This window comes from Anomaloglossus baeobatrachus, chromosome 5 (genome assembly GCF_048569485.1).
Source record: "Anomaloglossus baeobatrachus isolate aAnoBae1 chromosome 5, aAnoBae1.hap1, whole genome shotgun sequence".
Taxonomy (NCBI): domain Eukaryota; kingdom Metazoa; phylum Chordata; class Amphibia; order Anura; family Aromobatidae; genus Anomaloglossus; species Anomaloglossus baeobatrachus.
Window position 1 is genome coordinate 508507797 of NC_134357.1, and position 288358 is coordinate 508796154.

Below are 288358 nucleotides of genomic sequence, written 5' to 3' on the forward strand. Positions count from 1 at the left end.
TGCAACAGCAACGATAATCGGGAACGGAACGACGCATCAACGATCAACGATTAGGTAAATAATTTTGATCGTTAACGGTCGTTCGTGCGTTTCATACGCAACGACGTCGCTAGCGAGGCCGGATGTGCGTCATGAATTCCGTGACCCCAATGACATCTCATTAGCGATGTCGTTGCGTGTAAAGCAGCCTTTACGTTACAGTTCAAATGTTTAGGGTCACTTAGATATTTCCTTATTTTTGAAAGAAAAGCACATTTTTTTCAATGAAGCTAACATTAAATTACACAGAAATACACTCTATACATTGTTAATGTGGTAAATGACTATTCTAGCTGCAAATGTCTGTTTTTTAATGCAATATCTACATAGGTGTATAGAGGCCCATTTCCAACAACCACCACTCCAGTGTTCTAATGGTACATTGTGTTTGCTAACTGTTTTAGAAGGCTAATAGATGTTTAGAAATCCCTTGACAACCCTTGTGCAAGTATGTTAGCACAGCTGAAAACAGTTTTGCTGATTAGATACGCTATAAAACTGACCTTCCTTTGAGGTAGTTGAGAATCTAGAGCATTACATTTGTTAGTTCCATTAAACTCACAAAATGGCCAGAAAAAGAGAACTTTCATGTGAAACTCGACAGTCTATTCTTGTTCTTAGAAATGAAAGACATTCCAGAAATTGTATAGAAACTGAAGATTTCCTACAACGGTGTGTACTACTCCCTTTAGAGGAGAGCACAAACAGAGTAGAAAGAGAAGTGCGAGGCCCCGCTGCACAACTGAGCAACAAGACAAGTACATTAGAGTTTCTAGTTTGAGAAATCGACGCCTCACAGGTCCTCAACTGGCAGCTTCATTAAATAGTACCCGCAAACCGCCAGTGTCAATGTCTCCAGTAAAGAGGTGACTCCGGGATGCTGGCCTTCAGGGCAGAGTGGCAAAGAAAAAGCCATATCTGAGACTGGATAATAAAAGAAAAAGATTAATATGGGCAAAAGAACACAGACATTGGACAGAGGAAGATTGGAAAAAAGTGTTATGGACAAACGAATTGAAGTTTGAGGTGTTTGGATCACACAGAAGAACATTTGTCAGACACAGAACAACTGTAAAGATGCTGGAAGAGTGCCTGATGCCATCTGTCAAGCATGGTGGAGGTAATGTGATGGTCTGGGGTTGCTTTGGTGCTCGTAAAGTGGGAGATTTGTACAAGGTAAAGGGGATTTTTAATAAGGAAGGCTATCACTCCATTTTGCAACTCCATGCAATACCCTATGGACAGCGCTTGGTTGGAGCCAAGTTCATCCTACGACAGGACAATAACCCAAAGCACACCTCCAAATTATGCATGAACTATTTAGGGAAGAAGCAGGCAGCTGGTATTCTATCTGTAATGGAGTGGCCAGCACAGTCACCAGATCTCAACCCTATTGAGCTGTTGTGGGAGCAACTTGACCGTATAGTATGCAAAAAGTGCCCATCAAGCAAATCCAACTTGTGGGAGGGGCGTCTGGAAACATGGGGTGAAATATCTCCAGATTACCTCAGCAAATTAACAGCTAGAATGCCAAAGGTCTGCAAAGCGGTAATTGCTGCAAGGGGAGCATTCTGTGACTAAAGCAAAGTTTGAAGGAAAAAATTATTATTTCAAGTAAAAATCATTATTTTTAACCTTGTTAATGTCTGGACTATATTTTCTATTCATTATGCAACTCATTTGCTAAATAAAAGTAGGATTTTCATGGAAAAGACAAAATTGTCTGGGCGACCCCAAATTTTTGAACTGTAGTGTATGTTACACAAAATAGTTACCAAATAATATTTCCCACGTGTCTACTTAACATCAGCGCAATTGTTGAAATTATTTTGGGGATACTAAGTTAGAAGAGTACAAAGTTCATCAGCAATTTATCATATTTCCAACAAAATTGAAGTGACTTTGAGGGGCCTAGCTGAAAGAAAATACCCAAAAGTGACACCATTCTAAAATCTGCACCCCTCATACTGCTCAAAACCACATCCAAGAAGTTTATTAACCCTTCAAGTGCTTCACAGGAACTAAAGCAATACAGAATGAAAAAAATAAATAATTGGGGGGGCGGAGCTTGCTGATGGCTGAGTGAGACGTGCTCACCATGGGCTCTCTCCTAAACCCGCTCCAAAAACCGACTCACAGTATCTGTCACCGTGCCTAAAACATATGGGCAAGCCCAAGAAAGTCCCTGGACCCGGTACCGCCGCAGAGGGAATCCAGCATCCCATGGAACACTTCCTGAGCTCAGATTCTCCTCTACCGCCCAGACAAGCTCTTGGCAAGATGGCGCCAACTGAGGAATCAAGTTGCACCTCACAGGGGAGACGCCGTCAGCAGCTGCGGGCGCCCGCACTAAAACCCGGGGAGGCGAATCCGGAGGTACTGGTGAGCTTACTATGGCTGAGATCAGCAAACATTTACAAACACTACTCACCAAAGACGACCTGGAGAGATACGTATCGAGATTAGAACGCTCGTACAGAAAAGAGCTTCAGGCCCTGAAACAGGAGTTCACTTCTACCGTGTTTCCCCGAAAGTAGGACCCCCCCGAAAGTAAGGCAGGGTGGGGGTTTCGGGGGGGTCCGCCAATGTAGGGCACCCCCCGATTGTAAGGCAGGGTAGCGGGGGGGCCGGGGAATGTAAGGCCGCCTATGGGTGGGGGTCCCTGGGGAAAGTACAGGAACTTACCGCTGCCGCTGTTCCCTCGCTCCATCCAGGCCTTCTCCAGTCTCGTGCCACCCGTGGTCCGCCTCCGGTGAATGGCCCCCGCAAGGCTCCCTGCTGGCCATCAGCTCGAGCTGCGATTGGCCAGTCAGCCGGCTCGCAGCTGATTGGCCCTCAGCTCGAGCTGCGATTGGCCAGTCAGCCGGCTCGCAGCTGATTGGCCCTCAGCTCGAGCTGCGATTGGCCAGTCAGCCGGCTCGCAGCTGATTGGCCCTCAGCTCGAGCTGCGATTGGCCAGTCAGCCGGCTCGCAGCTGATTGGCCGAAATCAGCCGCGACGTCACCGCCTGCAGCTGATTGGCCGAAATCAGCCGCGACTCACCGCCTGCAGGCTCGCTCCGATTTCGGTAAGTTCCGAAACTCTGTGTGTGTGTGTGTTATGTGTATGGGTGCCGTATGGGGCTGTGTGTGTGTGTGTGTGTGTGTGTGTGTGTTATGTGTATGGGTGCCGTATGGGGCTGTGTGTGTGTGTGTGTGTGTGTTATGTGTATGGGTGCCGTATGGGGCTGTGTGTGTGTGTGTGTGTGTGTGTGTTATGTGTATGGGTGCCGTATGGGGCTGTGTGTGTGTGTGTGTGTGTTATGTGTATGGGTGCCGTATGGGGCTGTGTGTGTGTGTGTGTGTGTGTTATGTGTATGGGTGCCGTATGGGGCTGTGTGTGTGTGTGTGTGTGTGTTATGTGTATGGGTGCCGTGTGGGGCTGTACCGGTACCGTATGTGTCAGTGTGTGTGGTGGCAGAGTGGGGGGCAGAACCACTGTATGGGGAGGCTGCAGGGGGGAGGATGGGGTGGATGCCGGATCTCAAACAATGGGGAGGCTGCAGGGGGGAGGATTGTCATTTTTTTTCTCCAATGTAAGGCCTCCCCCGAAAGTAAGGCAGGGTGGGACTTTTGGGGATAAAATTAATGTAAGACAGGGCCTTACTTTCGGGGAAACACGGTAGAATAGAGGAAGCTGAAACCGCACAGGCTAATATACAGCAAGAGCTGCAAGCTCACAGCGAGGTCATTTTAAGCAACTCAGCCAAGTTGAATGAGATGGCTGCGGGATGGATGATATTGAAAACCGCAATAGACAAAATAATATTCATATACGTGGCTTATCTGAAAAAGTGCCCCTCTGGGACTTAGACCAAGTAGCACAGAAGTTGTTCTCCCAAATCCTGGAAAATCCAGAGCACACCAAGATTGAACTGGACAGAATCCATAGAGCTCTGGGGCCTTATCCTACCTCTGACTTCCGTCCTAGAGACATAATTTGCAGAGTGCATTTTTAGGAAAAGGAAAGGATCATGGCAGCGGCGAGGGGGAGGAGTCCTTTCCATTTTATGGACTCCCAAGTTATACTGCTACCTGACCTGGCCAGGTGCACCCTGCAGTTGAGGAAAGCCCTCAGACCTCTCCTCTCGAGCCTCAAAGAAAAGGACATTCCTTATCACTGGGGATACGCCTTCTCCCTGATAGCCAGCAAGGACAGGAAGACATCATCATTCCAGAGCTTGGGAGATTTGGCCTCTTTTTTAAGTGCCTTTGACCTCCCCATGGTCACCCTCCGTGATTGGCCTAGGGCTCCTCAACTCCCAGTGGGCCCTCCATGTTGGCCCACAGTTAATCATCGCACATCTGGCGGTGGTCCTCGGGCCCAGCCGGCAGTTCCATGAACTGACAGAATCCTTTTTGCGCTGCGACCTGATTCTAAAAGCTATTCTATTGGGACCCACGCCACATCAGATAAATGATGATTGGATCCTCGGTGAAGCAAAGTCCTATGTTCTATACTTATTTTCACTTTCAACATAGATCCTCCTCATAGTTTTTTTATAGTCAGTTAGAGTCATTCTTCATATATAACTGGAGAGCAGGTGGCTCTTAGAAATTTTAACAGTTAAGCAGTTACATGGTTAATAGATTCTGTTCTACTCAAAGCCATTTTTACATACTTGCCTATACCTATTTTATGCAAGTTATATAGCAGCACATGGCGACAGACATCATTTTAATTAGTATTGTTATCGCTACTACTACTATTAATGTCATGATTATTTGAAAGTGCCTTTCGTATACATTGAGTTCGGTTTGGGGCGGGGGGGAGACCTCGAAACGGAAGTCGGTTTGTCCATCTCCTCTCCAGTGCATTAGGCGGCTTGTTGTGCCAATCTTTTGCACATATGACAAGTATGGCCTTCAGCCCCTGCTGCTGTCTTTCTGACCCTTTCTGTTCTCTATCCTCTTTCATCTCTACACGCTTTTTCCCCCTCTTCTCCTGTGTGGGATGACTGGTCTTCTTATACTATAGCTTAGTTTGACACAAATATCCTCATAATTGAAGTAAAATTGTGTTCCCTGAATGCGAGAGGATTGAATATCCCTGAAAAAAGGAGCCAGATAACATATACTATATGTATCACAAACAGAAGGTATCTATCTTGCTCCTACAAGAGACTCACTTTCGCACAAATGCCATACCAAAATTGACCTCAGGTTTCTTTCCCACATGGTTCCACAGTTCAAACCCTATGTCCAAGTCAAAGGGAGTCTCCATCGCCTTTCACAGATCTTTTAACCCTGACATACTTAACTCTCTCATAGACCCTTTAGGGCGTTTTATTTTTCTACAGGTGTCCTGGGCGTCACGCACTATGGTGATCACAAACATCTATAGCCCGAACAAGGGACAGGGAAGATTTTATTCGGAGTGCCTACGTCAACTCGAGGGGTTTGCAGGCTCCTTTCCTGTGGTCTTAGGTGGGGACTTTAACCTACCTCTTGATCCATCTATGGGTGTCTCCTCAGGTAGGACATCTTACCCCTTTCACACATACGGAGGCTCAAGAGACTTTTGCAGGATTAAAGATTGATGGACGTCTGGAGGGTTATGAACCCTGAGTCAAGAGACTACATGTTCTTCTCTCCAGTGCACACATTATATAGTTGTGCTGTTCCTACTTGTTTTATTTAAAACTGTTACCTGTAATGACATATCTACTCTTATTTAATGTTTTTCATGCTTGTCTTCTGCTGCCATCTACTGGTCAGACCTTTCTGCTCCTCTGTTCTTTTCGTCCAGCCCATGGGAGTGTCTGCTGCTCCTCTTACATCACATCCTGGCATCCATGTTCAGTTCCCAGCTAGAGATCGTGAGAATCACACCCCTTATTTGAGCTGCTAGAAGCAAAGTCTTCTGACCTTAGTGGCATCAGAAACAACATCACTAGAATACCACAACACCAAAAACTCGGTTCTCTGTAACTGTGCATGTTTTATGGAGAAATAAACCACCGTTGTTCATCTCAGCGCGTGCACGTTTTCTCCATCAACTCTGAAGCGCTCTGGTCATGTCTGCCTCACCTATTGGAAAACGAAGGTAAGATTCTCACGCCATCCCACAACTACGCACCTTCAATCGCCTTTAAGTGGGGACAGAACAGTCAGAAGACTGCTTAACAGCTCAATACCCCGGCTCCAGATCCCTAAGAACCCTGCAACTTCCCTTGTAATCTGCCTAGCAACAAGCCTTGTGCACTAGTCTGCCTGCAACAGTGCATGCCTGGACAAGCCAAAGGGGAAGCTCTCCCATCTGCCACGTCCTGTATCACCTCTTCTTGCATTGTAAAGGGACAGTTTATGCACCTGCTGTTTCCCTCTTGCCATATCCCTTCTATAGACTTGCAGTAAATTATACTTCATCACTGCACATAACTGGACTACAAACCCCAAGTTTTGCTAAAGACACCCTGGGAATTTCATCAGGGAGTCCTTGCGGAGCTGCACAACGATTTTCGGACCCCTATTCAAAAGTCAAGATTCTTAAAGAGACAGTACACCTTAAATCAAAATGGTCGAAAAAGACCTCGGACAGTTCCCCACTGCTGAAACAGAGCAACTACAACCTGATACTGTCCATTATGAAGCCCAGGAGGCAGATTCCATGCTTCCAGCAGACCAAGTTGTCCGACCGAAACACTCTTCCAAACAAACGATAAAGGCCATTGAAAACCATCACACTATGAAAGATTAGCTATGTGAACACCTGGAAGAACAGTGGGAACGAGTCACCTATTACATGTCAAGACTTGAATCCTCATCAGGCGATACCGCATGCTTACAAGCCGCTATGGATCGGCTGAACACAGCTCATGAAAGATACAAGAGACTGTCAACAAGGTACATTACCTTTCTAAAAGACTCTAAAATTGATGAAGCTCTTTCAGACCTGAGCAACGCAGAAGAGGTAGACAAGGAAAGAGATGCCAAGGTGCAAGATGCCATAGACAAGGCCAAACACCATATATCTCACCAGCAAGAAACCAGATCACACCGATCAACCTCATCTAGATGTTTCTCTCGGTCATTCGGGTCATCATCCTCAAGAAGCTCAGCCCTGAGCGACAGGATACTAGATGCCCGCATAAGAGCAGAAGAATCCAAGGTGAGACGTTCCTTCACAGAAAGAGAAGTAGAGGAAGAAGACAAAAGGACAGAAGCCAAAAGGGCAGAAGCAGAGGCTCGGATAAAGATTCTTCGGCCACAGATGGAAGAGGAAGTTACGCTAGCTAAAGTGAGACTACTTGAGCAAGCATTGAGCCAAGGTCTTTATCCAGCTCACTCACCACCACTGGAAGCAGACAATCCAGTTGATCGCACAAGAGACTATGTACTGAATCAGTTCCTGTAGCAACCCCGGTTTGCAGTACCGTCCAAGCCGACAACACCAAAACCTCCAACTTACCTCTACCAGTGCCAGTACCATCTAAAGTACCCGAGCAAATTAATAACAGTCACCAAGAGGTGCCCTCTCAAACACAGTCACCACGGCAAGATAGCAACCAAGTGTTTCCTGACCCACTTCCACAGCTCAAGCAGCGGTCATCAGAATCTACAGAGGCTAAACCACAGCTCAACCCTGCAGCAATGTCATTCTACCTAGGAACATCTCATCCATTCACGCCAGGCAGCCCATATGCCCCAGGGGCATCACGAGTCACCATGGCAACAAGTGGTGAGAAATCAGATATGTCTGATTTTGCCAGGTTCATGGTGAGCAGAGAGCTAATCAACACTAGTCTCACGAAATTTGATAATCGTGCAGAGAGCTTTAGGGCCTGGAAAGCAACTTTCAAGGCAGCCATCGCCAATCTCAACTTAGCTGCAGAACAGGAGCTCGACCTCATGATCAAGTGGTTGGGCCCAGGCTCTGCAAACTGTATCAAGAGCCTCAGAACCGTTTATGTGGGACAAGCAGAAGCAGGTTTCGCTGCTGCATGGCAAAGACTGGAACGCACTTTTGGCAGCGCAGAAGCAATAGAGAAAGCCCTATTCAAGAGACTGCAGGACATCCCAAAGATCAACCTTAAAGAAGTCCACAAGCTTCAAGACCTAAGTGATCTGCTCATGGAACTGGAGCTCGCCAAAAGAGACCCTCGTCTGTCTGGGCTGTGCTATCTGGATACAGCCCATGGAGTGAAGTGAACCCAATCGTGGTGAAGCTGCCATACAGTCTGCAGGAGAAATGGGCAATGTCAGTCTCAAGGTACAAAAGAGTGCATGACGTCACCTTTCCCACATTTATTCACTTCTGCAGGTTCATCGACGAGCAGGCCCAGATGAGGAATGACCCCAGCCTCGACTTCCTGGAGTTCAACACTTCGGCAGCTGCAACAACATCATCATCAAGGTATGAAGGTGCCATACACAAACGCAGAGACATTAAGAACACTGTGAGTGTTAGGAAGACTGAGCTACCATCACCTGCAACACCCACAGATAAACAGTACACCATCTCATCACGAGACAAGTTTTTCAATCGAGAATGTCCCATCCATTAAAAAACCATACTCACTGAACAAGTGCAGAGGGTTTAGATCCAAAACCCTACAGGAGTGCAAGAAAGTCCTCACAGAGCTTGGAATCTGTTTCAAGTGCTGCCCATCACATGAGCACATGGCCAAGGACTGTAAATCCATCGTCAAGTGTGAGGAGTGTCATAGCGAAAAACACGTTTCAGCCATGCATCCAACCCAGCTAGCTAGAGACACCCCGGCTGCAGTCACCACCGCTCCCACTCCAAGTCATGGCAGGGAGTCCAAGAATCAGACTGACACCACCACAGCCGTGTCATGCTCAGAGGTATGTGGAGAGAGCCACATGGAGAAATGTTGTGCCCGAATATGCCTCATCAAGGTTTATCCCGAGGGACATCCAGAAAAGGCAATGAAGGTGTATGCCGTCATAGACGACCAAAGCAACCGGTCCCTGGCAGGAACCAAATTCTTTGAAGTCTTCGGAATTAATGGACCATCAGAACCCTACACCTTGAACACCTGCTCGGGTCGCATAGAGACTAGCGGCAGAAGAGCCCAGAGATTCATTGCTTCTCCTATCAATGGGAAGACTGAAATACCTCTAGCAACGCTCATTGAATGTGACCAAATACCCAGCCACAGGAATGAAATTCCTACCCCCGAAGCTGTATTTCATCAACCACACCTGAGACACCTCGCTAGGGTTATCCCACCTTTGGACAATAACGCAGAGATTCTACTCCTGCTCGGCAAAGACAATCTAAGGGTACACAAGGTGCGACAACAGTGTAATGGGCCTGACTATGCACCATACGCCCAGAGACTGGACTTGGGATGGGTAGTCATAGGAAATGTGTGCGTTGATCGATCAGAAATTGATTCCTTCAAGACTTACATGCATGGAGATGGGTGCACAACCTGCCTAAAGCCATGTCCTCATCACTATGGAGTGAAAGAGAAGTCTCCAGACACAATACAGCTACCTGACATCGCTTCTTCTCTGCATATCGACAACTTGGGAAGATCAGTCTTTCTCACAACCAAGGTCGACGATAAAGTAGCCTTGTCAGTAGAGGACAGAGAATTCATCAAAATAATGGACTGTGAGTTTTCTAAAAACAAAACCAACCACTGGGTCTCTCCATTACCCTTCCGATCTACCAGGGTAAAACTCCCAAACAACCGAGATCAAGCTCAGACCAGATTTAACTCTCTTCAGCGTTCTATGAACAGCAAACCTGAAATGAGAGAACATATTGTTGCATTTATGGACAAAATATTCCGCAACAACCACGCAGAACCTGCTCCATCCTTGGAGAAGAACGAAGAGTGCTGGTATCTTCCTTCATTCGGTGTATACCACTCACGGAAACCGATTCAAATCAGGGTTGTCTTCGACTCCAGCACCAAACATGAAGGCGTATCTCTTAACGATGTTCTCCTCACAGGTCCCAACCTAACAAACAACTTGGTAGAAGTATTGCTGAGGTTCAGAAAAGAGCTTGTCACCGTCACTGCCGATATTGAACAGATGTTCCACTGTTTCCTAGTCAGAGAGGACCACCAAAACTTCCTCAGATTTCTGTGGTACAAGGACAATGACACCAATAAAGAGATGGTGGAATATTGTATAAAGGTCCAAGTATTTGGAAACAGCCCTTCACTCGCAGTTGCAACCTATGGCCTCCAGAGAACCGCATTAGAGGGAGAGTCTGAGTATGGAACAAACGCCAGAGACTTTGTTGAGAAAGACTTTTATGTAGATGATGGGCTCAAATCATTACCCACCGAGGAAGCAGCCATGGATTTGCTCAAAAGGACCCAAGGCATGCTGTCCCAGGCAAAACTCAGGTTACACAAAATTGCTTCTAACAGCCTGACCGTAATGAGAGCCTTTGAGTCGAGTGATCACGCGCCTGGGTTCAAGGACATTGACTTGGAGCTAGACAGTCCACCCGTGCAGAGGAGCCTGGGCATCAGATGGGATCTCGCAGCTGACTCCTTCGGATTTCAAGTAAGTTGCTCAGACAAGCCATTCAGAAAACGTGGTGTCCTTTCTATAGTGAAACAGCTGAGGTCTGACCGTGGAAGCAACTTCGTCGGTGCATGTAGAGAACTGAACATTGACACCAAGCCTATCCTAGATCAGCTGGCAGAGAAAGGTTGTGCCTGGATCTTCAACCCCCCTCACAGTTCTCACATGGGAGGCTCCTGGGAGAGGATGATCGGGATTTCACGCAACATCTTGAACTCCATGCTAATGGACATCAACTCCTCAAGACTCACACATGAGACTCTAGCTAGTCACTCTTTTAGCTGAAGTCTCAGCCATTATCAATTCAAGACCCCTTGTGCCGGTGACCATGGATCCAGAAACACCAACCATATTGACCCCTACCATTCTTATTACCCAAAAAACTGACAACGCGGTAATGTCCAGCGGAGAGTTCAACCACGCGAACACTTATCAAATACACTGGAAACGGGTTCAATACTTGGCTGACTACTTCTGGAACCGATGGAGGAAGGAATACCTCACCATTCTTCAAGGAAGACAGCATCTACCACAACTCTTATACTATGGGTGAGCTCTTGTGACTATATGTAACTAGTGATCTGGTGGCTGTTGTGCAGTTCCAACGTGCAGCAAAACTTAACCAATCCCACTTACATAGCTGGGTCTTGGATGTCTGTGTTTTCCTATATATTGGTTATACCTTTCTATGCAGCAAATGGGATTCTTTCTTCTACCACCGTATTATAGACATATGACTTTAATCCCACATGTGCTGCCTTGTCATTGACGTTAGCATATGCTATATGGTGGGAGGGTGGTTCCCATTTTGACTGGTGTTATTACATTGTGTCTAACAGACTAGGCTGACGCAGACAGTAGTACTATTACGTAAATACCATTCCTATCATACATTGTTCTGCTGGCTAACGGTTCATTCTGCACTGCATGTCACCTTGTATTTTTGTGCTCACCAATTACTCTTATTGTGGTAGTATTGCTGCCTCTTGCACCTTATCTCCCCTCTTACTGTGTGTTATTTTAATGAATTTTGTATCAAATAAAATTATACCTTTTTAAACGTAATTTTGGATCATGACTCTGTTTTTTCTGAATTTTCATATTGTTTGGAGTCTCCATACGTAAAAAATTCTTATGATGTATCGGATGTATCTGATTATATATATTATGGACTCAATAGTGAAATCCCCAAAGTGAATTTCAGACGGGGAGTGTGCTGTTCGTACTTGTTTTATTTAAAACTGTTACCTGTAATGACATATCTACTGTTATTTAATGTTTTTCATGCTTGTCTTCTGCTGCCATCTACTGGTCAGACCTTTCGGCTCCTCTCTTTCTTTTCGTCCAGCCCATGGGAGGGTCTGCTGCTCCTCTTACATCACATCCTGGCATCCATGTTCAGTTCCCAGCCAGAGATCGTGAGAATCACACCCCTTGTTTGAGCTGCTACAAGCAAAGTCTTCTGACTAGAGATGAGCGAACCGGCCGTGGTTCGGCTCCAGTTCGGTTCGTCGAACGGAGGTCCTGTTCGAGTTCGGTTCGGCGAACGTTCGACGAACCACTCGAACCGCATAGGAAACAATGGCAGGCAATCACAAACACATAAAAACACCTAGAAAACACCCTCAAAGGTGTCCAAAAGGTGACAAACAACTCACAACACAACACAAACACATGGGAAAGTGACAAGGACATATACTCATGCGAAAACAAAGGAGCTGGACAAGGAAAAAGAGGAGGAGACACAGATATGAGTATATGCAAGGGAACGTCGATGCCATTACTGTGCAACTTGAGCCCTGCTCATTTTAGGTTTCCAATCTGGGTAAATTGCCTGAGCTCACCATGTACGCCTTGGGGATCTTGTTGTATCCCGCAGCCAGCGTTTTCTCGGAACGTGTCCTCAGTGCTGCTGGGGGTGTGCTGACAGCTAAGCACACGCATCTGTCCACTGACAATGTGGACAGACTAACGTTCACCAAGATGAACAAGTCATGGCTCTCAGAGGACTTTTCTTCCCCTGGCTCAGCCAGGGGAGGCGAAAGGTATGCGTATTTTTGAGAGTGCTTCATGCAAAGGATCTTTTTCATCTTGAAAATGGGGTCAACTGATGCCAGTCAAGTGGGGTGTGTGTGGTCCAATTAGTGGAAACGAGGGAGACTGTGGTTGGAGTCCCCTCTCTTTTGAAAAAAGAACCAAGATGAACAAGTCATGGCTCTCAGAGGACTTTTCTTCCCCTGGGTCATCCAGGGGAGGTGAAAGGCACGTGTATTTTTGAGAGTGCTTCATGCAAAGCATCTTTTTCATCTTGAAAATGGGGGTCAACTGATGCCAGTCAAGTGGGGTGTGTGTGAACCAATTTTTGGAAACAAGGGAGACTGTGGTTGGAGTCCCCTTGCTGTGTTTTACATGCTTTTAGAAGGGCATGACGTGGCTTAGAGGTTGACTTTCAGCATCTGCAAATCGTTGGCTACCAAAATGCTTCCTTTCCAACCTTTTTAACCGAGGATTTTCGAGACCTTATGCCCATCGCAGTGCCCCAAGAGCCGATGCCCAGGCGCCACTCCTTCTCCAACAAAGGCGTGCACGCGCTACACCAGCATGTCGCACCAAACATCACCGCTTCTTTGAGAAACTGTGTGACAGGGTGCATTTCACCACAGATACTTGGCCCAGTAAGCATGGACAGGGGCGTTACATGTCGCTGACTGGGCAATGGGTTACTATGGGGAGAGATGGAGAAGGGTCTGCTGTACAAGTCTTGCTGACCCACGAGTTGTATCAATCCTTCCTCTGTATGTAGAAGTTAATACACTGCTTCTGCCTCCTCAACCTTGTGTGGGTCCTTCACCTCGGCCCAAACCCTGTGTGGTCAGGGCACCCTTCCTTGTAACTGCGCACAAGGAATACCACATACCTCCTTACTATGCTGGCAGCAGAGCTCAATGCCATCATGCGGTCAAATGTTTACTTTGAAATGTATGGGAAATGTGAGTCACACCGCTGAGAAGTTGTGGACGGTTAGCTCTGGAGACCAAGTTTCATCAATGGTTGTCTCCACTCAACCAGCAGCCAGGGAAGGCCGGGTGTGACAATGATGCAAACATGGGTGCGGCCCTTCGCCGTGACAATGTGACACACGTGCCTTGTGTGGCTCACGTGTTGAACTTGGTTGTCCAGCAATTTTTAAAGCACTATCCTGGCCTACATGGCCTTCTGCAGAGGGCACGGTGTAACGCCTTCCTTGATCCACACACTCAGATGGGCTGTAAAGGATAGGCTAGAGGGAAGCCACTCACCAAGCAGGACCTCCAGAACCCTGAAACCCTTTAACCCCTATACAGGGATTAGGAATTACACAGGGCCCAAGGTGATCAATACCTGTGGAAGGCTGCAGTTCCAGAGAATAGTAGTCAGGCAGGGACAAAACATTAATTGAGGAACAGGAACAGAATGGGACGGCCAGGACTTAATCAGAAAACAAGCAGAGGTGAAATGCGGATCAGCCAACAAGGTACATAAACAGCAAGCAGGAAAAGTAGTCAGGTAACAAGCACACAAAATCATAAAACTGAACTGGGGGTAAAAGTAACCAGAGGTTCATAGCTATGTCTGGCAGTGGTCTGCAGACAGGATGGGCATAAAAAAGGGTGTGGTGTCTTCCCATTGGTTGTAGCTGAATGATGGTATTTCATCTGTGAGATACCCACCACCTACATTCAGCCAGAGATTCTGCATCTGTCAAGGTAATGCAGCCCAGTGGGTGAGCATAATCTGCGTCCACCTGCGCCGCTGGCATCAACTTCTCTCCCATCATCAGCACTATGCATGAAAGGAACACGTTGTCACCTGGCGACCGGAGTACAAATTGACGGAGCGTACTCCGTTGATGACTTAACTGCAGTGTGCGGCAATGATGCAAACCTGGCTGCGGGCCATCGTCAGGGCAATGTGACACACATGCCTTGTATGGCTCACGTGTTGAATCTAATTCTCCAGCAATTTTTAAAACACCATCCCGGCCTACATGGCCTTGTGCAGCGGGCACGCTCGCTATGTGCTCACTTCCATCATTCGCACACAGCAGCTCAACATCTTTCGTCGCTACAGAAGTCTTTAGGTCTGGTGGTTAAACGCCTGAAATGCAATGTGCCAACACGCAGGAATTTGAATCTGCACATGTTGCAGCGTTTGTGGCAGCACCGCCGAACCCTGCTGCAATACGTTATGACATGTAGCCTGGCCTAACTTGATCCAGATGTGGTGCAGATCACGCTGCTGGAGTGGTGTCAGATCAAGGACCTATGCACCGTTCTACACAGTTTACAAATGTCGACGAAGATGTTTAGCACTGGCAATGCCATTCTCAGCGTGACAATTCTGGTCATCTACATGATGGAGAACACTGTAAGCATTATTCGGAGTCAGGTGTTGGGACAAGAGGAAGGGGAGGAAGTACAGGAGGAGTCATATGCAGAAGGGATAACAAGATCTACGAGGTCCAGATGGTCAGCGGCACCTAGGCGGCAGTCATGGTGGGGGAGAGGGATTAACAAGGGCGCATAGTAGCAGCAAAAAGTGTTGAGGAAGGTGCAGGAGCCCATGAAGAAATGGAGGACGAACTGGCGATGGGCATGGAAGACTCAGCAGATGAGTGAGAGCTTGCTCACATTTCGGTTGTGCGAGGTTGGGGGGAGAGGGCAGAGGAAGGAGGCACGATTCTCACCTCTCTGCCACCAACACACCAAGGACTTGGTCCTCCTGGATGCACAAGACACATGAGCGCCTTCTTGCTGCACTACCTACAACATGACCCTCGGATTGTACGAATTCAAAGTAATGCTAACTACTGGGTTGCCACACTGTTAGATCCCCGGTACAAGACAAAATTTGGCAAAATAATTCCTGCCATAGAAAGGTACGCACGTATACAGGAGCATCTGCAGAAGGTGGTACGCAATCTTAGATCTGCTTTTCCACTAAACACCAGTGCTGCACAGAGTGAATCTCAACGCTTTGTCATGGATAGGAGGAAATGGTCTTTTACTTGTCCACATCTGAGGGACCGAGGGCTGGCTGCTGTGCTGAGATGGCATTGAGTACGGTGTCCCTGCAGAGTTGCACTTTTGGTCATATACAAAATGAGTTGAAAAAGGACAGATGCTGGTGGAAAGGGGAACAGGTGTGTTGGAAAGGGGAAAAAAGTTTTTGTCCGTGGGTTTGGTGGTTAAGCAAAAGTAACATTTGCTGAAGAAATACCATCTGTTACGATGGGACTGGCAGATTTGGATAAGGTGGTATATACTATGTTACCGCTATATAACGAAAATTAATAAGAAAAGAAAAAGAAAGGTATATATCCCCACCAGCAGTCAGTGTCCACCGTGCTCCCAGATGGAAAAGGAGAGGTTGGCAACTGGAAGGTTAGGTGGAGGATACAGAGCTGTGTGGCTATGAAACTAATAGTAGCCTGAACCGAGTTAGACGCCACTCGGATCTGGAGACTGGGAGCCCTTTTACCGTCACAGGGTCCACACGCCCACCCAGCCCAGGAACTCCCTGTTAACATCACAGGGGCCATTGAGTACGCTGACCGTGTGCATTGGGGCCACACCTGTGGACAGCAGGCGCATCAGCAGCAGCAGGCCTTTTAATGCCACTGGGCTGCACAAGCAGGACTGGTAGTACAGGAGCTGGTCTTAACCGTTCTGCATTACCAACTGTGGTGGCGGCCTGCATCGACGCCCTATCCCTGCCTACCTCTGGCCTAAAGCCGCAATGGGTTCAACACATGGAGGTCTGCTCTTTCGGAGCATAATAGAAGACTGCGCACCTCCTTGTTGGCTCCAGCCCGTTTTATAACCTGGGTCCACCCCAAACCAGGGTGGACCACAATGCACCTCCTGGAGACAAAAGCAGAGTGACACGTCATGAGTGGCATAACTAGCGTCCTATTTGGAACCGCAACTTCAATAATGACCTCATGGCTGCCACGACACAAACACCTCACCAGTCATCGTCTGACCATCAATAATGAGGTGACAAGTCATAGGGGCGGGTCTCTGCAAGCCATTTGGGAGTGGCCTGGCCACATCGTCAGGACACCTGATGCCCTGTGGTCTATATGGGCCCCCCACATCAGGGGCAGGGCCAAAGAGTTCATTACCGGACCTAGTCTCTGATGCAGTAAGTGCATGAGCATGCTCAGTAGCATGAAATACAGTCTCTGAAAAAAGACTATCAGCTTTAGCATGGTGTCTAGGCACAACACAGGACTTAGACCCGGCACGGAGTGCAAATACCTGTGCAAAGAGGCTTTTCGCACTAAGTGTGGGAGCATGCGCTGTATCCCGAAATGAAGACTTAGCCTCAGGAATGGCACAGTCAGGCTGAGCATACTCACTAGGCGAAACACTGTAGTTAGGCTGCGGCTGGGGTAAATCGGCACACGTATGCGCACTAGCTGCCTCTCCACACTTAGAGGTGGAGGAGAAATTGCTCTTCGGGTGTGGACTTGGAGATGCTGTCTATGAACAGAAGGAAAAGCTAAAGGTGTGTGTTACAGCAAGGAGCCACTGCGGAAACACTTCGTTCAATTGTGAGGGGAGTCATTTTGGAGTTTGGTGTGGAGTACCGTAACGGCAGTGAGCAGCATCCTGTGCCACAGACCAACATTCTTACGGTGCTGTCTATACTGCTTACCGTGAGAGGAGAGTAAAGTCTGTATTTCTGGCAACTGGACATCACAGTACCCGGGTACGGTAGGCTGTGCCCAGACAATAATGCGGGCACGCAACACTTTTTTTTATTAGTAAAACACATATCTGTTCTGGGTAGGCCGACTATTTATAGACAATAAGACTTGCTGCCTCTGCACTGTCAAATTGTCACGTACAGTTTAAATCATAGAGGGACAGCGACACATGTTTGCATTGACTGTTGCTTTTCAAGATTTCCATGACTGTGTTGCAGAGCTGTGTGGTTTGCATTCACACTGTTATCATCTGCCTTATCTGTGAGGCTTCAGCTAACAAGGGTATTCAGGGGGGGGTAATGTGTTTTGTCTATGTTTAGGTAGATAACTGGGAAGCTCTTGTGATGCGCCACTGGTAAGTCATGTTCGCACACACACACACGCACAAACACACAATTACTGCTACGCAGAGGGATTAGCAGGTAGTAGGCAACAGAATAGATTGTTCAATTATTTAAATTGTATGCATGGTTCTTATTGTTTGTTTTGGTAAAGTTAAACAATCATTTATCAACCCAACTGACTAGAGTCCTTTTCCTGTTGCCTGGTTTTGCTGCATACTGGGGAGCCCACCCTGTACACGACTTAAAATGAAGCATAAGTCGCAATGTGAATTTCACTGTGCTACAATGCGGCCTAGTGTGCCTGTGCAACCACCGCCTGCCCCATCAAGTGCATCTGCGTGCTCTTCATCCTCTGTGACTGTGGGGACAGCAGTCTCACATGGTTTTTCACAATGAACTTCCACCCCTTTACACACAACAGGGAGTGTGATTGGCAGGTCATCACTTGTTTTGGAAGTGGAAACAGATGGTATTGTTGAGCTTTCAGACATCGAGAAAACCAACATTGGATGCAGGCTACATTATATCCACACCTGCACCTTCGTCACAGATTGGCTGGACTACCTGCAGTTAATAATTGCATTCCAGAAATGGAAAGGAGTGTAGAATGCACATGTGTTATACCTTGCTTGGCAGGAAAGGAACACTAACTTAGTATTACAGACAATTTTAGGAAGGCAGAAAAAGAGTCAGCTATTTGGGCAAATTAAATAGCGTGGCAAAAGTGGACAGGTGGGTACAGTGGCCATGTTCTTTGGGTACCAGGACAGTAAAGGAAGCCTCACTTTCTATCCCTCCGAATGATCAAATGCAGCAAGGAATTCCCTGAGTTTGCTATAAAATTAGCGTAGCAAAATGTGCATGAGGGTGTCATGCAGAGGTGCTGCAAATAGCTTTTCACCAGTGGGACACTAATGGAAGTCCAACAGCCACTTTTAGGATGCCACTAAGTTTACTCAGTGTTTGCTAGTATAATGGCTTAGTAACAATGAGTCTGAGTGTGCAATGGAGAGGTGCTGCAAATAGATTTGCAATAGTGGGACACTAATGGAAGTCCAACAGCCACTTTTTGTATGCCACTAAATGGCAGCATTTTTTGCTATTATTATAGCTTATTAAAAACAGAGCAGGAGGGTGTCATGCAGAGGTGCTAGAAATAGCTTGGCACCAGTGGGGCACAAATGGAGTACAACAGCCACTTCTTGTATGCCACTAAATGGCAGCATTTTTTGCTATTATTATAGCTTATTAAAAACAGAGCAGGAGGGTGTCATGCAGAGGTGCTAGAAATAGCTTGGCACCAGTGGGGCACAAATGGAGTACAACAGCCACTTTTAGGATGCCACTAAGTTTCCTCAGTGTTTGCTAGTATAATGGCATAGTAACAATGAGTTTGAGTGTGCAATGCAGTGGTGCTGCAAATAGCTTTGCACCAGTGGGACAATAATGAAGTCCAACAGCCACTTTTAGGATGCCACTAAGTTTCCTCAGTGTTTGCTAGTATAATGGCTTAGTAACAATGAGTTTGAGTGTGCAATGCAGAGGTGCTGCAAATATCTTTGCACTAGTGGGACAATAATGAAGTCCAACAGCCACTTTTAGGATGCCACTAAGTTTCCTCAGTGTTTGCTAGTATAATGGCATAGTAACAATGAGTTTGAGTGTGCAATGCAGTGGTGCTGCAAATAGCTTTGCACCAGTGGGACACTAATGGAAGTCCAACAGCCACTTTTTGTATGCCACTAAATGGCAGCATTTTTTGCTATTATTATAGCTTATTAAAAACAGAGCAGGAGGGTGTCATGCATAGGTGCTAGAAATAGCTTGGCACTAGTGGGACACTAATGGAAGTCCAACAGCCACTTTTTGTATGCCACTAAATGGCAGCATTTTTTGCTATTATTATAGCTTATTAAAAACAGAGCAGGAGGGTGTCATGCAGAGGTGCTAGAAATAGCTTGGCACCAGTGGGACACTAATGGAAGTCCAACAGCCACTTTTTGTATGCCACTAAATGGCAGCATTTTTTGCTATTATTATAGCTTATTAAAAACAGAGCAGGAGGGTGTCATGCAGAGGTGCTAGAAATAGCTTGGCACCAGTGGGACACTAATGGAAGTCCAACAGCCACTCTTTGTATGCCACTAAATGGCAGCATTTTTTGCTATTATTATAGCTTATTAAAAACAGAGCAGGAGGGTGTCATGCAGAGGTGCTAGAAATAGCTTGGCACCAGTGGGGCACTAATGGAAGTCCAACAGCCACTTTTTGTATGCCACTAAATGGCAGCATTTTTTGCTATTATTATAGCTTATTAAAAACAGAGCAGGAGGGTGTCATGCAGAGGTGCTAGAAATAGCTTGGCACCAGTGGTGCACAAATGGAGTACAACAGCCACTTTTAGGATGCCACTAAGTTTCCTCAGTGTTTGCTAGTATAATGGCATAGTAACAATGAGTTTGAGTGTGCAATGCAGAGGTGCTGCAAATATCTATGCACTAGTGGGACAATAATGAAGTCCAACAGCCACTTTTAGGATGCCACTAAGTTTCCTCAGTGTTTGCTAGTATAATGGCATAGTAACAATGAGTTTGAGTGTGCAATGCAGTGGTGCTGCAAATAGCTTTGCACCAGTGGGACACTAATGGAAGTCCAACAGCCACTTTTTGTATGCCACTAAATGGCAGCATTTTTTGCTATTATTATAGCTTATTAAAAACAGAGCAGGAGGGTGTCATGCAGAGGTGCTAGAAATAGCTTGGCACCAGTGGGGCACAAATGGAGTATAACAGCCACTTTTAGGATGCCACTAAGTTTCCTCAGTGTTTGCTAGTATAATGGTTTAGTAAAAATGAGTTTCAGTGTGCAATGCAGTGGTGCTGCAAATAGCTTTGTACTATTGGGACAATAATGAAGTCCAACAGCCACTTTTAGGATGCCACTAAGTTTCCTCAGTGTTTGCTAGTATAATGGCTTAGTAACAATGAGTTTGAGTGTGCAATGCAGTGGTGCTGCAAATAGCTTTGCACCAGTGGGACAATAATGAAGCCCAACAGCCACTTTTAGGATGCCACTAAGTTTCCTCAGTGTTTGCTAATATAATGGCTTAGTAACAATGAGTTTGAGTGTGTGTATTGCAAATATAAAAATGGCTATTTTTGAGTTTATACATTGTTATACTATAACATATTGATTAATCAGACAGACAAAGTGTACATGGTTACAAAATCTTGTAAATATTTAAGGATTTCTGTGTGTTTGTCTTGAATATACAGACAGACAATATACCATTGTAACAGAAACCTTATGATTTACTTACATCAAATATCTGATGGTTTTGTGTGTTTGCTATCCATTGAAATAGAAACTCTGATTTATTTAGTTCAACAATCTGATGTTTTATGTGTCTGCTATATACACAGACAGACAATATATCCATTTACCTAGCTCAAATACCTGATGTGTATTCTTGGGAGATTTGAATGTCTGTGGGTTTATTACCCCATTGTCTGATGTGTGGTGTATCTCTGATTCATCTATGCCCAAAGACTGGCCATCAAAGGGCATGGATCAATAAGACTACAACACATTAACTTTAAGGTTTGTAATTATTGTACAAACCTCTATTTAAGATCAGATGAAATATAGCACAGACAGAAGCTCGTGTTTCCTGTACCGAGATGTCCGGTCAGTGTTGGGATTTCCTGGAGTCCTCTGTCCTTGGTGTGCTTCTCTGATTCTTTTTTTTTTTTTTAAACATATTTTATTTGATGTCAGCAAGCACATATCATCAACAAGAGAACATGTTGTTACATTCCATAAAATTTCTTCGGATCGTACAATGCTTCTGTTACATCATTTTCTTTTTCATTGTCACAACAATTTCATCTCCATAGAATTATCTTAACAATAATTTACTCTAACTTAACAACCTAACCTATTTGTTCCCTTCAGTTGGTCCTTTGGATGCTCCCCATCTTCAGTCTCCCTAGTGTCCCTGCAATGTCTTCCACACAATACCAAGATGTGTGTTCAAATGCTTTAATTAACTGGGTGATTTCCGTTTGTGTGAAGCTTTGTTCAATAAATGTTCTCCACTTTTTGAAGAATCTTTTAGTGGACTTCTCCTTATGTTTCTCCGAATCCAGTTTGTCGTACATCATTATTGTTTTTAGGGTATCAACTATTTCTGTATTTCTCGGAGTCTGTCTTATCAGCCAGTTCCTAAGTAGGCATTTCTTGACTACAAGCAATACTACGTGTATTATACCTGGAATGTGAGCACTTGCTCTGTCAGTTTCTGTAGGGGCTTCTATACAGTGAAACAAACAGGCTTGAGGGGTGACGGGTATAACTACTTTCCAAATCCTCAATATGTACGCCACCGCTTCCTCCCATACCCCCCTCACCTGTGGGCATTCCCATATGCAGTGAAACAGTTTTGCTTTATGGAGTCCACATTTAGGGCAATGGTCCAAGAAATGCACTGGTGAGCTGCTATGTGGTATATTAAAGGCGTTTGTTGCGTTGTGTACTAGCTTAAAGTGCATCTCCTTCCATTGTTCATTTATCATTACTTTCTTAACAGATTCCAACCCCCTTAGAATTTTATCATAGATGTCCGGATCGCCCAGAGCCGTCTCCCAGGTTTTAAATATTTGCTCTTTCCAGGGGCCCTGTACTTGATCTCTCACTCGTTGGTATATGATCGAAAGGGATTCATGTCCCGCTCTCTGACCAATCAATACATCAAAACTCCCCTTCTTCTCAGCCTTCCCAACCTCTTTTACCACTGATGTGTAATGTGTTGTTATTTGTAAATATTGTAGGTAATGGTGATTTTCCATGTTAAATTTTTCCGATACCTCCGCCCAGCTCAGAACTCTCCCCTCCTCTGTTTTCAGTATATCACCCAACCTCCGTATGCCCCTCTGCTTCCATCCTTGAAATAATTTGTTTTGAGACCCTTGAGTAAAATTTGGATCCTCCCACAACGGGGTAAATTTTGAAAGACAATAAGGGAGTCTATACAGTTTTCTCAGTGCTCTCCAGGCCCCCACCGTGTCCTTTATTAAACAGCTCTGTTTCACGTACGTTGGTATTTTATCTAGCTTCATATGTAATACCGCTACCAAGTTAAAAGGGCTTGTTAGCTCCCTCTCCAGCTAAACGTTAGAAAAGAAGCTTGTCCCATTGATCCAGTCTTTTATATGTCTGGCAAGTGCCGCTAAGTTGTACAATCTAATCATGGGCATTTGTACCCCTCCGTCTTTTTTCTGTAGACACAGCTTTGAGTAGGATACTCTTGGTCTCCTCTTTCCCTGCCATAAAAATTTTACAAACGCTTTTGGTAACTTGTTGATATCGGTGTGTTTCAGCAGTAAGGGGATAGTTTGTAGAGGATAGAGCAAGCGGGAGAAGCTGATCATCTTTATCAGATGTGCTCTGCCAAACAGGGACAGGGAAAGATTTTTCCACCTGTCTAGCTCTTTAGTTATTTTTTCAATTAGGTGTGGATAGTTAAGTCTATATAATGACATTGAGTCTCTGCCTATTTTAATTCCTAAATAAGTGATGTAGTGCGGAGCTATGGCTACTTCTATTCCCTCACCTTGCCTATTTCCCAGGGGTGTCAAATATAGAATCTGACTTTTACTGATATTTATCCTGTAGCCTGAAAAGGAGCCAAAGTACGTCAGTTTGTCTATTACCTTCTTCAGATGGTTGTCTGGGTCTGACATAAATAAAAGCATATCGTCTGCAAAGCAGGTTAGTTTTATCTCACTATTTCCCACCTTGATTCCTGAGAAATCTTCTGATTTTATTAAGTATTGGGCTAGTGGTTCAAGGGCCAAGTCAAACAGAAGAGGGGACAGGGGGCACCCCTGCCTGGTCCCCTTCTGTAGCTGAAAAGATTTTGACAGAAAGCCCATTGTGGAAATTCTAGCTTCAGGCGTAGCGTAAAGTGCCTCCATATAGTTCCGAAAAGTACCCATTATGCCAAATTTATCTAATACTAGCCCTAACCAATGCCAATTTACATTGTCAAAGGCCTTTTCCGCGTCTAAGGCCAATAACGCAGGGTTCCCCTTTATCAGGCCCGGTCTTTTAGTTCCATCTAGTACCGCCAACACTGTGCGAATGTTGAATACTGCTGACCTATTTTTAACAAACCCCACTTGATGTGGTCCTACTATCGATGGGAGGATCAATGCTAGCCGGTCTGCCAGGATTTTAGAGATTATTGTAATGTCTTGATTTATCAGCGATATGGGCCTGTATGATGAAGGGTCCGAGGGGTCTTTTCCTTGTTTGTGTATTACCTTTATATACGCCATATGGCCAGACTGTAGTAGAATTTTATTTTGGAGAGTGTAGTTGAAAACTTTTACTAAAGTGGGCATAACATCTTCCTGTAGTATTTTATAAAATTCCCCCGTCATTCCATCGGGGCCTGGGGCCTTGTTATTTTTAAGGTTTTTCACAACTGTTCTCACTTCCTCCTCGCTTATTGGGGCATTTAACATTTCCCTGTCCGATTCCGTAATTGTGGGTAATGACAGATTGTTTAGGAAGTTGCCTCCTTCTGTGTCTGTTGCTGGCCCTTGTTCATACACAGTTTTTTGTAGAATTCTCCAAATATGTCATTGACTTTCTTTGGGTTATTGTGACTAGCCCCAGATGGGTCCCTCAAATGAGTTATGGATGTTAAAGGAGTTATTCCCTTTGCCATTCGTGCCAGAAGCGAACCTGCCTTGTTCCCGAATCTAAAATAATGTGATGCAATTCTCTGGCCCCTCATCCTCTCTGCCCTGTCCACCCACAAGTCAAATTCTGTTTTCTCTTTTATCCACTTGTTCCTATTACCAATAGATGGATTATTAATGTAGTTCGTGTATGCTTCTCTGGTCCTTCTGCTGGCTTCAGTGTATGCTTTAGTTGTTTTGTTTCGCAATGCTTTCACATATCTTATTATTCTTCCCCTTAGTACTGCCTTAGCTGCGTCCCAGTATAAATGGGAGTTCTCCTCATGCGCTTTATTATCCCATGTATATTCCTGCCACCACATTTTCACCAGTTTTTGGAAGTTCTCGTCCTGGGCTAAGTGTGAAGGGAATCTCCATAGTATGTCTGTTCCCTTGGGGTAGGTTTCTTCTAAGTCTAGGAGTAATGGGGCATGATCTGATATCACCAGATCGTGTATGTCGATCCTCCTCATTTTGTTGAGTAGACCTTGTGTTAGCAGAAAATAATCTATTCTGGACCATGTGCTATGGACGTGGGAGAAATGAGTGTACTCTCGGTCTGCCGGGTGTGAGTTTCGCCAAGCATCTATTACACTAGTATGTTCTGTGAATAGATTCAGCACCCTGTCATGTGTCCTGGCTACCATGCGTTTGTGTCCTGTGCCCTACCTATCTTCTCTGACGTTCATTACCGTATTAAGATCCCCTCCTATTATTATGTTCTTCTCAGGGTCCTCCAAAACCTGCCTCTCCAACTCCTGGAAGAAAATCTTATTACTCTCATTTGGTGCATATACATTATAGATTTTGAGTCGTCCACATGGGGTATCAAGCAAAGCTTTTTGTATTCTCCCATCTCCATCATTTTCCTGTGTTATTACCTTACAATTTGCCTGCTTATGGAGTAGTATTAACACACCTGCTTTATTATTTTGGGCTGAGGATCCCATCACTTCTCCCACCCACATCTCTGATTCTTAATGTTCCAGGCAGATGATGTTCAAAACTCCTTGGTGATGTAAGTATTTAACTGTACTTAACCTTTGTACGTTCAATATACAAAAGTGTACGCAATATCATACTTTTCCTTTAAGTTTGTATTTCATATTAACCTTTATAATAAAATTACTTATTTGCCTTCTTTAAAGCCGTATCTGAACCTTAGTGCTAAAAATATTAGCAAAACAGTGTGCAATGCAGTGTTGCTGCAAATAGCTTTGCACCAGTGGGACACTAATGGAAGTCCAACAGCCACTTTTTGTATGCCACTAAATGGCAGCATTTTTTGCTATTATTATAGCTTATTAAAAACAGAGCAGGAGGGTGTCATGCAGAGGTGCTAAAAATAGCTTGGCACCAGTGGGACACTAATGGAAGTCCAACAGCCACTCTTTGTATGCCACTAAATGGCAGCATTTTTTGCTATTATTATAGCTTATTAAAAACAGAGCAGGAGGGTGTCATGCAGAGGTGCTAGAAATAGCTTGGCACCAGTGGGGCACAAATGGAGTACAACAGCCACTTTTAGGATGCCACTAAGTTTCCTCAGTGTTTGCTAGTATAATGGCTTAGTAAAAATGAGTTTCAGTGTGCAATGCAGCAGTGCTGCAAATAGCTTTGCACCAGTGGGACAATAATGAAGTCCAACAGCCACTTTTAGGATGTCACTAAGTTTCCTCAGTGTTTGCTAGTATAATGGCTTAGTAAAAATGAGTTTCAGTGTGCAATGCAGCAGTGCTGCAAATAGCTTTGCACCAGTGGGACAATAATGAAGTCCAACAGCCACTTTTAGGATGTCACTAAGTTTCCTCAGTGTTTGCTAGTATAATGGCTTAGTAACAATGAGTTTGAGTGTGCAATGCAGAGGTGCTGCAAATATCTTTGCACTAGTGGGACAATAATGAAGTCCAACAGCCACTTTTAGGATGCCACTAAGTTTCCTCAGTGTTTGCTAGTATAATGGCTTAGTAACAATGAATTTGAGTGTGCAATGGGCAGGAGGGTACAGTGGCAGGGTTGTGGGTCTGGGTAGAGGAAAGGAAGCCTCCCTTTCTATCCCTCCTAATGGGGAAATGCAGCGAGGAAATCCCTGACCTTAGCTACACAGACGCTGTCATCTTGTGTAGCTGTTAAAATCTGTTTTCACGGACCTGACTGTCACCTATGGCTCTGACCCTGCCGGTATTAGCCCTTACAAGGACTAATAGAAACTTCTATCCCTATTCTGTATAGCGCTGTGTATAGAGCGTACACAGCAGTATCGGAGACAGCGGTGACTGACACCAAGACGCAGAAGGCAGATAATGGCGTGCTGGAGGAAAATGTCCGTTTTTATAATGCATGGACATGTGACATGGACATCCTATCACACATGCCGTTGCTTCTCTGGCTAAAAGTCCACTTAGCTGTGTGTGTGTCTGGGATTGGCTGACATGCTGGCCCGCCCCACTAAACGCGCGCGCTTAGGGAAGGAAGACAAGGGAAAAAAAAAAAAAATGGCGATCGCCATTATCCAAACAGCAGTGATCTGAATGCGCTGTTCCCGCACACTATACGCTGAAATTTCATAATAGTGTGAGTCACAGAGTGACTTACACTATTACAGCGGAAAGCCAGCTAGTAATTAGCTTGTCTTTTTACTGCTAGAACCGTTCTCGAACGTATCTAGAACTATTGAGCTTTAGCAAAAAGCTCGAGTTCTAGTTCGATCTAGAACAGCCCCCAAAATCACTCGAGCCGCGAACTGGAGAACCTCGAACCACGCTCAACTCTACTTCTGACCTTAGTGACATCAGAAATAACATCACTAGAATACCACAAAACCAAGAACTCGGTTCTCTCTAACTGTGCATGTTTTATGGAGAAATAAACCACCGTTGTTCATCTCAGCGCGTGCACGTTTTTATCCATCAACTTTGAAGCGCTCTGGTCAAGTCTGCCTCACTTATTGGAAAACGAAAGTAAGATTCTCACGCCATCCCACAACTACGCACCTTCAATCGCCTTTAAGTGGGGACAGAACAATAGTAGGATAGACCTCTATCTAATATCACATTCCCTGTTAGACATGCGAGTGAAGACGGAGGTGGGGTCTATGCTATGGTCGGACCATGCCCCTATTTACTTCTCACTGCAGCTTAGTTCCCATCGGGGGTCGGGTTATACCTGGCACTTGAATGAACATCTTCTCCAAGATCCTGTATGCCTGGAAGACATTAAATGCACTCTAAGGGACTTTATGTCAGACCATGAGGGAGATACCACGGCCCCACCACTCAAATGGGAGGCCCTGAAGTGCACTCTGAGAGGGGTATTGATTTCCCATGGAACTTGCCTCAAAAAGGAAAGAGCAGAGGAGATCAAAAATCTTTTATCAACAATATCTTCCTTAGAAAATCAACATAAGCAAAACCTATCCCCACAAATTTCTGTACAGCTCTCTTAACACTCGGCATAAATTATTAGCCATACTAGACCAAAAATTACGGAGCTTACGGGAGCGAACAAGGAGTCGCGTCTATCATCTAGGAGATAAAAGCGGAAAATTATTATCAAGAGCATTGCAGCCCCGAAACTTTAACACTTATATTCCCAGTAAATCGGACCCAGCTGGGACAACAGTTTATAACAGATACAGCGCCGCACAATCAGCTCTACCCTAACCTACTGTATCCTCATCTATCCCTTGTAGACTGTGAGCCCTCGCGGGCAGGAACCGCTCTCCTTCTGTACCTGTCTGTGTCTTGTACTGTTTATGATTACTGTATTTGTCCCTATTATGTATACGCCTTTCACATGTAAAGCGCCATGGAATTGATGGCGCTATAATAATAATAAATAATAATAGTAACGATCATGATATCACTCCCAGCTTTAGGAGCTATTATGAGTCTCTCTACAATCTTAAGGCTCACTTTGATGACTTGGCCCCCTTCCCCAGCGTCAAGAATAAATAAATCAATACCGAGCCTGTCATGGCTTCCCTGTGGTCTCAGACAATATTTTGTCGGAGATGGAGGAGGACTTTACGCTGGAGGAGGTGGTCAGGGTGATCAGAGATGTCAAGACGGGGAAAAGCCTGGGCCCTGATGGCTTTGGAGTGGGTTTCTACAAATGTCTGGAGGAGGAATTGAGTCCTATCTTCCATTCAGTATCTAATTCCATTTCTGCTGGCTGCGCTCTGCCTCCCCAAGCATTGATGGCTCATATAACTGTTATCTTAAAACCTGGGAAGGACCCTTCTAATTGCAGTAGCTACAGGCCAATCTCACTCATTCAGACATCAAACTTTATGCCAAACTAATTTCGAACCGATTAAAGAATCTCCTTCCATCAGTAATAAACCCGGACCAGATGAGCTTTGTTCCGGGGAGGGAGGCCAGGGACAATGTAATCAGAACTGTTTCTCTGGGGGGCGTGGCCTAGCAGAGCATAGTGCTGGTCACATAATCCAGGAGCTCTGACGACTTCAGGCGGTGAGCAGCTCACATCTTACCGGCAGTTCCTTCAGCGGTGAATCTTTCTCCAGGCACTCAGTATCAGATGAGGCGGTCCAAAACCGGGCTCCGGAGCTTCCCCAGAAAGGTATCTGACTTCTTTGCCAGAGGCTATGGGCTGGAGAGGATTTCTAAGATGGCTGCTGCCTCCCCTCATGCTGCAAAGTCTGCAGGGCCTGCAAGCTCTGCTACTTCCTCTGCCTCAAGCAGAAGAGGCTCCATGGAGACTGCAGGCACTGTGGAAATGGTAAGCCCTGATAACCAGCCTGTCAAAGGAGGAGATGAAATCCCTCTTTGCAGCTTTCAGGAAATCTATGCAAAATTATATAAAGAGCATGTTGGCAGAGCTGAAGGGGGAAGTTGGAGCAATAGGGAACTGCACAGATCATTTGGAGAAAAAAATGGAGGAGTTAACAGGGTCCCACAATGCCCTGATAGATGAGCATGAGGAGCTTAAAGCTGAAGTCTGCAAGTTAACATCTAAAATGCTGGACCTGGAGGACAGATCCAGGAGAAACAATGTTAGAATAAGAGGAATACCAAAAGAAATGCATGATAAAGATTTGCTCCCCCTGTTACAGGACTTTATTCAAGCTGTTGTGCCTGAAGCAGAAGGGAGAGATATCTTAGTGGACCGGATCCACAGAATCCCTAAGCCTCAAGTACTTAACCCTTCGATTCCCAGAGATAATATTGCCCGCTTTCACTTCTATAAAACAAAGGAGGCCTTCCTGCTTGGTTTAAAGAAGAAACCTTCCCTGCCAGACAGATTTTCTCGCCTTTCGGTGTTCCCAGACCTCTCAGCTGGCACGCTTGCGAGGAGGAGAAATTCACCCCTTTTACAAAGATTCTACGGGATAAAGGCATTATATATCGTTGGGGTTTCCCTATCAAGCTCATTGTCAGTAAAGATGGTAATACTCGGGTTTGCTTCTCTACTGCGCAACTTGGGAAAGTGTTTGAGGACTGGGATATTCCACCCCCTCCGCCATCTACTTTGGATAAAGATTCACCCCAAAACAGGAGAATTAACCCTGAATGGTTTAAAGCTTGAGTTCCCATAACTTCGCCTTTTGAGGTCGTGGTCTCCATTTTTCTGGATTTTTTTATTGTTTCTGCAGAGGGTGCTGGCTACTAAATTTTGTAGCCGCATCCTGCCCACCTGCAGCTCCTGCCCCACGAGCGTATTTTTTTCGCTCTTACTATTTTGACTGCTTGTCAGTCCTTGTGTAGCTCCGTCATGTTATGTGAGGAGCAACTTGTTTCTCAGTTTTTCTTTAATTGTTATGTCATGTTATTTGTTGATAGGTCTTGCCTGTTTGTACTGTTTCTTTCTGCAGGGTTAATACTCCAAAGGAAGCAGATTCTCGGCTATCACAGCCACTTCTGGCCTTACATACCATGGGTTTAAAGGTATTGTCTCTAAATGTAAAGGGATTAAATTCTCCGCATAAAAGGTCATGGGTCTGGAAGGAGGCAAGGAAGGCGAGTAGTGATGTTTTGTGCATTCAAGAATCACATTTATTAGCCCAGGATAATGGTAGAATGAAAAATGTTAATTATCCTCATCAGTTTTTTGCCAATAATGTCCACAAAAGGGCGGGTGTGGGAATCCTCATTAAAAGCTCTGTAGCCTTCCAGCTTGAAAGGGTGATGGGGGATATTGAGGGGAGATATGCCATTTTAATTGGTCTACTAAACAATGTGCAATTCACTATTGCTTTACTGTACGCTCCCAATGTGGGCCAATTGAAATTCATATGTACATTTTTGGAGACTTTTAGGGGAGTGGCAAAGGGTTCCTCGGTGATATGCGGAGACTTTACTGTCCCTATGTGTAAATCCCTAGATTGTTCCCACCAAGCCCAAGCCAGAAAAGAGATGGGCCACCTGATCCGTGAGTTTCATTTTCATGATATATGGCGATATGCTCATGGAGGAGAGAAAGACTACTCTTTTCACTCCCTAAGGTTTAATACCTACTCTAGAATAGATTATATCTTAGTAGATGATTCGTTACTGTTGGGTTGTGACCAGATTAACATTGGCCCCATTACATGGTCAGACCACGCGCCTGTTATGTTAACAATTTCAGACGAGGTTCCTACCCGGTCTCCTCCCAAATGGAAACTGAATGATTAAATCCTCACTAACCAAGATACCAGCGATGAAATCGCTCGGCAATTAAAATAATTTTTTGCCATTAATGATAATCAAATGGTCTCGGATTAAACTCTTTGGGTGGCCCATAAGGCCTTTGCTAGAGGTGTCCTCATCAAAATTGCAGCAATGGAGAAAAGGTTAAAAGCATTTAATGATATTTTGTCTAAACTTCAGCTCCCGGAAAGGGCAAACAAGGCCCACCCCTCTGACATTTTCCTTGACTCTATTAGAGGTCTGAGAAATCAGCTGAGATCATTTATGCTGTATTCCTATGAAAAAATTCTAAAAAAACTTAAATCCAAATTCTATAGCTTGGGTGATAGAGCCGGTAGGGTCCTAGCAAGTCGTGTGAAGAAAAGGGAGGTTCGGATGGCCATTCCCTTTTTGATTAAGCACGATGGGTCCAAAGTTTTAAACCCTACTCATATAGCTAGTGAGTTTAAAAAATACTATTCCCAACTATATAATCTAAAGTCAGATCCTAAAACACAGCAGCCCACGAAGGGTGACATTTCTTCTTTCCTTGCTAAACTAAATTTGCCCAAACTTTCCCCCATGGCTCTGGCTGCTCTTAATGCCCCCCTTACTGAGGAGGAAGTAGTTCGGGTTATTAATTCCTCTAAGAGACTCTCTGCCCCCGGGCCAGATGGTTTTTCTAATTTTTACTACCGCCAGTTTGCGCACATCTTGGCTCCATTTTTGGTTAGAACGTTCTCACTATGGAGGGACTCATCTGATATCCAATTTGAAAGCTTGGCTGCGACAATCACTACTATTCCTAAATCGGAGAAGCCTCCAACCTCTCCTGGTAACTTCAGACCTATCTATCTTTTGAATTGTGATGTGAAGTTATAGGCAAAAGTATGGGCTAATAGACTCCTCTCAGTTTTGCCGGCCCTGGTCTCCCCTGACCAAGTGGGATTTGTCCCAGGGAGGCAGGCTAGAGATCGCACTAGAAGAGTGATTGATTTGATGGATTTTCTTGTGTCCAGTGGTACCCTCGGTGTATTCCTGTCTCTAGATGCGAAAAAAGCGTTTGACAGGGTACACTGGGGCTATGTGGACGCCGTTTTGGACACATTTGGTTTCTCTGGTAATATAAAGAATGCTATTATGGCCTTATACAAAAAAACATGCTTCGGTCTGTGCAGCAGGCTTCTATTCTGATAGAGTTGACCTGACTAATGGGACCCGCCAGGGTTGCCCCCTTACTCCTATAATTTTTGCTTTAGTCATGGAGCCCCTGGCAGAGTCCATTAGGCTCAACCCGGAAATCTCTGGAATTAAAATAAGCCCTGTAGAACATAAGATCGGTTTATATGCAGATGATGTAATACTCTCTTGCACTGATAGTGAAAGATCATTGATAGGGATCAAAAACGCTCTACTTGAATTTTCTAAGATTTCATATTACAAGCTAAACGAAGGAAAATCGATTCTCTTCTCAGTTAATGTTCCACCATCTGTTAGAGATAGAATCTCCTCACTTGATCCATATACTTGGTCCCAGGACGGCTTTTCGTACCTAGAGCTAAGGATTTGTAAACTTTTGAATATTGTCAAACAGAATTTTAATACCCTGCTTGATTCCATTCGAAAGGATATAGACAATCAAATACATTTACCCCTTTCCTGGATGGCGCGCATTCATATAGTTAAGATGATGTTCCTACAAAAAATTATTTATTTATTCCGTGTCTTCCCTTGAGGTTCCCCAAGAGGTTTCTTTCTCTCCTGCAGGCAGTTGTGAGCAGATTTATTTGGGCAGGAAAGAAACCTAGGGTTGGTATGTCTACCTTATTTTATAGTTATTCACATGGTGGTCTGGGGGTCCTGAATTTTTATTTGTACCATAAAGCAACAGTTCTAGAGGCGTTAAGGGAGTGGTATGATGATTCTAGTACTCACAAATGGGTGCTTGTGGAGAAATACTTGGTCCCGCGTGGAACTTTGAGATTTCTACTGGAGGCACGAGTACTTAGTTCCTTTGCCCCCTCTCTTTCCCTGCAGACAATGAAAGTGGCATTTTCTTACTGGTCTGATCTGGTCTCTACTTGTCAGGTGATTAAATTTGAGTCTCTCTCTATTACAGCCTTGGAGCTTCATGTGGATGGCCTCACGTTAGGCAATTGGGTGAGGAATGGTATTATGGTCATGAAAGATATCCTCTTAATTCAGGAGTTGAAACCTTTTTCTGTCCTAATGGATGAATTTGGCCTTCACAAAAATAACTTCTACCAGTATCTGCAAATTCGGCATTTTTTAAATTCATGTGTATTTCCCTTATCCTGCAATAATTCTGTTTGCTCACCAATACAGCAGTTATTTAGTTCCTCCTCCTCCCAAAAACACGGCCTCTCGGTAGTATATAAAGTGTTTCATTCCCCCGGTAATGGTCCTAAACAAGCGTATATGAGGCGCTGGGAAGGGGCTCTTACTTTCTCCTCAACCCCAGACCAATGGTGGTCCACTTCTGGCGATCTGCAGAAATATTCCTCCTGTATCAATCATCTTGAGCAGCTTAAGAAAGTTCACTTTGACTGGTACTACACCCCGCTGAAGATTTCCAAATTCTGTGGTTCCTATCCCCAATCCTGCTGGAAGGGCTGCTCGGGTGTTGGTTCCCTAGGGCACGTGTGGTGGGATTGTCCGCTCATCCGGCCTTTTTGGGAAGAAGTGTCTAACATTATTACCTCAGTTACAGGCCTGGCTGGAAGTTTGAGCGGTCCGCTAGCGGTTTTGGGGATCGGTTTACATATATTCCCTGGCGATTTGAGACCAATTGTATCACACATTCTAATAGCAGCACGTTTGTGTCTGGCAGACCACTGGAGAGAAATAACTATCCCCTCTAAATTGGAAATTATCCAAAAAATCAATAAACATTACCAATATGAGCTCATTCTGACCTCAGATCTGTTTACCAAAAATAAAATAAGGAATCGTTGGTCCCCCTGGGTGGTGTCCAAATTCTTGTCCTTCCAGTCCTGATTGGTGGACCTGTTATCTTATTACCTATCATCCCTACCCTTGCTTCATATGTTGCAAATTGTATTCCCTAACCCTACTATGCAGAATTTTCAGCTCTTATCTGTTTTTACTTTGAATTTTATTGTCCTGCTGTTATAGGACAAATTTTTCAACTGTCCGCATGTTTGTTGCGGTGTATAACCTGTATTATGTAAAAATTTATTGAAATAAAAAAAAGAACTGTTTCTCTGGTGGACTGGGCGTGGAGGGAGAAAAAACCCATGTGCATCCTGTCGATTGATGCTGAAAAAGCCTTCGATAGAGTGCACTGGGATTACATGTTCCAGGTCCTCCGTAGTTTGGGCCTTGGGGAGATAATGCTAAAGCGAATATCCTCCGTATATACACTTCCATTAGCGCAGGTGAAGGTGAATGGCTCCCTGTCCTCACCCTTCTGGATCTGAAATGGCACCAGGCAGGGGTGCCCTCTGTCACCCCTTCTTGATATACTATCTATGGAACCCTTGGCCACGGCCCTGAGGAATAACCCCTCTGTTAGATGAGTCTCCGTTGGGGGAGAGGAACATAAAACAGCATTATTTGCCGATGATGATCTTGTGTATATTACTTCCCCAATGGTCACTATTCCAAATCTGGTAGCTGAACTTCAGAGATTTGGACATTTAACTAACTTCAAAATTAACTCAACTAAATCCGAAATTTTAAATATTTCAATACCCGCTTTGGAGGTTAACCATCTTAGCTCTTCACTACCCTTTAAGTGGCAGAAGGATCACCTCACCTATTTGGGAGTTAGCATCCCTTCTGACGTCACCAATCTGTATAACCTTAATCATGTTAGAGTACTTTCAGCCTTGGAGAGGGATCTGGAGAAATGGAAGAGTCTCTTTTTCCTGGTTTGTCAGGATTAATACTACCAAAATGGATCTCCTTCCCAGACTCTTGTATGTTTTCCAGACCATCCCGCTTTGGCTGCCGGCTTCCTACTTCTCACGCCTAAAGACCATGATGGGCAGAATTATCTGGCTGGGCAAACGTCCCTGCATCTCGTACTCTACACTTAGTAGAACTAGGGAGACAGGCAGAACAAGCTGTCTCTGCTGTCCTGGGTCCTCTGACCCCACTATATGATAACCCAGCGTTCCCTGCTGGTATCCATAGATCTACCCTACTTCACACAAGGAAATCGGAGCGTCCGACTGTGATGGACTATGTTGACAACACTTGGGTCCTCCCGCTGTTGACTTTGGTCCCTGACTACCTCTCTCGGAGAGGTATGTGACTCCTTTATGAGCAAATTAGAAGTTTCATTGGATCTCTTTCCTCTCGGAGTGCACTATTCAGACCGCTCACCCCATTCGAGTCCTTGTGCCTGGCAGATGAACCCCGGAGCACACAATTTCATTACTATTTGGAGTTTTCCTAAACCTCGTATAATCAATGGTCCCCAGGTACCCTTTTTCACTAAGTAGAAGACGGACCTTGACAGGGAGTTATCTGGGGAGGAGCGAGCAAAAATCCTGCTCTTCTTATACAAATCCTCCGTATGTGCCCTGACCCAGAAGAGGAGCTACAAGATTCTCTCGAGATGGTACAGATGTCACGCCTCTATTAATAACATTTTTCCCAGGGTCCCAGACACTTGCTGGAGATGCGAGCATCATTGCGGCACTTATCTCCACATTTGGTGGTCCTGTCCTCTGATTAGAAATTTTTGGGAGGCGGCCTTTGACCTTGCTAACAAGCTTTCATCATCAAAAGTTGATCCATCCCCGGAGTTAGCTCTTTTATCCTTTTGCAAAGTTTCAATCTCTAAATATAAGAAAAACATGCTGAGACATATCTTATCAGCAGCCAGACGATTAATTCCAAGATTTTGGAAACAGAAGAAGGTACCTACCAGGGCAGAATTAGTAGCTGAACTCAACGACATTTGTAGACTGGAAGACTTATTGGCACAGACTCTGGGAGGTATGGAAGGGTTCATGAAGGTATAGTCAGCCTTGATCTTATTACGAGACTCTCCAGACCTGTTGTCATGGTTGGCGGGAGTTGACTTCCTCGCCGAAGCTGGAAATTAATTCTTTCTGGAGATGGCCGGCCACCCACGCAGTACCCATGCAGCCCTTTGGCCTTCTCATTTTCCTCTTTTTCCCTCATTTCACTCTCTCTTTTCTAATCTATTGACAAACTTCATATTTCTGCTCAATAAGCCTTGTCTATGTAGCCCGCTTATCTTCTCTTTAATAATCTCGTTTCATTTCCTATTTAAAGTCCTCAGACTCATGGAATACTACTCCAGAATGTGTTCAGAGATCTCTTGTCTCAATTCAAACTGAATATTCCAATGCTTCATGTTTACCTGTTACTTGTACTGTTACGAGTCTAATAAAATTTGATTTAATAAAAAAAATAAATAATTTTACCTAAAAATGTTGCTCTAGCCCCAATTTATTCACTTTTAAAAGAAATAACAAAATGGATGCCAAACTTTGTTACCCACTTTCTTCTGAGCGCTCTGATACCCCACATGTGCTCAGAAACCTCTGTTTGGACAAATGGGAGGACCTGGGACAGAAGGAGCAATATTTGAATTTTGGAAAGCAAATTTGGCTGAAAAAGATTGCGGGTACCATGTTGCATTTATAGGGCCCCTAGTGTATCCAAACAGCAGAAACACCCCACAAGTGACCCCATTTTGGAAACTAGACCCCTCAAGGAATTTATCTAGTTGTTTGGTGAGAAGCTCGAACCCCCGGGAGCTTCACAGAATTATAACGTTGACGCTGACACTGTGTTTTAAGTTTGCTCTAGACGCTATTTATATAAGGTCACCCTGATTTACAAAGCTGGTTACCATGAGTAATGCAGCAGTATTGGGTTTATTGATCCACAAGGAGTTAATGCAGCGATTACCTCTGTGTAAGCGCTGCAGCCTCCTGCACCCACACTGGACGCTGTCTCCTTTGTCTCCCTATTAATGCAGAAGAGCTGCTCTGCTTGAGTAACACTTCTGGGGCTCGTAGGTGTGCAGTAAGGTCATGGAGGCGTGGCTTGACTCGATCATGTGACTGGGACCACATGATAGCCTGACTCGATCATGTGACCTGGGCAAGATGGCGGCCACCATCAGCACTACACTGCCGAATGCTGTGAGCCTTGCCGGCAGGTGAGCAATCATTCCTTTATTGTTTACTCTATTTATTGGCACACTGCAAGTTGCTGAGTAACTTTTTTTTTTTTTTTACCCTGAGGAAGCCACTGGGTTAGGCTGCTTTCACACATTCGGTTTTTGCAGTGTGGCTCAATCCGGCTCAAAAACCTATGCAATGGATGCCGCGAAAAAAACTGATCAGTTTCATAAGTTTTTTGCTTGCGGCCCGTCCGTTTTTTGACGGATGCGGCTTGATACTGAGCATGCGCAGTGCAAAAAACCGCATCCGGCCGCCGTTTTTTTGCCGCAAGATGACACATCCGGTGTCCATAGGCTTGCATTGTAAATTGCACCAGATCCGGCGTGATGTGTTTTTTTCGCCGCACAAAAAAATGTGCCAGGCAACGTTCCATCCGGCCGCAGCATGGGCTAAATATGCCACATCCAGCAAAAAACGGACACAACGCAAGGCCATGTGGCACAATATGGCGCTAATGCAAGTCTGTGCGGAAAAAAACGCAACCGGCGGCAAAAGAAAACGGTTGCGTTTTTTCTGCAAAGCGCCGTATTGTGCCGTTCAGCAAAAAACGGATGTGTGAAAGCAGCCTAAGTGGCAATACGCGTGGGGTCTGTGCACGCCGTCCAAAGCCCATTCTGTTATCATTACTCTCCCCCCTTTTTTCCCCCCTCCCCAGGCAGGCCTGCTATTTTCACTTATTGTGAGTATCAGTTTATCTCTCCTTCCATCTCCAGCTGCTTAGCAGTGAGCATACTGTTTAGTGCGAGTCTGGATCCTTCACAAAACCTTAGAAACGGTCAGTTTCTGAAAAGATTTTTTTTTTTTTTTTTTTTTTATCTAAACTAGCAGACTATAATCAGTAGTGAATTTTATATTTAACCCTTTACTGTAGTATGTGATCGATCAGTACTTTTTGATTACTCAGTCATGAGAATTGGTATCTAACCTTATATTGTTACAGGTGACCATGTGACATTATGGTCCTTCTATCTAATACACTACTCGAGTCACCCGCTGTCTCAATATACAGTGGTGATGGGGGCGTGGCCTGCTAGCTAATGGCACCGGTCACCTAGCTGCTGAGCTCCAGCCACGTCGACTCCTAACCGGCTCACTGCGGCTCACCAGCGGCGCCAATTTCTCTGCACACGGGGGGAAAGTGCTGCGGAGGTATCCAGGATCGTGGCATGCCAAGGGGAAAGTCCCAGAAGAAGCCGTCCCTTGCAAAAGTTACAGACTTCTTCTCCAGCACGGGGCGAGGGAAAATGGCGGCGGCGTCCTCCTCCACAGCTTCCTCACGCTCATCCAGGAGGGGATCCACAACAGACCCAGACTTGGACACAGACGCTGCAGATATACCACTTACTAAAGGTACAATACAGAAACTGCTCAGTGCCCTCCGCTCATCACTGCAGCAGGATTGGAAAGATATGGTGGCTGAGCTGATGGGAGATATCACTGCCATAGGCAATCGCACAGCACACATTGAAACTAAAATGGAGGAGCTGACAAAGTCACACAATAGCCTCATTGATGCCAATGCAGCACTGGAGGAACAAGTGCAAAAGCTCCATACCAAGGTCTTGGATTCAGAGGACAGGTCCCGCCGTAACAACATAAGAATCAGAGGAATTCCAGAGGCCATACCAGACAAGGGGCTGCAGAGTTTTCTAGGCTCCTTGCTGCAGGAGCTGCTCCCACACCTGACCGCAACTGATTTCTTTTTTTTTTTTTTTTTTTTAACTTTGTTTTATTAACAATTTCAAACATGGTACAACTGACATTTGCCATATAAAGATAGCTCAGTATATAGATAGTAATATTTAAATATAACAATAAACAGTCATATAAAGTCCATAATATCTTTAGCACTTAAGATAGAACAATGTTATTATCCATACTACTTATCATTTGCATATATATCTAATTTTATATTGAGCATAAGAACAGCTCTAACTATCAGCATGACCATATTTTGAAAACAAGATAGAAAGAGGAATAGAAAAAGGAAGAAAGAAAGAACAACAACAGCCACATTGCATTATTATACCTCAATATACCATTGGACAGTGTTTCATATCCCAACATCTAGCGGGAACCACCATTATCCGCATAATCTCCCTCAAACCTCCGCAAGTGTGTCTGGAGAAGAATTCCACAAACCCCAGATTTTGTTAAATTTTCCCGGGCACCCCCTATTATAATATACCACCCGCTCATAGACTATGGTTGCATTGACTAGTTTAACCCAGGACCGCACAGTTGGATTCGAATCTCCCATCCACCTCAGAGCTATTAATTTCCTAGCCAGAAACAATGCCTCTCTGAGGAATATTGCCATGTAATGATCCCAGGACTCTTCCTCCACCACCCCAAACAGGCATATCAAAGGGTCACACAAAACAGGAATCGACACAATCGATGTCAGCAGAGATGTCACTCCCCGCCAGTACGAAGATATATTGGGACAGCTCCAGATCATATGTATGAAATTTGCCCCTGAGAGATGACACCTCGGGCACTCTGATGTACGAGAACGGCCCATACTAAATAATCGAGTTGGAGTAAGGTATGCCTGGTGGACAATGTAGCATTGAATCAACTTATTATTAACCGAAGGGGATACCGCAGTCGGAGATTCCAATATCTCTTCCCATTCCTCTCCCTGTAGAGAGGGAATTAGAGATTTCCATCTATCCTGGGCTGGCAAGGGGTCCGACTCCACCCCCACCGACAACAGGTAAGTATATATAGCTGAGATGAGACCTCGAGGTCCTTGTGATTTTAGAATACCTATCATAGGAAGTGATGATATCAATTTCCTCACTCCAATTTTCTGTATGTGGAATTGAATCGCTGTGCGAATCTGCAGGTATCTAAAAAACTGTGATCTTGGAACATTATATTCAATCTGGACTTGTTCAAAGGACTTGAAGGTTGTGGTTCCCGGGACAAAAGGATCACCTAATGCACTGACGCTGTGAGTGGCCCAGAATTGCGCCGAGGGGTGATCTCCCAGAATATGGAAGTAGCTATTCCCCCATAATGGGAGTTCCGCCATCACCCCTTCGAAGTGTACCACCCTCTTGGCTTGCCGCCAGACTAATCTTGCCAACCTGAGGAGGGGTAATTGCCGTGGTGTTCTCAGTCCTTCTGATTCGAGAAAACCCACTAAACAATCAGTCCCAGCCGCGTGTGCCAAGTGACTCTCAGAGTTTGGCAGCTGACATCCAGGCATCCAAGTGTCTAGTGCCCTAAGCTGTCCCGCGAGGTAGTAGAGGAAGAACTCCGGTAAAGCCATCCCTCCCAGTCTTTTGGATCTCTGTAAAATGGATAACCGAAGTTTGGGTCTGGATTTCCCCCATATGAAAGAAGTAGTAAGAGAGTTCAACATTGAGAAGAAGGATTTGGGTACTGATACTGCCAACTGATTTCTTGGTGGACAGAATACACAGAGTCCCTAAGCCTAAATCCCTCAGTGCTGATGTCCCCCGGGACACCTTAGCTCGCCTGCACTTTTACAAGACCAAAGAAGCCCTGCTGCAAGCCCTGAGAAACAGGCCTCCTCTGTCTGAGCAATTCCGGCACCTGTCCATTTTTCCAGATCTGTCTGCAGGAACCCTGGCAAAAAGGAGGGAATTTGCCCCTTATACCAAAATTATCAGGGATGAAGCTATATCCTATAGATGGAGTTTCCCTATAAAGATCCTGGTTTTCCGAGCAGGAAACACCCACGTCTGCCATTCCCTACAGCAGTTAGCAAGGCTCCTATCCTCATGGAACATGGCAAATCTCCCGGCCAGATCTCCAAGAGCCACAGGATCATCCCAAAAGGGATAAAGTGAATGAAGATTGGTCCGTCGCGTGAGTTACGCGATATGTTTGAGTCGCGGCTGAGACTTAGTTGCTACTTTTAAGGTCCGCTGGTTCTGTTCAACCAGGACCCTGAACCCCCATGGCGGTAAATTTCCACCATACCGCAGGCCCCTTTTTTGGGCTTTTTTCTATGTGGACTGATGCTCCCTACATCAGTAATGTTAGTGATGTCAATATTGTTAGTGTTATCTCTTTCCTGCCTAACCTTCCTTTCTCCCCCTGCAGCTCTAGGAAAGAGACTTTTTTTCATGTACAATGGTATTGAACTGTATGTCTATAAATGTTAGGGGCCTGAACTTGCCAGCCAAGAGATCTATGTTTTAGCGGGAAGTGGTTAAATCCAAATGTGACGTGATATGTGGTCAAGAGTCTCATCTCCTCCAAGGGGACTCGCACAGGTTAAATAATGCTAAATTTCCTTTCATACTGCTGGCTTGTGGGAAAAAAAAGGCTGGAGTATTCATTTGTGTAAAAAATACTGTTGCGTTCACACTACATTCACAACATGTAGACCCTGAAGGTAGATACGCCATTATTAATTGCTCCATAAATGGATCTAAGTATACTATTGCAACCGTTTACGCCCCCAACTCTTGTCAGATCAGCTTTTTGCGGAGGTTTCTTTACAAGCTTTCATCCGTTACAGAGGGTAAGCAAATGATCTGTGGGGATTTTAACATGTTAATGTCCAGCACTCTGGATTGCTCCAATACTGCTGTAAAGAGGAAGGAGATGAGCACAATAATTTCAGAAAGGCATCTCGCTGATATATGGAGATACCAACATGCAAATTAGAGGGACTACACATTCTTCTCACCTCGGTTCACCTCATACAGCAGATTGGACTACTTTCTGGTTGAAAGCTCACTTATTATGGATTGCTCAGATTCAAAAATTGGACTTATAGCTTGGTCGGACCATGCCCCCATATACCTGACAGTCCAGGAGCAAAACCGTGCGCCTGTTTTTACCCGGTGGCGCATGAATGACTCCCTCCTAGCCTGTAGACAAATCTCTGAGGAGTTGCAGGCCGACCTCGCAGAGTTTTTTAACTTTAATGACAATAAGGAGGTAACAGAGGAAACGCTATGGTCTGCACACAAAGCTTTTATTAGGGGGTCATTCATCAAAATTGCCACTAGGGAGAAGAAGAGGCGTCAAGCAACTTCCAAAGCTCTACTGTCCCACATAGCGCTTCTAGAAGCCCACAATAAATCTGCCCCAAACTTGTCGACATCTGACGAACTCAGGAAACTAAGAACACAGCTCCGCCAATTGTTAATGGTAGACTATGAGAAAAACTTAAGATCCCTCAAACAGCGGTACTATATGATGGGTGACAGGGCGGGTGCCTATCTAGCCAGGAGGGTTAAAAAACGAGAAATGCAAAATAAAATGTAATGCCTCGTGACGGGGTCTAATGCCACAATACGCAACCCAACGGAAATAGCCAATGCATTCGCTGATTTTTATCAGTCTCTCTACAACCTTAAAAATGACCCCACTGCCCCAAAGCCTACCCAAACGGCAATTAATTCCTTCTTAAACAATATTAATCTTCCTCCGTTATCTGCAGTACAGCTAGAGCAACTAAATTCCCCTTTCTCTCTGGAAGAGGTTCGCCAGGCGGTGACAACAGCCAAAAGAAATTCAGCTCCAGGCCCAGACGGCCTCACTAACTCCTATTATAGGCAATTCATTAAAACCTTGTCTCCATTTCTCCTGAGACTTTTCTCCTCTTGGCGAGCCACAGCAGATATTTCACCAAATAATCTAGAGGCCATTATAACTACCCTGCCGACACCAGGAAAATCCCCTATTTCACCAGGAAACTTCAGGCCAATATCCCTCCTAAACTGCGACTTAAAATTGTACGCCAAAATAATCTCAGCTAGAATACATAAAGTTCTTCCATCACTGATTTCCCCAGATCAAGTGGGGTTTGTGGCGGGGAGGCAGGCGAAAGATGGGACGAGACGAGACGTATGCTGGATCTGATTGCGGTGGCTGAGGGTGGCTGAGGGGAGAAAAATCCCCAGTGTATTCCTGTCCAAACGCAGAGAAGGCGTTTGACAGGGTGCACTGGGGATATTTGAAATTTGTTCTGGACAAGTTTGGATTTGAAGGCCCCATACTTACCGCCATAATGGCGCTATACTCTAACCCTAACGCCAAAGTTCTGGCATCCGGATTTATATCTCGGAGTTTTGAATTAACCAATGGGACGCGCCAGGGGTGTCCGCTCTCCCCTATCATCTATGCCCTTGCTATAGAGCCTCTGGCGCAGACTATCCGCGAATGCCCTCGGATCTCGGGGATTCGAGTGGGGAGTACAAACCATGTGATCAGTCTATATGCGGATGATGTGATTTTATCTTGCACTAATGTAGAGGTGTCCCTAAAACACGTAATGGAGATCCTGTCCTCCTTCGCTCAAGTCTCGTATTACAAGCTTAATATTACCAAGTCCTTAATTTTTCCGCTCTTCCTGCCTGCCTCAACTAGAGCCACTCTTTCTCACCTTTACCCTTTCAAATGGGAAGACGAGGGTATCCCCTACCTGGGTATTATACTGGCCCCGCTACACTCCGTGATCCGGAAAAATCTGCTGACCCTGCACACCTCACTGGATAGAGAACTTACTCACCTTTCTCTTCTCCCGCTCTCTTTGGTGGCGAGAATACAGACCTTTAAAATGATCTGCCTCCCAAAAATTATCTACTTACTTCGGTGCCTGCCCCTAACAATTCCGCAACGGTATCTCACCAAAATTCATTCGCTAATGAGTAAATTTATATGGGCTGGGAAAAAACCTAGAATAGCCCTGAGATGTATGCATGCCCCATTAAGTGGTGGAGGAATGGGTATTCCTAATATTCTAACATACCACAGAGCCGCTGTCCTGGAACCGGCTCGAGATTGGTGGAGGAATGATTCAGACTTAAGATGGTTACAGATTGAGTACACCTGGGCACAGGTCCACTCCCCTAAACAATTCATAGACTCCCTGCTCCTAACCCCTTCGCCCCCCGGCGATCTTCTACCCACCACAGCAGCTCTAAAGAAAGCTTGGTCCTTATGGAGCTAGCCGGTGTCACATGCTTTAGGTCCCAGCATTCCCCTTAAATCGCTGGAAGCCTTCATTCCGAACTTGAATCTTGCCGCCTGGACATGTGGAGGTCCAATCACCCTAGCACAGGGGTCGGGAACCTATGGCTCGCGAGCCAGATATGGCTCTTTTGATGGCCGTATCTGGCTCGCAGACAGGGCTCCTACCTGTCTATGGGAAGGATCAGGGCCGGCGCCAGCACCCGGCTACTCAGGGGGGCCCGGTGGCCGCGCTGTCACCGCCCCCCGCCGAGGATCGAGCTTTCAATTGCATCGGCATCGCAGGTGCCGATACAATTGAGAGCAATGATGAGAGAGTGAGCGGCGCGCTCTCTCTCTTATCATTCTCCCCGCTGTGACTGTCGGCGTTCTTCTGACAGCTCTGCAGCGAGCGCGGTGACGTCATCACTGCGCGCCTGCTGAGAGGTCAGCGAGCGACAGCAATGGACGATGCGCCGAGGAGACCGGATCAGCGGGGGAACGAGAAGTGAGCCGCCCCTCTACTGACACTGGGCTCCCCTGACTCACAGGCCGGCCACTACACAGCGGCACTAGTACACATAGGGGCCCGGCAGCCGCTCTGCGTCTATGTGTAGTGCTGCTGTGTAGTGGCCGAACTGTGAGTCAGGGGAGCCCAGTGTCAGTAGAGGGGCCCCTGACCTGGAGAGGCCACCAGCCATGTCTGAGCTGCAGGAGTGCTAGTCCTGACCTGCACAGCAGACGGAATCTCCATCCTGCAGGACCTGCGATGATGTCACGCCCATGTGACTGTGTGGGAGGAGACACAGGATGCCGGGCAGAAAGCAAGAGAACTGAATCCTGAAGGAGATTTGGACACATGACTGGTAATAAGAAAAGAGGGGACATGAGGGTGAGGGGGGCTGCAGGGTGAGGGGCATATGAGGGCTGCAGACTGTGACAGAAGCATGTGAAGGGGTGCAGAGTGTTTGAGAGGGGTAAGTTGGGGTACAGGCAGGGTGAGATATGTGAGCAGGGTGTGTGAGATATGGGGGTGCATTGTGTGTGATATGGGGGGTGCAGGCTGTATGGTAAGCAGGGTATGTGACATATGGGGGTGTAGTGTGTGAGATCTGGGGGGTGCAGGCTGTATGGGAAGCAGTGTGTGTGTGTGTGGGATATGGGGGGTGCAGGCCGTATGGGGAGCAGTGTGTGTGTGTGTGATATGGGGGGTGCAGGCTGTATGGGAAGCAGGGTGTGAGAGATATGGGGGTGTAGGCTGTATGGGAAGCAGGGTGTGTGAGATATCGGGGTGTAGTGTGTGTGATATGCGGGTTCAGGCTGTATGGGGAGCAGGGTATGCGACATATGGGGGTGTAGTGTGTGGGATATGGGGGGTGCAGGCTGTATGGGGAGCAGTGTGTGTGTGTGATATGGGGGGTGCAGGCTGTATGGGGAGCAGTGTGTGTGTGTGATATGGGGGGGTGCAGGCTGTATGGGAAGCAGGGTATGTGACATATGGGGGTGTAGTGTGTGAGATCTGGGGGGTGCAGGCTGTATGGGAAGCAGTGTGTGTGTGTGTGGGATATGGGGGGTGCAGGCCGTATGGGGAGCAGTGTGTGTGTGTGTGTGATATGGGGGGTGCAGGCTGTATGGGAAGCAGGGTGTCTGGGCCACTGACAGATACAATTGCTCCAGCGGTCACTTAGTACACAAAGGAGTGTTCCTCTCTGCTGCACTAAGCCACCGCTGGACCTAAACAATAATTCGCTGTAAAATAATAAAATAGATAATTGACATAACTGACAATGCGTTGTGTGACATGTCCAATATTCCAGCTTCTTTCTTCTGCGAATGCCTCAAAGCTGGCATTCTCTCAACATCAGGTGGGAAGAATGCCAGCTTCCAGTCATGCGCAGGAAAAAGAAGAAGCCAGACTGCTGGACTGATGTCATGCATCGCAAGTTCACAATGTAAGTTATTTATTTGATTTTTTTACTGCTAATTACCATTGTTTCAGTCCAGTTGTGACTTTATACAGCAGGGAGGAGCATTCCTTGCTGTACTAAGTGAACATTGGAGCGATTGATCTGTCAATGGCCCTTTAAACATATTGTACGGCTCTCGCGGAATTATATTTCAAAATATGTGGCGTTTACGGCTCTCTTAGCCAAAAAGGTTCCTGACCCCTGCCCTAGCAGATCTCTATAGAGAAGGCGTCCTACTCCCGTATTCAGAAATGTGTGTTAAATTTAACCTCCCCCAACAGTCTATTCCAGTTTTTTCAAATACGACACTTCCTTCAGTACGCTCCCCATCTCCCGGTTCCCACGACAGCCGACCACGCCGCAATTAAAAAATTCTTTCAAAATAGCAAAATCAAAGGCCTTTCAGATATCCATAATCTGCTAAACTCCCCACAACCGGACAAACAATTGCCGTATATGCTCAAATGGGAAAAAGATCTAGCTTCTCCGCTTCCGTCGCAAGAATGGTTTGCGGCCTCAAAATGGATCCACAAATTCTCTTCTTGTCTCAATCATATAGAGCAATTAAAAAAGTTTCATCTGAGGTGATACAACTCCCCTACTAAACTGGCATCTTTTTCCCCACATATGTCACCATTGTGCTGGAGGGGCTGCAACCACAGGGGCACCTTGTGTCATATGTGGTGGTTTTGCCCTAAGTTATCTAACTTCTGACAGGAGGTGTTCAATCTAATCCATGAAGTTACTAGTCTCCGCCTTTCCCCAAACCCAACCTTAGTGGTGCTACACATTGGCTTAGATGGGATCCCGAATCTTTTAAAAAACATCATTTCTCACATTCTCATAGCAGGCAGGTACTGTGTGGCATACAAGTGGAGGGCGGTGAGCCCCCCTACAAAAAGAGAACTAATTGAGAGGATCAACCTACACTGGCTATACGAAACCAACTCGGCCCCTAATCTAGAGAAGAGAACGGTGAGACTTAAACAATGGCATCCGTGGCTCACTTCCCTTTATGCAACGGCCCTCCCCCAGATACAGACACCTACACCATAAATAAATTGGTCATGCCTAATAATGCCATGTAGAGCTGCTTCCCCCACCCCCTCTCCTCCCCCCCTCCCTGCTCCTATGTTCAAGTTGTTGTTGTAAGGGGTATTTAATGTCCCAGATTGATATTCTGATAATGGCTCGAGGCTATTCCACATCTTGCTACTCACTGCTCCTGTTCTTGATGTTGTTGTATGAGAAGTTTGTATTTTTCTGAAAACTCAATAAAAAACCTTTATGATAAAAAAAAAAAAAATATACAGTGGAGATACTCGTACTTATCTATTTATTACTAAGGTACCTATTTTCCCACTCTAATGGGTAGCTGATACCAGGTCTATATACAATAACATTTGTTACTGAGTAGGCAACAGATATTAGGGGGTTGTGTGTATATACGTACCCATTTGGGATTATTCGCATAAATCTATCATACACATTGTCTAGTAGTTCAAAAAACTACCTTTATATGTGGGTAATGATGTGAGTTATTGATAAAAGGCACTTATTTATGTCCTATATACCACACTTGTATTCTGCTGGGGGACGGCGTGTTTGGGGACACAAACCGTGATTGTTTTTTTAGTGTTTTTAATGTCGATTTGTTGTGTGTCTTGATTGCTCTCTGAGCCAGATAAATGTGTGTTCTTGATATGTCATCACAATAAAGTTTTTTTGTATTTTTCTATATAATGACTCATTGGTGATCCCTGTTGAGTATACTTCTTTTTTTCTTTTTATTACTACAGCACAGGGCACAATATGGGCACATTACCACAGCACAGGGCACGCGTTTTTTTGCCAAGAGATGTAGATTTGGGGCTGAAATTTATACACCAAATTTGCATCTTCTGAGAGAGAGGGGAGCCAGCACGATCTGAAAATGGCATGCATCATATAAAAAGTGCAAATTCACAGATTTATTCCAACTGTACTGTAATATAAATGAGATTTTTAGCAAATAATTGATCAATTCTTTGAGCCACCCCTGCCAACGTCACGGCAAATCTCAATAGGGGGGTCCTACTCTATATTCTGTATTTCATGTGCCATGCGGCCTCCTAGATAAAGTTAAAAGCAGAACCATAATGGAGCACACATACCTGTAACCTGTATATATAACCGCTTCTATGTTGCAAAAGAGGCAATTGTGGATAGAGGCCAGCCCAGGTCCCAGCATGTGGAGCAAGCTCTACACATACCAGGACTATATCAGAACTGACCCTCCCAGTGCCAGACAGCAACCATTGATAAAGGCGGACCAGATCCAAGTATGGTGCTTAATTAGCAATGCCTGTGGAAAGGGTGAGGCAACTGAATGTGTACAGCTACCAACAGGAGGAATATATTGCAAACCAAGATCAGGCGTGCATAGCATGGTGGTGACCAGCCACCAGACATTTGTAGCATAACTACAACCAAACAGAGAGAGAGGGGAGCCAGCACGATCTGAAAATGGCATGCATCATATAAAAAGTGCAAATTCACAGATTTATTCCAACTGTACTGTAATATAAATGAGATTTTTAGCAAATAATTGATCAATTCTTTGAGCCACCCCTGCCAACGTCACGGCAAATCTCAATAGGGGGGTCCTACTCTATATTCTGTATTTCATGTGCCATGAAACAGGGCACGCGTTTTTTTGCCAAGAGATGTAGATTTGGGGCTGAAATTTATACACCAAATTTGCATCTTCTGGTAAAAAACGCATCAATATTGCATCAAAAGAAGATTACGTTTAGATGCGATTTTTACCCAAAGATGCAGATTTGGTGCAGGAATCTGGTGTGTAATTTCAGCACTAAATCTGCATCCTGAAGCCGCAGCATTTGGTCAAAGTCTGTAATGTGCCCAAGCTCTCCAACTTCAGTATGTAACAGATGCGGGATTATCAACAGACCTCATGTCGATTATGTCACAACTGGTTGCTTTGAGTTAATAAATTGAAGAAAGAGGGTGGGTTTTTTTGTATTTTATTTCAAATATAGGATTTTTTTCAGTGTTTGTGCTTATTTCTTTTCATTTACAGTATTAGTAATTGTGGGAGTCTCAAAGATGCCTACCATTACTAACCTAGGGGTTAGTGGCAGCTCTGAACTGTCATTAACCCTTTATAGTACTCTGAATGCCCTCACACCAGGGCAATTGGGATAAGCAAGGTAAAGTGTAGAGATTGTAACAGTTAATGGATGCAGGCAGCTATTTTTAGGTTGGTGGGACCCAATAACCATGGGACTCCCCAGCCTGAGAATACCAGCCCCCAGCTGTTGGCTGTATCATGGAAGGGTATAAATAATTTAAAAAAAGTCACATAGGATCCCTCTCATTATGACACACAGCCAAGAGAAGCACATGGCTGTGGGGTTGCAGCCTGCATCCATATGCTTTATCTGTTCTAGATATAGCCGAACAAGAGGTCATGAAAAATTAATTATCTTTATTCATATATATTAAAAGAGCATAGTAAATATCTCATGCAAATATTAAAAAACACAACTGTAGACTAGAGAAAAAGGGGAGTCACAAATTAATCTGCATATAAATATCAATATAAATATCAATATAAATTAATAAAAGGATGAGGGTGAAGTACAAGGGTGAATCACAAAGTACACATCAGTAAATCTCAAAATAAACTCATATATTATGAAAAACGTGGTCAGAGGTCATACTAACTAATGCAGGTATAGGCAGAGGAAAGACTGCTCAGAGTAACAACAACCAGTGGGCAATTGTTATATAGCACCTGCTATAACCTTTTGACAGTAATTATTGTCATATATATATATATATATATATATATATATATATATATATATATATATATATGTGTTGGTGTGGTACGGGTTATTTTCTTACTATTGGTGTTCTTTATTTGTTCTAGGTATCACAATATGGGGGGACCCTATGCCAATTTATTTATTTATTTTTACACCACTATAGAGACGCAGACAGTGTGTGTGATTCCAACAATCATTAATGCTGTCACACAGGGTGGGGACGTGGTCTGACTGCAACAAATCACAGAATCTGTGACTGACAGTGGAAGGGGAAAGCAGTGAATATGTAAGAGGGTTAATGAGTGGAATATAACTCTCCTGCTCCAATCCTCCTAGCCCTTGTCTAGCACCATTTTACAGCACAACGTACATGTGGTTCGGCATCAGGGGCAGATGTTTGGGTTCAAGTCCTGGCCTAGAACCGGATTTTTTTTTTTTTTTTTAAGTCTGCCTGGACAAACCCGAATATCTGCGATTTCGCCCATATCTAGTGATGAGGTTTGTTTTTTTTTCTATCTCAAGAACTATTCATCAAGGGAACCATCAATGGTTTAAAAAAAGACTGAAGGGCACTTTATACACAGCGACATCGTCGGTTGTGCGTCACGGGCAAATTGCTGCCCGTGGCACACAACATTGCTAGGACCCGTCACACATACCTGCCTAGCGACGTCGCTGTGGCCGGCAAACCGCCTCCTTTCTAAGGGGGCGGTTCGTGCGGCGTCACAGCGGCGTAACTAAGCGACCACCCAATAAAAGCGGAGGGGTGGAGATGAGCGGGCCGAACATCCCGCCCTCCTCCTTCCTTACTCATTGCGGGCGGCCGCAGGTACGGTGATGTCATTCCTGCGGTGTCACACATAGCGATGTATGCTGCCGCAGGAACGACAACAACCTGCGTCCTGCAACAGCAACGAAATTTGGGATTAGAACAACGTGTCAACAATCAACAATTAGGTGAGTAATTTTGATCGTTAACGGTTGTTCGTGCGTTTCACACGCAACGACGTCGCTAACGAGGCCAGATGTGCGTCACAAATTCTGTGACCCCAACGACATTTCGTTAGCGATGTTGTTGCGTGTAAAGCCTGCTTTAGATGGTTAATTATATCAAAATAAAATAAATCATTACGTAAATGCATAAACTTCTTGTTATGGAGTTTGCTCGACACTTTGTATTAAGAAAAGATACAGATTAAAGCAAAAGGATATAAGTAATAAAAGCTGATGTTTCAAAATAATAAGTACCAATTTTTGGTCCTGATCAGTTATACCAGTATCTCTCTATAACCAGTGTAAATTAATACATATGATTTATACATTGAAAAGTGGCTACTGTTTATTTTTCAATAAAAGATTTATTGGTAGTTGCTTACATTGATCATTAAGCAAGTAGTACTGTAAATTACATTCCCTTCTCTTGTAGACTATAATCTGTATTGTTTTCTTGTACCATTTGACAATAAAATAGTTTTAAAAAGAAAATGGCTACTTCCCTTTGTGAATTTTCTGATGTACAAATGTTCAATAGGATTTGATATCTGGTCAAAAGAAATTCCCACATTTTTAACAGGAATATGTTTTTTTCCTTATGTGAGTTATCTGATGTGCAAGTACATATGATTTCTTTGTAAAACATTTTCCACATTCTGAACATGAAAATAGATTCACCCCTGTGTGAATTCTCTGATGTGTAACAAGAGATGCTTTCTCTGTAAAACATTTCCCACATTCTGAGCATGAAAATGGCTTCTCACCTGTGTGAGTTGTCAGATGGCTAATAAGTCCTCTTTTTCGTGTAAAACATTTTCCACATTCTGAACATGAAAATTGCTTCTCCTCTGTGTGTATTCTCTGATGTTTAATAAGATAAGCTTTATCTATAAAGCATTTCTCACATTTCGAGCATGAAAATGGCTTCTCACCTGTGTGAGTTCTCAGATGACTAACAAGTTGTCTTTTCTGTTTAAAACATTTTCCACATTCTGAACATGAAAATTGCTTCTCCTCGGTGTGTGTTTTCTGATGTTTAACAAGACTTGCTTTATCTATAAAACATTTCCCACATTCTGAGCATGAAAATGGCTTCTCACCTGTGTGAGTTCTCAGATGGCTAACAAGATGTCTTTTCTGTTTAAAACATTTTCCACATTCTGAACATGAAAATGGCTTCTCCCCTGTGTGTGTTCTCTGATGTGTAACAAGACATGTTTTATCTGTAAAACATTTCCCACATTCCAAGCATGAAAATGGCTTCTCACCGGTGTGAGTTCTCAGATGGTGAACAAGTTGTCTTTTCTGTTTAAAACATGTCCCACATTCTAAACATGAAAATGGCTTCTCCCCTGTGTGTGTTCGCTGATGTATAACAAGATGTTCTTTCACTGCAAAACATTTCCCACATTCTAAACATGAATATGGCTTCTCACCTGTGTGAATTCTCAGATGTGTAACCAGATGTGATTGATCTGAAACACATTTCCCACATTCTGAACATGAAAATGGCTTCTCCCCTGTGTGTGTTCTCTGATGTCTAACAAGCTGATCTTTCACTGTAAAACATTTCCCACATTCTAAACATGAAAATGGCTTCTCCCCTGTGTGAATTCTCTGATGTACAACAAGACTTGATTTGACTATAAAACGTTTTCCACATTCTGAACATGAAAATGGTTCGTCACCTGTATGAATTTTCTCGTGTGTAACAACATGTGATTTTCTTGTAAAACATTTCCCACATTTTGAACATGAATATGGCTTCTCTCCTGTGTGAATTCTCAGATGTTCAAACAGCCTTGATTTACATGTAAAAAATTTCCCACATTTTAAACATGAATATGGCTTCATTGTATGTACTCTTTGAAGTTCACCGTCCATTCGGTTAGTTTTGTTTTGCTTAACAGTTTGCGATGAGTCCAAACATAGGAGCTGCTGAAAAGGATCAGATGATAGATCTTCAATGTGGAGGTCGAGGGCTGGAAATATATGTGGGATATTGTCATGTTCTTCATAAGCACCCACATGATCATTTGCTGTAAAATCAGAAAATATGAGATGAGACTCTGATCTGATAGTGCAGTCATCTGCCAAAAATAAAACTGAATATATTATTTTTCAATAACACATCCTTGAAGTAATATTAATTACAACCTACCATATTTTTCGGATTATAAGACGCAAATGAAGGGTGTGTCTTATAACCCAAACGTAGCTTACCAGGAGGTGGTGGAGAGGGGTAGCAGGAGGCAGGGACAATGCTGGGGGCTGCTGGCGCTGTGCTGGGGGCTGCAGAGGGTGAGGGAAGGGCCATCCTTAGGTCATCAGTGCGGGCTTCAAATAATGGCGCGGAGTCGGCGCGTGCACAGATAGAGCTCTTGACTCAAGATCTTATCTGCGCACGTGCCACCTGCAGCCCAGCAGGAAATTGGCTCCCAGAGGTGGCACGTGCTCAAATATCTCGCCTTGTCACTGAGCCGATAGCTCAATCTGCGCACGTGCCGATTCCGGGCGCCATTTCTTTGAAGCCTGCAGCGCCGACCTAAGGATGGCCCCTGCCTTACCTCACCTCCTGCAGCACAACAGCCGACAGCACAGTGGCCCACAGCCATTTCTGGATCTTGCCTGCCTCAAGCCACTCGCAGCAAGAATCTGGGACACCCGCTGCACCGCCCACAGCATCGCCCTGCTCCAACACCGCTTCTGTCTCCTGTGACACCACTCTACAAATGCTGCCGCCTCCCCTCCAGTAAGACACCACCAGCTTGTAAGGCAGACCCCTTTTTTTTTCTCTCTAAATTTGGGGTGCGTCTTATAATACGGTACATCCTTTAAACCAAAAAAAGGTATATAAAATTGCATAACTTGTCTGTACAAATAGTAAAGATTAAATTATGAACTGATGAAGGCAGTGGTGGCAACATTAAATATCTATATTTAGAGAAATATTCAAAGGAGACTCAAAGATCAGGTTACAAAAATCATTAAAACTGTCCAAATTAAATGTCCATGTAACAACTATAGAACAACAAACAACTGGAGAAAGTGTTTATGTAAAAATATTCAACATTTTTAGATTTTACTATAAGTACATTTTAACAAAAATATGTCCTAACCAAATAAACATAAAGAAATCTAGTCTCAGTCTAGAGCTGGGGTATCTAACCTTTTGGCATCTCTGGGCCAAGTTGGAAGGAGATCTGTTGTGTTAGGCTACACATTGAATGCATAAACTATCAAAAGCTTGTGAGAAAAAAAAAAGGTCCACACATAATGTATGAACATTATGATTTCTGCCATTAAAGATAAACAAAAAAGTCCTCGCATAATAATTATACAGTGGCCCATTGAGAGAGGGTTTTAAAATCGTTGAGTCAAAAAATTGTAACTCAATAATATAGAAAATATACAGTAGAATAAAACAATACCCTAAACCTCGTGTATACATCATGAAGAATACACTGTGACTGTTGTATATCCATCATACAGCATACACTGAGGCTGTTGTATTGTATACATCAAATAACATGCATCACATAGGAGACACTGATACGACTATATATCCATCATGTATGCTATGTTGAGACTGATGTATATACATCACATAGAAGACATACAGACCATTGAGTAAAGATCACATAGGAGACACTAAAGGCCACTTTACACACAGAAATAAATCTGCGGCAGATCTGTGGTTGCAGTGAAATTGTTGACAATCAGTGCCAGGTTTGTGGCTGTGTACAAATGGAACAATATGTCCATGATTTCAGTGCAACCACAGATCTGCCAAAGATTTATCTCTGTGTGTAAAGTGGCCTTTAGGCTGCTGTAAATACATTACATAGGAGATCAAGACTGCTGCATGTACATCCCATAGGAGACACACTACAGCTAATTATATATATATATATATATATATATATATATATATATATATATATCACATAGGAGATGCTGAGACTGCGGTTTATACATCTCTTAGGAAACACTGAGAATGCAGTATATAGACTAAACCAGACCCTGTAGATGGAAAGCTATGAAGCAACAGATCTGCTTTCATGGGAGCGGAACAGAAGTGCGGTGTGTGCTACCTCTGCCAACAATGAATGTCCCCATGTTAACATTTGACAGTGTTTAACTCAATCCAGTTTTTTGTGTGTGGTGGTATTAAAAGGAATTTTTCACATTTTTGTGACTCAATCTGAGAACAGCATAAATAGAAATCCTGATTCCCCCTGTGTTTCACTTACTGGGCTACTTAGTCTATTTTTTATAAAATCACTGTTTAATCTGCAGGAAATTATCATTAGAAGACTACTTGGTGTGCTGCTAGGTAGTTCAGCAAATTCATGAGCTCTGTCTAACCCCATCCCCACCACTCATTGGCAGCTTTCTGTGTAACCTACATATAGACAGAAAGCTGTCAATCAGGGATGTGGGTAGGGATATACAGAGCTCAACATTCAAATATCTGCAAGACCTGCAGCAGGACGGCTTCCAGAACATCATTCAGCCACAAGGCCTCATACCAATAAACTGACAGACTCCATTGTGGGGAGAACTAATGGCCACAGCTTTATTAAATAATAACCTTTATTTATACAACCATATACAGTACAGACCAAAAGTTTGGACACACCTTCTCATTCAAAGAGTTTTCTTTATTTTCATGACTCTGAAAATTGTAGATTCACATTGAAGGCATCAAAACTATGAATTAACACATGTGGAATGAAATACTTAACAAAAAAGTGTGAAACAACTGGAAATATGTCTTATATTCTAGGTTCTTCAAAGTAGCCTCCTTTTGCTGTCATTACTGCTTTGCACACTCTTGGCATACTCTTGATGAGCTTCAAGAGGTAGTCCCCGGAAATGGTCTTCCAACAGTTTTGAAGAAGTTACCAGAGATGCTTAGCACTTGTTGGCCCTTTTGCCTTCACTCAGTTCACCCCAAACCATCTCAATTGGGTTCAGGTCTGGTGACTGTGGAGGCCAGGTCATCTGGCGTAGCACCCCATCACTCTCTTTCTTAGTCAAATAGCCCTTACATAGCCTGGAGATGTGTTTGGGGTCATTGTCCTGTTGAAAAATAAATCATGGTCCAACTAACTGCAAACCGGATGGAATAGCATGCCGCTGCAAGATGCTGTGGTAGCCATGCTGGTTCAGTATGCTTTCAATTTTGAATAAATCCCCAACAGTGTCACCAGCAAAGCACCCCCACACCATCACACCTCCTCCTCCATGCTTCATGGTTGGAACTAGGCATGTAGAGTCCATCCGTTCACCTTTTCTGCGTCGCACAAAGACACGGTGGTTGGATCCAAAGATCTCAAATTTGGACTCATCAGACCAAAGCACAGATTTCCACTGGTCTAATGTTCATTCATTGTGTTATTTAGCCCAAACAAATATCTTCTGCTTGTTGCCTGTCCTTAGCAGTGGTTTCCTAGCAGCTATTTTACCATGAAGACCTGCTGCACAAAGTCTCCTCTTAACAGTTGTTCTAGGGATGTGTCTGCTGCTAGAACTCTGTGTGGCATTGACCTGGTCTCTAATCTGAGCTGCTGTTAACCTGCGATTTCTGAGGCTGGTGACTCGGATAAACTTATCCTCTGCAGCAGAGGTGACTCTTGGTCTTCCTTTCCTGAGGCGGTCCTCATGTGAGCAAGTTTCTTTGGAGCGTTTGATGGTTTTTGCCACTGAACTTGGGGACACTTTCAAAGTTTTCCCAATTTTTCAGACTGACTGACCTTCATTTCTTAAAGTAATGATGGCCACTTGTTTTTCTTTACTTAGAATTTGTATTATGGCAAGAAAAAAAGCTGCTAACAGTCTATTTAGTAGGACTATCAGCTGTGTATCCACTAGACTTCTGCACAACACAAGTGATGGTCCCAATCCTATTTATAAGGCTGTAAATCCCACTTATTAAACCTGACAGTGCACACCTGTGAAGTGAAAACTATTTCTGGTGACTACCTCTTGAAGCTCATCAAGAGAATGCCAAGAGTGTGCAAAGCAGTAATCAAAGCAAAAGGTGGCTACTTTGAAGAACCTAGAATATATTTTCAGTTGTTTCCCACTTTTTTGTTAAGTATTTCATTCCACATGTGTTAATTCATAGTTTTGATGTCTTCAATGTGAATCTACAATTTTCAGAGTCATGAAAATAAAGAAAACTCGAAACTTCCGGATGCGGCGGTTACATGGGCGGCTATGAATAAGGAGAGCTCCGCACTACACCCAGACTCCCTGAGGTCCCGGGCACCGTAAATCTTTATAAACTGTCCGCATCAGTAGCGGCACTTTCAGACATCCTCTCCGCCAGTTATGGAGAGATTTATGCAGAGGGACGGGGCCGCAGAGGGAAAATCCCCCAGAGCTTAGAGACATGGCTGTGATAAAATGGCATCAGACACGCCGAAAGCTGCAAAGGTCGGCAAAACATCTATTAACCACTCGCAATCACCCAGGGGGGGATGGAGGAGAGGAGTAACAACTGTGCCTGCAGGAGAGCCAGATCTCATATAAATCCTTGGCAGCAGAAGTTGAAAATAAACTGGCCCCAGGAATCAAGAAAGCGCTGGAGCAGACTGTGGCAAAGTCTCTCCAGCAGATGCAGGCAACTATATCACAGCAGACAGACAGATCAGACCATGCAGAAACAAGAATCAGCACAGCAGAGGATGAAATAGTGAAAGTGAAAGCTGAGATGTTAAAAGCAACCAAGATGACCCAGATGCTGCAGGAGAAAGTGGAAGATCTGGAGAATAGATCAAGGAGAAATAATCTCAGAATCATAGGTCTCCCAGAGACAATCTCTAATGGGGATTTGTGGGGAAGAATTACCAGCAGTCTTGGGCATAAAAGGTTCCTTGAATGTGGAGAGGGCGCACGGAATTGGACCACCCGCACCACAGCAAATCGAGGGTCCTAAAAGACCTAGACCTGTCATTGTGCGATATTTGGACTTTACGGATAAGGTCAATATATTACAGAAATACAGGAGGGCCACAACACCGGTATGTCTGAGAGATCACAAAATTCTTCTGTTGAGTGATTAGGTGGAGGTCACTAAGAAAAGGAGAGCTTTCAGTGAACTGTGTTCAGATCTGGTGAGAAAGAATATCAGATTTGCTCTTCAGTTCCCAGCAATTCTCAAGATATTTGCACCTGGAGGGGGCATGGAATTTTTTACAGCACCAGACCAAGCGGCAGAATATATCAAAAATACTTTTACAGCAACAAGTCAGGAAAACCAGACCACATCCAAGAAGAATTAAAAGAAGGACTTTCAGCAGCTTGGCATAATGGGAGGAGACAGCAAAACCATCTTGAAAAGATCCGGTAAACCAAAAGGAGAGGGCTCGGCTGAAGGGTCATGCAAGTTTTATTGATGAATATATGTTTAATTTTGTCTATATTTCCCCTCTTCTTTTAATTTATTTTTCTCCCGCCCTCTTTCTCTCCCTTTTCTTGCTTTTTCTATCACATTACTGGATAGACATGTATTGGTTGGGAGGACAGAGCATTGCAACCTCTGTTGCAAAGGAATCACAGTTAAAAAAGGGGGTAGGTGGGGTTGTGGGAAAGCCGGTAACTGTATTTCAGTATTGGTAACTGAGGAATACAGGGTGGGACAGGTGAGAGTCCCACTACTACATGTGTGACGCCATGGACTAGTCAGGTCGTCCCAGGTAGTCCCATGCACACACCCCCCTCCCTAAAAAGGTGACAGCAGCCAAACTTAAAAACCTTGTCACTGCCCTCCGGGTTTGATGTTCACACCAGGGGGGTGGAGCCAGGCAGTTGGCTCCACCCACCGAGGAGTTCACAGGCCTGGAGGCGGGAAAAAGACACAAGTTCTAGGTAGATGAGCTTTGACAGTGAAGGAGAGAGGTCGAGTTCAAGGGCAGACCTGTGACCAGGCCTGCCAATAGTCTACTCAGGTGTCTGGGTTGGAGCCCAGTCACCTCTGGCAAGGAGGCAGACGGTGGTGGCCGCCTGTAGGAGCTGGGATTACAGCCGGTGGAACCTTAGGGACCGGGGTCGGGCGGTGGCCCGCCGGTACCGAACCGGGGAACCGATTAGAAACCAGAGCACCAGGAGGGGTACTCAGACCCAGTACGAAGCCCCGAACTGACAGGGCTGAGTCAAATCAACTGATTGAGGACTGGACTTAAGGACCTTTCCCACACAAGACCCGTTAGAAGACAACATCCCAACCATACAGGGTAAAGCCACCGCCAAGGCATAGAGACCCAAAGGGCCTGCGTCTGTGGGCAAACAGGGCTCTACCGACAACCAGCAAGCCAGGGAGCGGACCACCGTTGCTTAGGCATAGGAGTCAAACATTCACACAAAGAGGTGCAGGAGAAAGGCGGAAACCACCAACCTGTTAAGGGAGAAGCTGCAGCCGGCTGCGGGCCCTGTTCATCATCCCGTTTGGTTTACCAGAGACTCCAGTGTATTGTGTCATAGTGAGTACAACAGTGCCTTCGGGCCGCGCACCACGCCGCACCGCACCAGCCCGCACCTGTCCCCTTGCCTCAGCACCTCCCTTGGGCCCCCGGGACCATTACTCCCCTACCCACGGAGGGGTCAACACCAAGCTGCGTAACACCGTCCCCGGGAGGCCTAGTTAACGGCAGCGGTGGTGTACATCCATTCACCACAACCCGTGGGTGGCGTCACGAACTTACATCCCTACCAAGCCCCGGCCGTGGAACTCCCTAAAGAAGTCCCTGCATGTAACGCCAACCCCCTTGCAGAGCGACGTGACCCCCGGGTCCGTGAGGAGCTCGAGCCACCCACCGTACGAGCACAGATCCGAGCGGCTCAGCGGTCACAGCCGAGCCCGCGGGGCAGTACACATGTACAAAAAAAGGAAGTCCCAAAAAGTTGAATTCTTATAGGAGGTTGGGGGGATTTGAGTCTTAGGGAAAGAAGGAAAAAAGTTACGTACTGGTTTTTCTGTTCCTTAGGACATAAAGTTAGAGCTGGGACGAAAGGGTATCTGTCATTAAGTAGACAAAATGAAAATAATATCATGGAATGTGAAGAGCCTACAGTCTCCTCACAAGTGGTTAATGATCCTAAGACATCTGAAGAAACTCAAAGCGGACATAGCCATCTTACAGGAGACACATCTGAAAAGTGCAGACTTTGGGAGAATGCAAAAATTGTGGGTGGGTGAAGTGTTGGGATCTCCATCTAAAAAGAAAAAAAGCAGGAGTACTTACTTTGATACATAAGCAAGTGTGCCGCCCCTGCGACAGCCGACGGGCTGCTCGGACCCGGATCCACAGTGGCTCGAGGGGTCTCCGGATCCGAGGCGGGGTTGCGCGGCTACCTTGGAAATAAAAAAAAAGGGGGATGTTGTTGTTTTGGGTGGTGAATGGGATAATGTTCGTGACGCCACCCACGGTGTGTGGTAACATGAGGGACCACCGCTGCCGTTTGTGGGGGAGCTCGAGATGTTAACCCCTCAGTGGGCAGGGGGAGTGATGTACTGGGACCCGGTGGTGGATGGAGTGGGGGACCCGTCGGGTGAACAGGGATATCGGGTACTCACACAGTCCAAAGTCACTGACGCTGACACCAGGTAAACCAAACCCTTGAGTATCCTGCTCTCTTTGGGCAAGTACGCTGGGTCCGTGCCCTTTTTGGTGTTGCAGGTTGGTCTGAAGCCTTGTCCCTTGGCACTGTGTGTCCTACTTGTGGATCCCTCTCACATGAAGCGATTCGGGTCCCGCTCACCTGCGTGGCTAGCAGTGTGAGCCTGCTCTCAGGGTTCACGCTTGGGATTTTATGGACGGTTGTGGGAAGTCCTATCCCCTTCGTTGCGCTAGTACCCCAATTCTGGAGCGGGTGGGGAACGGTTCCTGAAGATTCCGTTCCCGTCGGGTAAATTACTCGGCTGCGTGAAGCTACTTCCCAGCCTAGGGTCCGGGTACCCCGTCGTGCCCTGGCCCCTGCCCGGTTGTAGCACAAGGCAGCCGGCCTGCTCTCTGTAGCAGCACCGTACCCCCTGTCACTACCCCCTGTGACCGGGGTTCCAGCTCCTTCTAGCCAGGCCAACGTCTGGCACCTGGGACGGGTACAGGAGCCCAGCTCCACAGCGTGACCTGTCCTGTCACCACTGCAAACTGCTCCACCTCCACTCTCCAACTCGACAACTGTACAACCGACATCTCTGCGCTCCCTTTTCCATCCCCCCCATCTGGGTAGCCCTATTCCCCTCAGGCCGCCCAATGGGTGGTTGGTGGGTGTGGTGCAGAGTGTTCCTCAGGATTTTGATACACCTGTTGGTAGCAACACCAAATGGACAGGACCCGTAACCAAGGAGGAGCGGGTACCATGCAGAAGGGCAGATTGCACGGCACCCTTGTGATGACCTGATAGGCCAGGGCGTCACAAAAGCACAATGCAAAATTTTGCGGCACGAGCATGATGAGGAGGGGAGATGGCAAAAAAATCCAAATGGACAGTCCAGGAGGGAAAGTATACTGTAACTATTCAACATCTATGCACCTAACGACCACAATAAAAAATACTTTCATAGCCTAGAGGGACAGATCAAGATTGGGGAGGAGGATCAGACTATTCTGGGGGGAGACTTCAATACAGTTTCAAATACTTGGGAAGATAGATCGGGTAAGAGCAGGGAAGCAGGTGGAGAAAGGACACATGATTCTATACTGGCGTGTTTCTTGGATAGCACAGGCATGGTGGACATGTAGTGGAATCATCACCCGGTGGGAAGGGAGTTTACGCACGCCCACAATAGCTGGTCTCGGATTGATTATTTCTTAGCAACAATGAGAGTGTGTCAAAGAGTGAGCGACATTAGCATCCAGGATCTCATTGTATCGGACCATGCCCCAGTGGTGCTGGTAGGCCCGGACTGGCCATAGGGCAATTCTGGCAAATGCCAGATGGGCCGGTCCCTGTAGTGGGTCGGTGCCTGTAGTGGGCCGCTCTATCAGCATTCAACGCCGCTCTGCTCAGCAGTGTTCAGGCCAGTCAGCATTATCTGTGCCCAACATGCACACACTGCTGAGGAGCGCAGCGGTGGTGGTACCTGTGACAGCAGCTTCCTCCTTCCTATTCAAATTTATTTTGACGTAAATATATTTGAACAGTGTGTAGTGCCATGACTGCGGTCCGCCCCCGACGTGTAGCAATGTGATGACGTCATCACAGTGCTGCAGGAGACACAGACACATCGGGCAACGGTAAGCGCTCCATGGAGGAGCCGAAGAGGATAGGTTTAATTAATGGGGATGAGTGGGGAGAAGCTGAGGGCACATAATGGGGGAACATTTGTGAAGGAACACAGCTTTGTGACAGGCAGAGGGGGAGTACTGTATTCCGAGGGAGGGGTGGGTGGGTGTGTGTGGTGATGGGGGGTGCATTGTATTCTGTGTGTGGTGATGGGGGGTGCATTGTATTGTGTGTGTATGTGTGGAGGGGGTGATGGGGGGTGCATTGTCTTGTGTGTGTGTGGTGATAGGGGTGCATTTATTGTGTGTGTGGTGATGGGGGGTGTATTGTATTGTGTGTGTGGTGATGGGGGGTGCATTGTAGTATGTAAGTGTTTGTATGTGGCAAGGGGGTGATGGGGGTGTATTGTGTGTGTCTGGAGGAGTGATGGGGGGTGCATTGTATTGTGTGTGTTTGTGTAGGGGGTGATGGGGGGTGCATTGTATAGTGTGTGTATGTGTGGAGGGGGTGATGGGGATGCTTTGTATTGTGTGTGTGGAGGGGGTAATGGGTCGTGCATTGTATTGTGTGTGTGGGGAGGGGGTAATGGGGGGTGCATTATATTGTGTGTGTGCGTGGAGGGGGAGAGGGTAATGGGGGTGCATTGTATTGTGCGTTTGTGCGGGGGTTACAAAAGAGCAGTTTGGTGGAAATATTTTGGAGAGGGGCAATATGGGGGGATATTATGGAAAGAGGCAGTGTGGGGGTATATTATAAAGATTAGATTCCGGTATCTTCCGAGCCTTCCCATTGATCTGCATTGCAAAATATAAAACGTTTTCCGAGTGGAAAATACCAGAAGAACGGAGTGGATACTTCTTTTAATCACTTGGTGGTTTTAGAAACCTGAAGTGGGTAAAAGATGCTGAAAATTCTGATCCCTGTGCACAGCGAGTAGCTGCATATGGTCATTCCAAGATTTTTCATAGTAGTTTCCATGGTGGGATCTGCCCCCCAAAAATGTCATTGCACATTCCCTAAGTGGTATGTGTCCAAAATTATCACCAGTGACAACAACAGCTTCCCTGATTCCCTATCTGTAGAATAGGTCATCAATATTAGTTCAGGGTAGTAATGTGTCGGTCGCGAATGATCCGACACAAAGATCCAGCTCTCTGCTGTGAATGAAAGGAGACGAATCCCCAGTGAGAGCCACTAAATTCTCTAAATGGCCTCTGAAACCCCGCACACCCGCTGCTAAAACCCGCCCACTCAACAATATAATTGGTCCCTTGCAATTGGGCAGGGTTTAGCCGCAGGTGGGCGGGGTTTTAGCGGCGTTACTATAATCTTAAATAAGTGTTCACTTGGGGTGAACACATATTTAATAGGGAGCCAAGAACAATCCGAAAGAGACGTCTTTTTGGTGAGTGGAGCCATGGGAACCGGATCACCAAAAAGAGCCGGACTTCCCATCACTAGTCAAGGGGCATCTGATTTTGTATTCCTGCCCATCAGCTATGTGACCGCAGCATTATATGGAGAGCAGCATCCTCTTCATTATCTATGGGACCCAGCTCTGTAGGGAAAATAGCGGCTTCACCAGGTCCTGCTACTAAGCGATAAATAGGCGTGAGCTGTAATACTGGACACAGCCATGACTACATGTTATATGGTCATGTTACACAACCTACAAGTGCACAAAGATACTACACATTCACCACGCGACAAGTGGCCTGTGCACCCCCAAATGCCAGGGCTGAATTTTAGTCCCAGTCCGGCCCTGGTGTGCTGGAAATAAATGATGTCTTTGCCAAGGGCACAGACATATTAGGCTGCTTTCACACTACGTTTTTTTAACATGCGTCATGAACGTTTTTTTTAACGCAAAAGCGGATCCAGTGCAAATGCGTTTTCATTTCAATGCATTTGCAATGGACTCGCGTCAACATGCGTTCACCTGTGTTTGCGTGCGTTATAGTAAGGATCCAGTGACTTGCAGTTTTTTAACTTTTTTCAAAAACGCTACTTGTAGCGTTTTTGAGCTGCGTCCAAATACTGCAAATTGCTGGATCCTGACTAAACAGCATGCAAACGCATGTGAACACTGGCATGCTGATAGACAGGATCCTGCTTACTCTACTGAGCATGCCCAGAAACCAGCCTCACGTGATCAGTCTCTCTCTCCCCCTCCCTCTCCCACTCCCTCTCTTTCCTCTCTCTCCTCACTCCCCCGCCTGATAGCAGAGGACGCTCGTAACCAAAGGTAAATATTGGGTAACCGCGGGCTTAGTTACCCAATGTTTGTCTTGTTTACGTGTGCAGGGAGCAGGCAGCCCTGCTCCTAGCAGCTGCAGACGCTCGTAACCAATGTAAATATCGGGTATCCAAGCAAGTTACCCGATGTTTACCTTGGTTACGAGCCTCCGCAGCTGTCAGATGTCGGCTCCCAGTCTTTCACGTTCAGTTCCACTCACTCCCGATCACATGACTCCAATGCCCGCCCATAAACTTAAAGTGACACGATCCTGCAAAATATCACATGCATTTGCATGCGTTTTTCTTTGCAAAACAGAATCCGCTTTTGCAGCAAAAAAACGTTCATGACGCATGCTAAAAAAACGTAGTGTGAAAGCAGCCTTATGGAGATTTCCAACTTACATGGCACAGGACAAGAATTTTCGGAAATTGTTAAAAATGTGGTGGGTGCAATATGCTATAGATAAGACATATGAGGGGACAGTAGAGAGACCTTTCCAAAGATCTCTTTACACCTAGGCCTGAGACTGGAACACGGGAGCATCCGCTACGTCTTGAGGAAAGAAGGTTTAATCATAATCACAGATGAGGATTCTTTACTGTACGAGCAGTGAGACTATGGAACTCTCTGCCGCATGATGTTGTAATGAGTGATTCACTACTAACATTTAAGCAGAGCCTGAATGCCTTTCTTGAAAAATGTAATATTACCAGTTATGTATATTAGATTTTATGACAGGGTGTTGATCCAGGGAACTAGTCTGATTGCCGTATGTGGAGTCAGGAAGGAATTTTTTTCCCCATTGGAGCTTATTTGACACATTGGGTTTTTTTTGCCTTCCTCTGGATCAACATGTTAGGCTACGGGTTGAACTAGATGGACTAAAGCCCGCTTTACACGCTTCAATATATCTCACAATCCGTCGTTGGGGTCAAGTTGTAAGTGACGCACATCCGGCATCGTTTGTGAGGTATCTGCGTGTGACATCTACTTGCGATCAGGATTGAACGCAAAACCGTTGATCGCAAACACATCGTATCATTCTCTAGAATTGAGCGTTTTGTTGCACGAACCTAGTCAATTGTAACGTGTGACATCCCTCATACGATTTTGGTGTCTGAGGCTATGTGCGCAGGTGTGCGCTCTGCACCGCAGCTTATAAAAGGTCTGCTTCAGAGCGCAGCTGAAAAGCTGCATTCTGAAGCGCCTCACAATGTCTGTCATTCACTAATCTCTGTCAGTCGGTCACTATCTCTGTCCCTCACTCTCTGTCCATGTCAGTCTATCCCCCTCTCTCATATACTCACCGATCCCCGGCGCTGCACGGCGTTCACACTGCTCCGGCGGCTTTTACTGTTTTGAAAAAGCCGGCCGCCCATTAAACAATTTCGTATTCCCTGCTTTCCCCGCCCACCGGCGCCTATGATTGGTTACAGTGAGACACGCCCCCACTCTGAGTGACAGGTGTCACACTGCACCCAATCACAGCAGCCGGTGGGCGGGTCTATACTGTGTAGTGAAATAAATAATTAAATAATTAAAAAAAACGGCGTGCGGTTCCCCCCAATTTTAAAACCAGCCAGATAAAGCCATACGGCTGAAGGCTGGTATTCTCAGGATGGGGAGCTCCACGTTATGGGGAGCCCCCCAGCCTAACAATATCAGCCAACAGCCGCCCAGAATTGCCGCATACATTATATGCGACAGTTCTGGGACTGTACCCGGCTCTTCCCGATTTGCCCTGGTGCGTTGGCAAATCGGGGTAATAAGGAGTTATTGGCAGCCCATAGCTGCCAATAAGTCCTAGATTAATCATGTCAGGCGTCTATGAGACACCCTCCATGATTAATCTGTAAATTACAGTAAATAAACACACACACCCGAAAAAATCCTTTATTAGAAATAAAAACACAAACATATACCCTGGTTCACCACTTTAATCAGCCCCAAAAAGCCCTCCTTGTCCGGCGTACTCCAGGATGCTCCAGCGTCGCTTCCAGCGCTGCTGCATGGAGGTCACCGGAGCTGCAGCAGACACAGCCGCTCCGGTCACCTCCACGCAGGTAATGAAGACAGCCGCGCGATCAGCTGATCCGTCACTGAGGTTACCCGCTGTCACTGGATCCAGCGGTGGCCGCGGTTAACCTCAGTGACAGATCAGCTGATCGCGCGGCTGTCTTCATTACCTGCGTGGAGGTGACCGGAGCGGCTGTGTCTGCTGCAGCTCCGGTGACCTCCATGCAGCAGCGCTGGAAGCGACGCTGGAGCATCCTGGAGTACGCCGGACAAGGAGGGCTTTTTGGGGCTGATTAAAGTGGTGAACCAGGGTATATGTTTGTGTTTTTATTTCTAATAAAGGATTTTTTCGGGTGTGTGTGTTTATTTACTGTAATTTACAGATTAATCATGGAGGGTGTCTCATAGACGCCTGACATGATTAATCTAGGACTTATTGGCAGCTATGGGCTGCCAATAACTCCTTATTACCCCGATTTGCCAACGCACCAGGGCAAATCGGGAAGAGCCGGGTACAGTCCCAGAACTGTCGCATATAATGTATGCGGCAATTCTGGGCGGCTGTTGGCTGATATTGTTAGGCTGGGGGGCTCGCCAAAACGTGGAGCTCCCCATCCTGAGAATACCAGCCTTCAGCCGTATGGCTTTATCTGGCTGGTTTTAAAATTGGGGGGAACCGCACGCCGTTTTTTTTAATTATTTAATTATTTATTTCACTACACAGTATAGACCCGCCCACCGGCTGCTGTGATTGGGTGCAGTGTGACACCTGTCACTCAGAGTGGGGGCGTGTCTCACTGTAACCAATCATAGGCGCCGGTGGGCGGGGAAAGTAGGGAATACGAAATTGTTTAATGAGCGGCCGGCTTTTTCAAAACAGTAAAAGCCGCCGGAGCAGTGTGAATGCCGTGCAGCGCCGGGGATTGGTGAGTATGAGAGAGGGCTGCTAACTTCAGTAATTTAGGAGATTAGCGGTCACCGGTGAGTCCTTCACTGGTGACCGCTAATCAGGACGCGACACAGACAGAGCCGCAGCATGACAATGAAGTCGGGTGAAGTTCACCCGAGTTCATTCTGACAGTGCGGCTCTGTCTGTGTCTGCTGTCATCTGCCATTCAGCTCTGCTACATGGCTGTCTGTGTCTGCTGTCAGCGGCCATGTAGCAGAGCTGAATGGCAGATGACATAGTAAAAACACATCCCTACACATTACACACGCTTGGCAAGTCAATAAATAAAAAAAAAAAAAAAGGTGCCCAATGCATACGTCACAGATCACATGATCTAAAGGATCACACATAACATTGATCAATTTAACATGGACTACTAACGCTCGTGTGACAGCAAATGAACGACCAACGTGAAATCTCATAGATCCCGTATGCAACCTGGGCGTGTCACATCGCAAATGCGATTGTACAACTAATTGCAACGTGTAAAGTGGGCTTTAGAGTCTCCCTTCAACCTTAAAAACTATGAAACTATGAAATTAAATTCCTCAATCAACTTCCCCTCCCAAATATACAAGAAGCAGATAGAGACATGTTAAATGCACCAGTTTCAGAGAGAGAGAGAGAGAGAGATAAGGGCGGCTTTGCACACTAAGACATCGCAGGTGCGATGTCGGTGGGGTCAAATCGAAAGTGACGCACATCCGGCGTCACTTGCGATGTCGTAGTGTGTAAATTCTAGATGATACGATGAATGAGCGCAAAAGCGTCGTTATCGTATCATCGGTGTAGGCTCCGACATTTCCATAATGCCGGTGCCGCGACAGGTACGATGTAGTTCCTCGTTCCTGCGGCAGCACACATCGCTGTGTGTGAAGCCGCAGGAGCGAGGAACATCTCCTTACCTGCCGCCAGCGGCTATACAGAAGGAAGGAGACGGGCGGGATGTTTACATCCTGCTCATCTCCGCCCCTCCGCTGCCATTAGCCGCCTGCCGTGTGACGTCGCTGTGACGCCGCACGACCCGCCCCCTTAGGAAGGAGGCGGGTCGCCAGCCAGAGCGACGGTCGCAGGGCAGGTGAGTGCATGTGAAGCTGGCGTAGCGATAATTATCGCTACGCCAGCTATCACAAGATATCGTACCTGCGACAGGGGCGAGGACTATCGCGTGCGACATCGCAGCATCGGCTTGCGATGTCGCAACGTGCAAAACCCGCCTAAGGCTCCGGGACCAGATGGGATGACAGGAGAATTCTATAAAATATTAATTGATGACATCACACCAGTCTTAGGTTAAGTGTTCAATTACACTATGCAAAATTAAACTTTGCTGAAGACTGGGAATGTAGCCTATTTAAAATTCATTCATAAAAAGGGCAAAGAGGAATTAGACCCAGCATCATATAGACCTATATCCTTGATGAACCAAGAGATCAAAATGATATAAAAAATACACGCCGATCGCTTAGCGACTCTATTGCCCTCGTTAATTGGTACACATCAGGTAGGGTTTATTAAAAATAGATTTGCAGTCATGAACATTAGAACTGTCCAAGCGGTGCAAGATAGTATGCGACGTCCTGGCGGAGTTGGAGGCAGTCCTGCGCTTCTGGCCTTAGACGCGTAGAAGGCCTTTGTTAATGCTAATTGGCGTTGGCTGGAGTTGGTACTTGATAGAATGGAAATTAAAGGAACCTTCAGAAACTATTTGACAGCCATATATGCGGACCCACAAGCGAGAGTGACAACCCCAGGATACATCTTCAACACAATTTATATGCAAAAAGGGACAAGACAGCGGTGTCCACTCTCCCCGCTTCTATTTGATTTAGTTTTTGAGCCTCTAGCGCAATATTTATTGAAGTTCGAAGGATTTTCAGGCATAAGGGTAGGGAACAAAGAAATAAAGCTCACTTGTTTCGCAGATGACATGCTATTATTTTTGGCGAATCCAGAACAACAGCTCCAAACAATATTAGACAAAATAAATCATTATTAATAATTACATTAATAATCATTACATTTCCAGCCAAATATATGTGGCTGCAAAATGTTAATAAAAAAATATCCAATTTAAAAAAAAAATGGATGGCGCTCCAATTCATTCAATCACACATATTAACATTCTGTGGAACATACCCTACAAAATGCAACAAAATGGCCCAGATTCATTAAGATGTTTAAGCTACAATTCTGGCACAACTCAAAAGTTGTATAAATATATTCTGACTTTCTGCATTTTTAATCCAATCCCCACTTGATAAACAGATGGCGCTTGGGCAGGACGGGTTATAGCTAAGCCCGCTTCACCGATTCATGATAATTCACCACACTAGTGGCATAACTCACTCCAGAAATGTTCTCCAGTCCCTGACATTTGCATTTAAATGAATTAGGCACATCTTACATGGCACCATATATTAAGACGGACATGCACAACACCAGTCTTAGTGAATCGGGCCCAAAAATCTACAACCAGTGACTGAGTAGAATCCGTGACGTCTCTGCATTTAGTGGTCACTACTCACCTGTGCAGTTATCTGTAGGAATCTCCTCTTTACAACGCTCATCACCCATCACATATGTCTCTGTAGTATTAATATGGGTCAGATCTTCACCCTGTACAAATAGTGTAAAAGTCACAGACAGATAGAGAAGTAAGAAATGAAGCACAAAAACACAGAAAATATCAAAAATTAACAAAAACTGACAGCAGTAGATATCACAGAGCTGCAGGTCTCCTGTATAATCCAACCTGTCACCTCCTAATTGTAACCAGCAGTCTCCATAACCAGAAAATTGTGAGAAGATCCAGACAACATCTAATATCTATGATCAGCTTTATCCTATCATCTCCTCCAAGTATAAACCATACACTGAATGGCCACATTATTACAGATACCCATCTAGTAGAGTGTACATTCACCTTTGGTCTTCAGAACTATAGCAATCCTATGTCATCAGTTCCAGTCTGTGATGTTCGTTCTGCAGCAATCTTAACCCTTGAGGACAGGACAGCTTTTTACAGATACAACAAATAAGGTAGAGGTACTGACCTGCTCTGAGGAACCCGTTCTACCTCCTCCTGGAGATGCTCTATACAAGTAAGCTCTAAAGACTGTGAAGCCCACGAAAGCAATACAAATTTCTGTCATATTTCTGGAAGCAATTCATGACTATCCGACCATAGTAACATTGAGCATTGTTCTGTCATAAATGAGTTTCTGCCAAGAATAGATTAAAGAAGTTGTCCAGTTACCAAAACTGATTTTTTTTTTTCTGATAAATCTTGCTAATATGTGCCCCTCAACACATCTATTATGTTTTTTCAGCAAAATTACCTTTTATTGTGCACTAGCAGCACACGGTCATTGCTGGCTCCAGCTCTGATGGGGTTAATCTCTCCTCTGACTTCCTGTGTTCAGTTCCTACAAGTCCCAGAATTCTTTGTGGCTCTAGGGCGGTGTCTGGCTTATCTAACACACCCATTGTGTCTAATACACCCACTCTGCTCCCACCCAAACCCTCCTCCCTGCCTCTTCCCAGTGGATGCACTGAGATCAATCATACAGAGACAGCAGCAGCTCTGAACAGCCAGGGGAAGAAAGTGTGTGTGCGCGTATATACAGTGTATGTGTATGTGTGCGCGTATATACAGTGTGTGTGCGTATATACAGTGTGTGTGTATATACTTTGTGTGTGTGTGTATATACAGTGTGTGTGCGTATATACAGTGTGTGTGTATATACAGTGTGTGAGTGTGTATATGTGTGTGCACGTATATACAGTGTGTGTGTGTGTATACAGTGTGTGTGTGAGTGTGTATGTGTGTGTGTATGTCATACTCACCTGTCTGCAGGGTCCGGGTGCCATGCCTGCTTCCAGCCCCTGTCTCGGTAGCGCCGCTTCGGCTGTGTGCAGTCTCCCCGGGGCACGTACGAAGCTTGCAGGACCTGGCGGTGGATCACCTGATGCAGTCACCTGACGCATCAGCTGATCGATTCTCGTGGTGTCGCCGGCTTTTTCGTGCCCGGCCGGCTATCAGCTGATCCTGCCGTCAGGGGACTTCATCAGCTGATTACCGGCAGCTCCTGCAGTGATGGGCCAGGATCAGACTCCCCTGCAGGAGCTACCGGTAATCAGCACAGACGTGAGTATTTATTTATTTATTTTTTTTGCACTGATGCTTCAGCTGATTGTATAATCGGCTTTTATACAATCAGCTGATGTGTGATGTGATTCACGTAGTTTAACCTGACACATCATCTGATCGCTTTGCCTTCCAGCAAAACCGATCAGATGATATTGGATCCGGATTGGACGGCGCGGGACCCTAACCCAGGATTATTGCGGAGGGGGGTTCTTTTTTTCAATAAAGATGGAGTCACTAATTGTGTTGTGTTTTATTTCTAATAAAAATATTTTTCTGTGTGTTGTGTTTTTTTTTTATCATTACTAGAAATTCATGGTGGCCATGTCTAATATTGGCATGACACCATGAATTTCGGGCTTAGGGCTAGCTGATAATATACAGCTAGCCCTAACTCCATTATTACCCAGCTAGCCACCCGGCATCAGGCCAGCTGGAAGAGTTGGATACAGTGCCAGAAGATGGCGCTTCTATGAAAGCGCCATTTTCTGGGGTGGCTGCGGACTGCAATTCGCAGTGGGGGTGCCCAGAAAGCTTGGGCACCCTTCACTGTGGATTCCAATCCCCAGCTGCCTAGTTGTACCCGGCTGGACACTAAAATTAGGCGAAGCTTACGTCATTTTTTTTTTAAAATTATTTCATGAAATTCATGAAATAATTAAAAAAAAAAAAGGGCTTCTCTATATTTTTGGTTCCCAGCCGGGTACAAATAGGCAGCTGGGGTTTGGGGGCAGCCCGTACCTGCCTGCTGTACCCGGCTAGCATACAAAAATATGGCGAAGCCCATGTCATTTTTTTTTTCTTTTTGGGTAAAAAACTGCATACAGTCCTGGATGGAGGATGCTGAGCCTTGTAGTTCTGCAGCTGCTGTCTGCTCTCCTGCATACACTAGTGAATGGAGGATGCTGAGCCTTGTAGTTCTGCAGCTGCTGTCTGCTCTCCTGCATACAATGAACATTTTGAATAAGGAAATGACATCAGACCTTTTTTTTTTTTCATCAACAATCTTTAATGGCATTGTGCACTGATTAAAAACGCAGTGAGCAAAAACGCAGCAAAAAAGGCACCAAATCGCGGCAAAAACGTGACATGCAGCACCGCAGGTGACAGAGCAGAGCAAGTTGGTGACATGTTCTGCTCTGACACATAGTGTGCTGCATGTCACTGTATCCACTCTGGGACTTGTTGTGCAGGTGACCGGATGATACATGTCACTAACTTGCTCCACTCTGTGACTTCTGCTGCATTGTTCCAACTGTATACACTCTCACCTGAACAAGTCTCAGAGTGGGGCAGTTAGTGACATGTATCATCCGGTCACCTGCACAACAAGTCCCAGAGTGGTGAAAGATAGTGACATGCAGCACACTATGTGTCAGAGCAGAGTATGTCACTGTCTCCACTCTGGGACTTGTTGTGCAGGTGACCGGATGATACATGTCACTAACTGCCCCACTCTGTGATTTCTGCTGCATAGTACCAACTGTATACACTCTCACCTGCACAACAAGTCCCATAGTGGAGACAGTTAGGCTACTTTCACACATCCGGTTTGAGCACTGCGGCTCAATCCAGCTGTGAAAACTATGCAACGGATGCGGCGAAAACACCGCATCCTTTGCATAAGTTTTTACATGCGGCCCGTCCGTTTTTTTCCGGTTGCGGCATGCTACTGAGCATGCGCAGTGGAAAAAACCGCATGCGGCGAGCGGATTCGGTTTTTTACGCATCGCGCCGCATCCGGCCTCCATAGGTATGCATTGAAAAAATGCGCCGCAGCGGCTGGATGCGGTGCGATGCGGTGTTTTTTGCCGGAGCAAAAAACGTTGCAGGGAACGTTCGATCCGGCCGCGGCATCGGCTAAATCTGCCGCATGCGGCCAAAACCGGACCGATCGCAAGCCCCTGCGGCACAATACGGCACTAATGTAAGTCTATGCAAAAAAAAAACGCAACCGGCGTTACAAAAGCCGGTTGCGGTTTTTCTGCAGAACGCCGTATTGTGCCGCAGAGCAAAAATCCGGATGTGTGAAAGTATCCTAAGTGACATGTAGCATCCGGTCACCTGCACAACAAGTGCCAGAGTGGAGAAAGATAGTGACATGCAGCACACTATGTGTCAGAGCAGAGCATGTCACTGTCTCCACTCCGCTGACCTCACAGCCCGTACACGCTGCGATGGATGCAGGGGGACACAGAACAAGTAATCGGCCGACACTGGAGTCATCTGATTACTTGGGATGAATTGAGCAGTAAAATGCTCTGGTGCTCGATGGGCGAAGCCCATGCCGATTTTTTTTAAAAAAAATTCATTAAAAATAAAAAAAACAAAAAAAAAAATCACATTTTTTTGTGGGCTCCCGCTGCATTTTCTATTGCTAAGGGTAACCAAAGCAGCTACTGGCTGCTAGCCCCCGCTGCTTGGTGTTACTTTCACTGGCAATAGAAATGCAGGGAAGCATTTTTTTTTTATAAAGGTTTTTCCCTGAAAACGTTTTTAAGAAAATGACGTGGGCTTCGCCATATTTTTGTATGCTAGCCAGGTACAGCAGGCAGCTACGGGCTGCCCCCAACCCCCAGCTGCCTAGTTGTACCCGGCTGGGAACCAAAAATATAGAGAAGCCCTTTTTTTTCATGAATTTCATGAAATAATTAAAAAAAAAAAAATGATGTGGGCTTCACCAAATTTTTGAGTCCAGCCAGGTACAACTAGGCAGCTGGGGACTGGAATCCACAGTGCAGGGTGCCCAAACTTTCTGGGCCCCCCACTGCGAATTGCAGTCCACAGCTGCCCCAGAAAATGGCGCTTTCATAGAAGCGCCATCTTCAGGCGCTGTATCCAACTCTTCCAGTGGCCCTGGTGGCAGGTGGCACGCTGGGTAATAAGGGGTTAATACCAGCTATGTTTTACCAGCTGGTATAAAGCCCGAGATTCTTAATGTCAGGCCAAGTTTAACCTGGCCATTAAGAATCTCCAACAAAGGGTTTAAAAAAAAAAAAAAAGACATCACACAGAGAAAAATACTTTATTAGAAATAAATACACAGACACAGTAGGGACTCCATGTTTATTACTCCCTCTCACCCCTCCACGATGGAGAGATTTCTGTACTGACCATGCCAGGAGAGAGCGAGGAAAAGAGAGCGAGCGGGGGGGGGAGAAGAGAGCGAGCGGGGGAGAAGAGAGAGAGGGGGGAGAGAAGAGAGAGAGGGGGGGAGAAGAGAGAGAGGGGGGGAGAAGAGAGAGAGGGGGGGGAGAAGAGAGAGAGGGGGGGGAGAAGAGAGAGAGGGGGGGGAGAAGAGAGAGAGGGGGGGAGAAGAGAGGGGGGGAGAAGAGAGAGGGGGGGAGAAGAGAGAGAGGGGGGGAGAAGAGAGAGAGGGGGGGAGAAGAGAGAGAGGGGGGGAGAAGAGAGAGAGGGGGGAGAAGAGAGAGAGGGGGGGAGAAGAGAGCGAGGGGGGGGAGAAGAGAGAGGGGGGGAGAGGAGAGAGAGAGGGGGGGAGACGAGAGAGGGGGGGGAGACGAGAGAGAGGGGGGGAGACGAGAGAGAGGGGGGAGACGAGAGAGAGGGGGGAGAAGAGAGAGAGGGGGGGAGAAGAGAGAGAGGGGGGAGAAGAGAGCGAGCGGGGGGGAGAAGAGAGCGAGCGGGGGGGAGAAGAGAGCGAGGGGGGAGAGAAAAGAGAGAGGGGGGGAAGAAAAAAGACATCACACAGAGAAAAATACTTTATTAGAAATAAATACACAGACACAGTAGGGACTCCATGTTTATTACTCCCTCTCACCCCTCCACGATGGAGAGATTTCTGTACTGACCATGCCAGGAAGAGAGCGAGGAAAAGAGAGCGAGCGGGGGGAGAAGAGAGCGAGCGGGGGGGGAGAAGAGAGCGAGCGGGGAGAGAAGAGAGAGAGGGGGGGGAGAAGAGAGAGAGGGGGGGGAGAAGAGAGAGGGGGGGGGAAAAGAGAGAGGGGGGGGGAGAAGAGAGTGGGGAAAGAAGGGGGGGCAGAGGTGCTCTGTCACCAACTGTCTCCACTCTGACTTGTGGTGCAGGTGACAGAGTGCAGACAGTTGGTCCCATGCAGCAGTACAGATGGCAGAGCACAGCGGTGACATGCCTGTCAGTGTCTTGCTGCTGGGAGGAGCAGATGATCACACTGCCCGACACCGGCCGTTCTCCTGACATCGCAGCAGAGCGGGCGGGTGGACAGTGTGATCACATACTTACGTGCAGGGGGGATTCAGCTGAAGACCCCACCCCCTGCACTGCACACTGGCGCCCCGTGTCTCACCATCTGCAGGACGCCGGCTCCACACTGACGTCCTCCGGATCCTCCCCTCGATGCTGAGCTGTGACGTGCGGTAGTCACCGCCCACAGCCCTGTCACTCAATCTGAGTGGCGCCGGCATCCTGTGACGTACCCGTCTTGTTTGAGAGCCCGGAAATGCCGGGACGTCAGAGGATGCCGGCGGCCACAGCTGCAGGGGGTCATGTGACAGGCACTGAGCGTGCAGCATAGCGCCGCTCAGTGCCAGAAATGGAAATACAAGCCAATGGAGAAAATACCTAGAATTGTAAGTAGAACTTCGACAGAAAATAAAAAAAATGGGTGAACCACCCCTTTAAATTGATTGCCGATATCTACTCAGCTGAACAGTTGTTTGTTCAGATATTTTAGCTCATGACTTCATTATATCCATAAGACCCACTTTTTCCTCATGTTTTACCTCTATCACAATATTTTCAGTATAATCTCAACACCATTGTATGTACTAATTGTTCAAAGTAGAAAGAGGAATTTCCAGAGCCAGGAATATATTAAAAAATCCTTTTTTATTGAAAATAAGGTAATAAAAATCCAGCAGATACCATAGTAGATGTCAGAAAGATGGCAGAACAACGCGTTTCGACGCTTCACGTCTTAGTCATGTTCTGACTTAAAGTATAACCAACTCCCTTATATCGGATCCCTGGTCCACTGATTAAATTCACATGTGTGGTTTCACTGGAGACAACTCCTCAAATAGTAATTACAAGGGATCCGAGAAAATGGAGGTATACCGTGGCAATTCCATATATATGAGTATATATGATATAATATGGTATATTGCAAGTATACACAGATACAAAAAGATATATATACAGAAACATATACACACATAAGATAACAACCATATTAAAATAATTTTTATGGACCGAATTCCCTTAATATTTAATATAACCATATATGTAATAGATGGTGATCCAACAAGACACTCAGCACATAACAATATAAATGTAATTATATACCTCACGAAATATGAGACCCCTAGCAGGATAAGAAATCTGACATATAACTTTCCACATGTATATAATGTATGCTTGCCTTTCAATAATATACAAAATTCAATAGAAAAATTTGTTATATACTAGTCCAACATTATATTTTTATAAGGAATATTCCAATAGCAATTTTTGGTTATAAAGATGTAGCAAAAGGATGAAAAACCGCATAGTATGAATTAGGATGTGGGCCATATTGCTCCCATTAGATGTAATATCAATAAAATAGAAAGAAGTAGGGAAATACAAAAGCCGATTATATTTAGTAGTGTAATATCAAATCCTGGCGATTATTTAAACCCTCTGGATATCTAGTATTTGAGGGTAAAAATCCAGAAGGATTTCCTATTTAATCATTTCCTTCTATGGTCTCCACCTCTGATCGGTCTAGGTATCTGTTCCACACCCTTAAATTGAAAACCGCTAACATCACCTTGGTGCACTAAGGCAAAATGTTTAGAAACCGCTGATATAGCAATTGCGTTCTGTTTAAAAACATCAGAAAGATGTCTTCTAATTCTTACTTTCAAAGGGCCCGTCGTGCAGCCTGTGTACTGGATGTTACAGATCTTACATGTTATTAAATATACGACAAACGTCGTATTACAATTAATTAAAGTATTTATGTGGAATGTTTTTTGATTTGAGGTAGACTGAAAGGTTTTTCCTTTTTGTGCAAAACCGCACGCTTTGCATTTGTTCGCACCACATTTGTAAAAACCTTTCAGGGTAATCCAAGAGGATCTCTCTCTATGGTCAGCTTCACTCAAAAAAAGACTCGGAGAAAGAATGGTACCAAGGGTAGGGGCTCGTTTAGCAACACATCTAATATTATTTTTAGTTACTTGTTTTAAAATTGGGTCCTCACCAAATATGGGTAAATATTTATTCACTATTTTTGTAATTGAGTCATATTGTTTACTATAGTTGGTCGAGAAAACAATATTATTGCTTTGTTTCAATTTATTTCTATATTTTCCTTTCCTTGAATTTTTTCTTAATAGATCTGATCTGTCTATTTGTGCCACTATGGATTTGGCTCTATTGAGAACCCAGTCAGGGTACCCTCTGTCTGCAAGTCTGTCACAAGTCAAAGTCTCTTCCTTAAAATAGTCACTAAGTTGGGAACAATTTCGTTTCATTCTAATTAGTTCTCCTACAGGAATATTATGTTTAGTCCGTGAGTGATGGCATGAGTCTGCTGTAAGGCTATGTGCCCACGCTAGAATGTCCCTGCGGATTTTTTTGCCTGAAAATCCGCGACTTTCGCGGCAAATCCGCACCCGCGGATTTGCCGCAGATTTGCCGCGGATTTACCGCGGATTTGCCGCGGATTTTGATGCGGATTTTTTTTTTTTTTTTTTCCCCATTCAAAGCCAAAAATCCGCACCAAATCGGCACCAAACAATTGACATGCTGCAGATTTTTCCGGATCAAAATCCGCGGCAAATCCGCCACGGAAAAATCCGCAGCATGGGCACAGCATTTCCAAAATGCCATTGAAATGGCTTGGAAGTGCTGCTGCTGCAGATTTTTGGCAAATCCGCGGTAAATCCGCGGCAAAATCCGCGGTAAATCCACGGTAAATCCTGTAGCGTGGGCACATAGCCTAAGTATAGAGTTAGTAGCAGTAGATTTACGGTATGGTTTGATAATAACTCTATTCATATTTCCAGAGCATAAAGTAATGTCCAAGAAGTTCATAGTTGTCTCATGATAAGAAGATGTAAATTTCAAATTAATATCATTGTCATTGATGAAGGTAAGGAAGTCCTGTATGGTATCGGTAGGGCCCGACCAGATCATAAGCAGATCGTCCAGATATCTGCCATACCATTGCAGATATCCGGAGAACCTATTCTGTTCAGCATATAAAAAATCCTCCTCCCATCTCGCCATCACAATATTTGCAAGCGAGGGGGAGAATCGGGCCCCCATGCTAACTCCTCTACACTGTAAATAGAACTTTCTATCAAACGAAAAATAATTATGATTCAAAAGAAAATCAATTGAGGAAACTATGAAGTCCTTGAGACAAGTATCATAATCACTGAATCTATCCAAGTGCTGAGATAGGCAACGTAATGCGATATTATGAGGTATGGATGGATAAAGGGATATCACATCACATGATAGCCATAAAAAATGATTTTTCCACTCATATCCATCCAATGCTCTAACAACCTCTTTTGTGTCCCTAATATAACCCGCAGATTTTCACCCAAAGATCCTATACCCGAGACAATTGGTCGTAGTGGGGGGGGGGGGGGGGGAAGAGATTTTTATGGATCTTTGGGAGGCAGTGGTAGATTGGAACAACAGGGTTTTTATTAAATAAAAAATCCTTTGTTTTGTCATTAATAGCACCAGTACAATTACCTTCCTCTAAGTTTTTTAACAATAGATTATTAAAATGTCTAGTTGGATCACCATTCAATTCAATATATGTGTCTGGATCCTGTAGATCCTGTAATACCAATTTTTTATATAGACCTGAGTTTAACAAGACAATAGCGCCCCCTTTGTCTGCCTCCCTTATTATAATATCTGAATTCGTCCCCAATTCTTTAAGGGCCAATCTTTCCTGGTGGCTCAGATTGTCTCTAGGGGGCGTCATTGTCTCACTCAACTCAATAAGATCTTTAACAATAAATTCCTGAAATTAATCCAGGATTTGAGGTCGAGATTGAAGGGGATAATAATCCCTATTTGAAAGTAGAGGTTGTATATTAGTGGCAATTCTGTCTGACAATACATCAGTCTCAGCAGAAAGGAGCCGTAAAGTCATTAAACTTTTTTGTTCACAAAATGACAGTAGGGGGACATCAGTACTATTATCAATAACAACATCATGATCAATATCCTGTGGAGGAATGGGTTTGTTAGCATCAAAAAAATGGCATTTTAACGTGATGTTACGAGCAAATTTGTTCAAGTCCAAGATAGTCTGGAAAATGTCAAAATTAGTATTAGGAGCGAATCCCAATCCCCTACTAAGTAAGGAAATCTGTTTATCTTATGTGTGTATATGTTTCTGTATATATATCTTTTTGTATCTGTGTATACTTGCAATATACCATATTATATCATATATACTCATATATATGGAATTGCCACGGTATACCTCCATTTTCTCGGATCCCTTGTAATTACTATTTGAGGAGTTGTCTCCAGTGAAGCCACACATGTGAATTTAATCAGTGGACTAGGGATCCGATATAAGGGAGTTGGTTATACTTTAAGTCAGAACATGACTAAGACCTGAAGCGTCGAAACGCGTTGTTCTGCCATCTTTCTGACATCTACTATGGTATCTGCTGGATATTGATCATGATGTTGTTATCGATAATAGTACTGATGTCCCCCTACTGTCATTTTGTGAACAAAAAAGTTTAATGACTTTACGGCTCCTTTCTGCTGAGACTGATGTATTGTCAGATAGAACTATTACTAATATACAAGCTCTACTTTCAAATAGGGATTATTATCCCCTTCAATCTCGACCTCAAATCCTGGATTTATTTCAGGAACTTATTGTTAAAGATCTTATTGAGTTGAGTGAGACAATGACGCCCCCTAGAGACAATCTGAGCCACCAGGAAAGATTGGCCCTTAAAGAATTGGGGACGAATTCAGATATTATAATAAGGGAGGCAGACAAAGGGGGCGCTAGTGTCTTGTTAAACTCAGGTCTATATAAAAAATTGGTATTACAAGATCTACAGGATCCAGACACATATATTGAATTGAATGGTGATTCAACTAGACATTTTAATAATCTATTGTTAAAAAACTTAGAGGAAGGTAATTGTACTGGTGCTATTAATGACAAAACAAAGGATTTTTTATTTAATAAAAACCCTGTTGTTCCAATCTACCACTGCCTCCCAAAGATCCATAAAAATCTCTTTTCCCCCCCACTACGACCAATTGTCTCGGGTATAGGATCTTTGGGTGAAAATCTGGGGGGTTGTTTAGACCAATTTCTCCAACCCTTGATACCTGAATTACCGGGTTATATTAGGGACACAAAAGAGGTTGTTAGAGCATTGGATGGATATGAGTGGAAAAATCATTTTTTATGGCTATCATGTGATGTGATATCCCTTTATCCATCCATACCTCATAATATCGCATTACGTTGCCTATCTCAGCACTTGGATAGATTCAGTGATTATGATACTTGTCTCAAGGACTTCATAGTTTCCTCAATTGATTTTCTTTTGAATCATAATTATTTTTCGTTTGATAGAAAGTTCTATTTACAGTGTAGAGGAGTTAGCATGGGGGCCCGCTTCTCCCCCTCACTTGCAAATATTGTGATGGCAAGATGGGAGGAAGAATTTTTGTATGCTGAACAGAATAGGTTCTCCGGATATCTGCAATGGTATGGCAGATATCTGGACGATCTGCTTATGATCTGGTCGGGCCCTACCGATACCATACAGGACTTCCTTACCTTCATCAATGACAATGATTTTAATTTGAAATTTACATCTTCTTATCATGAGACAACTATGAACTTCTTGGACATTACTTTATGCTCTGGAAATATGAATAGAGTTATTATCAAACCATACCGTAAATCTACTGCTACTAACTCTATACTTACAGCAGACTCATGCCATCACTCACGGACTAAACATAATATTCCTGTAGGAGAACTAATTAGAATGAAACGAAATTGTTCCCAACTTAGTGACTATTTTAAGGAAGAGACTTTGACTTGTGACAGACTCGCAGACAGAGGGTACCCTGACTGGGTTCTCAATAGAGCCAAATCCATAGTGGCACAAATAGACAGATCAGATCTATTAAGAAAAAATTCAAGGAAAGGAAAATATAGAAATAAATTGAAACAAAGCAATAATATTGTTTTCTCGACCAATTATAGTAAACAATATGACTCAATTACAAAAATAGTGAATAAATATTTACCCATATTTGGTGAGGACCCAATTTTAAAACAAGTAACTAAAAATAATATTAGATGTGTTGCTAAACGAGCCCCTACCCTTGGTACCATTCTTTCTCCGAGTCTTTTTTTGAGTGAAGCTGACCATAGAGAGAGATCCTCTTGGATTACCCTGAAAGGTTTTTACAAATGTGGTGCGAACAAATGCAAAGCGTGCGGTTTTGCACAAAAAGGAAAAACCTTTCAGTCTACCTCAAATCAAAAAACATTCCACATAAATACTTTAATTAATTGTAATACGACGTTTGTCGTATATTTAATAACATGTAAGATCTGTAACATCCAGTACACAGGCTGCACGACGGGCCCTTTGAAAGTAAGAATTAGAAGACACCTTTCTGATGTTTTTAAACAGAACGCAATTGCTATATCAGCGGTTTCTAAACATTTTGCCTTAGTGCACCAAGGTGATGTTAGCGGTTTTCAATTTAAAGGGAACCAATCATCAGGATTTTCGTGTATAAGCTGCAGCCAGTGCAGTACTGGCACTATCATGCACAGTGTGTACATACCATTGGGGTGCAGCTCGGGTGTTTAGGCAGTGAAATTCATCTTTATAAAGTTTGAAATTTCGTGCACTTTTTGATTGACGTGTGCACCTCTCTGTTAATGTCCAGGCGGGTTATGCAGGAGTTCCCCGCCCCCCCCCACCAGCCTGTTCCTCCCTCTCTCCTGATGTCCGGGCTGGTTATGCACGTGTTCCCCGCCCCCCCGCGCCGCCTGTTCCTCCCTCCCTCCCTCTGGCTGTATGTAAATATCTAATCTTCAGAAACATGGCGCCGGAGTGGGCCTCTGCGCACAGCGCTTATCTCCGGTGCCATGTTTCTGAAGCCCGCATCACACAGCTTGGTGTTAGAGGGCAGCGCATGCGCCCTCGCTCCTTCAGATCCCGTTGTGACTGCAGGAGCGAGCGCGATCACAACAGGACTGCAGAACAGCTGATCGGAGGACGCGATTACCTGCTGCTCCTGTATCGTGCCGCCCCAGGACACCGGGCCAACACACCAGCCGGTATGACATCGCTGTGGCGCCGCCCTCTCAGACACCAAGTTGTGTAATGCGGGGGCTTCAGAAACATGGCGCCGGAGATAAGCGCTATGCGCAGAGGCCCACTCCGGCGCCATGTTTCTGAAGATTAGATATTTACATACAGCCAGAGGGAGGGAGGGAGGAACAGGCGGCGCGGGGGGGGGCGGGGAACACGTGCATAACCCGCCCGGAGAGAGGGAGGAACAGGCTGGTGGGGGGGCGGGGAACTCCTGCATAACCCGCCCGGACATTATCTGCAGAGGTGCACACGTCAATCAAAAAGTGCACGAAATTTCAAACTTTATAAAGTTGTATTTCACTGACTAAACACCCGAGCTGCCCCCTGATGGTATGTACACACTGTGCCTGATAGTGCCAGTACTGCACTGGCTGCAGCTTATACACGAAAATCCTGATGATTGGTTCCCTTTAAGGGTGTGGAACAGATACCCAGACCGATCAGAGGTGGAGACCATAGAAGGAAATTATTAAACAGGGAATTCTTCTGGATTTTTACCCTCAATACTAGATATCCAGAGGGTTTAAATAATCGCCAGGATTTGATATTACACTACTAAATATAATCGGCTTTTGTATTTCCCTACTTCTTTCTATTTTATTGATATTACATCTAATGGGAGCAATATGGCCCACATCCTAATTCATACTATGCGGTTTTTCATCCTTTTGCTACATCTTTATAACCAAAAATTGCTATTGGAATATTCCTTATAAAAATATAATGTTGGACTAGTATATAACAAATTTTTCTATTGAATTTTGTATATTATTGAAAGGCAAGCATACATTATATACATGTGGAAAGTTATATGTCAGATTTCTTATCCTGCTAGGGGTCTCATATTTCGTGAGGTATATAATTACATTTATATTGTTATGTGCTGAGTGTCTTGTTGGATCACCATCTATTACATATATGGTTATATTAAATATTAAGGGAATTCGGTCCATAAAAATTATTTTAATATGGTTGTTATCTTATGTGTGTATATGTTTCTGTATATATATCTTTTTGTATCTGTGTATACTTGCAATATACCATATTATATCATATATACTCATATATATGGAATTGCCACGGTATACCTCCATTTTCTCGGATCCCTTGTAATTACTATTTGAGGAGTTGTCTCCAGTGAAGCCACACATGTGAATTTAATCAGTGGACTAGGGATCCGATATAAGGGAGTTGGTTATACTTTAAGTCAGAACATGACTAAGACCTGAAGCGTCGAAACGCGTTGTTCTGCCATCTTTCTGACATCTACTATGGTATCTGCTGGATTTTTATTACCTTATTTTCAATAAAAAAGGATTTTTTAATATATTCCTGGCGCTGGAAATTCCTCTTTCTATTTCTAATTGGATGGTTGCCTAGCCTCATTCCGTGCGCAGGATCCTTGATTGCAACCAGCAGGTCAGTCCTTGGTGAGCTGGACTCTCCTTTATCTTTTTGAATTGTTCAAAGTCAATCAGATGACTCAATAATTCCATTCTACTACAAATTCACACTGGAAGTGATCCACGGAAATGGATCACTGGATATTCTTCTCAATTTTTAGAGCTACTGGTCAAATTTCCATTTAGAAAAGTTTATATCAGGAAAAGACTAGATTCGCTAATACATTGGCCATTCAGTGTATAATACTGGAGGATAAAAATACTGAACACAAGACCTTCACAGCCGTCAACACATCATAGAGAGATTTCATGACACCTTCTCTCCATCTACCTGATGATCATGAGGAACATTGGGATTTTCTTGTTTACAGTCCTCTGGAAGAAGAGGACGGGGACATCTCTCTAGTGTTGTCCTCTCACTGGATAGAACTGCAGAAAACACATATGGACTGAATTCATTCTTTACATACAGATAATTATAGGCCGTGTGTATTTAGTCCTATTACCTGGTGATGTAAGGGGTTGGGGAACCTCCATCATGATGTCCTTGTACTGATCTTTGTGTCCTTCTAAATACTCCCACTCCTCCATGGAAAAATAGATGGCGACATCCTGACACCTTATAGGAACCTGACACATACAATTATACCATCATCCCCCGATCCCGTCATAGCATTACTGTATAATGTCCCAGCATTCCCAGCAGTGTCACCTCTCTAGTCAGCAGCTCAATCATCTTGTAGGTGAGTTCTAGGATCTTCTGGTCATTGATGTCCTCATGTATCAGGGGGTGAGGTGGAGGTCCCGTGATTGGGCTCAGGGGTCTTCCCCATCCCTCAGACACAGGGGCCTGACAGCGCTCACTAGAGGTCTTCTTCACTACTGTGTAATCCTGGTTATGGAGAGACACATTAATAAATCTCACTACAGACATTTTCAGAGTCTTGACTAGAGATGAGCGGACCAGAACAGTAAAGTTTGGTGTTTGAATTGAACTCACAACTCAAATGTGTTCAAGTGTTTTAAGTATGCTAAAGACTCTAAAAACTATCGCTGTGCTCAGATATGGTTAGCCCAGCGCGAGCCGCTTCCAATAATTGTATAGCTCACACAGGTGGTGAAATCAGCATTATCAGATGCAGTGTGTACAAATGAAGGAAAATAAACAAAAAACATCTGCACCCTCCCTTCTCCGGAAGTGTTGTTTATGACTGCCTTCATGTGGGTAGAGAGCCGAACTGCCCAACCAGTGACTTCCAATGGAGAGAAGGTCAAGTTCGGGTCCCGAACTGAGCTTTACTTAAAGTTTGGCTGAAACCGCCAAACCCGAACTTTAATGGGTCCACACATCTCTATTCCTCACCTCTTCAGTTCTGTCCATCTGTTATTCCCATAGATAAGAATGATGTAATGTGACGTCATCAGAATCTCTCACCTCTCCAGTAAGCCGGAAGAGGATCTCTAGGGTGAGATGTAATATCCTCTCTGCCATCTTGTCCCTGTCCCTATCCATCCTTGATGGGTCAATCACGAAAATTCTCATATAGAAGATCTGAGAGGATCCAATATTGTAGGGACCTGAATGGGGAGAAGATGACGATGTAACATCATAAAGATCCCATGTAAGAAATCTCCAGAGTTTTTACCGGCTTCACATGATCACTAAATCCAGTCCTGACCCCGTCCTGCCCCCGGTATAACACACAATCCAATTATAGTCACAGACAGAGATTTATCACAGAATATCTCCAATCCAAGATCAAAATCGCAGAACGAAGCTAAAAGAAAAAAAAACGAAAATATCTAAACCTTATGTCTTATTATGAAATATTTAAAAAAGTTATAAAGTGCAGAACCAAGGATCGTCGGTGATGATGGAACATTACTGCTTCCAGACCTTGATCGTGCCTGCACATAATAGCTGATCTGATCAGCTGACATGCACCTCCAACAATGGTGGGCATATTGGAGATCTGTCCTCTGCTGTGAACCAGTTAAATCCTACTGTCAAATCTCTCCCGCTCCTATCGGTGGAGACGCGAGATGATCGCGGAGCGCCGATGGGTTGTCAACACAGCCGGGGAACAGCTGATGGCCTCTATATCTGTCATGATGAACTTCCTGTGAACGTCGGCTGTACAGAGCTGACGCTGATACCTAGCTCTGTACAGCACAAGCAATCATATGATCACAGCCACAAGTCCCCTGAAGGGACTAGTAAATAGAATAAAAAGTTGAAAAAAGAAAAAGTTTTAAAAATATGAATAAAAACCTCCACAAAAGTTCAAATCACCCTTCTCTTGAACCATTGAAAAGAACACAATGCAAATGCACATATTTATTATTACGGTGTTCACAAATCTCCGATATATCAAAATATAAAATAAAGTAATCCGATCGGTAAACAGCATAACGCAAAAGAAATCAAAACACCACAATTACGTTTTTTGGGTCGCTGCATCATTGAAATGAAAGGTGATCAAAACATTGTATCTAATCAAAAATGGTAGTAAAAACGTCAGGTGAGAGTAGAAAAAAAATAATCCATCACTGAGCCCCAGATCCAGAGAAGTGAGAACGTTACAGGTCTAGGAAAATGGCAACAAAAAGGTATTTTTTTTTTTTCCCCACAAACTTCTGAATTTTTATTCTTCTGATTAAATTAAAGAAAAACTCCACATCTTTGGAATCTATAAACTCGTACTGACCTGGGGAATCATTCAGCGAGGTAAGTGAACCATATAGTGACCTGGAGAATCATACAGCGAGGTCAGTGTAACCATATAGTGACATGGAGAATCATACAATGAGGTCAATATAACCATATAGTGACCTGGAGAGTCATACAGCGAGGTCAGTGTAACCATATAGTGACCTGGAGAATCATACAGCGAGATCAGTGTAATCATATAGTCACTTGGAAAGTCATACAGTGAGGTCAATGTAACCATATAGTGACCTGGAGAATCATACAGCGAGGTCAGTGTAACCATATAGTGACCTGGAGAATTATTATTATTATTTATTATTATAGCGCCATTTATTCCATGGCGCTTTACAAGTGAAAGAGGGTATACGTACAACAATCATTAATAGTACAAAACAGACTGGTATAGGAGGAGAGAGGATCCTGCCCGCGAGGGCTCACAGTCTAAAGGGAATGGGTGATGGTACAATAGGTGAGGACAGAGCTGGTTGCGCAGTGGTCTACTGGACTGAGGGCTATTGTAGGTTGTAGGCTTGTTGGAAGAGGTGGGTCTTGAGGTTCCTCTTGAAGCTTTCCACGGTAGGTGAGAGTCTGATGTGTTGAGGTAGAGCATTCCAGAGTATGGGGGATGCACGGGAGAAATCTTGTACGCGATTGTGGGAAGAGGAGATAAAAGAGGAGCAGAGAAGGAGATCTTGTGAGCATCTGAGGTTGCGTGCAGGTAGGTACCGGGAGACTAGGTCACAGATGTAGGGAGGAGACAGGTTGTGCATGGCTTTGCATGTCATGGTTAATGTTTTTAACTGGAGTCGTTGGGTGATGGGAAGCCAGTGAAGGGATTGTCAGAGTGGCGAGGCTGGGGAGTAGCGAGGCGAGAGGTGGATTAGGCGGGCCGCAGAGTTTAGGATAGATTGGAGGGGTGCAAGAGTGTTGGAAGGGAGGCCAGAGAGCAGGAAGTTGCAGTAGTCAAGGCAGGAGATGATGAGGGCATGCACTAATGTTTTTGCTGATTCTTGGTTAAGGAAAGCACGGATCCGGGAGATATTTTTGAGTTGTAATCTGCATGAGTTGAAGAGGGCTTGGATGTGTGGCTTGAAGGATAGAGCAGAGTCGAGGGTCACTCCAAGGCAACATGCTTGTGAGACTGGGGAGAGTGAGCAACCATCAAGTTTGATGGAAAGGCTTGTTGGAGGAGATGAGTGAGGAGGGGGAAAGACAATGAACTCTGTTTTGTCCATGTTAAGCTTTAGGAATCGCGCAGAGAAGAAGGATGAAATAGCAGACAGACATTGTGGGATTTTGGTTAGTAGAGAGGTAATGTCAGGTCCAGAGAGGTAGATCTGTGTGTCATCGGCATAGAGATGATACTGGAAGCCGTGGGACTCTATGAGCTGTCCCAGGCCGAAGGTGTAGATGGAGAACAGCAGGGGTCCACGAACTGAGCCTTGGGGGACACCGACAGATAGGGGACGAGATGAGGAAGTGGTGTGAGAATGGGAGACGCTGAAAGTTCGGTCGGTTAGGTATGAAGAAATCCAAGATAGGGCCAAGTCTGTGATGCCCAGAGATGAGAGAATCTGTAGTAGGAGGGAATGGTCTACTGTGTCGAAGGCAGAGGACAGGTCCAGTAGGAGGAGGATAGAGTAGTGTTGCTTGGCTTTGGCGGTTAGTAGGTCATTAGTGACTTTAGTTAGGGCAGTTTCAGTGGAATGATGCGGTCGGAAGCCAGATTGTAGCTGGTCAAAGAGGGAGCAGGATGAGAGGTATGAGGACAGTTCAAGATGGACATGCTGTTCCAGTAGTTTTGAGGCATAGGGGAGAAGGGATATGGGGCGATAGTTTGACACCGAGGATGGGTCAAGGGAGGGCTTTTTGAGGATGGGTGTAATAGAGGCATGTTTAAAGCATGAAGGGAATACACCAGTTGTTAGTGATAGGTTGAAGAGATGGGTTAGGGCTGGGATGAGGACTGCGGTGATGTTGGAAATGAGGTAGGATGGGAGCGGGTCCAGTGCACAGGTTGTTAGATGTGATCTTGAGAGTAGAGTGGAAAGATTGTTTTCTGTCATGGCGGAGAAGCTGGATTTGGAGGAAGAGGATCATACAATGAGGTCAATATAACCATATAGTGACATGGAGAGTCAAACAGTGAGGTCAGTGTAACCATATAGTGACCTGGAGAATCATACAGCGAGGTCAATGTAACCATATAGTGACCTGGAAATTCATACAGTGAGGTCAGTGTAACCATATCATCCCCTTAAAATATAATAAATTAATTATAGAGGACAAAGAAAAGACTGAGATACTAAACAGGCAGTTCTCATCCGTGTTCACCAAGGAGCTGACTGTTCCAAAGATCATTCAACAAGTCAAAAATCAAAGTACACAAGAAGTTCGCCTGCGTCTGAGTAAATTAAACATTGAATAATCCCCCAGGCCAGATGGCATTCATCCATGAATATTGTGGGAATTGAGCTCAGTAATTGACAGGCTGCTGCATCTCATCTTCTTAGACTCGCTTGTAACAGGGTTGGTGCCTCAGGATTGGAGGATTGCTGATGTGGTACCAATATTTAAGAAAGGTAAGAGGGTGGATGCAGGTAACTACTGTTCGGTAAATCTGACATCAGTAATGTGGAAAGTTTTTGAGGGTATTTTAAGGGATGACATGCAAAAATATATTGCAGAAGATAATATAATAGCTGACAGACAGCATGGATTCATCAAAGATAAATCATATTTAACCAACATGTTGGGCTTTTATGAGGACGTAAGTGCAAATCAGGATATTGGTAATGCAGCTGATGTGATTTGGACTTTGCAAAGGCATTTGATACTGTACCACATAATAGCCTTATACTAAAGCTCAAGAAGCAGGGACTAGGGGAAACTATATGCAACTGGGTAAGGAATTGGCTAAAAGATAGGAAACAAAAAGTAGTCATAAAAGGTATATTCTCTAAATTGGCTATAGTCAATAGTGGGGAACCGCAGGGATCTGTGCTAGGACCAATTCTTTTTAATCTCTTTATTAATGACCGTGTGGATGGGATTGATGGTAAAGTGTCAGTCTTTGCTGATGACACCAAACTATGTAGGATATTAAAACTGATATTGATAGTACAATATTACAGAACGATCTTGATAAGATGTCGCAATGGGCAAATACTTGGCAAATGAAATTTAATGTTGATAAATGTAAAGTAATGCACCTAGAATGGAGTAATCCTATAGCTGTATATACATTAAACAGAAGTAAACTCGGGACTACAGAACAGGAGAAAGACTTGGGTATTCTGGTTACAAGAAAGCTGAGCAGCAGCAGTCAGTCAATATCAAGCAGCAGCTGCAAAAGCAAATAAGATTTTAGGGTGTATAAAAAGAGAGTTAGATCTCGTGATCCCAACGTATTGTTACCCCTCTATAAATCACTTGTAAGGCCACATCTAGAATATGGGATCTAGTTTTGGGCTCATTTTAAAAAGAGACAATCACCTTGAGGGCCTCAGAAAGACCTTTTTGAATCAAGGCTACCATCCAAGAACAGTTGAAAACCAGATTACAAGAGCCACCAGAATATCAAGAAACCATCTCCTAATTATAAAGCTAAAGAAGAAAACAATCAGGTCCCTCTTGTGGTCACCTACAATCCAGATCTGGAGGTGTTAAGAGGAGTTGCACGGAATCTACAACCATTGCTGCAAAAAGTTGCCCTATTAAAATGTATTTTTCCAGACCCCCCCACTTCTGTGTTTTAGGCCCTGTGCGCATTGGAAAATGGAATTTTCTCAAGAAAATTCCGCAGGCACTGAAATATTACCGCACCCGCGGTAAAAAAAACGCGGCAAACCGCATGCGGTTTGCCGCGGTTTTACCGCGGTATTGTTCGCGGTATTGCCACGGTTTTGCCGCGTGCGGGTTGGTATGTGCTTTATTGCATTCAATGCAATAAAGCACATTGGAAAAAAAAAAAAAAATCCTTCTTAGATAGTAGATAGATAGATAAAGAGACAGAAGATTAGATAGAGGGATAGATAGACAGATAAATAGACAGATAGATAGATAGAGGGATAGATAGATAGAGCACAGATCGCTGCATTTCCCATGGTCGGCAGTTAGTTCACATTACCGGCCGTGGGAAATGACCGGTAATTACCTCTGCTGTCTGCTGCATTCATTCAGCGCTGTGACAGTCGCGGCTGGATGTAAGCAGCGCAGGACCTGTGGATTATGCTGGAGCTGTGGATTACGTCGGAGCTTTGTTTCGGGAGGGGTTAATAAAATGGTGAACGAGGCTTGTTTGTGTTTTATTTAAAATAAAGGATTTTTCTGTGTGTTTTATTCACTTTACTTACGGGTTGATCATGTCAGCTGTCACATAGACGCTGCCATGATCAAGCCTGGAGTTAATGGCGGCGATCCGCCACCATTAACTCCTTGTATTACCCTGATTGCCACTGCTACACGGCGGCAGGAAGAGCCGGGGACACGCCGGTACTGCCGCATAATGCATGCGACAGTCCCGGGGCAGCTGCAGCTGATATTCTCGGCTGTGGGAGGTGGGAGTGAGGCGGGGGACATTAACCCTGCCCCTCTCCCTCCCCAGCCTGAGAATACCGGGCCGCCGCTGTGTGCTTACCTCGGCTGGACGGTAAATATACAGCGGAGCCCACGTGTTTTTTTTTTCTATATTTCCGTTTGCTTTCTATGTGTATTCTATATGTCTGTGTCTGTGTTCTATGTGTCTGTGTTCTATGTCTGTGTGTGTCTGTGATGTGTGTGTGTTTACTCTCTGCTTTGCTTCCTCTTACTGTAATGACATCACTTCCCTGCAAAACCGCAGGCAGGCGATGTACATTACCGGAGGTAAACCGCGAAATACCGCAGGGAATAACGCAGGAAAACACAGTGAACCGCACAGAATTTGCTGCCTGCATTATTCCCTGCGGGATTTCACGATTACATTGGAGCCAATGGAGTGAAATCCCACAGCGACGTGCGGAAAAGAATTGACATGCAATTGTTTTTGCTGCAGGAATCCCGCAGCAAAACATGCAGCTGTCAAATTCCGCCCAGTGCGCACAGGATTTTTTTTTCCCATAGGTTTTGCTGGTGATTCACTGCAGAGATGTTATGAACATTTTCTGCAGCGAAACATGCAGCAAAACCGCAAAAAATCCGCGGCAAAAATCCGGTAAGTGCGCACATAGCCTTAGGCAGGCCCAGAATCTAAGGCGGGCTTTGCACACTACGACATCGCAGGCCGATGCTGCGATGCCGAGTGCGATAGTGCCCGCCCCCGTCGCAGCAGCGATATGTGGTGATAGCTGGCGTAGCGAAAGTTATCGCTACGCCAGCTTCACACACACACTCACCTGCCGTGCGACGTCCCTGTGGCCGGCGACCCGCCTCCTTGTTAAGGGGGCGGGTCGTGCGGCGTCACTGCGACGTCACACGGCAGGCGGCCAATCAGAGCGGAGGGGCGGAGATGAGCAGGATGTAAACATCCTGCCCACCTCCTTCCTTCCGCATATCCTACGGAAGCCGCAGTGAGGCCGGTAGAAGACGTTCCTCGCTCCTGCGACTTCACACACAGCGATGTGTGCAGCCGCAGGAGCGAGGAACAACATCGGACCGTCGCGTCAGCGTAATCATGGATTACGCCGACGCTGCACCGATGATACGATTACGACGCTTTTGCGCTCGTTAATCGTATCATCTAGGCTTTACACACTGCGATGTCGCATGCGATGCCGGAAGTGCGTCATTTTCAATTTGACCCCACCGACATCGCACCTGCGATGTCGCAGTGTGCAAAGTGCCCCTTAGAAGCATGATTGTCAGAAGCTCCCTGTCCTCTCCAACAACAACAGGTACATTTCCCTGCAACCAGAAAAAATTTAAGACCTGTCCATTTATACTGATAAAGGACAAGAGAAAAATTCCCAGATCACATCAGGACTACAAGATCCCAGGTACCTTCAGCTGCACCACAACTAATATGGTGTACTTAACTATATGTACCAAACTGGGGGTCTGTATGTAGGGGAGACAGGACAACAGTTCAGAACAAGTATGAATTCTCACCGCCACACATTTAGAGAAAAAAAGAATAGATCTACCTGTGGCCAAACATTTTTGTAACCCGGACCACAGCATCATGGACATGAAATTGCTGGTATTGAAAGTCCCAGAGAGACAGGAGACTCTGGGAGTACAAACTTATGATGACCTTTGACACATTCAGAGCAGGAATGAATGTGTCACATGGATTTATGTCTTTTTACATCTATTAAGAAATGTGCTCCTCAGAGCATCTGGGGGCGTCACAACTCTGGACTAGACCTCAATCAGAGGTCAATAAAACTTTCACACTCCTTATCTATGAACTGCTGCAATATTTACTCCCACAACTGATTGTCTCCTTCCCATACTGTACTCCATCCCATACATGCTTCACATAACTGGTCTTATTTACTGCACTGTTCTATGTCCTGTTGTGTATAAATATGTGACTCTTCAGATTTTGTGTTATACTGAGGCTGATGAAGAGACCTGAGTAGTCTCAAAAGCTTGCTATTATTACCATCTTTTCAGTTAGCCATTAAAAGGCATCAACCACTGAGGATTCTCAATTCTTTTAAACAATTTTTTTTTCTTAATTTTAAAAAGGACATTCAGAAGTTAGAGTCAGTTCAACGGCGGGCAACTAGACTACTATAAGGAATGGAAAGCCGACCATATGATAAGAAGTTGGAAAAGTTAGATTTGTTTAGCTTAGAAAAAATACATCTCAGAGGAGATCTCATTTATAGGTATAAATACATGTGTGGTCAATATAAAGGACTGGCACATGATTTATTTCTTCCAAAGACAATACGAAGGACCCAAGGGCATTCACTGTGAGTGGAAGAAATGAGATTCCGGCAGCTAAATAGGAAAGGGTTCTTTAGGCCCTGTGCGCACTAGAAAATGGAATTTTCTTCAGAAAATTCTGCACCCTCTGAAAGATTACCGCACCTGCGGTAAAAAGCCGCAGCAAACCTCACCCGAAAACCACATGCGGTTTTACCACGGTATGTCCCTGCTTTATTTTGATAGCACAGGGCGATACTCACCTGTCCTCGCTCCTTCTGTCCGTGGTGCGGAAGTCTCCCACGATGCTGTGTCCCGTGCGGCTGTCTCCGGCGCTCTGCTACTTACAGGTCAGCTGTGCAATGCATAACTGCATATGCATGAGCTTGCCTGGAAGCAGGAGACCAGCGTCCGGAGGCAGCCTTGCTGGAGAAGGTGAGTATAAGATCAGCGGTGACTTTAGTCAGCTGATGTGCAGTGACAACTGGAGTCCTCCACCTGGAGTCCTCCACCTGTCACCGCAAAGCACATGAGTGAAGTCACCGCTGATCCCGTGTGGCTCACTTCACTTGCGGCCTGACCCTCACAGTGAACAGTCATGGTCTATGGCACTCACTGTGATTGTCAGGTGTAGCAGAGCTGGAATCGTCATGGGACCTCGTGTGGATTACGTCGGACCTGGAGGGCTGTTATTGGTAGGGTTAATAAAGTGGTGAAAGAGAAAGAGGGGTCTTTTATTTCAAATGAAGTATTTTTGGGGTGTTTGTGTTTTACTTTTGCTTACAGTTTAGTGATAAGGGGGTGTCTCATAGACGCCTGCCATGATTAACCTAGGAATTAATGGCAGCTATGGGCTGCTGCCATTAACTCCTTATTACGGCAATCTAATGGATGCGGCAATTCCGGGTGGCTGCTGGCTGATATTTTTAGGCTGGGGAGCTCCCCAGCCTGAGAATACCAGCCCCCAGCTGTGAGGCTTTATCTTGGCTGGTTATCAAAATTGGGGGAACCGCACACCTTTTTTTTTTTAATTATTTATTTTACTGTACGCTATAGACCCGCCCATCGGTGTCTGTGATTGGTTGCAGTCAGACAGCTGTCACTCAGCGTGGGGGCAGGTCTGACTGCAACCAATCACAGCCACAGGTGAGCAGGGAAGGGGTGAATATGTTATGAGACTAATGAGCGGCTGGCTCTGGAAGATTAAAGAGCTGACGCGGGAGCAGTGTGACAGTCGACTGGTGATCGGTAGTATAAAGCACTTGCTCCTACCCCTTTGCGACAGATTGTGTTCCCCATAAGCCTTATATGGGGAGCAGCATCTGGCCATATACTGGGGATCAATCCTCCCCCGACCCAGAGTCAGCGGGTGATTGATCTGCCAGCCCTTCAAAACGCAAAAAGAAGTGACATGCACATTAATTCCACAGGGACAAAAAAAAAAAACGCAGTGTGCACACAGCATTTTTTTTATCCCCATAGGTTTTGCTGGGGAAGGACTGCAGCAAAGTTATGAACATTTTCTGCAGAAAACATGCAGCAAAACCACGGCAAATCCGCGGTAAAAAACGCAGTGTGCGCACAGGGCCTTACAGTTAGAGCAGTCAGACTGTAGAATGTCCTACCACAAGAGGCAGTAATGGCTGATACTAGAACAGCTTTTAAAAAAGGGCTGGATGATTTCCTCAGCACACACAACATTGACAGTTATAAATGACTTGGGGACAAAATGTATAACTGGTAGAGGAAGGTTGAACTAGATGGACCTAGGACTTTTTTCAACCTAAGTAACTATGTAACTATGTATGTAATATAGTGATCAGGCGCAGTAAAAAAGCAAGACAACAATTAGGACATTGCACTTTTTTTGCAGATTCACCGAACTTGGAATTTTGTTTCCGTTCTCTCGTGCATTGTATGGGACAATTATTGGTTTCATTCAAAAGGCTTGCAAAATAAAAAAGCCTCATATGGCCATGTAGACGGAAAACTAAAAAAGTTACATGGCTCCTGGAAGAAGGGGAGGAAATAACAAAAACCGGAAAATCACCCGGAGGTGAATGAGATAATATCTGTGGATAGTGACCTCATGGAGCGGGCAGCGGCCATAATGGAGACTGTACAGTAACAGAGCAGCGAGCGGCGTCAGGAAGGAAGTGACCCAATCTAATCCCATACAGACAGATCTCCTGATAGAGCCGCACAGACGGGAACACTCCTGGAGTGTGAGCGCAGCACTGAGGGGGTTAATGTAATGGTGAATCTACACATACCTCCTCCTGCAGAGCCGCACACTGGATATATGGTAGAGGCTAGAATGTACGGGCTCCTTCCAGGTATGACGTCATTTCTGTCACTTGAAAGGGGGCGTGTTCGAAATGCTATCTGGCTGTTTTGTGTTTACAGGACCTGTGTTGATGTCACATTGAGGGGAGGAGTCAGGGGTCACATGATCAGCTCCTCAGTGTGTGCTGTACTCTGCTGTGCGGGATGAGGTGAAGATTATGTGTGGGGCCAGGAGGGATGTACAGTGTCTACAGAGGAGCCGTGTGTGTGTGTGTGAGATCTCTATACCCTTTACACAGAATATACTGTATGTGTGTATATACATATATTACATCTATCTCTATCTACACAGGAGATCAAGATTAGAGAACACACAATTCCCTAAATGTTGCGATCATTGTGTCGTCCTATGTGATTATATCCTAACATGAGTAATCCAGCCGTATTTTAAGCTTATTTCATAAATTGAGTTTTCTCAAAAGCACATAATAAAAATGTAAATGAGATAAATGTAAAAGAACACGGATCAAAATTAGAGAACACTCTCAGATACCTGCAAGTTATTGGTGTTAATGTGGCACCTGGTGCTAATTTCCTTAATTATCTGACAAATCCTATGTAGCTGGCAGCCCAACTTTCCAGTTTGCACTGACTTTGCCAAAATGGTGTGCCGTTCCAAAGTGACTGAAATCCTCCAGCAGCAGATTGCCCAGATGAAAGCCAAAGGAGTGACCCTATCAGCCATAGGAAGAGAAGTTGGTGGTTCCAAGTCTGTGATTTCGAGAATATTGCATCTTTACAACATCAAAAACTCTTTCAAGTTCCCCCAAGAAGGCTGGTCACCCTCGAAAGAGAAATGCAAGAGAGGACAGTATAATGCGGAGAATCTCCATGCTATGTCTGCACCAAATTTGAATCTCCTGGCAGAAAACTGCACCTAAATGGCATCAAAACTGTTTTTGTGTGTTTTTTTTTCCAAGAGATGCAGATCGGGTGCTGAGATTTATACACCACATTCCTTCAATAACGCAAAAAAGCATCAATAAGGCTAGTTTCACACTTGCGTTGGACGGGATCCGTTGCTATCCGCAGCCTTGAGGAATTACGGTAACTGTTACAGGAAACCGTTATGTTCCTCATAGACTTCTATTAGCTACGGATAGCAACGGATGGTCTTGAATTGCATCCGCCCCGCAGCGCATCAGTTGTTTTGACGCTGACCGTCAGTGAGCGTCAGGCGGATGGAACGCTGCATGTAACGTTTTTTTGAGCAGCGGAAACCTTTATTTTTCACTGCGCATGCTCTTTTTTTTATCACAAATTTTATTTTATTTCTTGGTGGCCGAACGTTCAGCTGAGCGCTCGGCCGCCGGCATGTCAGGGCGCCCAGCTGAGCGCTCGGCCGCCGGCATGTCAGGGCACTCAGCTGAGCGCTCGGCCGCCGGCATGTCAGGGCACTCAGCTGAACGCTCGGCCGCCGGCATGTCAGGGCGCCCAGCTGAGCACTCGGCCGCCGGCATGTCAGGGCACTCAGCTGAGCGATCGCCGCCGGCATGTCAGGGCACTCAGCTGAGCGCTCGGCCGCCGGCATGTGAGAGCGCTCGGTCGCCGGCTATTAAGAGCGATCAGCTGATCGTTCACAATAGTCGGCTGCCGGTAAACTGTAAGAAGAAGAAAAGAAAAAAAAAAAAAAAAAAGCTTTCCGTTATTTTGTACGATCCGTAGCATTGCGTTGTGCCACTATATGCAACGCATCCGTTGCATGCGTCACACAATGCAATGCTACGGATCCCGTCCAACGCAAGTGTGAAACTAGCCTAACGCATCAAAACAGAATCGCATTCAGATGCAATTTTTTGCCAGAAGATACAAATTTGTTGTGTAAATTTCAGCACCAAATCTGCATCCTGAAGCCACAGAAGGCGATCATGTTTTGAAATGTGCCTGAGCTCTGCGACTTCAATATGTAGCAGAACCGGGATCATCGTGGAACCTGTCGTGTCGATTACGTCGGAACTGGGTGTTTGGGGTTAATAGATTGAAGGAGGGTGAGTTGTTTTGTATTTTATTTCAAATAAAGGATTTTTTCAATGTTTGTGTTTATGTCTTTTCACTTACAGTATTAGTAATGTTGGGGAGGTCTCAGACACCTTACATTACTAATCTAGGGCTTACTAGCAGCTGTGAGCTGTCACTAACTCCTTATATTACCCTGATTGCAACCACACCAGGGCAATCTGGATAAGTCAGGTTTAGTGCTGGGATTGTCACATCTAATGGATTCAAAAATTCTGGTCGGGTGCAGGCTGCTATTTTTAGGCTGGGGTTGGCCTAATAACCATGTGCATTCCCCGCCTGAAAATACCAGCTCCCAGCTGTCGACTGTATCATGGCTAGGTATCAAAATTGAAGGGTGGACTGCACACCGTTTTTTTAAACTTATTTATTTACATAATTTAAAAAGGCCGCATCAGGTGCATCTTGTTTTGTTATACAGCCAAGATAGGCACACGGCTGGGGGCTGCAGCCTGAAGCCGTATGCTTTATCTACTCTGGGTATCACAATATGGGAGGACCCTACGCCAATTTATTTATTTTTACACCACCTTAGGGACGCAGACAACGTGTGCGATTACAACCAATCAAAGACACCGTTACCCAGGGTGGAGGCACGAGCTGACTGCAACCAATCACAAAAGCTATGACTGACGATGGGTGGGAAAAGAAGTGAATATGTATGAGGGTTAATGAGCGGACCCAGAACCAGTGTTACAGCGACTCTTGAGACACGGTAAGTATAACTGTCCTGCTCCAATCCCCCTAACCCTTTCTACCACCATTTTACAGCACAATGTTCGTGTCCCTATAGACTTGTATGTGGTTAATCATCCGACACAGATGTTTGGGTTCAAGTCCGGTCCCGACCTGGATTCATTTTTTAAAGTCCTGCTGGATCTGCTGAACCCAAACATCTGCGGCTTCGCCCATCTCTATTGAGAAGAATTTTTTTAATTAACCATGAAAATAATTAATCTATGGGATAGCCTATCTCAAAAACTCTTCAAAGGAACCATCAATGGTGAAAAAAATAGCTTTGATGGTAAGTTATATCAAAATAAAATGAATTGTTGCGTAAATGCATAAACTTCTTGTTATGGAGGTCAATCCAGTTTGATCGACATTTGGGATCAGGAAAACATACAGATCTAAACAAAAAGATATAAGTAATAAAAGCTGATGTTTGAATTTTTAAAAAAGTTGTCCCACCATCACTCACACTTCATTTGATATAAGCTGTGGGAAGATGATGCTGTACGTTCCCAGGACCATTGCAGATGGTTGACTCAGCATTGGTCCTGATCACTTATAGCAGCATCTCTCTATAACAAGTGTCAAATTAATTCCCAATATCCACACTTTTAAGTGGGCCCTAAACACGCATTTCTTTACACTAGCCTATCACCTCACCTCACTTATCTAACTATTCCCATTCTGCCCTTTACAAAAAATGTCTTCCAATTCTTGTCTCCTGAATCTTCTGGTTGTATTCCTCTTCATGTACTTTTTATACATTGTGTATCTGTACTTGCATAAATTCTGGCTGGTGACCGGTTCATGCAGCAGTATTTGAATCTCCTATTATATTGATGGCTGGCCCATACAATACAAGCTTTTTTTTCCCCCAATTTACCTTTTGTGCCTCCCCTATTTCCTTATACATTGTAAGCTTGCGAGCATGGCCCTCACTCCTCTTGGTATCTGTTGAATTTTGTTATTCTGTAATGTCTCATGTTGTCTGTACATGACCCCTCTGAAATGTAAAGTGCTGCGGAATAGGATGGCGCTATATAAATGCAAATTATTATATTATAATTAATACATATAGTTAATACATTGACATGAAGAGCAGCTCCTGTTTACCTTTCAATAAAATATTTATTGGTAGTTACTTACATTGACTATTAAGCATTTAGTACTGTAAATTATTCCCTTCTCTCATAGACTATAACCTGTATTTTTTTCTTGTACCATTTGACAATAAAGAAAATGGCTACTTCCATTTGTGAATTTTGTGATGTACAATAATTTCATATCCAGACAAAAGAAATTCCCACATTTTTAACAGGATTATGGCTTTTTCCTTGTGTGAATTACCTGATGTTTAAGCAGATATGATTTCTTTGTAAAACACTTTCCACATTCTGAACATGAAAATAGATTCACTCCTGTGTGAAGTCTCTGATGTGTAACAAGAGATGCTTTCTCTTTAAAACATTTCCCACATTCTGAGCATGAAAATGGTTTCTCACCTGTGTGAGTTTTCAGATGGCGAACTAGATGTCTTTTCTGTTTAAAACATTTTCCACATTCTGAACATGAAAATGGCTTCTGCCCTGTGTGTGTTCTCTGATGTGTAACAAGACATGCTTTATCTATAAAACATTTCCCACATTCTGAACACAAAAATGGCTTCTCCCCTGTGTGTGTTCTCTGGTGTCTAACAAGCCGATCTTTTGCCGTAAAACATTTCCCACATTCTGAACATGAAAATGGATTCTCACCTGTGTGAGTTCTCAGATGGATAGCAAGTTGTATTTTCTGTGTAAAACTTTTTCCACATTCTGAACATGAAAATGGCTTTTCACCTGTGTGAATTCTCAAATGTTGAGCCAGGTGTGATTTATCTGAAACACATTTTCCACATTCTGAACATGAAAATGGCTTCTCCCCTGTGTGTGTTCTCTGATGTCTAACAAGCTGATCTTTCACTGTAAAACATTTGCCACATTCTAAACATGAAAATGGCTTCTCCCCTGTGTGAAGTCTCTGATGTATAACAAGGCTTGATTTGACTATAAAACGTTTTCCACATTCTGAACATGAAAATGGTTCATCACCTGTATGAATTTTCTCATGTGTAACAACATGTGACTTTCTTGTAAAACATTTCCCACATTTTGAACATGAATATGGCTTCTCACCTGTGTGAATTCTCAGATGTTCAACCAGCCTTGATTTACATTTAAAACATTTCCCACAGTTTGAGCATGAATATGGCTTCATTGTATGTACTCTTTGAAATTCACCATCCATTCTGTTAATTTTGTTTTGCTCAACAGTCTGTGATGAGTCCAAAGATAGGAACTGTTGAAAAGGATCAGATGATAGATCTTTACTGTGGACATGAAGGGCTGGAGATATACGTGGGATACTGTCATCTTCTTCATAAGTACCCATATGATTATGCGCTGTAAAATCTGAAAATATCAGATGCGACTCTGATCTGCTGGTACATTCATCTGCCAAAAATAAAACTGAATATATTATTTTTCAATAACACATCCTTGAAAAATTATTAATTACAATATATACAGTAAAGACCAAAAGTTTGGACACACCTTCTGATTCAAAGAGTTTTCTTTATTTTCATGACTCTGAAAATTGTAGATTCACATTGAAGGCATCAAAACTATGAATTAACACATGTGGAATGAAATACTTAAAAGAGTGTGAAACAACTGAAAATATATTCTAGGTTCTTCAAAGTAGCTACCTTTTGCTTTGATTACTGCTTTGCACACTCTTGGCATTCTTTTGATGAGCTTCAAGAGGTAGTCACCGGAAATGGTTTTCACTTCACAGGTGTGCCCTGTCAGGTTTAATAAGTGCGATTTCTTGCCTTATAAATGGGGTTGGGACCATCAGTTGTATTGTATAGAAGCTGATAGTCCTACTGAATAGACTGTTAGAATTTGTATTATGGCAAGAAAAAAGCAGCTAAGTAAAGAAAAACGAGTGGCCATGATTACTTTAAGAAATGAAGGTCAGTCAGTCCGAAAAATTGGGAAAACTTTGAAAGTGTCCCCAAGTGCAGTGGCAAAAACCATTAAACCCTACAAAGAAACTGGCTCACATAAGGACCGCCCCAGGAAAGGAAGACCAAGAGTCACCTCTGCTGCGGAAGATAAGTTTTTCCGAGTCACCAGCCTCAGAAATCGCAGTTAGCAGCAGCTCAGATTAGAGACCAGGTCAATGCCACACAGAGTTCTAGCAGCAGACACATCTCTAGAACAACTGTTAAGAGGAGACTTTGTGCAGCAGGCCTTCATGGTAAAATAGCTGCTAGGAAACCACTGCTAAGGACAGGCAACAAGCAGAAGAGACTTGTTTCGGCTATAGAACACAAGGAATGGACATTAGACTAGTGGAAATCTGTGCTTTGGTCGTCTGATGAGTCCAAAAGTGAGATCTTTGGATCCAACCACCGTGTCTTTGTGCGACACAGAAAAAGTGAACGGATGAACTCTACATGCCTGGTTCCCACCATGAAGCATGGAGGAGGAGGTGTGATGGTGTGCGGGTGCTTTGCTGGTGACACTGTTGGGGATTTATTCAAAATTGAAGGCATACTGAACCAGCATGGCTACCACAGCATCTTGCAGCGGCATGCTATTCCATCCGGTTTGCTTTTAGTTGGACCATCATTTATTTTTCAACAGGACAATGACCCCAAACACACCTCCAGGCTGTGTAAGGGCTATTTGACTAAGAAGGAGAGTGATGGGGTGCTACGCCAGATGCCCTGGCCTCCACAGTCACCAGACCTGAACCATATCGAGATGGTTTGGGGGTGAGCTGGACCGCAGAGTGAAGGCAAAAGGGCCAACAAGTGCTAAGCATCTCTAGGAACTCCTTCAAGACTGTTGGAAGACCATTTCCGGTGACTACCTCTTGAAACTCATCAAAAGAATGTCAAGAGTGTGCAAAGCAGTAATCAAAGCAAAAGGTGGCTACTTTGAGAAACCTAGAATATAAAAGACATATTTTCAGTTGTTTCACACTTTTTTGTTAAGTATTTCATTCCACATGTGTTAATTCATAGTTTTGATGCTTTCAATGTGAATCTACAATTTTCAGTCATGAAAATAAAGAAAACTCTTTGAATGAGAAGGTGTGTCTAAACGTTTGGTCTATGATATATATATATATATATATATATATATATATATATATACACACACACACACACACACACACAGTATATATTGTATAACATTTCTATACAAATAGTAAAATTCAATTATGAACTGATGAAGACAGTGGTGGCAACAATAAATATTTATATTTAGTGAAATATTCAATTGAGACTCATAAAGATCAAGTTAGTAAAGTCATCAAAACTGTCCACCAAATTAAAATTTCCATATAACAACTATAGAACAACAAACAACTGGAGAAAGTGTTTATGTAAAAATATTCAGCACTTACAGTAAAATGTAAAGTACATTTTAACAAAACACAAAAGTAAAATATGTCCTAACCACTTAAACATACAGAAATTTAGTCTCAGTCTAGAGCTGGGGTGTCTAACCTTTTGGCATCTCTGGGCCACAATAGAAGGAGAGCTGATGTCTTAGGCTACACATTGAATACATAAAACTAACAACAGCTGGTGAGAAAAAAAAATGTCCACACATAATGTTCGTGATTTCTGCCACCATAGATCAGAAAAAAAAAGTCCACCCATAGTAATACTAATTATACAGTAGCCCATTCAGAGAGGGTTATAAAATCGTTAAGTCCAAAAAATGTAATCAATAATATAGAAAATGCAGAATAAAACAAATATAAATTACACTGCGCTTGGTGTATACATCATAAATAATACACTGGGACTGCTTTATAGCCATCATGTTGCATACGCTGCGCCTCTTATAGGATATGCTGAGACTCTGTTGTACTGTATACATCAAGTAGCATACATTGCGAGTACTGTATATACATCACATAGAAGACACTGACACGGCTATATATCCATCACATATGTTATGTTGAGACTGATGTATATACATCATACAGAAGACAGAGACCCCTGAGTAAATATCACATAGGAGACACTAAGGCTGGCGTATATACATTACATAGGAGATCAAGACTGCTGTATATACATCACATAGGTGACACACTACGACTAATAAATATATATATCACATAGTAGATGCTGAAACTGCTGTTTATACATCACTTATGATACACTGAAATGGAAATCTACGAAGCAACAGATCTGCTGTCGTGGGAGCGGAACAGGACGGCGATGTGTGCATACTCTGCCCACAAAGAATGTCCCCATACTAACATTTGACAGTCTTTTGTTTGTGGTAGTATTAAAGGAAATTTGTTTCTGTGACCTAACCTGAGAGAGGTGTGACGCCCTCAGGTCGTCACAGGGTACAGCACAACCTATCTTCCCGTGCAGTATCCATCTCCCTCTTGGTTCTGGGTCCCTATCTTAATAGTGTTGCCTCCAACAGCAAATCAAATCCTAGATACACACTGCACCACAACCACCAGGCACACCAGTGGATGACTTGAGTGGAATAGAGTCGCCCACCTAGGGGGTCAGGGAGGAGAGGTGAGGAGTGTAGTGAGTGAGCAGTGAGTTAGTGAGGAGTGAGGAACCCCTAGAGCTGTGAGGAGCTCAGAGGAGGCTGGGAGTAGTGGCTCCCAAGAGAAGCTGTCTAGGTTGCATACGGTGGTCTGGATCTAGAGAAGTCGGACCCCCGGTCGCAGGGGATTGTGGCAAGGTGCCTGGGCCTGTCGAGGAGGATGGCCAGCAGCCTAGCACTGTCACCGGCACGGACCCTAGGTCGGGAAGAAGCTTCAGGCAACCCGACAATTCACCTGAGGAGAACGGAGCCTTTATGATCTGTTCCCACCCGCTCCAGAATCGGGACATTAGCGCAACGAGGGGGATAGGACTTTCCAACCCAAAAAAGTCCAGAAAATCCCAAGCGTGAGCCCTGAGAGAAAGCTCCCACACTTAGCCACAGTGGGGAGCGGGGCCCGGAAAGTTTCAGACTACTGGGCCACCACGTTGAAGTTAAACTTAGTGCCAGGAGGCAGGTCACGGATCACAAGGCAACACTATAGGGGACAGGACCCAGACGAGCTCCCATCAGCGGCAGCGATACCCAGAGAATTGGTTTACCCGGTTCTCAGCGTCTGCTTATGGACTGAAAGAGTACAAGAGTGACCCCTGTATCCACGGCATCCCACATCGAGTCCTGGGGCATTCCCCCTAACCGTGGAGGGCTACAACACCTTACTGCCCCACTTCATCACCCCGGGTACTCCCAACGGCAGCGGCGGTACTCCCAATTACCGTACACCACGGGTGGCGTCTCAAACTATATCTAAATTTCCCTGTACATACTCCCCTTTCATTTGAGTTGCCGCACGACCCCGGGTCCGGAGACCCTCGAGCCACAGCGAACCCGGATCCGAGCAGCTCGGCTGCTTCCACGGGGGCGGCACAGAAGTATAATTGAGAGACAGAAATTCTGGGTCCAGCTGTGTGTCACATACTAGGCTACTTAGTGTAATTTTTATAAAATTACTGTTTAATCGGCAGGCGATTATTAGAGGACTACTTGGCGTGCTGCCAGGTAATCCAGCATATTCATGAGCTCCGAATAACCCCAACCCCACCACTGATTGGCAGCTTTCAGTATAACCTGGGGATAGACAGAAAGCTGTCAATCAGAGATGTGTGCAAGGATATATAGAGCTCAACATTCAAATAACTGCAAGATCTGCAGCAGGACGGCTTCCAGATCATCATTCAGCCACAAAGCATCCTACCAATAAACTGACACAGACTCCATTGTAAGTTGAATTAATTGCCCCAGCTTTAATAAATAATAACCTATATTTATACAACCATATACAATGAAGGAATTAAGTATTTGATCCCTTGCTGATTTTGTAATTTTGTCCACTGACAAAGACATGAACAGACTAATTTTAAGGGTAGGTTAATTTTAACAGTCAGAGACAAATAACATTCAGAAAATCACATTGTATAAATTATATAAATTTATTTGCATTTTACAGAAAGAAATAAGTATTTGATCCCTTTGGCAAACAAGACTTAATACTTGGTGGCAAAACCGTTGTTGGCAGGCACAGCAGTCAGACGGTTTTTGTAGTTGATGATGAGGTTTGCGCACATGTCAGGAGGAATTTTGATCCACTCCTCCTTGCAGATCATCTCTAAATCATTAATATTTTGAAGCTATCGCTTGGCAACTTAGAGCTTCAGCTCCCTCCATAAGTTTTCTATGAGATTAAGGTCTGGAGACCGGCTAGGCCACTCCATGACCTTAGTGTGCTTCTTTTTCAGCCACTCCTTTGTTGCCTTGGCTGTATGTTTTGGGTCATTGTCATGTTGGAAGACCCAGCACGACCCATTTTCAAGGGAAGGAGGTAGTCACTCAGGATTTTACGTACATGGCTTCATCCATTGTCCCATTGATGCAGTAAAGTAGTCCTGTGCCCTTTGCAGAGAAACACCCCAAAACATAATGTTTCTGTGACGTCCTGGTAAAACCATAAGTCACAGAAAGAGTTAATCCTCCTTGGCAGCTACACAATCCCCACACAGATGTACAGCAGCCAATCAGGCCCTACTCACCCCCTCCCAAGGAAAAGGGAGGGGGCGAGGGGAGTTAAGGAAGTGACGGAGCAGAATTTAGTTCAGTTGTGCTATAGCCAGTGGAAAGCTGACAGGGGAGGCTTGCAGCTCCCCAGAGAAAGTGGTAGCTGGGTTTAAAGCCCTGGACTACCGGACTAGGTGGCTGTGAGGGCCACAGGCGACGGAGATCCGGCAGCGGGGAACCTGAGGCGACCGGGACAGGGTTATAGTCTGCCGGTGCCGGGAGAGGGACCCAATCCGGAGGCCGTTCAAACGGACTAGTCCAGACAAGAGAGAGACAGACAGAGAGTGTGAAAGGAAGGGCATCTGGCTGTACATCTGGGTGTGGGACCCGAAGACACCCGCCAACGGTGACCGGCCATTTGGCAAGTTGGTTTACAAAGGACTCTGTGTTTTCTGACCACACAGATCAGCCTAGCTTCATCCACCACCAAGACAACCGAAGTGTGAGTTTCCTGCTTCCTGCAGTCCCTGCCACCACCACAACTCCCAATTGGGCCCCGGGACTACAACTCCCCTACCCGTGGAGGGGATCCCACCTCCCTGCTCCACACCATCAGTCCCGGGCACGGTCCTCAGAGGCAGCGGCGGTGCCACCATCTCATCACCGCCACCCACGGGTGGCGTCACAGACAATCCCCCTTTACATATTCCCCTTTTGTTGTGGAGCCTGGGATCACAGACCGGGTCACGCCACTGTGATACCTCTAGAAGCGACCCCATTGGCCCGGCTCTGAGTACCCCCTATCCCTGGGTGACACATTTCCACCTCCTTGCTTGAGAGTGGGGATGGTGTTCTTTGAGTCATAAGCAGCATTTCTCTTCCTCCAAACACGGCAGTTTGAGTTTCGGCCAAAGAGCTCAATTTTTGTCTCATCAGACCCCAGCATCTTCTCCCAATCACTCTCAGAATCATCAAGGTGTTATTTGGCAAACTTCAGATGTGCCTGCACATGTGCTTTCTTGAGCAGTGGGACTTTGCGGCACTGCAGGATTTTAAGCCATTACGGCGTAACTTGTTACCAATGGTTTCCTTGGTGACAGTGGTCCCAACTGCCCTGAGATAATTTACAAGTTCCCCCGTGTAGTTTTAGGCTGATCTCTGACCTTCCTCATGATCCTGGATACCCCACAAGGTGAGATTCTGCATGGTGCCCCAGATCGATATCAATTGACACTCATTTTGTATTTTTTCCATTTTCTTACTATTGCACCAACAGTTGTCTCCTTCTTACCCAGCGTCTTACTTATGATTTTGTAGCCCATTCCAGCCTTGGTACAGGTCTATGATCTTGTCCCTGACATCCTTAGAAAGCTGTTTGGTCATGCCCATGTTGTAGAGGTTAGAGTCAGACTGATTAATTAAGTCTGTGGACAGGAGTATTTTATATAGATGACAATTTAAGACAGATGTCTTTAATGCAGGTAACGAGTTGATTAGGAGCGTCTAAGTGGTCTGTAGGAGCCAGAACTGTTAATTAGTTTCTGGATTTTATTTGAGATATTTTATCTATCACTGTTAAAATTAATCCACCCTTAAAATTATAGACTGCTCATGTCGTTGTCAGTAGGCAAACTTACAAAATCAGCAAGGGATTAAATAATAATTTCCTTCACTGTATAGTTGCCGGTGCTGCTGGAAGTAAGTAGCTCGTGTTTGGAGGAGGGGGGGCACTTCCCGCGTCCATGCAAGAAGCTTTAATAACAGTACTACCTAAGCCAGGTAAAGAAACCACCATTACAGCATCTTATCGGCTAAATTGATTATTGACAGTTGACATCAAGATAATGGCTAAACTGTTGGCTAACAGACTCTGTAATACACCCAGATCAAATGGGGTTTATGCCCAATAAATCCACTGAGATAAATCTTAGGAGACTAGATTAACATGTAGGCAAGAGCAGGTAATGTTGGTCAGAGAGTTCTGTCATTAGATGACCAAAGAGTTTCAATAGCGTAGAGTAGCAGTATTTGTGGGTGACAATGCATCGAGTGGTATTCAGAAATGCTTTTATTAGATGGGTACAATTATTATACTCGTCTCCAAAAGCTAAAATTAGAGCTGATGGTGGAATGCCTGGTCAGTTCTCGCTGCTTAGAGACACAAGGCAGAGGTGCCCCTTGTCACACTTGCTGTTTGCAATTGCGATTGAGCCTCCGGCGGCAGTGATTGGTGGGTCCCAGGAAATAGTGGGGTTTAAATACTGGGCCAGAGAGGAAAATGTGCCAATGTATGCAGATGGCATACTGTTGTGTTTGGGGGGACTCAAAGTGGACTCTAGAGAGCACAATGAAAATAATTTCTAGTTTTGGAGACATTTCAGATTTGACTATAAATTGGGATAAGTCGGCATTGCTTCCCCTGGATAATGGTGGGCGCCGCTTTGCAATATTTTGTGGTTCCAGTAAGGTGGTGTCTGAGTTCAAGTATTTGGGGATTGTGGTTTCTCCCAGACTCACACATTATGACAAGCTCAACTTGACCCCCCTGATAATTAAATTTAAAAAAAGAAAAAATAGCCTGGCCTAAATTGTATCTCTTGGTGATGGGTAGGGTAAATTTGACCAAAATGCTACTCATGCCTCAGTTCAGTACATTTTACACTCCAAGGGCCGCATTTGACTAGTCGTGGTAACCTGGAACTATCAACAATGAGTAAAAAACTTGTGACTGCATTCCTGTGTTGCCCCGTCATTGTCTACACCTGTGGCCCTGCACCCCGCCATTACATCTCAACACCATAGTCTTTATCACCTATTTTGCCTGCCCTGGGGCCCATCTCTACCTGTGGAGAGTTATACCAACTCAGCTGCATCACCACCGTCCCCAAGGGAACTGAATAGCAGCGGCGGCATATATCTTGCCGCATACCACGGGTGACGTCACGACATATCCCATGTAAATATATCCCCCCAACTCATTTTAAAACGACACTGATAGGGTCATAGAAGTCGGGCCCTGCCGCCGTGACATCCTCCCAGAACAGAACAGGCCTGGTTCCTAGTATCCCACAGCCCTGGTGTTCGTGCAAACTTGGCATCACAAACAGGATTTTGTGCCCGTCACAGTCGGGCACTGTGTGCCTAAATACTGGCCAAGTGGCGTCCATCAAAAAAGACAGACGCCATTTGCAATCAAAAGCGTAGCATGCGTCCATCCTTCATGGACTGGATTGCAGTACGGTGTGAAAAGCTGTGCCCGCCCCCTACAGCAACAGCAAAGAAATGAAACTTACCAAATGACCAAGGGGTCCCACCTCCCCAGGAAGCAAAAAGAGGAGCAGAGGCGAGGCATGGGGTACCTACGCGACAGACGGACCCGAAGAGCAGAATTGGAAGTGGTGACTGGAGAGACCTGGAGCACGGGGTAGAAACTATGGAGTCCCCCGGCTGTCCCGAGGATACACCAGTACTGCGGCCTGCACTCGACTTTCTGGAGGAGGTGGAGAACCTCAGCCGCTGCTTGCTGGAGGTCCAAGTGGAGGCCATGAAGAGATGGTGAGAATCCCTGTTGGAAAAGGTGTCGGAGGGATGTGCAATCACAGAACCAGCGACACCGACCCCACCGAAGGAGGAGACGAGCACTGAAGAGGTAACGGTTGCGGAACCAACGGTGCTGTGAGGCCGCAACCAAGTGCTGTGTACCCCTAGTAGTGTGTGTGTGTCGCAGCCCCCAATGCTGTGTACCACCTAGTAATGTGTGTGGCAGCCCCCAATGCTGTGTACCATCTATTAGTGTGTGTGCCAGCCCCCAGTGCTGTGTACCCATGAGTAGTGCTGTGTGTCAGCCCCCAGTGCTGTGTGTCAGCCCCTAGTGCTGTTTGCCAACCCTCAGTGCTGTGTGCCAACCCCCAGTGCTGTGTTCCAGCCCCCAGTGCTGTGTACCCCGAGTAGTATGTGTGCTAGCCCCCAGTGCTGTGTGCCAGTTCCCAGTGCTGTGTGTGTGCGCCATCCCCCAGTGCTGTGTGCCCCCAGTGCTGTGTACCAGCTCCCAGTGCTGTGTACCCCAAGTAGTATGTGTGCCATCCCCTAGTGATGTACGGCAGGTCCCAGTGCTATGTACCCCTTAGTACTGTGTGTGCCCCCCCCTCAGTACTGTGTGGCATCCCCCAGCGCTGTCTGCCCCATCAGTGCTGTGTAACCCCCACTGTTGTCTGGGCCCCCCTAGTGCTGTTCATGCCCCCCTAGTGCTGTCTATGCCTCCCTGATGATGTCTATGATCCCCCAGTACTGTCCGTGACTCCCAATCCTGTCCGTGCCCCCCTAGTACTGTCTGCACCACCTAATGCTGTCTGTGCCGCCACCAGTGCTGTCCATGCCCTGATGGTCAGTGCTGTCTGTGTCCCCAGTCTTGTCTGTGCCCCCCTACTGCTGTCTGTGCTCCTGAGTGCTCTGTACTCCCTAGTTCTGTGTGCCACCCCGGAGGGCTGTGTGCCATCCCCCAGAAGCTGTGTACTTGCCACTGTTGTCGGTGTCCCCCCATTGCTGTCCATACTCCCTTGGTAATGCCTATGCTTCCCCAGTTATGTCCTTGCCGCACCACTGCTGTCCTTGCTCCCCTGTGCCAGCCTTGCCTCACAGTGATGTATATGCCCCAGCCTCTCCTGTAATGTATATGCCCCTCCTGTGATGTGTGTACCCCCAGCCTCTCCTGTGATGTGTGTATCCCCAGCCTCTCCTGTGATGTGTGTACCCCCAGCCTCTCCTGTGATGTGTGTACCCCCAGCCTCTCCTGTAATATATGCGCCCAGGAGTCTCCTATGATGTGTATGCCCCAGCGTCTCCTGTAATTTATGCGCCCCAGTGTCTCCTGTAATGTCTATGCCCCCGGCCTCTCCAGACCAAGACAAACCTGGAAAAGCAGTTGTGAGAAACTACATGATCAATATCACTGAACATCACAGCCGCACCAAAGAAAAGCAGCTCCAGCTACCATAGTAGGGGTGAATTAATTAATTAATTGCTTGACCAAATATAGCAGGGTAGTTTTCAAGTGGGTAATTTGGTGCGGCCCCCAAAGGTTTGTAGAAAATTCCAAATGGCCCCCAGCGGTAATAAGGTTCCCCACCCCTGCTCTAACATGTGAAGCAAATGGAAATGTGGTAAAATTGCAGTGGTTGACCCAAGTTTCAGTAATGGCGTAAAGCGTTTATGAGAGAAACCGAAGTGCATGGTGCCAATGACATTAAAATAAATCCCAAAATCTTTTATAAATACATTAATGCTAAAAGGAAAACAAAGGATAGTATTGGCCCCTTAAAATATAATAACAAGTTAGTTATAGAGGACAAACAAAAGACTGAGATATTAAATAAGCATTTCTCATCTGTGTTCACCAAGGAACTGACTGTACCAGGGATCATTCAACAAGTAAAAAAATCAAAGTTCACCACCCAATATAATTAATTTAACACAAGAAGAAGTACGTCTATGTCTGAGTAAATTAAACATTGACAAATCTCCAGGGCCAGATGGCATTCATGCACGAATATTGAGGGAATTGAGCTCCGTAATCAACAGACCGCTGTATCTCATCTTTTTAGACTCACTTGTAACAGGGTTTGTGCCTCAGGAGGAGGATTGCTGATGTGCTACCGATATTTAAGAAAGACCACAAGAAGAGGGTAAGAGGGTAGATCCAGGCAACTACCATCCAGTAAGCCTGACATCAGTGTATGCAAAGTTTTTGAGGGCATTTTAAGGGATGACATGCAAAAATATATTGCAGAAAATAATATAACTGACAAACAGCATTGATTCATGAAAGATAAGTCGTGTCTAACCAACCTGTTGGGATTCTATGAGGGGGTAAGTGCAAGCCTAGATATTGGTAATGCAGCTGATGTGATTTATTTGGACTTTGCAAAGGCATTTGATACTGTACCACATAATAGCCTTATACTAAAGCTCCAGAAGCAAGGACTAGAGGAAACTATATGCAACTGGGTAAGGAATTGGCTAAAAGATAGGAAACAAAGAGTAGTCATAAATGGTACACTCTCTAAATGGGCTATAGTCAGCAGTGGGGTGCCGCAGGGATCTGTGCTAGGACCAATTCTTTTTAATCTCTTTATTAATGATCTTGTGGATGGGATTGATAGTAAAGTGTCTGTCTTTGCTGATGACACCAAACTATGTAGGATATTAAAAACTGACCTTGATAGTACAATATTACAGAAAGATCTGGATAAGATGTCAGAATGGGCAGATACTTGGCAAATGAGATTTAATGTTGATAAATGTAAAGTAATGCACCTAGGACGGAGTAATCCTATAACTGCATATACATTAAATGGAAGTAAACTAAGGACTACAGAACAGGAGAAGGACTTGGGTATTCTTATTATAAATAAGCTGAGCAACAGTACTCAATGTCAAGCAGCAGCTGCTAAAGCAAATAAGATTTTAGGGTGTATAAAAAGAGAGATTAGATCCCGTGATCGCAACGTATTGTTACCCCTCTATAAAATCACTTGTAAGGCCACATCTGGAATATTGGATCCAGTTTTGGGCTCCACATTTTAAAAAGGACATTCAGAAGTTAGAGTCAGTTCAAAGGCAGGCAACTAGACTACTACAAGGAATGGAAGGCCTCACATAGGATGAGAGGTTGGAAAAGTTAGATTTGTTTAGCTTAGAGAAAAGACGTCTCAGAGGAGATTTCATTTATTTGTATAAATACATGTGTGGTCAATATAAAGGACTGGCACATGACTTATTTCTTCCAAAGACAATACTAAGGACCAGGGGGCATACACTGCGAGTGGAAGAAAAGCGATTCCGGCCGCTAAATAGGAAAGGGTTCTTTACAGTTAGAGCAGTGGAATGCCCTACCACAAGAGGTAGTTATGGCAGATACTATAACAGCTTTTAAAAAAGGGCTTGATGATTTCCTCAGTACACAAAACATTGTTGGGTATAAATGACTTAGGGACAAAATGTAGAACTGGTGGAGGAAGATTGAACTAGATGGACCTAGGTCTTTTTCAACCTAAGTAACTATGTAACTATGACATGGAGGGAAGGGTGGGATGAGAGGGTAGCAACTGGGGTTATTTTTCTTTGTATGTGTATATATACTGTATGTGGTTAGAAACTGTTAATAAACGGATTTTTGTGTACTCACCGTAAAATCGTTTTCTCTTAGCAATCATTGGGGGACACAGGACCATGGGTGTTATGCTGCCTATCCATAGGAGGACACTAAGTAGATGCAAAAGCATAGCTCCTCCTCTGTAGTATACACCCCCTGGCCGGGCCAGGCAAGCTCAGTTTTAGTACACAAGCAGTAGGAGAAAAAAAAAACAGTAAAAACTTACCTTAACAGAGGAACATAAGAAAAAAAAAAAAAAGAGTCATAACCAAATAAGGTACTGAGAGAACCAAGGCCCAACAGGGTAACAGGGTGGGTGCTGTGTCCCCCAATGATGGCTAAGAGAAAACGATTTTACGGTGAGTACACAAAAATCCGTTTTTCTATGACGCCTCATTGGGGGACACAGGACCATGGGATGTCCTAAAGCAGTCCATGGGTGGGAAACATAAAAGAAGACAACACAACCCAAGGACTAGGAACCAGTCCCAGACAGTCTGGAGCGCCTACTGAGAGAGGTGCTCTACTGCCATTTGCAGAATTTTCCTACCCAGATTTGCCTCAGTTGAAACCTGGGTATGGACTCTGTAATGCTTTGAAAACGTATGTAGGCTAGACCAGGTCGCAGCCTTACACACCTGTTCCACTGAAGCCTGATGCCGAATGGCCCACGAAGCTCCAACTGCTCGCGTGGAATGAGCCCGCAGCCCACTAGGAATGGGCTTGAGTTGCAAGCGGTAGACTTCCTGGATCGCAGAGCGAATCCAGCGAGCCAGCGTCGCCTTTGAAACTGCCTGTCCCTTCTTAGGCCCCTCAGGAATGACGAACAAAGAGTCCTTTTTCCTAAAGGGAGCTGTCCTGGATATGTAATATCTGAGAGCTCTGACGAGGTCTAACGAATGCAGAGACCTTTCCACCCTATGAACCGGGTGTGGACAAAAGGAAGGCAGGACAATGTCCTCGTTCAAATGAAACGGGGTAAGAACCTTTGGAAGGAAATCCGGAAGGGGGCGCAGAACCACCTTGTCCAGGTGAAAGATCAGAAAAGGCTCGCGTCAAGAGAGCCAGCTCCGAAACCCGTCTGATGGACGTAATTGCCACTAAGAATGTTACCTTCCAGGACAGAAGAGCAAGGGAGGATTCCTTGAGGGGTTCAAAGGGAGACCTCTGGAGACCGTCCAGAACGAGGTTGAGGTCCCATGGTTCCAGCGGCCGTTTGTACGGGGGAACTAGATGGGAAACACCCTGGAGGAAGGTCTTGACTTGCGGTTTTTGAGCCCGGCGGCATTGGTAGCAGATTGAGAGCGCTGAGACCTGCCCTTTAAGGGAACTGAGAGCCAACCCCGCTTGCAAGCCAGACTGTAGAAAGTCGAGAATTCTGGGGATGGCCAGAGGCATAGGCTGGACGTTAGTTTCCCTGCACCATGAAAGGAAGATTTTCCACGTACGGTGGTAAATGCGGGATGAAACAGGCTTTCGGGCGCTGATCATGGTGGCAATAACCGCGGGGGAGAATCCCGCTCTTATTAATACCCAGGTCTCAATGGCCATGCCATCAGCTTCAGGGCTCTGGAGTTCTGATGAGAAATGGGCCCTTGGGTCAGCAAGTCTGGGATGTCTGGAAGGCGCCACAGTGAGTCTGTGAGCATTTGTACTAATTCGGCGTACCAGGCGCACCTGGGCCAGTCCGGTGTTATCAGTATCACCGGGACTCCCTTTGCCTTGATCTTCCTGATTACCCGCGGCAGCAGGGTAGAGGTGGAAATATGTAAGGCAGGCGGAAGTGGTGCCAGGAGCAGACTAGAGCATGCGCGCCGATGGACTGCGGGTCGCGTGACCTGGCTATGAACGCGGGTACCTTTGCATTCAACCTTAAGGCCATTAGGTCCACGTCTGGTGTGCCCCAGCGAAGGCAGATGTGTAGAAACACATCTGGGTGGAGAGACCATTCTCCGGCAGCCAGGCCTTGGCGACTCAGAGTCTGCTGCCCAGTTGTCTACCCCCGGTATGTGTACCGCTGATATCACTGATCCCGTCGATTCGGCCCAGCTGAGGATCTTGTGGGCCTCGAGATAAGCCGCTTTGCTGCGGGTGCCCCCCTGCCGATTGATATAGGCTACAGCTGTCGCATTGTCCGATTGGACTAGAATCTGACGACCCGCTAGCAGAGGGCAGAACGCTCTGAGCGCGAGGAAGATCGCGCGGACTTCCAGGATGTTGATGGGAAGAAAAGACTCCTGGGGCGTCCAACGTCCTTGAGCAGTGTGATGCCGGTACACTGCTCCCCAGCCTAGGAGGCTGGCGTCCGTGGTCAGGATCAGCCAGTTCACTGGGAGAAAAGATCTCCCCTTCGATAGGGATGAGGACCGAAGCCACCAGCGGAGTGTGTACCTGACTGAAGGCGTCAGGTGAAGATGTCTGCCCAGGGAGAAGGGGCTCTTGTCCCAGGCCGCTAGAAGGGCTAGCTGCAGTGGGCGGAGGTGCAGTTGAGCAAAGGGTACTGCTTCCATAGCCGCCACCATCCTGCCGAGCACTTTCATGCTGAATCGAATGGAGCGAGACGGAGGACGTAGAAGGCAGCATACCGCTCGTTGAAGAGCGAACGCCTTGTCCTGAGGGAGAAGGATCAAGCCCCGACGGGTGTCCAGGGACATGCCCAGGAAGGTGAAGGATCGTGATGGGATCGGGGATGATTTGTCCAGATTCACTAGCCACCCTAAGCGGGATAGGGTGTCCACAGTGATCTGTACGCTGGTTGAGCAGTCGCGGAAGGAGGGGGCCTTGATGAGGAGGTCGTCCAAGTAAGGGAGAACGACTACTCCCCTGGCGTGAAGGACGCTCATGGCGGCCGCCATGACTTTGGTGAAGGCCCTTGGTGCGGTGGCAAGGCCAAAGGGTAGAGCCACGAATTGAAAGTGGGAGTCCTGAATTGTGAAGCGGAGGAACTTTTGGTGATCTGGGGCGATGGGTATGTACAGGTACGCGTCCTTGATGTCTATGGAGGCGAGGAATTCCCCTTCTACCATGGATGCAATAATGGACCTTAGGGACTCCATTCTGAATCTTCGTACGTGCACATGTTTGTTTAAGTGTTTGAGGTCCAGGATGGGTCGAACTGACCCATCCTTTTTGGGGACCACAAAGAGGTTGGAATAAAAACCCCCGAACTTCTCGTCGTCTGGGACAGGTATTATCACTCCTGCTGTTTGGAGCGAGTGGATTGCTGAGAAAAAAGCTTCACGTCGTTTTCGAGTCTTTGGGGGGTTTGAGAGAAAGAACCGACTCGGGGGTCGGGTCCGAAATTCTATGTGGTAACCGGAAGACACAAGGTCTTGCACCCATTTGTCGTCTGAGGCGGCAGCCCAGATGTGTTGAAAGAGCCGCAGTCGACCTCCTACAATGAGGGTGTCTTCCGGGGCGTCGAAGGAGTCATGAGGGGGGAAAACGTCGTGGCCACGTCTCCCTAGTCCTGGACTGTTTCGGTCTAGGCTGCCATGACGAAGTGGGTTTCGGGGAGAGCTGAGAAGGTCGGTCCCTGCGTAGTCCGTAGTTTTTATTTCACAAAAAAAACGATTTTTTTTCTCTTGTTCTTGGAGTGTGCCGGAGCTTTTTGTGCTTTACCTGCGTAGTCCGCGGCTGGTGGCGGGGACAGTACCGGATGTCGACCAACCAAATGAGTTCCGAAAGGAGCGGAACGAGGACTGTGGACGTCTGGTGAAGGACGTCCTGGATTTCAGCTGGGGGAGGGAGGTACTCTTTCCTCCCGTGGCGTCAGAAATTAGCTTGTCCAGACGTTCGCCAAACAATCGGTCTGGAAAAAAGGGAAGGCCCGTGAGAGACTTCTTGGAGGCAGAGTCCGCTCGCCATTGTCGGAGCCAGAGAGCTCTACGGATGGCTATGGTATTTGAGGCGGTAAACGCTGCGCAGGTAGCAGCGTCCATGGAGGCCTGGATGAGGTACTCCGCCGCAGCGGCAATTTGAGCTGTTACCTCTGTGAAGGTATGAGTGAACTGGGATTCCTCAAGCGAAGTGTTAAGGGAGTCTGCCCAGACCGAGATCGCCTTTGCGACCCACACAGAGGCAAAGGAGGGCGAGAGGGAGGAACCCGCAGCCTCAAAAGCAGAGCGGGCGAGGTGCTCCACCTGTCAGTCTGTCGGGTCCTTGATGGAAGAACCATCGGGTAAAGACAGGAGCGTCTTTGTGGTAAGGCGGGAGACCGGGGGGTCGACCGAGGGCGGATCGGCCCAGCCCTTAGGGGCAGGTGAGGCAAAAGGGTACCGTGAGTTTTCGGTTACCGATGCGCCTGTCAGGCTTCTCTCTTTGCTTTGTGAGGATATCCTGAAACTCTGGGTGATCAGCGAAAACCTTTTGGGGTTTCCTTGCCCTCTTAAAGGAGACCGCATGGTCATTGGTAGTGGATGGGGGATCCTCCACATGCAGAGTTTGGTTGATTGCTGCTATAAGGGAGTCTATTGCAGTTTGATCATCTGGGGGTGATTAAATCAAGGAATCCTCCTGGTACAAACAGCATTCTCCCTCCTCCAGCTCTTCAGAAGCCGTGGAGCGTGTGGGAGAGCCTGTCCTGTTTGCTCCCGAGGGAGAGCCCGCTGGAGACACCCGGCCGTGTGCTCTTTTCCTGATCCCTGCAACCGGTGAAGCATGTGCCCGGATTACCTCAGAAGGATCCTCCATAGGGGTATCCTCAGGCTGCGTTCCGTCCAGGGACCCAGAAGGGTGTGGAGGACGACATTGCATAGCCAGAACCAGGTTCTGTGACAGTTTTTCCATGGATTGGGACAGAAACTGTGCCCATTCCGGTGGGCTGGGGACCCTAGGCTCTGGGCTGCCGGTTGCGGCGGTGGTGGCAGGGGGGTCTTGGGGGGCTATAGGGGCACAGCACTCACAGAGAGAAGAGGTGTGTTTACGTGGTAGCTCAGCGTGGCAGGCAGTGCAGGCTGAATAATAGACTATGTGGGCCTTAGTACTCTTAGTGCCCTTAGATTTCTGCGTGTTCCTAATAGGAGTATGCCAGGAGGGGGAGCAATGCTCAGCAGAGCTACAATTGAAGCAAGCACCTCACCAGAATCAGCCGATGGCCCTGTCCTCAGGAAAGAGTAAGCTCTATGAAGATCTTCACATGCTTTCCTGGGGGGCGGGGCTTATCGCGCCCGCGGGGGGGGCGGGGCTTAGCGCTAAAAGAGCAGGAAGATGAGTCAGTGTGCCCCCCCTGCTGTGGGTAGTAAAAAAAAACGGCGGGAAGGGAGCTTCTGAGTTTTCCTCCCTCTCCCTACAGTCAGCACACAGCTTGTCACAGGTGGTTATCAGCCGGCTTTTCTGCTAGAGCAAATAAACAGAGCAGATAATAAACAGCATGAGTCCCTGAGCCCTGGGCCCTCCCCCATGCCACCGGGAAATTATCTGCAAGACTTTCTGCAAACAGCAGAACCTCCCCCTCCTCCAGCCAGCAAGCCAGAGAAAGTTAACACTGTGTGTGCAGGATCCTTGCACCTTGCACATAATAAATACTGTAAATGTCCTGGGAGCCTTCCCTGCAGCGTCTTTTCTCCCTTTGTCTGGGAAACCAGTCAGGGGGGATCTCACCTTAAAACACTGCTTTCCAGGCAGTGAAAATAGCAGAGTCAGCTTGCTGTGTCAGTGTCATATTCAACTCAGAGCCTGCAGAGAGGGGCTGAGGAATTGGTGCCATCTTCAACTCAGAGCCTGCAGAGAGGGGCTGAGGAATTGGGCTATAGGGCACAGGCCTCTACCCTGGGCTTTGGAAAATCGGTGTCTGTGGAACCCGTCGTCCAGCCCAGGATCCAGCGTCGCGGGAGGGGGTACGTGTAGGCAACACTTCACGTTCCCGCCCGTTGATGGTAGTGGGAGATCGGTCCCAAAAGGAAACTGTCGCCCTCAAAAAATAACAAACCTTGAAAGGAAGTGCCTCCTACAGACACTAAGCTAAAACTGGGCTTGCCTGGCCCGGCCAGGGGGTGTATACTGCAGAGGAGAAGCTATGCTTTTGCTTCTACTTAGTGTCCTCCTATGGATAGGCAGCAGAACACCCATGGTCCTGTGTCCCCCAATGAGGCGTCAGAGAAAAAAAGTATTCGATTTAAAAAAAAATGGATGGCGTTTGGGCAGGACGGGGCATGGCTATACCCACTTCTCTGATTCATGAAAAACACGAAACAAGAGGCATAACTCACTCCAGAAATGTTCTGCAGCACCAGACGTTCACCTATAAATGAATTGGGTGCATCTTAGGGTGGCTTTACACGCTGCAACATCGCTAGCAATTGCTAGCGATGTCGAGCGCGATAGCCCCCTCCCCCGTCGTACATGCGATATCTGGTGCTTGCTGCTATAGCGAACATTATCGCTACGGCAGCTTCACACGCACATACCTGGTCGGCGACGTCGCTGTGACCGCCGAACAATCCCTCCTTCAAGGGGGAGGTGCGTTCGGCGTCACAGCGACGTCACCGCGACGTCACTAAGCGGCCGGCCAATAGAAGCGGAGGGACAGAGATGAGCGGGATATAACATCCCACCCACCTCCTGCCTTCCGTATTCCCGGTGGACGCAGGTAAGGAGATGTTTGTCGGTCCTGCGGTTTCACACACAGCGACGTGTGGTGCTGCAGGAACGACAAACAACATCGTATGCAGCAGTAACGACATTATGAAAATGAACGACGTGACACAGATCAGCGATTATTTACGCTTTTGCACTCGTTCATCGTCGCACCTAGGATTTACACATTGAGATGTCGCTACCGGCGCCGGATGTGCGTCACTAACGACGTGACCCCGACGATATATCGGTAGCGATGTCGCAACTTGTAAAGCCCGCCTTACACCAGCAGCCCCATATATTAAGACTAAAGGCTGCTTTACACGTAACAACATCGCTAGCGATGACGCTTGTTAAAGCACCTGCCCCCGTCGTTTGTGCGTCACGGGCAAATCACTGTCCGTGGCGCACAATATCGCTAGGATGCCTCATACTACTTACCTTACAAACGACGTCGCTGTGGCCGCTGAACAACCTCTTTTTTAAGGGAGGGTTCGTTCGGCATCACAGCGACGTCACCATGCAGGACACCAATAGCAGCGGAGGGGCGGAGGGGAGGCGTTGGATCGTCACTCTCACCTCGTTGCCGGAGGGTACGTTGTTGTTCGTCGTTCCTGGGGTGTCACACGTAGCGATGTGTGCTGCCTCAGGAACAAAGAAGAACCTGCGTCCTGAACGAGCAACGATATTATGGAAATGAACGACGTGTATTTTTGATCGTTAATGGTCGCTCGTACATGTCACACACAACGACGTCGCTAACGAGGCCGGATGTGCGTCAAGAACTCCGTGACCTCCAACGATATCTCGTTAGCGATGTCGTTGCGTGTAAACCGGCCTTAAAAACATAATGAATTGGGCCCATAAACCTGCAACCAGTGACTGAGTAGAATCTGTGACTTCTCTGCATTTAGTGGTCACTACGCACCTGTGCGGTTATCTGTAGGAATCTCATCTTTATACCGCTCATCACCCCTCACATATGTCTCTGTAGTATTAATATGGGTCAGATCTTCACCCTGAAACAAATATTGTAAAAGTTACAGATAGATGGAGAAGTCGTGTGAAATGATTCAGAAGAAAAGAAAAAATAAATGAACAGGACGATCAAAACTGACAGCAGTAGATATCACAGAGCTGCAGGTCTCCTGTATAAGGCTATGTTAACATTTCCGTTGTTTATGATCAGTCACAATCCGCCGCTCTGATAAACAATGCAATCCGTTTGGCGGATTCCGTTGTTTCCCATAGACTTGTATGAGCGGCGGATTGCGACTGATGCCCTTGTGTTGCATCCGCCGCCCGACTGATCAGTCGTGGAACGACTGACCGTTGGGCAGCAGGAACGCAGCATGTTACGTTTTTTGAGCAGTGGAATCCTTATGTTTTCACTGCGCATGCTCAAACTTGCATTTAATCATCAAATGAATGTCTCTCTCGCTCTCTTGGCCGAACGATCAGCTGATCTCTTGGCCGCCGGCTTTTGAGAGCGATCAACTAATCTCACGGCCGTCGGCTTTTGAGAGCGAGCTGATTGGCCGGCTATTGTGAACGATCAGCTGATCGTTCTCTCTCTCTCTCGTTTTACAACGCAATCCGCTTTATCATGACAATGAATTCCAATTCTTGTCATCCGTTGTACAACGCATCAGTCACAAGCGTCAAGCAACGCATGTGACTGATGCAAAACAACGGAAATGTGAACCTAGCCTAACCCAACCTGTCGCCTCCTAATTGTAGCCAGCAGTCTCCATAACCAAAAAATTGTGAGAAGATTCAGACAACATCTAATGTCTATGATCAGCTTTATCCTGTCATCTCCACCAAGTATAAACCATACACTGAATGGCCACATTATTACAGACACCCATCTAGTATCGGGTACATTCACCTCTATAGAACTATATTAATCCTATGTCATCAGTTCCAGTCTGTGTTGATCATTCTGCATTGTTCCTCTCACTGAGAACATTCAATAATTTTTCAACTTCTTTATTTTATTTTAGTTAGCCATTAAAAGGTATCACAAGATTATAATTTTGTTCCTCTCACTGAGAACATTCAATAATTTTTCAACCAGAGACTGACCAGACCTCTGATCCTACATGGATATTGGGACAATAAAAGTCTCACACCACTAATCAAAGCTAATTAAGGATTCACTTTCTAAGCTCAGTGTTTGTTTATTTAAATGTCTTTTATTATGCCATCCCTCTGCTCTGTTTGTGCATATATTTATGTTTCTTCAGATATTTTGTCATACCATGCCTGATGAAGGGACCTGAGATGTCTCGAAAGCTTGCTTTGTAACATCACTTTACTTTATTTTAGTTAGCCATTAAAAGGTATCACAAGATTATAAATTTTGTTCCTCTCACTGAGAACATTCAATAATTTTTCAACTGGCTAACACGGTACCAAAACCTTTTCACTTGATCATTCTGCAGGAATATTGGCCCTTGAGGACAGATTTTTATAGTTGCCACAAATAAGATTGAGGAAGTGACCTGCTGTGAACAGCCCGATCTACCTCATCCTGGAGATGATCTATAGGATAAAGATCTGAAGACTGTAAAGCCCAGGGAAGCAACAAAATTCATGACTATCCGACCAGTGTAACACTGAGCATTGTTCTGTCATAAGTGATTTCTGTCATGAACAGATGAAATTGATTTCCCACAAGCCCTAAGTATGCTCCTGAGCTGAAGAGTTGTTAGTTCAGACACTTTAGCTATAGCATCAGCATTGTCTTCAGCTGCAGTTCAAGACTGAGCACCGACTATTCTTCAGAATGGTTGTGGTGAACTCCTGTCACTCCTTTCTCTGATGAGTTCTTCATATTCACAAGACCCACATTTTCTGCATGTTTTACCTCTATCACAATATTCTCAGTATAATCTCAACACCATTTTATATACTAAAGTCGATCAAATGACTCAATATTTCCATTCTACTCTAAATTCACACTGGAAGTAATCCACGGAAACTGATCACTGGATTTTCTTCTCAATTTTGGAGTCACTAGCGAAATTTTCATTTAGAAAAGTTTATATCAGGAAAAAAACGGAATCGCTAATACATTGTCCATTCAGTGTATAATACTGGGGGATAAAACAAGACTGAACACAAGACCTTCACAGCCATCTACACATCATAGGGGCGATTTCATGACACCTTCTCTCCATCTACCTGATCATCCTGAGGAACATCGGGATTTTCTTGTTTACAGTCCTGTGGAAGAAGAGGATGGGGACATCTCTCTGGTGTTGTACTCTCACTGGTTAGAACTGAAGGAAACACATACAAGGACTAAATTCATTCTTTACATACAGATAATTTATAGGCCGTGTGTATTTAGTCCTGTCTATTACCTGGTGATGTGAGGGGCTGGGAATCCTCCATCATGACGTCCTTGTACAGATCTTTGTGTCCTTCTAAATACTCCCACTCCTCCATGGAGAAATAGACGGTGACATCCTGACACCTTATAGGAACCTGACACATACAATGATACCGTGATCCCCCGATCCCTTCATAGCGTTACTGTATAATGTCCCCGCATTCCCAGCAGTGTCACCTCTCCAGTCAGCAGCTCAATCATCTTGTAGGTGAGTTCCAGGATCTTCTGGTCATTGATGTCCTCATGTATCAGGGGGTGAGGTGGAGGCCCCGTGATTGGGCTTAGGGGTCTTCCCCATCCCTCAGACACAGGGGCCTGACAGCGCTCACTAGAGGTCTTCTTCACTACTGTGTAATCCTGGTTATGGAGAGACACATTAATAAACCTCACTACAGACATTTCCAGAGTCCTCACCTCTCCAGTTCTGTCCATCTGTTATTCCCATAGATAAGATTGATGTAATGTGACGTCATCAGAATCTCTCACCTCTCCAGTAAGCCGGAAGAGGATCTCTAGGGTGAGGTGTAATATCCTCTCCGCCATCTTGTCCCTCTCCCTATCCATTCTTGATGGGTCAATCAGGAGAATTCTCTTATACAGAAGATCTGAGAGGATCCGATATTGTATGGACCTGAATGGGGAGAAGTTGACGATGTAACATCAGAAAGATCCCATGTAAGAAATCTCCGGAGCTGTTACTGGCTTCACATGATCACTACATCCAGTCCTGACTGAATATCTACAATGCAGCACAACAAAAAACACTGAACAAATCTACAAGGAAAATCTAAAATATCTGAACCTTTATGTCTTGTTATTCTGAAATATTTATGAAAGTTATAAAGTGCCGCACTAGTGACGTCAGTGGAGATAGAACATTACCCCTTCCTGACCTTGGTCATGTCCCTGTCAAGCCATATCTTTCCGTCATGTGATGATGAGCTGCTCTTTCTAATTCTCTCAATGTTCAGTGAAAAAGAGTGGCAAGAAGAAAAGCTAATTGTCAGATGACCGTAAGGGCGGCTTTGCACGTTGCAACATCGCACGTGCGATGTCGGTGGGGTCAAATCGAAAGTGACGCACATCCGGCATCACTTTCGACATCGTTGTGTGTAAATTCTAGATGATACGATGAACGAGCGCAAAAGTGTCGTTATCGTATCATCGCTGCAGGCTCCGACTTTTCCATAATTATGCTGCCGCGACAGGTACGATGCTGTTCCTTGTTCCTGCGGCAGCACACATCTCTGTGTGTTACGCCGCAGGAGCGAGGAACTTCACCTTACCTGCCGCCGGCGGCTCTACGGAAGGAAGGAGGTGGGCGGGATGTTTACATCCTTCTCTTCTCCGCCCCTCTGCCGCTATTGGCCGCCTGCCGTGTGACGTCGCTATGACGCCGCACGACCCGCCCCCTTAGGAAGGAGGCGGGTCGCCGGCCAGAGCGACGGTCGCAGAGCAGGTAAGTGCATGTGAAGCTGGCGTAGCGATAATTTTCGCTACGCCAGCTATCACAAGATATCGTACCTGCGACGGGGTGGGGACTATCGCGTGCGACATCGCAGCATCGGCTTGCGATGTCGCAACGTGCAAAGCCCGCCCTGCCTAAGTATGAAAATCACATGAGTGGAGCGGCCATGTGATGAATTCTGGAAACAGCAGGTAGAGCCGAATCCTGACAGCGAATATATTACACACTGTTGTCCAGGTTTGAGATGAACGTCTGCAGTCACTTTAAGTGACTGCAGGCTTCTGAATTCTCATGGCGCATACACTGCAGCCTTTTATATTTCTCTAGTGCCAACGGTGAGAGTGGACAGTCGTATGAGCACATGTGTGATTTGTATACTTCTGGCCACATTCTGACTAGACATGTCCAACCTCACTCACATTTATTTTCATTGATCAAGGCCAAGCATGTCTAGTCGGTACGTCACTCCATGTATGTACATAGCATACTTGTGGTTATGTTAGCTTCCACTCTCAACACCGGCATCAGAGAATACTGACAGCGTGCAGTGTGAGAATTCAGAAGAATAAAGCAAAGAGACTACAGACTCATTACAAACTTGGGGCAACCCCTTTAATGCTCCTAACATTAAAAAAACATAGTAACCCTTAAATTGGAAGATGACACAATACTTTATTAACATAGCCTTGTATAATGTAATCTTACAAGTTCTGAACTGTTACATTTGTTTAGGATCAGGACTTATAACAGCACAGGAATACATCAACCGAGAGCTACCAGAGTTACAGAAATACATCACTAGAGCATCAGTACAGAAACACAGCATGAAAATCCTCATCAGTACAGAAATATATCACCAGAACCCCCATAGGTACAGAAACAAAGCATCAAAATGCTCATCAGTACAGAAATTCATCACCAAAACCACCTTAGGTACAGAAACAGCATCAAAACCCACATCAGTACAGAAATACATAATCAGAACCACCATAGGTACAGAAACAAAGCATTAAAATGCTCATCAGTACATAAATTCATCACCAAAACCACCTTAGGTACAGTAACAGCATCAAAATCCACATCAGTACACAAATACATAATTAGAACCACCATAGGTACAGAAATAAAGCATCAAAATGCTCATCGGTATAGAAATTCATCACCAAACCATTATAGGTACAGAAACAGCATCAAAACCCACATCAGTACAGAAATACATAAATCAGAACCACCATAGGTACAGAAACAAAGCATCAAAATGCTCATCAGTGCAGAAATACATCACAAGAATCGGTACATAGTACGTCAATTGCAATGTCAGGTCAGCCCTGTATATTTATTTATCACATGAACCTAGAACTTCCAGTATCTCCTTAACAATGGTAAAAAGATACTGGGAATTGTAGTTATCAATCAATATCAGACCATACAGGAACCACAGTACTGATCAGAATTAGTATCACAAATAAACATTTACATCCAGGTACCTTATAGATGACATTGTCTCTGATAGGAGTTGTTCTTTTTCTTTTCTTTATCTTGCCCAGATGTCATGATGACTTTTCATGGCCACAGCTTGTCTCTGCAGACTTCTATCTTCTCCGCTTTTCTGCAGCACATCCCAACACAATGCCTGAAAAATAAGACTGTCATTAAATGTCTCTGAATAAAAATATCTTCTCTACACTGTGCTCCTGAATAAATAATTGCCCCTCACTGTGTTCCCTGCACAAAATATGATGCACACACAGCCCATTTTATGGTACAGGCCCTCCACACTGCCCTCTCCTTTCCATACTGGGCCCTCTCTTCACACTGTCCTCTACACTGTGTCCCCCTAAACTTACGATTCTCTATACTGTTCCCTCTCATCATACTCGCCCCTTCTTGATATACTGTCCCCTCCTTGCTGTGGCCTCAGACTATCCCCCAATTAAGTCTTTTCTAGATACCGCCCCCACTCACACTACCCAGTCATGTCTGAATCCATCCCACCCCCACCCTACCCAGTCTTTATTATATGCTATTTTTCTCATCCCATACAGTTTCATAACAATCTCCGTAGTCATCACCTCCTTGCTTCCAATACTATGTCCTCACACATCCCCCCTCCCCATACTGTGTCCAGACTCATCCCCCTCACTCATCATACTGCGTCCAAACTCATCCCTTCTCTCATACTGTGTTCGCACTCATCCCCCACTCCTCATACCGTGTTCGCACTCGTCCCCCCTCTCGTCATACTTTGTCTGCACCCAACCCCCCTCACTCCAATTGCTATGTTTGCACCCATCCTTTCCTCACTTCTCATACTGTATCTGCAGCCATCCCCCTCACTCCTCATACTGTGTCCGCACCCATCCTCCCTCAATTTTCATACCGTGCTTGCACCCATCCCCCATCACTTTTCATACTCCTCATACTGTGTCTGCACCCATCCCTCCCTCACTCCTCATGCTGTGTCCACACCCATCCCCCTTACTCTTCATACTGTGGCCACACCAATCCCCCTTACTTTTCATGCTGTGTACGCACCCATCACCCCTCATTTCTCATACAGTGTCCGCACCAATCCCCCCTCACTTTTCATACTGTGTCTGCACGCTTCCCCCCTCACTTTTCATACAGTGTCTGCACCCATCCCCCCTCACTTCGTTCCCATACTATGTCCGCACCCATCCCCCTCACTTCCCATACCTACAGTGTCCGCAACCATCCCCCCTCACTTTTCATACTGTATCTACACTCATCCTACCCTCATGCTCCCCATACTCTGTCTTTCAATTTAACCCATGGCTCCTCATACTACCCCTCAATGTGGTCCCCATACTGAGTGTGCACTTATCATCCCCTTTTTCCCCATTCTGGATTCTCAAATGGCCCCTGTTTGCTCCACGTACACCCCCCCCCCCATCCTTTAACTACAATAAATCTTCGGTGTCTTCAGCTCCATTGGAGCACTCTTCAACAGCTCTGTACACGTCTTTGTGTCGCAGATAATCGGAATCGGCAGGTCCCTCCTAAATTAAAAAAAAAAAATCCAGGTTCAATTCGGAATCCAGTACCCATATAAGTCTATATGGACCAGAATCCGGAGATTAAAAATGTCGGTAGAAGGAATAGGGGGTAGGAGCACTTGAAGTGTACTCACTGAAGATCCGTCATGGCGGCAAGCTGCTTTCAGGTCACGCATTCCCTTTTGGAGCCAACAATTAACCCTCAGTGAATATTCACTGCTTTCCCCGCCCACCGGCGTGTGTAATTGGTTGCAGTTAGATGCGCCCTCACCCTGAGTGGCGGCATGTCAGATGACTGCAACCAATCACAGGCACTAGGACGGCCGATAGGTGGTGAAAGCAGTGCAACTGTTTGCGGGTCAGTATTGTGGTATAAAAATAAATTACTAAATAAAACAATCGGCATAGTGCTCCCCGTATTCTGATACCAGCATACATAAAGCCCATGGTTACAGGCTGCAGCTGTCATCTGTCGGGCTTTATCTTGACTGTGTATCAAAATAACACTAAAGTCCCAGAAATTTCGAGCTCCCCCCTGAAGTCCCGAAAGAGGGTCAAATGACATACAATAAACTGAATAGAACTAACTAGAAACTAAATGGAAAACAACAACCTCCTGTGGTGCGACAATAATGGCCTTAATTACAGAACAAAAGACGGTGATTATAGGATATTAGCTAAAATCCTTCAGGTCATTCAACCCGTCTCTGGGTTCGAAAGGTAGAAATGTTAAATGACCCCTCTCTGGGACTTCTAGTGATAAGGCCGGAGTCACACTTGCGCGAGTATCGCATCGCATCACCCGGCACGGCCTGACGCTATCAGGACACGAGCGTGCAACTGCATAGAAGTACATGCAACCTACCCGCTGCTGTCAGAAGAGTGTGTGGCCGTGCCAGGTGATGCGATGCGAGACTTGTGAGAGTCCCTCACAAGTGTGACCCCAGCCAAAGAGGAACAGCATGCGGCTTTTTTTTTTTATTTAAAAAAATAATTAAAAAACCCGACGTGCGGTCCCTTCCCCCCCAATTTTGATACCCAGCCAAGATAAAGCTTGACACCTGGGGCTGGTATTCTGAGGCTGGGGAGGTCCAGTCTAAAAATATAAGCCTCCAGCTGCCCGGAATTGTCGCTTCGATTTGACGTTATAATCTTTTTGAGCTTTGAGCTTTACCTCGCTCTTCCCGATTGCCCTGGTTCGGTGACAATCGGGATAGCAAGGAGTTAATGGCAGCCCACAGCAGCCACAAAGTCCTGGATAAGTGATGGCAGCATCTATGACACCCCATCACTAATCTGTAAGTGAAAGCAAATAAACACAAACACCGAAAAAATCCTTTATTTGGAATAAAATACAAAAATACACTCTTTCATCACTTTATTATTAATCCCAAAACACCCCTGATTTCCGACGTAAACCAAAACAAGTTCCTAAGGCGATTCAGCTCTGCTACATCTGAACCTCCCAGCGAGCGCCATAGAACATGACTTCCCGCTGTGAGCTTCAGAGAATGAATGAGCCGCAGCGATCAGCGGTGATGTCATAGCTGGAGGGTCCCACCTCTGACCGCAGGTAACCTGACCTCAGAGGACCTCTGAAGACCTCATTAAACTCAGTGAACTCACCTGCATCTCCTGGCAGAAAACGGCATTTTTTTTTGCCAAGAGATGCAGATTTGGTGCTGAAATTTTAACACCATATTCCTGCACCCATTCTACACTTCTTGGCAAAAAATTCCATCACTACTGCATCATACCTCATGCAGATTGGGTGCATGAATATAGTTTCAAAATTTCATCACCAAATTTACATCTCTTGGTCCAAAAATGCAAATAAAAAAAAAGTTTTTTTCTTCCAGGAAATGCAAATTTGGTGCTGAAATCTGGTGCAGACCATTTCAGCACCAAATATGCACCTCCTGGCACAAAACTGCAGCAAAAATATAGAACATATACAGAACATTTCAGGGAGGTACAGACACCCGAGATCAGTGGTGCCAGCTCCTGCAGTTATACACTCAGTATATCTACATACATAATCACCAGTTTCTGTAACCCTATTCCAGCATGCACCGTGGCATTGTCAGTTGCGCAGGCGCAGTTCAAACTGCGCCTGTGCAACTCACATTCACGTCACTGCAGCTTCCTGGCACGAACTGCGCGTGCGCAAGTAGCGGTGACGTCACCGCTCTTCCCACACACATGCAGTAGCAACCGCGGCTGGTACTGCGCCTGCGTGGGAAGAGTGGTGACATCACCGTTACTTGCGCACGCGCAGCTTATGCCCAGAATCTACGGTGACGTGCATCCGTATGAATAGCTATGCTATAGCAACAATAGAAACAAACATGTGGCAACAACGGCAGTTTGGCCGTGTAGGGTACAGTATCAAGAGTACACAAATAAATCAGGTAATCCATAAAAAAATACTTTTTCTAATAAAATGAAAGGGAAAAAAGGCTATGTGCCTATACAAAATCAGATCAGACCTGAAAATGTAGGTAGAATCCCTTGCCACAAGCATGAGTAACTGTATTCAGGTGGTGTGCATCCAAATCTAATCATACGCTCTTTTCATTACCTCAGACAGCAGCAAATTCCCCCAGGCCCACAGACATGCCTGTTTTTTACAAATCAAAATAACTACCATATGTTCAACTAGCATTTTTGACATGTGAATAAATTGTATCCTTTCATTTCGTGTTTTTTTGGTCCACTTTGGTAACGGATACTCACACACACATCAAACTGCACAAAACAATGTACCATCTCCAATTATAGTCACAACAGCTAACAAGAGACCATATATTGTAAACACACACAGCACACAGGGGAGACACCACATAGTGAACACAGTTAAGAAACACAACACCAAACACCAATATACAGCACACAACAAGGAAGAGACGGAGCACAGGGGTGAAAGAGGTCAAATGATGCAACACACACAATACACAAATGCGGAGGGATGACATACAACAGATATTGAAAAGTGCAAACAGCTTGACACATGTCCACGGCTCCTGTCAGTACCACTAAGCATAGACATATTTCTAGTAGAATATATCAGGGAGGTACAGACACTTGAGATCAGCGGCGCCAGTTCTCTCAGTTATACACTCAATATATAGAATATATCATGGAGGTACAGACACTTGAGATCAGCGGCGCCAGTTCTCTCAGTTATACACTCAATATATAGAATATATCATGGAGGTACAGACACCCGAGATCTCCTGATAGAGCCGCACAGACGGGAACATGTTCTGTCTCCTGGAGTGTGAGCGCAGCACTGAGGGGGTTAATGCGCCCAGTAATGGGGAATCTCCACATACCTCCTCCTGCAGAGCCGCACACTGGATATATAGTAGATGCTAGAATGTATGGGCTTTTTCCAGGTATGATGTCATTTCTGTCACGTGATAGGGGGCGTGTTTGAAATGCTAGATGGCTGCTCTGTGCTTACAGGACCTGTGATGAGGTCACATGGAGGGGAGGTGTCAGGGGTCACATGATCAGCTCCTCAGTGTGTGCAGGACTCCTAACATGACTAAACTCGGAGTATTTTAAGCTTATTTCATGAATTGAATTTACTGTAAAATACATAATAAAAATGTAAATGAGATAAATGAAAAAGAACACTGATCAAACTTACAGCACACTGTCACACACCTGCGAGATATTGGTGTTAATCGGGCACCTGGAGCTAATTTTCTTAATTATCTGATAAACCCTATTTAACTGGCAGCCTAATTCTCCAGTTTGCACTGACTTTGCAATAATGGTGTGCCATTCCAAAGGGACTGAAACCCTCCAGCAGCAGGTCGTCCAGATGAAGACTAAAGGGATGACGTTATCAGCCATAGCAAGAGAAGTTAGTAGTTCTAAGTCTTTGATTTCGAGAATATTGCTTCTTTACAACATCACAAACTCTTTCAAGTTCCCCCGAGAAGGCTGATTGCCCTCGCAAAACAAATGCAAGCGAGGCCAGGATAATGCGGAGAATCTCCATGGGTAATCGTTTAAACACTACAGCTGGAATTGCAGTTCAGCACTGAACAGGTGTATGGTCTAGGGTTTCCATGGAACTTGTTGTGCATACCTTCCAACCGACCCGGATTCTGCGGGACTGCACCGATTTTAGAGGTGTGTCCCGCGGCTCACAGCTGATGTCCTGGCACCTCCCCTCAGTGCAGTGAATAAATTAAATTAAATTCTCACTGCTCTGATTTACAGGGACCGCAACTCATGAACTCATTGTCCATAGGCAGCAGCTCTACCATTGAACCTGTAATGAAAAACATAGGAAGATTTGGTAATTTTGACCTCTGTATTGCAGTAGAGAAACCAGAAGCAGATTATTCAGCTACAAAGATCATAGATGGATAGATAGATAGATAGATAGATAGATAGATGAGAACTATGATAAGCCATGATAATCCATAGCCCCCATCCCAGATGTGGCTCCACAGTCCCCACCATGGATGTGCCCCATCCATCCTTACTACAGTCCCCACACTGGATATGCCCCATCATAAGCCATGGACTTCCATAGCTCCTACCCTAGATGTGCCCCCAGAGACCCCACCCTGGATGTGCCCCATCCATCCTTCCTACAGTCCCCACCCACCATTCCCACAGTCCCAGTCACTAATGTACACTTGCTTTGGCAAAACTAATTTGTATTTGGTCCTGCCAATAAAGCTTATTTGATTTGATTAGATAGATAGATAGAGGGATATATAGATAGATAGAGGGCTAGAGGGATATATAGATAGATAGAGGGATATATACAGTGCCTACAAGTAGTATTCAACCCCCTGCAGATTTAGCAGGTTTACACATTCGGAATTAACTTGGCATTGTGACATTTGGACTGTAGATCAGCCTGGAAGTGTGAAATGCACTGCAGCAAAAAAGAATGTTATTTCTTTTTTTATTTTTTTTTTAAAATTGTGAAAAGTTTATTCAGAGGGTCATTTATTATTCAACCCCTCAAACCACAAGAATTCTGTTTGGTTCCCCTAAAGTATTAAGAAGTATTTCAGGCACAAAGAACAATGAGCTTCACATGTTTGGATTAATTATCTCTTTTTCCACCCTTTTCTGACTAATTAAGACCCTCCCCAAACTTGTGAACAGCACTCATACTTGGTCAACATGGGAAAGACAAAGGAGCATTCCAAGGCCATCAGAGACAAGATTGTGGAGGGTCACAAGGCTGGCAAGGGGTGCAAAACCGTTTCCAAGGAGTTGAGCCTACCTGTCTCCACTGTTGGGAGCATCATCCGGAAGTGGAAGGCTTATGGAACTACTGTTTGCCTTCCACGGCCTGGACAGCCTTTGAAAGTTTCCACCCGTGCCGAGGCCAGGCTTGTCCGAAGAGTCAAGGCTAACCCAAGGACAACAAGGAGCTACGGGAAGATCTCATGGCAGTGGGGATATTGGTTTCAGTCAATACCATAAGTAACGTACTCCACTGCAATGGTCTCCGTTCCAGACGAGCCCGTAAGGTACCTTTACTTTCAAAGCATCATGTCAAGGCTCGTCTACAGTTTGCTCAAGATCACTTGGAGGACTCTGAGACAGACTGGTTCAAGATTCTCTGGTCTGATGAGAACAAGATCGAGATCTTTGGTGCCAACCACACACGTGACGTTTGGAGACTGAATGGCACTGCATACGACCCCAAGAATACCATCCCTACAGTCAAGCATGGTGGTGGCAGCATCATGCTGTGGGGCTGTTTCTCAGTCAAGGGGCCTGGCCATCTGGTCCGCATCCATGGGAAGATGGATAGCACGGCCTACCTGGAGATTTTGGCCAAGAACCTACGCTCCTCCATCAAGGATCTTAAGATGGGTCGTCATTTCATCTTCCAACAAGACAACGACCCAAAGCACACAGCCAAGAAAACCAAGGCCTGGTTCAAGAGGGAAAAAATCAAGGTGTTGCAGTGGCCTAGTCAGTCTCCTGACCTTAACCCAATTGAAAACTTGTGGAAGGAGCTCAAGATTAAAGTCCACATGAGACACCCAAAGAACCTAGATAACTTGGAGAAGATCTGCATGGAGGAGTGGGCCAAGATAACTAAGATAACTCCAGAGACCTGTACCGGCCTGATCAGGTCTTATAAAAGACGATTATTAGCTGTAATTGCAAACAAGGGTTATTCCACAAAATATTAAACCTAGGGGTTGAATAATAATTGACCCACACTTTTATGTTGAAAAGTTATTAAAATTTAACTGAGCAACATAACTTGTTGGTTTGTAAAATTTATGCATCTGTTAATGAATCCTGCTCTTGTTTGAAGTTTGCAGGCTCTAACTTATTTGCATCTTATCAAACCTGCTAAATCTGCAGGGGGTTGAATACTACTTGTAGGCACTGTAGATATATAGATAGATAGAGGGATAGATGTCAAAATGGCAACATCTGGCTCCAGTACTTCAGAGACCTCTACAAAGACATCCCAAAAGAAGGACTAAGCCAAGAGCAGGAAAACATAACATCAAAACTAAAGGCAATGGAGAAGAAAATCAAAAATTTCCAAAACCCACTTGACACACCAATTACATTACAGGAAGTTGCAGAGAAAATCACTTCCATAAAGTGTAAAAAATCTAGTGGTCTGGATGAAATCCCCCCAGAGATGCTGAAGTACAGTCCACCAGAAATTCAAGCTGCAATGGTTAAACTGTTCAACATTGTGCTGAGTGCTGGTTACTTCCCTCGTACCTGGAACCAAGGACTCATTATACCGATCCACAAGAGTAGGGACAGGTATGACCTTGACAACTACAGAGGCATATGTGTCAGCAGTAACTTGGGAAAACTGTTCAACAGCATCCTAAACAAAAGGATCATCAGTTTTCTTACCGAGCACAATGTCCTGAGCAAAAGCCAAGCAGGGTTCGTGCCAAACAACCGCACCACAGACCACATCTACACCCTGCACAGTCTCATTCAGAGCCATGTCCACAATACAAAGCATGGGTAGATATACGCCTGCTTTGTAGACTTTAAAAAGGTCTTTGACTCAGTGTGGCACTCGGGCTTGTTCTTGAAATTGCTGGAGAGCGGAATAGGAGGAAAGCCCTACTATGTCATCAAAAGCTCCTACACCGAGAACATCTGCAGTGTGAGTGTGAACGGTAGAAGAATGGCCTATTTCCAGCAGAGCCGAGGAGTTAGACAGGGCTGCAGCCTAAGTCCAACGCTCTTCAATATCTACATCAATGAGCTGGCTACTGCTCTGGAATCTTCACCTGTTCCAGGTCTCACACTCCATGACGCCCAGGTGAAATTCTTGCTCTATGCAGATGACCTACTGCTGCTGTCACCAACTGAGAAAGGCCTCCAAGACAACCTACAAATCTTGGCGAAATCCAGCTCCACATGGGCACTACCGATCAATCTAAAGAAAACCAACATCATGGTGTTCCAGAAGAGAAAAAGGAGATTTGACCAGCATCTTCCATTTGTCCTAAAGAACTGCACTCTTACAGGAACAGACAAATACACCTACTTGGGCCTGGAAATTCACCAGTCAGGGAGCTTCAAACAAGCCATAGAGACCCTGAAAAACAAGGCCTCCAAGACCTTCTATGCCATCCGAAGGAAACTATCATCTGAAGCTTCCAGTGAGGGTCTGGCTAAAAATCTTCAATTCCATCATCGCCCCAATCCTCCTGCACGGCAGTGAAGTCTGGGGCCCTCACACTTACCCAGATTGGTCAAGGTGGGATTCCAGCCCAACAGAAATATTAAACCTGGAATTTTGTAAGCACCTTCTCCAGGTCCATCGAAACACTTCCAACAGCGCCTGTCAGGCCAAGCAGGGCAGATTCCCTCTACACCTGGACCCCAGGTGACACCCTGGACCCCAAAGGTCACAGAATAACACCACATACACAAACCCCCCTCCCCTGGTCAGGAACACCAGTCAAACAAAACCCTTGTTGCCTCCCTCCAGGGTCTGATGTCCACACCACGTGGGGAGAAGGCAGGCGGTTGGCCCCACCCACCGAGGAGTTCACAGGCCTGGAGGCGGGAAAAGAAGTCAGTTAGTTGAGGAGTCAGTTGAGGGGAGTGTTGAGGAGAGGTAGAAGTGAGAGGAGCAAAGACTGTTTCTGGGTTGGAGCCCAGGCACAATCAGCAAGGTCAGCAGACGGTGGTGGCCGTCTGCAGGAGTTGGTGGAGGTCAGCGGAACCGTAGGACCGGGGTTGGGCGGTGGCCCGCCGGTACCGAACCGGGGAGCAGATTGAAGCCAAGCACCAAGGTAGGGTACTCAGATCCCGACTAGGCTAGGAGCCGCCGTAAAGGTCAAATTCTCTGATTACGGTCTGGACCTCAGGGGTTCATTCCCAACCAAGTCCCGTCAGAAGGCAACAGCCCAACCTGTCCGGATAAGAGCCACCGCCAAGGGCCAGAGATCCAAGGGCCAGCGCCTGCGGGCAAAACGGACTCTCCCGACACATACACGCCGGGGCGCGAACTAACCGTGGGAAGCCATAGGAGTCAAACACACACACATAGGTGCAGGAAATGACAGCCACCATCAACCCGTCCGGGGAGAGTGAAAACACCGCAGCTGACTGTGGGCCCCATCCATCCAGCCGTTTGGTTTACCAGAGACTCTGTCCTTGTCTACCTGAGTGAGTACACCAGTGCCATCCGGCACCGCGCTGCACCGCAACGTAGCACCCGCGTCCACGCTGCCTCCCCGCATCGACACCTGTACCTATACCTCCTCCCTACTCCCTAACCGGGGCCCCGGGACCAACAGCCCCTACCCACGGAGGGGTCAACACCTTAGCTGCTCTCCGCCATCGCTGCCGGGATCCCCCATCACCAGCAGCGGTGGTGCCCACCATCACCACAACCCGTGGGTGGCGTCACGACTGACATCCCACCACAAACCTCCCCTTTTCACTTGTGGGTGAGGAGGCGCTGCTCGAGCCCCTGGGTCTGGCCCCATGCTCGAGCCACCGAGGAGCAGAAGCACCGGACCCGAGCGCCAGCGAACCCCAAGGCGAGCGGCATTCCCAACCCCTCCGCCAGCGACAACTTGGCGTCACGAACAGGATCCTACCCGTCTACTTACCAGTAGAAGTGCGCCTTGCAGTCCCCCGCCGGCTGTGTCCGGCCGAAAAATTTGAAATTCCGCCATCTTGGGCGAGAAAGTTCCCGCTCGAGTCGTCTTCCCCGAGCAGGGAAGGCGCGAAAGTGAAGCCCCGTCCCCAGGAGAAGGAGGTGCCGGAGAGAACCAAGGGGGGGGAAGCAGATGGAAAAATGTCGGCGTTCCCGGACGGGAGCGCAGGGGCGCCCGCCGCTGGAGCGGTGGGGCTTGGAAGAAGCAGAGGAGTAGCCTTTGAAGACTGCGGTCCGGGTGAGCTCCCCATCGGGACCGCTGCTTGGTTGGAGCGGGAGCTGGGCCGGTTCTGTATGAAGGTGAGGGCGCAGAGCCTGTAGCAGCTGCTGGATTGGAAGGCGGAGGTGCGCGGGATGGTTGCCGTGGTGTGGGCCCGTGAGCAAGGGGCCGCCCCGGCCGTGCAGCGCCGCGATCAAGCCACGCAAACCCCCGAGCCGGCCCTGATAGAGTGGGAGCCGGGACCCGGCCGCGCCGCAGCAGGTGAGACCGAGATGATGCAGTTGATGGAGGAAGGGGTCCCAAGTACGCTGCCTCCGCCACCGTTCTCGGTAACGGCCTACAGCTCCGGCACCCGTTGCAGCTGGATGGGTAACCCGATTGATCGCCTGACCATCGGCCAGTCCGGGTCACTGCGGTGGTAGCCGCATTTTCACCTGATTTGCAGAAGAACCGTTGTCCCCGTTGGGACCATCAGAATGTTGTTGTCCCCTTTTTGCCACGTTACCTCCCTGAAGCAGCCCACATGAGAAACTGCTCATGAACACAGCCAAGAACTAGCAGGCCGCCCACGAACTTGTGGGCTTGTAAATAATTCCGGGCTGGAGTTCCGTTAACCGCCTCCGAAGAGGCATGTTGGAGGGAGGACCCGCAGCAGAGCAGGCTGGGGTCCGGTCACCACCGGGACCGGTGACCATCCTCCGGGGTCAGGGGTCCCCCTGGACGTGGGGCCCCCTGAATGACAGTCGGGTGCGAGACACCGTACCCATTCCCGCTTGGGCAACCTGAACCAGGTTCTGTTTTCCGGACTGGGGAAAAGGGGTGCTGCCCGCTTCTTAGGGGCAGCATCAAGGTTTAGGTTGCTTGGGTGGGAAAGCGGAAGAACTGGGACCCGTCCGTTGTTATTAAAAGTGTTTTTATTACCATTAGTAACGTTCTAAGTAACATGCCTCCCGTAAGGGAAGATTTGAAAAATGCATACAGTTGTTTATTTTTATATTTTTCAGAAAATAAAAATCGGTGATGGACGGGCAGCCCGCGGACGGTCTGCGTTTTACCAAGGGGGAGTGTGACGCCCTGGACCCCAGGGGTCACAGAATAACACCACATACACACCCCCCCTCCCCTGGTCAGGAACACCAGTCAAACAAAACCCTTGTTGCCTCCCTCCAAGGTCTGATGTCCACACCAGGTGGGGCGGAGCCAGGCGGTTGGCCCCACCCACCGAGAAGTTCACAGGCCTGGAGGCGGGAAAAGAAGTCAGTTAGTTGAGGAGTCAGTTGAGGGGAGTGTTGAGGAGAGGTGGAAGTGAGAGGAGCAAAGACTGTGTGTGTCTGGGTTGGAGCCCAGGCACAATCAGCAAGGTCGGCAGACGGTGGTGGCCGTCTGCAGAAGTTGGTGGAGGTCAGCGGTAAATTTGAAATAACTCCGGCACACTACTAAATTCCCATAAGAATCAAGGAGACATGGTAAATTGAAAAATCTTTTTTATTTTATTTTGCTCGTGAAAAAGTGAAGAAAGTGCTTTACATGCGTCCGCCAACGTTTCGGCCAATAGGCCTTCCTCAGGTCGGACAAAACTGTGTATTTACAATAGTGGAAACACAAAACAAAACAAAAAGACATTAATCAATACAGGTAATACAGGATATGTAATTTATAAAGGTATACATAAGTTGGTACATGATAGGATACAATTAGTCAATGGGGAGACCATGATACAGTGTCAGGGATATTAGTCACCATACAAAGAATATATCATGATGAAGGTGAAATTTCACCGGAGAGTGTCAGTATATTAAAGTCATATAAGTACAAGGGTATACATACATTGATACATAATGGGGTACAAATAATCAAGGGGGAACCATGATACAGTATCGGAGATAGTAATCACCATACAGGGATTATGTCATAATTAAGATGTAACCTCACCAAGGAGTTAGTATAGGTAAGTAAAGATCAGGTTGATATAATAGGCTTATAGATGAAAAAGTAGTCCTATAATAGGCGCGTGTCTGGAGTCAGTGATGGTACCAACGACGTTTCTAGTGATACTATATTTTGCTATATCAAGACGATGGGAGTGATCAGGGATCGCTCACCTGAGAGCAGCAGGAGAAGAAGCAAATAAAAGTAGAAGTAGATGTATTAGACCTGTAACGTAAAAAGAATGATTGATAAGAATGCGTTGAGGGAAACAAAGAAAAGGGAAGAATATATAGCTGGAGTAATCATACCGTATGTTGGAACAGTAGGGTGAACACTGTTATACACAGGAAAATCTATGTGATTCTACTGAGGGTAGTGGCTCACTCTGAGAACAAAGATATTGTATAAGGGTCTATTACACGATATAGTGAGTATTGACAGAGTGATAAGAGTTCTGACATATATAGCGAGGATACCTCTTGTCAATCGAGAATCTTGAGTATAGTGGTCCTCTGGTGGCTGTAGTGTAACTACCAGAAAGTAGGCATAGGGGGTCACCAAGTCTCGTCGACCATGACCAGAGACCTATGTGTAAAGACGAATAGAATCACAAAGGAAAAACGTAGAGGGAGAGTAAAAAGTGGGAGCAGAGGAGTTATCTAATCAATCACCTGTATTGAGGTAAGCTTCCAGTACTCTTTAATGTACAAAGATAATTACGTTTCCATGTTCTACGTATATTACCATTACTTTTAGGTGCTCAGGAATCCTGTCATTCCAAGACGGCTGTGACTGTGTCATATTCCAGGTTTAAGAGAAGATAATAAGTGTCAGAAAAGGTGTCAGAAGAAAAAAGGGGGGAATTTAGAATGCAACATATGACATACCTCCAAAAATAGTTCTGGGATAGGGACTGGAGGAGGAATATGGTTAAAGGGTATGTAGAATAAGACAGGACCTGACCCAGGTAGTAGCCTGCACAAAAGATAAATTATGGGGGATCTATGAGATATCACAGGGAATGTGCAGATAGCAAGCAGAAAAGGTAATGTATACCTATGGTTCCAGTGGCCTATGTATGGGAAAGGGTCCCGGGAGATAAGGAGAATCCAGGCGACTACCGGCTGGAAGAGGAAAATTCAGTGATTAGATCCATGTGAAAAAGTTTCCAAAAAGAGGTCTGTTGCTGTCCAGGTGAGCCACTTACCGGGTGTCAGAGGTGCTGGGAAGCTGGACCGCTCGTCCTGTGAGGTGCGGCACGTATGGGAAAAGGGTGTATTTGAAGGAAATAGTGCCGCGACGTCACTTCCGGTTTCGGATGGTTTGTGCCGCGACGTCACTTCCGGTTTCGGAAGAAATGTGAGAAACTTGAACAATGATGCATCGCGCATGTGCGAGAAGAAATACACATTATGGTGACCTAATGGCGTGCGTCACTACCGCTGGATTGAGCACGGAAGTGAAGAGGTGGATTGCCCATGTTTAGGGGGCCGTTTCCGATGGTCAGGACGGATGTGCAGCTCCAGTGCTCGGACCAGTGATAGACTGAAAAGGCTGAGGGTGTGGCATGTATGCTTAACCCTGAAAGTGATGCTAGTTCTGTAAACAAGGGGAGAAGGGAATAAAGGAAAATCATTAGTACATAGATGAATTGAACGGTACATATATATGACATGTAATAAATGTACATAATATAGGGAAAAGGTAACACCGTGTACACTGGCCAAATTTTGCAGAAACTAGATAAATAAGTAATGGAGATAATAGAGTATTCGTCATAAGGCGAATATGTCATATGGATTGGAAAAAACCTATAGGGGCCCAAGAGAACATATGCAGAAAATTGTTAGGCATGTGAGTGGAATGATCAATACACCACAAAATTAGTGGTGGTGAACTGACAGTGTCAACGGTGTTATCCTACATTGTATGAGTAAATGCAGCAATGATGAAAAAAACATCGTTATGATTACCAGATGGTGAGCCACAGTAAACCTACAGGTACTGACCTGCACACGTATATAGAGGAAAAAGGACATATGATTACCATAAGCATAAATTGACCGTAAAACACATGTAACCGTTGACCTCAGTAACCGAGTTCATATTTGCGATTTAAACCATGGGGTTCAGGGGTACCCAAGGTAAAAATCCAACGAGCTTCTCTTTCGCGAAGTAACCTAACCCTATCCCCGCCCCTACGATTAATGCCCACATGGTCAATGACCTGAAATCTGAGTTGAGAAATTCTGTGGCCAGCTGTCATGAAGTGAAACGGAATGGGTAGTAAAGTTCTTCCACATCTGATGTCCGATTTGTGCTTATTAATGCGGTCTCGGATATGCTGGGTGGTTTCCCCAACATATCCGAGACCGCAAGGGCACTTAATGTAGTATACGACGAAAGTGCTGTCGCATGTGAAAAAGTCCCTAATCGGAAAGGATTTACCTGTTCTAGGGTGTGTGAATGAACAACCTCTAGTGACATTAGAACATTGGGCACATCTAAGGCACGGAAAAGTGCCATATTGTGGGTTGCCGAAAAATATTTGTTTGGGAAGACGGGTGGAGGGGCCTATGTCGGCCCGTACAAGCTTATCCCTGATGTTAGGTGACTTCTTGTAACAAAATAAGGGAGGTGCCTGAAATTCCTTGATCTGAGGATAAGCGAGCCCCAATAATGGCCAGTGTTTTAACACTATTTTTTTGACCAGTGGGGAAAAAGGGTGAAATGTATTGATCAAAGGAATGCGGTCAGACTGTATTGAATGGTTAGAGGAATCAGATGTCATTTTAGTGGCTATATTGTGAGGATATCCTCGCTGTTTAAATTTGGCACTCATTTCCTTGTGTCTTGTCTGGCGGATGTCCTTGTCGCTGACTATGCGATTAACTCTGGTGTGTTGACTGATAGGTAGAGAATATTTGGTGTGCCTGGGATGATTGCTATTGAAATGGAGGAGACTATTCTTACCTGTGGGTTTAACGTAAATATCGGTGGAAATGATGCCGTCACTATTTTTGATAACCATACAGTCTAAGAAATTGATCCTATTGATGTTGTGATGAATAGTGAATGTTAGACCAGGTAGAAATGTGTTAATCTCATCGTAGAATGTCATCAGAGAATCTAGATCACCATCCCAAATAAGGAAGATGTCGTCGATATACCGGCGCCATAAAAGGGCGTGGCGTAAAATCAAGGGATGTGAATGTACGTGTTGCTCTTCAAAGGATGCCATGAAAATGTTAGCGTAGGGGGGCGCGACGTTAGAGCCCATTGCGGTCCCCCTACGCTGAACATAGAACTGATCCTGGAATAGGAAGAAGTTTTTTTCGAGGATGATCTTAAGTAAATCTATGCAAAAATTTCTGTTGTCTACCGGAAGAGTGGTGAATTGTTCAAAGAACCACTGTATGGCCTGTAAGCCATCACTGTGATTAATACTAGTGTATAGTGAGTTAACGTCCAAAGTCACGAGGAGAGATGTACAAGGAACCTGATGTAAATCCGTTAGTATCTCAAGAAAGTGGGATGTATCCTTAAGATATGAGGGAGTTAGAGGGACAAATGGTGAGAGGATTTTCTCTATGGTCTTGGCCAAGGGTGAAAGGATGGAGTCGGTAGAGGCCACTATGGGTCTCCCGGGGGGGTGGGTGAGGTTTTTATGAACTTTAGGGAGGGTGTAAAACACCGGGGTAATGGGGTGTGGGTTGTTCAGGAAATCTCTCAGTTTATGATCAATGATGCCACGTTCGAAATAATCTTGGGTCGTGGTTCTGATAAGAGAGGCAATCCCTGTAGTGGGATCTTGGGAAACAGGTTCATAAGTGGACCTGTCTGATAATTGACTCATAATCTCAGAGAGATAGTATTGTCGGTCTAAGACGACAATAGCTCCCCCCTTGTCCGCTGGTTTGATTATAATGGCATGATTCTCCCTGAGACTCCGTAGGGCTCTTGACTCGTCTACCGATAGATTATTTTTAATCTGGAATTCACCAGCCTGGATTCGTTCATTTAAGATTCCTATGTCTTGGGAAACCAGTGAGACAAAAGTCTCCACTGGATGGTATGTCCTAGGGGGCATGTAGGGGCTATGTGTTCTTAGTTATAGGGCTTTAAGCGAGAAACAGGACAGAGATGAGGTTGAATCAACACCATCAGTGCTGGCGTAATCAATGTTATTAAAATGTGTTTTTAGGCGTACAGATCTGTAAAAGTGGTCAAGCTCTTGTTGTACCGTGAAGGTGTCATAGGAAGGTGTGGGGCTGAACGACAGACCTTTCTGTAAAACAGAGTGTTCAATTGGAGACAGGTTATACGAGGAAATATTATAAATTAAGTTGTCATTACCTGCGACCTCGTCCACACTCGGTCTGCCCGGTAATGTTGAATCCCGCCTGCGCCCCCTCCTCGTCTTCTTATGGGAGGGCGCCTTTGCCCTAAAAAATTCGACTGCTGGCGTTGAGGTCGGGAGTCCATGTCTGAGCTTCCGGAAGAGGAATATCCTGTGTATCGAGTGGGACGTCGTGAGAAGGTCGAGGAGTCCCCTGAGCGCCATCGATAGACAGTTCCTTGTGTATAGTCCTCCTGGTCTCGTAAAAATTTGTTACGTTTCTTCGCCTCAAGTGATTTTCGGAAGTCCGAGATATAATCGTTGGATTTTTTCTTGAGTTGTTCAAACTCTGTGGTAGAAAAAACCTGTTTTAACTGGGTTTCTATGGTCTGGATATTTGCAGACAGTTGATCGACTTCTTTTTGTAGGAAATCAATTGTTAAAGTTATGACGTCCATAGAGCATTTATTGATGATGGCCTCGAACTTGTCACAGAAGTCGTTGTTATCCGCGAAAATCGTGGGTCGGAGTGAGACGCGTAGACCCCTCGGAATTCTTTTTGTTCGATGGTATTCGGTAAGGGTAATTAAATGAAGATCCAGGGCCGCGTGTCTCTGTAGAGTCTTCTCAAAGTCTCTCTTCCTGATTTCTTCTGTTGGGATACTAAGAAACGTGCTAGGTGAGGTTACCCTGGAGACTATATCATTGGTCTCTGCTTCATTGTAAGAAAATGTGGAAAAGCTGGTTAGAGACATGGGCTATTCTAGTGCTGTAAAAAAATTTTTGAAGGAAAAAGGGAGCTAGGTCAAAAATAGTCCAAAATTTGTGAGAAAAAGACCTCGCCTCACCTTGTGTAGGTGCTCTGGAGAAAAACAGTCAGTAAATTTGAAATAACTCCGGCACACTACTAATTTCCCATAAGAATCAAGGAGACATGGTAAATTGAAAAATCTTTTTTCTTTTATTTTGCTCGTGAAAAAGTGAAGAAAGTGCTTTACATGCGTCCGTCAACGTTTCGGCCAATAGGCCTTCCTCAGGTCGGACAAAACTGTGTATTTACAATAGTGGAAACACAAAACAAAACAAAAAGACATTAATAAATACAGGTAATACAGGATATGTAATTTATAAAGGTATACATAAGTTGGTACATGATAGGATACAATTAGTCAATGGGGAGACCATGATACAGTGTCAGGGATATTAGTCACCATACAAAGAATATATCATGATGAAGGTGAAATTTCACTGGAGAGTGTCGGTATATTAAAGTCATATAAGTACAAGGGTATACATACATTGATACATAATGGGGTACAAATAATCAAGGGGGAACCATGATACAGTATCGGAGATAGTAATCACCATACAGGGATTATGTCATAATTAAGATGTAACCTCACCAAGGAGTTAGTATAGGTAAGTAAAGATCAGGTTGATATAATAGGCTTATAGATGAAAAAGTAGTCCTATAATAGGCGCGTGTCTGGAGTCAGTGATGGTACCAACGACGTTTCTAGTGATACTATATTTTGCTATATCAAGAGGATGGGAGTGATCAGGGATCGCTCACCTGGAGAGCAGCAGGAGAAGAAGCAAATAAAAGTAGAAGTAGATGTATTAGACCTGTAACGTAAAAAGAATGATTGATAAGAATGCGTTGAGGGAAAGAAAGAAAAGGGAAGAATATATAGCTGGAGTAATCATACCGTATGTTGGAACAGTAGGGTGAACACTGTTATACACAGGAAAATCTATGTGATTCTACTGAGGGTAGTGGCTCACTCTGAGAACAAAGATATTGTATAAGGGTCTATTATACGATATAGTGAGTATTGACAGAGTGATAAGAGTTCTGACATATATAGCGAGGATACCTCTTGTCAATCGAGAATCTTGAGTATAGTGGTCCTCTGGTGGCTGTAGTGTAACTACCAGAAAGTAGGCATAGGGGGTCACCAAGTCTCGTCGACCATGACCAGAGACCTATGTGTAAAGACGAATAGAATCACAAAGGAAAAACGTAGAGGGAGAGTAAAAAGTGGGAGCAGAGGAGTTATCTAATCAATCACCTGTATTGGTGGAGGTCAGCGGAACCGTAGGACTGGGGTCGAGCGGTGGCCCGCCGATACCGAACCGGGGAACAGATTGAAGCCAAGCACCAAGGCAGGGTACTCAGACCCCGACTAGGCTAGGAGCCGCCGTAAAGGTCAAATTCTCTGATTGCGGTCTGGACCTCAGGGGTTTATTCCCAACCCAGTCCTGTCAGAAGGCAACAGCCCAACCAGTCCTGATAAGAGCCACCGCCAAGGGCCAGAGATCGAAGGGCCAGCGCCTGCGGGCAAAACGGGCTCTCCCGACAAGTACACGCCGGGGAGCGGACTACCCGTGGGAAGCCATAGGAGTCAAACACATACACATAGGTGCAGGAAACGACAGCCACCATCAACCCGTCCGGGGAGAGTGAAAACACCGCAGCCGACTGTGGGCCCAGTCCATCCAGCCGTTTGGTTTACCAGAGACTCTGTCCTTGTCTACCTGAGTGAGTACACCAGTGCCATCTGGCACCGCGCTGCACTGCAACGTAGCACACGCGTCCACGCTGCCTCCCCGCATCGGCACCTGCACCTATACCTCCTTCCTACTCCCTAACCGGGGCCCCGGGACCAACAGCCCCTACCCACGGAGGGGTCAACACATTAGCTGCTCTCCGCCGTCGCTCCCGGGATCCCCGTCACCAGCAGCAGTGGTGCCCACCATCACCACAACCCGTGGGTGGCGTTACGACCTACATCCCACCACAAACCCCCCCTTTTCACTCGTGGGTGAGGAGGCGCTGCTCGAGCCCCCGGGTCCGGCCCCGTGCTCGAGCCACTGAGGAGCAGAAGCACCGGACCTGAGCGCCAGCGAACCCCCAGGCGAGCGGCGTTCCCAACCCCTCCGCCCGCGACAACTAGAGGTTCTGAAGACGGCACTATCATTTCGGGCTCACCTACAGAGTAGCAATCCAAGCTCCCATCACTACAAAGCTCTGATATATATATGTGGTCCAGATGAACCAGGACCCCTGGCACAGCTCTCCCAAACCCAACTGGACAAAATAAACAATCACAGCAGCCTGACAAGAACTAGAATCAGGAAGATGGTAGATGAGGGCCAGGAGAGGTATGTCAATGACTGGAGGACCAACATCAACACCTCACAGAAACTGACCACGTACCAGAGACTACAGAGAGACTACAGACTGGCCCCATATCTGGAAAAACACCCGGATCCCAGAGACCGCAGAACCCTGAGCCGATATAGACTCAGTGCCCACAGTCTAGCCATCGAATCCGGCCGACACAAGCAGAGCTACAAGCCCAGGGAGGACAGACTGTGCCAACACTGTGACCTGGAGGCCCTGGAGGATGAAATCCACTTCCTGCTACACTGCACCAAGTACTCAGCAGTGAGGGACACTCTTCAGGAGACTCTCCGATCTTTTCCCAGATTTCAGCTCCATGAAGGAGGAAGAGAAAACATATATCCTGCTGGGGGAAGAAGAGAGCGCAGTGGAGATAGCAGCGCGATATGTGAGCGAATGTCATAAACTTCGAGAAAGAGAACTATGATAAGCCATGGACTTCCATAGCCCCCAGCGTCCCCACCCTAGATGTGCCCCATCCATTCTTCCTATAGTCCCCACCCTGGACGTGCCCATCCATCCTTACTATGGTCCCTACCCACCATCCCCACAGTCCCAATCCCTATTGTACACTTGCTTTGACAAAACTAATTTGTATTTGATCCTGCCAATAAGGCTTATTTGATTTGATTTGATAGATGATAAATAGATAGAGGGATATATAGATAGATAGATAGATAGATAGATAGATAGAGGGATATATAGATAGATAGATAGCTAGATAGATGATAGATAGATTGAGGGATATATAGATAGATAGATTGATGATAGATAGATAGATAGAGGGCTAGATAGAGGGATAGATAGATGGATAGAAAGATGGAGGGATAGATAGATAGAGGGATAGAAAGATAGATAGATAGAGGGATAGATAGATGATAGAGAGAGGGATAGATAGAGAGATAGACACATGATAGACAGACGGATAGATAGATACATGATAGATAAATAGATACATGATTGATAGATAATAGATAGAGGGATAGATAGATAATAGATAAATAGATACATGATAGATAGTTAGATACATTAGATACGTTAATGTCCAAAATCCCGAAATGTCTATCTGCTATATCCTCCTTTTCCCTTCGCTTCCTAAAGCTCAATGTGGCCAAAACTGAACTAATCATCTTTCCTCCGTCTCACCTACACACTCCACCTGATCTATTACAATAAATAACACCATGCTCTCGCCAGTACCCAAAGTTCGCTGCCTCGGAGTGACCTTTGACTCTGCCTTATCCTTCATACCACACATCCAATCCCTCACCACCTCCTGCCGTCTTCAACTCAAAAATATTTCCAGAATCTGCCCTTTCCTCAATTCGCAATCTACTAAAATGCTAGTGCATGCCCTCATAATCTCCCGCCTCGACTACTGTAACATCCTCCTCTGTGGCCTCCCTGCCAACACGCTCGCCCCTCTCCAGTCCATCCTTAACTCTGCTGCCCGACTGATCCACCTCTCTCCTCAATACCACCCCGCTTCTCCTCTCTGCATGTCCCTCCACTGGCTCCCAATCTTCCACCGCATCCAATTCAAACTACTAACACTGACCTACAAAGCTGTGCATAATCTTTCTCCTCCGTATATCTCCGAACTACTCTCCCACTACACTCCAACACGTCACCTCCGGTCCTCCCAAGATCTCCTTCTCTCCTCCTCTCTCATTCGCTCCTCACGCAACCGACTCCAAGACTTCTCCCGAGCATCCCCAGTCTCCTGGAACTCGCTGCCTCAACACGTCAGACTATCCCCCACCCTTGCAAACTTCAAACAGAACCTGAAAACCCACCTGTTCAGAAATGCCTACAATCTACAATGAACTCGCTGCCGCCCGACCACCGTGCGGAGCTGCCGCCTGACCTACACCCCATCTATTGTCTCCTTCCCATAATCCTATAGAATGTAAGCCCGCAAGGGTAGGGCCCTCTTCCCTCTGTACTAGTCTGTCTACTGTAACTTGTATATATGTATTTTGTATGTAACCCCCTTCTCATGTACAGCACCCTGGAATTAATGGTGCTCTATAAATAAATAATAATAAATAATAATAATAGATACATAGATAAATAGATACGATAGATAGATGATACATGATACATAGATAGAGGGATAGATAGATAGAGGAATAGATAGAAAGATGGATAGATAGATAGATAGATACATGATAGATATATAATAGATAAATAATAGCAAGAGGGATAGATATATAATAGATAGATAAAAGATAGATAGATAGATAGATAGATAGATACTGCATCTCTTTGTAGGTGAAGGAAAGAGTCAGATTCATTTGTACCCATAAAACTACTATAAAGAAATGAGAAAAAAATTACAAATATTAAGAGTGGAGAGTGGCACGGCGCATGCCGAGACTTCAGGCGCACTGGGCGGAGTCCTGAAGTATGAAATTGAGCGATGGGGGATGGCGTAAAGCAGCAGGAGGCAGGATAACGGACACCAGACAGCCCGCCCCCGTGTACGATTAACAAGATTTTCATAGGAAAAGGTACCACTTTATAAAGTATTTATTTTGGTCTAAAAGGGGGCACAATAATAGGAACCTTGCTAGAATGCAGCTCAGGAGCTGCAGAAGGGGAATTTTTTAGGTTTAGTGAAAAATTTCTGCTGACAGGTTCCCTTTAAGTAAAAATATGCTGATACTATGATGTGGCCCAATGCTGGTATGTGCCCCCATCGTGGTGCAGCCACCATCCTGACATGTGCCCCCATCCTGCGGGGTAATGTGTGCGGGGGGGGCGGAGTGCGGGGTGGGTGGAGCCGAGCGGGGCCACGGCACTAAGGACGTCAGTGCCGGGGACTGCATGGCTGGGGACAGGTAACTATCCAGGTGTGTGTGTGTGTGTGTTCGGGCGCTTTCACACTTGCGTTCAGCGCAATCCGCCGCTATGGAGAATAGCGCAGTCCATTAACACACTGCGCTATTCTCCATAGACTTGTATTGATGACACACTGTAATGCAAGTGTCTGCGTTGCATCCCCTGGAGGACCCTGCGTCGTTAATTTGACACAGCGTCAGTTGGAGGGAACGCTGCATGTAACGTTTTTTGGGTCGTTAAAATATTGCACCTTGACGGATTTTGTTAGAATCCACCAAGGTGTCTAATGATTGTCTATGGGGGCGGATTCTGCCGTAATGCACTAAGAGTCGGAATCCGCTGATGGATCCCGTCACGTTCTACTACGCATGCTCAGCATGTCCAGCAGAACGATCTAAATTGTTTAAAATCACTCCTGGTCTCTCTCCCCCCTCTCTCATACTCACCGATCCCCGGCGCGGTGCTGCACAGCTGTCACACTGCACAGGCGGCTTCTCCTGCTTTTGAAAATGCCGGACGCTCATTATTTAAACTCGCTTCCCCCGCCCACCGGCGCCTATGATTGGTTGCAGTCAGACATGCCCCCACGATGAGTGACAGCTGTCTCACTGCAACCAATCACAGCTGCCGGTGGGCGGGTCTATATCGTGCGGTACAATAAATAAATAATTAAAAAAAAAAAAAACCTGCGGTCCCTCCCAATTTTGATACCAGCCAAGATAAAGCCACACGGCTGAAGGCTGGTATTGTCAGATGGGGAGTGCCACGTTATGGGGAGCCCCCCAGCCTAACAGTATCAGCCAGCAGCTGCCCGGAATTGCAGCATCACAGGCCTGGAAACGGGAAAACACAGTAGTCAGTTAGAGAGTCCAGTTGTGGGCAGTAGGGTGTGAGGAGCGAAACTGATCGTGTCTGGGTTGGAGCCCAGGCACTTCCAGCAAGGTCGGCAGACGGTGGTGGCCGTCTGCAGGAGTTGGTGACGGTCAGCGGAACCGTAGGACCGGGGTCGGGCGGTGGCCCGCCGGTACCGAACCGGGGAGCCGATTGGAGCCAAGCACCAGGCAGGGTACTCAGACCCCGACTAGGCTTGAAGCCAACCTTTACTCAAATTTCCTGATTGCGGTCTGGACCTTAGGAGTTCATTCCCACCCAAGTCCTGATTGAAGGCAACAGCCCAACCATTCCAGATAAGTGCCACCGCCAAGGGCCAGAGATCCAAAGGGCCAGCCTCTACGGGCAAACGGGCTCCTCCGACACGTATATGCCGGGGAGCGGACTACCGGTGCCCAGGCATTGGAGTCAAGATATAAAATATACCATGCTATGCTTTGTTGAGTATGTTTTTAACACTTTTCATTTATTTTCACAGTTTTCTTTACCTCCTTGTGGTCTGCTGCAGCCTTTTCCAATTCTACATCTACTTTCTCTTGCGGACAGTTACGGTATATGGATACATATATTTATTGTGCATATATTGTTGATAGGGCTGTGGCGACGGTTGTCACTGTAATGACGTCATTTTGGAGCAAGACAGATAGACAGAAAGACAGAATAAGGCAAATTATATATATATATATTATATAGATTATTTCACTGTCACATTATTGTTTTTTACATCTTTCACACTTTAATTTTTTTACACAGTACAACACTTTGTATTTGTAGATTTCAATCTGTACTGAATTTTAATAGTATCTTTTTATTTTATTTATGGTAATATAATAGAAATTATGCACAGTATTTACTTATTTGTTAGTTCGGTAAAAGATTTTGTATTTATATATATTGTAGCGGGGTGGGGGTCCCCCAAGACTACAAAGACGCCGTGACTCAAATAGTCCGATCCAAACAGCTTTATTGTCCTTGCTGTACATGTAAATTCATCCGGAACACAGCCGGGTTATGCACCGTCCATACGGGTCCCCGTCACACAGGCACCCCTTGCCGTAGGAGACGGTCTTACGATGCCCCGTTCGGCTGTTCCAGGAGGGTCCACAAACTTATAAGCGCTCCACGCCGGCCTGGAGCTTTTCCAGGCTTCCGGCTCTGCAGCTTACAGAGCAGACTCTATTACAAGTTCATAGTGGAAGTTAACCACTTTCCTTACTCTCTGGCCCCTGCCAGCAGACACCTCTAGCTGAGGTTCCCTCGCGGCCCCAGGGCCCTCTGCGGACCACTGGGTCTGGGTCTCCTCCAGGAGAGGCTCGGCCTTACAGCCCTCGTCTGGCTGCACTCACCTCAGTCTTAATAACGGAGTCCTGTGCTCAGCCTCCACACAGGTTGCTCCCTGCAGAGTTCTTGGCTCTGCTCTCACTCTCTCCCAGCACACCCGCTGGAAGTCTAGAGCTAGTCTCTATCTAGACTGCCCTAGACACACTCCACCCATGTTCTGAGACTGGATTGCTTTAACCCCTCGAGCCACACCTACAGGTGGAGGTCTGTGAATCTCAGTCCTGCAGAGCACCTTGGGATTATTAAAAGGGAACCTGACCCTTATGTGTAGCAAGAAGCCTTTGTGGACTACAAGTCCCATAGCAACCTTTTTCGTCTAGATATCGCAGATACCTTCTCCACTGTGACATATAGCGACCATTTACCACGTTGGTGGTCGGTACGTCACATATCCCCGCCCTCTGTTCAAACTTGTAGGGTTGAACACTCGATACTCTACAGGGGCCCGGAGACAGGGCATCCGGGCCACAGTGCGCTAACAGGCAAGAGGGCCCTTCAGGACCCCCTCGAGCTTCTGGTCTCGCCGGACCGTCTGTCACCAAACCCTGCGCAGGAAACCCACTATTCAGACACGGTCCCCGGCCAGACCCATCCCACCAAGGCTGTCGCCCAAGGCCAGTGCAAGAGGGAGATTCTCCCTTAGTTGGCACCATCGTCCTGTCAGTCCCTGAGTTAACATGACCACTAGGGGCCTCCGCGGGGAGATGATAGAAGAGACGCCATAACTAGGACCTCTGCATGAGCCGTTCACAGATCTCTCGTGGGCTCTTCTTCCCGGGCATCTTCGTCTGGGTCTCGGATAGCGTACTTTCTTGTCAGCGTCTTTGGCTAATGATGCAGCACTCCTTTCATTCAGTCCTTCGGATTGTGTCTCGCAGGACGGAGACCCTTCAGAGTCCGTACTATAGCCTGACAAATATCCGGGTCCTCTGTGACCCCGGCTCATTTTATCAACAGACTTTCTTTCGCCCTCTGAGGTAACCCGTTCATCGGGCGGGCTACCTTTCTCTTCTGGGCCATAGCCCCTATATGGTCGCCATCCCACACCAACTTGGCGGAGTTGGTTCGCAATTCTCTGTCTTTCTAAATTCAACTGTTGTAAGTCATCCAAGTACCCCAGGCGGTATTCTAGGAGGACTCGCATATCTGCAACACACTCTGTCGTTCCCGCAATGGCACCGGGAACCATACCGACTTCACAGGGTATCCTGGCTTCATTATGAATATCAATTCTTACTCTCGTCACGCCGGTCTTATCAACCAGCTCCTGCATGGCTCTTCCATGTCGTCCAATAAGCCTCATAACCATCTCTTTGGGCACCTGAATGCTCTCTTCAACAAACTCCAATAACCGTCGAGCTGTCTTCACCGCTTCTGCAGTTTTTCCATAGATACGGAAGGTTCCGCTGTCTTTTTCGAAGTGTACAGCTGTAACCCCTGGAACCTCCCTGGCTTGCTTAACGTTATTTCTTAGCGCTCTCAATGCCAGCCCGATCAATGTTGTCTTCACAACTACCACCTCGTGAAACCCTGTGGTCAGCTGCGCCAAGCGTCTGGCATCTGCATCCTTCCTGGCAGTGATGAGCCACTTCGTACGAAGACACCGGAGGTGCAAGTCACTTAGGATGGCCACTCGCTTCTTTGTGACGTCACTAAAAGAGCACACCACCAACTGATTAGACTCTGCGGCAAAGTACGCTTTACAGGCCCCTACTGCATTCTGGAATCTCTCATGCACCCTCTCACTGGCACAGGCTTCTCTTAAGTCTTCCGGCACGTCTATCCAGCACTTGAAGACTGGTTTGCTTCCTTTACTGTTAAGGACACTAGACTGGTCCTGAGGTCTCTTGTCTTCCTCCATATTCTTGGTCTTACCCACTGAGTCAGTCAGGTTCTCAGCTCCTGATGAGACCTTACGTCTGATTTTCACCTCTTCCTCAGAGGCTCTTTCCATTTTTTCAGCACCAGCCGTGTCTTGGGATTTCACTGCATTCCCTCCAACTTCCTCTTGGGTCTCTGCAGTGTCACCCTCTGCCAGGGTGTCACGCCCTTCAGCACAGTACTCTGTTCTTCCCAGAATCTTGGCACCATTTTCAACATTCAACACCTCACCACTGGGTAGCTTACCGGTCCGCTCACCAAGACCTTTATGGATTTGTGCTCCGTCAACACTGTCTAGGTTTACTTCTCCTAGATTACTCTGTAGTATGTCATCTCCTACAGCGCCTTCATCCGACAGACCACCAGATTCATTCTTGGAAATTATAGAAGACACCGCCATTACTCCTTTGGTCGGTTCTTTCCCTGCAATTTCACCCTGCTGAATTCCGTCGTTACAATGTGTCAGTTCCAGCACAGACATCTTTCTTTTGCATGATTTTGCTGTCCGACTCTACATTAGCGGTTGCTATCGGCAACGTGCCTTTCTTAACCTTCTCTGTACACTCAGATTCTAGAAGGGAATCCGCACTGTGGGCAGACATACACGACACTGTCTCTACCTGGTCCTTATTTTCTGAGGTTGTAGCTTGTTTCGCCCTTCTGCGCCTGTTGCGCCTTCGGCGACTGGAGGAGGATTTCCCCTCTTTGCTCATCAGTCTGTCACTGTACTCATTTGTCACTTTAGTAACGTCAGTGTCTATTCTGGAGTCATCGTCACTCCCCCTGGTGTTCTGGACTACCACGTCCCCACTTAACCAGGTGTCGGACCCCTTGTCTGGAGCTCTCCCGTTTTCAACGGTCACACTACCATTGGTTACTTTAACGGTCATGTCGCTAAGTTGGGCATGTCCCCCATTATCTTTGGTCACCCCTAACTCAGGACTGTCCTTACGTGGAGGTACCTCCTCCTCAGTGTACCTCAATGTCCCACCGGGAACCTGTATAACCTCTTGCGGAAAAGAGGCTTCCGTAAACGGGAGCCGACTTATTCCTGTGCAATCGGTCCCGGCCTCTGTCTTCCATAAGTCCCGAAAGAACTCAAAGTCCTGTCCTAAGACAACCGGATATAGCAGATCCGGAGCTACACCCACATCAGGGCGCCCCATACGTTTGGCCGTCTGAATCATCACCCTGGCCAGAGGATATTCCTTAGTGGTCCCATGCACACAACGTCCTTCTATTGTCCTACCCACCATAAAATGGAGATCGGACATGCGTCTCACTAAGGTCAACTGGCTACCCGGGTCTAACAGACCAGACACACTTAGCCCATTCAAGTCCATGGAGCACTTCTGTGGCCTCACATCGGATGGATATCCTATACCGCAGGTAGGACATAGGTAAGGCGAATCCCATTGCCCCTTGCTATAGTCCCTCTGTTCGGATTTTGAATGCTCCACCCCCTTGTGGATCACCACCGCTTTCTGGGGTCCCGCCCCCTGTTGGGTAACTACCCCGTTCCGAGCCTCCGCCCCCTTTTGGGCAACCACCCCTTTTTGGGACTCCACCCCCTTTTGGGCAACCACCCCTTTTTGGGACTCCGCCCCCTTTTGGGGTTTCCATGCAATGTCCTTAGCCCCCAGTTCACACTGTTCGCCCTTATCTCCCTGGGCACCCAGTGTCCATACTGACCCCCGAAGGGAACGCTCAAACTGGTTCATGGCTGCGACATCGCTACACTCTGACAGCTCCTGCTGTTCCACAATGTCCGCAGGGACCATTCCCTCTTTTTGGCTTTCAGCCCCCACTGCTGTCGCTGGACCTCCTGGCCCATGCTGTTGGTGCTGCTGACTCTGTAGCAGCTGGTTCAGGAGCTCCTCCATGCTGCAACGAAAAGAGGAACAGGAGGGGCGCTCCAATGGGTAATACCCAGTGGTCAAAGACAGGGGGGGGGGGTTAGAGAACCACTAACCTTTCTGGGTTGTACCGCCCGTACAACCAGGGTCTCCAGCCTGTGGTGTATCACTGCTCACCAAGCAGGGCCTCGCAATTCCGGCTGGCCTGGAACCTCCAGTCACTGGTCTCTCGCCACTGCAGACCCACTAATTCACCGCCAGCAGCTGGAGCACGCTGTCCCTGTTCGTGGACCCGCCGATCCACCGCCAGCTGCTTGAGTGCGCAGACAATTTTCGTGGACCCGCCGATCCACCGCAAACCGCTTGAAAAAATGTTCATGGACCCGCCGATCCACAGCAAGCAGTCCGTATCCACAGGAATATGTCCTATGCCGTTGCCCCTAGCAACCAGGCTGCATGCCCGCATTCTCCACCATAATGTAGCGGGGTGGGGGTCCCCCAAGACTACAAAGACGCCGTGACTCAAATAGTCCGGTCCAAACAGCTTTATTGTCCTTGCTGTACATGTAAATTCATCCGGAACACAGCCGGGTTATGCACCGTCCATACGGGTCCCCGTCACACAGGCACCCCTTGCCATAGGAGACGGTCTTACGATGCCCCGTTCGGCTGTTCCAGGAGGGTCCACAAACTTATAAGCACTCCACGCCGGCCTGGAGCTTTTCCAGGCTTCCGGCTCTGCAGCTTACAGAGCAGACTCTATTACAAGTTCATAGTGGAAGTTAACCACTTTCCTTACTCTCTGGCCCCTGCCAGCAGACACCTCTAGCTGAGGTTCCCTCGCGGCCCCAGGGCCCTCTGCGGACCACTGGGTCTGGGTCTCCTCCAGGAGAGGCTCGGCCTTACAGCCCTCGTCTGGCTGCACTCACCTCAGTCTTAATAACGGAGTCCTGTGCTCAGCCTCCACACAGGTTGCTCCCTGCAGAGTTCTCGGCTCTGCTCTCACTCTCTCCCAGCACACCCGCTGGAAGTCTAGAGCTAGTCTCTATCTAGACTGCCCTAGACACACTCCACCCAGGTTCTGAGACTGGATTGCTTTAACCCCTCGAGCCACACCCACAGGTGGAGGTCTGTGAATCTCAGCCCTGCAGAGCACCTTGGGATTATTAAAGGGAACCTGACCCTTATGTGTAGCAAGAAGCCTTTGTGGACTACAAGTCCCATAGCAACCTTTTTCGTCTAGATATCGCAGATACCTTCTCCACTGTGACATAAAGCGACCATTTACCACGTTGGTGGTCGCTACGTCACAATATGTATTGATTTTTTTATATAAAATTGTATTATATTGTATATTTCTACGTAAGACTATGGTTTAAATAATTTATGATCCTATGTATGTATTAATATACTATGTATTGTGTGTACTAATTGACTTTGTTATTTTTTATACACTATGTTTACCATAGGTTCTTATTGTATGAAATAATGCAATGTGGACACTTTTCCTGTATGAGAACTGCCCAATTTGGAGACTTTTTATGCTATTTTGTTTAAGCTGATGACACTTTGTCATTTTGATTTACATTTTTGTGGTGTTCTTTTTGCTCCCAGTGATCCGTCTGTGCAGCGGTGTAACTAGTGCGCATGCCTCGTCTTCTTGCATCGCGCCGCCAGTGGGCGTATCTTTATTGCCCTACCTACTGTCCTGCTCCTACCCTCACTAGATGCCACACTATCATGTGATCTGATCACGTGGTGGTGCGGCCAGGTAGAGGCGGGGACTGGTTTATGTGGGGTAATGACGCACCTGACCTGCGGAGTGGTGGGATGCTCTTGTACGGCGCATGCGCCACTGACGTGTCAGCACTGCTGTTCTATGACTGGCTGGTATGGTGTATTTAGGGTAGCCTTCTGCCGGTGTGACGCCACGCCCCGTGACGAAGGCTTGAGCTGAAACGGATGTAAGAAAGCATGGTGGTGCCATTTCAGCAGGAGGAGATATCTACAGGTACAATCCTTATTACTTTTTGATTCTTTTGTTAGGTCTCTGGATCCCCCTCTTTTTCATTACATAATTATATGCACTTGCACTATGCACTTTGTTATTTGGAAAATTGATTTATTTACTTTTGACTGAGTGGTCTTATCTCCTCCTTTGGTTTAGTGCTGCCATCTTGTGTACCATCCTGTTATGACACCTTTTTGTATTAATTTTACAATAAACATTGTTTTACTCCTATCTGGTTTCCTCTTTTCTTATAAGTTGGTTGGGTTATGTTTTTTGGAATGTTTTATATAACCAAGTAATTTTGAGTTTGGGTGATGGATGTTAATATTACATATTATATATATATATATATATATATATATAGTATATAACATATGTTAATATTTTCTTGACACTTTATTAATTTTTACCCGCTTCAAAACGGTTTTGGTTGAAATTGGTAGTTGTTTACATTTGAAAATGATCACATGATCGCCCGCTGCGGCTTCAGGCAGAGACTGACTTAGCTGCAGCTGTGAGTGGTAATGTTACTGAGTGAGTTTAACTTTCGTCACATATGGAGGTTCCCATGGTACCCCACATGTGAACGCAGGTAAACTAACCTCAGGTGAACGGAGTTCAAATAGATTTGCATCTCCTGGCAGAAAACTGCGTTTTTTTGCCAAGAGATGCAGATTTGGTGTTAAAATTTATACACCAAATTCCTACACCAAATCTGTATCTTCTGTAAAAAAAATGCATCAAAACACGATGCAATATTAATTTGACTTTTTACCTGGAGATACAGATTTGGTGCAGAAATTTGGTGTATAAATTCCAGCACCAACTCTGCATCCTTTGGCAAAAAATAACACACAAAAAAACGGTTTTGATGCAGTTTGGCTATGGTTTTCTGCCAGGAGATGCAAATTTGGTGCTGCTATGTATGCACCAGATTTCTGCACCAAATTTGAAACTCCTGGCAGAAATCCGCACCTAAATGGCATTAAACCAGTTTTTGTGCGTGTTTTTTTTGCCACGAGATGCAGATTTGATGCCGAAATTTATACACCTTAATTCCTTCACAAAATCTGCATCTTCTGGCAAAAAAGCATCAATATTGCATCAAAACTGAATCGCGTTTAGATGCGGGGTTTTTTGCCAGATGATGGAGTTTTGGTGCAGGAATTTGGTGTATAAATTTTAGCACCAAATCTGCATCCTGAAGCCAAGGCAGGCGGTCTTGTTCTGTAATGTGCCTGATCTCTGCAACTTCAGTATGTAGGAGAACCAGGATCATCGTGGGACCTCGTGTCGATTACATCGGAACTGGGTGTTTGGGGTTAATAAATTGAAGGAGAAGGGTGTTTTTTTGTATTTTATTTCAAATAAAGGATTTTTTCGGTGTTTGTGTTTATTGCTTTTCATTTTTAAGCATTAGTAATGGTGGGGGGTGTCAGACACCTTCCATTACTAATCTAGGGCGTAGTGGCAGCTATGAGCAGTCATTAACTCCTTATAATACCCAAATTGCCACCGCACTAATCGGGAAAAGCCAGGTTTATTGCTGGTATTGTCACACCTAATGGATGTGACAATTCTGGTTGGCTGACGGCTGCTATTTTTAGGCTGGGGGGCTAATAACTATGGACCTCCCCAGCCTGAGAATACCAGCCTGCAGCTCTTGGCTTTATTATGGCTGGGTATCAAAATTGAAAAGGGAACGCATGCCATTTAAAAAAATTATTTATTTAAATAATTTAAAAAAGCTGCACAAGGTCCCTAATACACAGCCGAGACAAGCACACGGCTGGGGTCTGCAGCCAGTAGCCATATGCTTTATATGCTATGAGTATCACAATATGAGGGGAGCTGTTACGGGGGGACCGGCAGATTAGGACCAGGGGGTATATATCCTAATCGCCAGTCGGGGCCCACCGTGCTCCAGATGACAAAGGAGCTGCTGGCACCTGAGGGTTAGGCGGAGACTATAGAGCTGGATGGCTCTGAGATAACCCAGGAACTCTGGGAACCGGTCACTCGTGTTGGGACACGTCAGACCGGACGACAACCCGATTAGCGTTTTGGTGCACCTAGCGCTACACCAACCACGTGTGCAGGAAACACGTCAGGCCGGGTGGTAACCAGGTAGCGTTGACCGGAAGACCGCCACGAAAGCGCCCTGTCGGCCACGTGTGTAGGACACGTCAGGCCGAGCGGTCCTCCGATTAGCGTTTCTGGCCACCTCTCGACTGGCCACGTGTGTGTAGGACACGTCAGGCCAGATGGGTACACCAGTAGCGTTGACCGGGAAGCCGAGGAGGATAAGGAACACCCTGTTAACTCCACAGGGGTCCTGGGGTACGCTGTCCGTGCGCGTAGGGGGCACAACCGGACAGGTGGCGCAGCAGGTGCGTTGTCCGTGTGCGTAGGGGGCACAATCGGACAGGTGGCGCAGCAGGTGCGCTGTCCGTGTGCGTAGGAGGCACAATCGGACAGGTGGCGCAGCAGGTGCGTTGTCCGTGTGCGTAGGGGGCACAATCGGACAGGAAGCACAGCAGCCGCAGCCCAGTTAACGCCACTGGGCTGCTATAGCAAGACTGGAACGGCAGGAGGGAAGCACGGCGCCTGACCCTGATCTTGGCGTGACAGGCACCGTTCGCCTAACCCTACCTACCGCTTCCCAACATAGGCTTATGCCGCAATGAGGCTCTAACATGGAGGTGTGCTCTGACTGAGCAAAAGTGAAGACTGCGCACCTCCATGTTGTCTCCATCCCCTTTTATAACCTGGGTCCGCCCCAAACCCAGGGTGGAACCACCAAGGTCCAATAGCAGAGTGCCATGTCATCAGTGACGTCACATGCGACCTATCCGGAACCGCCACGTCATTGATGACCTCATGGCAGCCACGCCCCAAACACTTCACCAGTCATCGTCTGACGACCAATACTGAGGTGCCAGATCATAGGGGCGGGCCTCTGCGAGCCAGTCCGGAGTTGCCACGTCATCAGGACACCTGACACCCTCTGCCCTATCAGGGCCTGCCACCTCACGGACATGCTCAGTGAGGTCCTTACCGGACCTAGCCTCTGGTGCACTAAGTGCCTGAGCATGCCCAGTAGCCTGAGCAACAGGCTCAGAAAGCAGACTATCAGTTTGAGCATGCTCAGTAGGCACATCCCAGAACTTAGACACAGCACGAAGTCCAAGTACCTGTGCAAAGAGGCTGTTAGGGTTAATTGTGGGAGCATGCTCAGTAGCCTGAACTGAGGACTTAGTCTCAGACATAACACAATCAGGCTGAGCATGCTCACTAGGCAAAACACCGGGCTTAAACTCTGGCTGGGGTAAATCGGCGCACGCATGCGCACTAGCCGCCTCTCCACACTTAGACGTGGTGGAAGGAACAGCCAACTGGACGACCCGAGGCACGGCCAAGAATGGCAGCCGGCGCCTGGGCGCAACAGGAACCGCAGCAGGCTGCTTGCGGCTATGGCGGCGCCGGTTCGTAACAGTACCCCCCCCTCTAGCGGCCCTCCCACTCGAATGGTCTATAGTCGCCACAGATACCACTGAGCGACGGGCGGAAGATGGAGACATGCAGTGGGAGCTACAAGACTCGCTCCACTGCGTAATCACCCCAGACGACCAGTCGATATGTGGGGAATGCCGCTTCAACCAAGGAATACCCAGCAGAATATCATCTGCACCCTTAGGGAGAACCAGAAATGAAATGGTCTCCCTATGCCCAGATGACATGGCAAGGGTAATGGGCACTGTCCGCTGGTGAATTACCTTGGGCAACAAGGACCCATCCACCACACAGACTCTCACTGGCCTTGGCATTTGCACTAGCGGGATGGCATGCCGCCGGGCAAAAGAGGAGGAGATGAAACTATCCCCAGCACCTGTGTCCACACTTGCCCTTGTGGACCATGTTGACCCCTTAAAGGAAATGGACACGGGAAACGTCACCCTAATGGATGACGCAGAGTCCAGTCTACCTTCAGCTATGGTCACCAATCGTGGTCGCTTATCCTGACGCTTTGGGCAACGGTTGGCATAATGACCATACTGCCCACAAGCGAAACAGGAAATGCCCTTGCGACTCGAAGACCTAGCAACACCAACCCTAGAGATGTCCTCTAAGGGAGGTGCAGTAGGAGAGACCACTACAGTGGCTGAACAACCCTCTGACCTGCGCTCCAGCTGACGTTCGGAGGTCCGCAGGTCAATGCGTGTAGCCAGAGTCATGAGGCCCTCAAGGGTAGTTGGTACCTCACGCGACGCTAATGCGTCCTTCACGTGCGAGGCTAATCCCCTCCAGAACAGTGGAATGAGAGTCCTCTCTGACCACCCCAGTTCTGCAGCAAGTGTCCGGAAACTCACAGCATATTGACTTGAGGAGGTACGCCCCTGCTCCAAAGTCAGTAGCTGTAGGGCCGAGTCGTGAGTGACCTGAGGCCCCAGGAACACTTGTCGCAAGGACTCCAAAAACTCCTTAGAGTCCTGTACTACGGGGTCATTCCTCTCCCACAATGGTGTAGCCCACTCCAGTGCTCTATCAGAGAGCAAGGAGATGATAAAACCCACCTTCGACCTCTCTGTAGGAAACCGTGCAGCCAACAGCTCTAGATGGACTGAGCACTGGTTCACGAATCCCCTACATGCCTTGCTGTTCCCCGTAAACTTGTTGGGCAGCGAGAGGTGAGGGAGGGTTGGAGTAGGCTTGGTGACTGACACCATTGCAGCCGCTTGAGCCACCACATCATCCATATCAGCAGCAAAAGCAGACTTCTCCAGAGCCCTCACTCTGGCATCAAGCTGCAGCATGAACTGACGTAGCTGCTCCATCTCCGCCATGCCAGCCAGACCCTGGCGCAGTCTTACTGTTACGGGGGGACCGGCAGATTAGGACCAGGGGGTATATATCCTAATCGCCAGTCGGGGCCCACCGTGCTCCAGATGACAAAGGAGCTGCTGGCACCTGAGGGTTAGGCGGAGACTATAGAGCTGAATGTCTCTGAGATAACCCAGGAACTCTGGGAACCGGTCACGTGTGTTGGGACACGTCAGACCGGACGACAACCCGATTAGCGTTTTGGTGCACCTAGCGCTACACCAACCACGTGTGCAGGAAACACGTCAGGCCGGGTGGTAACCAGGTAGCGTTGACCGGAAGACCGCCACGAAAGCGCCCTGTCGGCCACGTGTGTAGGACACGTCAGGCCGAGCGGTCCTCCGATTAGCGTTTCTGGCCACCTCTCGACTGGCCACGTGTGTGTAGGACACGTCAGGCCAGATGGGTACACCAGTAGTGTTGACCGGGAAGCCGAGGAGGATAAGGAACACCCTGTTAACTCCACAGGGGTCCTGGGGTACGCTGTCCGTGCGCGTAGGGGGCACAACCGGACAGGTGGCGCAGCAGGTGCGTTGTCCGTGTGCGTAGGGGGCACAATCGGACAGGTGGCGCAGCAGGTGCGCTGTCCGAGTGCGTAGGGGGCACAATCGGACAGGAAGCACAGCAGCCGCAGCCCAGTTAACGCCACTGGGCTGCTATAGCAAGACTGGAACGGCAGGAGGGAAGCACGGCGCCTGACCCTGATCTTGGCGTGACAGGCACCGTTCGCCTAACCCTACCTACCGCTTCCCAACATAGGCTTATGCCGCAATCAGGCTCTAACATGGAGGTGTGCTCTGACTGAGCAAAAGTGAAGACTGCGCACCTCCATGTTGTCTCCAGCCCCTTTTATAACCTGGGTCCGCCACGCCCCAAACACTTCACCAGTCATCGTCTGACGACCAATACTGAGGTGCCAGATCATAGGGGCGGGCCTCTGCGAGCCAGTCCGGAGTTGCCACGTCATCAGGACACCTGACACCCTCTGCCCTATCAGGGCCTGCCACCTCACGGACATGCTCAGTGAGGTCCTTACCGGACCTAGCCTCTGGTGCACTAAGTGCCTGAGCATGCCCAGTAGCCTGCAACAGGCTCAGAAAGCAGACTATCAGTTTGAGCATGCTCAGTAGGCACATCCCAGAACTTAGACACAGCACGAAGTCCAAGTACCTGTGCAAAGAGGCTGTTAGGGTTAATTGTGGGAGCATGCTCAGTAGCCTGAACTGAGGACTTAGTCTCAGACATAACACAATCAGGCTGAGCATGCTCACTAGGCAAAACACCGGGCTTAAACTCTGGCTGGGGTAAATCGGCGCACGCATACGCACTAGCCGCCTCTCCACACTTAGACGTGGTGGAAGGAACAGCCAACTGGACGACCCGAGGCACGGCCAAGAATGGCAGCCGGCGCCTGGGCGCAACAGGAACCGCAGCAGGCTGCTTGCGGCTATGGCGGCGCCGGTTCGTAACAGGAGCCTTCATCAATTTATTTATTTTTTTTACACCACTATAGGGTCGCAGACATGTGTGATTCCAACCAATCACCGACACAGTCACACAGGGTAAGGGCGTGATCTGACTGCAACCAATCACAGAAGCAGTGAATATATAAGGGTTAATGAGCGAATACAGAACTAGTGTTACAGCCACTCGTGAGACTCGGTAAAGTATAACTCTCCTGCTCCAATACCCCTAGTCCTTTCTGTCACCATTTTACAGCACAATGTTTGAGTCCCCATAGACTTATATGTGATTCGGCATCTGGGGCAGATGTTCAAGTCCAGTCCTTGTCGCGGGCGGGGAGGGGACGCTGCGCTCACCCACTGCTCGGGTCCGGCTGCTGCTGCTGCGTGGTGGCTCGAGCGGTGGGCCGGATCCCGGGGACTCGAGCGGCGCTCCTCGCCCTTGAGTTAAAGGGGGTGGTTTGGTTTAGGGATATTGTCCGTGACGCCACCCACGGTTGTGGTGAGGTTGTGACACCACCGCTGCTCTGGACGGGGATCCCGGGAGCGATGACAGGGAGCAGCTTGGATGTTATTTCTCCCCTCCGTGGGTAGGGGGGTTGGTTGTCTCAGGGCCCAGTGAGGGTTAGGGATGCAGGCGGGTTACGGGGCCTGGTGAGGTGCAGGGTCGCGGGGGCAGCGCTGTGCCGCACGGCACGGTGGTACTAACTCAGCCAATAATGAATGCAAAGTCTCCGGTAAAACAAACGACAGGATGGACGGGTCCCACAGATGGCTGCGGTAGCTCTCCCGGTAGGTTGATGGTGACTGCCTTTCCCTGCACCTGTGTTGTGTTCACGGTTCCAATGGTTTCCCACCGGTAACCCTCTCCCCAGCTTGGATGGATGCTGAGGGAGCCCCTTTTGCCCGCAGGCTCTGGCCCTGGGAACTGTAGCCTTGGCGGTGACTGTGTTTCCCCTTCACGGTGTGAGCTGTTGCCTTCAATCGGGTCTTGACTGCTGGGAAACCCCGGAGGTTCCCTTCGCTAACGGATTTGACCGGTTTTACGGCGACTCCTAGCCTGGTCGGGGTCCGTAAGCCCTGCCGAATGGTGCTGGCTTCTCTTTGCTCCCCGATCCGGTACCGGCGGGCCACCGCCCGTCCCCGGTCCTTACGGTTCACTTCAATTAGCCTCTCCTGCAGACGGTCACCACCGTCTGCCAACCTTGCTGTTCCGTCCGGGCCACACACCCGGACGCCTTCAGTCCCCTCTACTACCACTTCACTCCTCAAAACTCATCTGTTCTCCCTTCCTTTTCCCGCCTCCAGGACTGTGAACTCCTCGGTGGGTGGGGCCAACCGCCTGGCCCACCCCTGGTGTGGACATCAGCCCCTGGAGGGAGGCAACAAGGATTTGTGTTTGATTTCGGTGTGCCTAGCCGGGGTGTGGGGTGTGTTGTTGTAGTACCTGTGATGTCCTGGCTTGTCCAGGGCGCCACATCCTGAAGCAGATTTTATTTTAAAATCTGGCTATACCCGCCGAATCCGGCTGGACCCGCCGAATCAGAACATCTGCGGCTTCGTCTACCTCTAGTAAAAAAGTTTTTTTTTTTTTGTTTAACAATGCAAATTATCTATGGAATAACCTATCTCAAAAATTCTTCATCAAAAGAACCATGAATGGTTGAAAAATATGGCTTAGATGGTAAGTTATATAAAAATAAAATGAATTGTTGCATAAATGCATAAACTTCTTGTTATGGAGGTCAATCCAGTTTGGTCGACACTTTGGATCAGGGAAAAAAATGTAAACAAAAGGAAAAAAGCTTATGTTTGAAAATAATAGGTACCAATTTATAAAAAAGTTGTCCCACCATCACTCACAGTTCATTTGATAGAAGCTGTGGGAAGATGATGATGTACATTCCCAGGACAGTTGCAGATGGTTGACTCGGCATTGGTCCTGATCACTTATAGCAGCATCTCTCTATAATCAGTGTCAATTACTTACCAACATCCACACTTAAGTGGGCACTAAAAACGCATTTCTATACACTAGCCTATCACCTCACCTCACTCATCTAACTATTCCCATTCTGCTCTTTACAAAATTTTCATCCAATTCTTGTCCTCTGAATCTTCTGGTTGCATTCCTCTTCATGTACTTTTTTACACTGTGTATCTGTACTTGTATAAATTCTGGCTGGTGACCGGTTCATGCAGCAGTATTTGAATCCCCTATTATATTGATGGCTGGCCCATACAATACAAGCTTTTTTTTCCCCCAATTTACCTTTTGTGCCTCCCCTATTTCCTTATACATTGTAAGCTTGCGAGCATGGCCCTCACTCCTCTTGGTATTTGTTGAATTTTGTTTTTCTGTAATGTCTCATATTGTTTGTACATGTCTCCTTTGAATTGTAAAGTGCTGCGGAATATGTTGGCGCTATAAAAATAAAAATTCTTATATTATAATACATATGATTGATACATTGACATGAAGAGCAGCTTCTGTTTATTTTTCAATAAAAGATATTTATTGGTAGTTGCTTACATTGACTATTAGGTAGTTAGCACTGTAAATTATTCCCTTCTCTCGTAGACTATAACCTGTATTTTTTTCTTGTACCATTTCACAATAAAGAAAATGGCTACTTCTGTTTGTAAATTTAGTGATGTACAATACGATTTGCTATCCAGACAAAAGAAATTCCCAAATTTTTAACAGCATGATGTTTTTTTCCTTGTGTGAATTATTTGATGTTTAAGCAGATGTGATTTCTTTGTAAAACACTTTCCACATTCTGAACAGGAAAATAGATTCACCCCTGTGTGAATTCTCTGATGTGTAACAAGAGATGCTTTCTCTTTAAAATATTTCCCACATTCTGAGCATGAAAATGGTTTCTCACCTGTGTGAGTTCTCAGATGGCGAACAAGATGTGTGTTCTGTTTAAAACATTTTCCACATTCTGAGCATGAAAATCGCTTCTCCCCTGTGTGTGTTCTCTGATGTGTAACAAGATATGCTTTATTTATAAAACATTTCCCACATTCGGAACATAAAAATGGCTTCTCACCCGTGTGAGTTCTCAGATGGCTAACAAGTTGTCTTTTCTGTTTAAAACATTTTCTACATTCTGAACATGAAAATTGATTCTCATCTGTGTGTGTTTTCTGATGTCTAACAAGATATGTTTTATCTATAAAACATTTCCCACATTCTGAGCATGAAAATGGCTTCTCACCTGTGTGAGTTCTCAGATGGCTAACAAGTTGTCTTTTCTGTTTAAAACATTTTCCACATTCTGAACATGAAAATGGTTTCTGCCTTGTGTGTGTTCTCTGATGTGTAACAAGACATGTTTTATCTACAAAACATTTCTCACAATCTGAGCATGAAAATGGTTTCTCCACTGTGTGTGTTTTCTGATGTTTAACAAGATATGCTTTATCTATAAAACATTTCCCACATTCTAAACATGAAAATGGGTTCTCACCTGTGTGAGTTCTCAGATGGGTAGCAAGTTGTATTTTCTGTCTAAAACATTTTCCACATTCTGAACATGAATATGGTTTCTCACCTGTGTGCATTCTCAAATGTTTAACCAGTTGTGATTTATCTGAAACACCTTTTCCACATTCTGAACATGAAAATGGCTTCTCCCCTGTGTGTGTTCTCTGATGTCTAACAAGCTGATCTTTCACGGTAAAACATTTCCCACATTCTATACATGAAAATGGCTTCTCCCCTGTGTGAAGTCTCTGATGTACAACAAGAGCTGATTTTTCTATAAAACGTTTTCCACATTCTGAACATGAAAATGGTTCGTCACCTGTATGAATTTTCTCGTGTGTAACAACATGTGATTTTCTTGTAAAACATTTCCCACATTTTGAACATGAATATGGCTTCTCTCCTGTGTGAATTCTCAGATGTCCAACAAGATTTGATTTAGATGTAAAACATTTCCCACATTTTGAACATGAATATGGCTTCTCACCTGTGTGAATTCTCAGATGTTCAACCAGCTTTGATTTAAATGTAAAACGTTTCACACATTTTGAACATGAGTATGGCTTCTTTGTTGTGTGTACTTTTTGAAGTTCACCATCCATTCTGATAGTTTTGTTTTGCTTAACAGTCTGCAATGAGTCCAAAGAAAGGAACTGTTGAAAAGGATCAGATGATAGATCTTTACTGTGGAGGTGAAGGGCTGGAGATTTATGTGGGACACTGTCATGTTCTTCATAAGTACCCACATGATCGTGAGCTGTAAAATCTGAAAATATCAGATGTGACTCTGATCTGCTGGTACAGTCATCTGCCAAGAATAAAATTGAATATGTCATTTTTCAATAGCACATCCTTGAAGTAATATGAATTATAACAAACTGTATAACATTTCTATACAAATTGTAGTAAAATTCAATTATAAACTGATGAAGATAGTGGTACAGTATACAGTATATTTAGTGAAATATTCCATGGAGACTCCTAAAGATCAACTTATGAAAATCATCAAAAATGTCCACCATTTCAAACGCTTTCAAAAAATATTACGCGACTTTATACAATATTTATGGGCAACAAGCTAATACTCCCTCCTTGTGACACCAGGCAAAAATTGATAAATACATATAAGACACGGCCTTACCTGTTCTCGCTGATATCTCCTCTTCTGTTGGGCAAGTGTTCTCGGAGGAGGAAGTTCTTCAAATTATAAAAGATGCCCCAAATAAAAATAATCAGGGACCCGACAGATATAAATCCAAATTTTACAAAATATTTGCATCCCAACTCTTACCCTTCCTGACCAAGGTTTTTAATGCAATCTCAGTATCTAACCCTTTCCCCAAACAATCACTCGAAGCACACATTACAAACATTCCAAAAGCAGGAAAGGACCCAGAACGTTGTCAAAACTACTGACCAATTTCGCTCATCAGCCTGGATATTAAGTTCTTTTCCAAGCTTATCGCCACAAGACTCGCGCCTCTTCTGCCTCGACTGATATGTAACAATCAAGTTAGGATTGTCCCGCAAAGAGAAGCAAGGGATAACACTCTAAAAACTATGCTTCTTATATCACATGCGCATAAGACGAATACACCCTCTTGTATTTTATCAGTCGATGCAGAAAAGACCTTTGATAGAGTCAGTTGGCCTTTCCTCAAAAGTGCCCTTCACCAAATTAACTTGACTTGAACCCTGACCTAATAAGCAAAATACTAGCACTCAATCAAAACTCCTCGGCTAAAGTGTGTTGCAACGGAAATTATTCAGACCCATTTAACATAAAGAACGGCACTAGACAGGGATGTCCGCTCTCCCCTCTACTATACGACACCGTGATGGAACACCTTGCCATAGCGTTAAGGCAAAACCCCAATATTCATGGTATTCAGGTCAGAAATAGAATGCATAAGCTTGCACTTTATGCTGACGACTTACTAATATATATCTTAAAGAATTTGATATGTATAGTAAAGTCAGTAACTTCAAGGTAAACCTTGCAAAATCTGAAATTTTGAATATCAATATTCCTGAGGAAAGGCGGCGACATGTCCAACGCTCCTTCCCGTTCAAATGGTGCCTTTCGTCACTAAAGTACTTAGGGGAAAATCTTTCGGCGGATTTGACCCAGATATACTCACAAAATTATAAACCATTATTAAATCTTATCATAGCAGATCTCAAGGTCTTCGACAGGGTCAGATTATCATGGTTCGGACGAATCAACGTCCTGAAAATGGACATCTTACGAAAGCTACTTTATTTATTTCAAGCGGTGCCAGTCGTCCTTCCTAGCACATTTTTCAAACTTCTAAACAAAGCATGTAATCGGTTTATTTGGAGATACGAGCAAACCGCGATTGGCGAACAGATTTCTTACCAGACCCAAAAGTAGGGGAGGAACAGGGTTACCAAACTTCCACCTGTACTATATCGCCACCGTTTTGGCTAGGGTCATAGATTGGTTCCACAGATTGGACCAAAAGGGTTGGGTGGCTGTAGAGTCCTCTTTGTCCGATTTGAGACTATCATCCTTGCTATGGATCCCAAGAAACACGCGCCCAGCCAGAGATTCTATCTCCTTTTTGACGAGGGATCTCCTTCGGGTATGGGATAAAGCAGTAGCTAAATATAAGCTCTCGGACAAACTTGGACCGGTGACAACTTTATTCGATAGCCCTGCCTTTCCTCCAGCAGTTGGAGTCGATAAATTTCTAATCTGGTCCCGTAACTCCAAAATGAGACTTCAGCAGACCCTTGTTGGCTCTCCAGCCATCCCCTTTTTCCAAGAGCTAAGAACATTATGTCCGGATTGCCCTGTTCCATGGTTCTCCTACCTACAATTTAGATCTTTTCTTTCATCTTACCTGTCGATCGCCAGAATCAGAGTTCCACATTCTGCCTTTGAGAAACTACTGATCCAAACCTCGACTCCTGAACACATGATTTCCCAAATTTACAATATCCTCATATCTGTACCTGATCTTAAAGATTTGTGGTTTGTCAGGGAATGGGAAAAAGAGTTGAATGTTTCCTTTCCAGAGCGGTAATGGGAGAAGGCCTTCTTATGTGCACATAAACGTACGATGGCTTGTAAACTTCAGGAAAGGAACTACAAAATTCTCACTAGGTGGTATAGGTGCCCCGCCGATCTACAGAGATTCTATCCCACATCAGACAATTGCTGGAGATGTGATACAGCCAAGGGTACTATGTTGCACATATGGTGGGAATGCCCTCCGATTCACCAACTATGGAGTAAGGTCTTTGAGATCTTTAGTCATATCTCAGGAGAGCGACCTCCCATTTCTCCTCAAACTGCCCTTTTTTCGATGCTCCCAGGGTCCTTTAAGACTATCAAAAGGGGTCTACTTAACATTGTCTTTCTGCCACAAAGTCTATTATCCCAGGCGTTGGAGATCTAGGGAAGCCCCAACTATAGCAGACTGGTCTCTGGAGATTGACTATATCTGTAGAATGGAAAGACTATCGGCTCACAGTGAGTCTGAATTTGAACAGTTTTTCCGTACATGGCAGGAGTGGATTATGTTTAGAGAGTCTTCTGATTTCTCAATGGTCCTCGGAAGTGACATTCCATTCATGGTCAAATAATACATGGCACCCTCCTCGCCCCTTCCCCCCTCCCCCCCCTTTGTTTTTTGTTTCTCTTCTCTATTCTTTTCTCTTCCAGTTGTCCTTCCATCTTTCTCCTCCCTCCTTTCTCTATAATTCTTACTACATTCTTCTTTGATTTATATTTACAATAAAAATCAGTTTCTTCATACGGTAGCAAATACTGGGATTGTTATGTGAACATTATATGAGACACTTATGTTCGCCCATGAGTTTAGTTCTGCAGGATACATAAAGACACGTGTTGTCGAACTTGGGTGGTCTATTTTGAGTGATTCACTGTCTATATTGTTTGGCATAATTGCACTTTCTTTTTATATATCCTGTCTCGTCGATACACTTGAATAAAAGATTTTTGAAAAAAATGTCCACCAAAGTCAATTTTTATATAACAACTATAGAACAACAAATAACTGAAGAAAGTGTATACGTAAAAATATTCAACACTTACAGTAAAATCTAAAGTACATTTTAACAAAACACTGAAAGTAACCACTTAAAAATACAGAAATCTAGTCTGATTCTAGAGCTGAGGTGTCTAACCTTTTGGCATCTCTGGGCCACAATGGAAAGAAAGCTGATGTCTTAGTTTTTGTGTTTAATGTGTAGCCTAACAAAAGTTGGTGAGCAAAACAAAAATGTCCACACATAATATTTGTGATTTCTACCACCATAGATGAGTAAAAAAGTCATCCCACAGGAATACTAATTATACAGTGGCCCCTTCAGAGAGGGTTTTCAAATCATTGAGTCCAAAAAATGTAATCAATAATATAGAAAATGTAAAACACTACACTAAACCTTGTGTATGCATCATAAAGAATACACTTTGACTACTGTATATCCATCATATAGGATACACCGAGTCTATTGTACTGTATACATCAAATAGCATACATTGCGATTTCTGTATATAAATCACATAGGAGACACTGATACGGCTATATATCCATCACATATGTTATGTTGACACTGATGTACAGTCATATGAAAAAGTTTGGGCACCCCTATTAATGTTAACCTTTTTTCTTTATAACAATTTGGGTTTTTGCAACAGCTATTTCAGTTTCATATATCTAATAAATGATGGACTCAGTAATATTTCTGAATTGAAATGAGGTTTATTGTACTAACAGAAAATGTGCAATCTGCATTTAAACTAAATTTGACAGGTGCATAAGTATGGGCACCCTTATCAATTTTTTGTTTTGAACACTCCTAACTACTTTTTACTGACTTACTGAAGCACTAAATTGGTTTTGTAACCTCATTGAGCTTTGAACTTCATAGGCAGGTGTATCCAATCATCAGAAAAGGTATTTAAGGTGGCCACTTGCAAGATGTTCTCCTACTTGAATCTCCTATGAAGAGTGGCATCATGGGTTCCTCAAAACAACTCTCAAATGATCTGAAAACAAAGATTATTCAACATAGTTGTTCAGGGGAAGGATACAAAAAGTTGTCTCAGAGCTTTAAACTGTCAGTTTCCACTTTGAGGAACATAGTAAGGAAATGGAAGAACACAGGTACAGTTCTTGTTAAGCCCAGAAGTGGCAGGTCAAGAAAAATATCAGAAAGGCAGAGAAGAAGAATGGTGAGAACAGTCAAGGACAATCCACAGACCACCTCCAAAGACCTGCAGCATCATCTTGCTGCAGATGGTGTCACTGTGCATCGGTCAACAATACAGCGCACTTTGCACAAGGAGAAGCTGTATGGGAGAGTGATGCGAAAGAAGCCGTTTCTGCAAGCATGCCACAAACAGAGTCACCTGAGGTATGCAAAAGCACATTTGGACAAGCCAGTTACATTTTGGACGAAGGTCCTGTGGACTGATGAAACAAAGATTGAGTTGTTTGGTCATACAAAAAGGCATTATGCATGGAGGCAAAAAAACACGGCATTCCAAGAAAAGCACTTGCTACCCACAGTAAAATTTGGTGGAGGTTCCATCATGCTTTGGGGCTGTGTGGCCAATGCCGGCACCAGGTATCTTGTTAAAGATGAGGGTCGCATGGATTCAAGTCAGTATCAGCAGATTCTTGACAATAATGTGCAAGAATCAGTGACGAAGATGAAGTTACGCAGGGGATGGATATTTCAGCAAGACAATGATCCAAAACACCGCTCCAAATCTACTCAGGTATTCATGCAGAGGAACAATTACAATGTTCTGGAATGGCCATCCCAGTCCCCAGACCTGAATATCATTGAACATCTGTGGGATGATTTGAAGCGTGCTGTCTATGCTCGGCGACCATCAAACTTAACTGAACTGGAATTGTTTTGTAAACTGGAAAGGTCAAAAAAACCTTCATCCAGGATCCAGGAAGTCATTAAAAGCTACAGAAAGCGACTAGAGGCTGTGATTTTTGCAAAAGGAGGATCTACAAAATATTAATGTCACTTTTATGTTGAGGTGCCCATACTTATGCACCTGTCAAATTTAGTTTAAATGCAGATTGAATATTTTCTGTTAGTACAATAAATCTCATTTCAATTCAGAAATATTACTCAGTCCATCAGTTATTAGATATATGAAACTGAAATAGCTGTTGCAAAAACCAAAATTGTTATAAAGAAAAAAGGTTAACATTAATAGGGGTGCCCAAAGTTTTTCATATGACTGTATATAGATCACATAGAAGACATAGAGACCTTTGAGTAAACATCACATAGGAGACACTTAAGGGTACTTTACATGCTGCGACATCGCTAGCGATCTCGTTCGCGATGTGAAATTCTAGATCGCAAGTGCGATCTTTTGAGATCGCACATGCGTAAAATGACCTATGTGCGCTCTCGAAAGATCGCACTTGCGATCTAGAATTTCACATCGCTAACAGGATCGCTAGCGATGTCGCAGCATGTAAAGTACCCTTAAGGCTTTTGTAAATACATTATATAGGAAATCAAGACTGCTGTATGTACATCACATGCATGGCAGCCATCAGGGCATTACAACCATGACTGGTGTATGGGGCCCGGGGTAATTACATAACTTTATTAAGCCCGGGCCGGGCCTCCTCTTCACCAGGCCCACAGGCGGCACTGTATCTTTAAATCTTTGTCTGACGCTTCAGACGTGCAGCACACCTTGCATGATCAGGTCTTGGCGTGCAGATCATCTGCGTGAAGAGGATCCCAGCATCTTCTCTGCTCTCCAGGCCAGGACCTGCAGAGCTCAGTGCAGACTCCACCCCCTCCTCCTCCTGTGCTGTGATTCATGGCTTCTCTCCTGGCCAGTCAAGAGGCTGGTAAGATGGATGTGTGGTGACAGATGGTGATAGGGGTCTGGGTCTGCTATACTGTGTACTGTGGTGGACTGGATGGAGTGCTAATAGAGGGTCTGTAGCTGTTTATTTTATAAGGGGCTGGGCGGCTCTGAGCCATGTTTATTATTTTAGGGACTGGGTTGGGGAGGTCTGAGCTATGTATATTATAAGAAGCTGGGGGGGTCTTAGCTATGTATATTATATGGGGCTGGGGGTTTATTGCTATGTAAATTATGAATGGCTGAGGTTTGTTATACTGTACCCTGTGAGGAGATGTGCTGCACTCTCTATTGTTAAATGCTAGGGACATGTTACCCTGTGTACTGTGTTTTGCGCTGTATACTGGGGATATATTTTACTGTGTACTGTGTGTTGCGCTGTATACCGGGGACATATTACCCTGTGTACTGTGTGTTGCGCTGTATACATTGGGGTACTGGTGGGTGTTAGGCCCCTTTACACATCCATATATAAACAAATATGTGGTACTTTCCAGTTTGACTGTGTGTTTATTTTTATCACCCATTCGTGTGTACATTATTAAAACTGTGTGTGTCATCAGTGTGCCATTCGTGTTTTTATAGCAGATGGTGTGGTGATATTAAAGGGAATTTGTCACCAGGTTTTTGTCACCCAATCTGAGATCTGAGAGTAGCATAATGTAGAGACAGAGATCCTTATTCAAGCTGTGTTTCACTTACTGGGCTGCTTAGTGTAATTTTATAAAATCACTGTTTAATCATCAGGAGATTATCATTAGATGACTACTTGGCATGCTGCCAGGTATTCCAGCATAACCGCACCCCCACCACTGATTGGCAGCTTTCTTTATAACCTGTGTATAGACAGAAAGCTGTCAATTAGGGATATGGGCAGTGATATACAGAGCTCAACATTCAAATACCTGAAAGATCTGCAGCAGGACCGCTTCCAGAACATTGTTAAGCCACAAAGCCTCATAGCAATAAACTGACACAGACTCCATTGTGAGAACTAATGGAACATGATTGATTCCTTTTCATACAAATCAAATATAACATCAAAGCTATGGAAGTCAAACTTAGAACTTTTAATCAGGAGACTTTTGTGAGCCCCTTTCAATTCAAATTAAAATTGATATGTTGGAAAACAAAGTTATTAACTGGAAAAAAATTAAATTAAAATGGGATAAACAGGACTTTGGTGACAACAAGGTCTTTAAATGGTCCCATTTTGGAAATAGGAGGGTCTTGACCCATGACTAACCAGAAACCCCAGGCTCTGCTAATGAGTCGTCCAGCAGATTTTTTTTATCATCAGGAAGCGATCAAGAAAACGCACTAGGAGGGGGAGACGCAGGCAACATAAGTCCCAAGAGAAGGACAAGGAGGAATTGGAATTGGTCTCCATGCTACAAACGAACGACCAGACGGATAAAGAAGTGATAAGGAATACCTCTAAATCAGGTAACCTTGAAGTGATTAATCTTTCTTCATATGAATTGTCTGACCTTGAACGCAAAGTTCTATCCAGGGGGTTGTCTTTTTCACCTACAAACCCCTTGGATACATTTATTTTCAGCAAAGATTTGTATCTTTTTTGCAGACAGTTAGCATTTAAACTTCTCTATAACCAGCCATCCCTTGTAAATACTTGACCACTTGATGAGCGACAAGCATTTATTGGATCTCAATGATGAAAGCCAGGAAAGACCAAGTAAGGCTACTTTCACACATCCGGCTTGAGCCCTGCGGCTCAATCCGGCTGTGCAAGCTATGCAACGGATGCGGTGAAAACACCGCATCCTTTGCATAAGTTTTTCCCATGCGACCCGCCCGTTTTTTGCCGCTTGCGGCATGCTACTGAGCATGCGCAGTGGCAAAAACCGCATGCGGCGGCCGGATGCGGTATTTGCCGCATCGCGCCGCATCCGGCCGCCATAGACATGCATTGAGAGATGCGCCGCATCGGCCGAATGCGGCGCGATGCGGTTTTTTTTGCCGCACGAAAAAACGTGCCAGGCAACGTTCCATCCGGCCGCCGCATTGGCTAAATCTGCCGCATGCGGCAAAAACCGGATGGAACGCAAGGCCATGCGGCACAATGCGGCACTAATTAAAGTCTATGCAGGAAAATCGCAACCGGCAGCAAAAAAAACCGGTTGCGATTTTCCTGCAAAGTGCCGGATTGTGCCGCAGAAGAAAAACCGGAGGTGTGAAAGTACCCTAAGAGATCTGGCTTTACAGGGAGGTTACCATCACAGGCTACACCTTATTTTAGCCTTTTTCCCGCCCTACAGATTTTTTATGTCAAAAGTTGTAGGAATATACAATCCTTAAAGGCTACTTTACACGCTGCGATATCGGTACCGAAATCGCTAGCGTGCGTTCCCGCCCCCATCGGTTGTGCGACACGGGCAAATCGCTGCCCGAGTCGCACAGCATCGGCCGGACCCGTCACACATACTTACCTTCCCTGCGACGTTGCTGTGACCGGCGAACCGCCTCCTTTCTAAGGGGGCAGTCCGTGCGGCGTCACAGCGACGTCACTGAGCGGCCGCCCAATAGAGGCGGAGATGAGCGGGACGTAACATCCCGCCCACCTCCTTCCTTCCGCATTGGGGTCGGCAGCAGGTAAGGAGAGGTTCCTCGTTCCTGCAGCGTCACACGGAGCGATGTGTGCTGCCGCAGGAGTGACGAACTACTACGTACCTGCAGCTCCAACGATATTCGAGAATGGACCCCCATGTCACCGATGAGCGATTTTGCATGTTTTTTTTTCAAAAATGTTTATTGAAAAAGAGAAAATATCATACAAAATCAAGTATAAGTAATTCTGTAACATAGTGGCATATTTTCAGTTTGTGCATGAGTACTTCCACATATCGAGGAAATAAAGACAATCGCAATAAGAGATCAATTACACACAATCTCCATGTGGATTTTGGTAATGAGTCAATGAACATAAGAACGTTGATTTCTGAAGCACTAAATTTAGATTCATAAAAAAACTGGAAAGAGAAAAGAATGTTAAGAAAAAGCAAAGAAGAATTCAAATGAGAGGAAAGACAGATCAGAGAAAGAAAAAGAAGAGAAAGGGGGGATAGAAGGGGGGGCAGGGAAGGAGGGACTTGGGGTCTCCCTTGGAACACAACCGTTTTAAGGAGATCTACACTCCACCTCTCAGCACAAACCGAGCAAAAATTAAGCGATTGGTTCCTAAGAGGAAAGGATAACCTCGAAATCAGCGGATTCTCTAAATAGAAGCCACGGCGTCCAACAGCTGAAAAACTTGCTCAGCTGGAGCTCAGAGTGGGAGGATAGTTTCTCCATCCTGCAAATGTGGTCCATTTCCGCCAACCACTCCAGAATCGTCGGGGTTACGCCCGAATTCCACTTTCTCGGGATGATTGCTCTGATCGCGGCAACAAAATGACGGAGAAGACCTTGCTTGATCTCTTTGAAAGCTCCGGGGATCATGGACAAGAGACCGATCTGCGGAGAGCATGTAATTGTCAGCCCTGTTATGTGATTATGAATTTGGAAAACTTTATGCCACAATTCCTGAATTATCGGGCAGGACCACCAGATATGTAGCATGGATCCCTCAGCAGCATTACATCTCCAACAAGTGTCAGGGACGGTCGGGAAGATTTTGTGTAGCTCCTTCGGACACCTATACCAACGGGAAATGATCTTAAAGTTTTTTTCCTGCACTTTACAAGGCAAGGGAAGCCTATGTACACACATATAAGCTTTTGCCCAATCCAGGTCAGAGGAAGCACTCCCCAGATCTTTCTCCCAGGATTTCACGTACCAGACTGGATTTGAATTGATTGTGTCAATCAAAATGGAGTAAACCTGGGAAATTACGTGGGATCGAGATTCTAGTTGGATCAAAAGGGATTCAAAGTTGGTACAACAATTTTGCATGTTTTTGCGACGATGCAAAATCGCTCATAGGTGTCACACGCAACGGCATCGCTAATGCGGCCGGATGTGCGTCTCAAATTCCGTGACCCCAACGACTTCGCATCGTGTAAAGCCCGCTTTAGTCTCAAATCTAGTGGGGAAAAGTTAACAAAATCAGAGCGTAAAGCTATTTCTAAACTATGGCAAAATAACACCTTCCTAATAAAAGAGGTGGATAAGGGGGGAAATATAGTCATTTGGCCCACTGAATTATATCAAAAGGAGGCCAGAAGACAGCTCTCAAACACCCAGTGCTACCAAGTTCTTCTCTCTAATCTGGTCTCTTTTTTTAATCCAAATTGAACGATCAATTGGATGCTGCATTCAATCAGATTATCATCACCAAGAGGGAAAAAGACTTCCTAACAAACAAGAATCCAACCACCCCCACATTCTACTTATTACCCAAGGTCCATAAGAGCCTATCTGAACTTCCAGGTAGGTCCATTGTATCTGGGATTGGGAGTGTTTGAAAAATCTTGCATATATTTGGACTTTTATCTGCAGCCCCTTGCCCAGTCATTGGACTCATATATTAGGGACTCCACCCATTTGGAACCCATGTCTATTTCTGATGGGACATTGTTGGCTACCCTGTATACTAACATCATGTATGATTTGGGCATTGGGGCTGTTGTGTATTTTCTGGACCTCCAACCCCAGAGGGATAGGGGACATGACTCCTTTCTTGTGGACCTTCTCAAGCTGGTGCTTGAGAGAAGCCATTTTGTTTTTGATCGGGTCTATTATAGACAGGCGTCCGGGACCGCTATGGGAGCGAGATGTGCGCCATCCTATGCGAACATCTTTTTGGGGGGGTGGGAGGAGACTTATGTTCGTACATTGGAACCTTTTACCAACAATGTTCTAAAATGGGTACGCTTCATTGATGATATTCTGTTCCTATGGACAGATTCCCTTGAAGATTGTGAACAATTCATCTCTACTTTGAATGAAAACGTTTGGAACATTCGGCTATCATCGAAGATCTTGGACCACTCTTTGGAATTTCTGGACTTGAATATCATCATAGAGAATAACTCCATTTTCATGTCACTGTTTCGGAAACCTACTGCTACGAATAGCATTTTACACTATCGTAGTTTTCACCCTAAACACGTACATAATGGTATTCCAAAAGGGCATAGATTGAGACGTAACTGTAGTAGGGAACAGGATTTCAAAAACAATGCTGCAGAACTTATGAATAGGTTCTATTTTAGGGGCTATCCTAAGAAAGTTATTTCAGAGGCATTTACTCAAACTATTTTTGCCGACAGAAAGGGTCTTATGATCCCAAAACAGAAAGAATAAGTGAACACAGTGAATCTAATCACCACCTATAATAAACAGTGGAAGGACCTTTACAGTATTTTGGAGCGCAACTGGGGTATTCTGCAGAGTGACCAACGACTACATATGCTTTTGACTTCAAGTCACTTTAAACGACCAGTACAGAAACTAGGTACGGAATTTTTGGTGAAGGGTACTTACCCATGTGGCTGATGCTCAATTTGCCCTTTTTTGATTGCATCGGATTCTTTATCCCTTTCCATTTCTCCTTACTATATTAGGAGTCCACGCAACTAAGCTGCCATTCACATAATCTTGTTTATGTTCTTGTGTGTGGTTGCTCAAAGCTTTACGTTGGGCAGACCACACAAAAATTATGAAAAAGATTGCAACAACATACTTCAAACATCTTTACAGCTAAAACCGATAGAGCGAAGTGCAAATGAGTTTCACTCGGGACGACCATCTAGTTTAAGGGTCATAGTGGTTGATTCAGTCATTTCTAATATTAGGGGTGGAGACATCAGCAAAGCCTTATTATGCTGTGAATCCAAATGGATTTATGATATACACAGTTTGGCTCCTCATGGCCTTAATGAGGAATTGTTGGTCACTGGTTATTATAAAAATTTGTAGGTTTTTCAAATTAACTTTTTTTCCCCCCTACTTAAGGCCTTGAGAAGTCATGACCAGCATCTATTTTGGACTGGAAGTCTTGCCCCTTGGGTGAAGATTGTTGTTATCAACTTTTTCAAATATACTCATGTCTCTAAACTATATTTTTTTGCATTGATGTCATAGCCATTGTTTGATTTTTTATGTATGGGTTGGGATTGTCTCTTATCCTTTGGGGGACTCCATTTGAGTCCCACAGTGGATGAAAGACACTCATTAACATTTTATTCTCTGACTATCATGTAATATATTTTGTGGATAGGTTTTTCTACTGTATATAGACATTTATCCCTTTTGGACAGGGATGCATTTTTTTTTACCCCATAAATGTACCACAACTGATAAGACCCATCTATGATTTAATGCTGTAGATCTCATGATTAAAATTTGCTCATATATGATCTGTTTATACATACTTATTCATTTTGGACAGGGTTGCGGTTTTTTTATTCCACCAATGTACCACAACTAATGGGACCCATCAGTGATTTGATGTTGTAGTTCTCATGTTCAGAATGTGCTCATATATTTATTATGGGTTGTTGTTTGACATACAATTTATGCTACATTCTATAGATCGGTCTTTTTTTATGTACTCATATAACTGTCTTGGATAAGGTTGTTGCTCTACATCTATTATTTGACTTTTATATATATATTATTTATGACATGCTGCATATTTTATATATACTGTATAGTACCCATTCATACATTCAAGTATTCAACTAGCTGCCTACAACGTTGTTTCCATATAACAACTACTTGTGCTGAAATAGTTATTGCCCTACTAGTAACCTGTTGTGGCTTTGCTCCTGATTTTCGTCTCCTGGAGCCCATTTGCGCATGCGCTACGTTCTTTTACTTAGGATACGTACCTTTTAGTTAATCTACGTAACCTTTCTCTGCGCATGCACATAAATCGCCCGCCCGCTTGTGTATCTAGACAACGGCCATGTGCGCCGTGACCCCGGAGATCTCTGAGGCTATCGTGCATGCACTGGCATCTGATGCTACCGGAACTGATTCTGTAATAACAGCGCAAACTTTTCACCGCCTTCTATAGAGGTGTGGCGGGAGTTTCTGATAATTTATGATATGTATATATAACCACTGTGTCTGTTTGTTCACACTACTGCTCTTTTTCCCTTGAGGAAGTCACCTAGCCTGACAATACATGTGGGGCTATGGTCCGGTAAGATGTCCTTGGGGATTGTGTGCCTTATCATATGGCACTTGATAGTGTTTACTCAGGATTCATTTTTCTAAGCTTGGTAATCTGCCTTTGTACTTTAATCATTGCAGCCTGGTTTATCTAATTCTGCCTTTAAAGCCCCCGTCACACACAGCGAGATCTCTAGCAAGATTGCTGAAACGTCACAGGTTTTGTGACGTATCAGCGACCTCGCCAGCGATATCGCTGTGTGTGACAAGCAGCAGTGAGCGGGCCCCTGCTGCGAGGTCGCTGATCGTTACAAAATGATCAGGACCATTTTTTGTTCATTGGTCTCCCGCTGTGCAGCACGCATCGGCGTGTTTGACGGTGGGAGACCAACGATCTGAATGTGCAGGGAGCTGGCGTCTGGCAGCCCGTAAGCGGCGGTACGCTGGTAACAATGGTACACATCGGGTAACTATGCAAAGTGCTTTGCTTAGTTACCTGATGTGTACCTTGGTTACCAGCGTACGCCGATTACAGGCTGCCAGACGCCGGCTCCCTGCACACGTAGCTAGGGTACACATCAGGTAACTATGCAAAGCGCTTTGCATAGTTACCCAATGTGTACCCTGGCTACCAAGCACAGCGTTGTTACACGAGTCGCTGGTGGGTGGTTGCTGGTCTCTGATCACTGTGGAGATCTGCCTGATTGACAGCTCAACAGCGACCATGTAGCGACGCTCCAGCGATCCCTGCCAGGTTGGATCGCTGGTGGGATTGCTGGAACGTCGCTATGTGTGACGGAACCCTAGCTTGCATTGTTGCTTCCAACATGGCTTATAGCGTAGAACATTAGTCTAAATTATTTGTACACATGCCATTCATTTAAATTGGTGCCGCACTTATGTCTTAGCTACTGTATTCTTATATAAGCATATTCCTTGTCTAAATCGGTTTAACTACCAGCATTACTTGCTGTGTGAATTCTCTTTCCCCCTTAAAAATTTTTTGGACTATATATTACAATTTGTGTAACATCTGAACTTCGGTCCATTGTTGTGTGTATGTTTTTTTAATGGTTTTAACATGTCCTTGTGGTTATTGTCTAACATATTCTTGTCTATGATCACTTCACTATTTTTGCAAATGTAAGTGTTTTGTAACAATAACATTTTCTTTTTTTTTTAAGCATTATGTCTTTGGTGATCCCCTGTTATCTGGCACTTCCATTTTCTTCTTTGCTCTATTGGTTATTACTCTAGTACCAGGGATGATCCCAGGGGATATCTCTGGTGCCCGCCCCCCTCTTAAGTTCACGAGAACTAATAGCCACAGCTTTATTAAATAATAACTTTTATCTATATAGCCATATATAGCCATGTGAATAGAACTGTTTGACCCTGTAACCATTTTCCAAAAACCGCCCAAACCAAGTCTCTGCCCTAAGCAGTGAGCATGTTGTACCTCAGGGCACGTTCCCCAAACCAACATATTGCTTTGTTAATGTTTTATTAACTCCTAAATAAAATTAAAGGGCTGGTGGCTGAAAAACTAGGTCGGCAGTTCACTATGCATCTTAGCACTGTGGCCAATGGAAATTTGTGTTGGGCTGCACTAAGACCCATCCATGGTGGCATGTGGCTCTTGGTTAGGATATGCCTAGTCTAGAGACAGGAAGGGAATATATACATATATTATCAGTGTCAGCGAGGGGCCGATCTGCACAATATATTCAAAGTACAGCCCAATAAAACCTGCTCGGATATTAATCCTTAAGGATACATTGTGTTTATTTTTGAGTTTTCATTTTTTTTCCTCCTCTTTTTGTGACAGACAATTATTTATTTTCCTGTCAACATAACAGCATGAGGGTCGTTTCATATTTTTTTACGGTGACAAGTTGTTGTTTTGAATGACGCCATTCACTTTAAAAAATAATGTATTGAAAATGTGCAATATAAAATCCAAGTGCAGGAAAATGGGGATAATCGGGAACTCCACTTTCTGGTCATTTTGTTTCTATCCCTGACGGCCCCCACATCTGCTGCCACTGTTTATTGTACTCTTGCACTAGGTGTAAAAGGGTTTTAACGCGGAGTTTGGAAACTAATAGTTCTATTATTTGATACCTGCTTGTTATACCTATTTGTGATTGTTTTCACTCTTTTTCATTTTGTGTTTTCTTGCTCTTACTCCAAGAGCCACAACTTTCTTATTTTTCGATCTCCATAGCCATATGAAAGCTAGATTATTATTGTTTACTTGAAGGTGGCCCGATTCTAACGTATCGGGCAGTCTAGAATGTGTATGTAGGTTAGCAGTTTGAATAATATGGTAATGAATGGACTGGATCGGTTAGGTTTAATTTAGTATTCTTATAATTGTTTATTGGTTTTAAAATGACAAACAGAAGGAACAGTTTTACTAGATGAGTCTAATGTTTAATGATGTCCATGGCTTGTAATGAAAGAAGGCCATGAACAGTGTAAAGTTAAGTAAAACTATGCTGATTTTGTGATGTGGCCCAATGCTGGTATGTGCCCCCATCGTGGTGCAGCCACCATCCTGACATGTGCCCCCATCCTGCGTGGTAATGTGTGCGGGGGGTGGAGTGCGAGGGGGGGGTGGAGGCGAGCGGGGCCATGGCGCTGAGGATGTCAGTGCCGGGGACTGCATGGCTGGGGACAGGTAACTATCCAGGTGTGTGTGTGTGTGTGTGTTCGGGCGCTTTCACACTTGCGTTCAGCGCAAGCCGCCACTATGGAGAATAGCGCAGTCCGTTAACGCACTGCGCTATTCTCCATAGACTTGTATTGATGACACACTTTAAAGCAAGTATCTGCGTTGCATCTGTGTCGCCCTGGGCAAGCCAGGGGACACAGGTCACACACCACCACACCCCACATCCCAGGTAGGCACACCTAAGCTGAACCACAAATCCTTGTTGCCTTCCTCCAGGAGTCTGTTGATGCACACCAGGGGGTGGGCCAGGCGGTTGGCTCCGCCCACCAAGGAGCTCACAACTCTGGAGGCAGGAAGTACCAGGCAGTCTAGTCAGGGAGGAGGAAGTGGAAGGAGAGATTAGCTCAGGCAGGGCAAGTGTAAACAGCAGAGAAGTGAAAGTGAAGGAAAGAAAAGTGGAAAAGGAGGAAAGCAAGAAGTGGTGACAGAGCAGAGAGTGTGCAAGCCTGAGAGCCCAGCTTTGTGTAGGGCCAGAACAGCAAGGTCAGCGACGGCGGTGACTGTCCGGAGGGGGACCGTTTGGAAGTTCCTGGAAGGACCCCGTTGGCTGTGTGCCCGGTGGTCTGGAGCAGTGTTCCGAAAGACAGTCAGCACCAGGGCAGGGGCCTCTCGGACCCCGGCAAGGCTAGGAGTCGCCAAATTTGCCGAATCCGTCAGTGACGGGGACGTAGATTCCCCCAACAACCAAGTCCCGATTGAAGGCAACAGTCCAACCTGTACAACAGAGGCACCGCCACCGCCAGGGCACCAGTCTCTGAGGGCCAGCGCCTGCGGGCAAAGTGTAGTGCTCCTCCGGCCCAGCTTGAAGCCGGGGAGCGGGTTACCGGTGGGGACCCATCGCAACCATCCGTACATACAGGTGCAAGGAAGAGGGACATCACCGTCACCTACCGGGGAAGCAAAGCAGCCGTCTGTGGGACCGTCCTACCAGCCGTTTGGTTTACCGTACAAACTGTGTCCAAGTCTCAGGCTGAGTGAGTACCATAGTGCCGCAAGGCACAGCGCTGCCCCCGCGTCCCTGCGCCCACCAAGCCCTGCACCTCCCAAGCCATCACCGGGCCCCGGGATCACCAACCCCTACCCACGGAGGGGCAACACAACACCTGGCTGCTCCCCATCACCATCCCCGGGATCCCCGCATTTAGCAGCGGTGGTGCTACACATCACCACAACCGTGGGTGGCGTCACGGACATTATCCCAACACCCCAAACAACCCCCCTTTCACTCACGGGCGAGGAGTGCCGCTCGAGGAAACCCCCGGGATCCGGCCCACGGCTCGAGCCACCACTGAGCAGCCGGACCCGAGCAGAAGGGGTGAGCGCGGTGTGCTGACACCCTCCTCCCCGCCCGCGACACATCAGCTGGACGACGCTGCGTCGTTAATTTGACGCAGCATCGGGCAGAGGGAATGCTGCATGTAGCGTTTTTTGGGTCGTTAAAATATCGCACCTTGACGGATTCCGTTAGAATCCGCCAAGGTGTCTAATGATTGTCTATGGGGGCGGATTCCGCCGCAATGCACTAAGCGGCGGAATCCACTGACGAATCCCATCACGTTCTACTGCGCATGCTCAGCATGTCCAGCAGAACGATCTAAATAGTTTAAAATCGCTCCTGGTCTCTCTCCCTCCCTCTCCCCCCCTCCATCTCCCCCTCTCTCATACTCACCGATCACCGGCGTGGCGCTGCACAGCTGTCACACTGCTCTGGCGGCTTCTCCTGCTTTTGAAAATGCAGGCCGTTTATTATTCCATCTCGTATTCCCTGCTTCCCCCGCCCACCGGCGCCTATGATTAGTTGCAGTCAGGCAAGCCCCCACGCTGAGTGACAGCTGTCTCACTGCAACCAATCACTGCCACCGGCGGGCAGGTCTATATCGTGCGGTACAATAAATAAATAAATAAAAAAACCTGCGGTCCCCCCCAATTTTGATACCAGCCAAGATAAAGCCACACGGCTGAAAGCTGGTATTGTCAGGATGGGGAGCGCCACGTTATGGGGAGCCCACCACCCTAACAATATCAGCCAGCAGCCGCCTAAAATTGCAGCATCCATTAGATGCGACAATCCCGGGACTCTACCCGGTTCATCCCGAATTGCCCTGGTGCAGTAGCAATCGGGGTAATAAGGAGTTAAATGGCAGCTTATAGCTGCCACTAAGTCCTAGGTTAATCATGGCAGGCGTCTCCCCGATATACCTTCCATGATTAACCTGTAAGTGAAAGTAAATAAACACACACAATGAAAAATCCTTTATTTGGAATAAAAGACAACCCCCCCCCTCATTTACCACTTTATTAATCCCCAAACACCCATCCAGGTCCGAAGTAATCCACACGACGCTTTCAGCTCTGCTACATGAAGCTGACAGGGAGCGCCGTAGAACACGACTGCTCTGTGTCAGCTCCATGTAGCAACTGAAGTGAGCCGCGCTGTCACCGGAGACTTCACTCAGGTAGTGCTTGTGTGTGTGCGGGGATGATGATGAGTGCAGTAGTGCTTGTGTGTGCGGTGATGATGAGTGTGATAGTGCTTGTGTGTGCGGTGATGATGAGTGCGGTAGTGCCGGGGTGTGTGCGGGGATGAAGATGGGTGCGGTAGTGGCGGGGTGTGTGCGGGGATGATGGGTGCGGTAGTTCCGGGGTGTGTGTGGGGATGACGATGGGAGCGGTAGTGCCTGCGTGTGTGCGGGGATGATGGTGGGAGCGGTAGTGCCTGCGTGTGTGCGGGGATGATGGGTGCAGTAGTGCCGGGGTGTGTGCAGTGATGATGATCGGAGCGGTAGGGCCTGCGTGTGTGCGGGGATGATGGGAGCAGTACTGCCGAGGTGTGTGTTCAGTGTATACATGCGGATGGCGGAGTGCGGGGGGGGGGAGGGGTGTAGCCCAGCGGGGCCATGGCGCTGAGCACGTCAGTGCCGAGGACTGCATGGCTGGGGACAGGTAACTATTCGTGTGTGTGTGTGTTCAGTGTATACATGCGGAGGGCGGAGTGCAGGAGGGGGGGTGGAGCCGAGTTACGCTGGTAAACCATGGTACACAATCGAGTAACTATGCAAAGCGCTTTGCTTAGTTACTCGATGTGTACCATGGTTATCAGCTTACGCCGGCTATAGGCACGATCCCAGCAACGCAAGGGTATGTCTCAGCTGGGTTCCCGGTGTGGGCTCCCGGGGTGCGGGGAAAGGTGTCGGGCGTCGTCCTGTCGCGACGTAGTTCGTGCTGTTCCCTTAGCTGAGCCGTTGGTCGCAGGCTCTTTAGTGTGTGCGGTGTGGCGATGGTTGTCACTGTAATGATGTAATTTTGGAGTAAGATAGACAGACAGACAGAATAAGGCAATTATATATATATATATATATATATATATATATATATATATATATATATGGGATGAATTCTAGCGTTGAATGACACCATTCATTTTACCACACAACGTAAAGGAAAACATTAAATACAACTCCAATAGGGAGAAAAAAAAAACAATTTGCAATTATTTATTGTTTTTCTTTCTGTGTTCATTGTGCTGTAGAAATGACGAGGCAGCACCTACAGATCAGAACAAATTAAAATGATGGAAATTGTGTACGTTTTTATTTTTAATATGTAAGATTGTCTTGAATGGCAGTGACTTGATTTATGGTCTTAACTTCTTCCCATGAAGCCTTTTCTCACCTTCCTAAATTTTTTTCTGGAACAGACTGAGGACACTATGCTGCATTTGCAGCGGAAAACCCCACAAGTGACCCCAATTTTGATACTACACCCTCCCAAAGAATTTATGAATGGGTGTAATGACCATCTTAAGCCTGTACGGGATTCATAGAATTTTATAATATCGGGGCCGTTAAAATGAAATATTACATTTTGTTCCATGAATATGTTGCTTTAGCTCAAGTTTCTCATTTTCACAGGAATAAGAAGAGGAATTGCACAATAGACTGCAGGGACCATTTTCTTCTGAGGACGTGAATAACCCATATGTGGTCAGAACTTACTTTTCAGCCACAGTAAAAAGCTCAGAAAGAAAGGAGCGCCATATTAGATTTCAGATTTTGCTGGAACGGGTTGCGAGTGCAATTTCACATTGGCAGAGCCCCTGAGGTACCAAAACAACAGCGTCCCCCATAAATTACTATTTTACACAATACACCCCTCAGATAATTCATCTAGGCGGACACTGAGCATTTTAACACCACACGTGTGTCACAGAATGTGTTTAATATTGGGCAGTAAAAAAAAAATACATTTTTATAATTAAATTATTATTTTAGCCTCAGATTTTACATTTCCACAACTTAAATTGTGTAACAAATCATGGGGCAATTTATACTTATTTTATCATGAACGTGACAATATCCCATATGTGATTGTACAGTACTGGGATTTTGGGCTACATAAGATTTTGGATCACTTTTAAGGCTGGATTCACATTTATCTTGGGCTCTACCTTCAAAGCTTACATCGGAGATTTCATCTAAAAAGATCCCACCACACCAGCATCTTATCGGCCCAACTCATTATTTCAGAAGTTGTCCGACCATAAACTACAACATTTTTTTAAGCTAATCTATGCTGTATTGTCATCTAAAACACCCCTATATATTTTTTTTTATTTTTGTTTTTCTTGAATTATCACTTTATTCTCTGCACCCACACTTATTTACCTGCAGCTCAAGCAAACTTGACATCTTCCTGTGCTTGTCTGCCGAACCTCACAGTCACAGCTGGCACCTCCCGTCGTCAGTATCCAGCCCCGCCCTCTGCACACTCATTGGCTGTCAGTATTCTGCCAAGCACTAACCTCCTATCACTCCAGCATTGGAAATAACATGAGAGAGCCTGCTCCTCTCATCTGTGACAGCACAATTACCTCACATCACATCCGCATTGGTAACAGATAGGGTTGTTACATGTTCATCACACCTTATAGGTAAATGAATATTGTGGAATGAAGACTAAATGTAACACCTAATGTGAGTCTATAGTAGATCTATACACACACCATACACACAAACATCTATCTAATCTATAAAGCTGAGTTTGTGTGTGTGTGTATATATATATATATATATATATATACATACACACTGTGTGTGTGTATGTATATATATATATATATGTATATATAACATACCGTATTTTTCGCTTTATAAGACGCACCTGATTATAAGACGCACCCCCAAATTTGGTGAAGGAATAGAGAATTTTTTAATAAATGGGGTCCGTCTTATAATGCCAGTGTCCGTCTGACAAATCATATAGGGTATATGTCCCTCATAGCCCCCCCCATCCTAAAATTAGCCCTCTGAATCTGGATATGGCCCAGTGATGCCACATGTCCCCTATGCCTGGCACACATCCTCTATGGCTGGCACACAGCCCACTGTGGCTGGCACACGGCCCACTGTGGCTGGCACACGGCCCACTGTGGCGGCACACGGCCCACTGTGGCGGCACACGGCCCACTGTGGCGGCACACGGCCCACTGTGGCGGCACACGGCCCACTGTGGCGGCACACGGCCCCATGTGGCTGCACACGGCCCCATGTGGCTGCACACGGCCCCATGTGGCTGCACACGGCCCCATGTGGCTGCACACGGCCCCATGTGGCTGCACACGGCCCCATGTGGCTGCACACGGCCCACTATTGCTGGCACATGGCCCCATGTGGCGGCACATGGCCCACTATTGCTGGCACATGGCCTCATGTGGCTGCACACGGCCCACTATTGCTGGCACATGGCCCCATGTGGCTGCACACGGCCCCATGTGGCTGCACACGGCCCACTATTGCTGGCACATGGCCTCATGTGGCTGCACACGGCCCACTATTGCTGGCACATGGCCCCATGTGGCTGCACACGGCCCCATGTGGCTGCACACAGCCCACTATTGCTGGCACATGGCCCCATGTGGCGGCACACGGCCCCATGTGGCGGCACCCGGCCCCATGTGGCGGCACACGGCCCCATGTGGCGGCACACGGCCCCATGTGGCTGCACACGGCCCCATGTGGCTGCACACAGCCCACTATTGCTGGCACATGGCCCCATGTGGCGGCACATGGCCCCATGTGGTGGCACACGGCCCCATGTGGCTGCACACAGCCCACTATTGCTGGCACATGGCCCCATGTGGCGGCACATGGCCCCATGTGGCTGCACACAGCCCACTATTGCTGGCACATGGCCCACTATTGCTGGCACATGGCCCCATGTGGCGGCACCCGGCCCCATGTGGCGGCACACGGCCCCATGTGGCGGCACACGGCCCCATGTGGCTGCACACGGCCCCATGTGGCTGCACACAGCCCACTATTGCTGGCACATGGCCCCATGTGGCGGCACATGGCCCCATGTGGTGGCACACGGCCCCATGTGGCTGCACACAGCCCACTATTGCTGGCACATGGCCCCATGTGGGGCACATGGCCCCATGTGGCTGCACACAGCCCACTATTGCTGGCACATGGCCCCATGTGGCGGCACACGGCCCCATGTGGCGGCACACTGCCCCATGTGGTGGCACACGGCCCCATGTGGCGGGACCCGGCCCCATGTGGCTGCACACGGCCCACTATTGCTGGCACATGGCCCCATGTGGCGGCACACGGCCCACTATTGCTGGCACATGGCCCCATGTGGCGGCACACGGCCCCATGTAGCGGCACATGGCCCACTATTGCTGGCACACAGCTCCCTGTGTTATATATCGCCCCATGCTGCTGCTTTTAGGAAAATAAACTTTCCTTACCTTCTCCAGCATTGTCCTGTCTGTGTCCCCTCCTCGGGGTTGAGCTCCGGCCTCCTGCATTTCCTGGTTCTCGGCCGGTCATGTGATCGGCACGGCAGAGTGAAATCTCTTGTGCCTTATCACAGCAGCAGGAGGGAGGCCTGGCAGACACGCTGGAGGAGGTGAGTAAAAAGTTTATTATTTTACTGTTTGCAGCAGCATAGGGGACATAGCTAACACGGGGGAGGGGGCATGTGCAATCAAAGAAGGGGCAGGCAGATATAATATACACTGCTGCCCCAGCCTATCGCCGCGGTGCACTTTCAGCACCATGGTGGTGGACAGCAGCTGTGCATATTATATGAGCGGGTGCAGGAGATCAAAGGCTTCTGCTCCCAGCTTTCATAAGTCCCCCAGCAGAGCTCCAGAGCTGCCCGCACCTCCCCTGGACTCTGTAGTGTGTGTATATATATATATATATATATACACACCCCCCCCCCGTATATTCGGATTATAAGACGCACCCCCTACTTTCCCCCAAAATTTGGGGGAACAAAAGTGCGTCTTATAAAGCGAAAAATACGGTATATACGTGTGTGGCTGTGCATATGTGTGTGTATGTTTATTTATGTAGGTAGTGTATATATGTGTGTATATATATATGAATGTGTATATGTTTGTGTGTATATATGAATGAATGAATGTGTGTGTGTGTGTGTGTGCGTGTGTGTCTGCTAAAGGAATTCCACTGTCACATTTACAATCATGAAATTTTGCACAGCCGCCTCGTGTGACTCAGGGAGCATCATAAACTATGTATTGAGAGGAAAATTTTACCCCGCTCTTTACAGTTATTTGCCAAAAACACTGCTTAAATTAAAGTCAATAGAGATGGGAGCTACAGATCATTAATAGGAGCTGATTGGATGCTACAGGTGACAAAGGACATTCTTAGTATAAGAAGCTTATGTTTGAGGTAATTTGATTTTAGTGGAGAGATGGATAGAGAGAGAGACAGACAGAGACAAAGAGAGACAGAGACAGACAGATAAAAACAGAGACAGACAGAGAGAAAGAGACAGACAGAATAGGAGAGTGTGAGAGTGACATTTAGCTGCTATCCCAGGCAACGCTGGGTGCTACAGGTAGTTTATATACATACACACACAGGAAAAGCCAAGTTTTTCAGCCCATTTTGTTATGCTGAAAATGCCCTACTTGGCTTATACTCAAGTGAGGATCCCGCAAAAAAATATTCTCACCTGACCTCCATTCCCGCGGTGTCCTCTAACCTGCTTCTCGCGGACTGCAGGCACAAAGACCCCTCAGTGATCGCGGCCAATGCAGGGGTGGCCATTGTTGTCGTCAGCGCTTTACTACAATTGAATGATTTGCGGAGCTGGCAACAGCAGCGGCACATTACTACAAGGCACAACATGGGCACATTACTACAGAGGACAATATGGGCACATATAATGTAGTAATGTGTCCATCCTATAGGTACAGTATGTGCCCATTCTGTAATAATGTGCCCCATCCTTGTGCCCATCCTGTAATATATGGAGAGAAGGTATGCACACCAGTGACTATGTAAGGGGAATACATGGAAAGCAGAATCTGCTGTGTGAATACTGGCCTGAAAAATACAATAGCTATCGTATTTTTCGCTTTATAAGATGCACCGGATTATAAGACGCACCCCAAATTTAGACATAAAAAAAAGGTAAAAAAATAAAAATAGGGTCCGTCTTATACTCCAGTGTTCTCTTACCGGAGGGGGACAGCAGTGGTGGTGAAGCGGGGTCACAGGAGGCAGAGATTGTGCTGGCAGGCGCGGCGGGTCAGTGGCAGGAGCCGCGGCGTCCGTGGTGGCGGCAGCAGCGGCGGCGGGTGAGTCGTGCAGCAGGCCGGTGCGGTGAGTGTCCCAGTGTCCGGGGTCCTGGAGCGGCGCATGTGCAGATGGAGCTCTCATCCAAGAGCTCCATGTGCGCACGCGCTGACACCTGGAGCGGCACGTGCGCAGATGGAGCTCTCATCCAAGGTCTCTATCTGCGCATGCGCTGACTCCCGGAGTGGCGAGTGCGCAGATGGAGCTCTCATCCAAGAGCTCCATCTGTGCACGCGCCCGCTCCCGGCGCCATCCTTTGAAACTGGGACCGCGGATAAACTGGGTAACCTGCTGCACAGCCGCACGCACGCACAGAGTGGCAACCAGCAGGCTGTCCACACACCCTGCGTGCAAGCGGCCGGGTACCTGTGCCTGCATGCGGGCAGCAGTCGGGTGCCTGTGCCTTCTTGTGGGCGGCAGCCTGGTGCCTGTGTGAGGGCGGCAGCCGGGTGCCTGTCAGTGCCGGCTGCCGCCCGCACACAGGCACTCGGCTAACGACTGCACACAGGCACCCGACTGCTGCTCATGCACCGGCACCCGACTGCCGCCCGCGCACAGGCACGGGCACTCGACTGCCGCCCGCACGCAGCCACAGGTACCCCGCTGTCACCCACACGCAAGCACAGGTGCCCGGCCGCTTGCACGCAGCCACAGGCACCCTGCCGCCCGATCGCTGCACAGACAGGACCCCCAGGTACCGCTATATTCGGATTTTAAGACGCACCCCTCATTTTCCTCCCAAATTTTTGGGAGGAAAAGTGCGTCTTATAATCCGCAAAATACAGTATATGTAAAAATGAAAATAGGACAATGGAATCTGCACAACCGCCATGAATAAAGAGAAACCCAGCTATTGAATTGATCAATGCAACAGAACCCCAAAACCTCATCACGGTACCCTCTTACATTGGGGTCCCTAGCTAATTTGTTTGTAGTCTTTCGTTTGTGAACCCGACCCAGCCCATACCTATTGCCGGTCCACATTATACATATATAGCCTGGGTTTCAGCTTCCCATACACGGTAAGTTTTTTAACGGCATGAGAGGACACACATTAGCTAGAGACCCCAATGTAAGAGAATACCGTGACGAGGTTTTGGGGCTCTGTTACATTGATCAATTCAGTAGCTGGGTTTCTCTTTATTCATATGTTCACGGCGGTTGTGCAGATTCCATTGTCATATTTTCATTTTCACATATAGCTAGTGTATTTTTCAGGCCAGTATTCACACAGCAGTTTCTACTTTCCATGTATTCCTCTTACATAGTCACTGGTGTGCATACCTTCTCTCTGAGGATCCCCAGAGAGACCTGTACATTTATCGCTTACTGGACTATATCTGTGTTTCTGGACTATTTAACCCTCTGTATGGTGGATTATTTGATGGACCGTCTCATTTTGTGTGGAATAAATGTTCTTTAGATTGTTCAACCATCTCTCGCTCTGTTGATTGTGTGATATCGGAGAAGGACCTTGTGACAACTGGTGGCAGCAGTGGAATCAACAGAGCACAGCCCAATGGAGATCCACCCACAGAGTGAGTACAGAAACTGGACCGCATCCAGTCTACAGCAGAGAGACAGACATCTGGGCCTGAGCTCCCAGGGACTGAGTAAAGAGGCTTTAATTGATCTACTGGCGGGTGCGAGACAGACCCCCTCCTTCCAGATGTTTGACAGACAAGCACTGAGGACGGGAATCCCTGCTCCAAAAAGCCAGTGGTTGGTATGGTTCGAAGAAGAGATGGAGGTTCTGGACCAAGGCGTCTCTCAGGAGTATAAGGAGGAGGTTGCTTGCCGAGCACAGAGGAGACAAGAAGCAATGGAGTCCGGCAGTAGGAGTAAAATGAGTTGGAGTGTAAAGCCAGGAGCCTGTACGGATCACCCCGGTGGACTTCAAGCCATTTGATGAGGCTTTCGGAGATGTGAAAGGGTTCTTAAAGGACTTTGAGCAGCAGTGTGCCGTGCTGGAGGTGCCCCACTCTGGCTGGATGCGTTTGTTAATGGGACTCCTGAACAGAAGCCTGGCGGAGGCTTATAACACCATTGACTCACAACAGAACTGGGATTACAACATTGTAAAATGTACTATCCTTGATTACCATGCTATCACCCCAGACTCACATAGGGCACATTTCCGAGACCTCCCATGCACCACGAGGGGATCCTTTAGAATGTATACCCATAAGATGTCCGAGGCATGTCGGAGATGGCTGGAAGCGGAAAACGTCTTCACTGTGGAAGATGTTATACAGGTATTTCTTATAGAACAATTTCTTTACAAGTACCCTTCAGAAATACGGGAATGGGTAAGAGAGCGCACACCGCACACCTTGGATAGAGCTACAGCCCTGGTTGATGAGGCCCTTACTATCCGACTGCAATGGAGGAGGCTTCTGGACAATAAGCCACAGCCTGCTCATGCGCTTCGGCCCCTTCAGGTTATTTCAGCCCCTCCACCCAGCCACAGGCCGATGACATCCAGGTCTCAAAATCCTGGACCCCAACAGCTCCAATCACGCCCTGTGGGAATCACAGTGAGAAGATGTTATGGGTGCAGGCAATTTGTGTACCTGCAATCCAGTTGTCCCACAAGGACTCGGTGGGACCCCCACGCTCCTCCATCTCGTCCGATGCATTTTGTGTATTCCATCATGCCTGAGGAAGAGCTACCACCACCTCTACTGGAGTGTACTGCTGACCCCTGCACTATAGATGCCTCTGTTGGAGTGTATGGCCTCCGGCCTTTGTCACCAGGTTCTCCTACTGCCTTCTCCAGAATGCACATTGGAAGGAGTATGACGCAGCACATATGTTATCGATGTGGGCAGCCTGGGCATTTACAAAACACTTGCCTACTAGTCGATTGAGGAATGACCTTGCACCAAATCGACCTGTTCATTCTCTACAGCCAAATACAATGGGGGAAGAGCTCTAACCCCTTCAAGTTGACTTGCCTAATGGCTCAGAGACTCATGATTGACCACTAGGGGTTTATCGGGTGCGAGCCACAGCCCCGAGTTCCTCTTACCATCAAAGTAAGCACTTACAGGAGGTTGTGCTGGATGTACAGAGTCATTGGATTTTGTGACTCCGGGGCATTTCTCACAATAGCTGATCCCCTGTGGTTCGGCCAGTGGAGAGACATCATTGACCAGAGATTGTTATTGAATCAGCTGGAAGACAAAGGAGGAATATCCCAAAGGTGACTGTAGATCTGGACTTTGGTTTTCGGGTCAAGCAATGTGTGGTTGGGGAGATGAGTGGCCTGCCTGCAGATATTCTCCTAGGAAATGATGTGGATCTACAATGTCGATTTGTGGGTGCAGGAAACACAGTTTGAGTTAAGGAGGACACAAAGGGAAGCTTGTCCTTCCAACCCTACCGCTGTACAAGGGACTAGCCACAGCTGAGCAACATGGACTTAAGTGAGGTGGCCAGAGGTCTGTGTAGACCTCATGGCATACTCACTTACTAAGAAGAGGGAGAGGTTGTGATGGTGGAATATCGAGGGTTGTGTATAATTTTGGGTAGGTTCCTGCCCATTCTTTGTATTTCTTGTGTGTACATTGTCCTGTTTGCAGGTTACTCACCCCCTGCCGGGTTTTTGTTCCTAAGTCTAGTGGAGGGGGCTTGGGATCCACCTAAACTCTCTGCTTACCTGGAGGATTATTCAGTCTGTCTGAGAACTTCAAGAGAGAAGCAGGAAAATTCATCCTCTGTGGGAGAAGCTGAGGCTCCCCAGAGAGACCTGGACATTTATCGCTTACTGGACTATATCTGTGTTTCTGGACTATTTTACCCTCTGTATGGTGGATTATTTGATGGACCGTCTGATTTTGCTTGGAATAAAATGTTATTTGGATTGTTCATCCATCTCTCACTCTGTTGGCTGTGTGATATTAGAGAAGGACCCCGTGAGAGTTGCTTTTACAAAATATTCTTTGATTTAAAATAATGAGAGCTTCTAGAATTTCTAACTTGCAAGGCCCTGGATATTGGCAACGGGTTAGGATTTGGAACCTTTCTCAACTTCTAGATGAGGATACTTTTAAAACATTCGGGCGCCAACTACAAGAGGAATATTCTTTACATCAAAACATATTTTACAGGTTTCTTCAATTACGCTATACATTTGACATTCAACAAAGGTCCTCTCCAATTGTCATACAAATGGATTTAATGCTGGACATGATGGGATCACAGAGAAATATTAAGTGGTTTATATCAGTAACTATGGACATCTTTTGAATATGCTTTTAGTAAAACACCCTTTGAAGGCAAAAAGTGGCTAAGTGAACCTATTTCAGAAAAAATGTGGGATTTCCATTCTGGATTATGCCCCCAAACTATCGCTTAGTGAGCCCAGATGATTGTCACAATTTTATATCATGTACAAAGTATATAGAACACCACTATGGATGTACAAGACGGGAATACGCACAGACTCTGGGTGTCCCAGGTGTACCGCTGAAGATGCAGATATTTTGCATATGATGTGGACGTGTCCTCATTTTCAAACATTTTGGACAATGCTCTCAAATATAATTCACCTGGTAATGGAGGTGACAGTGGATAGGGACCCTGTGATATGTCTTCTAGGATATGTAGAGGAAATATTTGTGGACGGATATGGGAAAATATCAATTGCTAGAGTCCTGTATGCTGCCAGAAAGATGATTGCTACACATTATTGATGAACTCCCCTAGTAATCCAAAGTCAATCATATTATTTCATTAGGAAAAAAAAAAGTATATCCTCAGAGAGCAGCCCTCTTATAAATGGAAGGATTTGGGACACATGGTTCATCGCCCCGGGATTGGCATCTGTTAATTTACTTAGGGATCGAATACATTTACAAACAACATAACAGAATACAGATGGGAGGGGGAACATACATGTGATCAGAGAGTATACTGGGGTGACGTCATATAAAAATAGGGGTTTATGGATGTAAAGTCATACAGCTATCAGAGAACGTGAAACGAGTCGGTGTAAGGATTATAAGCTTAATTTTTTGTGGTGGGAGGGAATCATTACTCTAACGTGAACAAATGGGAATGTGCTAAAATTGCAGTGGTTGACCCAAGTTTCAATAATGATGTAGAGTGTTTATGAGAGAAACCGAGGTGCATGGTGTGAAGGACATGGAGGGTGGGAACCTGTTTTTTTTGTCTTTGTATGTGTATAAATATATGTGGTTGGAAAATATTAATAAAAAATACCCAATTTAAAAAAATGGATGGCGCTTAAGCAGGATGGTACATGGCTATGCCAACTTCTCTATTTCTCTATTTCATGAAAATTCACCACACTAGTGGCATAACTCACTCCAGAGATGTTCTCCAGTCCCTGACTTTCACCTCTAAATGAATTAGGCCCATCTTACACCAGTGGCCCCATATATTACATGACATGTACAACACCAGTCTCAATGAATTGAGCCCATAAATCTACAATTGGTGACTGAGTAAAACCTGTGACTTCTCTGCACTTAGTGGTCACTACTCACCTGTGCGGTTATCTGTAGGAATCTCCTCTTTACACCACTCGTCACCCCTCACATATGTCTCTGTAGTATTAATATGGGTCAGATCTTCACCCTGATCAAATATTGTAAAAGTCACAGATAGATGGAGTAATCGTAAAAAAATTATGTAGAAAAACAGACAAGATCAAAAATTAACAAAACGACCAAAACTGACAGCAGTAGATATCACAGAGCTGCAGGTCTCCTGTATAATCCAACCTGTCGCCTCCTAATTGTAACCAGCAGTCTCCATAACCAGAAAATTGTGAGAAGATCCAGACAACATCTAATGTCTATGATCAGCTTTGTCCTGTCATCTCCACCTAGTATAAACCGTACACTGAATGGCCACATTATTACAGACCCCCATCTAGTAGCGCGTGCATTCACCTTCGCTCTTCAGAACTATAGCAATTCTTTGTCATCAGTTCCAGTCTGTGTAGATCGTTTGCAGGAATATTGGCCCTTGAGGACAGGACAGCTTTTTACAATTGCCACAAATAAGACGGAGGTACTGACCTGCCCGATCTACCTCATCCTGGAGATGCTCTATAGGACTAATATCTGAAGACTGTGAAGCCCACGGAAGCAAGAGACACTTCTGTCATATTTCTGGAAGCAATTCATGACTATCCGACCATAGTAACATTGAGCATTGTTCTGTCATAAGTGAATTTCTGCCATGAACAGATGATATTGATTGCCTACAAGTCCTAGGTAATCTCCTGAGCTGAAGAGTTGTTTGTTCAGACACTTTAGCTGTATCATCAGTGTCTTCAGCTGGAGTACAAGACTGAGCACTGACTGTTCTTCAGAATGGTTGTGGATGAACTCCTGTCACTCCTTTCTCTCCACTCATCAGCCACAGGGTGGTTTTAATTACTGCAAGATCCTATCTGCCCATATATTTGTAGAACTTTAGTCCAGGAGAGACATGATACTAATATAGGGTCAGAGAAATGTCGCCTTGCCGCGATTGATGGGCATACAATATGGGCATACAAGAATTGGCCAATTTTGGGGCAAAGAACCTTCATATTTATATAGCAATCATGCAGTTTAAAGTTCATATATTCTTTGTTTGCGTATATCTTGGCACTTACAGAGTGCTGCTGTATCCCTTTTGTTTGTGTTTCATGTAGTTTTACCAGTTGCCACCTGTTCACACTTACTCTATTTGAAGATGCAGTTTTTTGCATATCCATATCATATCATCGTTCATATCATTTATCTTCATAAGACCCACTTTTTCCTGCATGTTTTATCTCTATCACAATATTCTCAGTATAATCTCAATTAAATGTACTAAATGTTCAAGGTCGATCAGATGACTCAATATTTCCATTCTACTATAGATTCACACTGGAAGTGATCCACAGAAACTGATCACTGAATTTTCTTCTCAATGTTTGGAGATACTGGTCAAATTTCCATTTAGAAAAGTTTATATCAGGAAAAGACCGGAATTGCAAATACATTGTCCATTCAGTGTATAATACTAGGGGATAAAACAAGAATGAACACAAGACCTTCACAGCCGTCTACAAATCATAGGGAGATTTCATGACTCCTTCTCTCCATCTACCTGATCATCCTGAGGAACATCGGGATTTTCTTGCTTACAGTCCTGTGGAAGAAGAGGATGGAGACATCTCTCTGGTGTTGTCCTCTCACTGGATAGAACTGGAGGAAACACATACAGGGACTGAATTCATTCTTTACCTACCGATAATTATAGACCGTGTGTATTTAGCCCTGTCTATTACCTGGTGATGTGAGGAGCTGGGGATCCTCCATTATGACGTCCTTGTACAGATCTCTGTGTCCTTCTAAATACTCCCATTCCTCCATAGAGAAATAGATGGTGACATCCTGACACCTTATAGGAACCTGACACATACAATGATACCGTCATCCCCCAATCCCTTCATAGCGTTACTGTATAATGTCCCAGCAGTGTCACCTCTCCAGTCAGCAGCTCAATCATCTTGTAGGTGAGTTCTAGGATCTTCTGGTCATTGATGTCCTCATGTATCAAGGGGTGAGATGGAGGCCCCATGATTGGGCTCAGGGGTCTTCCCCATCCCTCAGACACAGGGCCCTGACAGCGTTCACTAGAGGTCTTCTTCATTACTGTGTAATCCTGGTTATGGAGAGACACATTAATAAATCTCAATGCAGATATTTCCAGATAAGAATGGTGTAATGTGACGTAATCAGAATCTCTCACCTCTCCAGTAAGCCGGAAGAGGATCTCTAGGGTGAGGTGTAATATCCTCTCCGCCATCTTGTCCCTGTCCCTATCCATCCTTGATGGGTCAATCAGGAAAGTTCTCTTATATAGAAGATCTGAAATGATCCGATATTGTAGAGACCTGAATGGGGAGAAGATGAAGATGTAACATCAGAAAGATCCCATGTAAGAAATCTCCGGAGCTGTTACTGGCTTCACATGATCACTACATCCAGTCCTGGGCAAAACAAGACAAAGCTATAGAGTGCAGGAACCTCCACAGAGATCAGACGGCAAAACCGGGGCCGTCAGAAACAGATAATGGTAGAACATTAACATCTCCTGATAGTGACAACATGGAGCGGGCAACGGCCATAATGGAGACTGTACAGTAACAGAGCAGCGAGCGGCGTCAGGAGGGAAGTGACATAATCTAATCCCATACAGACAGATCTCCTGATAGAGCCGCACAGACGGGAACACGTTCTGTCTCCCGAAGTGTGGGCGCAACACTGAGGGGGTTAATGCGCCCAGTAATGGGGACTCTCCACATACCTCCTCCTGCAGAGCCGCACATTAGATATATGGATGAGCCTAGAATGTACTGGCTCCTTCCAGGTTAGTGGGCGTGGTGATGATTCCTCCTGTCCATTATAATCATGCAGGCTCCGACCCCCTCCTCCTGTGGCTTCGCCCTCCTGTATTCCCCCCATCTGGAGCTCTTACCTCCAGACCCCGCTTCTATTATAATCACCTCTATGACCACGTGGACTTAGAAAAACAATGTTTATTCTATCTGGAAAACTTCAGGCTGCATTTTGAACACGCCCCTATCATGTGACAAAATATGTCATAACTGGAAGGAGCCCATATAGTCTAGCATCTACCCACACTAGACGGCTGTTACAGGACCTGTGATGATGTCACATGGAGGGGAGGAGTCAGGGTCACATGATCAGCTCCTCAGTGTGTCATGGTTCTGGATGAGGTAAAGTTTATGTGTGGGGTCAGGAGGGATGTACAGTGTGGATGGAGCGGAGCCTTGTGTGTGGTCTATGCCATTTACACAGAATATATATATATAATATATATATATATATATATATATATATATATATATATATATATTGCCTAATAAGGCAAGTCTTCTCCTCTGCTCAGGCACCACAAACCCTTCATATAACTGACCACTGCCCCTCTCCCATAAACTTCCTCCCCACCATCACCGAAGGAGAGCTTGCACGTCTTCTCTCAAAAGCGCACCTCACCACCTGCGCACTTGACCCCATGCCATCCCACCTCCTCCCCAACCTCACCACCATCCTTATTCCAGCCTTAACCCATCTCTTCAACCTATCTTTAACGACTGGTACCTTCCCCTCTGTCGTTAAACATGCAACAGTCTTCAGTGTAGGAGGAGAAAAAGGGGTTAAACCCGCGCAATCCGCCAAATAAGATGTAGAGATGTTGATAGTTTAATCACTCTTTTATTCCATAGGTCTACGCGTTTCAAGGTGCAGGGAACTCTTACTCAGGACCAGAAAATCAACATGTATGTTGATTTTCTGGTCCTGAGAAAGAGGTCCCTGCACCTTGAAACGCGTAGACCTATGGAATAAAAGAGTGATTAAACTATCAACATCTCTACATCTTATTTGGCGGATTGCGCGGGTTTAACCCCTTTTTCTCCTCCTACACTGAAGACTTCTACACGTGGGGCCGCGGCAGCCGCCATTATCCTATGCTATCTACGGTGGTTGTGACCCTTCACAACCATTTTTGGTGAGTGTATTTATATACTAACCTGTACTTATCTGGTAAAACCCTATCAGCGCTTCTGTTTTTTTAGCACTGTTAAACATGCAACAGTCACACCTATCCTAAAGAAACCTTCCCTCGATCCAACCTCTACTACCAGCTATCGCCCCATATCATTACTCCTACTTGCCTCAAAACTCCTGGAACAACATGTCCATGCTGAACTTTCCTCCCACCTCTCCTCTAACTCTCTCTTTGACAATCTACAGTCCGGCTTCCGTCCACATCATTCTACCGAAACTCCCCTGACTAAAATTACGAATGACTTACTGCCAAAGCTAACAAGCACTTCTCTATACTCCTACTTCTAGACCTGTCCTCAGCCTTCGATACCGTTGACCACTCCCTCCTATTACAGACCCTCTCTTCCCTTGGTGTCAGAGATCTTGCCCTCTCTTGGATCTCTTCATACCTTTCAAATCGCACTTTCAGTGTCCCCCACTCTCACACAACCTCTTCATCCCGCCATCTCTCTGTTAGCGTCCCTCAAGGCTCTATCCTAAGACCCTTACTTTTTTCTATCTACACATTTGGCCTGGGACAACTCATAAAGTCCCATGGCTTCCAATACCACCTATATGCCAACGACACCCAGATCTACCTCTCTGGCCCAGATGCCACATCTCTGCTGTCCAAAATCCCGAAATGTCTATCTGCTATATCCTCCTTCTTCTCCTCTCGCTTCCTAAAGCTCAATGTGGCCAAAACTGAACTAATCATCTTCCTTCATACCACACATCCAATCCCTCACCACCTCCTGCCGTCTTCAACTCAAAAATATCTCCAGAATCCGCCCTTTCCTCAATTCACAATCTACTAAAATGCTAGTGCAAGCCCTCATAATCTCCCGCCTCGACTACTGTAACATCCTCCTCTGTGGCCTCCCTGCCAATACGCTCGCCCCTCTCCAGTCCATCTTTAACTCTGCTGCCCGACTGATCCACCTCTCTCCTCAATACCACCCCGCTTCTCCCCTCTGCATGTCCCTCCACTGGCTCCCAATCTTCCACCGTATCCAATTCAAACTACTAACACTGACCTACAAAGCTGTGCATAATCTCTCTCCTCTGTATATCTCCGAACTAATCTCCCACTACACTCCAACACGTCACCTCCGATCCTCCCAAGATCTCCTTCTCTGCTTCTCACTCATTCGCTCCTCACACAACTGACTCCAAGACTTCTCCCGAGCATCCCCAGTCTTCTGGAACTCACTGCCTCAACACATCAGACTATCCCCTACCCTTGCAAACTTCAAATGGAACCTGAAAACCCACCTGTTCAGAAATGCCTACAATCTACAATGAACTCACTGCCACCCGACCACCATGCGGAGCTGCCGCCCGACCACCGTGCGGAGCTGCCGCCCGACCACTGTGCGGAGCTGCCGCCCGACCACCGTGCGGAGCTGCCGCCCCAACCACCGTGCGGAGCTGCCACCCGACCACCGTGCGGAGCTGCCGCCCAATCTACACCCCACCTACTGTCTCCTCCCCATAATCCTATAGAATGTAAGCCCACAAGGGTAGGGCCCTCTTCCCTATGTACTACTCTGTCTACTGTAACTTGTATATGTATTTTGTATGTGACCCCCTTCTCATTTACAGCACCATGGAACTAATGGTGCTCTATAAATAAATAAAATAATATATATATATATAATATACATACAATATATATCTCTATCTATACACAATATGGAAAAAGCTGCGTGCCCATCCACATGCCACTACAGGAGTATTTAACCCCCTCACCCCCGAGCTCGTTTTCAACTTATTGTCCGGGCCATTTTTTGCAATTCTGACCAGTGTCCCTTTGACAGGTTATAACTCTGGAACGCTTCAATGGATTTTGGTGATTATGACATATTGTACTTCATGTTAGTGGTAATTTAGGACGATATTTTTTGTGAAAATATCAGAAATTTGGTGAAAATTTTCAAACTTTGAAATTTTATGCCCATAATCCAGAGAGTTCTGTCACACAAAATTGTTACGGGCTGTGCCTCGGTCATTTTCTTCCTCATCTGGCCCTTCATTGCGACGTTCTAGTCATCTGGCAGCTTTACAGTTTGTGGGGAGAACTTTCTATGGTTCAGGGACTCAGTTCCAAAAAGCAGCTACTGCACATGTGCAGGAAAACAATGCTGTTTCCAAGCTAAATCCGGAATAGGCCTCAAAGAGCATGCTCGCCACGTGGCAGCAACTAATTGGCTGAGGTGACATCACTGCTGGCATGCTATCTCCTTATTGGTTGTGGGTGACATCACCGATGACGCTCTGTAGCGGTATTGGCTGAGGTTCGGGCTGGCTATGGGCGCCGCCATCTTGTGGGCGGTGACTAAGTTATAAAAAGCCCTGGAGCACGCACGTGAGTGCTCAGTAGTGATGGGCAGTCCGGCTCTTTTTGGTGATCCGGTTCCCATGGCTCCGCTCACCAAAAAGAGCCGGCTCATTCGGATCGTTCTCGGCTCCTTATTATATATGTGTTCACCCCAGGTGAACACATATTTAAGATGATAATGATGCCGCTGAAACCACGCCCACCCACGGCTAAACCCCGCCCACTTACAAGGGACCAATTTGATCGCGGAGTGGGTGGGGTTTAGACACAGGTGGGCGGGGTTTCAGCAGCAAAAAGAGCAGTTTAGCAATTTTAGTGGCTCACTTTGGTGATCCGGCTCCTGTCGTTCACAGCAGGGAGCCGGATCTTTGTGTCGGATCGTTCGCGACCGACACATCACTAGTGCTCAGTCCTTTCTGTCCATGCATGTGGTAGACGCCCATGCATGTGCTCTCCTCCTGAGTACTATAGCGATAAGCATTATAGACATAGTCCGGGCTATAGCCTGTGTGTGCCCACTGGTAAAGCGAGTTCTACCCGCCCATTGCTCTGTGATTGCTGGTTAGGCATATACTTTCTGAGTGTAGGGCTTAGGTGTGGTTCTATCAGGCTAGACCGATTGAATGGCATCTTTTCTATCCTCTTCTCTTCTGTGGCTGTTGTTTTAGAGGGCAGACGATCTTTATATATATCGCTATACAGTGCGGTTAGCACAGAGTGCTCCTAGGTCAGTGTGGTTACACTGATCCAGCGTATAGGGCAGTACGGTTAGTCCTGTTTTACGTATGCATATTTCTCTGATATAGATGCCCCTCACCACGGCTTTCATAGAGTCCCAGACTATATGTGATGGTGCGGAGCACTCATTAAGTTGGAAATATTCTAAAATAGTATCGTGTAAAGATCCCCCTATAAGCTGGATCCAGAAGGGATTAAGTTTCCAGATAGGCCTAGACAGGGTGAGGGGGTTTCCCCATGAAAGTGTAACATGGAGTGGTGAGTGATCAGATACGCTTCTAGGTAGATAGGCCACCGTTTGTACATATGAGGTCATAAGTGTGTTCCCAATAGCCAGGTCAATCCGTGACACAGTGTGGTGGGAGCTAGAGTAGCAGGAAAACTGTTTGGATGTGGGGTTTTGGAAGCGCCAAAGGTCTACCAAACCCAGCTCTGTCAGCAATCTAGCAAATGAAGTTGAGGCTGCGTCCTCTGATATGTTCCCCGAATGTAGCTTATCTAGATAAGGATGTAAATATGTGTTAAAATCTCCTATCAAAAGAGTCGGCGCAGGGAGGAAGGAGTCTAAAACAGACAAGATTCTTTTTACTGGTTCTACTGAGTACGGTGGAGGGATGTATACCGCAACCAGAATAAATTGTATACCATACAGTGTGCAAAGTAAACAAACAAATCTGCCCCCAGGGTCAACCACTGATTTTGTACATGAGAACGGGATGGATTTGTGCACCAACACACTGACTCCCCGTGCATGGGTCGAGTATGTGGAATGATATTCATGTGTGATCCATCCCTTCCTCAGCCAATGAACATTATCTCTTACCATGTGGGTCTCAGATAAACATAGAATAGCCAGGAGAAACTTTTGCAAATGAGTAAATATAGCACACCTCTTATTCGCATCCCTGAGCCCCCTAACATTCCACGCTACAATATTAAGTGATGTCACCATAAGAGCAGGTTAAAAAATAATAAACCGGAGCATACTCCATTCCTGGGGGAGAGAGGCAATCTCCACCAATTCCTGTTAGCATTAGGTTGAACGACATGACTGAGGTACACCACACCCCACATATTAATTACAAAATACAACAATAAAACGAAAAAACAAGGAGGGAAATAGAGCCCTGCACCCCAGTGTACAGTGCCCCCGCCCTCAAAAACAAGTGTAACTTGCACATTTCTCTTAGATAGAGAGAATCAGGGCTAGAAAACTCGCCCAGAGTCCATGCAGGGAGAAGGGTCCACAGCTTGTTCCCGTAACGAGTGTCCACAGTGAACCGGTCATCTCCCGCCCTGGATCCAAAATGAAATGATCAGTAGTAATTATACCAGCATAGCATCTCAGACAAAAAGAAACAGCAGCACCTGGCGGTAGAAAGGGTGATCTTCAAGTATCCTTCCTCCTCATGGACCTCTCATTAATATCCAGCCAAGACAGCGCCGCTCCCGCCATATCAAAAAAGTGAGTTTCTCCATTCACCGCAATTCGCAGTCTAGCAGGATACATCATGGAGTATGGCACTTGTAATCCGCGCAGGAGATCTTCCTCCCATTAATAGTAAGCTCCTTAATATCTCTGGATCTGCGCAGAATAGCATCCCTGTCTTTAAAATGCAGGAGTTTAAGCAAGATAGGACATGTGGTGCTCCTGGCGGGGGGGGGGGCACGTGTAGGGACCCTGTGCGCTCTCTCAATAGTAAAGAATGGGGATAAAACATCTTTGCCAAAGGTGTCCATTAGCCATTTTTCAAAAAAGCCCAGGGAGTCATTCCCTTCTGCCCTCTCCGGGACTCCCACCAGGCGCAGATTACTTCTACGGGAGCGGTTCTCCAAATCGTCCACCTTGTTCAGCAGTGTTGTGATATTTTGCGTGGCTTTTCCCAGTTCCCGTGTGATTGGTTGCAATTTATCCTCCACTGCACTCACACATTCTTCTAGCTCCCCCACTCTGGTAGTCACCCCCTGCAGCTCATGTTTGATACAGGCTATATCCAGAGTGACAGTTCCCATTTGGTTACTTAAAGTGACCAGTGTGGTGTTGCAAGCGGTAACTGCTGCCAGGATTTCTCCCAGTGTGGGTTCAGCTTCAGCGGGGACAGACCCAGGCTGCTCCATATCTCTCCCTCCCCCACCTTCAATCACAGGCCCCAGCCTCTGTATTTGCTGAGCTGCTGAACAAACAGGGCTCAAATTACTCACTGGATCCTCCACATTATGTTCAGTGTCTCTCACAGATTTCTCACTGGAAGACGGATCAGGAACAGGAGCCACTCTGGCATATCTCTCCGGGCTGCTCGCAGCCCCCACTGCTGCACTACAGGAGGGCCTGGTTTTTGCTGGTGCCATCTTGGCCACTGCAGGGACACATTCCTGTGAATCTTTATCCTTATCTTTCTTGCTGATACGGATTGGCATGGTGCTAGTATCCTCCCCTCTCCAGATGCCTGGGTGAATATTGCAGCCTTCCAGGTTAGTTATGCCTATTAACAGGGCCGGTATTCAGGATTTTGAGCAGATCCAGGCAGGAGCTCTCTTGTGCTGCTTCCTCCCTACATGAGGACCAGGCCACGCCCCCCACTGCCCAGTAATATTTAGTTATAAAAACAAAAAAACAAAAAAGTGAGCCGGAGTATGAGATGGTATACATGGAGCTTGTGAGACCATGTTCACACTGGCCATAAGACAAAGAGAAACCAAGGTTTCTCAATATTTAGTTATATCAGGGACCCCCAGGCCTCCTCTCAGTCTACTGTCTAGCAAAGTCATTTTTTTTAATTCTATGTCTCTAATGGGCCAAAACGAATTGAAATGGAATGGACTGTATATTGCGTACCTCTTTGTATGGTACACACACCGGAAGGGTCTCAAATAAATAAAGCAGCTTTGGCACAACAGAAATTTTCCAGCGGAGATTCTTACAAATAAAGACAGTGGGAGCTTGTTCCAATTGAGTAGGAGTCTTTTTAGTTCAGTAAATAATCTAGGATAGTTATGTTGATATAAGAGCTTATACTTAGATGTTAGTTGTATCCCCAAGTAAGTCAAGGATCTATCTTTCCATTTATAGTTGTAATTTTCTCGCAAGGAGGACACCTGTGCCTGCGGAATATTAAGGGGTAGAGCCTCCGTTTTGCTCTGATTGACCTTATACCCTGACAGCCTTCCAAATTGTAATAATAGAGTATGCAAATTCGGAAGGGTGATATGTGGATGGGACAATATCAATAAAACATCGTCTGCATATAAAGATAACTTAAACTCTTTGTTTCGCACCAATACCCCACGGATATTAGGGTCCATGCGAATAGCAGCAGCCAATTTCACAATGCACATAACAAAGAGAAGGGGGATAACGGACATCCCTGATGAGTGCCGTTTACTCTAACGTTTTTGCACTCTTTGCCACAATAATGTTGTGTGGGTAAGCAGTTCACTTCTAGCTGTTTCTAGCCTCTCTTTAAGCTTCCATGTTGGTTTGGTCAACCACTTAGATCTTTCACTGTAATTTAAGTGTGAGTCCATGTCTTTCTCTTGTTGCTCTAGGACAGGCAGTGAGAGGGTTCTTTTTGCCTTCATCAAGAAGGGTGAATGCTGCTCTACACTGGTAGTCAGGGAGACCAATACAATGTTGCAATCTGAGCTGGGGAGCAGCCTGTGTTTGCAGAATGTATTTGCAGAGTCTCTGGCTGCAACTTACAATTAGCTTATGGGCGATTCTAGGTTTAGAGCTGCACACAGTTCTGATAAAAGGTTAATACTTTACAGGGTACTTTCTGTCTGCAAGCTGCTATAAAGTTTTAAGCTGTGGCTTATCAGCCCCTTGGGGTAATCCTTTCTCTGGATTGTATGCAGTATAGCACTCCTGGTAACAGGTTCTTTACTGATATATGTATACTAATCCCGGTCACAGTTAGTCCTTTTCACTATTCTGTCTCTTCCTGGTAGCTGTGAATCCCAAGCGCTCTAATTATCAGTCCCTTAGATAACTGTATGCTTGTACTCACACTATAGGCATCCACAGATAGTTTTAAACTCAGCCAGAAACGATGACTTGTAGGAAGACCAGGAGAAACGCCGTAGTTTTATTCTAGAATCTTGTATTAAGAACAAAGTAAAGGCAGGTGAAAAGGAATAATCTGTACAGGGTGTACACATGTGTCTTCAGCAATGGTTCCTCTAGACTAAACTGAAGAAGGGAGGAGCATTCTATACAGAATCCAACTAAGGGAGGAACATAGGGACAAACTTCATACAGTCTAGATCTACCTAGTAACGATAAAGGAATTTCCTGATAGGAGGAAAAATATGCAATGCAAGAAATATATACAACAGGTTGTTCCCATTCATGGGACACAACAATGAGTGACAGGAGACCCATTTTGGAGTCTCCACATTTCCAAAAAGTATGGGCAGACATAAAGACGGTGGCATCAATTGCTCCATAGTTCCCACAGTGTCTTTACACAGCAGTCAGGCATGGGCTATGACGCTGCCAATGCTCTTACACAAAACCTTTCCAAGGTGTCTCAACAACTGGGAGAAAGAATGGACAAGGCAGTTTTTGTGGAAGCTGATCACAACACAGATGCGTATATAAAAGTTTTGCATCAGAAGGTTCAACCTGATACACAGATGTTTGTCTGCATATTATCTGGTAACAGAAAGGATCCATATAATATATAGGGCGGCATGGTGGCTCAGTGGTTAGTACTGTTGCTTTGCAGCACTGGGGTCCTGGGTTCAAATCCCACCAAGGACACCATCTGCAAGGAGTTTGTATGTTCTCCCCATGTTTGCGTGGGTTTCCTCCGGGTTCTCCGGTTTCCTCCCACACTCCAAAGACATACTCATAGGGAACCTAGATTGTTAGCCCCAATGGGGACAGTGTTGCCATTGTATGTAAAGCGCTGTGGAATTAATAGTGCTATATAAATGAATAAGTATTATTATATTATATATTATATGATGCAATCAAGAAATATGTATGAACTCAGTGTGTTGTTGCAAGAACCCATAGCAAAGAACAAACTATTATTTCAGTTGCTTTACAAATTGCTTTGCAAGTTAATTGTAAAATGATAGGAGGAAAACTCAGGACTGTAGCAATGCCACAGAAAGAATTGAGGATTGTTCAAACTGATTAACATGACACATTGGCTGGGAAAAGTTGCAGGATTTTTTTGCCAGTTTGAATCAAGTAAATACTCGTTGCTTTCTGTGTTGCGTTTAAAAGATCAAAAGCAAAAGATTGTTGATGGACTTAAAGCTTGAATGCAAGCTACTTTAAATTCTTGGTATACCTGCAACAAAACAATTCCATCACACATCATAACCTATAGAGATGCCGTTGGAGATGGCCAGCTGAATATAATTTTCAGCTATGAGGTTGAACAACTTGTGGACTGCATAAAAGCTACTGGCAAGGACTACAGTCCCAAGCTATTTGTTGCTAATGAAAGGAATAGGCTTACTACAAGATCTTTTTGCTCGTGAAGTGAGGGCCAGGGTACCACCACTGGCCAGAGTTCACTTACGATACACAAGATGAGGCTTCATAAACAAAGGAGTCTGGTGGGCCGAGAGCCGTCATACAATAGCTCAAACTGCTTTTCTGCTCATCCACACTCAGGTGGATGCAATATTAGCTTCATAGACTGTTATTGCTAGACACATTTAAGGATAGTAAGACTGGTAGATGAGTGAAAGGTACCTGCACGCCACCGGTCTTCTCATCCCCGGTTGCTGCTATTGCAAGCAAGCAGGACATTTTTCTCAAGGATGTCTTACGAGCAGCCGATGCTGGGGGGCTGGGCTTGGACCTCCGGAAGAAACACCAGCAACCAAGCAAGACTAATTGTTAATGTTTTTCATATGCAGAATGTTTTCTCATTGCTGATATTTTTCTGACTTGAAATGTTTCGATGCCCTGTGACTAGTATTGTTGAACATGCTTGAAATGTTTTGAAATTATTGCTGCCTCCCAAAGGAAGGGGAGAATGTTTTCTTGTTAAGCTGTTACATGCATATAAAAAAAATGCGGTGTTAACTGTTTCGTTGCAGCCCAGGAGTGCTGCCATTTGCCATGGGGGAATGTGGCGCCCCTGAGGCTCTGGTCGTCACAGGGTACTGCACCTCAATTAAGGGGCGGTATCTATCTCAGGTAAGGGGGGAGGGGGTTAATCACCGGTGTTCCACATTCATACACTACATAAAGTTTAGGAGCCTTCACACAGGGTGGAATGGCTCAGGGTAGGCAGGGGGGTGGCCATCACGATAATGGGACTTCCCTGGTCACAGAAGCCAGCCATCTGGGGGGCGGGTTGCACCTGGGGTAGATATAGGCGTAACACTCTCACAGCAAGGACAGATCCTTTGGGACCATAGTTCTGGCAAGACATCTCTGGAAAACTTGGACTTTACTAGGCCTGGGGCTTGGAGCGGGAGCTCAACCAGGGTACCTAACCACTGAGGAGGACACCCTAGAAATAGGACACTCTCTCTCCTATCTTCAAACACCAGTGGTGGCCCCTTACTTGTCTGGGACTGACTGGAGCCCAGGACAGCAGTGACCAGTGCTACTGGGCTGGCGACTGAAGCTGTGAGTATACTACACCTTGAACCCGCAGAGACTGTGTTGGCTTGTCCTTACCTAAGCAAGCATTGTTGACCTTAGGGAGATCAACATATCCACTGCGGAGACACCATCACGTGTTTCTCAACGCAGTGATTCTAGAGCAACGCCCCCTGGGAAGTATGCAAATAAGAAAGCCGCGGAGACACCATCACGTGTTTCTCAACGCTGCCAGGAAACTAGCCAGGTCTTTCACCGGGAAGGAACAACCACGGGAAGGGCAGTCTCCAGTCAAAGAGACCACCTATACCAAACATGGTATCCATCCACACGTGATGGTGTCTCCGCGGCTTTCTTATTTGCATACTTCCCAGGGGGCGTTGCTCTAGAATCACTGCGTTGAGAAACACGTGATGGTGTCTCCGCAGTGGATATGTTGATCTCCCTAAGGTCAACAATGCTTGCTTAAGTAGTCTTTTACTAGGCATTGCCCCCACTAGCCAGATTCCTACTCCACACTGATGAGGGGCAAATACCCCGAAACGGCTGTCTGTGGATGGATACCATGTTTGGTATAGGTGGTCTCTTTGACTGGAGACTGCCCTTCCCGTGGGTGTTCCTTCCCGGTGAAAGACCTGGCTTGTCCTTACCGGCGTCGCTGCCCAGCGATTAGGCGCCAACCGCCATCACCTCCCTTCAGCCACTCAGGGCCCGCTCTGCCTGTGGGGAGGGACACCATCCCGGCTGCCTTAACACCTGCCCCGACGAGAAATTCTGCAGGGCGGCTACTACTGGCAGTAATCCACAGGTGGCGTCACAACAAACTCTACCAAATACCTCGCTTCCCCCACCATTTACTGTACATCTCGGGGCAATGGAACCTGTGACATTGCCTGACCCAACCCGAAACAGCCCGGCAACGAGTAGGTTAAACACCTGCCCTGAGGGGCGATACACATGCCTGCCAGTCTGGGAGCCCTACTGCTACAGGCAACACACAACCAGGAGACCCAATCAGCATTAGTCTGGGAATCTGACTGCGCTAAAATGAAGGGCACATCAAACATGAGGCTAGTATAAGGAAAGTGACCGAAAAATCCAAATACAGTGGAACCTTGGATTACGAGCATAATTGGTTCCGGGAGTGTGCTCTTAAACCAAGTTACTCTTATATCAAAGCAAATTTTCCCATAGGAAACGCAGACAATTCCACAACCCAAAAATATTTACTGTATTTGTACAAACTTATCACAGTAATACAAATAATCTACTGTATTCCTATAAAATTATTACAGTACACTAATACAGAATACCGTACAGCCCCTTAAAAAAACAAAAGGAATTAAACTGCACTTTAGCTTACAATAGAATTGTGGGTGTGCGGGAGGTACAGTACAAGCAATGTGCTGTACTGGTTAGCAGAAAGATAGTACAGTATTGTATCCAGAAATGCAAATTGATAGACATGCTATATAATATATACTGTACTGTACTACAGCACATATGTACAGAAAGTTACCTCCAGAGCGGGTTGAAGCGTGGTGAAAGGACAGAACCGGAAGAGTGCACGGTGAGTATTTGCTCTTATTGCAAATCATTGCTCTTAAACCAAGTTACAAATTTTTAAAAAGCTTTGCTTGTCTTGCAAAATACTCTAAAACCAAGTTACTCTTAATCCAAGCTTCCACTGTATTGTGTGTGGTGTGACAGCCGGAGACCACATAAAAGCATAAGGTGGAATAACGGTAACCGTCTCTCCATATGTGGAGTTTACCATTCTGGGAAAAGGGGTGTAGGGTAAAGGAGTAGTGACTGCCCTGGTAGATGAAACAGATAATGGTAACTTACAAAAAAAAAAAAAAAAAAAGACATTGCCTATGGACATTCCTAATAAGACCACAGAATGGTCACTATTTAGATGATGAAGTAGCAATTTTTAGCTGGAGCACTGGTTTGCCACTATTTAGATGAGTATATAGAAAGTTTGAGCACACAATTAGCAATCACTAGATGATGAAACCCTAATTTGTGGCACACAACATTCCCTACACTGCACATCCCGATTATACACTATCACTCTTTTATCTCAACTACCTATGATTAAATCCAAAAAAGAGAGGGGAGCCAGCACTGCCTGAGAATGGCATGCAACAATTAAAAGTGTAATTTCACAAATTATTCCAACTATACTATAATATAAAATGAGATTTTTAGCAAACAATTCATCAATTTTTTTGAGCCACCCCTGCCACGTCACGGCAAATCTCAATAGGGGGTCCTACTCTATATTCTTTATTCCCATTGTGCCATGCGGCCTCCTAAATATATTAAAAGCAGACCCATATTGAAGCAACACATTTACCTGTAACATTTTCAAAACCGCTTCCATTTTGCAAAGACAGGCAGCTGTGAATACAGGCAGCCCAGGTGCCAGCATATGCAGCAAGGCCACACACACCAGGACAATGTCAGAACTGGCCCTCACAGTGCCTGACCAGCAGCCATGAATGAAGGCGGAGAGGCCCAAGCAAATGGTGCTTAATCAAATGCCTGTGGAAAAGGGTGAGGTGGCTGAGTGTGAACAGCCACCAAAATTAATTTTGATAGAAACAGAAAAAATTTGCAAACCAAAAGAGGTGTGCGTGGCATGGTGGGGGTCAGCCACCGAACCAATAAATCTTTCAGGGTGTAAATCATCAGGCCTGGGGACTTGGTTTCCTTTAACTTGGCTAAGTGTTCTCATATCAATTCTTTGCTTATTGTCAACTTGGACTCCTCCTGACTAGAGATGAGCGGTGTTCGAATCGAACTGTTCGCCAATCTGTGCTAATACCTGGTATGTTATATCATCCATCCTACTTTCCCATGAACTGAACTGATCTCCCCTTCCCTCTGCTGTGTGTGCTAATACCTGGTATGTTATATCATCCATCCTACTTTCCCATGAACTGAATTGATCTCCCCTTCCCTCTGCTGTGTGTGCTAATACCTGGTATGTTATATCATCCATCCTACTTTCCCATGAACTGAACTGATCTCCCCTTCCCTCTGCTGTGTGTGCTAATACCTGGTATGTTATATCATCCATCCGACTTTCCCATGAACTGAACTGATCTCCCCTTCCCTCTGCTGTGTGTGCTAATACCTGGTATGTTATATCATCCATCCCACTTTCCCATGAACTGAACTGATCTCCCCTTCCCTCTGCTGTGTGTGCTAATACCTGGTATGTTATATCATCCATCCCACTTTCCCATGAACTGAACTGATCTCCCCTTCCCTCTGCTGTGTGTGCTAATACCTGGTATGTTATATCATCCATCCTACTTTCCCAATATATCTGACCTGTTCTCTCTTTGCTTCAATATCTCACTGGCATGGTCCAGGATCTCACTGTAATCTGTTCCCCACCTCTGTTCCCCACCTCTGTTCCCCACCTTCCTTTTATGACCTTTGTTTATTTTGCCTATGTGAAGCTACATCTAGCAATTTGATTGAGTGATCAAGGGGTTCTTGTTGCACCCCACCCCTTCACAGCTGATTGCACTTGTATATGTATATACTGGAGCAAGTAAAAGTCTGCACCAGACTTTGTCTGCACCATGACAAGTATGCACCATATAATTATGATGCATTGAATTAGGCCAGAATTGGGCTGGAAGTGACCGGCAGGTAATTGGCCACATAGTCAATGTAAACAATGTTCGTGTGTCTCTTAACTTTCACCTCTATAATATTTCACTTTCTACTGCACCCGCTGATCCCTAAACCCAGTAATGCACTATTCATCTCTCCCTTCATCCTCCCCACCCATTTCACCTTCCCCTCACATATTTTCTTCCACATTTCACCCAGTGTCTCCAGACACACAAGACCATCTCATGGCCTCTCCTGCTCTCACCTAACACTCTCACTGCTTCTCCTCACTGCTGGAGATATCTCTCCAAATCCTGGTCCTCCTCACCACATCCCTATTGTCACTTCAAACCCTCATCCACAACCTAACATAAACGTCCGCACCCTCTCAAACCTCATACCCATTCACCCAGCCCCAGCTCCCCCAGTTCCACTAACAGGAGCTCTATGGAACTCTCGCTCTGTCTGCAACAAACTATCCTACATTCATGATCTTTTCATCACTAATAAATTCTCCTTCCTCGCCATCACAGAAACCTGGCTCAACCCCTCTGACACAGCCTCTCCTGCTGCACTTTCTTATGGCGGTCTCCAACTCTCTCACACCCCCCGCCCTAGCAACAAGCATGGTGAAGGAGTTGGTTTGCTCCTGTCCGACCAATGCTCCCTTACACCAATTCCACTACCACCCTCTGTTACTCTCCCATCTTTTGAGGTGCACTCCGTACGCATCTACGCCCCCTCCAACCTTCAACTGGCTGTCATTTACCGCCCTCCAGGGCCAGCCACTGCCTTTTTTGACCATTTCACCACCTGGCTACTACACTTCCTTTCCACCTTCATCCCCACCATCATCATGGGTGATTTCAATATCCGCATTGACACTTCCCACTCATCTGTCTCCAAACTTCTAACACTCGCTTCCTCCTTCGGCTTCACCAAATGGTCTTCTGCAGCTACTCACAAAGATGGCAACACGCTGGACCTCATCTTCACCCACCTCTGTTCCCTATCTAACCTCTCAAACTCGCCTCTCCCCCTGTCTGACCACAACCTACTCACATTCTCTTCCCTCTCTTCTCCAAGTACGCAACCCCCCCTCCACAAACTTTCACACCCTCGCAGAAATATCAAACACATTGATTTACACGCCCTTTCTCAGTCCCTTCTCCCTCTTAGGCCCCCTTCACACGTCCGTGAAAAACACGCACGTGTGTTACGGGCCGTTTTTCAGGTCCGTGTCCCGTTTTTGTGTCAGTTTTTATGGTCCGTGTGGCACCTGTGTGAATTGCGTATGCTAGCCGTGTTTGTGTGCAGAACGTCCGTGTGTGCGTGTGGAATTAACGTGTATGTGTACGTGGAATGTCCGTGTGTAATGTCCGTGTGTGTGATGCACAATGTCGTTTATAAATGTCGGCTGACAGCAGACAGAGTTGCGCGATGAGAATGAACTCGGGTGAACTTCACCCGACTTCATCCTCATACCGCGGCTCTGTCTGTGTCGAGTACTGATTAGCGGTCACCTGTGAAGGATTCACCGGTGACCGCTAATCCCCCGAGTGACTGAAGTTTCCCCCCCTCTCTCATACTCACCTATCCCCGATCACCGGCGCTGCACGGCATTCACACGGCTGCGGCGGCTTTTACTATTTTGAAAAAGCCGGCCGCTCATTAAACAATCTCCTATTCCCTGCTTTCCCCGCCCACCGGCGCCTATGATTGGTTGCAGTGAGACACGCCCCCACACTGAGTGACAGGTGTCACACTGCACCCAATCACAGCAGCCGGTGGGCGTGTCTATACTGTGCAGTAAAATAAATAAATAAATAATTAAAAAAAAACGGCGTGCGGTCCCCCCCAATTTTAATGCCAGCCAGATAAAGCCATACGGCTGAAGGCTGGTATTCTCAGGATGGGGAGCTCCACGTTATGGGGAGCCCCCCACCCTAACAATATCAGTCAGCAGCCGCCCAGAATTGCCGCATACATTATATGCGACAGTTCTGGGGCTGTACCCGGCTCTTCCCGATTTGCCCTGGTGCTTTGGCAAATCGGGGTAATAAGGAGTTATTGGCAGCCCATAGCTGCCAATAAGTCCTAGATTAATTATGTCAGGCGTCTATGAGACACCCTCCATGATTAATCTGTAAATTACAGTAAATAAACACACACACACCAGAAAAAATCCTTTATTAGAAATAAAAACACACACTGGATCCAGCGGTGGCCGCGATTAACCTCAGTGACAGATCAGCTGATCGCGCGGCACTCTTCATTTGCTGTGTGGAGGTGACCGGAGCGGCGATGTCTTCTGCAGCTCCTGTCACCTCTATGCAGCAGCGCTGGATGCGACGCTGGACCATCCTGGAGTACGCCGGACATGGAGGGCTTTTTGGGGCTGATTAAAGTGGTGAACCAGGGTATATGTGTGTGTTTTTATTTCTAATAAAGGATTTTTTCTGGTGTGTGTGTGTTTATTTACTGTAATTTACAGATTAATCATGGAGGGTGTCTCATAGACGCCTGACATGATTAATCTAGGACTTATTGGCAGCTATGGGCTGCCAATAACTCCTTATTACCCCGATTTGCCAAAGCACCAGGGCAAATCGGGAAGAGCCGGGTACAGCCCCAGAACTGTCGCATATAATGTATGCGGCAATTCTGGGCGGCTGCTGACTGATATTGTTAGGGTGGGGGGCTCCCCATAACGTGGAGCTCCCCATCCTGAGAATACCAGCCTTCAGCCGTATGGCTTTATCTGGCTGGCATTAAAATTGGGGGGGACCGCACGCCGTTTTTTTTTAATTATTTATTTATTTTACTGCACAGTATAGACACGCCCACCAGCTGCTGTGATTGGGTGCAGTGTGACACCTGTCACTCAGTGTGGGGGCGTGTCTCACTGCAACCAATCATAGGCGCCGGTGGGCGGGGAAAGCAGGGAATAGGAGATTGTTTAATGAGCGGCCGGCTTTTTCAAAATAGTAAAAGCCGCCGCAGCCGTGTGAATGCCGTGCAGCGCTGCGCCGGAGATCGGGGAACGGTAAGTATGAGAGAGGGGGGGAAACTGACCGACAGACTGTGAGAGAGGGACAGACAGACAGAGAGACCGACAGAGAGACTGACCGACGGGCTCAGGGAGATTGACCGACATACACAGAAATAGAAAGAATAGCCGACATCACTAGAAATAAAAACACCAAACGGACACGGACTATAGGTAGATGCATACGTGTTTACTAACGTGTGTGCACATACCCATAGACTTTCATTGTGTCCACGTGTGCGTGCTCCGTGCAGATAACGGACATGCATCCGTGCAAAACGCAAACACATACGGATCACGGACACGCACACACGGACATAATGAAATAACGGACGTGTGACCACAATCATAGATTAACATTGGTGCACGTTTGGCCGTGTCTCCGGTATATACGGAAACGGACCAAACACGCACGTGTATCACGGACGTGTGAAGGGGGCCTTACAGACATTGCATTTCTACACGATGCAGATGCTGCTGCAACTTTATACAAGACTACAATCTCTGCAGCTCTCGAATCAGACTTTGCCTCTTTCTTCAAGCAGAAGATTGACAACATCAGAGCAAGCTTTGGCCCACAATCACTACAGCCCCTCATCATAGCTACTCAGCCTTCTTCCTCCAAATCCAGCTTCTCCACCATGACAGAAAACATATGTTGTATGATTCTCCAGGTCACTATATGGTTACACTGACCTCACTGTATGACTCTCCATGTCACTATATGGTTATATTGACCTCATTGTATGATCCTCTTCCTCCAAATCCAGCTTCTCCGCCATGACAGAAAACAATCTTTCCACTCTACTCTCAAGATCACATCTAACAACTTGTGCACTGGACCCGCTCCCATCCCACCTCATTCCCAACATCACCGCAGTCCTCATCCCAGCCGTAACCCATCTCTTCAACCAATCACTAACAACTGGTGTATTCCCTTCATGCTTTAAACATGCCTCTATTACACCCATCCTCAAAAAGCCCTCCCTTGACCCATCCTCTGTGTCAAACTATCGCCCCATATCCCTTCTCCCCTATACCTCAAAACTACTAGAACAGCATGTTGATCTTGAACTATCCTCATACCTCTCATCCTGGTCCCTCTTTGACCAGCTACAATCTGGCTTCCAACCGCATCATTCCACTGAAACTGCCCTAACTAAAGTCACTAATGACCTACTAACCGCCAAAGCCAAGCGACACTACTCTATCCTCCTCCTCCTGGACCTGTCCTCTGCCTTCGACACAGTAGACCATTCCCTCCTACTACAGATTCTCTCATTTCTGGGCATCACAGACTTGGCCCTATCTTGGATTTCTTCATACCTAAGCGACCGAACTTTCAGCGTCTCCCATTCTCACACCACTTCCTCATCTCGCCCCCTATCTGTCGGTGTCCCCCAAGGCTCAGTTCTTGAACCCCTGCTGTTCTACATCTACACCTTCGGCCTGGGACAGCTCATAGAGTCCCACGGCTTCCAGTATCATCTCTATGCCGATGAGACACACAGATCTACCTCTCTGGACCTGAGATTACCTCTCTACTAACCAAAATCCCACAATGTCTGTCTGCTATTTCATCCTTCTTCTCTGCGCGATTCCTAAAACTTAACATGGACAAAACAGAGTTCATTGTCTTTCCTCCTCCTCCTCACTCATCTCCTCCAACAAGTCTTTCCATCAAACTCGATGGTTGCTCACTCTCCCCATTCTCACAAGCTCGTTGCCTTGGAGTAACCCTCGACTCTGCTCTATCCTTCAAGCCACACATCCAAGCCCTCTTCAACTCATGCCGATTACAACTCAAAAATATCTCTCGGATCCGTGCTTTCCTTAACCAAGAATCTGCAAAAACATTAGTGCATGCCCTCATCATCTCCCGCCTCGACTACTGCAACCTCCTGCTCTCTGGCATCCCTTCCAACACTCTTGCACCCCTCCAATCTATCCTAAACTCTGCGGCCCGCTTAATCCACCTCTCCCCTCGCTACTCCCCAGCCTCGCCACTCTGCCAATCCCTTCACTGGCTTCCCATCACCCAACGACTCCAGTTCAAAACATTAACCATGACATACAAAGCCATGCACAACCTGTCTCCTCCCTACATCTGTGACCTAGTCTCCCGGTACCTACCTGCACGCAACCTCAGATCCTCACAAGATCTCTTTCTCTGCTCCTCTCTTATCTCCTCTTCCCACAATCACGTACAAGATTTCTCCCGTGCATCCCCCATACTCTGGAACGCTCTACCTCAGCACATCAGACTTTCCCCTACCGTGGAAAGCTTCAAGAGGAACCTCAAGACCCACCTCTTCCAACAAGTCTACAACCTACAATAGCCCTCAGTCCAGTAGACCACTGCGCAACCAGCTCTGTCCTCACCTATTGTACCATCACCCATTCCCTGTAGACTGTAAGCCCTCGCGGGCAGGGTCCTCTCTCCTCCTATACCAGTCTGTTTTGTACTGTTAATGATTGTTGTACGTATACCCTCTTTCACTTGTAAAGCGCCATGGAATAAATGGCGCTATAATAATAAATAATAATAATAATCTCAAATGCGACCTGTTTTAAGCGATGTTCGAGTCGTTCGACAAACACGAACAATTAGCTTCAAGTTCGACAGTTCGAGGTTATGTTCGATAACGGTTCGATCACCAAAAGAGTAACTGGCTTTTCACAGTAATACTGTCATTCAATATTAATACAGTGGAACCTTGGTTACCGAGAACAATCCGTTCTGGCAGTGTGCTTGTTAACCAAGTTACTCGTTCAGCAAAGCAAGATTTCTCATAGGAAATCATTGCAATGCAGACAATTCGTTCCACAACTTGTTAAATGTCCCAACCTGGTCCCCTATTGTGCCATTCCACACATGCACAAACACACACAAACATGTACAAACACACACAAACATACACGCACACACATATTATGCTCACCTTACCTTCCATTCCATCACCGGCCTCCTGGGATTTGCAGTTTGCCGGTACAGGATGTGTATCGGGTAACCATGCGACCGATGCCCCGGAGCTTCCGCTGCCTTTGAGTAGCGTCTGACAGAGAAAGTTCCTCCCTCATCGCGATGGTTACCTGATACACGTAGTTCGCCACTACAGAATGTGTATTGGGTAACCATCGCGACAAGGGAGGAACTTCCTCTGTCAGACGCTACTCAAAGGCAGTGTGCTGGCCAATCAGAGGCAAGCGGCTCCTGCCTTTAACGTCAGCGCTCTGGCAGCGGAAGTTCCGTCATCGGTCGCGATGGTTAACCGATACACATCCTGTAGCGGCGAACTACGTGTATCGGGTAACCATCGCAACGAGGGAGGAACTTCCTCTGTCAGACGCTAATGAAAGGCAGCGTGCTGGCCAATCAGAGGCAAGCGGCTCCTGCCTTTGACGTCAGCGCTCTGGCAGCGGAAGCTCCGGGGCATCGGTCACATGGTTACCCGATACACATCTTGTACCGGCGAACTGCAAGTCCCAGGAGGCTGGCGATGGAACGTAAGGTAAGGTGAGCATAATATAAATAAGTGTGCGTTCACGTTTGTGCATGTTTGTATGTGTTTGCCTGCCATTGTTTTCAATGGTGTTCGACGAACCGAACTCGAACACTAGGGTGGTGGCTCATCTCTACTCCTCACATCACATGATTATTGTTGATACTTGCATTAGTTTATTGGAAGACAGATACAAAATACGAATTTAGTATCTCCACCTGCTGTTCCACCTTGTTGATGTCGTACACACACGGCTCCACCCCGAACACCTCGTACACACACGGCTCCGCTCCGTACACCTCGTACACACACGGCTCCGCTCCGCACACCTCGTAGACACACGGCTCCGCTCCGCACACCTCGTACACACACGGCTCCGCTCCGCACACCTCGTACACACACGGCTCCGCTCCGTACACCTCGTACACACACGGCTCCGCTCCGCACACCTCGTACACACACGGCTCCGCTCACCTCGTACACACACGGCTCCGCTCCGTACACCTCGTACAACCACAGCTCCGCTCCGTACACCTCGTACACACACGGCTCCGCTCCGTACACCTCGTACACACACGGCTCCGCTCCGTACACCTCGTACACACACGGCTCCGCTCCGTACACCTCGTACACACACGGCTCCGCTCCGTACACCTCGTACACACACGGCTCCGCTCCGTACACCTCGTACAACCACAGCTCCGCTCCGTACACCTCGTACAACCACAGCTCCGCTCCGTACACCTCGTACACACGCGGCTCCGCTCCGTACACCTCGTACACACGCGGCTCCGCTCCATACACCTCGTACACACACGGCTCCACACCATACACCTCGTACACACACGGCTCCGCTCCGTACACCTCGTACACACACGGCTCCGCTCCGTACACCTCGTACACACACGGCTCCGCTCCGCACACCTCGTACACACACGGCTCCGCTCCGTACACCTCGTACAACCACAGCTCCGCTCCGTACACCTCGTACACACACGGCTCCGCTCCGTACACCTCGTACACACACGGCTCCGCTCCGTACACCTCGTACACACACGGCTCCACACCATACACCTCGTACACACACGCGTCTGCTCTGAACACGTCACACACCTGGGGCTCTGCTACCTCCCTCCTGACCCTAGACATAACCTTCACCTCATCACGCACCATGACACCCAGCACAGCAGAGTCCTGCACACGCTGAGGAGCTGATCATGTGACCCCTGACTCCTCCCCTCCATGTGACATCATCACAGGTCCTGGAAGCACAGAGCAGCCATGTATCTAGGGTTGTGCCTATATCCCAGTGGGTAGAAGGACCTGTGGGCGTGACCGCCTTCGTTAGTGGGCGTGACGATGTTTCTTTCCGTCCTCTATACTCATGCAAGGGGGGCTTCTCCACCCCCTGCACCCCCACATCTGGAGCTCTTACCTCCAGACCCCCGCTTCTATTATAATAAACTCTGTGCATCTTCTCGGTATGAGCAATGTCGGTGGAGGCCTCGCCCCTTTCTGGTCACATGGGCGTGATATCAGCAGAGGTCCCTCTGGCCACTGGGATTGAGACGCGACCATATATCCAGTGTGCGGCTCTGCAGGAGGAGGTATGTGGAGATTCCCCATTAGGCCACTTTCACACTTGCGTTGTGCTGTATCCGTTGCAATCCGCCGCCTTGAAGAATTACAGGAACCGTTGCAGGAATCCGTTTATTCCTCATAGGCTTCTATTAAGGGGGATTGCAACGGATGGGCTTGCGTTACATCCGCCCCGCGGCACATCAGTTGTTTTGTCGGTGACCGTTTTGTTGCTGTAAAAAACGCACTCTGCAGGATTCCGTCGGGATCCATTAAGAGGCATAATGAATGTCTATGGTGCTGGATTCCGTCGCCATGGGTTTGGAGACGGATTCCAGTGCAGGATTCCGTCATGTTCTACTGAGCATGCTCAGCATGTCCAGCAGAACGTTCTAAATCGTGTAAAATCACTCCTGGTCTTTCCCGGTCAATGTCGGTCTCTCCCTCTCATACCCTCTCTCATATTCACCCTGCTCTGGCGGCTTCTCCTGCTTTTGAAGATGCCGGCCACTCATTATTCCATCTCGTATTCCCTGCTTTCCCCACCCACCGGCGCCTATGATTGGTTGCAGTCAGACATATCCCCACGTTGAGTGACCGCTGTCTCACTGCAACCAATCACAGACGCCGGTGGGCGGATCTATATCGTGCAGTACAATAAATAAATAATTTTAAAAATAAGGCGTGCGGTCCCCCTCCAATTTTGATACCAGCCAAAATAAAGCCACACGGCTGAAGGCTGGTATTCTCAGGATGGGGAGCCCAACGTTATGGAGAGCCCCCCCAGCCTAAAAATATCAGCCAGCAGCCCCCCGGAATTGCCGCATCCATTAGATGCAACAGTCCCGGGACTCTACCTGGCTCATCCCGAATTGCCCTGGTGCAGTGGCAACGGGGTAATAAGGAGTTAATGACATCGCATAGCTGCCATTAAGTCCTAGGTTAATCATGACAGGCGTCTATGGTCTATGAGACACCCCCCATGATTAATCTATAGTGAAAGTAAATAAACACAAACACCCGAAAAATCCTTTATTTGAAATAAATGACAAAAAAACACCCTGTTTCACTACTTTATTAATTTTCAATTACCCCTCCAGGTCCGGTGTAATTCACACGCCCACGACGCTATCAGCTCTGCTACATCGGAAGCTGACAGGAACGGACGTAGAACACCGCCGCTCTCTGTCAGCTCCACGCAGAAACTGAAGTGAATTGCGCTGTCAACGGTGACGTCACTCAGGTAGTGCATGTGTGTGTGCGGTGATGATGGGAGCGGTAGTGCCTGCGTGTGTGCGGTGATGATGGGGCGGTAGTGCCTGCATGTGTGCGGTGATGATGGGTGTGGTAGTTCCTGCGTGTGTGCAGTGATGATGGGGGCGGTAGTGCCTGCATGTGTGCGGTGATGATGGGTGTGGTAGTTCCTGCGTGTGTGCAGTGATGATGGGGGCTCTCTCTCTCTCTCAAAGACGCAACATGTTATTTCACAGGAATCCGTTGCCTTTATTATCACACTATTTACTACGCATCAGTCACATGAGTCACACAACCCAAGTGTGAAAGTAGCATTAACCCCCTCAGTGCTGCGCTCACACTCCAGGAGACAGAACGTGTTCCCGTCTGTGCGGCTCTTTCAGGAGATCTGTCTGTATTGGGTTACAATCCTGATACAGTTTTTGGGTAGATATGATGTTTTGATCACCCCTTACTGCATTTTATTGAAATGTTGTGGAAGTAAAAAAAAAATGTAATTGTTGCTTTTTTTATGTCATTTTCTGTTATGTTGTTTACCAATCAGATTAATTTATTTTATATTTTAATAAGTTGGACATTTGTGAACACAGGAATACCTAATATGTGTATTTTTTATTGTGTTATTTTCAATTGGGCAAGAGGGTGATGATTTTAACTTTTGGGGGGTTTATTCATACTTTTAAAAACCTCTTTTTTGTTCACTTTTTATTCCGTTTACTAATCTCCATAGGGGATTGAAGCTGTGATCATCCTATTGCTTGTGCTGTCCAGAGCAGAGGATCAGCACCACTCTGTAAAGCCGGCGTCCACAGGAAGTTCACCATGACAGACACAGGGGCCATCAGCTGACCTCCGGCTATGATGACAACACATTGGTGCTCTGCGATCATCTCACATGTCCTCCGATGGGAGCGGGAGACATTGACAGCAGGATTTAACTGGTTAACAGCAGAGGACGGATGTCCAATCTGCCCACCATTGTTAAAGGCATAAATCAGCTGTCATGTGCAGGGAAATATATGTGCCTGCAGTGACACGACCTTGGACATACTGGTACGACCAAGGTCAGGATGGAGTCAATGTTCATTGATCACTGACATTCTGCACTTTATAGCTTTCTTCATTATTTCAGAATAACAAGACATAAAGATTCAGATACAGTCATATGGAAAAGTTTGGGCACCCCTATTAATGTTAACCTTTTTTCTTTATAACAATTTGGGTTTTTGCAACAGCTATTTCAGTTTCATATATCTAATAACTGATGGACTGAGTAATATTTCTGGATTGAAATGAGGTTTATTGTACTAACAGAAAATGTGCAATCCGCATTTAAACAAAATTTGACAGGTGCAAAAGTACGGGCACCCTTATCAATTTCTTGATTTGAACACTCCTAACTACTTTTTACTGACTTACTAAAGCACTAAATTGGTTTTGTAACCTCATTGAGCTTTGAACTTCATAGGCAGGTGTATCCAATCATGAGAAAAGGTATTTAAGGTGGCCACTTGCAAGTTGTTCTCCTATATGAATCTCCTATGAAGAGTGGCATCATGGGCTCCTCAAAACAACCCTCAAATGATCTGAAAACAAAGATTATTCAACATAGTTGTTCAGGGGAACGATACAAAAAGTTGTCTCAGAGATTTAAACTGTCAGTTTTCACTGTGAGGAACATAGTAAGGAAATGGAAGAACACAGGTAGAGTTCTTGTTAAGCCCAGAAGTGGCAGGCATGAAAAATATCAGAAAGGCAGAGACGAAGAATGGTGAGAACAGTCAAGGACAATCCACAGACCACCTCCAAAGACCTGCAGCATCATCTTGCTGCAGACGGTCAACAATACAGCGCACTTTGCACAAGGAGAAGCTGTATGGGAGAGTGATGCGAAAGAAGCCGTTTCTGCAAGTACGCCACAAACAGAGTCGCCTGAGGTATGCAAAAGCACATTTGGACAAGCCAGTTACATTTTGGAAGAAGGTCCTGTGGACTGATGAAACAAAGATTGAGTTGTTTGGTCATACAAAAAGGCGTTATGCATGGAGGCAAAAAAACACGGCATTCCAAGAAAAGCACTTGCTACCCACAGTAAAATTTAGTGGAGGTTCCATCATGCTTTGGGGCTGTGTGGCCAATGCCGGCATCGGGAATCTTGTTAAAGTTGAGGGTCGCATGGATTCAACTCAGTATCAGCAGATTCTTGACAATAATGTGCAAGAATCAGTGACGAAGTTGAAGTTACGCAGGGGATGGATATTTCAGCAAGACAATGATCCAAAACACCGCTCCAAACCTACTCAGGCATTCATGCAGAGGAACAATTACAATGTTCTGGAATGGCCATCCCATTCCCCAGACCTGAATATCAATGAAAATCTGTGGGATGATTTGAAGCGGGCTGTCCATGCTCGGCGACCATCAAACTTAACTGAACTAGAATTGTTTTGTAAACAGGAATGGTCAAATATACCTTCATCCAGGAACTCATTAAAAGCTACAGGAAGCGACTAGAGGCTGTTATTTTTGCAAAAGGAGGATCTACAAAATATTAATGTCACTTTTATGTTGAGGTGCCCATACTTTTGCACCTGTCAAATTTTGTTTAAATGCGGATTGCACATTTTCTGTTAGTACAATAAACCTCATTTCAGTCCAGAAATATTACTGAGTCCATCAGTTATTAGATATATGAAACTGAAATAGCTGTTGCAAAAACCCAAATTGTTATAAAGAAAAAAGGTTAACATTAATAGGGGTGCCCAAACTTTTCCATATGACTGTATTTTAGATTTTCCCTTGTAAATTTGTTCTGTCTTTTTGGTGCTGGGTTGGAGATATTCTGTGATAAATCTTTGTGTCTGACTATAGTTGGATTGTGTGTTATACCGGGGGCAGGACGGGGCCAGGACTGGATGTAGTGATCATGTGAAGCCGGTAACAGCTCCGGAGATTTCTTACATGGGATCTTTAATTACATTAAGCACATTAATTGAAATTGTGTCTTGGGGTCCTGGAAGAGCGTATTAGATTGGAATCTACTGAATAAATGTGCGAGTTGTAAGCATCTCCATTGTCCTAGCGGGGTGAGGGTTGTTCTAGCAGCCAGATGACCTGCTGAGGGCCAATCTTCATCACCTCTGAAGTCTATTCCATTTTGCAGAGTTGGAAAATAGGATCCGATTGGCCTGGCCCAAAGGAGGGATGGCTCAGGATAGGGGTCATTTTAGAATAAATGAGCATCAGTCCTGAATGCACCGGTACCATATTGCAGTAGGCAACCAGTGGGCCAATGGTCTGGTGTAATTTCAGACCTGTGGGGGCTTCCGGTAACAACCATAGCAGTTTGTTTAGGGGTACTGGGGAAAAGGACTGCTCGATCTGTACCCATACCTTCTGTTCTCCATTTCTGCACCAGTCTATTAATCTGGAGAGATGGCAAGTGAGGTGGTATTGCTTCGTGTCGGGCAAACCAACCCACCTGTGTTTGGGTCTAGTTAAGATGTTCGCTTAATTGTCGCTGGCTTGCCCTCCCATATAAAGGAGCATTGGATTGACACAATCGTCTTGAAGAACACGGGTGAAATTTTGACCAGGAGGGCTTGTAGCAGGTAGCCTAGGGACTAGGTAGATTATTCATCTTATAGATATGGCATCTACCAAACCAAGACAACAGAGATTTCACCCAGTGTTCACAGTCCTCCATATAGAGGCAAGCAGTGCAGGGAAGTTATACTGATACAAGAGAATAAGGTCACTCGAAAAATATACCCCCAGATAGTTAAGAGAATGAGACACCCACTTGAAGCTGAAAGAGGATTTCAGATCCTCTACCTCCGCAGGAGGGAGATTTATGTTTAACGCCTCCGATTTTGAAAAGTTAATTTTGAAGTTTGACAGTTGGGAGTATATCTGGAATTCTTTCATCAGATTAGGGAGGGAGGTTCTGGGCGCAGAAACAAAGAACAGAAGGCGAACCGCGTGTGTGGCTACTTTATGCTTGGCCTGGCATATCGCAATGCACGCAACATCTCAGTTAGCTCGTACATGTCTGAGGAAGGGTTCCAGGGTAAGAATGAATATTAGTGGGGATAACGGGCAACCCAGACTGGTACCATTCGAGTTGTTAAATGGGTCCAATAGCATCCCATTCACACGGACCCTGTCTGAAGGGACCGAGTAGATAGACATTATCCATCTTAACATTCCGTCCCCCAACCCCAGACTTCTAAGCGTAGTTATATGAATATCCAGTTGAATCTGTCAGACGCCTTTTCGGCGCCAGTTGAGCGCAACATGGATGTCCCCTGTTTTTAGCTTTGTGTATTAAATTAATAGCCTTATTGTATTGTCATGGGCCTTGCGACCCACTATGAACCCTGCTTGGTCCTTGCGGACAATCTTCTTAAGCAGTGGCGCTAACCTGGATGCAGGGATTTTAACAAAGACCTTGGTGTCTACGCTTAGTAGTCAAATTGGCTGGAAGCTGGCGGGTTGCGTGGGGTCTTTTCCTGTCTTATGGATCACTGTGATATGCGCTCTTAGGGAATTTACATTGGGGGCTGAACCTGCCAGGGCCCTAGAGTTAAATGCCAACAAAAGATGTGGGGTCAGTGTGTCTTTAAGCTTCTTATATTATAATTTGGGTAGTCCGTCGGGTCCAGGTGCTATAGCATCTTACAGCTCCTGATTGGAGATTGGGTTTTCCAATGCCCCAACATCCTCTGCTGCCAGACAAGGCAATTTTGACACTTTAATGTAGTCCAGTATTTTGAAGCGCAGATTGGTCAATGACTTTGGGGGATTGCCAGAGTCTATATTATACTGGGACAGGTAAAATGTTTTGAAGGTCTCTGCTATTTCCGCTGACTAGTGTAGATGGGTGCCCTGTGGGGAGGAGACGATCTTGGAGATGAATGTCGACGCCTGCTGTTGTCTGAGTGCTCTTGTCAGTGTCCCACTGCATTTATTCCCATACTCATAAAAATGCCCCTTGCACTGGGCCAGGACCCCTCTCACTTTTGTTTTAAGCAGCTTTGACAGTTTGTCCCGAACTTTAAAGGGCACCTGTCACCTAGAATATGCGTTCTGACCTATCAGCAGACACATGTGTGCCCTAATTACATCTCCCTACCCATCCCTGTGTTATAAAATTGTATAATATGAAAGTAATAAAAAACGTTTTATTACCTTCATATTTCCTATGTAAATTAGAGAGCTTTTGGGCACAGGGGCGGCGCCTTGCCCCTGCATAATTTCCGTGGTATCACGCCCCTGTGGGCATGATACCATGGAGTCACTTGAGCGACGTCACCGTCGCTCATTCTATCCTGCGCACGTTTATACTTACTATTGCGGCAGGCTTCTCTTCTGCATGTGCAGAGCACGTCTGAAGCCGGCACGTGAACACCCGGAAAAGAAGCCTGCCACAATGCGCGCAGGATAGAATGAGCAACGGTGACGTCGCTCATGTGACTCCATGGTATCACGCCCACAGGGGCGTGTATGCAGACATCAATAGGGCAAGGCGCCGCCCCTATGACCAGAAGCTCTCTAATTTACATAGGAAATATGAAGGTAATAAAACGTTTTTTATTACTTTCATATACAATTTTACAACACAAGGATGGGTAGGGAGGTGTAATTGGGGCACACATGCGTCTGCTGATAGGTCAGAACGCATATTCTAGGTGACAGGTTCGCTTTAAAGAGCGTGCTACCTGCCTCCTGCCGAGGGTGCATGTTTGTGTCAGGTCTCTAGGTCCTTCAAGTGCGCTAAAAGCATAGAGATCTCAAGCTTCCTTTCCCTATTCAGCTGTACACCCTGCTGGATGAGTACTTCCCTAATGACACATATGTGGGCCTTCCACACTGAGGTTGGTTACTTTTTTCCGGGAGCATTCAGAGAGAAGTACTCTGTCAGGGTATGGTGCACCGCTTGTGAAAACCCAGGATCGTCCAAAAGGGAAGTATTCAGTCTCCACTACCACTGATGTGGAACGGGGGATTGTAAAGATAATGTGGCGCCCTGGACTAGCCAGGTCGTCACAGGTAACACTCACACCCCCCCACCCCCACTAGACAGTAACATTAGCCAAACACAAAACCCTTGTTGCCTCCCTCCAGGGTCTGATGTCCATACCAGGTGGGGCGGAGCCAAGCGGTTGGCCCCACCCACCGAGGAGCTCACAGGCCCGGAGGCGGGAAAAGTGACAGTAGTTGAGTTGAGGAGTTCAGTGGAGGAGGTTGAAGTGAGAGAAGAGTGTCTGGGTTTGTGGCCCAGGCACTGACAACAAGGTTGGCAGACAGTAGTGGCCGTCTGCAGAAGTGGTGAATCGACGCAGAACCGTAGGACCGCGGTCGGGCGTTGGCCCGCCGGTACCGACCAGGGAGCGAAGTGAAGCCAGCACACACAGGCAGGGCCATCGGACCCCGACCAGACTTGGAGCTGCCGTCAACAGTCAAATCCGAGTGTGACAGGAACCCCAGGGGTTTCCTAACAACCAAAGACCCGATAGAAGGCAACCGCCCACACCGTGAGGGTATACAGCTACCGCCTAAGGCTAGAGACCCAAGAGCCAGCGCCTGCGGGCAAACAGGCTCCTCCGGCATTTATACACCGGGGAGCGGACTACCGTTGGGGATCCATCGTAGTCAAACAAGTACACAAAGGTGCAGGGAAAGACAGCCGCCATCACCTTTCCGGGGAGAGACACAGCAGCCGGCTGCGGGACCCGTCCATCCAGCCGTTTGGTTTACCGAGGACTTTGTGCATCTCTTGCTGAGTGAGTACACCCGTGCCATCCGGCACCGCACCGCCCCTGCAACCCTGCACCTCACCAACCCTGCCTCCCCGTCACACCACCGGGCCCCGGGACCACCGACCCCTACCCACGGAGGGGGGAAACAACATCCCAGCTGCTCCCTACCATCGCTCCCGGGATCCCCGTCACCAGCAGCGGTGGTGCCCATCTCCACCACAACCCATGGGTGGCGTCACGAACTAAATCCCCCAAACCAACCACCCTTTTCACTCACGGGCGAGGAGCGCCGCTCGAGTCCCCGGATCCGGCCCACCGCTCGAGCCACCGAGCAGCAGCCGCAGGAGCGCCGGACCCGAACATTAGCAAGCGCGTGGCAGCGGCGTCCTCCCCGCCCGCGACAACTTGGAGCTGTGAACAGGATTGAACCCATCTACGTACCAGTAGAAGTGCGCTTTGTGATCTCCGCCGGCGGCGTCCGGACAAAAATTTTGAAGCGCCGCCATCTTTGGCGCGAAAATCTCCCGCTCAAGCGTCTTCTCCGAGCAGGGAAGGCGCGAAAGCGAAGCCCCGCCCCTAAAACAAACGGAAGTGCTGAAGAGAACCAAGGGGGGGGTGCTGAAGAGAACCAAGGGGGGGCAGGTGTGTGTCTGCCTCATGTAGCAGAGGCTATAGAAGCGGGGACGCCAGGACTCTGCAAACATTTTGTTCCTGGAACACTGCTGCGCACGATGTCCCGTCCATCCGGCACCGCTGAAGTCCCAGAGCCCACGCCAGGAACAGCGGTGTGGGTGGAGGTCCGGACCGCTCAAATTTGCTGCCGCCTTCAAGCCCAGGTCCGGTTCTTGATGGAGTGCTGGGTGGCCGAGATGGAAGAAGTGGCGGCGGCCGTGCGGAGACGCGAGGTGGAGGCAGTGTTGGAGGAGCGGGTAAGCGACCCACGCCCCTGTGTCCGAGAAGGACCGGCCGCTGCGGCTGAGGGGCCCGGCCTGCACCTGCTCACCCTCCTGCCTCCCCCGCCATCCGTACCGGTTGCTGCTTCCCCTCCGCTCGGTCTGCTACCCCCAACACCAGTAGCGGAATCCAACCCGTCCGCCCTAGAAGACCGACCTGGGGGTGTTGTTCGGGAACGGCCTGTGTCACTCCCGCTGCCATGGAAGACCCCGCGGGGAGTAGCCGTCCGCAACGAGAAGCCGTCGGCCCCGGAAGTGGCCACACCTGAGATCGTCCCGGCTCCGGCAGTCCGCCCGGCCGTGGAAGAACCGGCTGCTGCCGGCCCGAAGGCCCAACCGGTGAGGCCAGCTGTCCCTGAATCCCCCACCTCGACTGAGGTTGCGCCGGGCCGCCACTGCAAAAGCAGCAGTCCAGGCCACATCACCATAGGACCCCCACGAGAGAGTACCGGGAGTGACCGGTGTGGGCGCGTTCCAGCAGGGTCGACCCGGGCGCAGGGGTCTGCCAACGCCCCTTATTGGGACAGGGAACCAAACCAGTTGGGCCGGGAGATTGCCGCCAGAGAGCAGCAGAGGGCTGAAGTAATGGCGCAAGTAATTAAAGAAAAGGATGCACTCCGTCATGCCACCTTTCGGGTGCGGGGCCCGATGTATGAAGGCCAAGTCCGGCAGTTTGACACGCGGAGGGGCTTCGGTTTCATCTACGAGCCGGGCCTGGAGGCCGAAGTGTTTGTGGCCCGCCGCGATGTCAACTCACATCTTCCCACGGGCCACCCAGGTCGCGATCTATTGCTGGGCGACCTGGTAACTTACACCCGCCACTGCGAGGAGAGGGGCTGGTTCGCCCTGGACGTTAAGCAAAGAAAGAGCCGCGGTGAGCAGATGCGGCCCCAGCCCCCTCCTCCACCAAGCCGTCCGGATGTTGAGCTGGAAGAGGTCCTAGACGAGTACGACCTCAAGTAGTGGCAGCGGTCCGCCGTTGCATAAAGTTGTCCCCCGTTGGGACCCTCAGCAGTTTGAATGAATCAAAATCAACTGAGTTTCACCTGATTGTCGTCAGTGATTATCCCGGCCGTTGCCGGCAAGTTGTCCCCGGAGGGACTCTGTGTGCTTTTACTCCCCACATGAGAAACTGCTCATGAACATGGCCGAGAACTTGCAGGCCACCTTCGAACTTGTGGGCTTGTAAATAATTTTGTGGGATGGAAACTGTTGCCGCCTCCGGAGAGGCAGATTGGAGGAAGGGCCCGCAGCAGAGCAGGCTGGGGCCCGGCCACCACCAGGACCGGTGGCCATCCTCCGGGGGTCAGGGGTCCCCCTTGGACGTGGGGTCCCCTGAAGTGACAGTCGGGTGCGAGTTACCGTACCCGTTCCCACTCGGGCAGCCTGAACCTGGACTGTGGTCAAGGGGTGCGGCCCACTTCTTAGGGGCAGCATCAGGGCTAGGTTGCTTGGGTGGGAGAGCGGAAGACATCCGTCCGTCCGTCATTATTAAAAGTGTTTTTATATGTGCAACGTTTAAGTGACCTAACAAAAATGCTTATGTTTGAAATGTTTACATGTTATTTATATTTCACAGTTTGAAAAAAAAAAAATAAAACTGGTGATGGATGGGTAGCCCGCGGACGGTCTGCATTTCACCAAGGGGGAATGTGGCGCCCTGGACTAGCCAGATCATCACAGGTAACACACACACCCCCACCCCCACTATACAGTAACATTAGCCAAACACAAAACCCTTGTTGCCTCCCTCCAGGGTCTGATGTCCACGCCAGGTGGGGCGGAGCCAAGCGGTTGGCCCCACCCACCGAGGAGTTCACAGGCCTGGAGGCGGGAAACAGTAGTTGAGTTGAGGAGTTCAGTGGAGGAGGTTGAAGTGAGAGAAGAGTGTCTGGGTTTGTGGCCCAGGCACTGACAACAAGGTTGGCAGACGGTGGTGGCTGTCTGCAGGAGTGGTGAATCGACGCGGAACCGTAGGACCGGGGTCGGGTGTTGGCCCGCCGGTACCGACCGGGGAGCGAAGTGAAGCCAGCACACACAGGCAGGGCCATCGGACCCCGACCAGGCTTGGAGCCGCTGTCAACAGTCAAATCCGAGTGTGACAGGAACCCCAGCGGTTTCCTAACAACCAAAGACCCGATAGAAGGCAACCGCCCACACCGTGAGGGTATACAGCTACCGTCTAAGGCTAGAGACCCAAGGGCCAGCGCCTGCGGGCAAACAGGCTCCTCCGGCATCCATACACCGGGGAGCGGACTACCGTTGGGGATCCATCGTAGTCAAACAAGTACACAAAGGTGCAGGGAAAGACAGCCGCCATCACCTGTCCGGGGAGAGACACAGCAGCCGGACTTTGTGCATCTCTTGCTGAGTGAGTACACCCGTGCCATCCGGCACCGCGCCGCGCTGTCCCTGCAACCCTGCACCTCACCAACCCTGCCTCCCCGTCACACCACCGGGCCCCGGGACCACCGACCCCTACCCACGGAGGGGTAAAATAACATCCCATCTGCTCCCTACCATCGCTCCCGGGATCCCCGTCACCAGCAGCGGTGGTGCCCATCTTCACCACAACCCGTGGGTGGCGTCATGGACTAAATCCCCCAAACCAACCACCCTTTTCACTCACGGGCGAGGAGCGCCGCTCGAGTCCCCGGATCCGGCCCACAGCTCGAGCCACCGAGCAGCAGCAGCCGCAGCAGCGCCGGACCCGAGCGTTAGCGAGCGCGCAGCAGCGGAGTCCTCCCCACCCGCGACAATAACGTTATTGTGCAGAACGCATGGTTCAAAAAGGAAATAACATCAATACATGGGATCTTTCTGATGTTACATTGTCAACTTCTCTTTATTCAGGTCCCTACAATATCGGATCCTCTCAGATCTTCTATAAAAGAGAATTTTCCTGATTGACCCATCAAGGATGGATAGGGACAGGGACAAGATGGTGGAGAGGATATTACACCTCACCCTAGAGATCCTCTTCCGGCTTACTGGAGAGGTGAGAGATTCTGATGACGTCACATTACATCATTCTTATCTATGGGAATAACAGATGGACAGAACTGGAGAGGTGAGGACTAGAGATGTGCGGACCCTTTGAAGTTCAGGTTTGGCGGTTTCAGCCAAACTTTAAATAAATAATCAAAACATTCTGTATTAGATCACCTTTAAAGGGAACCTGTTAGCAGAAATTTCGACTTAAACCTAACAGATTCCCCCTCTGCAGCTCCTGGGCTGCATTCTAGCAAGGTCCCTGTTAGTATTGTGGCCCCTTTCTGACCCAAAAAAAGAGTTTATATCGAGGTACCTTTTTGGCTTCTGATTCTCTAAATGTGTCACGGGGGCGGGCTGCCTGATGGCCGTTATTCTGCCCCCTGTTCCTGTATGCCGCCCCCATCGCCGATTTCTATACTTCTGGACGCCGCCCACTGCTCCAGCCATCCCCGCGCATGCCCAGTGCTCATCTCTCGTGGATGAGCACTGTGCCCAGTGTCACCGGTGTGATAAAAACTCTTTTTTTGGGTCAGAAAGGGGCCACAATACTAACAGGGACCTTGCTAGAATGCAGCCCAGGAGCTGCAGAGGGGGAATCTGTTAGGTTTAAGTCGAAATTTCTGCTGACAGGTTCCCTTTAACCCTTTCACGACCGGCCGATTTTTCGCTTTCCGTTTTTTTTTTTCGCCATTCTTTTTCTGAGAGACGTAACTTTTTTATTTTTCAGTCAATATGGTCATGTGAGGGCTCATTTTATGCGGAACGAGCTGTACTTTTAAATGAAACCATCAGTTTTACCATATTGTGTACTAGAAAATGGCAAAAAAATTCCAAATGCTGAAAAATTGCAAAAAAAGTGCGATAGCACTATGGTTTTTGAGATATTTTATTCACTGTGTTCACTATATGGTAAAACTGATGTGTGGGTGTGATGCCTCAGGTCAGTGCGAGTTCGTAGACACCAAACATGTATAGGTTTACTTTTATATAAGGGGTTAAAAAAAAATCGGAAGTTTGTCCGAAAAAAGTGGCGCACGTTTTACGCCATATTCCGTGACCCGTAGCGTTCTCATTTTTCGGGATCTTAGGCTCAATGACGGCTTATTTTTTGCGTCTCGAGCTGACGTTTTTAACGGTACAATTTTTGCGCAGATGCTACGTTTTGATCGCCTCTTATTGCATTTTGCGCAAAAGTTGTGGCGACAAAAAAACGTCGTTTTGGCGTTTGGAATTTTTTTGCCGCTACGCCGTTTACTGATCAGATTAATTGATTTTATATTTTGATAGATCGGGCGTTTCTGAACGCGGCGATACCAAATGTGTGTATATTTTTTATTTTTTTAACCCTTTAATTTTCAATGGGGCGAATGGGGGTGATTTGAACTTTTAGGTTTTTTTGTTTTTTTTTAATTTTTTAAAACTTATTTTTTTACTTTTTTTTTTTTATTTTGCTAGTCCCCCTAGGGGGCTATTGCGATCAGCATTCCGATCGCTCTGCAGTATCTGCTGATCACAGCTGGAAGGCTGTAAACAGCAGATACGCTGTCTTTCTCTTTTGCTGTGCCCCGGGCACAGCGAAAGTGAAACCAATTCATGTGTAGTACAGGAGTCATCACATGACCCTGTACTACCATGACAACTATCGGGAGTCACGTGATCGCGTCACGTGACTTCCGGTTTCGGCGGTAAGTAAAACTTTACCGCGATTGCGCTTATAATGGCGCTGTCATGTATTGACAGCGCCATATAAGGGGTTAATCGGCACGAGCAGATAACGATTCTGCTCGTGCCTAGCAGGCACACATCTCAGCTGTGAAAATCAGCTGAGATGTGTGCCGATCGCGGCATGCTGCCGCCGGAGGACCGCGGGCAGTAAGATTATGTCATTTAGGACGTAATTTTACGGCCCGCGGTCGTTAAGGGGTTAAATAGTCATAGTTATCAAAATACCTTTAAAAACCATAAACGGTTCATAAAAAGAAATTGGTGACTTTTTTCGTATTAAAATAATAATTTTATTTAATTTTTTTAAAACATATTCAAAATAAATATAAGACAGGATCAGAAAAACCAATATAATTTAGCAGCGGTATAACAGGTAATATAAATATCTAGTGCAATGACCAATAATATAAAGATCCGTTAGCTATATAGAACATATAAATCATAAAGTGCAAAGTGTTATTTTATATGTAGTTATATATAATACCAGAAAAAGAAGGTATATTGAAAGTGACTTGTTGCTATAAGGTGCATGTGAGGTGTAAAACATATTTCTAAGTCTGATATACCTTAAAATTGGTCAGGAATGTCCTGCGTGCCGCTATGCCCCAAAGTGGGTTTCAAGCGTTCTTTTCTTCAGGAAAAATAAAGTTCAGTTCCGAAACCGTACTTGATCTCAACTCCATTGGAAGTCACTGATTGGGCAGTTCGGCTTTCTGCCAACATGCAGCCAGTCATAAACAAAGCACTTCTGGGGTAGGGAGGGCGTGGTTTTTTTTCCCTTTTGTACACACTACATCTGATAACGGTGATTTTTTTACCCCCTCTGCAAGCCATTCAAATATTGCAAGCGGCTCATACTGGGCTAACCATATCTGATCACAGCGATGGTCGTTGGAGTGGTCAGCATACGTAAAGCACCTGAACTCACAACTTGAACATTTTTTTTGTAAAGTCTTTGTTTGGTTCGAACACCAAACTTTACTGTTAGGGTCCGCTCATCTCTAGTGAGGACTCTGGAAATGACTGTAGTGAGATTTATTAATGTGTCTCTCCATAACCAGGATTACACAGTAGTGAAGAAGACCTCTAGTGATCGCTGTCAGGCCCATGTTTCTGAGGGATGGGGAAGACCCCTGAGCCCAATCACAGGACCCCCACCTCACCTCCTGATACATGAGGACATCAATGAGCAGAAGATCCTAGAACTCACCTACAAGATGATTGAGCTGCTGACTGGAGAGGTGACACTGCTGGGAATGCTGGGACATTAGACAGTAACGCTATGAAGGGATTGGGGGATGACGGTATCATTGTATGTGTCAGGTTCCTATAAGGTGTCAGGATGTCACAGTCTATTTCTCCATGGAGGAGTGGGAGTATTTAGAAGGACACAAAGATCTGTACAAGGACGTCATGATGGAGGCTCCCCAGCCCCTCACATCTTCAGGTAATAGACAGGACTAAATACACACGGCCTATAATTATCTGTATGTAAAGAATAAATTCAGTCCCTGTATGTGTTTCCTCCAGTTCTATCCAGTAAGAGGACAACATCAGAGAGATGTCCCCGTCCTCTTCTTCCACAGGACTGTAAGCAAGAAAATCCCGATGTTCCTCAGGATGATCAGGTAGATGGAGAGAAGGTGTCATGAAATCTCCCTATGATGTGTAGGCGGCTGTGAAGGTCTTGTGTTCATTCTTGTTTTATCTACCAGTATTATACTCTGAATGGTCAATGTATTTGCAATTCCAGTCTTCTGATATAAACCTTTCTAAATGGAAATTTGACAAGAGGCTCCAAAAATTGAGAAGAAAATTCAGTAATCTGTTTCTGTGCATCACTTCCAGTGTGAATCTGTAGCAGAATGGAAATATTGAATCATCTGTTCGACTTTGAACATTGGTGTTGAGATTATACTGAGAGTATCGAGATAGAGATAAAACATGCAGAAAAAGTGGGTCCAGTGAATATAATGAACTCATCACTCATCAAGAAGGTTTAATCATAATCACAGATGAGGATTCTTTACTGTAGAGCAGTGAGACTATGGAACTCTCTGCCGCATGATGTTGTAATGAGTGATTCATAACTAACTAACATTTAAGCAGAGACTGGACGCCTTTCTTGAAAAATGTAATATTACCAGTTATGTATATTAGATTTTTATGACAGGGTGTTGATCTGGGAACTAGTCTGATTGCCGTATGTGGAGTCAGGAAGGAATTTTTTCCCCCTTGGAGCTTGTTTGCCACATAGTTGTTTTTTTTTTTTGCCTTCCTCTCGATCAACAAGTTAGACTACGGGTTGAACTGGATGGACTTATGCGGGCTTTGCACACTACGACATCGCAGGTGCGATGTCGGTGGGGTCAAATTGAAAGTGACGCACATCCGGCATTGCATGCGACATCGTACTGTGTAAAGCCTAGATGATACGATTAACGAGCGCAAAATCGTCGTAATCGTATAATCGGTGCAGCGTCGGCGTAATCCATAATTACGCCGACGAGACAGTCCGATGTTGTTCCTCGCTCCTGCGGCAGCACACATCGCTGTGTGTGAAGTCGCAGGAGCGAGGAACATCTCCTACCGGCGTCACCGCGGCTTCCGTAGGATATGCGGAAGGAAGGAGGTGGGCGGGATGTTTACATCCTGCTCATCTCCGCCCCTCCGCCGCTATTGGCCGCCTGCCGTGTGACGTCGCTATGACGCCGCACGACCCGCCCCCTTAGGAAGGAGGTGGGTCGCCGGCCAGAGCGACGGTCGTAGGGCAGGTGAGTGCGTGTGAAGCTGGCGTAGCGATAATTTTCGCTACGCCAGCTATCACACGATATCGTACTTGCGACGGGGGCGGGGACTATCGCGTGCGACATCGCAGCATCGGCTTGCGATGTCGCAACGTGCAAAGCCCGCCTTAGAGTCTCCCTTCAACCTTAAAAAATTATGATACTATGAAAAAAAAACTATGATGATCACAGAAAGGAGTGACAGGATTTCATTCTTAACCATTCTGAAGAATACTTGAAAAATCAAAAAAATACTTCTTCAAATGGAGCAAGTGTGAACAGATGGCAACTGCTAAAACTACATGAAACTCCAACAAAAGGGATACAGCAGCACTGTGCAAGCGCTGAAACATACGCAAACAAAGAATATAAGAAATTTAAACTGCATTAACCCCTTCACGACCGGCTGATTTTTCGCTTTCCGTTTTTTTTTCGCCATTCTTTTTCTGAGAGACATAACTTTTTTATTTTTCAGTCAATATGGTCATGTGAGGGCTCTGTTTTTGCGGAACGAGCTGTACTTTTAAATGAAACCATCAGTTTTACCATATAGTGTACTGGAAAACGGCAAAAAAATTCCAAATGCAGAAAAATTGCAAAAAAAAGTGCGATAGCACTATGGTTTTTGAGATATTTTATTCACTATGTTCACTATATGGTAAACCTGATGTGTGGGTGTGATGCCTCAGGTCAGTGCGAGTTCGTAGACACCAAACATGTATAGGTTTACTTTTATATAAGGGGTTAAAAAAAAAAATCGGACGTTTGTCCAAAAAAGTGGCGCATGTTTTACGCCATATTCCGTGACCCGTAGCGTTCTCATTTTTCAGGATCTATGGCTCAGTGATGGCTTATTTTTTGCGCCATTTTTGCGCAGATGCTACGTTTTGATCGCCTCTTATTGCATTTTGCGCAAAAGTTGTGGCGACAAAAAAACGTCGTTTTGGCGTTTGGAATTTTTTTGCCGCTACGCCGTATACTGATCAGATTAATTGATTTTATATTTTGATAGATCGGGCGTTTCTGAACGCGGCGATACCAAATGTGTGTATATATTTTTTTTTTTTAACCCTTTAATTTTCAATGGGGCGAATGGGGGGGTGATTTGAACTTTTAGGTTTTTTTGTTTTATTTTAATTTTTTAAAACTTTTTTTTTAACTTTTTTTTTTATTTTACTAGTCCCCCTAGGGGGCTTTTGCGATCAGCAATCCGATCGCTCTGCAGTATCTGCTGATCACAGCTACAAGGCTGTAAACAGCAGATACGCTCTCTTTCTCTTTGTGGCACAGCGAAAGTGAAAGCAAGTCAGGTGTAGTACAGGAGTCATCACATGACCCTGTGTTACCTTGACAACTATCGGAAGTCACGTGATCGCATCACGTGACTTCCGGTATCGGGCGGTAAGTAAACGTTTACCGTGATCGCTCTTATAATTGCGCTGTCACATATTGACAGCGCCATATAACGAGTTAAACGGCACGAGCAGATAACGATTCTGCTCGTGCCTAGCAGGCACACATCTCAGCTGTGAAAATCAGCTGAGATGTGTGCCGATCGCAGCATGATGCTGCCGGCAGACCGCGGGCAGTAACGTTATGACCGCTAGGACGTAATTTTATGGCCCGTGGTCGTTAAGGGGTTAATGCTATATAAATATAAACCTTCTTTGCCCAAAAATTGGCCAATTCTTGTATGCCCATCAACCACAGCACGGTGACCTTTCTCTGATGGGACCCTCTATTAGTGTCATGCCTCTCCTGAACTAAAATTCTACAAATATATGGGCAGATGGCATCTAGCAGTTATTAAAACCACCCTGTGGCTGATGAGTGGAAAGAAAGGAGTGACAGTAGTTCATCCATAACGATTCTGAAGAATAGTCAGTGCACAGTCTTGTACTGCAGCTAGATACTGATGATACAGCTAAAAGAACTGGAGTTTTCCTCTTGGAAATGCTATAGAGCATTTCCGGGAGGCGGTTGTATGGACTGTTTACAGCAGTTCAGTACCACCATCTTACTTGTGTGAACTGTAAAAAGCTGTCCTGTCCTCAAGGGCCAATATTCCTGCAGAACGATCAACACAGACTGGAACTGATGACATAGAATTGCTGTAGTTCTGAAGAGCGAAGGTGAATGTACACTCTACTAGATGGTGTCTGTAATAATGTGGCCATTCAGTGTATGGTTTATACTTGGTGGAGATGACAGGACAAAGCTGATCATAGACATTAGATGTTGTCTGGATCTTCTCACAATTTTCTGGTTATGGAGACTGCTGGTTACAATTAGGAGGCGACAGGTTGGATTATACAGGAGACCTGCAGCTTTGTGATATCTACTGCTGTCAGTTTTGGTCGTTTTGTTAATTTTTCATCTATTCTGTTTTTTTTCTACATGATTTTTTACGATTCCTCCATCTGTCTGTGTCTTTTACAATATTATTTTCAGGGTGAAGATCTGACTCCTATTAATACAGAGACATATGTGAGGGGTGATGAGCGGAGTAAAGAGGAGATTCCTACAGATAACCGCACAGGTGAGAAGTGACCACTAAATACAGAGAAGTCACAGATTTCACTCAGCCACTGGTTGTAGCTTTATGGGCCCGATTCATTGAGACTGGTGTTATGCATGTCAGTCTTAATGTATGGGGCCGCTGGTGTAAGATGCACCAAATTCATGTAAAGGCGAATGTCAGGGACTAGAGAACATCTTCTGGAGTGACACTAGTGTCGTGTTTTTCATGAATCAGAGAAGTGGGCATAGCCATGGTCCTTCATGACCAAGCACCATCCATTTTTTTTTTTTTTAATTCAATATTTTTTATTAACATTTTCCAACCACATACAGTATATACACTTAAAAAGAAAAACATCCCCAGTTTCCACCCTCTCCTCCATGTCGTTCACACCGTGCACCTCAGTTTCACTCAAAAACACTACACCATTACTGAAACTTGGGTCAACCACTGCAATTTTAGCACATTCCCATTTGCTCATGTTAGAGTAATGATTCCCCTCTCACTCCCAAAGCTTCAGCTTATAATCCTTACACCGACTTCTTTCAGATTCTCTGATAGCTGTATGACTTTACATCCATAAACCCCTATTTTTATATGACGTCACCCCAGTATACTCTCTAATCACATGTATGTTCCCCCTCCCCTCTGTACTCTGTTATCTTGTTTGTAAATGTATTTTACCCCTAAGTAAATCTACAGATGCTAATCCCGGGGCGATGAACCATGCGTCACTAACTTTTTCATATATAAGAGGTCTGACTCCCTTAAGAGGACCTAGGTCATATGAAAAGGTTTGTTAAAAGGCCACTTTTGACTTTTAGGATTGCTACATCCATCAGGTGGCGCTAGAGTTTGTCTCCTTTCCTGGAGAGACAATTTGAATAATTCCCAGAGGGGCATTGCAGCTATAAGTCCCCTTACCACTGACAGCCAGACTGGTTTGTCAGGTCTCCATAAGGAGAATAGTCTTCCCCCGTGGTCCCCACATAGCTTCTCATAAGCCAGATCAGATACCCACACTTTGCACTGACGAGGGGCAATCACCCCGAAACACCGTGTCTGCAAATTGGGATTCTGATCTGGCATATATCCTAGGTCATATGAAAAGGCTAAAAGGCCACTTTTGACTTTTAGGATTGCTACTTCCAATAGGTGGCGCTAGAGTTTGTCTCCTTTCCTGGAGAGATATCATTTGAATAATTCCCTTAAGATATACATTTTTTTCCACTGAAATAATATGATTGACTTTATGGATGAACTACCCTCGTAATGCAACGTGTAGGAATCAACTTGGTAGCATACAGGACTCTAGCAATTGTTATTTTCCTATATTCGTCCACAAATATTTCCTCCACATATCCTAGAAGACACATTACAGGGACTCTACCCACTGTCACCCCCAATACCAGGTGATTTACAGTTAGGTCCAGAAATATTTGGACAGTGACACAAGTTTTGTTATTTTAGCTGTTTAGAAAAACATGTTCAGAAATACAATTATATATATAATATGGGCTGAAAGTGCACACTCCCAGCTGCAATATGAGAGTTTTCACATCCAAATCGGAGAAAGGGTTTAGGAATCATAGCTCTGTAATGCATAGCCTCCTCTTTTTCAAGGGACCAAAAGTAATTGGACAAGGGACTCTAAGGGCTGCAATTAACTCTGAAGGCGTCTCCCTCGTTAACCTGTAATCAATGAAGTAGTTAAAAGGTCTGGGGTTGATTACAGGTGTGTGGTTTTGCATTTGGAAGCTGTTTTTGTGACCAGACAACATACGGTCTAAGGAACTCTCAATTGAGGTGAAGCAGAACATCCGGAGGCTGAAAAAAAAGAAAAAATCCATCAGACAGATAGCAGACATGCTTGGAGTAGCAAAATCAACAGTCGGGTACATTCTGAGAAAAAAGGAATTGACTGGTGAGCTTGGGAACTCAAAAAGGCCTGGGCGTCCACGGATGACAACAGTGGTGGATGATCGCCGCATACTTTCTTTGGTGAAGAAGAACCCGTTCACAACATCAACTGAAGTCCAGAACACTCTCAGTGAAGTAGGTGTATCTGTCTCTAAGTCAACAGTAAAGAGAAGACTCCATGAAAGTAAATACAAAGGGTTCACATCTAGATGCAAACCATTCATCAATTCCAAAAATAGACAGGCCAGAGTTAAATTTGCTGAAAAACACCTCATGAAGCCAGCTCAGTTCTGGAAAAGTATTCTATGGACAGATGAGACAAAGATCAACCTGTACCAGAATGATGGGAAGAAAAAAGTTTGGAGAAGAAAGGGAACGGCACATGATCCAAGGCACACCACATCCTCTGTAAAACATGGTGGAGGCAACGTGATGGCATGGGCATGCATGGCTTTCAATGGCACTGGGTCACTTGTGTTTATTGATGACTGACATAACAGCAGACAAGAGTAGCCGGATGAATTCTGAAGTGTACCGGGATATACTTTCAGCCCAGATTCAGCCAAATGAAGCAAAGTTGATCGGACGGCGCTTCATAGTACAGATGGACAATGACCCCAACAATACAGCCAAAGCTACCCAGGAGTTCATGAGTGCAAAAAAGTGGAACATTCTGCAATGGCCAAGTCAATCACCAGATCTTAACCCAATTGAGCATGCATTTCACTTGCTCAAATCCAGACTTAAGACGGAAAGACCCACAAACAAGCAAGACCTGAAGGCTGCGGCTGTAAAGGCCTGGCAAAGCATTAAGAAGCAGGAAACCCAGCGTTTGGTGATGTCCATGGGTTCCAGACTTAAGGCAGTGATTGCCTCCAAAGGATTCGCAACAAAATATTGAAAATAAAAATATTTTGTTTGGGTTTGGTTTATTTGTCCAATTACTTTTGACCTCCTAAAATGTGGAGTGTTTGTAAAGAAATGTGTACAATTCCTACAATTTCTATCAGATATTTTTGTTCAAACCTTCAAATTAAACGTTACAATCTGCACTTGAATTCTGTTGTAGAGGTTTCATTTCAAATCCAATGTGGTGGCATGCAGAGCCCAACTCGCGAAAATTGTGTCACTGTCCAAATATTTCTGGACCTAACTGTATATTTAAGACCATTGTCCAAAATGTTTGAAAACGAGGACACATCTACATCATAAGCAAATTATCTGTATCTTCTCTGGTATACCTGGGACACCCAGAGTCTGTGCGTGTGCCCGCCTTATACATCCATAGTGGTGTTCTATGTACAGGATATATAATTGTGACAATCATCAGGGCTCATTAAGCAATAGTTTGGGGACATTATCCACAATGGAATCCCACATTTCTTCTGAAATAGGTCCCAGTTCACTTAGCAACTTACTTTTTGCCTTAATGGGTGTTTTACCAAAAATGCACTCGAGATGTCCATAGATCACCGATAATAACCACTTGGAACTTCTCTGTGATCCAATCATGTCCAGCACTACATCCATCCATATGACAATTGAAGACGGCCTATGTTGAATGTCAAATGCATGCCGTAATTGAAGAAACCTTTAAAATATGTTTGGATGTAAAGAATATTTACTCCTTTAGTCGCCCAATGGTTTAAAAGTATCCTTATCTACAAGTTGAGAAAGGTTCTAAATCCTAACCCACTACCAATATCCAGAGCCTATTCTGTGCTCCCATGGTTGGGTCTTTGATCACCTCATCCTCTGCCTCCCTCAGCTCTTGTTCTACAAGTCGATCCTGTTGTCTGGTTGGAACTTAGCTGTAGATATTTCCTTAATAAAAAAAATACCTCTAAAGTACGCCTTTCGTGCCTCCCGCACATATGTTATTAATGTTGTATACTTGTTTATCACAAGGTACTCTCTCAGATCCCCCTCCACTTTCTTATTGTCAATGACCTGCAGCCAAAATGGATTCAACTTCCAAGCGGGTTTGTTATACTGTACATAGATAGGTCAAACATGTCCAGGGTCACACAGATAAGTGAGTGATCAGACAACACTCTAGGTAGATATACAACATCCAAGTTCAACCCCCCTATCCCATCATTGCCCAGTGCCGGATCAGTTCTCAACAAAGAAGAGAATGTAGCTGAGCAAGAAGAGTATTGATACCGATCCTGGTAGCGGTCTCTCCAGGTCTGTTAAGGACAGTTTTTTAAAGCGAACCTGTCACCAGGTTTTTTGCCATATAAGCTGCGGCTAGCACCAGTGAGCTTTTATATACAGTATTCTAGAATACTGTATATAAGTACCCAGGCTACTCTGTAGAACCTAATAAAGACCTTTATTATACTCACCTAAAGGGGGGTCGGGTTCCATGGGCGTCACTGCTTAGTCCGGCTCTTCCTCTATCTTGTGCAATCGCCGTCCTCCTTCCCAACCCCGTGTACATGACACGACCTACATCATGCACACAGAGGACGCCATTGCACTCCTGCTCATGCACACTTTGATCTGCTCTACTGAGGGCAGAGCAAAGTACTGTAATGTACAGGTGCAAGGAAACGTCAAAGACCACCCACTCATGCGCACTACATTACTTTGATCTGCCCTCAGCAGATCAGATCAAAAGAGCACATATACAGTATTCTAGATTATTCTATATAAGGGCTCACCTGGTGCCAGGTTCCCTTCAAAAGGGATAAAATTAGCTCCCACTTCCTTGGCCTCTTGCCTTCCTCTGTCTCAATGGGAATCTGGGATGTTATTAAAATCCCCTTTATAACATATGGGATTTATGGAAAATCCACTATAATCTTAATGATTTTGTGTAAAATGTCTGGAATATGGCGGTGGTCGTATATACTATAAAATTTTTAGTACAGACTTTATATACAAAGTACAATATAATCAGACATACTGAACCGACCAGGGGAGATAATTTGCTAGATCTGGTCCTGTCAAATAGACCGGATACAATTTCAGATCTACAGGTCCGGGAGCACTTGGGCACCAGCGATCATAATATGGTAAGCTTCGACATAATATTCAATAGAACATTTCAAAGGGGGAATGCTAAAACCTGGAATTTTAGGAAAGCTGATTTCAACAAATTAAGGGAACAGCTTAAATGTGTAGATTGGGACAGAGTCATGGTAACTGGGGATACCGAACATAAATGGGGTAAGTTTAAGGATATACTACTAGAGTCCTGTAAAAAACGTATACCCTCTGGTAATAAAATGTCCAGGAATAAAAAGAAACCACTATGGATAAATAAGACTGTACAAAGTATAATAAAACAAAAACAAAGGGCGTTTAAAATCTTAAAGGCTGAGAATACAGAAATAGCATTGCAGGAGTATAAAGATATCAATAGGCAATGCAAAAAAGAAATCAAACAAGCAAAACTAGCTACTGAAACAAAAATCGCCAATGACATTAAAATAAATCCCAAAATCTTTTATAAATACATTAATGCCAAAAGGAAAACAAAGGATAGTATCGGACCCTTAAAATATAATAACAAGTTAGTTATAGAGGACAAACAAAAGACTGAGTTATTAAATAGGCATTTCTCATCTGTATTCACCAAGGAACTGACTGTACCAGGGATCATTCAACAAGTGAAAAATCAAAGTCCACCACCCGATATAATTAATTTAACACAAGATGAAGTACGCCTACGTCTGAGTAAATTAAACATTGACAAATCCCCAGGGCCAGATGGCATTCATCCACGAATATTGAGGGAATTGAGCTCCGTAATCGACAGACCGCTGTATCTCATCTTTTTAGACTCACTTGTAACAGGGTTGGTGCCTCAGGATTGGAGGATTGCTGATGTGGTACCGATATTTAAGAAAGGTAAGAGGGTAGATCCAGGCAACTACCGTCCAGTAAGCCTGACATCAGTAGTATGCAAAGTTTTTGAGGGCATTTTAAGGGATGACATGCAAAAATATATTGCAGAAAATAATATGATAACTGACAAACAGCATGGATTCATGAAAGATAAGTCGTGTCTAACCAACCTGTTGGGGTTCTATGAGGGGGTAAGTTCAAACCTGGATATTGGTAATGCAGCTGATGTGATTTATTTGGACTTTGCAAAGGCATTTGATACTGTACCACATAATAGCCTTATACTAAAGCTCCAGAAGCAAGGACTAGGGGACACAATATGCAACTGGGTAAGGAATTGGCTAAAAGATAGGAAACAAAGAGTAGTCATAAATGGTACATTCTCTAAATGGGCTATAGTCAGCAGTGGGGTGCCGCAGGGATCTGGGCTTGGACCGATTCTTTTTACTCTCTTTATTAATGACCTTGTGGATGGGATTGATAGTACAGTGTCAGTCTTTGCCGATGACACCAAACTATGTAGGATATTAAAAACTGACCTGGATAGTACAATATTACAAAAAGATCTGGATAAGATGTCAGAATGGGCAGATACTTGGCAAATGAGATTTAATGTTGATAAATGTAAAGTAATGCACCTAGGACGGAGTAATCCTATAGCTGCGTATACATTAAATGGAAGTAAACTCGGGACTACAGAACAGGAGAAGGACTTGGGTATTCTCATTACAAATAAGCTGAGCAGCAGCACTCAATGTCAAGCAGCAGCTGCAAAAGCAAACAAGATTTTAGGGTGTATAAAAAGAGAGATTAGATCCCGCGATCCCAACGTATTGTTACCCCTCTATAAATCACTTGTAAGGCCACATCTGGAATACGGGATCCAGTTTTGGGCTCCACATTTTAAAAAGGACATTCAGAAGTTAGTCAGTTCAAAGGCGGGCAACTAGACTATTACAAGGAATGGAAGGCCTCCCATATGATGGCAGGTTGAAAAAGTTAGATATGTTTAGCTTAGAAAAAAGACGTCTCAGAGGAGATCTCATTTATATGTATAAATACATGTGTGGTCAATATAAAGGACTGGCACATGACTTATTTCTTCCGAAAACAATACTAAGGACCAGGGGGCACTCACTGCGAGTGGAAGAAAAGCGATTCCGACACCTAAATAGGAAAGGGTTCTTTACAGTTAGAGCGGTCAGACTGTGGAATACACTACCACAAGAGGTAGTAATGGCAGATACTATAACAGCTTTTAAAAAAGGGCTGGATGATTTCCTCAGTACACAAAACATTGTTGGTTATAAATGACTTAGTGACTAAATGTAGAACTGGTGGAGGAAGGTTGAACTAGATGGACCTAGGTCTTTTTTCAACCTAAGTAACTATGTAACTATGTAACTATGACCTTCTGTAAAAGGAAAAATATACCAGCTCACCCGCTTGGAGTTCCTGAGAATTCTGGCCGGGGCACGGACATCAGCAGGACCCACTGAAGTGTGAATATCTAGAAAGGAATTCCAGCATCCAGGTTCCAGATTATTTTAAAACGAATTTTCTTTATTCCAAAATTTTTTAAAAGGTCATTCCATAATAATGATAAAATCAAGTGTCAATTTCAAACAGGTACGCGTTTCGGAGGGTTACCTCCTTAGTCTGAGACAACACCATTGAAGTGAAAATCTCTTAAGAAGGTCAGAGGGGAGGGGAAAATCACAGCGAAATGACATCATATGTATAAAAAACACGACTGAATAAGTAGTAAATTAAGTAAATAAGTAGATTTTGTGTAAAATTTCTGGAATATGGCGGTGGTCGTATATACTATAACATTTTTAGTACAGACTTTATATACAAAGTAATCAGACATACTGACCTTCTGTATATAACTACTTTATGACATTGAAACTGCGTACCTGTACGGCCCAGAATATTGACACCCCTCAAATAGACGGAATGTGTAAAGTGGTATGAAGCCTGAAGCCATTTCTTAGTCAGATAATGAAGCTTTTCCATTGTAAGATGCGTTTCTTAAAAGCAAATTATTTCAGGCAGGACAAAACATTGAATACGGATTATGTATGTCTCTCAGCTGCCTCATTTACATCAATAAACTTGGCTTTCTGCTTCTGCACTTGAATGGAATAATCCGGAAAGATTGATATTTTGGACACATTTATAGTGAGGACACTTGGTTGTATGAGAATAATGTCCCTGTCTCTCTAGTGCAAAATTGTTGCTAAAATGGGGTGTGGCGGATGCCCAAGAGGAAGGGAATGGGTTGGCACTCTGCGCGCACGCTCCACTGCATTCAAGGGAGTAAGGCGAGCTTTACACGTTGCGACATCGCTACCGATATATCGTCGGGGTCACATCGTTAATGACGCACATCTGGCACCGGTAGCAACATCGCAACATGTAAATCCTAGGTGCGACGATGAACGAGCGCAAAAGCGTAAAAAATCGCTGATCTTTGTCACGTCGTTCATTTCCATAATGTCGTTACTGCTGCAGATACGATGTTGTTTGTCGTTCCTGCAGCACCACACATCGTTGTGTGTGAAACTGCAGGAACGACAAACATCTCCTTACCTGTGTCCACCAGCAATGCGGAAGGAAGGAGGTGGGCGGGATGTTATGTGCCGCTCATCTCCACCCCTCCTCTTTTATTGGCCGGCCGCTTAGTGACGTCACTGTGACTCCGAACGCACCTCCCCCTTGAAGGAGAGATTGTTCGGCGGTCACAGCAACGTCGCCGACCAGGTATGTGCGTGTGAAGCTGCCGTAGCAATTATGTTCGCTACGGCAGCAAGTGCCAGATATCGCATGTACGACGGTGGCGGGTGCTATCGTTCTCGACATCACTAGCAATTGCTAGCGATGTCACAGCATGTAAATGAAACACCCACGCCGGGGCTTGCAGGGCTCGCACGGCTGTGAGTGGCCCGACCCGGCTTCCGTGACCCCCGGCGGGTTTCAATAAAAAGGAAAGACCGACCGTCAGTCCGGTGTTACAGGGGGGATGGAAGGAGGGTAACGGAGTTCCTGGGGAGCTTGCCATCGCTCTCCCCCAGGAAACGGTACAGGACGGGGACGGGGGATGCTTGCAGCGCCACCCGTGGTCTGCGGCCAGGTGTTCAACTGCCACTGCGCAGTCTCTCTCCGGGGCAGGTGTTACGGGCAGCCGGATGGAATCGCTCCCCACGGGTGGAGCGGGGTGGCCCCGGGAGGTTTATGAGACCCAGGGCAACAGTCCTCAGGGACACCGGGGGCACAGTGCGGCGGTATTACTCACAGCAGTCACGGTGTGCGGTTCCAGTTGTTCTTTATTTAAAGTCCGTTTCACATCGCACCCGGGTGCTGGTCCTCGCCGCCTGTAGCCTTTTGGTCGGTCCCGGGCAGGTAGGAGGAAGGGGTGTCCGGTGAGGTGTTCTGGGGGTCTCTCCCTTTCGGTGCGTTAGTGCCGTCCCCGTGGCATAGAGCATCTTGGGAACGCGCCACCTCTCTGTCTCTCTCATCCCCGGTAGCGGACCTAACACAACCGCCACCGGGTACAACTTTCTCCAGGGAACCCCAGTCCTCAACTCCATTCCCCTCCTCTAGGTGTTATCAGCCCTGGTCTCGTGGCATCTCCTCAACAGGAGCTGTTCTCTGTACGTCTGCACTCCTCTGCAGCCTCTGACGTTCTGCCAAACTTTCTGTGTGTTCTGCACTAAACTCACTCCTATTCAGGCCCCCCTCCCCTTGGTTGTCATGGGGAACCTGCCTGTGTCCAGCCACCTGCTCATTAACAAGACAGGATGAGTCATGGACTCAAAACTTCATGCTGCAAAAGCTATTAACTCCTTCCTGCCAGTGTGATGTGAGTGTGTGTTGTGGGGACTCTTCTTCCTCCTGCCCGGGAAAAATGGGGTAACATTTAATACCCTGTAACGACCCGTTTACAGGGGCGTTACACTCCTCAAGACCAAAAACGCAACACTCTGGGGTTGCGACAACAAACAACACCGCAAAAAAAAAAAACAACTTTTCATAGATAAACAAATTAACACGTCCCTTTTACCGGGACCCAATAAAGGATAGGAAGAGGCAGGAGGAAAAAGAAGAAGAAAGAGAAGAAAAGCATGGAAAAAGAAACATTTGCATATAAAAAAAAACATTTAAACTTTCTGGAACAGGCCTCCTTAGGACGCTCCAGGGCCCTCCAGGTACCCAGGTTTAGGGGGAAAAACTCGGTAGTCCAAATTCCGGTACGGGCTGCGGTGCCGGGCTCACCCCTCCGGCCACCACTCGCCAAAGCTCGCACCCGGGCAGTCCATATCATCTCCCCATCTTCTCCTGGGCCTGGGGAGGCAGGGTTCCTGGCTCCTAGCAATGTCCAACAATTGGGCTGGCATGGATTTTCACGCCCCGCTGCAGCCCCACCCACGAAGGGCGGGCAAGTCCAGTCCTTGTTGGTACGCATGGCGCCCATCCCATTCTCAATGGACGCCACTGTACAGTCCAAGTCCATTTATCGCATACCCGCAGCCGCAGGCACCAAAATAAATGTTAGACAATCCAATATTGCAGATGGTGTACACAATGCACGCATCACCCGGCGTTGCCGGGTCTTGTCTTGACCCTGCTCGCAGCGCCAAGTTGAAACGCCCACGCCGGGGCTTGCAGGGCTTGCACGGTCACCGGGCCGGTGGTATTCGGGGTCAGGCTGTGAGTGGCCCGACCCGTCTTCCGTGACCCCCGGCGGGTTTCAATAAAAGGAAAGTCCGACCGTCAGTCCGGTGTTACAGGGGGATGGAAGGAGGGTAACGGGGTTCCTGGGGAGCTTGCCATCGCTCTCCCCCAGGAAACAGTACAGGACGGGGACGGGGGATGCTTGCAGCGCCACCCGTGTTCTGCGGCCAGGTGTTCAGCTGCCGCTGCGCAGTCTCTCTCCGGGGCAGGTGTTACGGGCAGCCGGATAGAATCGCTCCCCACGGGTGGAGCGGGGTGGCCCCGGGAGGTTTATGAGACCCAGGGCAATAGTCCTCAGGGACACCGGGGGCACTGTGCGGCGGTATTACTCACAGCAGTCACGGTGTGCGGTTCCAGTTGTTCTTTATTTAAAGTCCATTTCACATCGCACCTGGGTGCTGGTCCTCGCCGCCTGTAGCCTTTGGTCGGTCCCGGGCAGGTAGGAGGAAGGGGTGTCCGGTGAGGTGTTCTGGGGGTCTCTCCCTTTCGGTGCGTTAGTGCCGTCCCCGTGGCATAGAGCATCTTGGGAACTCGCCGCCTCTCTGTCTCTCTCATCCCCGGTAGCGGACCTAACACAACCGCCACCAGGTACAACTTTCTACAGGGAACCCCAGTCCTCAGCTCCATTCCCCTCCTCTAGGTGTTATCAGCCCTGGTGTCGTGGCATCTCCTCAACAGGAGCTGTTCTCTGGACGTCTGCAGCCTCTGACGTTCTGCCAAACTTTCTGTGTGTTCTGCACTAAACTCACTCCTATTCAGGCCCCCCTCCCACCTGCTCATTAACAAGACAGGATGAGTCATGGACTCAAAACATCATGCTGCAAAAGCTATTAACTCCTTCCTGCCAGTGTGATGTGAGTGTGTGTTGTGGGGACTCTTCTTCCTCCTGCCCGGGAAAAATGGGGTAATATTTAATACCCTGTAACGACCCGTTTATAGGGGCGTTACATAAAGCCCGCCTAAGGGTCCCGGATTAAATTTTTGACTGCAGACAGTTTTTTAAAAAAAAAAAAAAATTCAGTGGGAGAGAGGCCCTCAATTTTCTCAGGACCCCAGTTATCCTCAAATTATTACGTCTTGACCTGTTATCTACATATTTACACTTCATCTGCTTTGGCCAGAAGTGTAGATATTTGTTGCGCCATTTGGTTACTCATTTTATACCAGATAGCAGATCTTCAATCTTGATTACTCTGCCCTCCACCTCCTGTTCTGTCCTTCACTTTTTGTAAGTTATGATGGATACCTGATATATGGTCCTTGAGACTGCTTATTTGCAGGGTCAGGGCAGAGAGAGGCACTAATAATGCAGCATTATCATGCTACACACAAATCACCAGTTTCTGGGCCTCCGCCCTTGCAAACTGCTTCAGCCTAGCAACCTCGTCTTTCCTTCTAGTCTTTCTGACCTCCTCCACTTCCCGCATACCAGATGCGGCTGCCCCATCTTCAGTTTGGAGACTTGCATCCCCATCCATCTTTTTACAATGAGGAGATCTCCTGGTGTAGCAGCCCGTTCAGGGTGGGGACAGTGTATTTTTGTTGTATTTCACTGGTCTTAGAATGTGGAACTGGCTAGATGCAGAGACTCCGGTGGCTGCTTCCTCTCACATGCTGCGTTAGGCCACGCTGGTATGTCCAGGTGATTATACGTGTGCAGGGGTTGTGCCCACACAGTCACCACCCGGCAGCTGAGGTCCTGCTGCTGAAGAAAGGCCAGACAGTATATGTATCTCTGCCTGTCATCATAGTGAGAGGATCTGTCGGGGGTTTGATCTGTGACATTTTTAAAACATTTACATGAAAACTCAGATGTAAGCGTTCAGTGTAGCGCTCAGGATAAAAGTGAATCCAGCTTTAGAAGTGATCCAACATTTTATGTACTTCAAAATGCCAATAATGTACAATCACATGTGGGATATTGTCACGTTCATGATACATTGTGTAACAAATCATGGGGCCATTTATACTTATTTCCCCTTGTGGAAATGTAAAATCCGAGGCTAAAACAATAATCAATAATTTAATTTATAAAAATGTATTTTTTTGCTGTCCAATATTAAAAAAAATAAAAATCAGTGACACACCTGTTGTGTTAATATGCTTAGGGCCCCCAGATGAATTCATTGAGGGGTGTATTGTGTAAAATAGTAATTTATGTGGGAGTCTGTTATTTTGGCACCTCAGGGGCTATGCCAATGTGACATGGCACCCGCTACCCATTCCAGCAAAATCTGAAATATAATATGGCACTTTTTCCTTTCTGAGATATGTACTGTGGCTGAAAAGTAGTTTACGACCACATAAGGATGATTCACGTACTCGGAAGAAGATGGTCCCTGCAGTCTATTGTGCAATTTCTTTTGTTATCCCTGTTAAAATGAGAAACTTGGGCTAAAGCAACAGTTTCATAGTACAAAATGTAATTTTCACAGCCCAATATTAAAAATTTGTATGAAGCGCGTATAAATTCAAGATGGTCATCACTCCCATACATGAACTTATTGGGAGGTGTAGTTTCAAAACTGGGGTCACTTGTTGGGTTTTCTGCTGTTTTTAGCACTTCAGGGGCTCTGCAAATGCAACATAGTGTCCACAATCTGTTCCAGAAAAAATTGAGGAAGCTGAAAACAACTTCTTCCCGTGAAGCCTAAGAACATAAAACAAGTCGCTGCTGCTCCTTAAAATCTTACAAAATTACCAAATTGTCCCTCCAGTGAAGAAAGAGACAAACTCTAGTGCCTCCTATTGGAAGTAGCAATCCTAAAAGTCAAAAGTGGCTTTTTAAACAAGCCTTTTTTATAAGACTTAAGGCCCTGTCACACACAGAGATAAATCTGTGAAAGTTCTGTGGTTGCAGTGAAATTGTGGACAATCAGTGCCAGATTTGTGGCTGTGTACAAATGGAACAATATGTCCATGATTTCACTGCAACCACAGATCTGCCAAAGATTTATCTCTGTGTGTGACAGGGCCTTTAGGATTTAATGCCAGATCAGAATACCAATTTGCAGACACGGTGTTTCGGGGTGATTGCCCCTCGTCAGTGCAAAGTGTGGGTATCTGATTTGGCTTATGAGAAGCTATATGCGGACCACGGGGAAGACTATTCTCCTTATGGAGACCTGACAAACCAACCTGACTGCCAGTGGGGGGACTTATAGCTGCAATGCCCCTCTGGGAATTATTCAAATTGTCCCTTCAGTGAAGAAGGAGACAAACTCTAGCGCCACCTATTGGAAGTAGCAGAATTACCAGAAAGTGTAGTTCCTGATTATCCCCATTTTCCCGCACTTTGCTTTTTTTTTTAAGTTATATTCTTCAATAAATTATTTTGTAAAGTGAATGGTGTCATGCAAAACAACAACTTGTCACCGTAAAAAAAAATATAACAGCGCTATTGCCGTTTTGTTCACAGGAAAATAAAAAATTGTCTCTTGCAAAAGGTGGGGAAAGAAACTGAAAACTATAAAATATAACGTATCCTTAAAGGGTTAATATCTGAGCAGGTTTTATGGGACTGTATTTTGAATATATTGTACAGGTAGCAGGCTCACTGCCACTAATATATGTAATGTGAGTTTGCATACAGTTCACAGTCTGCATAATGGGGTTACTCAGTCTTTGAGATAGCACAGGAACTCACTTCCATATAAAGTTTAGCAGGTTTATTCAGAATATAGCAAACAGCTCCTCAAACATAACATGAGCTTCTTTCGGCTTTATAGGCAAAATAAACAAACCCAGTTTTTCCAGTCCATTTAACTGTGGGCTCACTCACAGTGATCACGCTGATCCCGGTCAGGATTAGTCCACGGATTCCAAGTCCGCTATCCTCAGGAAATTTAGCCATCTTCCCACACACGTCTCCATAAGGTTCCTTCATGGAAGCCTGGTAGCTTCCTTACAATGACTCCTGTCAGTCTCACAAACTCTGCCATGTGTCAAACAACAGACTCCATTTAATCTCTCATGTGACCTGACAGACACATGTCAAACACATATGGGTGGAGTATTTAGGTGGCCAGACCCACCCATCTCTCCAGCCACCTGTGATCCTGGGTCCTGTGAACACTTCAGCAAAAGATGTGGCGCTACAAGTGCCAGAACAAACCTCCAGGTTAATACCACTTTCGTGGTACATACCGCCCACTTACAATGGCTCAGTGCAAGTGTTTTTGTGTCGCCCCAGGGCTATGGGGTACTTGGTCCCGGACTGTATATGTACAGGGGTGCTGTGTCACGGTTGTATAACGGCCGTTGCCTGGTTCTGTGACCCTAGGGGTCGCTGGTCCCTTTTGTTCCAGTGCCGGTGTGGTAACCTGGTGGCTTCTTTCCCCGGCACCTCTCACTGTTTGGTGGAACCCCATGGCTTGGAATGTCTGGGGGTCCCCTACTGTCTGTCGTCAGTCTCTGGTCCGTATGCAGGTATTTGTCAGGTAGCCTGAAGCGTTCGCCTGACATAAGGCCCTGTGCCCCGTTGGTGCTCTGGTACCAGGGGTACCTGGCTGTACCTTCCCTGGCAACCACTCTCCTGCGCTACTTAGGTCATTGCTACACAACCCCCTCTGGAGACACGTCCGTCCCTTTCAACTGTCATTACTGAACTCCGTGTTACTCTGTCTTTTGTCCCCTCCCACCTGGTTGTCATCTAGTGGACTGGACTGGCTCCACCCCTGGTTGGCCATTCATTGGGTCCCGGACTATTCAGTCACCCATGATGGAGAGAGTGAAACTGGGGATGTTTATGTGTTTTTATGTTACCGGCACTGGTCCTCCAGGTCCCTGGTGGTAGGTCCTGCATCTATGTCAGACTGCAGTACCTTGTGGTGCCCTGATGGGTTCAGGTGCGCTACATTCCCCCTTGGTTAAACTCAGCACGTCCTCGGGCTGCAAAAACAGTAACACAGGTTAACATTTTTACTTTTCATGATTAAAACATTCTTCCCACACAGAGGAGGCATTTGCTTAAACGTAGCTAACTGGAGTACCCCTTCCATCAACCACCACCCAAAGGTCCTGGTCCCCAAAACCTCTAGGAGGAATGTCACCGGTTTCCATGGTGACCGGGTCTCAGCCGACACTATCGCAGACCCTCCCTGCGACCTTTTTCTCTCCATATTGGTGGTGTTAATGAGGGTCCTTTATGGCAAGGTTGTACGCTGGTGGTAGGCACAACTGGTGCAACTATTTACACTGCGAGAGTTCGGGTCATTTTCAGTCCAATGACCAGTGGTCCATTTTTATCAAACGCTGTTCAGTATTGTGCAGTATTATTAGTCAAACATTTTTAACTGAAGGTAACGAAAACTGGGTAACCTGGTTCAGCTACCACAATGCAGGTGCACTTGAAAATGGGGCAAGAGTGGAGGAAGCAGGGACTGGCAGTATTGCAATCTTCTGCACATCCAAGGCATATCAGCCCCGCTTCCCATGATCTCGGAAAGGTGACTGTCGGGATGTCCTTTCTGGAAATAGTCTTGCACATCCCGGTGGGAGACAAATGCCCCATCATGTAACCCTGGCTCGGAGATGAAGCCCCATCCCGTTTTGGCTCAAACCTGGTATCAGAAACCGCGGGCCACCCAGCTGGCTCGGCGCAGGCTCTGTTTTTCTTGGAGGTTGCGGGCGTCTACCTGCTTTCTTTGGGTCACCCGCTCCCTTTGCTCCCAAGCCAGCTGACGGATCGTAGCTTGGCATGCTTTGTGGACCTCCTTATCCACTACAGCTCGCTGACCAACTATAGCCACGCCCCGAGCCAATTCGAAGATTGGACCCACCGGATCTGAACAGTCCACTGCCGGATTCCCGTCTGCGGGGAAGCATTCAGCCTGATCACCGGCAACTCTGCTAGCAGTTGTCGGTTCTTCCAGGGCTGCATCCGGTGTCACGGCCTGGTCCAGTCTGGCCGTTTACGGAGGCGGTGAGGCCTGGTCTGGTCTGACCGTGGACGAGGGTGGTGCAGCCTGGTCTGGTCTGGCCGTGGATGGAGGCGCTGCGGCCTTGTCTGGTCTGGCCGGGGATGGCATGGGTTCAACTGCCGAGGACACTGGTGAGGCCAGGGAGGTTTCTGCTCCTACCTGCTCCTGGCACCACTCCTCGCGCAAGGCCCGGTTCTCTTGGGCCCGTACTACCGCCACCATCTTCTGCATATCCGCTCTCCGTTCTGCAGTCTGCTGGAGGAACTGTGCCCGCATTCGGATACACAGGAGCTCCAGTTCCTCCTCCAGCCAGGTAGCAGTCCCCACGCTGAGACAACCGGGTGTTCTGTCCCCTGGAGCAGCCATGTTATCACTCCTCTCCTCTGGAACTTTTCTGCAGCAGGGTTCCAGTGTCCCTGCATCATTTTCGTTTTACATGGTTCAGGCCTTCCCAGGGGGCGGAATCTCCTTTTGCGCCCTTTTCACCACAGTGATGGCGCAGTTACTTTCTCACATAAAAATGGCGACAGTTGCACAAATCACAAAAATAGTCCATAAGGCGCACGTCACCCGGTTTTAACGGGTTCAGTCCATATTTTGTTTCTGACACCAGGAAAAAGCCTGGTTCGCCCCAGGGCTATGGGGTACTCAGTCCCGGTCCGTATATGTACGGGGGTGCTGTGTCACGGTTGTGTAACGGCCGTTGCCCGGTTCTGTGACCCTGGGGGTCGCTTTTTAAAAAGGGTATATACAGGGTAGATTAAAGAGTTTATATCGTGACGCCACTTGCGGGTTACGGTTAGGATGGTGGAATCCCCACTTCAGTCTTTTACCACTGGGGCTGATGGTGATGGCAGCCTGGATGGTAGGCCCTCTTCAAGTAGGGCCGGGCCCCAGGGAGTGGATGATGGAATCCGGCACAGAAAGAACAGCTGGTTTCGACCCCTGGTTCCTTTTGTTCCACTGCCGGTGTGGTAACCTGGTGTCTTCTTTCCCTGGCACCTATCACTGTTTGGTGGAACCCCGTCACTTGGAGCATCTGTCTGCAGTCTCTGGTCCATACGGCGGGCAGTGTGAACCCTGTAGGGTCGGTGTTCTGTTCCGGTCCCTGGCTCTCTTTACTGCTGGTGCCCTCGGATTCTTGGGTCAGTGAGGTCCTTGATGGTCACCTCACTGTGCAGGTATTTGTCAGGTAGCCTGAAGTGTTCGCCTGACCTAAGGCCCTGTGCCTCGTCGGTGCTCTGGTACCTGGCTGTACCCTCCCTGGCAACCACTCTCCTGCGCCACCTACATGACCCCGTCTGGAGACACGTCTGTCCCCTTCAACTTTTACCACCGGACTCCGTGTTACTCTCTGTCTTTTGTCCCCTCCCAATTGGTTGTTGTCTAGTGGACTGGACTGGCTCCACCCCTGGGTGGCCATCCATTGGGTCCTGGAGTAGTCAGTCACCCATGATGGGGAGAGGGAAACTGGGGATGTTTGTGTTTTGATGTTACCGGCACTGGTCTTCCAGGTCCCTGGGGGTAGGTCCTGCATCTACGTCAGGATGCAGTACCTTGTAGTGCCCTGATAGGTTCAGGGCCGCTACATTTTCTTTCACATTTTCTATATTATTGATTACAGTTTTTGGACTCATCGATTTTAAAACCCTCTCTGAATGGGCCACAGTATAATTAATATTACTATGTGAGGACTCTTTTGCTGATCTATGGCTGCAGAAATCACGAATATTACGTGTGGACCTTTTTTTTCTCACCAGCTTTTGTTAGCTTATATATTTAATGTGTAGTCCAAGACATCAGCTCTCCTTCCAATATGGGCCATAGATGCCAAAAGGTTAGACACCCCAGCTGTAGACTCAGATTAGATTTCTGTATGTTTAAGCGCTTAGGACATATTTTAATTCTATGTTTTGTTACTTTGTACTTTAGATTTTACTTTAAGTGCTAAATATTTTTACATAAACACTTTCTCCAGTTGTTTGTTGTCCTATAGATGTTATATGATAATTGAATTTGGTCAGTTTTGATTTTTGTAAGTTGATCATTGAGTCTCCTTTGAATATTTCACTAAATATAGATTTTATTGTCACCACTGTCTTCATCAGTTCATAATTTAATTTTTACAATTTGTATAGACATGTTATACAGTTTATAAATGTTATAATTAATATTACTTCAAAGGTGTGTTATTGAAAAATAATATATTTAGTTTTATTCTTGGCAGATGACTGTACCTGCAGATCAGAGTCACATCTGATATTTGCAGATTTTACAGCAAATGATCATGTCGGTGCTTACGAAGAACATGACCGTTTCCAATTCCCACATATATCTCCAGCCCTCCGCCTCCACAGTAAAGATTTATCATCTGATTCTTTTCAACAGCTCTTATCTCTGGACTCATTGCAGACTGTTAAGCAAAACAAAACTAACAGAATGGATGGTGAACTTCAGAGAGTACACACAACAAAGAAGCTATATTCATGTTCAAAATGTCCGAAATGTTTTACATTTAAATCAAATCTGATTGCACATCTGAGAATTCACACAGGTGAAAAGCCATTTTCATGTTTAGAATGTGGGAAATGTTTTACAAAAAAATCACATGTTGTTACACACGAAAAAATTCATACAGGTGATAAACCATTTTCATGTTCAGAATGTGGAAAACATTTTATAGAAAAATCAAGTCTTGTTAAACATCAGAGAATTCACACAGGGGAGAAGCCATATTTATGTTTAGAATGTGGGAAATGTTTTACAGTGAAAGATCAGCTTGTTAGACATCAGAGAACACACACAGGTGAGAAGCCATTTTCATGCTCAGAATGTGGGAAATGTTTTACAGAGAAACTATGTCTTCTTAGACATCAGAAAATACACACAGGGGAGAAACAATTTTCATGTTCAGAATGTGGAAAATGTTTTCAACAGAAAAGACAACTTGTTAGCCATCTGAGAACTCACACAGGGGAGAAGCCATTTTCATGCTTAGAATGTGGGAAATGTTTTAGAGAGAAAGTATATCTTGTTAGACATCAGAGAACACATACAGTAGAGAAGCAATTTTCATGTTCAGAATGTGGAAAATATTTTAAACAGAAAAGACAACTTGTTAGCCATCTGAGAACTCACACAGGGGAGAAGCCATTTTCATGCGCAGAATGTGGGAAATGTTTTATAGATAAAGCATGTCTTGTTGCACATCAGAGAACACATACAGTGGAGAAACAATTTTCATGTCCAGAATGTGGAAAATGTTTTAAACAGAAAAGACATCTTGTTTGCCATTTAAGAACTCACACAAGTGAGAAGCCATTTTCATGCTCAGAATGTGGGAAATGTTTTAAAGAGAAAGCATCTCTTGTTACACATCAAAGACTTCACACAGGGGTAAATCTATTTTCATGTTCAGAATGTGGAAAGTGTTTTACAAAGAAATCATATCTGCTTGCACATCAGATAACTCACACAAGGAAAAAGCCATATTCGTGTTAAACGTGCAAATTTCTTTTGCCCAAATATCAAATCCTATTATACATCACAAAATTCACAAAGGGAAGTAGCCTTTTTCTTTTTAAAACCATTTTGTCAATGGTACAAGAAAAAAAATACAAGTTATAGTCTACGAGAGAAGGGAATGTAATTTACAATCTAACTGCTTAATAGTCAATGTATGCAACTACTAATAAATATATTTTCTTGAAAAATAAACAGGAGCTACTGTTCATGTCAATGATGCCAATAAATCCATTAAAAATTCAATTTTAATTAACAGTTTATAAAACCATAACACTTGGCATTATAGGGCAAACAAGAAATGCAAAACTGCACCCTCTATCCGATGGGGAGGGGCGGGTGGAGAGGCTTTCAACCTATAGTAAGTATTTACCAGATTTATATATATATATCTCTATTGGTCTAAGTACCATACATATTGTAAGTAGCCCAAACTAAATTTCTTCTAATGGGCTGGTAGTGATCTATCAGGGGCACATATGGACAGTCACCCTAGTCCAGATAGTTATAGTTAGTGGTTATAACTAAATGTGCTGCTGGGTACTATGACAAATGTAGTGAGAATTTTCAGCTTTGAACTATTTGGATAAGTATGCCGGCTGGCAATTTTGACTGGTGAGTGTTCCTTATGGGGCTATCTGGACTAGGGTGACTGTCCAGCACAGCCGGCTACCCCAGCACACAGCAACGCAACAGCACATAGCAGCGCCGGCCACCCTAGCACAGCTCCGCAGTGAGCATCTAGGCCCCCCTCTGCACTGCCCGTAGCATGGACCTGCTCCACCACCGCCGCTGCCTCCTGTGATCCCCGCTCCACCACTGCTGCTGCCCCCTCTGGTAAGACACCACTGGATTATAAAATGGACCCCAGATTTTTAATTTTTTTAGGTCTAAATTTGGGGTGCGTCTTATAATCTGGTGCATCTTATAAAACGAAAAATACGGTATGTACTCACCCAAATCTCCTCTAATACTATGCTATATCTTGTGGAGGCCCTTGAAGCCTTCTAAGGTTTTCAACTATAGCTGTTTCCAGAAAAAGACTTTTGATTCCACCCATTATGATGGAGGAAACTTCACCAATAATCATGTGGTACTAGTCCAGATTGTGGGGCGGGTTGAAAGTAAATGATTACAGAAAAATCTTACAGGAATTGTAAAACATTGGTATGAGCTAGACCTTGTAAGGTAAATTCATAACACACAGAGCTAAGGCTGCTTTTACACTACGTTTTTTTAACATGCGTTCTGAACATTTTTTTGCTGCAAAGGCGGATCATGTTTTTCTAAAGAAAAACGCATGCAAACGCAAGTGTTATTTTACAGGATCCTGCCACTTGAAGTTTATGGGCGGGCATTGGAGTCATGTGATCGGCAGTCAGTGGAACTAAACATGACAGACTGGAAATTCAGATGCCGCTGGGGGAAAAAAGAGGAGAAAGAGAGAGAGAGAGAGAAAGAGGAGGAGAAAGAGAAAAAGAAAAAGAGAGAAAGAAAGAGAACGAGAAAAAGTGAGAGAGAAAGAGAGAGAAAAAGAGAGAGAAAGAAAGAGAATGAGAGAAAAAGAACAAGAGAGGAAGAGAGAGAGAGGAAGAGAGAGAGCGCGAGAGAGAGAAAGAAAAAGAGAGAGAAAGAAACAAATTCACTCTGTGGTTTCTGGGCATGCTCAGTAGACCAAACAGGATCCTGTCTATCAGTATACCAGCGTTCACATGCGTTTGCGTGCAGTTTTGTCAGAATCCAGCAACTTGCAGTATTTGGACGCAGCTCAAAAACGCTATAAGTAGCGTTTTTAAACACTGTTAAAAAACTGCAAGTCGCTGGATTCTGACAAAACTGCACGCAAACGCATGTGAACGCATGTTGACGCAAGTCCATTGCAAATGCATTGAAATGAAAACGCATTTGTACTGGATCCGCTTTTGCAGCTAAAAAAACTTTCAGGATGCATGTTAAAAAAAAACATAGTGTGAAAGCAGCCTAAGACGTTTCCAGTAGGTGAGATTTCAGTAAAAGAACAAAAGATAAGCCTGGGATGCCCATACTCTGAGAACGGGAAAAGGTGTGAGAGCACTTCTATGATTCGTGATGATAGTTGTTTTTGGAAAAGTGACCATGGTTATTTTGAACAATAGTGAGCTGTGGTTTACAGATACTGCCTACACTTGTAAACAACTTGATCAATACAGATGTGTGAACCTCCCAAGGTTTGGTTCAGTTTGTGCTCGTTGAATTTACCTGTATTTGCCAAACATATCTGAGCCCTTTGAATTCAATGGGAGACCAAAAAAAGGGATATACAGCACCTTTAGGGGGGCCCAAAAGCTGCCAAAATGACTCCAAGCCATTTTACAGTGGAGCCACACTGTTGTAGCACAGCCATTAACTTCCTAGACTATTAATATAAGAAATATTGGATGAGTGAAAGATATGACTTCTAGATGAGGCCCAGAAAAAAGCGTGCTATAATGGATGGCAAGCACTGAATCAAGTGGCCTCTCCTCCTCATTCTCCGCACTGAATCAAATGGCCTATCCTCCTCATCTTCCACCTTGACATCACACAGAGTACAGTTCTCACTGGTGGCACCCCATGTACCCTTGTTTCCCCCGCGTCACTGCTCTCCAACCGCTCAAGTGACTGTGGGAAAACAGGCGAGTCTGCAGAGCTAAGCACACATTCTATTCTCTGTGCAGCAGAGGTCTGTTCCAAAGATTCACAGGCTCAAGAGGAAGAAACATCTGCAACAATGGCCACAATTTTCATCAGTTAGATCCGGGGCCGGACAAAGTAGGATTTGACTATGATCCAGACCCTCGTCACCAGAAGTTAACTCCCAGAGATGTAGGAGATCATGATGAGACTCAGACATCTTAGGCACACATGTATTGTACTGTGCTGTTGGGAGGAAGAGGGTGACTCTCAGTACGATGAGTGCAACAACAGAAAGGATGAAAAAGAGGTTCTACCTCCCACTGAGCGTGAACCTAGAGGTACGCAGCTGAGTAGCTCAGCAGAGGAGGTTGAGGAGGGAAGTAAGACTAGGAGGTTCCATTGTGGCTTCCCGCACAGACACTGAGTGATGCAACCATGACAAGCACTGCATCCTCAGCCACAACTCTGGTTGTGGCCAGCAGCAGTTGTGCCGCCCCTGCAGCAGTCGAACTGCTCAGATCCGGGGTTGTTGTGGCTCGAGGGTCTCCGGACCCGGGGGCTTGCTGTCACTCAAATGTAAGGGGGTATTTACTGGGGATAAATGTTTGTGACGCCACCTGCAGGTTGCAGTAAGGGGAGTACCGCTGCTGCCGAAGGGAGTACCGGGGCAGATGGTGTGGGGCAGCAAGGTGTCGGCCCCTCCGCGCGCGCGGGGTGCTGCATGCGTGCCATCTTTTGCTAAGTGCCAACGTTGCTAAGTGCTGGGCAGTTACTTCAATGGCAGTTAGTCAGGGCAGGAGTCAGGTAAACTAATCTTTGACACTCTGTTTCCACCATGACTATTATTTCTCTCTCTATCATCCTATGTGCCTTTACTGTCCACTTTCACCGCCCTGTCCCCCCTCCATCATCACTCATCCACAGTAGTCCCTCTCTACTCCCCTCTCCTATGCACAGCTCCCAGGCTCTTTTCACCTATCTGAATAACCTCAATCCTCCATGCTCCAGGGTATCACACAAAAAGACATGCCACACGTCCAAAAACCATCTGACCTTTCTCCTTCTACTCCTACTTCTATCAGGTGATATCTCTCCTAATCCCGGTTCACCCCATGCTAACTTTACCCCCTCCCCCACCTCCCATAGAAACCCTGATAATATGATTAACATTCCCTGTACACCCTCACTTCCCTCTTTTACTGTGCTCTCTGGAATCCACGGTCTGTATGCAACAAGCTTCTTTACATCCACAACCTCTTTCTCAATAACTCTCTTAACCTACTAGCCCTCACTGAAACCTGGATTCAGGATTCTGACACTGCTTCCCCTGCTGCCATCTCTCACGGTGGTTTACACTTTTCCCATTCACCAAGACCTGGAAACAGACATGGTGGTGGAGTCACTTAAATATCAATTGTCCTTTGTGAACACACTTCAAATACTGATCTATAACAACAATCTGAGCACTATGATGCTCAGATAAGAAGTGGAGCTGAATACATAACAATTCTTTAAAAGTACAAAACTTTATTGATTACAAAATCACAAGTATAAAACAGGAAAAAAGCCCTCAAAGTGGGGCGCATCATCCCCAGTTAATGACCCTCAAAACAGACATACAAGGATAAATCCGCAGATATAAGTAGTTGTATATAACCCCGGCTGGCTGATAAAAGAGACAACATAAATCTATTTGTCTCCTAAGGCTTATATAAGCCAATTTGGAATGTCACTGCTATAACAGCCAGCAGATGGCAAAATAGTTGAAAATAAATCATTAGGTGCTGTCATTCCTAAGGAAGTTCAAGATTATAACACCTGCCCATCAGCAACAGATGATGTATAATTTATTAAATAATCAACCTTTGAAACCTCTGTCAGAGTGCTAATCACACACTGGTTTGCACCTGCATGAATCTCTGTGCTGGTGAGAGGTGGTAGAAAACCTCACAAGGCTAATTTAGCATTCAGCAGACACCCATGGTTTATCATGAGACAGTGTGAATCATATCGGTTAGTAACCTGCATATCATATAAACATTCATGGCAATCCACTGAGAGATAACATTGCATAATAAAGACAAGGGTCAAATACCTGGAGAAGAGGGTCAACTGGGCGAGCGCTCCACCACCCCTGACGCCGTTTCGCCTTGCTTCTTCGCCCCTTTTGAAGAAGCGAGGCGAAACGGCGTCAGGGGTGGTGGAGCGCTCGCCCAGTTTACCCTCTTCTCCAGGTATATGACCCTTGTCTTTATTATGCAATGTTATCTCTCAGTGGTTTGCCATGAATGTTTATATGATATGCAGGTTACTAACCGATATGATTCACACTGTCTCATGATAAACCATGGGTGTCTGCTGAATGCTAAATTAGCCTTGTGAGGTTTTCTACCACCTCTCACCAGCACAGAGATTCATGCAGGTGCAAACCAGTGTGTGATTAGCACTCTGACAGAGGTTTCAAAGGTTGATTATTTAATAAATTATACATCATCTGTTGCTGATGGGCAGGTGTTATAATCTTGAACTTCCTTAGGAATGACAGCACCTAATGATTTATTTTCAACTATTTTGCCATCTGCTGGCTGTTATAGCAGTGACATTCCAAATTGGCTTATATAAGCCTTAGGAGACGAATAGATTTATGTTGTCTCTGTTATCAGCCAGCCGGGGTTATATACAACTACTTATATCTGCGGATTTATCCTTGTATGTCTGTTTTGAGGGTCATTAACTGGGGATGATGCGCCCCACTTTGAGGGCTTTTTTCCTGTTTTATACTTGTGATTTTGTAATCAATAAAGTTTTGTACTTTTAAAGAATTGTTATGTATTCAGCTCCACTTCTTATCTGAGCATCATAGTGCTCAGATTGTTGTTATATATGGTGGTGGAGTCGGCTTACTCCTGTCCCCACAGTGCTCTTTTCAGGTCATCCCCCCAGCTCCATCACTCTCATTCCCATCCTTTGAGGTCCACACCATCAGGCTCTTCCATCCCCTTCCCCTCAGAGTAGCTGTCATATACCGTCCACCAGGCTCACCCACCCAGTTCCTTGAACACTTTTCAGCCTGGCTGCCACACTTCATGTCCTCTGAATTGCCAACCCTTATCCTAGGAGACTTCAACATCCCCATGAACAGCCCCTCCTCTCCATCCCAGCTTCTATCTCTCACCACCTCCCTTGGCCTCTCACAGCTCTCATCCTCTGAGACACATGAAGATGGTAACACCCTTGACCTGGTCTTTTTCCACCTCTGCTCAATCTCTCACTTTGACAACTCACCTCTTCCCCTCTCTGACCACAACATCCTCTCCTTCAAGCTCACAAACACTAGCCCATCCCAGTACACTCCCACCTATCACACATTCAGAAACCTACAGACCATTGACTCTCAAACACTTACAGACTCTCTACACTTATCACTATCCCCTATCTCCTCACTTTCCTGTCCTAATCTGGCTGTAAAGCACTACAATGACACACTCAGAAGCACCCTGGACCAAGTAGCACCCCTCACCCTCAGAACCTCCAAACACCGAGTAAAACAAGCTTGGCTCACATCACAAACTCGATTTCTCCAGCGATGCTCTAGGAGTGCCGAGCGCCTATGGAGGAAATCCCGCACACCAGAAAACTTCATCCACTACAAGTTCATGTTAAGGACCTACAACTCTTCCCTTCACCTCGCCAAACAGACCTACTTCACCACCCTTATCTCTTCACTATCCAACAATCCAAAAAAGCTCTTTGACACCTTTCACTCCCTCCTCAGTCCCAAAGCACAGACCCCCATCACAGACCTTCATGCTGACAACCTGGCCTTGTATTTCACAGAGAAAATAGAAAACATCCGCCGAGAGATCAGCTCCCAGCCACCAAGCTTTGTGAATCCCATCCCTCCCCATATCCCATCCAGCTCACTTTCCACATTTGACCCAGTCACAGAGGAGGAAGTCTCCAGGCTCCTCTCTTCTTCTCGTCCTACCACTTGCTCTACTGATCCCTTTCCCTCACACCTACTCCAGTCCCTCTCTCCGGTTGTCACCACTCACCTAACTAAAATCTTCAATCTCTCTCTCTCTTCTGGTATCTTCCCCTGTTCCCTCAAACACTCTATCATTACTCCATTATTAAAAAAACCTTCCCTTGATCCGTCCTGCACAAGCAACTACAGACCAGTCTCTAATCTCCCCTTCATCTCTAAACTCTTGGAGCGCCTGGTCTACTCTCGTCTCATCCACTACCTTTCCACTCACTCTCTTCTAGATCCTTTACAGTCTGGCTTCCGCCCTTTATACTCAACAGAAACTGCCCTTGTCAAAGTGACCAATGACCTATTGGCAGCAAAACGTAACGGTGACCACTCTCTGCTTATTCTTCTTGACCTCTCTGCCACCTTTGACACTGTTGACCACCATCTCCTTCTCTCTATGCTCCATTCTATCGGCCTAAAGGACACTGTTCTTTCCTGGTTCTCATCCTATCTTTCTGGCCGCTCATTCAGCGTATCATTTGCTGGCTCCACATCTTCTCCTCTTCCTCTCACTGTTGGGGTCCCTCAAGGTTCAGTACTTGGCCCTCTTCTTTTCTCCCTCTACACGGCCCCAATTGGAATGACCATCAGCAGATTTGGCTTTCAGTACCATCTTTATGCTGATGACACACAGCTATACACCTCATCCCCTGAGCTCACCCCCACTGTACTACAGAACAAAAGTGACTGCCTGACTGCAGTTTGCAATGTCATGTCTGCTCTCTATCTGAAACTTAACCTTTCCAAAACTGAACTTCTGCTTTTCCCTCTATCTCCCAACCTTCCTAAACCTGACATCTCCCTCTCTGTGTGTGGCACAATGATAAGTCCTAGGGTGCAGGCCCGCTGTCTGGGTGTTATACTTGACACTGATCTCTCCTTCACCTCCCACATACAATCTCTTGCCCGCACCTGCCGCTTGCACCTCAAGAACATCTCTAGAATTCGCTCCTTTCTCACAATGGAAACGACAAAAACCCTCACCGTGGCCCTGATCCACTCTCGCCTTGACTACTGTAACTCTCTATTAATTGGTCTCCCTCTAACTAGACTCTCCCCTCTACAGTCCATCCTTAATGCAGCAGCCAGGGTCACCTATCTGGCTAACCGCTACTCGGATGCCTCTGCTCTTTGCCAGTCATTGCACTGGCTGCCCGTATATCACAGGATCCAATTCAAACTGCTTGTTCTCACCCACAAAGCTCTCCACAGTGCAGCACCCCCCTACATCTCCACCCTCCTCTCTGTCTATCATCCCACCCGTTCTCTACGCTCTGCAAATGACTTTCGACTAACATCCACACTAATTCGAACCTCCCACTCCCGAATCCAAGACTTCCTCCGAGCTGCACCAAACCTCTGGAACGCTCTATCCCAAGAAGTTAGGACAAACCACAACTTACTCAGCTTCAGACGCTCCCTAAAAACGCATCTTTTTAGGGCGGCCTATCACACTCCCTAGCCAAACTAATTTCAACTAATCCCTCTACAACTTCTCAGAACATAACCCCACGTCAAACTCTATGGCTCCCAAATGCATCTCAAGGCTCTGGCCAACTGGTCCAAGAAGCCATTATCTATCCCCCATGAGATGGCTGGATTGTCATTGTACATAAGCACTTGTACCTTGCTCCTCCCCCCATCTCATTGTAGATTGTAAGCTCTCACGAGCAGGGTTGCCATTTTTCCCTTTAAATATTGGATCTTCTATAATTGTTACTTGTTTGTATATGTTTATGTATATGATATGTATATGTATATGAGCCTCTTGAATTGTAAAGCGCTGCGGAATATGTTGGCACTATAGAAATAAAGATTATTATTATTATTATTAGGTAGGGAAGGCCCCGGCCTCTAGGGTTTTGGTGCTATGCTGGGGAGCGCAGGGTGCAGGAGGAACAGAGAACTCACGGTAGATTGTCGTGCTGGATGAGGATTACAAAGCAGACACACTGAAGATAAACCAAGGTCTCTGTGCATCCATTCATTACAGGGGAGCCCGTCCAGGTGTCCGCTCCCACCGGTGTCACTCGATAGTCCGGACCTTTGCCTTCGTGCACAATTTTAGTGTTCGTTGTGGCCCCTTGGCGTGAAGCTGTCGGGGCCTCCCTACCTGTGTGTACGGCAGCTGTGCTCTTGATGGCTGGCACTTGGGATTTCAGTTAGGTTGCTTTTCTGGTAAACCCTATTCCCCGCGCTGTGCTGATGCCTTCAATCTTTGAGTTCCTAGGGAATGTGGAGAAGATACTCTCCCTTCCAGGTTAATTATCAGGACGGATGAACCTGCTCCTGACCTAGGGTCCTGGACCCCGCCGTGCTCGGTACTAGTCAGTTCTTTTGGGGTTCTGATGTCGACAGTCCTCCTAGACTATGTCCGTCGCACCCTTTCCAATGTCGCCGCCACCGGTCCCAACTCCTGTGGTCCCGGACCACCGTCTGCGACCCAACCTTGGTCTCACTTCCCGGGAGCTACAACTCTCAGCTCCTCACTCTTTGAGGGCTCTCACTGCTCTTCTCTCCACTTCCTCCCTCTCACCAGTCTGCCTGACCCCTAAGTGGGTGGCGCTATCCCAGCTTAACCAACCCACTGGTGTGTCTGACAGGTTTGATGTGAGGTGTGGTTGGGATTTGTAGTGCTGATGGTGTGACACCGGTTATTAGGAACCTGGAACCATGGGGGGTTAGGCTCTGCACCCTGTGTAAGGATTGCAGTGGGCTTTTTTTGAGATTCCAAAGGATGACCCAACTCACGTTATCTGCTAACCTTGTAAATGAGTCAGGAGAGGCAGAAATTCAAACAATTTGAGTACTACATGATTGAAGCGGCACATGCGCATGCAACATGCGTTAGTCTGGGAAGCTTTCTGCATTTAAACACGGCCTAGCAGGCCTCAACAACCACCGGTTGCCCCTTCTACCACATCTGCTGCTTCTTCCTCTTCTGTCACCATGGCAAATATTGTCACACAGGTTTCCGACTGCAGAACCTCCCCTTGTTTACACACTATAGCTGGAGTGAGTGAGAGCCCATCAGCTGTTACGGAAGTGCACATGCCTGGTGTCTTTGACCAACCTCAGACAAAGAGCACACCACATCTTTCTCAATCCACCTTAACATCACCACCTGCACCTCCCTCACAGTCCACTAGTTTGTCATGTACACTCTACTCTACCCTCTCTCAGCACAGCAGCCAGTCCTCGGTCCCACAATTGTGGTCATGTATAAGATTATTTACTCCTACACATGCCAAAGTTAACAGCTTGAACTTCACCATATCCAATCTGTTGGCCCTGTAAATTATTACTATTATTTGTTATTATAGCTCCATTTATTCAATAGCACATTACATATGAAAAAAAAGGTATACATAATAAAACAAGTACAATACTCATGAACAATACAAGGCACCGGCATAGCCTGCGCACTCTGAGCATGAGCGTGCATGTACACAGAAACACATGCACGCTCCTGTCAGAAGTATGTGTGGTTGTGCCGGTGATGCGCTGTCAGACTCATACAAGTCTGACATGACATCAGACGGCATGGCCTGCCGCGCTCTGAGCATAAGCGTACATGTACACAGAAACACACACTCCTGTCAGAAGTGTGTGCGGCTGTGACGGTGATGCGGCTTTTTTTTTATTATTTAAATAAATCATTTTTTAAAAAAAACAACATGCGGGTGTGGTCCCCCCCTAATTTTCATCTCCAGCCATGATAATGCCGGGTGAGGGCTGGAATTCTCAGCCCGCAGCCACCCGGTATTACTGCATCTATTAGATGTGACAATCCCGATGCAATACCGGCTCTTGTCGATTGCACTGGAGCGGTGGCAATCGGGGTACTAAGGGGTTAATAGCAGCGCTCAGCTGCTACTAAACCCTAGGATAGTGTGATAGCACAGATGTCAATCAGATACCTTCATCACACTAACCTGTAAATGAATGAAAAATCCTTTATTTGGAATAAAGTACAAAACACACACCCTCCTTCACCTCTTTGTTAACCCCTACCACCCTGCAGCTCCGGCGTAATCCACACGAGGTCCCATGCTGCTTCAGTTCAGGAGAGTGAGCCAACAGATCAGGAAAAAGATCATCATTCCTCAAAGAAAACACCAAAAAACAAAGCATGGTAGGAATAAACAGGTAACTTTAATTGGAGTAGAAGCTGACAGATAGCACCTGATGCCAATTCTAGATCTTCTCACACCTGCGGTCACTGCAGCAGCAGCTGAATCCACTTTGTCCAAAAAGGATCTATTCCATTCAATTGCAAATGCTCTAGATAAGATTGAGAACAAGAAACTGCACGGGACATAGCAGAGTTGGTCAAGTTGAGTGGAGATGAGTTTGCTATTCGGCGCAGCTTTTGGCTGAATAAAGCAAGTAAAAAGTGTAAAAGATATAAAAAGGGGGAAAGTGTGAAAAGTGAATGGGCCAAATTGAGCATATGAAGTGGTTTGCTTTCTTTCAATTCATTAATCGGGCTAATATTGATCAGGTGAATTCATTTCTGCTTTTGGAAACTGGGTCAAGAAGGGGTGCACCGGTCCTGGAGGTACTCCAATACCAGGTCAATGTGTGGAGTGGACATCTCCCTGTTCTAAAAATCCATTTAATATATGGTCCCCAGATAGGAGACATATCAGATATTGAACTGATAAGAACAGATTTTTTTTTCTTTTTACGGCAGGACTTCAAAATAAAAAAGGTGATCGCCTCTCGTTGCCTGGGAACTGTCCAGGCACAAGAGGGCTATGTGTCACCAGAAGGCGCACACACTCCCCCGAGGCTGGCAGTCATGCAATCCCAGGCACTTTCCAGCACCGACCAAGGTAGCATCCTCCAACCCCCCGCCAGCTCGCATCTCCATTCTTAAACAAGCAATGAGCTTTGCCCTCAATTATCCAGATGCTTATGTGTTATGTATGGGGGATTTTAATCTTGTGATGAATGAGGAGCAGGACAGGTTTCGGATGGATGGAGGGGGACAACATTCGGCCACACACTTGACTGATTTGCAGCAATGCGCGGAGGGAGGTGGGTGGATTGACCTTTGGCGACTCCGGCATCCTAACACCCGAGAATATACATGTCATTCTTCTACTAGACGCACGCTGTCCCGACTAGATTATATTTTTGGGTCGAGCAATATCGCAACCTGGGTGGATGACGTGGTACACGGGGTCAGGGGCATATCAGATCACAGCCCAGTGATTCTTACTATGAAGACTAACCAAGGTGTTGGTAAACCCTTTTGGAGGTTAAACCCCTTTTGGCTAAAACTAATAGATCAAAGTGATAGAACTCTGACCCAAATAGAGGATTTCCTGGAAGCCCACCCTAAACCCTGGAATATTAACTTGGTGTGGGACACCCTTAAAGCCTACCTTAGAGGGTGTTTGTCTTCAACCATAACATATCTTAAAAGAGTGACTAAAACTGAGGATGATATAGTAGAGGGGAGACTTAGGGACTTAGAGGCAATATATATATCGGCCCCAACCGATGGAAATAGAGCGGCCTGGATGCAATCATATAGGTTATATATGCAGCACTCTGAGACCAAGTCCAAACGCAAATTGTTCTTTACCCGACAATCATATTTTGAGCTTGGAAATCAATCCAGTAAATTATTGGCATATATGGTTAGGCAACACAACACTTCAAATACAATATTGGGTATACGGAGGATGGATGGCTCAATAGCTACATCCCCTGAGGATATTTTAGAGTGCTTTTGTGAATACTATAAAACCCTATACACATCTAGAAATCCTCATGGAGTTCAAAGTTGCGTGACATATTTGTCGGATTTGGAGTTTCCCACTTTGAGTGAATCACAACGGGAGTCTCTGGAGGCGGACATCACACTGGATGAAGTGATTACTGCCATCTCGGATATGGCTAGGGGGAAATCCCCGGGTCCAGATGGCCTTCCCATAGAATTCTATAGTAAATATTGTGACGTATTGGCCCCGATTCTTTTAGAGGTTTTCTCACATTTTTCAGCCGGCGACTCTCTGCCTGCCTCATTGTACGAAGCACATATAGTCGTGCTGAGGAAGGAGGGTAAAGACCCACTAGACTGCGGTTCATACCGTCCTATATCCCTAGTTAACGTGGATTACAAGATCTTTACCAAAATATTGGCGTCCAGGCTTAATTCAGTCATATTGAGTATAGTTCACCCAGATCAAACCGGATTTATGCCTGGGAAAAACACCTCTATAAATATAAGACGGGTCCAGTCCATAGTGCAATATAGCACACTGGTCCAGGAGAACGAGTGGGCCTTGGCCTCGCTGGACGCGGCCAAGGCATTTGACTCGGTAGAATGGCCATTTTTATTTGCCTGCCTCCAGAGATTCGCTTTTGGGCCTAAATTCAGTAACTGGATTCATATGTTGTATAGGTCCCCGACAGCCAGGATACTAGTCAATGGTGCTATGTCTACACCCTTCGCATTGAATCGGGGCACAAGACAGGGATGCCCTCTGTCTCCAGCATTGTTTGCACTAGTTATTGAAGCTTTGGCAATTAGAATCCGCTCTCATCCACAGATCACTGGAATCACTATAGCCGACCGAACAGATCAAATAGGATTGTATGCGGATGACATGGTTGTCTTCTTAGATCGAGTGCAAGAGACTCTACCGGTGGTTATAGACACTATAGATACATTTGGGGAGTTTTCGGGACTACGCATCAACTGGGATAAGTCGGCTTTGATGCCATTAATGCATGGGTCTGGAATTTCAATGGAGGGTAGGTCACCTTTGCAAGTGGTAACTAGCTTTAAATACCTGGGAATACACATACAGAAAGACCATACACTAGACCTGCAGACGAGTATAACACCACTTCTGGAGCACGTTAAACTTAAATATAACTTGTGGAGCAAGCTACCCCTGTCAGTGGTTGGCAGAATAAATTTAATCAAAATGATATTACTTCCAAAGCTTAGTTATACACTACAACATAGTGCAGTATCAGTACCCAAATCCTTCTTCTCAATGTTGAACTCGCTTACTACCTCTTTCATATGGGGGAAATCCAGACCCAAACTTCGGTTATCCATTTTACAGAGATCCAAAAGACTGGGAGGGATGGCTTTACCGGAGTTCTTCCTCTACTACCTCGCGGGACAGCTTAGGGCACTAGAGACTTGGATGCCTGGATGTCAGCTGCCAAACTCTGAGAGTCACTTGGCACACGCGGCTGGGACTGATTGTTTAATGGGTTTTCTGGAATCAGATGGACTGAGAACACCACGGCAATTACCCCTCCTCAGGTTGGCAAGATTAGTCTGGCGACAAGCCAAGAGGGTGGTACACTTCGAAGGGGTGGTGGCGGAACTCCCATTATGGGGGAATAGCCACTTCCATACTCTGAGAGATCACCCCTCGGCGCAATTCTGGGCCACTCACAGCGTCAGTGCATTAGGTGATCTTTTTGTCCCGGGAACCACAACCTTCAAGTCCTTTGAACAAGTCCAGATTGAATATAATGTTCCAAGATCACAATTCTTTAGATACCTGCAGATTCGCACAGCGATTCAATCCCACATACAGAAAATTGGAGTGAGGAAATTGATATCATCACTTCCTATGATAGGTATTCTAAAATCACAAGGACCTCGAGGCCTCATCTCAGCTATATATACTTACCTGTTGTCAGTGGGGGTGGAGTCGGACCCCTTGCCAGCCCAGGATAGATGGAAATCTCTAATTCCCTCTCTACAGGGAGAGGAATGGGAAGAGATATTGGAATCTCCGACTGCGGTATCCCCGTCGGTTAATAATAAATTGATTCAATGCTACATTGTCCACCAGGCATACCTTACTCCAACTCGATTATTTAGTATGGGCCGTTCTCGTACATCGGAGTGCCCGAGGTGTCATCTCTCAGGGGCAAATTTCATACATATGATTTGGAGCTGTCCCAATATATCTTCGTACTGGCGGGGAGTGACATCTCTGCTGACATCGATTGTGTCGATTCCTGTCTTGTGTGACCCTTTGATATGCCTGTTTGGGGTGGTGGAGGAAGAGTCCTGGGATCATTACATGACAATATTCCTCAGAGAGGCATTGTTTCTGGCTAGGAAATTAATAGCTCTGAGGTGGATGGGAGATTCGAATCCAACTGTGAGGTCCTGGGTTAAACTAGTCAATGCAACCATAGTCTATGAGCGGGTGGTATATTATAATAGGGGGTGCCCGGGAAAATTTAACAAAATCTGGGGTTTGTGGAATTCTTCTCCAGACACACTTGCGGAGGTTTGAGGGAGATTATGCGGATAATGGTGGTTCCCGTCAGATGTTGGGATATGAAACACTGTCCAATGATATATTGAGGTATAATAATGCAATGTGGCTGTTGTTCTTTCTTTCTTCCTTTTTCTATTCCTCTTTCTATCTTGTTTTCAAAATATGGTCATGCTGATAGTTAGAGCTGTTCTTATGCTCAATATAAAATTAGATATATATGCAAATGATAAGTAGTATGGATAAGAACATTGTTCTATGTTAAGTGCTAAAGATATTATGGACTTTATATGACTGTTTATTGTTATATTTAAATATTACTATCTATATACGGAGCTATCTTTATATGGCAAATGTCAGTTGTACCATGTTTGAAATTGTTAATAAAACGAAGTTAAAAAAAAAAAAAAAGGTAGCATCCTCCGAAACTACACTTAATCTTAGAGAAAAGGCCGAGAAGCGATAACCCGAATTGGATTCGGCCTTGGGTGGCACCCTGGCCTATGCCAGACACATCTTAGGGAGAGGGAGACAAACCCACGCCTACAGAAGACATTTTGTCACCCAAGCCAACCCTTGAGAAGGCTGTTTTGCAGAGCAAAAACAAGGAGAATGGTGCGTTTTGCAACCGCCACCCACTACAATGAATCTGAATAACTCCTCCTTTTGGGCACAAGCACCTCCCCTCCCCCTTGCGGTCTTTCCAATTCATGATACAAAAAGACAGACAAGACAGGACAGGACAAGACAGGCTGTCTGACTTTCCGTCACTGCCACCCTTTGCTATCCTTACCCGTAGAAAACCCTTCCACCATGCCCAAACCCTAATCTTTTCCCTTCCCCTCCCAGCCCCCAATCCCTGCCCTCTGTACCCGTCCCACCACCCGCATCCCTTCCCCTGTCATCCCCCTACCACCCGGGAAGAAAAGTGTTTTCCCCTCCTTCCCCTAGCCCACCATCCCACCCAAAGACCAACTTCTGCTGCGCAACTGGCTTTCTAGGCTGCAGCGCTATTGTGATGTCAGTGGGGGGCATTGTGACGCCAGTGTTCCGTCTCTTCATGTTGTGCACTGTTCAAACGGAAAATAAATCAAGGATTTTTTCTGTCAGTAAATACAGAAGCGTGAATCCTCCCGGTACCGTCACCGCCGCTTCCACCTCCAGTCCTCTGCATGTCTGCTGCCGTGCGGCGCCATGTCTGGGCGGGAGGTGGAGGCAGCTGCGAAATCAAAAGTGAACAGTAGAAAAAAAAAAAAGTCATACTCACCTGTCTGCAGACTCCCGGTGCCATTACGGCTCCCATCTCCTCTCACGGTACCGCCGCTCCGGCTTCCAGCAAACCGATCAGATGATATTGGATCCGGATTGGACGGCGTGGGACCCTTGACCCAGGATTACTGCGGAGGGGGGTTCTTTATTTCAATAAAGATGGAGTCACTAATTGTGTTGTGTTTTATTTCTAATAAAAATATTTTTCTGTGTGTTGTGGTTTTTTTTATCTTTACTAGAAATTCATGGTGGCCATGCCTAATATTGGCATGACACCATGAATTTCGGGCTTAGGGCCAGCTGATAATATACAGCTATCCCTAACCCCATTATTACCCAGCGAGCCACCGTCACCAGGGCAGCTGGAAGAGTTGGATACAGCACCAGAAGATGGCGCTTCTATGAAAGCGCCATTTTCTGGGGTGGCTGCGGACTGAAATTCGCAGCGGGGGTGCCCAGAAAGCATGGGCACCCTGCACTGTGGATTCCAATCCCCAGCTGCCTAGTTGTACCTGGCTGAACACAAAAATTAGGCGAAGCTCACTTCATTTTTTTTTAATTATTTCATGAAATTCATGAAATAATTAAAAAAAAAGGGCTTCTCTATATTTTTAGTTCCCAGCCAGGTACAAATAGGCAGCTGGGGGTTGGGGGCAGCCCGTACCTGCCTGCTGTACCCGGCTAGCATACAAAAATATGGCGAAGCCCACATCATTTTTTTTTGTTTTGGGGGGCAAAGAAATCCTGCATACAGTCCTGGAAGGAGGATGCTGAGCCTTGTAGTTTGACAGCTGCTGTCTGCTCTCCTGCATACACCATTGGATGGAGGATGCTGAGCCTTGTAGTTCGACAGCTGCTGTCTGCTCTCCTGCATACACTATTGGATGGAGGATGCTAAGCCTTGTAGGTCTGCTCCCCCTGACTCTCCCTCCAGCATACAGTCCTGGATGGAGCATGCTGAGCCTTGTAGTTCTGCAGCTGGTGTCTGCTCTCCTGCATACACTATTGGATGGAGTATGCTGAGCCTTGTAGTTCTGCAGCTGTCTGCTCTCCTGTATACACTAATGGAGAATGAAGAACATATTGAAGAAGGAAATGACATCAAACTTTTTTTTTTGTTCACTGATAAAAAACGCATAAAGACGCAGTGAGCAAAAACGCAGCAAAACGCTGCAAAAAACGCACCAAATCGCGGCAAAAACGTGTGCGTTTTTTTGATGCGGGTGCTTTTTTTGCCGCAAAAAACGCAGCGCCAAAAAAACGCAGTGTGTGAACCTAGCCTAAGTATGCTTAATGAAAGTACTAATTCTTTCATAGGCCGCCCATTCTTCGTATTTGACGTTACTTATGTTGCAGTATCAGGCTTCGCAGCAGGTTGCAACACATTCATCACCCATGCCTGTCCCCAGTTGGGCTCAGAAGCTAAATGTCTATCATGACCTCTCTTTTTGAAAGTCCATGAGCAAGCAAACTCTTCCTCCAGGAGAGTGAGCCAACAGATCAGGAAAAAGGATCATCATTGCTCAAAGAAAACACCAAAAAACAATGCATGGTAGGAATAAACAGGTAACTTTAATTGGAGTGGAAGCTGACAGATAGCACCTTATGCCAATTCTAGATCTTCTCACACCTGCGGTCACTGCAGCAGCAGCTGAATCCACTTTGTCCAAAAAGGATCTATTCCATTCAATTGCAAATGCTCTAGATAAGATTGAGAACAAGAAACTGCACGGGACATAGCAGAGTTGGTCAAGTTGAGTAGAGATGAGTTTGCTATTCGGCGCAGTTTTTGGTTGAATAAAGCAAGTAAAAAGTGTAAAAGATAAAAAAGGGGGAAAGTGTCACAAGTGAATGGGCCAAATTGAGGTGCATATGAAGTGGTTTGCTTTCTTTCAATTCATTAATCGGGTTAATATTGATCAGGTGAATTGAGTTCTGTTTTTGGAAACTGGGTTAAGAAGGGGTGCACCGGTCCTGGAGGTACTGCAATACCAGGTCAATGCGTGGAGTGGACAAAGCAAGTTCTTTTTCCATCTCCCTGTTCTAAAAATCCATTTAATATATGGTACCTAGATAGGGGACTTATCAGATATTAAACTGATAAGTAGAGTTTAGCGCGGTTCACGGTTCGAGGTTCTCCAGTTCGCGGCTCGAGTGATTTTGGGGGCTGTTCTAGATAGAACTAGAACTCCAGCTTTTTGCTAAAGCTCGATAGTTCTAGATACGTTCGAGAACGGTTCTAGCAGCAAAAAGACCAGCTAATTACTAGCTGGCTTTCCGCTGTAATTGTGTAAGTCACTCTGTGACTCACACTATTATGAAATTTCAGTGTATAGTGTGCGGGAACAGCGCATTCAGATCACTGCTGTATGGATAATGGCTCGCCATTTTTTTTTTTTTCCTTGTCTTCCTTCCCTAAGCGTGCGCGTGTAGTGGGGCGGGCCAGCATGTCAGCCAATCCCAGACACACACACAGCTAAGTGTACTTTTAGCCAGAGAAGCAACGGCATGTGTGATAGGATGTCCATGTCACATGTCCCTGCATTATGAAAACGAGTATCTGCCCGTCCGGACGCCATTATCTCTTCTGCGTCCTTGGTGTCAGTCACCGCTGGCGCAGCGCCTATCTCCGATACTGCTGTGTACGCTCTATACACAGCGCTGTACAGAATAGGGATAGCACTTTCTAACAGTCCTTTTACGGGCTAATACCGGCAGGGTCACAGCCATAGGTGACAGGTCTGTGAAAACAGAGTTTAACAGCTACACAAGATGACAGCGTCTGTGTAGCTAAGGTCAGGGATTTCCTCGCTGCATTTCCCCATTAGGAGGGATAGAAAGGCAGGCTTCCTTTCCTCTACCCAGAGACCCACAACCCTGCCACTGTACCCTCCTGCCCTTTGCACATTCAAACTCATTGTTACTAAGCCTTTATACTAGCAAACACTGAGTGAACTTAGTGGCATCCTAAACGTGGCTGTTGGACTTCTGTATTGTGCCACTAGTGCAAAGATATTTGCAGCACGTCTGCCTGCATTGCACACTCAAACTCATTGTTACTAAGCCATTATACTAGCAAACACTGAGTGAACTTAGTGGCATCCTAAACGTGGCTGTTGGACTTCTGTATTGTCCCACTAGTGCAAAGATATTTGCAGCACGTCTGCCTGCATTGCACACTCAAACTCATTGTTACTAAGCCATTATACTAGCAAACACTGAGTGAACTTAGTGGCATCATAAAAGTGGCTGTTGGACTTCTGTATTGTCCCACTAGTGCAAAGATATTTGCAGCACGTCTGCCTGCATTGCACACTCAAACTCATTGTTACTAAGCCATTATACTAGCAAACACGGAGTGAACTTAGTGGCATCATAAAAGTGGCTGTTGGACTTCTGTATTGTCCCACTAGTGCAAAGATATTTGCAGCACGTCTGCCTGCATTGCACACTCAAACTCATTGTTACTAAGCCATTATACTAGCAAACACTGAGTGAACTTAGTGGCATCCTAAACGTGGGTGTTGGACTTCTGTATTGTCCCACTAGTGCAAAGATATTTGCAGCGCGTCTGCCTGCATTGCACACTCAAACTCATTGTTACTAAGCCATTATACTAGGAAACACTGAGTGAACTTAGTGGCATCCTAAACGTGGCTGTTGGACTTCTGTATTGTCCCACTAGTGCAAAGATATTTGCAGCACATCTGCCTGCATTGCACACTCAAACTCATTGTTACTAAGCCATTATACTAGCAAACACTGAGTGAACTTAGTGGCATCATAAACGTGGCTGTTGGACTTCTGTATTGTCCCACTAGTGCAAAGATATTTGCAGCACGTCTGCCTGCATTGCACACTCAAACTCATTGTTACTAAGCCATTATACTAGCAAACTATGCTGCCAGTTTAAGGGCCGTAGTTGCATTGTCAGGGATAATTATTGTTGTTTATTCTGCTGTTAATAAAGCTAGACCACCGCTGCAATCTACACCACCTCTCAATTTTTACTACCACATTTTAAGTGCACAATCTTGTCGCAATCAAAATGAGTGGCAAAATGACAGATGCTGGTGGAAAGGGGAAGAGGCGTGTTGGAAAAGGAAAAAAAGGGTTTGTCCGTGGGGAAGGTGGCAAAGCTCCATTAACATCTGCTGAAGATAGACCATCTTCCAGCAAAAGTAAGATGTCTACTACTTACCGTGGACAATCCGATGTGCTCCCTTTTTTACGGACACGAACAACTGGAACAAAGGTAGATGATGGCCAAAAAAGGAAAATGCTTGAATGGATCTCAAGTGGTCCAACAAGTGCCCTCTCCGCCACCTCAACTACCGCATCCAAAAAACACCAGTCCTCTGAGTTGTCATCCCAATCAAACTTGCTTTCTCCCAGCTCTGAAGTCTCCATCCGCCCTGCACAGTATGGTGGAACTGAGATGGCTGAGTCTGCAGAGCTGTTCAGTCACACTATAGCCTGGGAATCAGAGGTCTGCTCCCAAGCTACAGTGAGTACAGACCAGGAAATGGTCTGCAGTGATGCCCAGAACCTTTGTGACTCTGATTCAGGCCATGAGGACCAAGTTTCTGAGCATAATGTTGACCCTTTTTCACAAACTATAACACCTGTTGTTATAGACAATGAGGAACATACTGATGACGATGAGACGCAGATACCAGATTGAGATGACAACTTAAATTTTCGGTCAGGGCAAGAAGAGGCTCGGTCTGAGGGTGAGGGGAGTGCAAACACAACAATTGATGAGGAAGTTCTAGATCCCACCTACTGTCAATTTCAGACAGCAAAATTACGATGCAGCATATCACTGCTGAAAAAATTATTAAAATTTAACTTTTACTTCAATCACTAAAATCGTGGTCAGAATCACAAACAACATAAATTAAAAATAGTTTGGCCCCTCTTGACAGTGGCCCAAATAACACCGCACATAAATAATTGGATTTATCTCACCAACTTAGCAAGACCTCAATACAGAAGGTCTGAAAAATGTCTCCCAAGAAGAGGCTCGGTCTGAGGGTGAGGGGAGTGCAAACACAACAATTGATGAGGAAGTTCTAGATCCCACCTACTGTCAACCCACAGTCAGGCCCTCGAGGAGGTCAACAGAGACGGTGGAGGAGGATGCAACTGACGATGAAGCTACCTTGCGCCTTCCTGGACAGAGTAGGAGTACTGGTAGCACGTCTACAACTGCATCCTCAGCCACCACTGTGCCTCTGAGCACTAGTCGGGGTGGATCAGCAGGTCGCATGCCCTCTAAGCCTTGCCTAGCATGGTCCTTTTTTGACATAGCAAAAGATCGCCCAAATTATGTGATCTGTAAAATTTGTCATGATTCTGTTAGAAGAGGGCAAAACCTCAGCAGTTTGACAACTTCTTCCATGAATCGTCACATGAATAAATATCATAAGTCCCGGTGGGAAGCTCACCGTGCTGCAATGCGGCCTAGCGGAGCGAACCATCCACCGCCTGCCCCTTCTAGTGCATCCGCGCGCTCTTCATCTTCTAGGGCTGTGGGGACAGCTGTCACACCTGGTTTTCCACGCACAACTTCCATCACTGTAACCGCAACAGGCAGTTTGCTTGGTAGGTCGTCAGTTGGTTTGGAAGGGGAAACAAGTACGTGTGTACAGCTCTCTCAGACATCGATAGCACCAATGTTGGATGAAGGCGACATCATGTCTACGCCTGCACTTTCCTCACAAAGCTGCATTTTTCCAGGGACACCCTACTCAACACCGTCTACACACAGCAGCCAGATCTCTGTCCCTCAGATGTGGACAAATAAAAGGCCATTTCCCGTGACCCATGACAAAGCTAAGAGGTTGACTTTATCCCTCTGTAAGCTCTTGGCTACCGAAATGCTGCCTTTCCGCCTGGTGGACACACAGGATTTTAGAGACCTTATGTCTGTCGCTGTGCCCCAGTACCAGATGCCCAGTCGCCACTACTTCTCTAAGAAAGGTGTGCCTGCGCTACACCAGCATGTCGCACGCAACATCACCGTTTCCTTGAGAAACTCTGTGTGTCAACGGGTGCATTTCACCACCGATACTTGGACCAGTAAGCATGGACAGGGACGTTACATGTCACTGACTGGGCACTGGGTAACTATGGTGATAGATGGTGAAGGGTCTGCTGCACAAGTCTTACCGTCCCCACGACTTGTGTGTCAATCCTCTGTCTGTCCAAGTTCCGTCACTGCTTCTGCCTCCTCCACCTCATCTGGGTCCTCCACCTCCGCCCCAAGCCTGCCTGGTCAGGCCACCAGCGTTCTCACTGCGCAGAAGGAATCACGCACCCCTCATTACTATGCTGGCAGCAGAGCGCAACGGCATCAGGCGGTCTTTAGCTTGACATGTCTTGGGAATAGGAGTCACACAGCTGAGGAGTTGTGGTCAGCTTTGCGGTCCGAGTTTAATAAATGGTTGTCTCCACTCAACCTGCAGCCTGGTAAGGCCGTGTGCGACAATGCTGCAAACCTGGGTGCGGCCCTTCGCCTGGGCAAGGTGACACACGTGCCTTGTATGGCTCACGTGTTGAACCTTGTTGTCCAGCAATTTTTAACACACTATCCCGGCCTAGATGGCCTTCTGACCAGGGCACGAAAACTGTCTGCTCACTTCTGCCGTTCAACCGCCACAGCTGAGCGACTTGCATCGCTCCAGAAGTCTTTCGGCCTGCCGGTTCATCGCCTGAAATGCGATGTGGCGACACGCTGGAATTCAACTCTCCACATGTTACAGCGACTGTGGCAGCACCGCCGAGCCCTGGTGCAATACGTCATGACGTATAGCCTGGGCCAACGAGATGCAGAGGTGGGGCAGATCACCCTGATGGAGTGGTCTCAGATCCAGGACCTATGCACCCTTCTGCACAGTTTCGACATGGCGACGAATATGTTTAGCGCTGACAATGCCATTATCAGCATGACAATTCCAGTCATTTACATGCTGGAGCACACGCTAAACACTATTCGGAGTCAGGGGGTGAGACAACAGGAAGGGGAGGAACTACAGGAGGATTCATATGCGCAAGACACAACAACATCACCAAGGTCCAGACGTTCATCATCACCAACGCGGCAGGCATGGGACCATGGGGGACAGGGATCAACAAGGGCGCATGGTAGCAGGCGAAATGTTGAGGAAGGTGCAAGAGAACATGAAGAAATGGAGGACGAACTGTCCATGGACATGGTAGACTCAGCGGATGAGGGAGACCTTGGTCAAATTTCTGTTGAAAGAGGTTGGGGGGAGATGTCAGAGGAAGAAAGAACGGTTAGCACCTCTATGCCACAAACACTGCGTGGACTTGGTCCGCATGGCTGCGCAAGACACATGATCGCCTTCTTGCTGCACTACCTCCAACATGACCCTCGTATTGTCAAAATTAGAAGTGATGATGACTACTGGCTTGCTACACTATTAGATCCCCGGTACAAGTCCAAATTTTGTGACATAATTCCAGCCATAGAAAGGGACGCACGTATGCAGGAGTATCAGCAGAAGCTGTTACTCGATCTTAGCTCGGCTTTTCCACCAAACAACCGTGCAGGTGCAGGGAGTGAATCTCCCAGTTGTAACTTGACAAACATGGGACGGTCTCGTCATCTTCAACAGTCTACCCGTACCAGTAGCACCGTATCTGGTGCTGGTAACAGCAATTTTATGGAATCTTTTCATAATTTTTTAGACCGTCCTTTGCAAGGCCACCAGAGACAACAAGTCTGACACATAGTCAACGGCTGGAGAGGATGATACAGGAGTATCTCCAAATGAACATTGATGCCATGACTTTGCAATTGGAGCCTTGCTCATTTTGGGCTTCAAATCTTGAAAAATGGCCAGAGCTCTCAACTTACGCATTGGAGATTTTGTCATGTCCAGCTGCCAGCGTTGTCTCTGAACGTGTCTTCAGTGCTGCTGGGTGTGTGCTGACAGATAAGCGCACGCGTCTGTCCAGTGACAATGTGGACAGACTAACGTTCATCAAAATGAACAAGTCATGGATCCACAAGGAATTTACTACCCCTGTGTCATCCTGGGGAGAGTAAATGCTTGTGGATTTGGAATGTGCTTGATGCAAATCAAAACATCCTGTTTGCAACTAGGGCACAAGTGCTGCCACTGATGGGGTGTCTGTGGGGCCCAATTTTTGGAAAAAAGGGAGACTCCGCTTGGAGTAACCCTTGCTTGCCGTGTTTTTTAAAAGGAGCCAAGATGAACAAGTCATGGTTCAGCAAAGACTTTGCTACCTACCCCGGTGTCATCCTGGGGACGGTTAAGAATGGCGTATTTTTGAATGTGCTTGATGCAAATCTAGCTGTGAAGTGTACAACTGGGGCACAACTGCTGCCACTGAAGGGGTGGGTGTGTGTGGGGCCCAATTTTTGGAAAAAAGGGAGACTCCGCTTGGAGTAACCCTTGCTTGCCGTGTTTTTTAAAAGGAGCCAAGATGAACAAGTCATGGTTCAACAAAGACTTTGCTACCTACCCCGGTGTCATCCTGGGGACGGTTAAGAATGGCGTATTTTTGAATGTGCTTGATGCAAATCTAGCTGTGAAGTGTACAACTGGGGCACAACTGCTGACACTGAATGGGTGGGTGTGTGTGGGGCCCAATTTTTGGAAAAAAGGGAGACTCCGCTTGGAGTAACCATTGCTTACAGTGTTTTTAAAAAGGAGCCAAGATGAACAGAGCTGGGATCAGGAAAGACTTAGCTACCTACCCCGGTGTCATCCTGGGGACGGTTAAGGATGGCGTATTTTTGAATGTGCTTGATGCAGATCTAGCTGTGAAGTGTACAACTGGGGCACAACTGCTGACACTGAAGGGGTGGGTGTGTGTGGGGCCCAATTTTTGGAAAAAAGGGAGACTCCGCTTGGAGTAACCCTTGCTTACAGTGTTTTTAAAAATGATCCAAGATGAACAGAGCTGGGATCAGGAAAGACTTAACTACCTACCCCGGTGTCATTCTGGGGACGGTTAAGGATGGCGTATTTTTGAATGTGCTTGATGCAAATCTACCTGTGAAGTATACAACTGGGGCACAAGTGC

The 288358-nt window shown here is 46.1% G+C and overlaps 2 protein-coding genes and 2 pseudogenes across 2 annotated transcripts; 1 reads left to right on the forward strand and 3 right to left on the reverse strand.

Moving 5' to 3' along the window:
- Positions 1–49755: 49755 nt before the first annotated feature.
- LOC142312004 (uncharacterized) lies at positions 49756–201452 on the reverse strand. The gene is made up of 8 exons (XM_075350878.1): positions 201409–201452; positions 200851–200995; positions 200584–200763; positions 200387–200510; positions 200206–200303; positions 198603–198693; positions 100359–101498; positions 49756–52808 (listed from the first exon to the last, which is right to left on the reverse strand). Exons 2-8 carry the CDS (start codon positions 200926–200928, stop codon positions 51592–51594), a joined length of 2928 nt encoding a protein of 975 aa, XP_075206993.1. The 5' UTR covers positions 200929–200995; positions 201409–201452; the 3' UTR covers positions 49756–51591.
- A 22529-nt stretch (positions 201453–223981) lies between these two features.
- LOC142311984 (uncharacterized) lies at positions 223982–263263 on the forward strand. Its single transcript, XM_075350858.1, has 8 exons — positions 223982–224121; positions 225193–225335; positions 235914–236058; positions 238841–239020; positions 239103–239226; positions 239310–239407; positions 243017–243104; positions 261750–263263. The coding sequence occupies exons 3-8, from the start codon at positions 235981–235983 to the stop codon at positions 263021–263023; spliced, it is 1842 nt and encodes a 613-aa protein (XP_075206973.1). The 5' UTR covers positions 223982–224121; positions 225193–225335; positions 235914–235980; the 3' UTR covers positions 263024–263263.
- Positions 263264–274274: 11011 nt separating this feature from the next.
- On the reverse strand, positions 274275–274454 carry LOC142313449 (U2 spliceosomal RNA; annotated as a pseudogene).
- Positions 274455–281235: 6781 nt separating this feature from the next.
- LOC142313450 (U2 spliceosomal RNA) lies at positions 281236–281436 on the reverse strand (annotated as a pseudogene).
- Between the last annotated feature and the right edge of the window lie 6922 nt (positions 281437–288358).

Bases quoted from the DNA above. Each gene is read 5' to 3' on its own strand.
- LOC142311984 (XM_075350858.1), top strand. From the start codon at position 235,981: ATGGATAGGGACAGGGACAAGATGGTGGAGAGGATATTACACCTCACC. The intron at 239,227-239,309 runs GTAATAGACAGG...TGTTTCCTCCAG, and splicing joins CCAGCCCCTCACATCTTCAG to TTCTATCCAGTAAGAGGACA. The intron at 243,105-261,749 runs GTGAGAAGTGAC...TATTCTTGGCAG, and splicing joins TCCTACAGATAACCGCACAG to ATGACTGTACCTGCAGATCA.
- LOC142312004 (XM_075350878.1), bottom strand. From the start codon at position 200,928: ATGGATAGGGACAGGGACAAGATGGCGGAGAGGATATTACACCTCACC. The intron at 200,764-200,850 runs GTGAGAGATTCT...CTCCATAACCAG, and splicing joins TCTTCCGGCTTACTGGAGAG to GATTACACAGTAATGAAGAA. The intron at 200,511-200,583 runs GTGACACTGCTG...TGTATGTGTCAG, and splicing joins TTGAGCTGCTGACTGGAGAG to GTTCCTATAAGGTGTCAGGA.